Source organism: Colossoma macropomum, unplaced genomic scaffold (genome assembly GCF_904425465.1).
Source record: "Colossoma macropomum unplaced genomic scaffold, Colossoma_macropomum, whole genome shotgun sequence".
Classification (NCBI taxonomy): Eukaryota; Metazoa; Chordata; class Actinopteri; order Characiformes; family Serrasalmidae; genus Colossoma; species Colossoma macropomum.
This window is the reverse complement of record NW_023494787.1, coordinates 39,597,776-39,865,194: the sequence shown is the minus strand read 5'-3', so window position 1 is coordinate 39,865,194 and position 267,419 is coordinate 39,597,776. Positions and strand designations below refer to the sequence as shown.

General features: G+C 36.9%; 9 protein-coding genes across 15 annotated transcripts; 3 read left to right on the top strand and 6 right to left on the bottom strand.

Annotated features, from left to right (window-relative positions):
- The first annotated feature begins 15,609 nt into the window (after positions 1 to 15,609).
- Positions 15,610 to 36,446, top strand: LOC118806045 (IgGFc-binding protein-like). Its single transcript, XM_036567316.1, has 17 exons — positions 15,610 to 15,720; positions 15,901 to 15,948; positions 18,249 to 19,505; positions 20,516 to 20,769; positions 21,823 to 22,405; positions 22,717 to 23,339; positions 24,686 to 25,253; positions 25,361 to 25,563; positions 26,767 to 26,914; positions 27,213 to 27,463; positions 27,566 to 28,148; positions 28,312 to 28,934; positions 30,401 to 30,968; positions 31,063 to 31,265; positions 32,554 to 32,928; positions 33,036 to 33,292; positions 36,276 to 36,446. The coding sequence occupies exons 2-17, from the start codon at positions 15,903 to 15,905 to the stop codon at positions 36,280 to 36,282; spliced, it is 6,549 nt and encodes a 2,182-aa protein (XP_036423209.1). The 5' UTR covers positions 15,610 to 15,720; positions 15,901 to 15,902; the 3' UTR covers positions 36,283 to 36,446.
- An 18,710-nt stretch (positions 36,447 to 55,156) lies between these two features.
- LOC118804954 (IgGFc-binding protein-like) lies at positions 55,157 to 70,714 on the top strand. Its single transcript, XM_036565547.1, has 11 exons — positions 55,157 to 55,216; positions 55,553 to 55,603; positions 58,953 to 60,254; positions 61,767 to 62,332; positions 62,478 to 63,060; positions 64,754 to 65,385; positions 65,498 to 66,065; positions 66,150 to 66,352; positions 68,267 to 68,644; positions 69,305 to 69,567; positions 69,780 to 70,714. Exons 2-11 carry the CDS (start codon positions 55,561 to 55,563, stop codon positions 69,787 to 69,789), a joined length of 4,548 nt encoding a protein of 1,515 aa, XP_036421440.1. The 5' UTR covers positions 55,157 to 55,216; positions 55,553 to 55,560; the 3' UTR covers positions 69,790 to 70,714.
- An 865-nt stretch (positions 70,715 to 71,579) lies between these two features.
- LOC118804953 (IgGFc-binding protein-like) lies at positions 71,580 to 79,383 on the bottom strand. The gene is made up of 9 exons (XM_036565544.1): positions 79,304 to 79,383; positions 79,121 to 79,171; positions 78,633 to 78,976; positions 77,952 to 78,534; positions 75,791 to 76,413; positions 73,607 to 74,174; positions 73,310 to 73,512; positions 72,780 to 73,148; positions 71,580 to 71,849 (listed from the first exon to the last, which is right to left on the bottom strand). The coding sequence occupies exons 2-9, from the start codon at positions 79,161 to 79,163 to the stop codon at positions 71,580 to 71,582; spliced, it is 3,003 nt and encodes a 1,000-aa protein (XP_036421437.1). The 5' UTR covers positions 79,164 to 79,171; positions 79,304 to 79,383.
- A 5,531-nt stretch (positions 79,384 to 84,914) lies between these two features.
- LOC118804952 (cytosolic phospholipase A2 gamma-like) lies at positions 84,915 to 114,510 on the bottom strand. Its single transcript, XM_036565543.1, has 12 exons — positions 114,497 to 114,510; positions 95,052 to 95,163; positions 93,823 to 93,965; positions 91,780 to 91,978; positions 89,469 to 89,556; positions 89,219 to 89,380; positions 88,375 to 88,458; positions 88,095 to 88,238; positions 86,134 to 86,208; positions 85,449 to 85,603; positions 85,200 to 85,371; positions 84,915 to 85,090 (listed from the first exon to the last, which is right to left on the bottom strand). The coding sequence occupies exons 1-12, from the start codon at positions 114,508 to 114,510 to the stop codon at positions 84,915 to 84,917; spliced, it is 1,524 nt and encodes a 507-aa protein (XP_036421436.1).
- Positions 114,511 to 117,129: 2,619 nt separating this feature from the next.
- On the bottom strand, positions 117,130 to 129,427 carry LOC118804951 (cytosolic phospholipase A2 gamma-like). The gene is made up of 8 exons (XM_036565542.1): positions 129,411 to 129,427; positions 128,293 to 128,404; positions 126,310 to 126,452; positions 124,840 to 125,038; positions 124,133 to 124,238; positions 120,165 to 120,305; positions 118,523 to 118,600; positions 117,130 to 117,173 (listed from the first exon to the last, which is right to left on the bottom strand). Exons 1-8 carry the CDS (start codon positions 129,425 to 129,427, stop codon positions 117,130 to 117,132), a joined length of 840 nt encoding a protein of 279 aa, XP_036421435.1.
- Positions 129,428 to 131,687: 2,260 nt separating this feature from the next.
- Positions 131,688 to 159,023, bottom strand: LOC118805117 (cytosolic phospholipase A2 gamma-like). 2 transcript variants are annotated; one of them, XM_036565726.1, is made up of 18 exons: positions 158,936 to 158,952; positions 157,329 to 157,365; positions 155,394 to 155,419; positions 155,125 to 155,236; positions 151,963 to 152,105; positions 151,522 to 151,720; positions 147,851 to 147,956; positions 147,616 to 147,756; positions 145,569 to 145,631; positions 144,402 to 144,500; positions 144,126 to 144,236; positions 143,666 to 143,911; positions 143,408 to 143,461; positions 141,351 to 141,395; positions 137,579 to 137,647; positions 133,675 to 133,829; positions 133,313 to 133,481; positions 131,688 to 132,206 (listed from the first exon to the last, which is right to left on the bottom strand). In XM_036565726.1, exons 3-18 carry the CDS (start codon positions 155,417 to 155,419, stop codon positions 132,034 to 132,036), a joined length of 1,911 nt encoding a protein of 636 aa, XP_036421619.1. In that variant the 5' UTR covers positions 157,329 to 157,365; positions 158,936 to 158,952; the 3' UTR covers positions 131,688 to 132,033. The 2 variants fall into 2 exon arrangements, with proteins under 2 accessions (XP_036421619.1, XP_036421618.1); XM_036565725.1 differs by lacking the exon at positions 157,329 to 157,365 and having other exon boundaries at positions 158,936 to 159,023.
- Positions 159,024 to 167,775: 8,752 nt separating this feature from the next.
- On the bottom strand, positions 167,776 to 225,927 carry LOC118806042 (cytosolic phospholipase A2 gamma-like). Of its 3 annotated transcripts, none has more exons than XM_036567310.1 (14): positions 225,904 to 225,927; positions 197,364 to 197,391; positions 197,161 to 197,272; positions 195,534 to 195,676; positions 190,568 to 190,769; positions 185,995 to 186,100; positions 185,515 to 185,655; positions 180,288 to 180,365; positions 180,007 to 180,156; positions 179,032 to 179,181; positions 178,204 to 178,290; positions 173,649 to 173,803; positions 168,954 to 169,119; positions 167,776 to 168,818 (listed from the first exon to the last, which is right to left on the bottom strand). In XM_036567310.1, exons 2-14 carry the CDS (start codon positions 197,387 to 197,389, stop codon positions 168,646 to 168,648), a joined length of 1,689 nt encoding a protein of 562 aa, XP_036423203.1. In that variant the 5' UTR covers positions 197,390 to 197,391; positions 225,904 to 225,927; the 3' UTR covers positions 167,776 to 168,645. The 3 variants fall into 3 exon arrangements, with proteins under 3 accessions (XP_036423203.1, XP_036423202.1, XP_036423204.1); XM_036567309.1 differs by lacking the exon at positions 225,904 to 225,927 and adding an exon at positions 197,758 to 197,858; XM_036567311.1 differs by lacking the exons at positions 197,364 to 197,391; positions 225,904 to 225,927 and having other exon boundaries at positions 195,534 to 195,654; positions 197,161 to 197,271.
- LOC118806041 (cytosolic phospholipase A2 gamma-like) lies at positions 209,766 to 246,661 on the bottom strand. 2 transcript variants are annotated; one of them, XM_036567307.1, is made up of 15 exons: positions 246,534 to 246,661; positions 246,332 to 246,401; positions 224,863 to 224,890; positions 224,664 to 224,775; positions 222,677 to 222,819; positions 220,011 to 220,212; positions 219,167 to 219,272; positions 218,915 to 219,055; positions 218,110 to 218,187; positions 217,860 to 218,015; positions 216,379 to 216,528; positions 215,610 to 215,696; positions 213,675 to 213,829; positions 210,411 to 210,576; positions 209,766 to 210,266 (listed from the first exon to the last, which is right to left on the bottom strand). In XM_036567307.1, the coding sequence occupies exons 1-15, from the start codon at positions 246,546 to 246,548 to the stop codon at positions 210,103 to 210,105; spliced, it is 1,773 nt and encodes a 590-aa protein (XP_036423200.1). In that variant the 5' UTR covers positions 246,549 to 246,661; the 3' UTR covers positions 209,766 to 210,102. The 2 variants fall into 2 exon arrangements, with proteins under 2 accessions (XP_036423200.1, XP_036423201.1); XM_036567308.1 differs by lacking the exon at positions 246,534 to 246,661 and having other exon boundaries at positions 224,664 to 224,772; positions 246,332 to 246,346.
- LOC118806044 (cytosolic phospholipase A2 zeta-like) lies at positions 238,355 to 263,564 on the top strand. 3 transcript variants are annotated; one of them, XM_036567312.1, is made up of 15 exons: positions 238,355 to 238,405; positions 239,668 to 239,722; positions 239,882 to 239,912; positions 240,000 to 240,108; positions 242,131 to 242,273; positions 246,994 to 247,195; positions 249,951 to 250,056; positions 250,152 to 250,292; positions 253,024 to 253,101; positions 253,245 to 253,400; positions 255,543 to 255,674; positions 256,337 to 256,423; positions 258,660 to 258,814; positions 262,283 to 262,448; positions 262,579 to 263,564. In XM_036567312.1, the coding sequence occupies exons 3-15, from the start codon at positions 239,884 to 239,886 to the stop codon at positions 262,749 to 262,751; spliced, it is 1,677 nt and encodes a 558-aa protein (XP_036423205.1). In that variant the 5' UTR covers positions 238,355 to 238,405; positions 239,668 to 239,722; positions 239,882 to 239,883; the 3' UTR covers positions 262,752 to 263,564. The 3 variants fall into 3 exon arrangements, with proteins under 3 accessions (XP_036423205.1, XP_036423206.1, XP_036423207.1); XM_036567313.1 differs by having other exon boundaries at positions 238,389 to 238,405; positions 239,870 to 239,912; XM_036567314.1 differs by lacking the exon at positions 239,668 to 239,722 and having other exon boundaries at positions 238,389 to 238,405.
- Positions 263,565 to 267,419: the final 3,855 nt, after the last annotated feature.

Genomic DNA, 267,419 nt, shown 5'->3' with positions numbered 1-267,419 from the left:
AATGCCACTTACAGTTGATCGTGGCAGATCTAGCAGATCTCTCATTCAGCTCATGTATGTTTAGTCATATCATAGGCTTTGTAAGATGTGTTAAAACTTCATACAATTAAAAAAAAAACCATAATAACAAATACAAATAAACGCATTTAAAAAATATTCATTATTTAACAAATACATCTTTGGCCGTTTTCATACATTGCAAAAATATATTTGATAAATACATTTAGAATTCATATTTTTTTTTCATTAGGGTACTCCCATTTACGTACATTTAAAAAAAAAACGGATCTACATTTGGAGAGATCAGTAATTCAAAGAAGATACATGAATGATCAGATCACGTCAACTTCTGAACTATAATGGCAGAAATGTCAAGACCTTTCGAAACAACCATATCCAGAGTGTGCGTAGAATCAAGAACCTAGTTTAAACCAAAAACAATGAAACAGTGTTAGGAAAAACAGTGTTGGGAAACTGGTTTGTAGATTGAAGGCCAGCCTTGCAGTGAAAACTGTTCTTTAGGTAGATGAACGCATGAGGGCACTGTTCAGTCAGTAACTCACTTGTAGTTTAAAGGGACATTTGGGCATGCAGCCACAGGAAAGAAATCGCAACAGCTTTTGGATATTACATATATAACAGTCTAATCAAAGTAATTGAGTTACAACCTGAAAATGCAGCAATTGTGGTGAGAGAGAAAAAAAACCCTAAGTGATATAGAAAGGTATATTAGCACTAGTCAGAAGCACAACCATGGTCAGTTATTTCTACTGGGTTTGATAATGAGAAATTGTACACATTAATGCTTTTATATATACGTTACTAATTTAAATATGCTTGATGCTTATGATTTTTTATACTATCTAAATATCAAATTTATTAAAAAGTTATGGAACTCTCCATGCATGTGATCACTGTATGATATAAGTGAAACAAGACTAAAGAGCACAGTTAATAAAAAAGACACAATGTGTTTGTAAGTACCCTTGCCTCACTTGTTGCATATAATATAGCTGTTCTTAGCCCATGTCTGTCAGCTTCAGCCTCTTGCATGTCCCTCTTTTTTGATGCCTACCATCAAACACAAATTGATATTTGAACTTATTTCCAGATCTAATATCGCCCTTGCTCCCAAATGGTTTACTACCTGGAAATGTACCATACCATCTATTAGCAAGTGGACCGCAGGAGCAATATTATATAGATAAGCTAAGATAATAATGTTAAAGGTGCTGTACATAAGATTTTGTGAATATCACTCCCTTTTCAACTATGTAGTAGAACCTATGGTGGCTGTCAGGTTTTCGCTTCTTTGACAAGGATGACTGAACCACCCTTGCTGTGCTAAATAATAAGTATGATCCTCCATTTGTCAAAATCTGGGTTCTCAAGCTTCTCACAACACAAAATGGTTAGCCAGCACCAGCAGCAACCACCGATTCTTCTTCTTTCTACGTCTTCCAATCTTTGCTATATACAAGCTGCAAACTTCAGGGTAAAAACGCAAAAGGCACTCATTAGAACAAGTGTTTGGTTTGTCCATTCTGGGCTATTGTAGAAACATGGCAGCACAATATGGCAGCCTCTGTTGGAAGAGGACCTGCTCCCTATGTAGATATGAAAGCCTCATTCTAAGCTAACAAAACCACAACGATTCATAGCTACAGGTGATTTTACAGTGATGAAAGCATGGTTTTTCTATACTATATTCCTTTTCTACTAACACATCCCCCCTAAATTTTACTTACTGCACCTTTAAATAACTTAGACTATCAAGCAAATAATTACTGTGCCCTCAAAACAAAACCTAATATCTGCCATTTGCAGCTCTTCTGATTGCTCTATGAACTATAGCTCTATAAAGCGACTTTAATTTCAGCCAGTCACTACCACAACCACAGATAACATTCATAATCTCATGTGCTATGAGCTACAGTGCACTAAACACTTTGCATTAAATGTCAGCCTGTCCCCAAGTGTCCACCCCAAAGCACTTGTAGTCTTTCCACCTTTTTAAGGGGGTTTTCGTAGCTTTTAAACCAGGGAATTTAGCTTTAGAGACTGTTGCAGCACCGCTGTAAGAAGTAAGTACACATGATTACAACAGATGAAACAGTGGTTACATTGTCCTTTGGTCAGATTGTCCTTCTAATTTTGAATCATGTTCATATGGGGTGACTGATCCCAGATAGCACATCCAGCATTTAGATGTGGCCCACATACCACAGGCAATGATGGCACAGAAGTGGGTCAGATGCGGTTGCCAGAGCTCAACCTGTTTACTGCAATTACAGGGCCACATCTCAGCCACCTTTAAACCACCACTGCCAGAACTGACCCACCACTCAAAACCATTACTACAAAAACCAGGTCATTACAAAAACTGCCCTGTTGGGTGGGATGTCCCACAGTGCCATGAGGCTCAGGGACAGGTGCTGCTTAACACTATTGGACTACTAGCTGTAGATGGCTATGGTGTTGTTGGGATTTGAACTTACGATTTCCAGATAAATGAGCAAAAGCTTTGCCCACTGCACTACTCAGGTATTTCCATTACTTCTGCTTTGAGAGATGTGCAATTACTAGTAATGGTTACGAACAGCCTAAGACGTGTTGTCATTTTGTAATTCACCCACGTCTAAGCTTTTTTTCTGTGTAGGAAAAATACCATGGCATTTTTGCAAATCACAGCTCTTGCACTACTTAGTAGAGAGTTCCAAAGCCGATACATTTTGTCCAAGTACATTTTTACCCTGAATGGCCCTGAATAATGACGTCATTAAGTGGTTGAAATACAAATATTGCTACACACATGCTACAAGTGGGCTAACACTATTGTGCATTAAACTCACATCAAAGTCTGGCATCCTCACCAGAATAGCCCACGCAAGCCATCATGCTTTATCAAGCGTGGTAGTCAAGTGGCTTTGGCAGTCATTGACAGTTTGAACAGCTGTTGTTAAATAAAAGTATTGAAGTATAATGGTAGCCTTAAGTTCATGTGTTAATGAAATGCATATACGTGGGTTTTTCACTGACTACAAAACGCCACATGACCTCAGAGGTCTATTGCACCTTTATAGTGAAAAATGGTGCCAATCGTGGAAGGTTTGAAGCCTTATCACAGATACATTTTGAAAAGTGTAGCTATACCAGAGGGTGTTAGATCGTCTCACTTTTTATGACAAAAAATGAACTTTATGAAATTGACCATATAGCTTTGGTGGTAAAAAGCTGGCTTAAAGGGCCCATATCCTATATTTCTTGGATTTTATATTTTTCCTCCTATCCCACATTTGTGTGGATATATGTACCGAAACCATGTACCAGGGGTGTACCAGGGGCTTCTGGGGCTATAGGTCAGAATATTTTTAACCAGCTCTGAACCTTATGACATTAACATATCACACATTTCACCTCGACTTGTGCACACCAGCTATTATTTCACTCAATGTCACATTCACCCATTCCTCATTTTAAGCGCTATTCTAATGTGCTAATGAACAAATGACTCAAGCTGGAAGTGAAGGAGGGTCTGTTCACACAGCAAAGTGTTACTGACACCGTGGCAGGAGGACACAAAGTCACTGGTCACTTCAAACATTTCACCTTGGCATATTCTCACTAGGCATACACACCATGCAATTTTAGCCCACCTTTAAACACAATCACAACCGCTTCACAAGTATGGGTGGACACATGTAGGCAAGCAAAACAGAGGCAAAAACTTGACATTGGTGGTACCAAAGTCCATGTATATTTTTTTGACTGAACAGAATTGAGAGATATAAACTTTAATACAGTGATTTTTAAAACTGTCTTTGTAAAGTAGGCTGTAGAGAGATTGAACAGGGTGGCACAAGTTGGCAAAGCTGCTGTTGCACAGTTTATTAGAGTGTCTGTTAAGTACTCTGACGTGCAGAGTGTTATTTTGAATGAAACAGCTTTATTAATAATTGTCCGTAGACAGAGCTGTCTGTAGAGGTTGCATTTCACGTAGCATATTAATTGGACAGAGTGTTGTTGAACAATATGAACGTAAAAATAGTAGGCTTTGTTAAATCACACATTGTATGTATGGCTTTAGAAGATATTCAACTACCAACTCAGATTTTCTTTACAGTGGTGGTGATAGGAACCAGGGGTCCAAACATGCAAACATTTTATTTATCCAAAACCACCACGTGTCTTCTGAGATTTTATATGTAATACTGCTAATAGTGAAATAGTGGTACTTTCAGCATTTTACCTGCATTTTTTTTTAAAAAATCTACATTTTACGCCAAAACCTTATTTCAAAAGTACCGTTAAACAGCGTCTCCGGCATCTGGCAGTGTATTCTTAACCATTTCATGAAGTAACCTCTGTGAGAAAGCTTTTAGATGCATTAAACGCTTTGGAAATCTGGTTCCTATCACCACCACTGTGAACAATCCTGACTCAGTAGGTTTCTCTAGAATATCACATTTCATATCACTCTGAATGAATGTGTTTATATTTTAAGTTTAGTTGTGCAGACAATTTTAAAAATTCATGGAGTTCCCCTTTAAATGTTCTTGCACAGTTGATATTTCACCAACAGAGGGTAGTGATGAGTCAGTTATCATTATTAATCTGTGCAATCACAGTTGGGTTCTTTACAGCACTTATGCAGAGAAATGTTATGAACTGATTTTACTGTTCTGATGCATCAACTTACATGCAGGAGTGGAAAGAATACAGAAAATCCCTACTTAGGTAAAAGTGCTGTTACTGTAGTGATAATTTACTTGAGTACAAGTAAAGTATTGAAGCGACCTGCTACTGGCTGGCGCTGGCTCCAAAACACTTTGGAGGTGTGGCTATGCAGACAGCCACATGCAAAGGCTCATGGTAGGCGCACATCCTACAACAAAGAGATTGTTTACATTGTTTAATGTTGTTTGTTAAGTAATGTATATCGTCGCTGTCCAAAGTAAAGAATGCATCTCCATTTTTGTCGATTTTTATTTTTCTGCGTGATTTAAACATGGCAGTTTGCCTTTACATTGTGTGAAAATTTCTTGATGATTGGGCCAAGAGAAATGTCTCAAAATCAATTAGAATAAAATCTCTTTACCTTAACTTACATTAAAAGTTAAGGGTGTTTTTGCCCTTACCTGTAAAGTTACTATTTTGGAGATGCTTATTTTTCTTTGGACAGCAAAGATACGTGTTTATTGTGTTGTTCTATGTCAGGGAGTGTAGGTTTTGTGTGTGTGGGGGCCATCAGGGTGAAGTGTGTAACTAGTGGTGACATCCCTCATTGTTTCTGTGTTCAGTCTATGTGCTATCCTGCTGGTGTGTTTAATAAAGAGCACTTCTTGCAGTAGAATCATGGCCTCTACTAACTCTTCCTTTGAGTGCTGCCATACTGGTGTCAGAAGTGGGATAGTGCCCCCTAGTGGTCTGCCGAAGATTGGAGCTTTCACAGACTCAAGAGCAGGTAGTGAGTGAGGCAGAGCAGCAATGAATATCCATGAATATGAAAATGTTTCTGAGTTGATTCGGCTACATCACTGGAATTAATCGGTACAAACAAAACTAATGCAAATTATGATAATACATAAGAAAAAAAGTTTTGAGCTCTAAGGTTGGTCAAAAAATGCATCTTTCTGTGAACTGTGTAAAGCACACTGTTTACATTAAACGACATGCATTTCACAACTAAATGATAATATGAGGCTTCCTAGTGTATCTGTTTCTAACAAAATAGTTTAGAGTCTCTCTAAAGGCTATCTTACATTAACTCATAGCTCTCAACAGATAGTAAATATTACATTCACACAAACTGTGTAAATTTCACTGATCTACATAAGCTTATATATATTATATATATATAAGCTTATGTACATCCATCAGAAACGAGTCAATATATTATATACTCCAATCCATGTCTTTCAGTTCCTTTTCAGCTAGGGAGAGACATGTTTGCTTTCTCAACAGAGCTTTTCAATTGTCAGAAGTACATTCCATTTTCGATCCATTGGGAATGTAAAATCGTTTGTCTAGTTGAGTGCAATCAATCTTCTGGCATTTGGAGAAGCAAAGGCAGTTGCATTTAATTGAGTGTGTGGCCACCACCCTTCAGGAGCGATGCCAATAATTGAAGTAGTTGTACTTCAAACGTTCTAGACAGGGTTTTAAATATCTCCGTTCAGTATTCCTGAATCTTGGGACAGGTCCAGAGAGTATGAACAAATAGATCCCACTTTGCCTTTTTACCTATTGCAAGGACTGATGTTTAGGTATATTTTAGCAAGTCTCTCTTTACATAAGTAAAGTCAGCAAAGGATCTTGAATTGAATAACCCCATATCTTATACATTTAATGGAAGAGTGGAGGAAGAATAGAATCCCAAGCATCCTCCAAGTCAAACCCCAGATCATTTTTGACAGTGAAGGGCAGTCAACATCCATCAAAATGCATATATTTGAGCCACTGCATCTTTTCAGGCAGGATCTATGGGATGAATGGATATCATCTAGCAGTGTGCCTTTCTGTTGATGAGGGAAATTAGGTTCATTTAGTCTGTACAAAATTTCTAATTTGCAAAAATCTAATGAACACGTTGTCAGAGCGGTTATACTTTTGGCACAACTCAATGTGTCACTTAATTTCCAGCTAAAACGTAGCATGAACTGATATGTTTGGGTAACAGAATCAGTAAGTAGTGGTAGTGAAATATGATTGGCTCAAGCACGGTGGTAATTTTTGCGTAATAGTGCTTTTGTCCTATACTGCTCTGGGTGTGTACACAGGCTAATGTTAATGTTCCTTAGGAAGTGAACAACAATTGGGTGCTTAGAAACTCCATTTACAATATTAATGGTACTATATTAAGTGTTACTAAGTGGTTGTTTATACAGTATATTGCTACACAGGTGCTTGATTGCTTTGCATTTTTTTAAAATTGGGTTTAATATTGATACTTTTTATCCTGCCTTCCACCCAATGACCTCTGGGATAGGCTCCAGCACAACCCGCAACCTGGAACCACTTTTTCTAGCATTGCTAACTAGCTTTTTTTGTTTCTTTGCCTCCAGAAATCTTTTTTTGTCAGATTATGACTAGTCATGATGAAGCCGTACCACAGTTTCTATGATTGCCAATTTATTTCTTTTCTTTGTTGTGCTGTTAAACACCCTAATGAGGAACTCAACAGACTAAACTGTGACTGTTTCATTAAGTTTATGATGTGACGTTGAAGTCTATGGTTCTGTCAAGCTTTGCTAATAGTTCTGTCACCTTACAGTGAAACAAATCTCGATACAGTGGGCACCTTGATTACTTTCTATAGGCAGAATGGGATTCATACATGCTGTTTCTGAACATGAACACATGCAAACCACAGTTATGAAAGCATCCTTAAACTAGTCTCACCAAAAATTGTCACTTGATAATTTGAGATTATCAGTGCAAAGTTTTAAAGGCATAACAGCCCGATCTACATTAGTCAGAACTTAAACATACCTTTAACAAGACCAGACTTTTATTTTTTCATTTTGAACGAAGGGTGGTCTCTGACTTTGGCATGGTACTGTACATCAATGATGATTTTCAATCAAATATCTACCTACAATATGCAAAGCTTACAGTAAAATTGTATAAGTATGTTCTGTTTCTGTTGACAGACTGAAACGAAATCTTTAAAATGTTATATTTGTGGGGCAATGGCAAAAAAATAAATAAATAAATTAAAAAAAAGGTTTTGTTCAAATAAAACTGCTTCACACTTGCATTCAAACACTTAATGGCACTCTTTTTAGACCAGCAATTTAGAAGTTTAATGGTAAAAATAAAGAATACAAAACCAACCTATAATTTCAGTGTAAATGTCTGGTGGTAGCTGCCTGCCAATGCTGACAAAGAAAAGCTCAAGTACATATCTATCATCATGAAAATAGCATTAGTATTGTTACATGTTTGCATTTAGCAAATTTGAGTACATTTTTATACACACCAGTTCTTACAGGGGTCAAAACCACTATCACCTCAACACCTATATCAGTACATGGTGTTGTTCTCTCCTGGGAGGTTACAGTTTGCTCTGTCCTTAAGTCAACAGGGTGTTCCCGAACGATTGAAAACTAATGAGGAATTGGCAGGCTTGTTATCTATCAAACATGTCACACCTGGCTCTACTTTAAATACAATCTCTATCCAAAATGTACCTGTCACGACATACACCTGATTATTTAGTTGTTTATTTATTTATTCTACAGTTGTTTGCAAAGGTTTGTGCATCCCAGTCAAATGACATGCACAATCATTTAATGACACAATTAATGCACAATTACTATTTATTTGCTGAATTTAACATACTGGGGAAAATGGCCTGTGCAAAGTTATGGCACATTTTATTTGTTATGTTTGATTTTCCTAGCAAATATATAGAATTTGTATGTGCAGAACAATGGCACATTTAAATATGTTACCGGTAGAGGATGTATTAACTTCACTCACGAATGCACTGATACTGCTGCGATTGTTAATCTCTCAAAGAGCCAGAGGTGTTGACTCAAGTCATGTAACTTGGACTCAAGTCAGACTCAAGTCACGAATTTGACAACTTGATCCTCATGCTTTAGACCCAAAGTGGGAGAAATGTGTCGAGTCTGACTGCAGACGGGATTCACGTTAATGGATTCGTTTCCTGACATAAATTTGATGCACAGCAAAGTCGTCACATGTCTGCTGCTGCGTTTATGCTCAGCTTATTTTATTTCAGATGACAAGTGAAGCATTAGAATTTGCCTCCACAATCAAGAAACATGCAAAACATCTGCTGCATTAATAAGCCCTCGCTCAGCACTTAAACTTCAGCCTTACTGCAGAAACTTACCAGGCAAACTGACCATTTTCCTCACAGTGGCAAAACAAAACAAACACAGCTCTCTCTGTCTGACTGATGTAAACATATTCTGCAGGTAAAACAAGCACAGCATTCACCATGAGGCTGAAGCTGACTTGTTATTCACCAGCTTCATATTGAAATTTGCCGTTAAATGGTGCAGCATTTACTTCCTGGCGCCTCACTGCTGCACCATTTAAGGTGGAACAGAAATTTCGAAGAAGCCAACTTCAGCTTCATCATTCACCATCATTTTGCTGTCTTTTCTAATACAAAATTTAGTTGGTGTGTTGTCTGAATTGAATTCAAACTAGCATTAAATAAGTTAAATAGTACTTTTAAAATTTGTAAATAGTAATATTATTTTCATGTGTAGTGCACTAGTCTTTGTGTATACCATCATGTCTGTTACAATTATCTGTGTCCCATGGATTTTGTATTTTATTTGGAAGGATAAAACAAAATAACACTTAATATACAGCCATACACGACAAACATGCAGTCATTAAAAGGCTGTAGTACTGTTTCCAGCACTTTTGGTGTTCAGTGTTGAAATGGCCTTAAATGAGCTGAAGAATGCATGCTGACTTGTTTAGGACTCGAAAATTAACTTGGGACAGTCTTAACTTGGGACTGGACTTGGAACTTGAGTGTCAAGATCTGAGACTTAATTGTTACTTGCAACTTAGTGACTTGTTCCCACCTCTGCAAAGAGCTTATTAACCCTGAACAAAACCACTGGCTTGTAACACTCATTTGTTACCTACTCTAGAAGCTGTTGTTTAGCGAGTGACTGTTTAGAGCTGTCTATGGTTATCTGGTTGACCAATTAATCATAGCATTCTTGGTTAACTACTACTTGGTTTATGATTATCGATATGCCTGCCTTTTTCCTGACCTCTGCTATTAATTATGGCTCTGCCATCTGGAACGGCCTGATTGAACTGACTCAGCACATACAGGCCTCACACTTTCAGGCTCAAATTGTTAAAAAAAACTTGGCTAAATACTTTTCCACACCCCCACCATCATTCTTTCTTAAATCTCTCTTAATTAGTACACTCTAAAACAAAATTGGGGCTTTAACTTCAACAAGTTACTGTGCTGGCTTAAAATATAAGGTGGCTTAGTTTTAGCTCTGTTTTACAACTAACCCGTACTAACCCGTACAGAGGTTTTGCTTAAGCCTAACTAGAACTGTAAGCTTGTCACTGTACTATGTTATAGGCAACAAGATGGTGATCAAAGTAATATAAAGTTGGACTTGTGATTTACACAAACAGCTCAGTAACTGAAAGAACTGTACTGAAAAAATTACTTACATGCCCCCAAAACACTCTTTGGCACAGATCTCTTTAAAATGCTGATGAATCGCTCTGAATTTTGGTGGGAGACTGGCTAGGAAATGTGGTAATGTGGTCAGAAGCACATGCTGTTTGACCTTGTGTGTGTGTTAAACTGAGCCCTGTGTTAGGGTGTTCCCTGCACTCCCCTATTGGCTTGTCATCAGGTCTCTACTAAGTTTGCTATTCATTAATTTTTTAGCTAAACAGAGCTATCCAAATCACAGAAACCTTTATAGCTTGTCCTAAGAATTTCGCCCAACTTACCTGGTTTAGTTGTTCATTGAGCCTGTCTATCCTCTCCTTATTGGGCAATATCAGGAGCATGGTGGTACCATTAGTGTCAGTAAGCTAAGTAAACAGACAGTTTAGTTGGGCATTTAGTTAGTCTGTGACCTACTGAATAAAACCAATAATATTTAGTTTAGCTATCATGAATGTATAATATGAATCACACCCAGTGCTAACTTACTCATTACCTAAGTAGCTAAGAAACGTACCGGTGTTCTGACGTATTGTGCGACGAAGTGTCCTATTAAAGCGCGTTATGAATAGGTAGAGCTCTACATAAAACTATAGGTAGGATACTTTGACAGCCTCAATTACACAAAGCTGAAATCAGCTTCTTATTCGCCAGCTTCTTGTTCAAATTTCCCCGTTCCACCTTAAATGGTGCAGCAGTTACATTCTGGCACCTTAGGCCACTGCCCACTCAGGCATCATTTAGGGTGAAACGGGAAAATTTGAACACGAAGCTGGCGAATAGGAAGCTGACTTCAGCCTCGTCTAAATTACAGTGTCAGAAAATGCTTCCAGTATTAAAACTACAGTTAAGTTGTGTTGAGAGTCAGTCACCCTAACAAAAAAACACTACATTCAGAAACAAAGTGGGCGCTGCACAGACTTTCACTGCCTTTGGGACCACTGGGACCCCAATCTGCCCGTTTTTTTGGCCTGAATCCATAATCTTCTGCGGTGTTTGGCAAAGGGATGTGATCCCTCTCAAGATATTAAACATTTTCCAACCATCTTCTCTGCAGTTGGTGCAATTTACCACACACCAGCTACTTGTCACTGTTGCTTTACGCCATGAAGAGTGCTGCTTTCTGTTGCTTTCTGTCTACCAGTTGCGCGTGCATCTCTGTGATGATATTCTACACAAAACCGTCCATATGATTTATGATATTTATTTTGTGTCTTTAATGTATGGATCATGACACTATGCACTTCATTTTGTTAATAAATGAAAAACTACACTGGGAAACATAACAATTGCACAAGCTTCATTTTTTTGGTTTGCTTTGCTTATCTGTTAAACTTACTAATGAAAATCTAACCACACTTACTATTTCTTATATTTATGCCTTAGTTACTCAGGTAAATCTAGTTAAGATCAATTAATTTGGATACGTCTTACAGACTGGAGAACTCATGGCAAAGAATCTGAGACCAGTCCTCCATACAAAATTTCTCCAGGTCCTTCATATTCCGAGATCCACACTTGTGGACTCTCCTCTTTAGTTCATCCCACAGGTTTTTAATGGGATTTAGGTCAGTGGGTTGGGGTGACCTAGATAAAACCCTGATTCTGTGGTTAATGAACCTTTAATTTTGTGTGTGCCTGCTGGAAGATCCAACCACGGCCCAGTTTAAGCATCCTTGCTGCTCAGCCCCACAACATCCACCACTGTACCTTTTTACAAGGATATCATTGTGTCTACGCCAAACCCATCTCTGGTATTTGTTGCTAAAAAGGGCTTGGTAAAGAACAGTACATTGCGCTCCATTAAGGGATCATTCCGCCATATTGGCAGGGTTCATTTTAGAGGTCTGCACTACCGCGGGACCCACGAGACCCAACACAATATAATTTTCAGTGTTGCTCGTGAGAGCGGGTAGAAATCAGACCCATTTAGGCTTGAAACTTTGCCTAATCACAAGTCAGAATGCTGTCGAAAAACAAATATACCGTGTACATTAATAAATTACATTTTATATATATGGAGAAGAGTGACTGATGTGACCATTTACCCATCTGGAAACAGGAATGTCTGTATAACTGTCTCGCTGCTCCGCAGCTCAAATGCTGTATGTATGAAAGGAGGTAGCATGTGTGAGAGATGGTGGAGCCTTCGGTCCGACAGCCACAGCTACCCAGCAAAACACCAAAAAATAACCACTCTGTGGTTTAATTCCTGCCTTCTGTTTACTGGGAATAAATGGCGTTTGGTTAAGTTACTCACAGTGAGCCTGATGACCATGACTGCAGTGTTATTTCAGCAGAGGATAATGTATTTGTGATTAGACTGTGTCAGATATTGGATGTGAGCTGGACTGCGCGAGTGGAAGTGGGGCATATCGTTTCGGTTGCAGGCGGGAGCAGGAGAAATGATTCCGATTTTTAGTGGGAGCGGGCAGGAGCGGGATGAAATCTTGTGGGAGTGGGACTGAAAAAACAGTCCTGCGTAGACCTCTAGTTCATTTTTTGTTTACTTGCTGCAAATACTTGCTTACACTGTGAGAGCTTAAAGAAATGACTTTTTTATTGTGTATTTTCAGGTTTGTCATGATTTGTATTGAATCAAATGAAATGTGAGCGTATCTTAACCAATTCTTGAAGGATACCAAACAGCCATACAATGCTATACAATACAAATGAGTTTTTTGATGTTGTGCATCCACACAAACTCCCAAAAAACGAGTGGAGCAATGATCAGTTTTTCCCTGCTGTTGTGTGGCTTAAGTGCTTGTAGTACTTTAATTAGGTCAAGATTTTCAAGTCACTTAAAGCTCTTTTCACCCAGCCAGTGGCAGATTTAACTCAGTTACTGCTGTATTTCACTCAGCCACAATTCTTCTGAATTTTCATTTAACCCAGTTACCGACGCATTTCACTTGGTTTTGGCGTTTTCCTCTGTAGGTGGCTTTTCCATGGCTTGCCTGGCTAGTTAGAAAACTAATGACACATTACTGTAGTGTACAAAATTAAGCCCCACATATTAGATCATATATCCTAAATTTACTCTGAGGGGCAGTCAATCTAAAGTCTATAGGGTCGTTTTCACACTTGAACCTTTTCAGTATTTCAAATAGACTCAGACTGCTGAGTCATGTTTTTTTTTGCTTATGTGAACAAGTCAAATGAACTCAGAACAAGATAAGGTTATAATGTTGTTCTCTCTCTTTTGCCTGCTTACATAAAATAATGCATAATAGAATAACAGCTCTTTTTTGTCTTGTACAGAAGAGGACACCAGAAGAGCAGCAGTGTTGCTGAATCCTGACGAAAGTGATGTACCAGCAGACACTTCTGATTCTACATATGCACACCTGTTGTAGCGGCCATCCACAAGCCTAAACGTCCTAATGCTAAGAGAACCATCACAGATGTGGCCTCAATGATAAGCTCAGTTTTTAGCAACAAAGGGAAGATAGGCCTCAAATTGGGATGGAGGAGAGACACCAACAGGCCCAGATGAAAAGTGACCAAGCCATGATGCACATGGCTGCTCAAGTGATGCGCACAGCCATTTCCCACACTTTCCCTCCCCTCTGCACCACAGAGGAGACACCTCTCTTTCCCTTACCTCAGCTCACCAGTCAACTCATCAGCCATGGTTCAGACTTGGTTTAAATTGATGAAACAAGTACTTTTTTGTCACATGTACATATTTTGTTGCATTTGTCATTTTCAAATGCACTGTTCAAAATGAAGATTTTCTGAAGTGTTTTTTTTTTTTAGAAAGACACTTATTTACATTAATAAATAACAGCAGAAATCAGAGGTCTGTTTACTTCATCCTAAAGAAAAGACAATATAACATACATAACTCCTTATCCTTAATGAGGGTAATATGTATCTCCTTATCCTTAATGAGGGTAATATGTATCTCCTTATCCTTAATGAGAAATCAATAATATACATACAGAAGCAAACAGAATTCAAAGTGAGCTTTGAATCATGTTTTTTCCATTTTAAAATGGATTGAATTACTGTGTAACCTGTGGAATGACTGAGTGGCTCCTCTCTGTCTTTCATATGCATCGTTCCATGAATTTCCGCATCTTTCAAAAGATTAGACTCTAGCTCTTCCGCTCTGCTGTTACAAAATTATGCATTGTACGCCATGCAACTACCACTTTATTGATTATGTTGAAGTTGTGATAAGTTTTTTTTTACGAGGCCATCTGGCTTTCATTCTGCCAAAAGCTCTCTCTATACACATTCTTGCTCTGCTATTTAAGCATGAAATGGTTCTTCAGCTTGATGGAGAATGTGTTGAATATTGTGTTTAACTAGAGCTGCATCTCATTAACTGAATGAACCTTCCTTTCCTGTTCACATTTCTCAATTTTGCTCTGATCTTTGATCTGGTAGTCAGATTTTTGTGCTAGTCAGCTCTGCAAACATATTTAATGAGTCCATGGGCTTTAGATAGGATTTCCAGGTAGAAAAGGAGATCAACTATTCTTAACCAGCCCAGACGGACTAGCCCTGCCACAATGGTGGATCACCCATAAAACAATGAGTTATGACATCACATTCCCAAGCCCTAAAGAAAAAAAAAACAATGGGCCTCATTCACCATCATCTTCCTAAGTTTTTTATTAAATTTGTTCTTAAGAAAGGTCCTAAAAAAAGTCTACATCAGATTCATGATGTGTTCTGAAACCACAGAATCCTTTGCACCTTTGTGCTCTTGAGTGTTCGTAGATTCTGTTCTTACCTAAGAACAAATCCCAAATAAGAAAACATTGGTGAACGTCAGAATCTTCATGAAAACTGTGTAAGTGGGTTTTCAGGAGAAATTTCTTCTTATGAATGGCTGGTGAATGAGGACCATTGTGTACAAGTTAATAAAACTGTGACAACCAAATATGCAGCTTTTTTAAACAGTAATTTCTGGCCAAGCGACACAATAGCAGCATCAGTTTAGATGTTCACTGAACAAGGGCTGTGGGTGTTAGCTTCATGCTTGGAGTTAAAATAAGAGCATATAGCAGTTGGTGTTTTGAACTTGGTGTGGTTTTGGTCTACCTTTGTCTTTCTGTGTCGTTTGAAATTACATACAGCTGGTGCAACCTGCCTGGATTGTCTAAAATGGCTGTGATACGTGTTTAGAATTTTCCTTCTTTAGACCAGGAAATCTTATTGCACTTTACTGTAATTTCACTGTGCTCTAGTGTTAATGAATGTAAGGTACACATATCTTACGTAAAAGCGCATACATTGGCAATATAAAAGTGATCAATAAAGAACTAAATCTAAATGCACTCTGTCTCTGTGACTGGCAGCATGAGATAACACAGGTGTGGCCAGTCTGACCACCACCTTTCTATTATGTGGTCTCCAAACATTCCATCAAAAGAGATCATGTGGCCCCACATGCAGTTTCTTTCAGCAGTGCCAAAGCAGCGCTGATTGGCTGCTGCAAACTTGGAGAAGTGAATTTAAGCTGCAGGTTCCAGATCAGCTGCACACTTTGTGTCACAGCTTTGACTCAGGTAAGACAGGACGCTGTTAATGAGGGATCTGAAGGGGGGAAAGAAGGTGTGAAAGCATTCAGAGATGCTAAAACTTGTTAAGGGAAAGTAGTTTATGCTAGTTTTCTTTTTTATTCATATCTTAAGTGTGAATTTGTCTAGACTTTGTGTGGAAACTAATTGATTGCTCTTTACCTCAAGCTATGGAGTTGAGGATTCTCTGTACTTTGGTTGCTGCCCTGCTTTGTGGTAAGAACTTCCAACCTTTACTTAGAACCCTGCTGGAATCCATAAAGCATATTATATTTTAAATGTGTTTCAAAGGGCTAACTTATTTGTTTGAAGTTAAAAATGTTTGGACAGCCTAGGTCAAATTACCACCCCATTTCCAAAAAACTTGGGATGCTGTGCAAAATGTAAATAAAAACAAAATGCAATGATGTGCAAATCATTAAAACCCTATATTTCATTGAAAATAGTACAAAGACAACAAATTAAATGTAGAAACTAAGAAATTTTATTGTTTTTTTTTTTAAATATTTGCATCCATTTGAATCCATTTTCAATTTGATGCCAACAACACATTTCAAAAAAAGTTGGGACGGGGTCATATTTACCCCTGTGTTTTATCACCTCTTCTTTTAACAACACTCTGTAAGCGTTTGAGAACTGAGGAGACACTGCTGTAGTTTTGAAAGTGAAATGTTTTCCCATTCTTGTTTGATATAGGATTTCATCAGTTTGGGGGCTCATTTGTTGTATTTTTCATTTCATAACCCTCCAATTGTTCTCAGTGGTGACAGGTCTGGACTGCAGACAGGCCAGTTTAGCACCCAGACCCCTTTAATACGGAGCAATGCTGTTGTAATACATGCAGAATGTGGTTTTACATTGTCGTGCTGAAATAATCAAGGCCTTCCCTGAAAAAGACATCGTCTGGATGGCAGCATATGTTGCCAAAACATGTATATATCATTCAGCATTAGTGGTGCCTTCACAGATACGCACGTCACCCATGCCATGTGTACTAATGCACCCCTATACCATCATGAATACTGGCTTTTGAACTGTGTGCTGATAACAACCCGAGTTGTCTTTAGCCCAGAGGACACAGTGTCCATGATTTCCAAAAAGAATTTCAAATTGATTTGTCAGACCACAGGACACTTTTCCACTTCAGCTCAGTCCATTTAAAATGAGCTCAGGCCCAGAGAAGGCGGCACCGTTTCTGGATCCTGTTTATATATGGTTTCTTATTTGCATTTTAGAGTTTTAACTTGCATTTGTGGATGCAGCAACAAATTGTTTTCACAGACAGTGGTTTTCAGAAGTGTTTCTGAGCCCATGCAGTGATTTCCACTGCTGAATCATGTCTGTTTTTAATGCAGTGCCATCTGAGGGCCCAAAGATCACGGCCAGCAAATACTGGTTTTTGGCCCTGTCCCTTGCATACAGAGATTTCTTCAGATTTTCAGATTCTTTCTATGTTATTATGTACTGTAGATGATGAAAAGCAAAAGTTCTTTGCTACTTTACATTGAGAAACTTTATTGTTGAATTGTTACACTATTTGCTTGTGCAGTCTTTCACAGAGTGGTGAACCCCTCCTTATATCTACTTCTTAAAGACTTTTTTATGCCCAATCATGTTACTGACCTGTTGCCAATCAACCACCAGGTGTTTTTTTAGCATTACACAACTTTACCAGTCTTTTGTTGCCCCCATCCCAACTTTTTTGGAACGTGTTGTTGGCATCAAATTCAAAATGGGCAAATATTTTTCAAAAAACAATAAAATTTCTCAGTTTTAACATTTGATATGTTGTCTTTGTACTATTTTCAATGAAATATAGGGCTTAAATGATTTGCACATCATTGCAATTATTTACATTTTGCACAGTGTCCCAACTTTTGTGGAAATGGGGTTGTACATTTTGTTGATTTTTTAAGTCAAAGTAAGTTACATAACATATCCTCTGCAGAGAACACACTTTTGCATATTTTAATGCATAATTACTGTTTATTTGCTGAATGTCACATTGTTACAAGACAAACCATAAAATCTGGACTGTGCAAAAGCTCTGGCACCATTTATATTTGTTTTATGTTTTCCAATGTGTCAAATTTAGCAAATAATTAAACTTTGTGCACTAAAAATGATAGAAATTGGCATATTTAAGTTTATTCCCTGTAGAAGATGTGCTAACTTTTTTTTACTTATAAAATAAACAAAATGTGTAATTTGACTGGCAATGTTAAAACCTTTGCATATGATTGTACTGACATTATCTGACAATAGTCAAAAGCAAATTTGTCCATTTAAAGTGAGGTACTTTAACAGCACACATTAAGCTCAAATGCTAATGCCATCACCAATATTTGAACTTCATATATGGCTTTAAAATGGGTAAATTCGCATTTGAAAAGACATAGAACACAATAATATAATGCAAATAAATTCATTTTTTTAAAGTTTTTAGCCTTTAAGAATATAAAATGTGCTGTAAATTATGTCTTATTTACGTGTTATTTTTTCTTAAAATCTCCCAGGGCTTTGCACTGCTGGGCCCGCAGGGAAAGAATTTGCTCTGTCCTTCATGCAGAATTACAAACCAGGGACTAATAATGGCCAATCACGTTTCATGGTGGAGATCTCTAGCCCCCCAGGTTCCATATTAAGCACCAATGTGAAGGTGACTGCACTGGGGCAAGTGTTTGAGAAGACTCTTCAGCCAGGAGCTGGAGAGTCATTCCAGCTTCCCGATGGGGTGGAGATGACTGGAACCACAAAAAGCAAACAGACCGTCCAGGTGGAGGCTGACCAAGAAATTTTGGTACTATCTCTGAACTCTAAGCCCTACTCAGCAGATACCTCAGTGATCTACCCTGTGAAGGACTGGGGCACAGAGTATTACATCTACACTCCACAGATGGGCCCACCTGATACCTTTAAAGAGTTTGCCATCACCAATCAAGGCAGCCAAAATACAGTAGAGATTCTGTTAAACGGTGCAGTGACCTTTCAAGGGCAGCAATACTCAAGAGGGAGCCTACTTACCATCACTTTGGAGCCATTTGAGAGTGTGCAGATCCAAAGTACAGACGACCTGACTGGCTCCAAAGTAACTGCCAAGCAACCAGTCGCTGTTTTCACAGGCCACAGCTGTACCTGGTACTTCTCAGAGTGCAATCATGTGTATGAACAGCTACTGCCCGTAAGTAGTTGGGGTACGGAGTTCACAGTTGCGACTCTTGCGTACTCAGAACCTTCGTTTAGATTTGATACAGTGATCATTCAGGCTTCGCAAAGCACTCAACTCCAAATCACTACTCAAGATGGTACAGCCTCACCCAAGCAAATGGTGCCTGGAGAATCCCTCTTTATCAATATTCCATACCCCAACTCTCTGCATTTCACTGCTGATAAAGGGGTTCAGGTCCTGTACGAGTTCAATGGAGGAACGAATCCAAACGGAGTGGTGAATGACCCCTTCCTCATCACCATCCTGTCAACAGACCGCTTTAGCACCTCCTACACAATGGAGGGGCAAGCTGGCTTTACGAATGAAGCCATTATTGTAGCTCGTACCTCTGACTTGAGTAAACTGACACTAGATACAACTGCGATATCAAAAGATCTCCAGTGGATTCAAGCTGGGAAAAGTGAATACTCATGGACGCAGTTCAGTTATGGTGAAACTTCAGGCTTCTATCAGGTAGCCCATCCAGACTCACCTTTCGCCTTGTACAGCTTTGGTGCTGCCAAGCAGAATGGATATGGATCTCCAGCCCCTGGTAATCCTCCAGGTAAGCCAACAAAATCACTATAAAAACAGTTACAGAAATAAAAAGGCAAGGCTGTACTGTTTGGCAACAAAGTTGAATATAAGGAAGAAGGACAGACATGCTGTAGTACAAGGACTTTTGCATTGTGGTAGAAGTGTGAATAATAATCATTATTCTGGTTACTTCTCTCATTCTCTTATCCATATAGATGTATGATGAAGTGAGAGTTTTGTTTTTTTTCTGACATCATGATGCCATTCTGTTACCCTATATTATGACATGTTTTCTTTTAGTGTAAAATCTATTGCTGCACTTACAGAACATACAAAGTTATTTTTGAGGTTTGACTTTTTTCAATCATGAGTGATATGATATACTTGGGCAGTGCAGCATGCATTGTGATTATAACCCTTGAGTAACTGAACAACATATACAAAAACAGACCAATATGCAAAGGAAATATAATATATACATATTCAAAAATGGCACGGTTAAATATATTGTAACATCTTTGCTAGTATGAAAGAGGGAGACACAAATGTTTACATGTTTTATGCTTTATAGGACTGTATCCGCCACAGCTTCATAGACACACAGTCAGAATGCTAACAGAGCTCTCTAATTAGCTGATGACTTAGCCCCCCCAGCCCCCCAACCTGCAGGGGAAAGAGCCTGCAGCACATCCACACTGCTCAAGTGCTCAACCTCGACTCCCCAGTTCTTCCAGCACTGAAGCACAAACAGCCCCAAACATGGACTCCCACTGCCGCTCTACACAATCAAACCAAAGAACCCCAACCACGTTCCCCAACAAGCTACAATATTTAGTGTCACGCATATTGCATATAATTTTATTCTGTGCAAATATATTCTTCTTCCATATGGGGAATCAGAGTAGCAAATACTCAAGATGCTATCGGGTACTTGTGTATTTAAGACTAGAGCTGATATGTATTCTCTTATTTTACTGTCTCTTCATAATTACAGTAGAATCATAGGTAAGTGAATTAATGTGCTAAATTTTCCTCCAGCTTCTGTTGGTACCTGCTGGGTCATGGGCGACCCACACTACCGTACATTTGATGGCACTTACTACAACTTCATGGGTAACTGCACCTACATCATGGCTAAGAACTGCCATGTGGACACTGTACACCCAGCTTTTGAAGTCCTGGCTGAGAATGAACGCAGTGGCAGTTCAAAAGTCACCTTTGTCAACGAAATTGTCATTACAGTCTACGGTGAAACCATCACCATTGTCCGCAATGAGTTTGGGCTTGTACGGGTAAGTGTATATAATGTATGAATATATGAGTATTCTACTACTACAGTCTGATATGTGTATTTTTATAGGGCTGGCCTCAATGATTTGAATAATCGTGTGTTTGTTTATTACTTTGGTTTTCATTTCTCTATGTAGTATTTGAAAGCTTCATCCTTTTTAAGCCACAAAAATCGTAGCCTAAAAGAAATTTCAGCAGCAACGACATTTAGATAATACAGTTATGGTTAATAAATGCAAAATGTTAAAAAAAACAATAAATATAGCTGCTTTTGTTGAAAGCAGCATAAATTCATGCCAGGCATCCCCAGAGTGCAACAACCTGCACTGCTTTTCCACATAACTTTCCACTAAAGCTAAAACAGCAAAGACGACTAAGAAATCACTCAGCTCCAACTCGTAACCACTTTAGGCAGGAATATCAGCTCTTTTATCTCTCTTTCCTTTCCGAGTAACCCTGTAAATGGCCAGGGCCCACTAGCAGGCCCAAAGTTTTATTGCACACTTCTATAACCTAAGAATAGGCTTGTTTGCATTGAAGTCTCTGTAGTTACTGAATAATAGTGTTAGTATGTAATAAGCCTGGGATTTCAATGGGTAAAACAATTTTACAGCAGGTTTAAAACTTGACAGCACAAATAACAAACAACAGATCTCATATCTGAGAAGTGTAGCCTCTATACACTGTTAGTACAGCGCAGGAGCTGCTGCACCAACTACTGCACCACCAAGTCTATCAGATCTTAGTAAATAATTATTTTAATTATAGCTTACAACACAGGTGAACGGAAACACTAAATTAAAATGGAAGCGCATCTGTTCCAACAGACAGATGATTGAATTCGCTTAAAATATTATTGCTTTTAATAATGATTTTGAGAAGTTTTCAAGTACTCATTTAAAAATATTTGACGCACAGAAAATGCTGTTCGGGCCAGCCCAATTAATTTAGGTACACTCTTAAGTTCAAAAGCAAAACAGAATTATCATCAAGATTTTTTTTTTTTAAAGAAAATCACATTAATTCCTGCCTTATCATTCATGTTCTCACTTCAGATAAATGATTCTCTTTGGTACCTTCCAATCTCCTTGGACAACGGCAGAGTGACTCTCCAGCAAAGTGGTCTTTCAGTTATTGTGGAGACAGACTTTGGTTTGTCAGTGCAGTATGATTGGGAGCAATATCTGGTGGTAAAAGTACCAAGCAACTTTATGGAAAGGATGTGTGGCATGTGTGGGAACTTCAATGGGAAGAAGAATGATGACCTCACTACTCCCACAGGCTCCTTAGCAGGCAGTATTCCAGCACTGGGAAAGAGCTGGAGGGTTCCAGGCTTGCCAGAGGATGCCTATTGTAGTGATGATTGTGCTGGCCAGTGTGAGAGCTGTCAGGGAGTGTCATGGCTTAAACGTGTGGCAGCAGAGGCCTTCTGTCATATTGTAACCGTTCTCACTGATGGTCCATTCCGTGATTGCAAGTCTCTCATAGATCCCAAGGTTTTCTATGAAAATTGCCTTTTTGACTACTGCATGGGCAATGGGTACAAGAACTTTCTTTGCAAGACAGCACAGACCTACACAGATGCTTGCCAGAGAGCTGGTGTACGTGTGTTCAACTGGAGACACCTCATTGGCTGCCGTGAGTATTAGAAACAAGACATAATAATAGTAATAGAACTCAAGCTTGAGGAATATTTACAAGCCACATTTACACTGTTTGTTCAAGCCCTCTGTTGAATGGAAAGATATGCATTGTCAGTATACAAGCTTTCAAAGCCCAGGCACTCACCTGAAATATGACATTTTGGGGAAATTCCCCAAATATCATGCTCAATGTTTGCTTCTGCAGATATAATAAAATATATAGCAAAATAAACCCCTACTTCCCACTTCCCTGTTTTTTTATGTGATTTATTTCACTCACTGTCACATCTGTTCATCTTTTCTCAGCTGCCCCAACATGTCCTGAAAACAGTCAGTATGAATCCTGTGCCTGTCCTGCTACCTGTGAGAATCCCACTCCTTCTGCTGAATGCAAAGCGAACTGTGTGGAGGCCTGCGTCTGTGATGGTGGATACCTGTGGAGTGGAAACAAGTGTGTCCCTAAAACTCAGTGTGGCTGCATGTACAGCAGTGGAGGCGTTGAGCGCTACCTGCAGGCTGGAGAATCCATCTGGGTTGATGACACTTGCAGCAAAAAGTGCACCTGCGATCCAACCAGTGGTCAAGTCATGTGCGAGAACACAAGTTGCCAAGGTGGATCAGAATGCAGTGTTGTTAAAGGGATCAGAGACTGCTATCCGGTTTCTCAATCGACCTGCAACATCTACGGCGACCCCCACTACAACACATTTGACAACACCACTTATGACTTCCAGGGTACCTGCACCTACACCGCTGCTCAGGGCTGCCATCTAGAGGGAACAAAACTTACACCATTTGCAGTTATAGTGGAGAATGAGAAGTGGAATGGGATCCAGATGAGTCCAAACGTGTCCGTGGCCAAGGTGGTCGTTGTGGAGGTGTATGGCATGATTTTGGTCTTGCGAAGAAATGAGCTACATCAGATAATGGTAAGTCTTAGAGCACACAGACTTCATGAGTGCTAGCCTTTATATAGTAGTAATGTGTAACACAGCGATTTATAAACTCTTAGCAGATGTAGGCAGATGTGTGTTGAAAACAGTAAAAATGTAATTCTATAAAATGCCTTTCTTTTGTGCACTTGTGACTCTCCAGCATTAATACTGGAGAATAGTGTCTTTAGTGTGTCATAAATTGGACTTCCTAAATATAGCCTTTTCTTCAACACAGTGATACATTTTTGATATCCACCATATTTTCTGTTCAATATCTCTACAGTCATATGCAAAAGTTTGGGTGATCCTGGTCAAATGATGTTTTGTTGATTTTGTAAATGAAAATAAGTTAACATAGTGGTCATTTGCCGAGGTAAACTAACAAGAAACCGTGAAACATTAAACATAAAATGTGGCCTCTGCAAAAGTTATGGTAAATTTTATATTTCATTTTTTCACAATATGTTAAACGAAGCAAATTAATTATAAAATTTGCAGAAAAATGCCATATGCCAACTTATTTTCACTTTGATCTCTGCAAGTCAAATTACATGTCACCTGTAATTTGACTGGGGGAGATCAACCTTTTTCATACAATATATTCATACATGCATTTTGGTACTGGTGGATTTCTTGGTGAGGTAACATAACACCCTGCCGAGAGCGCCATGGCAGAAAAATTAAATAAATAAATTTGGCCTTCCCATTTCCCAATTTGAGTTTACTGTACACTCTCAGAAATAAAGGTATGAAACTGTCACTGGGGCAGTACAGCTGTTGTCACTGGGGTGGTTCCCTCAAGGGTACATCTCAGTACCTTTAGTCAGGGAACATAATTATACCATAATCCATTGAAATAATATTTTTTTAAGTTGTATTGATTCCACACTTCCCGTCTCGTCTCCAGGCTTTTTATTTTATTGTTCTGTTTTAAAACATTAGGTTATGAAACGATACAAATGTATACTTTTTACCTGGGAAAACTTAATTAAGGTATTTAATTAAGGTATTTGGACCTTAAAACCACTGTTGTACCTTTGAGGGAACATTTACATGTTTGTACCTGGATAAACAAAAAATCTGCACAGCACCTTTATTTCTAACAGCGTAGGGAAATCATTATGATTAGTAATTACAGACATGACATAGTTTTTTACAAGGTATGACAAAAGTATTTACTGCCTTCTTCCTCTGAGAATGCTACATACAACTACACAGCCTCTCTAATTAATTTGTCCCAAATCTAAAATTGTCAGCTGGAACTGTTGCTGCTAGTAAAACAGACAGCAGATGGGTGAATAGTACACACATTTATGTTTGATTATATGCTATACTTTCAGGTTAATGGGATCTTGACCAACATCCCTGTAAGTCTGGATGGTGGAAAAGTGATAGTCCAGGAAGAGGGCTATCAAAATGTTATCACTACAGACTTTGGCCTGAGAGTCGCCTACGATATGGTTTATCATGTCAGTATCACAGTCCCCAGCAGCTACCACGGGAAGACCTGTGGACTGTGCGGCAACAACAATGGTAACAAAACTGATGAGTTCTTGTTGCCTGATGGTAAAGAAACCAAAGACATTAAAACATTTGGAGCTGCATGGAAGGTGGCTGTTCCCGGTGTTGTGTGTGATGATGGCTGTTCTGGAGACTTCTGTCCAACGTGCCCTGCAGACAAGAAAGCTGTCTTTGAAAAGGACTGCAGCATCATTACCAACCCTGAAGGTCCATTTGCTGCCTGTCACAGTGTAATTAACCCTGAGTCCTACTTCAGAGATTGTGTCTACGATGTCTGTATGGGCGATGGAGATCATCACATGCTCTGCCACAGCATTGCTGCTTACATGATTGACTGTCAGGACTTTGGAGTTCCTGTTAAAAACTGGAGAACGTCAACGTTTTGTCGTACGTATAGAAACAAGTTGTAAAATGGCCTAAATATAGTAAAGCATGTTCATTATATATACAATGTTTTAGTTAACTGATATATTTCTTATACTTTTTCCTTATAGCTCTGAAATGCCCTGCCAACAGTCACTATGAAATCTGCGCTCAGTCATGTGACTCACCCTGTCCTGGCCTCACTGAAATCATCGACTGTAAAGTTCAGATCTGTGCTGAAGGCTGTATGTGCGACTCTGGATTCTTCACCAATGGGACAGGCTGTGTTAAAGCAGATCAGTGTAGCTGTTATGAGAACGGACACACCTACAAGGTTAGTCACCTCTGTATTGTTTAGTGTAACCTTTTGTATTTTGTGTTTTGGCATAGAAAAAATGATTATGATTAACAACTAATGCAGTCTCAGTACTGTCGTGCTCACAAAAGCCAGTTTGGTGTTAAGCAAGGTGTGAAAAACAGGGGGTCTTGGAGGTTCCAGGACCCCCTAATCAACTTCTTTCACCCCTGAATGTCTCAAAATCAAAATTCTTGGGGGTCCTGAAAATAAACTTATTATGAACTTTTGCTGTTTGTCAGAGAAAATAGATCATTAAATACAAATACAAGGAAAGGTCATTGTTTGGCCTGCTCCACGGACAATCAGTGAGGTTCTGTATTTGGTAGTCTTAACTAACTAGAGTTACAGCACTTGTCTGCCTCAAGCTGGCGCTGTAGCAAATTGATTCACCCAGTTGGTCCTTCATGGGCTAGCAACTGTATCTATGCCTGTAAGGTCTCAGTTAATGTGGAGAGCACATTATCAAACTAGAAAAAAGCATTTCTAAAAGAAGAATTGTTAACCAAATGTTTTGCTGCCATTCAAGCTAGCACCAGCGTTGCTATGGTAAGTGAGTTAGCAGCCAGCCAACACTGGAGTAGCCAGCTAACATAGGACCCCCTGAATAACAGGGGGTATTTCACATACTAGTGTTAAGGAAGTTATTTATGACAAATTATACCAAGTTGTTAAACTTGTAGCAGGAGTGTTTAACACTTGGCCACATCGATGTCATCAAGTAAGCAGTAAAAAAAAAAACAGGTCACATGTCGCCGCCGGCACGGTGGCGCAGTGGGTAGCGCTGTTGCCTCACAGCGAGAATGGCCTGGGTTCAATTCCCGGCCGGGTGACCAGGGTCGTTTCTGTGTGGAGTTTGCCTGTTCTCCCCGTGTCTGCGTGGGTTTCCTCTGGGTACTCCGGTTTCCTCCCACAGTCCAAAAACATGCAGTCAGGCTGATTGGACATGCTAAATTGCCCCTAGGTGTGAGTGTGTGTATGTGTGTATGTGTGAATGTGTATGTCTGTCTGTCTGCCCTGTGATGGACTGGCGACCTGTCCAGGGTGTATCTTGCCTTCCGCCCAATGACAGCTGGGATAGGCTCCAGCACCCCACCGTGACCCAGAAGGATAAGCGGTTTAGATGATGTATGTATGTATGTATGTAGGTCACATGTCAATGATTGCTAACTCCTCTTGCAGATTGGTCAGTCAGTCATCACCAACGATTGCAAAGAACGTTTGACCTGTATTGCCTCTGGTGAAGTCAAACATGAAGCCATGCAATGTGGTACTAATGAAGTCTGTGAGATTCAGAATGGTATTCGTGGCTGTTACCCAAAGCCTAATGGTAAGTAAAAGTAAAACCTTTGGTTAAACAACTTTTTTCTACATTGTATAGAATTTTGATCCATTGCGATGACCACAGAAGCATAAACTCTGGAATGCTTTTTCTAGTTGTCACCAAACTTAATAAACTTAACTGTTAAATTGTGTTAAAATAGTCAGAGAATCTCAGGGGACATGGATCATTAAGGGGTGCTAAAACAATAATAATAAATACTTCATCAAGGGAAATTTCCCCAATACAAAATCAATAGTTTAAGTCAGAATGAATAAACTGATGGACACCAAAATTCATCCTTTAGTTTTAGGCACCTGTTGGGTCATGGGCGACCCACATTACCGCACTTTTGATGGTGATTACTACAACTTCATGGGCAACTGCACCTACATCATGGCCAAGAACTGTGATGTAGACAGTGAGTACCCAGCATTTGAAGTCCAGGCCATGAATGAACGTTTCGGCAGCTCAAAGGGTACTTTTGTCAGCGAAGTCATCATTAAAGTCTATGATCAAACCATCACCATTGTCTACCATGAGACCGGGCTTGTGCGGGTGAGAAATGTTTGAAATGTTTGCTTTACTTTTTACCTTGTGGAGTCACTACTTGTCAGTCTAAATCAGCTGCCATATCAATTATGTTCTCACTTGTTTCAGATAAGTGATTCTCTTTGGTACCTTCCCATCTCCCTGGACGATGGCAAAGTGACCCTCCAGCAAAGTGGTCTTTCAGTTATTGTGGAGACAGACTTTGGTCTGTCAGTGCAGTACAACTGGGATCAATATCTGGTGATAAAGATTCCAGACACCTTCATGGGAAAGATGTGTGGCATGTGTGGAAACTTCAATGGGAAGGCGAATGACGACCTCACTACTCCCACAGGCTCATTGGCAGGCAGTATTCCAGCACTGGGAAAGAGCTGGAGGGTTCCAGGGTTGCCGCAGGATGCCTATTGTACTGATGATTGTGTTGGCAAGTGTGAGAGCTGTGAGGGAGAACCATGGTATGATCGTTTGGCAGCAGAGGCCTTCTGTCACTTGGTCACCATCTTGACTGACGGTCCATTTAGTGAATGCAAGACTCTTATTGATCCCAAGGTTTTCTATGAAAATTGCCTTATTGACTACTGCATGGGAAAAGGATTTAAGCATTTTCTTTGTAAGACAGCTCAGATTTACACAGATGCATGTCAGCGAGCTGGTGTACGTGTACACGACTGGAGACACCTCATTGGCTGTCGTAAGTATTAGGAAAAAGAGGAACATACAATAAGTGCAGTATACAAAATGGAATGCTTTGTGATAATGAAAACTGGGCAGATAATAATAGTGGTAAACATAGATGAAAGATTTTGTACATGGATGTGTGCTTTCACTGATGGTTACACTGTCACCTCTACCAGCTGCCCCTACATGCCCCACAAACAGCCACTTTGAGTCCTGTGCCTGTCCTGCTACCTGTGAGAATCCCACTCCTTCTGCTGAATGCCAAGCCAGCTGTGTGGAGGCCTGCGTCTGTAACGATGGATACCTGTGGAGTGGAAACAAGTGTGTCCCTAAGACTCAGTGTGGCTGTATGTACAGCGTTGGAAGTGAGAAACGCTACCTGCAGGCTGGAGAATCCATCTGGGCTGATGATAATTGCAGCAAAAAGTGCACCTGCAATCCAACCAATGGTCAAGTTCAATGTGAAACTGCAAGCTGCCCAACTGGAACAGCATGCAGTGTTGTTAAAGGGATCAGAGCATGCCACGCAGTATCTCATGGCACTTGCAACATCTATGGTGACCCCCACTACAACACATTCGACAACAGCACATATGACTTCCAGGGTACCTGCACCTACACCGCCGCTCAGGGCTGCCATCTAGAGGGAACTCAGCTCACTCCATTTGCAGTTATAGTGGAGAATGAGAAGTGGAATGAGATCCAGCTCACTCCAAATGTCTCTATGGCCAAGGTGGTTGTGGTGGAAGTGTACAACATGATTTTAGTCCTGAGGCGAAATCTGCTACATCAAATAGCGGTATGTACAATATTAGATATGGTACATAATATCGCGATAATTACTGCATGGATACTAAAAACAGATGATTTGTTTAATTTATATAGTAGTAGTATATGAGGTACTTTACTAGGACCTTTATCAGCTTAATAGCTAGAACATGTTTGTCAGACTACCAGACCTCCTTCAAAAGATCTACTTTCCTGCGGAGTTTAGTTCCAACTTGCATCTAAGATGCTGCCTCCTCCTTACCTACCAGTAGTGCATCTGATGCAGCCAATCAAGGACTTCTGATGAAGTTACCTAGCTGGAGCAGGGGTGGCAGATTGATGTTGGAACTAGACTTTGCAGGAAGGTCAATCCCCAGGACCAGGGTTGGTGACGCTTGAATTAGTGTCTCGAAACATGAGACAAAAGACTTATCTACCGCTTTGGAGTTCGTATCTCACACTTAGCCTAGAACTCAGTGGAATGTAAAAAGAAGTGATACTGAAGTTGGACTTGTTCTGGTCAAGCTGCAGATGCATTTTAGTGAAAAGTATAAATGAATCCAGCCAGAGTATATCTAGATATGATCTGGACATGGAACACAGATGTGATGTTGATGCAAGGTCCCTCATTGTAACGTTATCTTCATATTTCAAAATTGGTTCACATTCAACGATAAATGGAGATATTAGAGAATCACATATTTGACAAACATACTTCTTGATTATGTGGCCAGTCTAATCAGAACAGCTGCCTGTTTTTGTCTATATCTTTTTACGCCATGACCCAACTGCCCTGGGAGTAAAACACCAGACATGAAGAACTGGATCTATGTTAGCCATGAAGTGAACTAGCCTGTTATTTGTAGCCTTGTCCGGACACTGGATATAAACATCTAAGTATAAATACAGTGTGTCAGGTGGGAAAGAGTCAGTCTGTTTGCACGTTGCTTTAACATGTCTTGTGTCCAGATCCTATCTTGGTATTCTTTCACCATATTCCATTTGCACTTTTCACCAAAATGCATCCCTACTCTGACTAGATGAGTAACAAGCACATCAACCTCATTTCCATTTTACTTTTGTTTATTTTTTCCATCATTACGATACAAATCGACAAGCTTGGCTTGGATGCTTTCATCGGCCAGGAGTGCAAGAAGGCTTTTTTCTTGGTTTAGGGAACTCCAGCCTTGTATATCTTCCATCTTTTGTCATATTGTTTATCCTCTCACTTTCTAGTTAGCACTTGGACACATTCCACTCATGTAATTGTATATAGATAATGAAAATTTATTCTATTTACACTAGTTGTTGTAATATGGTCAAGATTGTAATCTGATCACAGTGCATCCCAGGGATATTCACAACTGGCTTTTCATGCGATCAAGTGAAATCTGAACATGATCCAATCATCAATAATGCATGTTAATGTTAATGTTTACCAAAGAAAACTATCAAACCAGAATGAGAGAAGTTCACATTATTTGTTTCTCCTTTCAGGTTAATGGTGTCTTAACCAACATCCCTATAAGTCTCGATGATGGAAGAGTGACGGTCCAACAGGAGGGCTTCCAAAATGTTATCACTACAGACTTTGGCCTGAGAGTCGCCTACGATATGGTTTATCACGTAACCGTTACAGTCCCAAGCAGCTATCTTGGAAAAACTTGTGGTATGTGTGGAACCTATAATGGTAAGAAGAACGATGAGTTACTGTTGCCAGATGGTAAAGTAACCACTGATATTAAAGCATTTGGAGCTGCGTGGAAGGTGGCTGTTCCTGGTGTTGTGTGTGACGATGGCTGCACTGGAGACTTCTGTCCAACGTGCTCTGCAGACAAGAAAGCTCTCTTTGAAAAGGACTGCAGCATCATTACCAACCCTGAAGGTCCATTTGCTGCCTGTCACAGTGTAATTAACCCTGAGTCCTACTTCAGAGATTGTGTCTACGATGTATGTGCTGGTGATGGAGATAACAACATGCTCTGCCACAGCATTGCTGCTTACATGATTGACTGTCAGGACTTTGGGGTTCCTGTTAAAAACTGGAGAACGTCAACATTTTGTCGTAAGTGTTCAGTGAATCTGCAAATATTACGTTAATGTTTGCATTGTTTAGAAGAAATCTTGGACTTACATTCCTTTATCTGTGTTCCAAATAGCATTGAAATGCCCAGCCAACAGTCACTATGAAATCTGTGCTCAGTCATGCGACTCACCCTGTCCTGGCCTCACTGAGATCATCAACTGTGATATAAAGACCTGTGCTGAAGGCTGTATGTGTGACTCTGGATTCTTCACCAATGGGACGGGCTGCATTAAAGCAGATCAGTGTAGTTGTTATGAGAATGGGCGCACCTACAAGGTAAGTTCTCATTTTATTAGGCACACCTTCCGAGTTGATATTTTTGTCCAACAATTTTGCATCCTATAGCTTACAGTAAGATTCTGCCAAAAAAGGGAAAACTTTCTGTAATTTTCCTTGCACATAATCCTGTAGACCAGAGGTCTCAAACTGCATCCGGTCTGCAAGATGGCTTCATATTACCCGTCATATATTCTAAAGTTAAATATTTACATTTGAAGTGTAGATTTGCTTCACTCACCAAACACTGTTCATGGTAACCCAACATAAGTTATATCTGACTTAGCTTTGCTTTTAAATGAGAATGAACTCTGCCTTCATGAATTCATCTCTGACACTGCAATACACACAACAGGCCAGAAGTAAGGAATGAATGGAATTATCAAACGAGAACACAGATTTACTGCTTTGTGAACTTGAAATGACTTTGTTTATGTTCAGCAGAAACACCAATACTTTCACAATAAGAGTCCCACATAATGTTATGGTTGAATAACACACTTCAAAAAGATGGTTCTTCGAGGGTTCTTTAGTGAAGAAAATGGTTCTATACAGAGTCATGAACACTCAAAGAACCCTTTGCATGATTACAGCGTTCTTCAGATTGATGGAGAATGTGCTATAGATGGTACTATGTAGAACCTTTTTGAAAAGGGTTCTATATGGCACCAAAAAGGGTTCTTCTATTATTACAAGCTTGACATCATAACGATAGAAGAACCATTTTTGGTGCTATATAGAACCCTTTTCAAAAAGGGTCTACATCTACAACACATTCTCCATCAATCTGAAGAACCCTGTCATGATGCTAAGAACCCTTTAATCAAGCAAATGTTCTATATAGAACCATTTTCTTTACTAAGGAACCCTTGAGAAACCATCATTTTTAACATGATGTACTACTCATTCAACTAATAATGATAACTTCTAATTAGTTATAATATTTATAATATACTTAATTTTATTAATTATGAAACATATAATTACATTGTTAGTAATAGTAGTAGAAGCTGAGGTCTGTGGTGACACTTTTTCCATTGCATTTACTTTTTTAACCGGCCCCTTTTTGGAGGAGACAAATTGGCTAGTGACCACCAAGTAATTTGAGACCCCTGCTGTAGGCAATTAACTGAAGGAAGAGAGCAAGGAAGTTGCTATAATTTAATGGTAACCAGCACTGTTAATGACTGTGGTGCAGTACTAAGCTTTTAAACCTGACAATTTGACAGTTCACTGAAAAAATGAAAAAAAAGTGTATCAGAGCTTCTCCTGTTAATTTTTGCCACAGATTGGTGAGTCTGTCGTCACAGACAACTGCCAAGAACGCTTGACCTGTCTTAATACTGGTATCGTGAGCATTGAAAGCATGACGTGCAACAGTGATGAAGTCTGTACGGTCAAGAATGGCGTTCGTGGATGCTATCCAAAAGAATGCGTGTTGGAAACTGGAGGCTCCTTCACCCTATTTAATGGAACAACTTGGATCATCCCATCTATGGGAGCCTTTGACTTGGTGAAAGTATGTGACAGTGCTGCTGTAACAGTCTGGTTCCGTGTGGTGGTGGAGTTGCAAGGCTGTAACTCTGGAGCTCTGACACCTGCAGCTGTTTACGTCTTCTTTGAAGAAGTGCTTGTCACTGTTAACAGCGAACTTGACATTTGGGTGAGTAAAATGTTTTTCTACTTAAACTGTATTACAAACTGTATGTTTCGTTTTGCAGTAATTTTCTTTCCTAACAAATCTGTTGTTTTCTTCTTTTTAATGTATAGTTCAATGGTAAGAAGTTGACTTCACCAGATGTAAAGAGAAATCAGATACTTGTAAAGGTCATCGATCAAACAGTCATCATCGAGAAGGAATCGGCCCTCAAATTGTCCTACAGTCTAACAGATGGGATCACAATCACCGTGAGTGAGACGATTGCTGCTGAGCTGTGCGGTGCCTGTGGGGAGTTCACTGGGTCTGTTTCTGGTACAAGCATAATGATGTATATGGATGAAAACAGAGCACCTGACTTCCCCAGCTGGTAAGTATGGCAGCATTGCAGCATGATGGCGATATCTGAAAAGAAATATTGTCGCTATCCAAAAAAAAAAAATCTCAATTTTTTTCTGTAGATTTTTATGTTTCTATGTCTTTCGATCACAACAGCTGTCATTTGCATTTTATGAAAATTTAATCATGAGTAGACCAATAGAAATATTCCACATTTGCTTGGAATAAAATCTCTTTCCATTTACTTACATTAAAAGTAAAGAATGTTTTTGCCTTCTCCTGTAAAGTTGCCATTTTGGAGATTCTTTTTTGGACAGTGATGATATGTAGCTGCATCTATGAATGTCACAAAATTTTATGTGGACTTCACCCGTTTTTACAGTGACCATTCCCATGCTATATGGCTTGATAGGTTTGTCCAGTCTGCAGAAAGTTGCGCTTGCATGACTTGGGTAGATTTTGTTCATAGAATCAATGATGAAATCACAAGAAGGTTCATGGTCATAGGCATTTGGGTTGTTTTTGGCATCTTTGACACAAGACAGCCTAAAATGCTCTCAACATTCTTTATTTTCATAAAATAACCATCACATTCAGCAGAATGACTGTTAACCCACACAAATACTGCTTTGCAGTTTTAACCAGTTTGCAGGGGATGTTAAAATAACAGAAACACCACATGAAATACTCATTTAACCTGGTACACATTAACAGTCAAATGCAGAAGCTTGGGTGCCCTGGTCAAATGACATATTTTGTTGATTGTAGTGAAAATAAGTTTGCATCCTGTACAGAGAACACAATAATAAAATAATCATAATAAGTTCAATAGCTATATCTACATCTATATCAATATCTATAGTGTGTTTCACATACCAGTTCTGCAGATCTAAATGCAGTTTCTTTTTATTTGATAAATTCAACATATTAGGAAAAAAAAAACATGGCCTAGGCAAACGTCACGGCACGTTTTATATTTTATGTTTCTTTTGCAGTGTGTCAGATTTTGCAAATAAATGTAAATTAAAATGTGCTCAAAATGCCATATTTAAGTTTGCTGTCTGTGGAAGATATGTGACCTTATTCTCACTTAAACGTGTTATTTGACCAAACATTTGCATATGACCAGATCCGGTTCACATATAGGTGCAGTTAGTAGGTACACAATTGTTGGATTGTAGCCCATGTGTCACTGCACAGCATCTGCCATCCTCTACCCTGTCCACCACTGAAAAGGGACCACCACAGGACCACCACTGAGCAGGTATCATTTGGCTGGTAGATCATTCTCAGCACTGCAGTGATGGCAACATGGTAGTGTTATGTTAGTGTATGTGATGCTGGAGTGTCAGACACAGCAGTCCTGCTGGAGTTTTTAGAATAGTCCACCAACAAAAAACATCCAGCCCAAAATGGTCCTGTGGTCAGAAATCAAATCCGAATAAGAACTTAAGGTGGACTAACACAGATTAGATTAGATTTTCAAGGAAAAAAAAAACTAGCCTCTTCAACTGTATGCACACAAAGTGTATCAACAAAGTAGGTGTGCCTAATAGAGTGGACCGTAAGTGGACACAGTGTTAAAAACTGTTGTGTCTGATCCACTTGTACCAACAACGCTGCTGTATCTTGTACCAGCGCAACACACACTAACACACCACCACCATGTCAGTGTCACTGCAGGCCTGAGAATGATTCGCCACCCAAATAATATCTGGTGGTCCTATGTTGGTCCTTTTCCATTGACAGGCAGGGAAGAGGGGGGCTGACAAACTGTATGTCAGCAGATGTACTGAAGTCAGTAATTGTAAATCTAAAAAATGCCTTTGTATGATAAGTGTACCAGATAAAATAGCCAATCAGTATGAGCACTTTTTGTGGTGTTCCTGTTATTTGTACACTCTCTGTATATAGTTATTGGACACTGATGGACCAATAGTACAGTTTTCAGTCATTTTATAGTCACTTTGTTGAAAGGTTTGTGCATAAATGCTTGAAATTTGTTTCTAAAACACTTACAAACAGGGATACCTTAAGGTGTTTTAAGTTAGGGGTGCTGAAATTTTGAGCAACATGTAAGTGGTGTGAACTGTGATGCCCTGCAAAATGATTATCTTTTCCTTTTTTGGAATTTTTTGGAATACTTCACATTAAACAGAACAAGCCACAATGTCCTATAATGTGCCAAGAGACTAAATAAACACATATAACTGACACGTCAAACTGCTGATGTACCATCCTCCTCACTCTGCTCTCTCTCTCTCTCTCTCTCTGGACTTTGTGTCCTGAGTCATGTCCTAAGCAACCACCAGTGAAAATTGCTGATATGTGGCACTGTAATTGATTGTGTCACAGCCATAGACACATGAAATTTCAACCTCAAAAGCACACAAGAGGAGATGTAATGGTTGATAAACAAACTAATGTATTTAAAGCACAGCACATTATTACATTGGAATTTTATTGTTTATTCGAACACAATGTTAGGCAATTTTGGGGTTTAGAAAGAGTCTACAACTCTGCAAACTCCTCCTCTCATTGCACATCAACTTGCTTGTGTTTTAGTGACGGTGACAAACAGTTGTCGAGGGGATTCAACTCACTTTAATGAAGATACATTGTTAATGTAAACAGTGCAGCTACTGTAGGTTTTGTAAATATGTGAATAAAACATAAAAATACAAACATCACTTTAAAGCAAATTCACATTCTTTTTAAGTTCAGATTTTTAAAATTATTTTTAGCAGTTGCACAATCCTGCCACACTCTTAGCACATGCAGTGGTGCATCATGGTGATGTGTAGCACTTAGAATCTAAAATATAGGATACTTTGCAAAAGAAAAGTAAAATGTGCCTCTTTTATGAAACCGATGATCTTTAAAACCAACAAATATGTGAAACATTTTTGAAATGTTTCATGTTTACCAGTTTTGTTAAGGTAAATGGCAACAGTTTATTAGTTGATGGTCTCACTATTGTCTAAACCTTAATTTCTGTTTTTGTTTTTTTCCAGCAACTAGTGAAGGTTGAGGAGCTGCGCTAATCTTTTGAACCCTTCCACCAAGCGACATCCACCCAGCAAAGTAAATTTCCAATGATATACAACATGATTCTAAACATTATGATTGTCTGATAAATGATCAATGGATCGATGGAATGGATCAATAAAGCACTTGCAACATAACATCTTTTCCAGTCCTGTTATTTCAATGTAAATGAACAAAACATATAATTATAGCATAGAGTGTATGCAAGCTTTGAAGACTCTTAACTTGTTGGATTTCTTGAAATCTGACAGCACCTTTAATTGAATATAAGACATCATACATATCATTATATGCTATTTTCATGAGCACAATAATGACAAATTAGCTGGTAATTGTTGAAAACACAAAATTCTGATTAAATTTAATGTACATGTGCATGTAATGTGCATGCATTGTAGCCAAACTACGGTATAAGCTTTCTTAACATATCACTTTTATCAGGAGAAGCAGGTAGCAAAACTACCTGAGCATGCATTAACAGATTCTGATTACATGGTATAATCAGAGAAGTAACCATATTACATTGTATATAAAAGGACAAGGTAATATATTATGTCTTACTTGAGTATAATTGTGTACAAAGTTATGTGTAAAATGTGAATAGCTGATGCTCAGTTTGAGGATTAGGCACCCTTTGTGGTAAAATGCTACTAAAGCACAAGACAAGGGTTCTTAAACACTCAACATTCTATTGGCAAATTTGAAGACAGTAAGATGGATCACCCAGAATTGTTTTATTACCAAAGATGTTATAGGATACAGCATAATCTTTAATCTCATTAAAACTATTACTAAATCTATGAAAACTACAGATGTGATATGCAGGACAACGAAGCGGCAACTTCTGCTGGACAATTAAAGGAATGCTTTGTCCCATTTTCATTACATCTAAAATTCATGCCCACTTTATTATTTTAAAATAGCCTGCAAATATTGATAGACACAGATTAAAAAAGATGCTTCAGCAGTAATTGCAAATTTGACTGTAAAACAGTGCTTGGACCCCACAGATTGCAGTTTTAGATATTTCAGTTTGCCCTAGCTCATCAGCTTGCAGAATCACTCAAAACTTAAATATTAACTTAGTATACATATAACACTAACAGTAATTTTTCACTTTAACTCGTTTCATGTAAACCAAACATAAACTTTATTGCAGTGTGCTTTTTGTCAGTGTGAAACCTTTCATCATTTCAGTCAGTTTTAAAAACAATTTCTTGCTAAACGAAGGTTTACATGTTAATTCTATTCTATAATGTTCTTAATTTTTCTCTATGAATGACCTTCATGCAATCTTTGAAGCTAGAGTTTGAATTTTAAATTTACTTATTTTAAATGGCTTTACCATTAAAAACAATTATTAAATTATCTGGATCATTGATCATTGATTATTGGTCATTCTAGATATATGTTTTGAATGCTCTAACATAAAATGAATGAACTTATATAACACAAAACCAGTTGTCATGTTTGAGGTCTTAAAAAGCAAATTAAAGGCAATTGCAAATGCAAATGTACTTAGTTAGCTATTATCTTTATATAATCTATATATAAATAGTACAAAGAATGCATTAAATACTTCCCAAAGTGCCACAAGGCCAAACAACCCCTGACCAACACAGTTGAAAATCTAAAAGCTGTAAACAAAAGCATTAAAGGAGAAAATGATGATTAGAAGCCTGGCCTAACTTTAATGCACTCTTAAAAAGATGGTCTTCAAGGTTTCTTTGGTTCTATACAATGGTTCTATATAGAACTATGAACACTCAAAGAAACCATTTGCATGCTTAAATGGTTCTTTGCATGGTGAAATCATTCTTCAGATTGATGGAGAATGTGTTGTATATGGTTCTATATAGAGCGTTTTAAAAATGGTTGACATTGTAACACTAGCAGAACCCTTTTTGTCCTAACTTCATTAACTACTAACCTATGTGTATTAACAGTACTTGATTAGCTAACTACACTCCGAACTGTGCAAAACATATCACTTCATCCAGAACGACTTAAAAGTGCTGATGTATGTATGCAAATACCTCTTCCCCATTTTCTTCTGTGCATTTGGTAGGTTAGTCATCTTGTGTGAAAAGTTCTTGCCTTGGGCATACGATGAGCAGAGCTAGCAATGTAGCAATTGTTTCAGCAGAAGCAGACAGCAGAGTCATTTTTCCAAAGCTGAAGACTCCCCCTCCCCCCCAACAACTGTAAAAAGCTGTTGTGTTTCAGGGGTAAGTCAAGCTGGAGAGAGTCACAAACCCCAAAATACATTTTTTGGCCCAATCCTATTTCTTCTTTTTACCCCTCTCATTTCTTGGTAACACATACTTTTATATATAGTTGTGCATATTACATTGTATAAGCTAAGTGTATTTTTTCTCAGTACGTTTATATAGAGTCGTTTATTCACATACAGTCTGTCACGATGTTCCCTCTCCATAGTTAAGGAGAGTGATGTTTGAGTTTGAGTGATGTGTCTTTGGTGTCTACGCAGCTTAAGTTGTTTTCCCTTTTTTTTAATTTTCTGCTTGGAATCTTTGAATGTTTTTTTTGTTCTGTTGAGATTTTAAAACCCTCTGCCTCTCAATTTTTACGCTGGAGCTATACCTGCTCTTGCCTTTCTATATGCCTGGTATTGGCAGTGTTATGATTAACTCTGTGAGTTGGAACGTTAGGGGGTTAAATTCACCTATCAAAAGGAATCAGGTTCTTTCACATCTCGAGGCCTTAAATACCAACATTGCTTTTTTTTACAAGAGACGCACTTGCGTCCTTCTGAACATAAAAAGCTTCATAGAAAATGGGTGGGGCAAATATTTCACTCAAAATTTTCAAGTAGATCTCGAGGAGTAGCGGTGTTAATAGACAAAAGTGTCCAATTCACAGCCGGTTTAATTCAGTCAGATATGGCAGGGCGATATGTGATCGTTACAGGCCGCCTCTATGAAACACCTGTAGTTTTAGTTAACATTTATGCACCCAATTGGGACGATTCTAGATTTATTAACAAAATTGTTATGCTTCTCCCAGATTTAAACTCTCATTATCTCATCATGGGTGGTGAATTTAATTGCGTCATGGACCCCAATTTGGATAGATCGTCTAACAAACGAAACACTCACAATCTCTTTAGACAAGGACTAGAATCTTTTCTTATTTCACATGGTTACTCAGATGTCTGGTGCTTTTTTAACCCTAACAGTAGACAGTATTCTTTCTTTTCATCGGTTCACCTGTCCTATTCTCGCATTGATTACTTTTTTATAGATAAAGCTCTCTTATCAAGAGTAAAATCCTGTTGTTACGGCAGTATCGTTATCTCTGATCATGCCACCATATCTACGGCACTTATTTTTCCAGACAAGCCTTCTACTTCAAAATTGTGGCGTTTCAACTCCCTCCTGCTCTCAGATAGTGCTTTCACACAGCACCTCACTGATAATATTCAAATATTTTTAGCCTCAATAATACTCCAGATGTCTCCCCCTCTGCTGTTTGGGAAGCTTTAAAGGCAGTTATTCAAGGTCAGACCATTTCTTATTTGTCTTTTTAAAATAGACAGCGTAAAGAAAAACTTCTAAAGTTGACCAATGAGATCACGCAGCTGGACATGCTCTGTGCCCTCTCCCCAGATCCAGATACTTTAAAGAAAAGAACATCTCTGCAATCTGAATTTAATTTACTCTCCACTCATCATGCGGGACAAACGCTTTTACGCTCACGGCAATCCTTTTTTGAACACAAATTTAATATCACAGATTCGTATGCAGTGTGGTACTCTCACTACAGGCGCTTTGGAAATCAATAATTGTTTTAAACTTTTTATTTGAACTTTTATTCATCATTGTATAAATCCGATTCTACTCCTGACATACAACAAATGGAGACATTTTTTGAAGGCCTTCCAATTCCTACTATTAGTACCTCAGCCAAAGCTGAATTAGATTCACCTATAACTAAAGAGGAAATTATTTCAGCCATTCAAGCTATGCAGAGCGGCAAGACCCCTGGTCCCGACGGCTTCCCTGCAGAATTTTTAAAAAATATTTTCGAGTGAACTTGCTCCCGCACTATTGGAAATGTTTAATGACTCTTTGGAACGGGGTGATCACTGATTTTGAAGAAAGATAAAGACCTGTGCTGCGTACCGGCCTATTAGTCTTCTTAATGTAGATGTTAAAAACTTGTCAAAAGTGCTGGCTAAACGGCTTGAAACTGTGTTAGGTAGCATAATACATACGGATCAATATTACATATTAATATTACAGCTAATGATCTACCTCAGAGTGCCTTGTCCTTCCATATTATCTCACACAGTTTTAAATATCTTGGTGTTATCCTGACCTGTAAATATTCCGAACTTTTTAAAGGTAACTTTCTATCATTAATGTCGCGGGTCAAGGAAGATCTATCCTGCTGGTCCTCCCTTCCCCTGTCCTTAATTGGCCGAGTAAATTCGGTAAAAATGAATATACTCCCCAAATTCTTATATCTCTTTCAATCAATTCCCTTGTTTTTCCCCAAATCGTTTTTTAAAACTATTGACCAATATATATCTGATTTTATTTGGAACAGTAAGCTCCCCAAAATCCGCAAAGCGCTTATTCAAAGCCCTAAGCAAGTAGGTGGCCTCGCGTCTCCAACTGGGTTCCTGCATGGACAGCGATGGAGATTGATGCTGCAAGACCTATCTCTTTGATGGCAGTATTATGTGCTCCCCTGGCATCTAGCTTCAATCAATCTTTTGCTAACCCAATATTAAATGCTTCAGTACGTATTTGGCGCCAGTTTAGACATAATTTTGGTCTTCAATCTCCATCTATAAACATGCCTGTTACAGCCAATCCCTTATTTCCACCTTCGATGATAGATTCTGCTTTTCTTAGCTGGCACAGAGCTGGTATTAAGAGGATCAAAGATATGTATGCTGATAACACATTCTGTACTTTCTCACAGCTTGGTAATCGATTTCCTCTTCTTAAATCTAATTTTTTTAGATTTTTGCAAATTCGGAATTATGTTAGAAATGTTTTTACAGACTTCCCTAGCGCTCCCTCAAAATCATCCCTTGATGATATTCTGGAAATAGATGCTAATACCAGAAGCATTATTTCTAAATTATATAACCTCATATTCTCTTTAGCCCCTACCCCTGGTACTGTTATTAAACAGCAATGGGAAAAAGAACTACAGTTCACATTTGAGGAAAATGATTGGGACAAGATAATTCGCCGTATCCATAGCTCTTCAGTCTGTGCTAAACATAGTCTTATTCAGTTGAAGTTGGTTCATCGAACTTACTGGACAAAGGTTAAACTTGCTAAACTTAACCCAGATCTGGATGATCTTCGTGATCGATGTTCCCAAGCTCCAGCTACCTTGTCTCATATGTTTTGGTTTTGCCCTGCTTTAAAATCCTTTTGGCAGTCTGTGTTTCGTTGCTTCTCCTTCATTCTCGATTCAAAAATTGAACCTTGTCCACTAGTCGCTCTGTTTGGTTTATCGCCCAAAGATTCTACTATGTCAGCTGCATTTTCCGATGTCCTTGCTTTTTGCACCCTTTTAGCTAGACGTCTAATTTTGATTCAGTGGAAAAGTCCCACTCCACCTTCATTTGAATGCTGGCTTAAAGATGTTGCCTCATTTCTTTACTTGGAAAAAATTAGACACTCACTTAAAGGCGACACATGTCATTTTCTTTGCGTATGGGGCCCCTTTTTCTCCTTCTTCTCTGAGTTCAAGCAGTTTGACGTTCCCAGTATATCACAGTAATTAATTTAATTGTTAATCTTATTTTTTAATTTTTTTTTATTATTATTATTTTTTTATTATAAATTAATTAATTTATTTTTATTATTATTATTTTTAACTATTATTATTTATTTATTATATATTTTTTTCCTGTTAATATATAAATGTGCATATGTTTCTGTATATATATTATGTAGGTATACGTGTGGGTATGTATATATGTTTATTTTTTTCCATTTATTTACTCATTTGACACTCAATGTTGTCTGGTGTGGTGACACAGGTGACGGGGTGGAAGTGGGTGGACGTGGGTGGATTTGGGTGGGGGGGTGGCTGGTATGGGTTTAGTTGGTTTGTGGGATTTGGGATGGCTTATTCGGTTAATTCTTGGGAATAACCAACAAAATCTGTGCATGTATCTTGTCTCAGCTTTGTAAGCCTTTTCCTTCTTTTATACTCAAACAGAATGGTTACAAGGTTGAGAAATGCAATTCTACTGAGTGCTATATATATGTTTACATATGTAAGAACCCTTGAAGAACCATCTTTTTTATGTGATTAATAAAATGGATGATGAATCAGATCTGCATTTAAAGCTCATTGCCTTTGTTACTGACATTGCCTGGCTTTGCTCAACCTCTCTCACCTCTCTTACAGAAATGACAAGTGCTCACTGCACGTATAAGCCTGCTGTGTACAAGTGGGTGCGGTAGTCTAAAGTTTTGGTTTAATCATGGGTGGTACTTGCTCTAAATGGTGTAAATATTCATTAAATTGTCATAAAGTCATTCTGATGTACAACCACATTTCCAAAAAAGTTGGGACGCTGTGCAAAACTTAAATAAAAACTAAATGCAGTGATGTGCAAATCATTTAAACCCTATATTCAACTGAAAATAATTCAAAGACAATCTATCAAATGTTGAAACTGAGAAATTTTATTGTTCTTTGATAAATATTTGCCCATTTTGAATTTGATGCCAACAACACCTTCCAAAAAGTTGGGACGGGGGCGACAAAAAGCTGGTAAAGTTGTCTAATAAAAAAACACCTGGTGGTTGATTGGCAACAGGTCAGTAACATGATTGGGTATAAAAAAAGCATCGCAGAGAGTCTTTCAGAAGTAAAGATGTGGAGGGGTTCACCATTCTGTGAAAGCCTGCACAAGCAAATAGTGCATCAATTCAAGAATAACATTTCTCAACATAAAATAACAAAATATCTATGATATAATATCATTAAAAGATTCAGAGAATCTGGAGAAATCTCTGTATGCAAAGGACAAGGCCAAAAACCAGTATTTGCTGACCAAGATCGTTGGGACCTAAGCCGACACTGCATCAAAAACAGACATGATTCTGTAGTGGAAATCACTGCATGGACTCAAAAACACTTCTAAAAATCACCGTCTGTGAAAAAGGTTCATCACTGCATCCACAAATGCAAGTTAAAACTCTAAAATGCAAAGAAGAAACCACACATAAACAGGATCCAGAAATGCCGCCACCTTCTCTGGGCCTGAGCTTAAAATGGACTGAGGGGAAGTGGAAAAATCAACATTTGAAATTCTTTTTGAAAATCATGGACACTGTGTCCTCCGGGCTAAAGACCACTCAGCCTGTTATCAGTGCACAGTTCAAAAGCCAGTATTCATGATGGTATAGGGGTGCATTAGTGCACATGGCATGGGTGACGTGCACATCTGTGAAGGCGCCATTAATGCTGAACGATATATACAGATTTTGGCAAAATATGCTGCCATCCAGACAACGTCTTTTTAATGGCAAACCACATTCTGCACGTAATACAGCTGCATTGCTCTGTCTGGGTGCTAAACTGACCTGCCTGCAGTCCAAACCTGTTACCCACTGCAAACATTTGGTGCATTATGAAACTAAAAATATGACAAAGGAGACCCTGAACTGTTGAGCAGCTAACATCCTATATCAAACAAGAATGAGAAAACATTTCACTTACAAAACTACAGCAGTGTCTCCTCAGTTCCCAAACTCTTACAGAGTGTTGTTAAAAGAAGAGGTGATGAAACACAGTGGTAAACATGCCCCCGTCCCAACTTTTTTTGGACGTGTTGTTGGCATCAAATTCAAAATGGGCAAATATTTTTCAAAAAATAATAAAATTTCTTAGTTTCAACATTTGATATATTATCTAATATTTTCCTTTAAAAATATGGTTTACATGATTTGCATATCATTGCATCCTATTTTTATTTACATTCTGCACAGCATCCCAACTTTTTTAGAAATAGAGCTGTAGAATATTGTTGCTATCCAAAAAAAAAATCCAAAATGGTAATTTTACAAGAGAAGATAAAAACGTTTCTTACTTCTAATGTAAGTCAATACTTAAATTTGACTGATATGTTTCCAAACTGATGGACAAAACTACTTTTTCTAATTGCATAGTGAGAATTATATGCTACTGATCATTGCTCTATCACAGTGCTGTGAAAAAGTATTAGATTTCTTAGATTTTTGCTAATTTGTCACATTTAAATGTTTCAAATCAACCAGTTTTAATATAAGACAAAGATGACAAGAGTAAACACAAAATGCAGCTTTTAAATTATCACTCCATTTATTGAAAATAAAGATTTATTCAAAACCCCAATCACCCATGTGAAAAGTAATTATCCACATTTCAATAAACATTAAAAAAGAATTTACTAATGTTGACCATAACTTCCTAAAATAATTACAGATCAATAATAAAATACTTAATTAGTAAGAAAACATGTAATAACATGTAATTCACACTTAACATATAAGTACCACAACCAATTTTCCCCCAGTAAAAATCTGTTTTTCATTTGTAGTATGATTGCTTTATTAGTGAAAGGTATTTGTGGTCAGTGTCTCTGCATGTGTGCAGGACTGCAACCGTTCATAACTACTCAAATATTAAAGTCATTTAACATGCCTCCACTTGAATTTGACAATATTATATAGTGATTCAATCTGATTTTGTAGCTTCTGAAATGTATTGAATATATTTTAATTGCTATTCATTTCTCATTTCACATACCTTTACACAAAAGACACTGACTCACTGTTTTTTACGCTCTTTGTCTGTTGTTCACAAAACAGTGTTTCTAAGCAACCCAGCATTTTTGTTTTGGGTGAACCATGCATGGACAAAATCTGTAGACATGTCTGATCAATATTAAAATATACATATTTCACATGTGAAGTGTGCTAAAATCACATTTACAAGAATTCACACTATTTTTCACATGTGAACACGTGAGATCACTTTTTTTCATATGTGGTAGCACATCTTTAACATGTGAAGCTTGCAAAACCATGTGTTTTATTCAGCTTTTATTGACAGTATACTGAAGTTACAGAGCTCAAGAAAACTGCTTAATACGTGGTAAAATGTAACAGTTTATTTATGAAGTTAAACAGGTTTAAGTAGAATGTGCTTTCAGTCACCTTATATTCCAGTAGCAATGTCATCGGCACATGCTGGCTGTTTTCACACGCAGTTTGCTGAAGTCTGAACCAGAGTTTGTGTTTTGGTGATGTTGTGTCTGTTTCATTTGGATAGATTGGTTTCATATTGCAGTAGCTAAAGTGCACCACATTATTCTCATGAGTGCTTGTTCATTGGTCAGTAAGTTAGCAGGGCTACAAGCACTCTGTTGCTCTCATATCTGCCACCATTGAGTCAAGAAACTACTATTTTGCATGACAGTACAGACGCTTAGTGTCTATGTGTATCACTGTCAAAGCAATGGTAAACTTAGGATGGAACTTGATGTCTGCTTCTTTATGACTGGGTTGTCAATTTGAATGTGACCAGTCAGGTCGCTGATGCAATACGTTTCGCGTCCAGTTTGCCAAAATTAAACAAATTGCTTTCACTACTATTTTATTGCTCGTCTGCCATTATTAAAAGCAGCTCATGCTGCAGTATTTATATAAGTCTGTGAAGTCTTACGTTGACTGTACAGTGCCAACTTGCTGCTAGAAGAAGCAGAAAACCATGTTCTTATCTTGAACTCCCTCGTTTGGTTTGGACCATCACGAAAATGCATTCCACCAGCAGGAATCATTTGGAAACAAACTGAGACCCGTGATTTCTGCTGGACAGTGGTTTGCTGTTAAGTGCGCGTTTGTAGACACCTCACATCTGTTACAATAGAGAATGTGTACCCCATTTTCAGTTCAGGTACTGATCACAAAGGCACTGACCCCACTCATCTCAAATTCATTCAATGGAGCTCCATCACTCCAAAGAACAGTTCCACTGCTCCACAGCCTAATGCTCTAGCTGATGCTTGGGCATGGTGACCTTAGGCTCATGTGCGGTTGCTTCAGAGTGTCCCATTCTATTGTTAATTAGGAGTGATACTTCTGAGCATGTAATGCATTTCTAGAGATTCACCATGAAGTGTGTTTTTGTACTACTAAAAGTAAGACTGAGTCGAGGAATTCACAGCTATATTGTAATTACTGACCTATTGACCATTTTGAATCGTGTAAACAACCTGCAGTGAAAGCTATCCAGGCTAAAGTACAGCCAGAGCCAGTTGGTGGGGAACCTGGCGACTCTATTCCTCCACTTATACTAAACAATTAAGGCAAAACGCTAGAGGGCGTCTGCAAGCAGGTCCTGAATGAATAGGATGAACGGAGCTAATCAGCAAAAAATATTCATCAAACATTTTTCTAGTCTTTCATGCAGGAATTTCCTTTTATGTGGAAAGAAAACTTATCAGCATCTTTCATTTTGTCTACAGCAAACAGGTTAGAACAAATGCCAGTTTATGGGGAGCCTGGCCACTTCCTAATCTTTCCATCATACCGAAAATATGACAGCAAAATGCTTTTTCTACAGCAAAACAGGTTGGGCAGTGAGGCACTAACATTACTGCTCATTAGTTGGCAAGCTGACCAGCTCATTGATTGAGTAAAGCAGTTTGCACACTGATATCATGTCCTATTCAGTCAGCTCCTTTAACAACTTCAGAAGCGCTCAAAAATTTAAGCATTGAAATATTTGATAGTGTTCTGCTAAGAAAAGAAGTGCATTTTTTTGTTACAAAATAATTAACCATTTACAAATGACAACTTTGCACAAAAGCATATTAACCCATTCGTTTTGGGCACTCTCAGGAGCGCCCTCTAGCATCTGACCAACTCAGAAGATGTTATTAAGTGGCAATTCCCCTCTCTAGAAATTCTAGCAAATGTTAGAATTCCTAGCAAATGTTAGAACTAGCCATGAGCTTTAATCTTCACTCTCACCAAATTTGAATTGTTCACAAATAGTAGGTGCACTGTAAGAAAATGAAAATCACCTTAACTTAAATTATAAGGTAACTGATTACACAGCTTTTTTTCAGTTAACTCAACCTAAGGACATCAGAGTTCACCCAATTGAACCTTCTTAATTTGGTCAAAAGTGGATTTTTTCCACTAGCTGGGACTTTTTCTGTCACACAATCCCATCAGACATTTTCTCCTCTTGTGCTTTCAGATATGGACAGTGGCGGTTTTGACGGGTTCCAAACTCATGTCCTTCTGATGTTGGGGTGAATTGTGAGACAGTTGCACCACATGTAATGATGCTACTTTTCCAAGTTAAAAAACAAATATTTTGTTTGGTATATTAAACAGTTATGGACACAAAATCTGAGTAATGTCCAGTGTTCAGGAGTGGTGCAATGGACTATGCCATCACCCACAACAGGAGACTGAACCACAGCAATGCCTTAGCCATCCATAAGTGAGGACCTAAGAGGAGAAAATGTCTGAAGCGGCTGTGTTATGGAAAGGGTCCCAGCCGGGGGGGGGGGACTGGGTTAAAAAACAAATTCCAAATTGTTCATCAAATTGAGAAGTACAATTAAAAAATTAAGAAATCTTTGACTCAGTTAAGAAAAGTTGAGTGAGTGAACTCTGAGTTGAGTGAACTCTGAGTTGAGTGAACTCTGGTGACCTCAAGTTCAGTCAAGTTCAATCCAGGATGGATTAGATTGTGGTCTGCTCTCCTCTATTGGTCTCTTGAACACTGGACGTTGTGCACTGGACGTGCAGAGTGTAAAAATGAACTTAAGAGACTTAAGATTTAAAAGTTCTGTTTAAAATCAAATACATTAAAAGCATCATTTTTTTGTTTAGGATTCTGATTGTTTCCCAGCACCAATAAACATAAAACATAATGATACTTAAAAACTGATTGACTTCCCTTGTGTGTAATGTGATAAGCTTTTCTAATAGCCCTAAAAGTACACACAGAATCTGGACACTAGCCCTCTGAAAGTCTGCCAAAGTGGCTGAAGAGAGAAATTTGAATGCTTGGCTCTATCAAAATATTGTGACAAAGGGTTTTAGAATCTAGTTAAATATTTCATTCCATTGACATATCTCTTGGCAGCAGATATTTATTTCTTTATTTCTAATTTACTTAGAAAATCTATTTGAAACCTGCAATACATTTAATCTTATCAGACAATTAATCTCACTTCCTATCAGAACTCTCCAGTCATGGTGCAAACCCAAAGAAAGGAGGTGTCTGAAGTGTTAAAGGGTGGAGTCAAAGAATTCATTCATCAAAGAGAAATAAAGTATGGTATACTGGCCTTTAAACAGCAAAACCAAACTCACTTAGAGTCAGAGATGATGTGTAGTACATAACTGTTTATGAATCGATTGTTTACATATAGCCATCACTGTGCTATGGTAGTGTTGTAAGCATTCAAACACATTTTATAAACAGAAAATTCATTTTGCCTAAAGGCCAGAGAAAATATACAATGCAAAAAAGTCAGGACAGTTTGGGACAGTTTGGGACTAAAAAGCAGAAAAGCAGAGATGCAGCCGAACACTACCAGACCAGACAGCCCCACAGCTGCAGTGCAGCATAATCCAAGCAGCCAGTCCAGCAGCCACATCTGTGATGTAGCGTCAATCAGGTCCCCGCTCCAAAAAATCTGGGAGAAGAGTATGTTTACCACTGTGTTACATCAGCTTTCATTTTAAAAGCTCTTAATAAATGTTTGGGGACTAAAAACCAACAACCAGCAATTTAAGACTAGGCATAAAAGAAGCATTCAAGAAAGGCCTAGTCCTTTATGAGCAAGGATGGGTCGAGGCTCGCCACTTTGCCAAAAATGCATCAGCAGAAATCATTTTTGCATGTTTCTTTTCTTCTTTCAATATGATTGGTGTACAGTTTGCAGAATGGCACATTTAAATTCAGTTGCTCATTTGTTTTGAGTTTTTATGTCCAAGAAAGGTCACTGAGGACATGGTTTGAGTGCTGTGTATGTGCACAAGTGTGTGTGTGAATGCGTGCACGTGTGTGTGTGTGTGTGTGTGTGTGCACGTGTATGTGCATAGTTGATTTGCCCAAAGTGTTAATAGTATTAATATCTACTTGATTGTTCATCTTCAGTCCCCAAACATTTATTAAGTGATGTAACAATGTGATAAACATGGTCCTATCAACTATTTTGTCACAGCATCATATTTGGAATGAGCATATATTTACAAAAAAATAATGAAGTTCATAAGGTAAAACATCAAATATCATGTTTTGTACTGTTTTCAATTTATTACAGTTTGAGAAGAATTTACTAATCACTTACTGTTTTATTAGCATTTTACACATTTTCCCAACTTTTTTGGAATTGGGTTTGTACATTACACTGCCATGGATTCGGAGTAAAGATTTCCCAAAATGAAATTCACTTTAGCTAAAGTGCCAAAGACAATATTGCGGTCACCACAGCGTAATGACCTTGTATTTTTGAAGGGCTCACCTTTGGTCCAGCTATCCTCTTGCATTAGTCTCATTTCACCCCACAAACTAATGACTTAATAAACCTGTCACTTGACATAAAAGTAAAAAAAAAGCACAAAAAAGTCACAAAAGCAGCTGATGCCTTTTAAAACTGTTATATAGGGTTATGTAAGTTGTCATGAAACATGCTCATGTAAGAGTCATGTATCTTAATGAACACTATCCTCATGTAACACAACGCATGGTGCTTTTATTGTTATTTAGAAATAATTAAATAGCTTTTCTTTATCTGCTTATGTAAGACTGCCTACTTTATCTAAACAAAACCAGGACAAAACAAACAGAGCTCTGAGAAAAGAATCTGCCCTCTTTGCCACTACCCCTGTTTAGAGATATAAACTGTGTCCCAATTCAGGGCTCGCATCCTTTAAAGGACGCGGTCTACGAAGGCGTGTCCTTTTAAGGCTGCTTAGACCCATGAAGGCTGAACCAAAATGAGACAGTTTACTCTACGGTGGATTTTCTGTTTGAGTCACAGCATCGCTGTGAAATGCCACTCCTGTCAAGTTCTTTTAAAGTTCTTTAAAGATGGAGCCAGAAACTTTGATTTTAGTTTAATTTTTCTCCTTTATTAGAGCTGAAGATGCTTCACTGCCGGCCCCTGCACATTGGTGTTAGTTTTGCTTCAGACCACATTGGCTTTTTTATCAAAAGGATTTCCTTCGGACGAGATTACTAAACACCATTTTGCAGGAATTACTCTAATTAAAAGAAATAATTTTTATGATGCAACATTAAGAATACCAAAACATACCAGATACAGAAGCTTGCCAACTGTAGGTGAAGCAGCTAAACAATGAGGTTTCCCTGAATTTGTATTTGAGCATCTATTTTTCTCCTAATGGACAGCATAACATCAAAAGTTAATTTTCATGGACCCCCCCCAGAATTTTGATTCTGAGACATTCAGGGGGTCTAAAAGGTTAATTAGGGGGTCCTGAACCCTAAGAATTCAGAGTGTTCTCCTCCCTCCTACATTCTCTTCTCACACATTTGACAACAGGAATATTTTTCTACAAGAATTTGTCATAAAAGTTACATTACTGAGTTACTATTAGCACATGTTTGTATATATAAAAGGTAGAAATCTCTTAATATCTAAAGCTTAATCTGTAGATCAAGGTGGGAAAGGATTATGGACCCAGGTATGTCTTGATGAGATGCAAGTAGATTCACTGATAAGCTTGTTGGAAATATTAATCACAATTTGGTATATTATCCAATTATTGTTACACATTTGTAGAATAACACTTAAAATGTGGGAGTTTAGTAGCAAATGGTGTCCAATTAGTGATTAGTTTGATGACAATAATAGATAATGACCAAAATGTGTGCCTCAGAATAAGAACTGATTGTTGAATTGAATGCTGTAATAAATGACTAAGAAATGGGGAATAATCATTTGAAGCATTCATTCTTAATTATATGAATGGCTCATTATTTATTATTTGGTGAGTCCACTTATCAATTTGTAGCTCCAAATATGGGCAGCAATCAGGAGACTGTCAGCATACAAAAGTAACACAAACAGTAGAAACTGTAATAGTCACTGAAAGCAACTGAATACCAAATGCCTTATTCTTTTTTTTTTCTTTTTCTTTCTTTCCTGTTATTTCCAATTAGTCCGTTATTACACTAACAGGACAAACTGAAAGAAACCATTGACTAAAACTTTTCCTACCACACAAATGTGCTTTATCATGATTTATGAATCACAATGTTAATATTTAAACTTTGGGCAAATCAACTATGCACCTACATACACACACACACACACACACACACACACACACCCTTCTTGGACATAAAATAAATTTGCCATTCTGCATGCATCACATTAAAAGCTGCGCTATGTAACAAGCTAAAACATGGTTTGCGTGCGCTGCTGTGAGTCAGACATGTCAGGTCAGATTTTGCAGGAGTTTTTCTGACCATACCTGTGCAAAATAATAGAACACACACAGGCTCAAAAAGAAGGTCCAGCTCAGTGTTAAGGTTTCAAATGCAAAATCAACATTATACTGCTAAGAACATGATGACGATAGTAGATAATTCACTTTACTTTAAATACTTCGAATACTCTTTCAATGCGCTCACACTTATGAGATTCATCTGCTCGGGGAAGGGGCCTGAAGCACTACAGATGCACTTACAGATTCAATTGCACATTTCCACCAGAGAGGTCTTCATATCCCCAAATCTTACATAGTGCAGCTTTGAAGATGCCAGGAATACTTTGCAAAAAATTAGCCTTTTGAAGCAAACAAGAGGCACTGATTGAAAACGGTTGCAGGGAGTATTCTGTAAACTGTCCTCCACCCCCTTCTAACCCACACTTTTACCTTCATCTCCACCTTTTAACCTACACTTTTACTGAACAGGGGTCACAACATTATCCTGCTTTCTGGAATCTCAGAACTGGAGTGCCAAGATAATGGATAAATTAAACAGCACATTAGAGAAACCTGCTGTGTAGTGAGCATTAGACCTTAAAACCTTGTAATACAGTGGTTAGTGTCCTTCATCTGGACCATTAATTTTAACGCTTTGTGAACAGTCTCGAGAATAAAAGTCTGGCGTAACATACATAAAAATCAACTTAATGTCTAGTGAGTCCTTCTCTTCTGCCAAGTAATTCCTTTCTTGGGGCTGCAGCTTACTGCTGACGAATAAAAGGTCGATTCCAGCCCACCTCCCCTTGTATCAGCCAGCCCCCAGGCCCTCTTCTGAGGCATCCGTCTGAAGCACAAATGCTGCTTTAAAATCTGGACTCGCCAGCTGATACAACTGGTTTTATACCTGCGTTGAATAAATTTAGAGTGTATTCAGCTTATATGGTAAACCAGTATAACATGTTACCTGTATCACAGCAACCTCAGACTGCCCCAGAGGCTCCCATTATCTCTGCAAAGCTAGCTTTATTTCATAATCATTTATGGCTGATGACGTTAAAATATCTTACAATTTGTTTTGCTGTTTCCTGAGACGTGGTTGCAAAAGGCAGCAGTACTGCTGTTCTCAATGAGACAGCGTCTGCAAACTTCAGTGTCATGCATACATGCCAAACCGGTAGGAAAGAATTAAGAGTAGCTGCTTTGTTTAAAGATGCATTTCAGTGCAAAGAGATTGCAATTGGTAACTTTATTTCTTTTGAATATCTCTGTTTCGTATTGATGGGTGCTCCCAGAATTTTATTTTTAATCCTTTACAGAGGATACTCCGTATATTTTATTGATGACTTTGCTGAACTTCTGTCAGTTCCACTGAATACAACTTTTTTATAGTAACCGCAAACTTTAACATCCACCTAGATAATAATATGGAAAATAATGCCATTGTTTTTACAATTTTGCCTTACTTTGTCTTACTTGACACTTTTGGTCTCTCGCAGTGTGTGTAAGAGCCTATGCACACTCAGGGCCACACTCTGGATCTTATTTCAAAAGGTCTGAACATTTTTGCTGTTATAGTTAATGATTTGTTCTGGTGTTATTAGATCTTAGTGCTGCATTTGACACTATAGATCAGTGGTCTCCATCCCTGGTCCTGAGATCTACGTTCCTACAGAACCTAGTTGCAGTTCTAGAGTTAACCAAGTGGTGGGGGAGCTCATTGGATATAAGAATTAAACTCTGCAGAAAGGTAGCTTTCCAGAAGCAGGGTTGGTGACGATAGCTGTAGACACAATGCTTCTGGACAGGTTGGAAAAAGTGCTGTTCTCATGTAGCACTATACACAACCACCTTGCCACAAATGCCTTACACCCCACCAGCTCCTAGTCCATTAAGCATGGAAAGGTCGCAAGTAACCACTGGATGCCGAAAAAACATCACTGGATATTCACAAAGTCCAAAGGGAGTCATAAATGGTGTCAGGTCTTTGCTCAGTGGCACTTGGCAGTAACACTTACTGACCTGAGCAGAGCCAAGATGGTCCAACAGTTCCTCAATATAAGCCATAGGGTAACCATCAAGAGTGGAAGATGCTATTAAGGTGATGAAAGTCAAATAAAAAACACCCAGCATTGTTGTGTCTTGACACCAACAGTACACACTCCCTGACAGTGTGATGACTCCTATATGAAGCTTTGCATTTAGCCCCTCTTTGAGCACTAGGATCATTGTCAGGGACTCAGTGCTGGTTACATGTTGGTTTGTTCATAGTGTGGTGCCATGTTGAGCAACTGCCATGTGCCCTGGCTAATCTGTGAAAAGTCATGGCACCAGCTGTGGAACATGCACAAGTTCAATCAGTCGTTGTGGGGCCAAACAAGTCTGGGCAGTAACTGCTTCCCTGCCTCTCTAGGAAAACATTCCTTACTTGGCTCCGCCCCACCACCACCACTTGAACCACTGGCATTCAATTCTGTCATTCTGCTTACAAACTATAGAGAACACCAACTGCTTATATGGTTTATGGACACAGAACAACTAATTAATCTCCAAAATACCCTTGTACTACTCCTGTTAAAATCAACTTGGTTTGTTAATATTTTGTTAAATTTATGTTTTCTTAATATTATTAATATTTCAAAAAAAAAAAAACATATATAGCTACCAGATAATCTCCTGCATTAGTATATATATTTACATCACCATTAACAAATCAAAGTTCAACTGCTGTATCTTCCTCCAGTGGAATCCACATGTCGGGTGTCGGCTAGAGTGGTGTAAGCACTGCAAATTCAACTTGGGGTTTTACTTTGCATCCTTTTTTTCTGGTTCTTTCAGTGTCCATGATGACTAACTTAATCAATCAGGCAATCACAGTCCAGTCTCTTACAATTTCTATGTAATACCATAAAAAAGTTATGCCACAAAATATAACTTGGAGACACTGTGATTGGCCTCATGGCATTTATTCTTAGCTACAACTAGATGATGATGATGTTTTCTAGCTAATGCTAAAGCTTTAGCCTGAGAGAAGAAACTGTTATATCTGCCTTTTCAATAGCACAGCAACTGGTGAATGTGTTGCTGTGTATCTGATCTTTGAGTAAGCGCCCTATGCCAGTTCTGGTGCAATTTAAGTTTTAACTTTTCTGCACTCAAGAGCTCAATGATTTCATACTTGATTAAACGGAGGTTTATTTTCAAATCAGAACATCAGGAAATGTAAGATAAGATGTGGCACAACCCTGACCACAACCCAAGGATTATGACTACAGCAAACATTCAAATGACTGGCTTTTCCACGTGTTCAAATGCCCGGTGGCACCACACAGAGTGACAGCAAAGTGCTGATTGGCTACTGTGAAGATGCCCAAGAGAATTTAAGCAGAAGGATCCATAAACACTTTGCACTTATTGCCTTGTTTCACATCCAGGTAAGCTTTGAAATAATGTGAATTTCTTGTTAAGGTATTAAAACATATTTTCAGTTTCTTTATTCAGGTACTGATGTTGTTCTTGAATGCTGCTTGGGGGGCAATGTGCAATAGGCATGTATCAGTGGACAGACAAATTTATTTATGTTTTTTGACTATGCAGGATGTTCAGACACTGCTGCTGTCTAGAATCATTTAAACTGGGTCATTGAAACTGATTTTAAGGGAAACAACATGCAAAAAGAACACTTTATGTGTATTAAGTCAAACATATCTAGCTTCTATCACTTGTATACTATTTTTTGTCAAAATCTAAAGTTACATTTTCTCCTGCAGACGTGGAAATGAGAGGGACACTGCTTTGCCTTGCAGCCCTGTTGCTCTGTGGTAAGCACCTTTTCCTTTTCCCACTACTGCATGTGTATTACAGACGTTTCTTGAATTTAGCCTGTATAACCCTTTCAAGTAAGTAAATTAGTGATTTATTACCATTACATAAGTGTGAGTTACAGTGAGTGATAGTGGCTCAGTGCATTAGGGGTTCATGTCTATTGATTTTGTACCACAAGCCTAACGATCCTATTTTATAATTTTAGAAAACTTTAGAAACTGATTGATTTAAATTCATTTATAAACTGTATGCTCCCACTTCAGTAAAGTCCATTGACCTTTACCTACCATAAAACAAACTGCAACGACTACTCCAGGTTAGATTAATCTTTTGCAAATTGCCATGTCTGTAAATATTATAATCAATGGAAAGTGTTTCTTAAGTATAGAGGTACTCAGAAGCATTTACTTGCATTCTATGTGGCTTAAATGTACCTCAGGTGTACAACTCCTAACATTTAATCATGTAAAATAACAGAAAAAAGGAATCTAAGAGACAACAACTGGTCATGCTCTCTCCGGGTGGGTTAAATTGTTCTTCCTCTCTCCCATCACTCAGCATGATGCTAGCCAGTGTGGGGGTCTCTTAGCTGATGTAACAGAATTGGCAGTTAGTGTTCTTCTCTAAGCGTGTTGCATTGACATTGCATTAATGAAAGCTCAAAAAGATACTTCACATGACTCAGAGGAAGCATGTACTAGCCTTTACCCTCCTAGTGGGAGAAAACTGGAGAGAAAATTGGGGAAAAATGTAAAAGTTGTGTGAGAGATGTTTCAAAGTTTAACCTCCACTAGTTTAAACTAGTATAGTTTAGTTCTTTAGGGAACTACAAAGTTTCTTCTATAGCAAATCTCAAAAAACCTTTTGTGGCACCTTTTTAAGAGTGTTAATTGTGTAAATCAATGGTGAAAATATGCTTAAAAATCTCTACTTAAGTATGAGGACTGTTGCTGTAGTTCAAATTTACTTGAGTACAAGTAATTTTTTTATTAAAGGAAATAACTCAAGTAAGACTAAATAAGTTGAAAAACTACTAAGTGAATTTGCTACATCATTAGAAATAATCTGGAAAAATAAAACTAAACACAATATTTCATGAGTAAAAAAGTCTCTGATGATGTATGATTTGTAAGGTGAGATCGAGTTTTTGGTTTCCAGTTAGAGTGTTTATGTTTTGAATGAGTGAAATAGTGGAGCTGCTTTGCTGTTTTTTTCTGTATTTCTTCTTTTCTTTTAAAGAAAAATGGCAGAAAATACTTGGTGGTATCTTAGGTCCAACATTTTAAATTTTAAATTTAATTGTAGTGATCGTGTTTTGACAGTGCTGCATCTCTCAATGCTTACAGAGTGGGTAGATAACATGATTTGTGCCTGAGGTTAGCTAAATTGATCTAGTGAATTATTTTGTCTTTTCTGAAGGTGTAGACAGTAAAGAGTTACGGAACTATAAAAGCCATACAATTTCCTGTTTAGCGACAAAATAAGAAATATTTTGTACAGTAAACACGGTGACTTCATTTTTTGAAAGCTGAAGTAGAGCGAAATCAGAGCGTCAGCCAAGGTAAACATTAGGCTTGAGTAATGCTGAGGGAAAGTGGAGTGGTGGAGACTGTGGGTTGCTCATGCATTGCAAAGTTGGGGAAGTCACGCAGCCACACAGCAGGTGTCTTGTGGAAGGTAGGGATAAGCTCAGATATATCTTATTTGCAATATAGCATATTTTTATGAGCAAACATGAAGCCTTTGGGGGATAGTTTTTAGTTTTAAAGCTGTAAGCTATGCCAGTCTTTGGCATGGAATGGAATGCTTAGGTGCAGGACACAGATAATGTTTATGAATCTGCTAGCTTTGGAAGCACATACTATTCCAACTTTTTGAGTAGTTGTGGCAGACACCGACAGCCAATGAGCTCATTTTTCAATAATACAGTCTGTAACAGAGCCAATTAAAATTTTCTCATTAAAAATTCTCTGATTAGCATTACTACAATTCGACTGGAATTTAGAAAACCAGCAAATATACATGGTGAGCCATCATGATAGCTCTCAGAAAAATTGTGAATTAGTCTAGATTTCCTGCATCACAGTCTTTTATGGCCCTTATTCAAAACTGCAACAAAACCGTTTTTTATACAGCTAAACCCTATGGGTGGACATCTACATAACTAAAGTAGGTAAATAAAAGGCATTTGCAATAAAGCCTGTGCATCAGCTTTCATGTTTAATAAATAGGCAGCATGTTTTTCTAAAACAATGTGAGAAGAAAATAGCACACAGTGCCTGTTTAGCTAAGATTAGATAGGAGCTAGCTGGTTGTAATGCTTCGTGGAGATTTTGACATGTTTCGGGAGGCATGTTTGGCAGCTGATAAGTATGCTGTTTTCTTCAGTTTTGAGTGGCTGGGAAATTCTCTGTGTTGATTGGCCTTTAAAACAGAATTTTCTAAGTTTTAACTTCTCTCTGTGCTGAAATGCACAATAATTAATTAACAGTTATTAAAATTTGTGATTATTAAATTATTAAAGTTGTGAAACAAAGGTACTTAAAGAAAAGTTCATTCAAGTACTATGATTAAAGTCTAACCAAAAATACCATGACAGGGAAAAATGTACTCAATTACAGTAATGAGAGTGCATTTTTACTTTTCACCTGTACATCACACAACACTGCCCAGACTGACATAAATTGACATGAACCACAAATCTGGAATGAGTATTACAGTCTAGAACCCATGTGTCAAACACAAGGCCCGCTGGCCAGATCAGGCCCACAGCACAATCCTATCCGGCCCACAAAAGTATTTTCATGTTTTATTAATATTAGCCTGTTTCATGATGCGCTGCACTACAGTCTCCAGTATGCATTGCAACGTAATGTGCACTCTGACTCTCATACCCCAAAAACAATTTATGGGAGAGCGGTTACACCTCGGGTCTACACAATTCTACACAATTCCACACCAGTCATATCACCAAACACACTAGCTGCGGGTTAACCAATTTAAGCCCTTGATGTTAGCTCAGCAGCTATTTTAAGTATTCATATAATATTTCAAGGTTCATTACAAGTGTCTGCTAAGGTTTTTGCGAATTTTGAATAAAAAATGGCCAGTTCGGGTTGTAACACAACATTAATTAAACATAAAATAAAAATTAAAAAACACTTTTTCTCTGGCTGACGGATTTGTTGAGATTTTTTAATATGGCCCCTTTAGTGTTTTTTATTATGTGTGAATAGGAATTTCTCTGATAAGTAATAATATAAATTATATATGAATAAATTCCAAAAATATCTTTTTAACACGTTAAACAAATTTGGTTACTTACTGTAAACTATTCCTTTTCAGGGCTGTCCTTCGCTGGGCCTGCCGGAAGACAGTTTGCTATATCCTTCATGCAGAATTACCTGGAAAAAAGACATGAGCCTAGGCGATTTGTGGTTGAGGTTTTTAATCCAGCTGCTAAATCGAGTGCCACCGTGAAAGTAACTGCCCTGGGAAAAGTTTACGAGAAAACTGTTCAGCCTGGGCAAGGAGAATCTTTCCAGCTGCCTGATGAGGTGGAGATGATTGGAAGTGCAAAAAACCAACAGACAGTACAGGTGGAGTCCGACCAAGACATTTTGGTGTCTTCTCTCAACTATAAGATCTTCTCAACAGGTCTTTCAGTGATCTACCCTGTCAACGAATGGGGCACTGAGTACTATGTTTTTACCCCAAAGAGTCCAAAGTCACGTAAAATAATCCCTAATGCCTACAAAGAGTTCTCCATCACTAACTACAAGGACAGCAATTCAGTTGAGATCGACTTGACCTCCGGAGTGAAATTCCAGGGACAAAATTACCCCAAAGGAAGCAAACTCATCATTGATTTACGGCCCTTTGAGAGTGTACAGATCCAAACTGAAGAAGATAATGAACAAAGACTATACAATCCCAGCATTGGAGACCTGACAGGCTCCAAAGTTACTGCTAAACACCCAGTGGCAGTCTTTACAGGCCACAGCTGCACCTGGTTGTTTGCTGGATGTGACCATGTTTACGAGCAACTAATTCCCGTCAGTAGCTGGGGGAAAGAATTCATTGTTGCACCCATCGCCTACCAAAAACCTGTGGGCAAATATGACAGCGTCTACGTTCAAGCCTCTCAGAACACTCTCGTCGAAGTTAACAGTCAGGATGGGACGACCTCACAAAAAGAATTGAAGACTGGAGAGACATACGAGATACATATAAAATGGCCAGATTATCTGCACATCACTGCGGATAAAGGGATTCAAGTGCTTTATGAGTTTAATGGAGGAATCACTGAAAAAGGAATTCTGAATGATCCGTTCTTGATGAACATCCTACCAATTGACCAATTCGACACCTCCTACACACTGGTCACACAAAGTGATTTTACAAACGAAGCAGTTGTAGTAACAAGCAGTAAAGACCTTGCTGGACTGAAACTAGGTAAATCTGTGACATCAACAGATCTTCAGTGGCGTAAAACTGCTGGAGGTGAATACGCATGGACCCAGATCACTTACGGTGACAGTTTAAGCTTCCAACAGTTAACACAAACAGACTCGTCATTTGCCTTCTACAGCTTTGGTGTGGCCCGAGTCAATGGTTATGGGACTTCAGCTTTTGGGCACGTAAGAGGTAAGACAAGATTTCAGTCAGTTTTGTTTTGCTCTGTTAATGCAGAGTTTTTCTAGACAATGTCACAAAGCAACTTTACCAAAGGCCTCTGAGATGTGTTGTCTAGATATGAATAAACAAGGCCTGCTGAGAAAATGGACGAATAACATTCTGTAATTATTAGAGGACAACGATGAATGTTCATCTCTTACTGGTGCTGCTTTTTTCAAATTCATTGATAAGTGCACAAAATTGTTCTTTTTATGGTAGCTTGAAATAAATGAGAAAGATTTTGGGTCTGAATTATTTAAAAAAACATCCCTTTTCCTGTTGATCATAGCTGACAGACTTTTTTAGACAGGGCGTTACATGATGCAGACCAGCCCACCCCAAACTTCTTAATTTCATACTCTTATTTTTTATTTGTATGCCACACTGAGATAAGGTGGCTGGATAGTGATAAAACAAAGCCCATAAGTACGTTTTTCATTCTTTCTTCTTGGTGCCACCTTGTTTTTTGCCATTCTTGCCACTACAGTCCATCTTTACTTGATTCGCATATGAAAACTGCTACATCTGCAGATAATGCAGAAAAGTAATGAAGTCTGTAGAGCTGCACTGCTTGTTGTGCCAGCCAGTACTAGATTTACACCACCACACTGACTTTAAGCTAATCTCTTAAGGCTGATGTTAGCTTATTATTTGAATTTCCGTTCACCTCAAAAAATAAATAATAATGACACTCAGTTGCAATCAGCAAACATGGGCTGTACCACCTGAGGTGAGGGCTGGTGATTAACCCCTAAACTACTACAGAGATACATTTGGATGTAACATTTACAGTTTATCTGAGCATTCTTCCTCTGGGAATTCTCCTGAATCTTGATTACCCACTCCAGCAGTGAGTGTTGCATTGGGGATAGGGATGTGTTAGAGTCTTCAAGAACGTGAAGAATGAGTTAAGGGATTACCTAACAGACTGCAGAAACAAATCATTTCTACTAATTTTAGTTACATAAAGAAAGTGATTCACAATTAGTATGGAAGAAACTAATATTATTAAAAATAACCATAACATTAGATATAAAAATAGAGATTTTAGCTGAATCTTTAAAACGACTTTTTTTTTTTTCTTGAATCCAGATCCAAGATGACACATGTCCAAGATATTTCATTTCAAAACAGAACATAGTCCAAAAGAGACATACATTTAGGTTGAATGAAATAAAAGATAATAACATGCAGTATTTTGCAGAGATAGTTTCACAGTGTTAATCTATGCCATGGTACTTAAGGTTACAGTCTGCTTTAGATACACAAAAACTGGCTTTCCAAAAGTCGACAGAGCTGTTCCCAAATTTCCGAAAACTTATATGGTTTCCTTTTAATTGCAAACTTTTTTTTTTCCATGGCCAAATAATGAGAGAGTATTCGACCAAGTACCAACTATTTGAGCTTCTAACTTTTTCCACTGACAGGAAATACTGTGTTTAGCATGAAGGAGACATATACTGACAGATTTTTCCTCTCCAGAAACTGTAACAACCACCACTACAACTACAACTACCACTACCACTACTACTACAACTACCACTCCCACTACTACTACAACTACCGCTACCCCTACAACTACCACTCCCACTACTCCTACCCCTACTACTACCACTACAACTACCACTACCACTCCCACTACTCCTACTCCTACCCCTACTACTACCACTACAACTACCACTACCACTCCCACTACTCCTACCCCTACTACTACCACTACAACTACCACTACCACTCCCACTACTCCTACTCCTACAACTACCACTACCACTACCACTACTACAGCTGTCTCTGGAGCAGTAGGCACCTGCTGGGTCATGGGCGACCCACACTACCGCACTTTTGACGGCACTTACTACAACTTCATGGGCAACTGCACCTACATTATGGCTAAGAACTGCCGACCCGACACTGACCACCCAGCTTTTGAAGTATGGACCAAGAACGAACGGACTGGGAGCACAAATTCCACCTCTGTGGAGATGGTTGTGATTACAGTCTATGGTATAACCGTCACCATTGTCCATCATCAAATTGGGCTCGTTATAGTAAGAGTTTATGCGTTTTTGCATTTAATGTCACAACGTTGTTTAATATGCCTCAAGTTATTAAAAATGTAAAATCAATCCACATCTGCTTGGAAACAACCAGTTAAATCGTCTCTTAAAATAAATTGTGTCTTATTTGTTTCAGATTAATGATTCACTTTGGAACCTTCCAATTTCCTTGGACAATAACAGAGTGAAGCTCTGGCAAAGTGGCCTCTCAGTTGTTATGGAGACAGACTTTGGTCTGTCAGTGCAGTATGATTGGGAGCAATATCTGGTGATAAAAGTACCAAGCAGCTTTATGGAAAGGATGTGTGGCATGTGTGGGAACTTCAATGGGAAGAAGAATGATGACCTCACTACTCCCACAGGCTCCCTGGCAGGCAGTATTCCAGCACTGGGAAAAAGCTGGAGGGTTCCAGGTTTAGCTGGGGATGCCTATTGCACTGATGATTGTACAGGGCAATGTGAGAGCTGTAAAGGAGAATCATGGTACGATCTTGTAAAAGCAAAGGTTTTCTGTGGCTTTATTGCGATTCTCTCTCATGGTCCACTCCGCGACTGCAATACACTTATTGATACCGATGTCTTGTATGAAAACTGCCTGCTGGACTACTGTATGGGAAAAGGATACAAGAATTTTCTCTGCAGCATGGCTCAGACTTATACAGACGCCTGTCAGCGTGCTGGCATAAAAGTGTACAACTGGAGAGAGCTCCTCCACTGTCGTAAGTTGTAACAACAATGCTATTATTTATCTTCTTAGTATATATTAGAAAATTATGCATTTAGGCATTATTTTTATTGGTGGTGTACAAAGTTAATGCATTAATGATGCATCAACACAATAAATGATCTAAAGACTCTTTGAGCCATCCTGCTCTCGTGCTGTTGCTATGATTCCACAACCATAGCCCTCTCATTCAGACTCAGTCCTTAAATAGCGAGTTCCACTGATGGTTCTCTTGACAAACCCAACATTATGTACAGCTACCACAGTGCTGTAAATTTGTTTATCGCCAAAGTACACAGCAAACAGTAGCACAAGCAAAAGTTCCCCTGGAAACAAGATGTATAATTGTGGAGGAACTATTGACTGTATATATTGTACATGGACATTATAATCTTTTTAACTAAAAATGAGATAGTAATAAGCTAAGTATCGCTGTTGTGATATTTTTGTGATAAGAAAACCTTGTATCTCCAAAATGGTAACTTTACAGCAGAAGGAAAAAACCTACTTTACTTTTTAAGTCAGGGGAACCAGATTTTTTTTCCAAGTCATTTTGGGCCGTTTCTTTAAGTCCATTCATTCTAAATTTATACGCAATGTAAAGGGCAACTGGCATTTTCAAATTATGTCAAAAACTGAAAAACAAGATATGAGGTTTTCTTCTGACAGCAGCGATATATAGGGTACTATTTTTTTTTACCAATCTTGTTTTTAAAAGCTCTTTTTGATTTCTTTTAAAGCGAAGTTGAAACATTTAGATTCATTATGAGTTTAATTTTTGAATAAAAAAAATTGCTGTCCCGAATTTTCATGTCACTACCGAAACACAAGTTTTAGTCCATAGGTGGAGCCTAATTTTAGCCACACCCCTGCATTTTAGACCAGGAGGTGAGACAGATTCCTTTTCCTCTCGGCCACATGGAGAAGTTAGATTCCTGTTGATTTGAAGTAAATTGTCATTACTGAACTTTATGTTTTAATGAAAAATGTGATGGTTTTATGTGTGTGCAATGACTCAAAGTTGTGTTTACTTGTACAGGCTAGAGTTTTTGTGCTATGCTCAAAATTAGCTAAATATTCGCTACTCAAACAGTCACTACCGGAAGATTTGGCAACATTTTTTTAGTGTTATGATTGTTTTGGTAGAGAGAATATTATTTTAATTAATGATGCTTCTTTTAATAAAATAAGTGTAATTAAGGCACTGGATCATTCAAAGCAAAATAATTCAAATTAAAATCCCGGTCAGTTAAAAGTCTGCAGTGTGTTTTGAGCTCTGACTTTGAACTATTTTGATAGAATCTATATATAGATATACACTATATATGCTGCCTCTATTGCTTTTACTGGACATCAGTGATGACAGCTGGAAACTGTGGTCAAACTATGGAAATCTCATGATTTTCATATTCAGTTTCATGTAAAGCTTTTTTTGAAGAAGAGCAAAAAAATAATAAACTCTTCTGAAGCTTTGTCCACTCATAAAGCTATAACAAAATGTCCTGGTTTAAATGGGTCAGATTTAAGCAAATACAGTAAATTGATTAATCACAATGAACTGCATAAAATAATCTGGTACATCATGAATAATTATTTTTACTTATATATATTAGACACAACTATTATGTGCATGGGATACAACGTATTAATTAGTGGCGTTATTCTTACATTGTTTTGTCTCCACACAGCAAACCCACAGTGTACTGCAAACAGCCACTTTGAATCCTGTGGAAGTCCTTGTCCTGCCACCTGTGAGAACCCTACAGCACCTGCAACATGCAAAGCTGACTACTGCGTACAAGCCTGTTCATGTAATGAGGGATATATCCGAAGTGGTAACACGTGTGTCCCTAAGTCTCAGTGTGGCTGTGTGTACAGCGCTGGTGGAGAGAAACGCTATCTAGAGGCAAACGAGACCTTTTGGGCAGATGATACATGCCAAAAGCTGTGCACTTGTAATCCACTCACCAAAAGCGTAGAATGTAAAGCAACCAGCTGTCCATCTGGGCAAGTGTGCCAAGTTGTCAAGAACATTAGAAACTGCTATCCAGTATCCAAGGCGACCTGCAGAATCCATGGCGACCCTCACTACAACACATTTGACAACACCACTTATGACTTCCAGGGTACCTGCACCTACACTGCTGCTCAAGGTTGCCATCTAGAGGGAACACAACTCACTCCGTTTAAAGTTATAGTGGAGAATCAGAAATGGGATGAGATCCAAATGAGTCCAAACGTATCTATGGCTAAGGTGGTCATTGTGGAGGTTTATGGTATGATTTTAGTGCTGCGAAGGAATCAGCTACATCAGATAATGGTTAGTACAACCTGCTAAAGGTTTGTACTGTTCTAACAAGGTGCACTATGTTAGATATTTCAATAGATATTGTATTTGAAGCAGTTTATAATATCACCCATCACTCTTTCAGATTAATGGTGTCTTGACCAACATTCCTGTGAGTCTGGATGATGGAAAAGTGACGGTCCAACAGGAGGGCTATCAAAATGTAATCACTACAGACTTTGGCCTGAGAGTCGCCTACGATATGGTTTATCATGTTAGCATCACAGTCCCCAGCAGCTACCACGGGAAGACCTGTGGACTGTGTGGAAACTACAATGGTGACAAAAATGATGATTTCTTGCTGCCTGATGGTAAAGAAACCAAAGACATTAAAACATTTGGAGCTGCGTGGAAGGTGGCTGTTCCCGGTGTTGTGTGTGATGATGGCTGTTCTGGAGACTTCTGTCCAAAATGTCCTGCAGACAAGAAAGCTGTCTTTGAAAAGGACTGCAGCATCATTACCAACCCTGAAGGTCCATTTGCTGCCTGTCACAGTGTAATAAACCCTGAGTCCTACTTCAGAGATTGTGTCTACGATGTCTGTATGGGCGATGGAGATCATCACATGCTCTGCCACAGCATTGCTGCTTACATGATTGACTGTCAGGACTTTGGAGTTACTGTTAAAAATTGGAGAACATCAACGTTTTGTCGTATGTATATGACATTTTGTAGAAACTGTTTAAATAGCATGTCTTGTTTTAATTCTTTAACATAAATTATTTATCTTTTTTTAGCGCTGAACTGCCCTGCCAACAGTCACTATGAAATCTGTGCTCAGTCATGTGACTCACCCTGTCCTGGCCTCACTGAAATCATCAACTGTGATGTTCAGATCTGTGCTGAAGGCTGTATGTGCGACTCTGGATTCTTCATGAATGGTACAGGCTGTGTTAAAGCAGATCAGTGTAGCTGTTATGAGAACGGACACGCCTATAAGGTAGGTTACAGAAAATCATAGCTATATCACACACAAAATCTACTGTGGTATGGCCCAAGGCTATTTTAAAAAATTTGTGTTTGCTATTAAAATTAGTCATTGATGATCTGTAGTGGTTTGTGAGATGATTTAACTGAGACATGTTTGAAGGAAGAAATAGGCAATACACAGTGAATACTTTAAGTAACTAAGGTTTGGGAGAAAGACCATGTCTGAAACTCCTCGCTCCTGGCTTGTGCATGCTACCAACCTCCCTTTCCGTTTTCTTTGACAAAGTATTTGCACCCCACCTCGTCCCAGCCTAATCCCAGTTTCACCAAGAAAAGTGCCATAAAGGCCTCTATGAGTGATGCCATAAACTAGGGGTGCACAACTCTGGTCCTGGGGGTTTCTGAGTAGAGCAACATCCAAACTTTTGAACTTTTTAAAGATTTAAAGAATCTATACTAATTTAAGGGTCCTTCCTAGAACCTTTACTTTATGTAGGTTCTTCAAACTTCAAAAAGGTTCTTCACACTCACACATCTCACTTACGAAAATGATTAATTACATTTATTAAAAGTTTTTTTAAGGAAACCAAAAGGTGGTTCTTCTGGGGCAGTCCTCCTGAAGATCTAGTTTCCAGGCTTAGTTCCAATCTGCATCTAACATGCTGCATGGCCTCTTACCTTAATTCTAAGGCTATGTTCAGATTTATTTCTCAAAAGAGATTTATTCAGATGACTGTCCGTTATTTCTAAGTGATCAGATCAGATTTGTATGTCCAGACATTACAACCTCTCTGCATGGGTTGCTGTGGTAACAACGTAGGTGTCAGCAACTACGTAGATATGCTGGTGATGCATATTTGAACTGCGAATGCAGAAGAGATGGAAGTGTATCGTCTCCAAACTCTTCATAATTCTCTGTGATGAACATGAATCTTTGGTGCTCTTTATGAATCCCAGCTCTTCCATCACTCTGGATTTGACATCATTGTTGTTTTCCACGTTGCAAGTGATGCAAAAGATGCTTTGAAATCCAATTTGAGTGTCCAGAGTGTCCAGATCATACAGACTGAGATACATTTGTAAAAATTGGAATGAAGGTAACACTTTATTTGGAGTGGTCCTTTGTAGATGATTAATAAACTCTTAACAGATTATAGTAGTAGTAGCAGTAACACATCAACAACATATCAGAGGCGTAGCAGTAGTAAGCATTTGAATACATTGAGGTAAATATCTTGAAGATGTACTGTTGATATTTTACTTACATTAAGTAGAGGTATTGTTAATATGTTACATGAAGTAGACTTTATATGGTACTTGCATTAAGCAAAACCTAACCCTAACCCTGGCCCTATTCCTAACCCTAACCTTAACTTCAATCCAAAACCTAATCTTAACCAACACCCTGGCCCTAATCTTAATCCTAAAGTCACCAGAATCACATTTCAAACCACATCCAAATGTGGTTTGTTTCCGATTTGCTAAAATTGGGTCTCTTGTGTTTTTTTGTGCTGTCCATACTATCAGAAATCAATCTGGATACAATCTGAATATGCCAAAAATTAGATTTGGGTTGGCAGTCTGAACATAGCCTAATGCATCTGATCCAGTCAATCAGGGACCTCTGAAGAAGTTTATTAGTCGGAGCAGGTGTGGCAGATAGTGGTTGGATCTAGACTCTGCAAGAAGGTAGCTCTCCAAGACCAGGGTTAGTGACCACTATTCTACAGCATTGTGCAAAAAACCCTTTTTGGTACCTTTATTTTTAGAACTATAAGCTCTTAAGTGCTGGGAAAACAAATGGCATCTGGGTTCTTTATCTATCCCTTCTACAGTTTTGCATTCACTCCTCAAACTATAGTTGATCAAGTGAAGGCATGGTCTACCTTAAAAGTTGTGATTGTCCACCTGTTTGCTTTTGCAGATTGGTGAATCCGTCACCACAGATGATTGTCAAGTACGGTTGACTTGTCTTTCTTCTGGAGAAGTTAAGCATGAGAACATGAGCTGTAAGAGTGATGAATCTTGCACGGTTAGGAATGGTGTTCAAGGATGTTACCCAAAGCAATGTGTGTTGGAGGCTGGAGGCTCCTTCACCTTCTTCAATGGGGAAACCTGGACTTTCACATCTTTGGGAGCCTTTGAATTGGTGAAAGTATGTGAAGAAGCTCTTGTGCTTGAGTGGTTCCGTGTGGTGGTGCAGGTGCAAGCCTGTGGGCAAACAGGTCTGATTGAAATTGTTGCTTTGCACGTGTTCTTTGAAGATGTGCTTGTGACCGTCACTGCAGAGCAGGAGATTTGGGTAAGTACAAAGACGATTTGCTTTGATTAGTGTGGAATGTTAACGCTCTATTGCACAATGTTGCCTCAGGGCAACAAACTAATGTTCCTCACTTTAAAATAACATTAAACATATTTAAAGACAATGAAAGGGTTAAAAATAAAGGGAAGAGTTTGAGTAAGTCAATTAAAAGCATATACTTGGTCATACTATCTCTTATTGGGCACCTTTAAACCCTTTTTAACATTCTGTATCAATATTTTTTGTTATAAGAATTTGCAGCAATATGTTTGTTGCCTAGAAGCAACATTGTGCGACAGTCTCAAGCCAGGTCTCACCACTTCAGGGAACATGGCTCTGTATCATTTCTTCCCATTGTCGCACCATATTGCCTCAAGGCAACATACTCCGAAAGGACCCCTGCACACATTTTTAAAAATGTTTTTTAATTTAATAATCAGATTCATTTTATGCAAGAAAATCATATACTTTTTTAAAAAATGCTCTCATAATGTGTGCAGTAGAGGGTTAAATTTTTAAATGGTAAGTGGATGAGAGAATGGATGTAATTCAAATAGAAAATAATCTTTGGGTGTTCAGCAATAATGTTCATAACAACATCTAACACATTTCTCAAAAATGCCTATATAACACGGTTATAACACTGTTTTGATTTTGCAGCTTAATGGTAAGAAGGTTGGCATCGTGGAAGTAAATGGGATTTCAGTGACGGCTCAAGAGGGAATTGTTATCATTAACAAGGGATCTGAACTCCAAGTGTCCTACAGTTTGTCAGAGGAGATAATAGTGACTGTGAGTGAAGCAATGGCTGGGAAACTTTGTGGTGCCTGTGGAAGTCTCACTGGAAAAGAGCCATTCTCTATTAACAGTGAAAACATAAACACTTACATGAATGGATATAGAGCGCCAGACTTTCCCCAGTGGTGAGTGTTTTTAACATTACTGAGAAATAGAAAATAGCTATACATGTGCGTTACAGTTATGTGTGCAATATAACTGGCATAATTTACATTTTTCTTATTTTTCTGAAGATCTCCACTGAAAGGTGCTACACTTGTATTCATATCAGGACAGAATATTGATTTTATAAACTGTTTTATTTTTTAATTAAGATTTTTTTTTTCTTACATTACAGTTCCTTGTGAACGGCTGCTGTAGAAACAGTGGTTCTCACTGCACGTCTGCAGTGCATCAGCCCTGAGTCCTTCTTGATATCACTGATTTGCAGTACTGCTAAGAATAATATCATCACTGACTGAACAAAAACTTGTATCTCCAAAAATTTTACAAGAGAAGGAAAAAACTTCAACTTTCATGGGAAATGAACGGACAAACGATTTATTCCAAGAAATGTTGGACCATTTATTTTGGTTTATTCATCATGAAATGAACACACAATACAAAAGGCATTCATTTTCAAATTAAGCCAAAAATGAAAAACAAAAATGAAGGTTTTGTCCCAACAGTGACAATATGCAGTACTAGCACTTAAGCTATGACTGTGTATATTGCAGTGCATGATGGATAATAAAATATCGTAATACTGAAAATTTCTGTGTATGTGTTTAATACTGGATTTTATGCACTCATCATTCATTTAAGCTTTATAAAAGAATGATACTTACTGTTAGTGGTAATAATGAGCCTCATTCATCAATATCTTCATAAGTTTTTTTCTTAAATTTGTTCTTGAGAAAGGTCCTAAGAAGAAGTCTATGTCAGATTCCTGATGTGTTCTTAAACCACAGAATTGTTCACCTTTGTGCTCTTGAGTGTGTAGGTTCTGTTTTGTTCTAAGAACAAATCCCAAATAAGAAAACACTGGTGAATGACAGAATCTTTGTGAAAACTGCATAAGACGGTTTTAAGAAGAAACTTCTACTTAGGAACAGTTGGGGAATGAGGACCAATGTTGTGGATTATTTGATTTATACCATCATTTTTAATGTTTAGTATAACTAGACTGACTGACTTTTTTAAAGTAGTCAGGGAAAATGTCCTTTAAATATTAGCAAAGCATGCAGTCAAACTCTTGTTGCCCAAAAGCATTTTAAATGAAAAGCATACCTGCAAAAATCTATAAATATCCTTGCTTGAAACCAGTTTTTACATGATTATTTATGTATTAAAATGAATACACTTGACTATATTTGTACATTTTTTATTAGGCTTAAATCTTTAGCATAAACAGTGGCCAAACCAAGTGACAATCAGAAGACAAACTGATAACAAATATATCCACAATCCAAAAAACAGGTTGGAGAATGAGAATGCAAACGCTAAGAAAAGAAGAAGTTTTACAAGACTCCTTAAAGGCAAAACACAAGCCTCAAATGATCACGCCAAGGTTAACAGCAGTAGAAAAATCTCCCTAAGAGGAAAAACCTTAAGAGGAACCAAGACTCCAAAGGGGAACTCATCCTCTTCTTGTCGACGCCGGATAGTAAAACAATAATACAACAAGAGCAGTACGAATTAAGAATGAAGATTTGGGTAATGAGTACAATAGTAATGAAATTATTAATTAAAAGTAAAACATTAATACAGAAAAAAGAAAAAGAAATGACTGTCATTGGACAGAAGTATTTAAATTAACCAATGTAAACCAGAGTTAGAATGAGATCTAAATCCACAGGTGCCTAATGACGCTAAGTAATATGGCGTGAGGCAGGTATAGCATTGATTAGGTCTACGTAAGTATATACAGAGGTTAAAGCTTTATACTACTTTAAGGGTTCTTCCTACAGCCTTTACTTTATGTGGAGGTTCTTTAAACTCTAAAAATGGTTCTTCACACTCACATATCCCATTTACCAAAACAGTTCTCTAAAGAAACATCCACTGAAAGAGTTTTAGGTAACCAAAAGTGGTTCTTCTATGGCAAAGTACAAAGACACTTTTTGGCAAATTAAATTTGATGAATATGACTGCTCCATTAACAAGACCCTGAAAAGTCAAGCGCTCTCCATGAAGCCATGTACTTCTGCAGGTTTTGATTCTGGACAGTGAATGGTGTGGTGTCACTTCCACAGGCGCCGCACACCTTGTCTGCCAATTCTTCACTCACAGTCACGGTGACCCCTTGTGTCAGACTGTAGGACACTGTAATTCCAGATTCCTTTTCAATGATGACTGCATTATCGGACCACTGCACTGCAATCTCATTCTTTAGTTGTTGGGGTAGAGTTACAGGCTTTCCATTGACCTGAGAAAAAGAAATATGCCGCATGAGAACTAGCTGGTTTACACTACTTCAGTTATGGTTAAGCTAAAAATCTGATTAACACACATTTTCCAAATCTAGTCAATCAACCAAGACGTGTTTAGTGCCCAAGTGTGCTTCTTTAGTATTGCATAGAAACTACAAGACTAATGTGGTTCCTGTACAATGAACTAATAGCCACTATGTTAGCATGGAGCAAACTGAGACTGGTTAGTAATTTGCATGGTTTGAGGAAAGTGTGCACTTGATTCAGGTATGCAGTTTGCATGATGTTAAATTAGTGGCTGTAAGCTTCCACTGATTATTTGCTTCATTAGCCTTGTAGCTCAAGTACAAAATTAAAGAATCTAACACCAAACACTGGCTGATTGACTACACTCTCAAAAAAATGGTTCTTCAAGGGTTCTTTAGTAAAGAAAATGGTTCTATATAGATCCATGAACACTCAAAGATCCCTTTGCATGAGTCTTTACATTATGAATCAGATTCTTCAGACTGATGGAGAATGTGCTATAGATGTTTCTCTACAGAACCTTTTTGAAAATGCTTCTATATAGCACCCAAACAAGTTCTTCTATTGTTATGGTGTCAGGCTTGTAATGATAAAAGAACCCTTTTGGGTGCTATATAGAACCCTTTTCAAAAACTGTCTATAGCACATTCATGCATATATATTTCATCAATCCAATGAACCCTTTCATGATGCAAAGAACCTTTTAATCATGCAAAGGGTTCTTTGAGTCTTCATGGTTCTATACCATTTCCTTACAAAACCATTTCCTTACAAAAGAATCCTTGAAGACTCCTTGAAGTCTTTTTTGAGAGTGTAGAAGAAACTTGTGCAAACTTGATTTTGGCTAAAATATCTAAAGACATGCAAGAGAAAAGTGTAAAACGTTTTCTGAGACGTACCCAAGTTGCCTGTTCGCTGTTCACAGATATCAAGGTGTCCTCAAAGAAGACATACACAAATGCAACACTGTTATGGCCACAGGATTCTAATTCCACCACCACACGGAACCACTCGGCAACAGCAGCGCCATCACACAGTTTCACTAACTCATAAGCTCCCATAGATGTGACGGTCCAACTTTCTCCACTGAAGAGGGTGAAGGAACCTCCAGCCTCCAACAGGCACTGTTTTGAGTAGCATCCACGAACACCATTCTTAACCTGGCAGGCCTCATAACTCTTACATTTGATGCTTTCATGTTTTACTTTACCAGAGGGAAGACAGGTCAAACGTTCTTGGCAATCATCTGTGATGACAGACTGACCAATCTGCAAAAATGAACAAGTGGACAGTGAGTGAGAAACAGATTTTTATATATCAAAGCAGACCATGCCTTCACTTGATCAACTGTGGTTTGAGCAGTGATTTCCAAATTATATAGACAAAATAGTTCTTACATTCTCACATTATGTGGGCAAAATAATCCTACCTTGTAGGTGTGTCCGTTCTCATAACAGCTACACTGATCTGGTTTAATGCAGCCCGTCCCATTGTTAAAGAATCCAGAGTCGCACATACAGCCTTCAGCACAGACCTGAACATCACAGTTGATGATTTCAGTGAGGCCAGGACAGGGTGTGCTACATGACTGAGCGCAGATTTCATAGTGACTGTTGGCAGGGCAGTTCAGAGCTAAAAAAAGGAAATTGAATTCAGTAAATAACTGAAGAATTAATTACACAATGAATTTATTTTACTCCTCTTATACACACTGATTTATACGTACGACAAAATGTTGACGTTCTCCAGTCCTTAACAGTAACTCCAAAGTCATGACAGTCAATCATGTAAGCAGCAATGCTGTGGCAGAGCATGTGATGATCTCCATCGCCAACACAGACATCGTAGACACAATCTCTGAAGTAGGACTCAGGGTTAATTACACTGTGACAGGCAGCAAATGGACCTTCAGGGTTGGTAATGATGCTGCAGTCCTTTTCAAAGACAGCTTTCTTGTCTGCAGGGCATTTTGGACAGAAGTCTCCAGAACAGCCATCGTCACACACAACACCGGGAACAGCCACCTTCCACGCAGCACCAAATGTTTTAATGTCTTTGGTTTCTTTACCATCAGGCAGCAAGAACTCATCAGTTTTGTTACCATTGTAGTTTCCACACAGTCCACACGTCTTTCCTTGGTAGCTGCCAGGGACTGTGATGCTAACATGATAAACCATATCGTAGGCGACTCTCAGGCCAAAGTCTGTAGTGATTACATTTTGATAGCCCTCCTGTTGGACCGTCACTTTTCCATTGTCCAGACTCACAGGAATGTTGGTCAGGACACCATTAATCTGGAAGTGTGTAGATGGGAAACCATCACAATGTAATCTCATGATATTTTGTACACATCAGTGAAATAGCTTTCTTGAAAAGTCTGTACTTTTCAAAGGGCTGTAGTCTCCTAGCCTTTTGTAAAGTACTAGCAAACAATTAAGACTTCCATGTGTTTCATAACTTAATCGTAATACAGACTCCAATGTTGTGCTCTATCATTAGGAGCTAAGTTTGAATCCTAATTATTAACCTGTAGCATTGCTGGCCAATCAAGGTATCTACTCTATGACACAGATGTCATGGGGAATTGCGTGCGCCTTGGAGAAAGTTTGAGGTTTCTCATCCCTTCAGGTTGCTTAGTACCTCACAATTAAGATAATTTAAGGTGGAAATGTGTAAAAATCAACATTGGGTATATTTGAGCTGGGTCGATCCCAAAAAGAGTTGATTCCCCTGAAAAAGAGCTGAGGTCTGATTCCAGGCATCCAGACACTGTGTTTGAAAATGCTGTCAGAATCCTTCTACAACACACACATGTATAGACTGGCTGTATTTTACTAGACAAAGTGAAGGACAAAGTGGAAACAACATAAAATCTAAGATCTGTAATAAAAAGTGGACTACAATCAATATATGGTCAAATCAGAAGCCGTGTAGAAACCTTCCGCTTTGTTGATCATACTGCGGCGGTTTTGCACAGCAGTGGGAATGTTTCAAATTGGGGTCCTAAAATTTTACATCATGCAAAATGTCACTCAAAACGTCATGCAAAATGATATGCTTTTATTTTCATTTGAATTTTTAGGATAATTCATATCAAATACAGCATGCTTTAACGTGGTGAGAGATGACATTAAACTGACACATCAAACTTTGATGAACTTCATGCAAATGAACGACCAAGAAGAATGTTGTAACTGATTGTGCCACCACAACAGACACTCTGAAGATGCAATACTCTTAACGTACACTGAGTGCGAGATGTGGTTAATTGAGACATTATCATGTTTGAATCTTAAGTTTAAACAATACTGAGCACTTTGGATCACAGAACCTACAGCTCTGGATACACTTTTACTTGCTTACGTTGTAGCGCCCAAAGTGCCCAACATTTGTTACGATTCATTTTGCTGTAATGTTCAGCTTCAGCTTAAACAGTGCAGAAAAAAACAGAAAAAAATGCAAAAATACAGTAAAGTACAAACACAAAGATCCTTACTATGCTCAGATTATTCATTTTAAACTTTATAGCAGTCAAAACAACTGTATGTTACATCAATGTTATGCATTGATGAGGCATCTTTTGATGCTTCTCTTGAGTGATTTGTGCCAATAAAATTCTGTAAATAAACACACTGCAGAAATATCCAGCTTCTCTGGCCAAAATGAAGACGCCCTTGTTTCCCTTGTGCTATATCAGCTTCTGTTCAGGATGTTGTGGGAATTGTGCTAGGTCTCATGCAGGTAAATTGCTACGTCTATCTTAGTGGCATTATGACATTGAATTTATTGATACTAACAAGTCATTACATTACACAATCACACACTCCTAAAAACCCTATCCATTAACACTGCATAATTCTTTCAACACAGGTAATACAATTGTACATACTGTAATTAAGTTTGGACTCACTGTTATCTGATGAAGCTGGTTTCTCCGCAGCACTAAGGTCATGCCATAAACCTCCACCACAACCACTTTGGCCATTGAGACGTTCGGAGTGAGCTGGATCTCATCCCACTTCTCGTTCTCCACTACAACTGCAAACGGAGTGAGCTGTGTTCCCTCTAGATGGCAGCCCTGAGCGGCGGTGTAGGTGCAGGTACCCTGGAAGTCATAGGTGGCGTTATCAAATGTGTTGTAGTGGGGGTCGCCGTAGATGTTGCAGGTTGCTTGAGTAAATGGATAGCAGTCTCTGATCCCTTTAACAACACTGCATTCTGATCCAGTTGGGCAACTAGCAGCCTCACACACAATTTGACCACTGCTTGGGTCGCAGGTGCACTTTTTGCTGCAAGTGTCATCAGCCCAGATGGACTGTCCAGCCTGTAGATAGTGCTGCTCTCCTCCACTGCTGTACATACAGCCACACTGAGGCTTAGGGGCACACATGTTTCCACTCCACAGGTATCCATCGTTACAGACGCAGGCCTCCACACAGTTAGCTTTGCATTCAGCAGATGGAGTGGGATTCTCACAGGTAGCAGGACAGGCGCAGGACTCAAAGTGACTGTTTTCAGGACATTTGGGAGCAGCTAAACAGAAGAAGCAGTTGATTACTTTTCTATCAAAAACACAGTTTACACAATTTCTGTCATTCTGATAAGCAAATTTTTATTAAATGGACAAGCAACACAAACAAAAGTTGAATTTTTTAATTTTATGTTTAAAAATGTGACTATATAAGTAAAAATACTTAAAAATATAAGAGAACTAAATGTCCCAAAAAGTCTTCAGTCTGTTCAACAGAATTTCTACTTGAGGAAGTTGAATTATTTCTCAACTGACTGTGATTGGTCCTAATCACCACATTGTTTTTCAGAGACCCTCCCCTGACTGTGATTGGTCCTAATCACTGTATTGTTTGTTCAGAGACCTCCCCCTGACAAAGTTTGACCCTAATTACTCTGAGACCTCCCCCTGACTGTGATTGGTCCTCATCGCCACATTGTTTGTTCAAGACCTCGCCTGACTGTGATTGGTCCTAATCACTGTGTCATTTATTCTAAGACCTCCCCCTGACAGTCATTGGTCCTAATCACTGTGTTGTTTATTCTGAGACCTCCTCCTGACTGTCATTGGTCCTAATTACTATGTCATTTATTCTGAGACCTCCCTTAGTCACCGTGTCCTTTGATCTGAGACCATCCCCTGACTGTGATTGGTCCTAATCACAGTGTCATTTGTTCTAAGACCTCCACTTGACTGTGATTGGTCCTAATCACAGTGTCATTTGTTCTAAGACCTCCCCTTGACTGTGACTGGTCCTAATCATGGAATTGTTTGTTTTGAGACCTCCCCCCGACTGTGACTGGTCCTATTCACCACATTGTTCTGAGACCTTCCCCTGACTGTAGTTGGTTCTCATCACAGCATTATTTGTTTTGAAACCTCCCTGTGACTGTGATTGGTCCTAATAACCATGTTGTTTGTTCTGACGTCCCTGATTGCAATTGGTCCTAATTAGTTTTCTATCTTGCCATTAAAAATGAAGTATGTATGGCTGCATTTCTAAACTTCCAGAGAGATTTTATTTTGTTTTACACAAATATCTCATTAAAACAGGGCTGTCCGATCTTATCCGCAAATGGCCACTGTGGCTGCAGGTTTTTGTTCCAAATAAGCAGAAGCACACTTGATTCTACTTGTTTAAACAGTTGTTCTCAGTCTTTAAACAATTGATCATGTGTGCTCTGGCTTTTTGGAATGAAAACCTGCAGACACACCTGCTCTTTACAGATAAGATAGGACATCCCTGCATTTATACGTGATTTAAGGCATAGGGCCTCATTCACCACCAGAAGAAATTTCTACTTAAAGCCCACTTACGCAGTTTTCATGAAGATTCTGACATTGACCAACGTTATCTTATTTGGGATTTGTTCTAAAGTAAGAACAGAATCGACACACACTCAAGAGCACAAAGGTGCAAACACTTCTGCGGTTTTAGAACACATCATGAATCTGACATAAACTTTTTCTTAGAACCTTTCTTAAGAACAAATTTAGGAAAGACCTTAAGAAGATATTGGTGAATGAGGCACATAGTTCTTATTGGTTATATCATACTCACGGCAATTGAGGAGGCTTCTCCAGTTATAGACTCTTATTCCCGCTCGCTCACAGGCATCGGTGTACATTTCAGTAGCGTAGCATAAGAAGTTTGTCATGTCTTTGCCAGCACAATAGCCATACAGGCAATTATTGTAGAAGATACTGGGGTCAATGACACTGTTGCATTCTTGTAAAGGTCCTTTTGTGAGAGCTGTGACAATGCTACAGTACAACTTTGCATTCATGAGCTGGAACCATGAGGCCCCTTCACAACTCTGACACTGTCCCGCACACTCATCATGACAGAAAGCATCCCCTGGTAAACCTGGAACCCTCCAACTCTTTCCCAGTGCTGTAATACTGCTCGCCAAAGAACCACTGGACGTAGTGAGGTCGTCATCTTTCTTGCCATTGAAGTTCCCACACATGCCGCACATCTTTCCCATGAAGCTGTTTGGAACAGTCACTACCAGAAACTGGTCCCAGTCGTACTGCACTGACAGACCAAAATCTGTCTGCATAGTAACCGAGAGGCCACTTGCCTGGAGTTTCACTCGGCCATTGTTCAAAGAGATTGGAAGGTTCCAAAGCATGTTATTGATCTGAAATGAAACATGTATGAAAAAGTAATTCTGAATGATCCAGATCTTGAGAGCAAAGACAGCTCTACACAACATTTGGATCAATGGAAAACACATACCTTCACAAGCCCATTCTCATTGCGGATGAAGGTGATATTATTGCCATAGACTGCAGTAGTGACCACAGCAACAACAGTCTTCTGTGTGTTACCATTGCGTTCATTCTTGGTCGTGACCTCAAATTCTGGGTGTTCACTGTCTACATGGCAGTTCTTGGCAATTATGTAGGTGCAGTTGCCCATGAAGTTGTAGTAATCACCGTCAAAAGTGCGGTAATGTGGGTCACCCATTACCAAGCAGGTTCCAATGTGAGCAGATGGTGAACTTTGGGCATATTCGGATTTGGCCTTCAGTTGACAGTCTTCACCCTTCTGACATGTGATGCTACTGCTAGCACAAAATGCTAGAAGGAGAAAATTCATTTAATATGAAATCACGTTTCAAATATACAACGGCAAATAAAACATAATAAAAGAAATTATATTTGAACACATTGTACTGATTTCTGGTGACCTAACCTACTTTCTGGTTTTTGGTCTGGACTTACCGAACAGCAGTAGGAAAGCAACATTACATAGAATGTCTTTCATCTTCAAGCCTGTGACAAAGGGTTTTAAAATTAAATATGTAAAATATATTTCTAACTTTTCATCATTCATAACTTCTTCCAGATATTTTCTCCCAGGAATGCAAAGATATTTTAATCTGAAGCAATGTTATATGTGCATACCTTAAGAGTCTTCTAGCAGAAGGCAGTCTGATTAGGTTGAATTGCAACAGCCTTATATTCTTTTGGATGACTGAATTAGCAGCCAATCAAAGCTAGGGTACAACAGTGCATGTGCATTTTGTTTAACCTGCATGTGACAAACCCCACAGTCAAACCCTCGTGCCCATAGTTTCTATATGTGAACTGACTATACCTACGCTAGCACTTGGTTTATCTTTTGATAAATATTGTATGTAGTATGCAGAGCTGCTGATTACTTAACAAGATTTACAGCAGGAGCACGTACATGAGTCACCCAGTGGGTGATAAGATATTAAGGTACACATGCAAATCGACATTCAGCTATGCTTTGAAGGTTAATGTCACTAAAATTATGGACAATTGGAAGTAAAAGTAGAAAATTAAAAGGAAAATACATAAATGGGATGTACATCATACCATAAACAATGTATGAGTGGTTGGTGCGCTGAGGTGCTGACACAAGATAATCCACACTTCATGAAAGCCACTTTATAACAAGAGGCCACAATAACTATCAACTTAATGATTATCTAATACATTGTTAACGTCTTTTAATAATTACAAATCATCGCTGCCCCCAAAAAAATCTAATGCCAAGCCCAGCAAAAACACCAAAAATAATCATTCTGCGGTTTAATTCTTGCATTGTACTTACTGGGAATAAATGCCATATAGTGAAGCTACTTTACATTAAGCCTGATGACCATGACTACTGTGCTGTTTCAGCTAAGAATAATGTATTTGTGAATAGACTGTGTGAAATATTAGACGTGAGTTCACTTTAATGGAACTGGCTGGGTTGGAGCAGGCCAAATGATACTGATTTTCAGTGGGAGCGGGTGGGAGTGGTACCAAAAGGTCTCGTGCAGACCTCTACCTTGAGGTTTCTTGCCCGGAGTGGACGTGCTACTTCTTCACCTTCCCACGTTGGACTGATGGCAGACTCTATGCTATAGTGACCCACTAATGCCTCTTGAGGTACAAAGTGGTATTACGAGACAGGACGGGCTGGGGCAAGCTGGTTAGCATGCAAATTCTCTGCAACACAACACATAAACGTCTTAACATCAAAACTGTTATTTCTTCAGATTCTGTTGATAATTTTAGTTTATTCTGGAATGTTTTAAACTAAAATCTTGATTTAGTTTTTTTATTTCAATTGAACCTTTAAAGTATGCATGTGTGTAAGAGCAACTGCTATGTACATGTCTATGATTAGGCTTTTTGGCTGCTCCTCTTTATCATGTGTGTCTCCAAAAATGCTTAATGCAGAATTTCACAGTGGAAACTGGAAAGAAAAGAGGACCATTTTTATTTCTCTTCAAACTCAAAGTGATTGTTTGACAGCTGTAATACAATTAAATAATTGCTTTTATTTTAACCAATAATAACTTCTACAGTGTAGATTGAAAAACTATAAGCTAGGCACCAGGAAATATTTAATAAAATATCTTAAATTTCTTACTTAAGTTATCTGCCTAGAGATTTGACTATCACTTGTCAAACACTCTGAATATTATATTATAATATATTCAGTGTTTTACAGCTTGCTCAGTCATTACAGAATCAAGCACAGCTCTGTTCAGCATTCTGTACACATCTAAGACTTTTTTTTCACACCTCCACACAAATTAGCAGAAACCTATTGTAGTGTATAGTGGTCGCCTCATAAAATGACAAATAAATCATAATAAATACACCTATGACAACTTTTGAACAGTGACTCTTTTAAACGGTGGTGTAATAAATAGAAAGATAATATTATTGTTTTACCAAACCTGCATAAAATCTCCAGAACTGGTCAGAAACCCTGAGTAATGAGCAAGAACGCTACTGTGGCCTGACATTCAACTCTTTTTAATAAAAGATGATTAGTCACACTCAATACGCAGATATTCATTTAGATTATTAATAAAAAGTCCCAATTCTGTGTGACTTTTCAGAAAGGTTCGTAGATATTTGGGCGTATTTGTATTAAAATATAGAAACAATTTGTATAGGTTAGGTTTAGCATAACTTTTACTGACTTGAATGGTGTGTAATGTAAACGCAAAATCAACCTCATACATTAGAATTACTCCAGTATGTGCAGAATTATATTCAGATTGTCCCAAAATAAGCTAATTGAAATATGTGTTTGTGCATATACATAACCTCTTCTTTACTAATCTATAAGCAAGGTTGCATAACTAGGTGTGGCCTGGCACTTTTTCTTTGCTCAGAATGTGTTCTGTTATAAGCTCATGTGTATGTTATTCTGAGCTATTCTGGCATTGCCTATATGACTTCAAGAAAACTTCCTTCTAATGATTCATTCTCACAATCTAGCACAACACAATGACTGACCTTAAACACATTAAAGGAGAAAAAGGTAACCTCAGGTACCTCCATCAGTTTTATCATATCATGGCACGCTATATTTTAAATGCAAAAAACTCACAATGATACACTTATCTTCAAAGAACTGCTGCTGTATTGTTATTGCAGATCAGATAGTATTGCTTTTGATGGTCTTTTCACACCTAAGTGTTTTTTTATCAGATAATATCCCCTGCCTAATGTAATGCAGTAAGCATTTTCCCCTCAGGAAATCTTATATTTGCTGTAAGCTAAATCTGTTCCTGATTAAGTTCATGAGCCTGACAATGTGAGGTTAGACAGAAAGAGTACATTAGTTAAGTTTTACCTTATTGTGCAGAAAAGATTACTGCATCACTCAGCTGTAGCAACAGTGATGAAGGGTGTTCAGCCCACAGAAGTGTTTATGCTGTTATAAAGTCATGCGAAGCTTCACATAATGTGCCACGAAAATTAGTACCTTGTTCTACAGAAACTTACCATTTAGAATTGTTCACAGTGGTGGTGATAGGAACCATAGGAATGCCTCTGAAAGCTCCAACACAGAAAGGTCTATATATATTCATCTTTATATAAGTTCTGTATATAATTCATAGTGTACATGCATGATGTGGTAAGGAAAAAATGTCAACAGGTTAGTTACCCTACAATTACAACCCCATTTCCAAAAAAGCTGGGATGCTGTGTAGACTGTAAATACAAATAGAATGCAACATGTATTATCATGTGTAATATGCAAATCATGTAAACCATATTTTTAAAGGAAAATAGTACGACATATCAAGTGTTGAAACTGAGAAATTGTATTGTTTTTTTGATTAATATATGCCTATTTTGAATTTGATGCCAACAACACATTCCAAAAAAGTTGGGACGGGGGCGTGTTTACCACTGTGCTGCATCACCTCTTCTTTTAACAACACTCTGTAAGTGTTTGCGAACTGAGGAGACCAATTACTTTAGTTTTGAAAGAGAAATGTTTTCCCATTCTTGTTTTATATAGGATTTCAGCTGCTCCACAGTTCAAGGTCTCCTTTGTCATATTTTTCATTTCATAATGTGCCAAATGTTTTCAGTGGGGACAGGTCTGGACGGCAGGTAGGTCAGTTTAGCACCCGGACTCTTTTAATACGGAGCAATGCTGTTGTAATACATGCAGAATGTGCTTTGGCCTTGTGTTGCTGAAATAAGCAAGGCTTTCCCTGGAAAGGATGTCATCTGGATGGCAGCATATGTTGCCAAAACATGTATATATATCGTTTAGCATTAATGGTGCCTTCACAGATGTGCACGTCACCCATACCATGTGCACTAATGCACCCCTATACCATCATGAATACTGGCTTTTGAACTGTGCACTGATAACAAGCTGAGTGGTCTTTAGCCTGGAGGACACAGTGTCCATGATTTCCAAAAAGAATTTCAAATGTTGATTTGTTTTCCATTTCCCTTCAGTCCATTTTAAAGGACCTTGGCCCTAGAAAAGGTGACAGCATTTCTGGGTCCTCTTTATATATTGTTTTTTTCTTTGCATGGTAGAGTTTTAACTTTTGTGGATGCAGCGACAAACTGTTTCCAAAGACAGTGTTTTTCAGAAGTGTTTCTGAGCCCATGCAGTGATTTCTCTGAAACTTTTAATGATATTATGTACTGTAGATGATGAAAAGCAAAAGTTCTTTGCTATTTTACATTGAGAAATCTTATTCTTGAACTGTTACACTATTTGCTCGTGCAGTCTTTCACAGAGTGGTGAACTCCTCCTCTTCTTTACATCTGAAAGACTCTCTGGGATGCTCTTTTGTACCCAATCATGTTACTAACCTGTTGCCACTCAACCATCAGGTGTTTTTTTTTAGCATTATCCAACTATACAAGCCTTTTGTTGTCCCTGTGCCTACTTTTTTCGAACGTGCTGTTGGCATCAAATTCAAAATGGGCAAATATAAAAAAAATACACTTTTTCTTTCATCTTTTTTGGGAATGGGGTTGTAATATATTACAATAAAATATACAATTAATATAAACTTCTTAGTGTGATCTACATTCACAATATTATAGAAAAATATTTTCAATATATTTAATATAAATAAACAAAACAACAATACAATATATATATATATATATATATATATATATATATATATATAATGTAGATCACACTAAGAATTTTATATTAATTGTGTATTTTATATTAATTTATTACAACCCCATTTCCAAAAAAGATGATACATATATATATATATATATATATATATATATATATATATATATTTACAGCGCATAACTATATATAATATTTGATATCTGACTGCTCTTTTGGAACTCAGCTATGCACTTCTTTTTGACAACCATCCCACGACTAGAATATCTTGCAGAGTTTCAAAAAGTTTGGGGTGGGGGGGGTTGGCTACGAATTTACACCAGTGATGAAGAGACAAAAACTAATAAATGGTATATAGTTTAATACAGATCTGAGAGTGAGAAGGAAACAATTACTAAGCATAGAAACAGGCTAAGCAGCAAGACTTCACAAAGACTGAATGAACATAACATATTATACGAATATAATATATGAATATAGCAACTGAATTAATGAAACAATTAGTATATCATATGTTGATTTTTATTGTTGTACATCTTTTGAACACAGCGGTGCCCTTTACATTGTGCCCTTTACATTTCTCAATAAAACAGCTTTTCATTACATTAAAAGTTAAGAAAATTTTTGGCTTATCCTGTAAAGCTACCACGTTGCAGATACATGTTATTTTAGACAGTGACAATATACTTTGCATACTGTGCATATTCAGTAGCATAAAGTTGACATACATTAACAAATCCAGATCAATATAGTAACAAATAATGAATAACTCTTAAAAGAAATAATTATTTCATGAAGCATTAATGACAATGTAGAAGCTCATATGTGTCTTAATTTGTGAGGATGTTCTCTGAAGGATAAGTCTACGTAGAACATTCACTACAAAGGAACTGAATTCCTGATTTGTTCATGAGTAGTTGGGTAAGATGTAATAGATTACATATGTCTTTTAAAGTAAATGTTAATGTTTTCATTAATGATACACTTTACATTGGTTTAGTCATGATTAGTTAATTCTGAAGTAAAAGTTAATACAAGTGTTTTAAACTATTGTTTTAATTAAGCTTTACTGATTGTTCAACCTTGGAACACATTTTCTTGAAGTACTAATCCTTGTGTTCTTCTCCACACTTAATCAAGTTTATCCAAGCTTTTCTTCCTTTCGATGACGTGTTTAATCTCTTTGATCAGGTTTCCCTTGTTGTTTGTGATGTTTGAATAAGCTTTCTCCATAAGACCTGTGCTATCATCAAGACTGTATTCTCGTTTACGCCAGCTGTATCTTTCCTCCCACTCCTTAATGTCTCCTGAAAAAAAAAAAAAATACTGTTTAGAGCACTGTGTCATTTTTGTTACTTCTTCTCAAAGTTTGAGGAACTTTGATCTAATGACTTTTTTTCAGTATGCCATAGTTACCATTGCAGTTAACAACATTGAAAAGAGGAATGTGAATCACAGTTGGAGCTTCACCGGAACCCTCAAACACATAGAAGTCCTGTGGTGCTTCCCGAGTGGCATCATCAATGTTAGTGACTTTAGGGAAAGGAATGTGTAGCTCTTCACACATTTTAGCAGCATCCTCCACTGTCTGTAGGGAAACATATTTTCTTGTACATGCTCAATTTTCTTCTGTACATATATACTTTGTGTGTGTGTGTGTAGTACCTGAAAGGGATCCCCTGTACTGAAATCAAGAGAAATGATGAGGTCAATGTCTCGTTCTTTTCTCAGCACTGAGAAATAGGGTGAGTTGAGTAAGACTCCTGAATCCTCATATTCTCTTGTCTTTGAGTGAAGAACACTGGGGTCAACTTCTTCCACTGATGACACGGTGAAACAATACATATTTCATCAAGCTCTCCCCTGTTTTATTAAGCTATTTATTCACCGACACAATGCCTGGATCATTTCTGTCACTCTAAAACTTCTACAAGATAAAATGTACATTATATGTCCAAAAGTATGTGGACACCCCTCCAAATTATTGTGTTCAGGTGTTTAAACCACACTCAGCAGGTGTATGAAAGGGGGTAGCACACAGTAATGCAATCTCCATAGACAAACATTGGCAGTAGAATGGGTTGTACCAAAGAGCTCAGTGACTTTAAACGTGACACTGTCTCACACTGAGGTTATTAATTAGTATATTACAGTATAGTATTTTATATTCTATGTAGTATGTGTCATCTATGTATCTATGCAGTACAAAACAATAAAGTTATAGTTTTTACCATATTATAGTCTAAATATATTGGAGGTACTTATAAATTATAAATTATAGTGAGATTCACAAATACAGCACCACAACAAAGATTAATTTCATAATTTCATATGAAGGTTAATTTCTTACCTTTCATATTGTAGAGAAAGTTGTATGTTGTTCCCCAGGTCCAGGTTAAAAGTTTTGTTATGCATTCAGCAGTATCTGACAAAACAATATTTAAAAAAAATAATATAAATACCAACAACAACTAGGTTGATGCACAGCCCAAGACTTCTACTATATTCTGCATTTATGCCAGACCTCAGTCACTGGTAAAGTAATAAAATGACCCCTTTCACAGCTGAGACATGTAAAAAACCACATATATTGTTGAAGGCAAGGGAAAAGGCCACATATATGGTACCCTGTTTAAAGAAACACCATATATTGGCCTTGAATCACACTTACACTGGAAAGCTAACCCAGCTCTTCTGGCAGTCCTTTATGCTGAGTTGCTGGTTTACCAGGTTCATCTACCACCTTCACATAAGTTTTACATTCCCACACATAATATGACTGTTGTGGGTTGTATGAATAAGGCACAGCAGCACTTTTAGCTTCAGCCAGTATAATGTTTCCAGGATTGGTTAGTGGGCAAAATGAGTGACTTGCAATGACTTTGAATGTGGCATGATAGTTGGTGCAAGGCATGCTGTTCCAGCATTTCTCAAACAGCTGCTGCCCTGGGGTGGAACCCTAGTGAAACACATCCCACATAACCTATAACCCCACTGAAGCACATCCCAAAGATCCCTACTGAGGCATATCCCATAAGACCCTACTGAAGCACATCCCAAAAGACCCTACTGAAGAACATCCCACATAACCCTACGGAAGCATTCCATAGAACCCCACTGAACTACATCCCAAAGGACACATCCCAGAACCTTACTGAAGCACATTCCATATAACCCTACTGAAGCACATTCTATATAACCGTACTGAAGCACATTCCATCCCAAAGGACCCTACTGAGGCATATCCTATAGAACCCTACTGAAGAACATCCCACATAACCCTATTGAATCATGACCCTTAGGACCCTACAGAAGAACATCCCATAGGACCCTACTGAACTACTTCCCAAAGGACCCTACTGAAGCATATCCTATAGAACCCTACTGAAGAACATCCCCCATAACCTTACTGAAGCACATCCCATAGGACCTTGCTGAACTACTTCCCAAAGGACCCTACTGAAGCATATCCCAAAGAACTGTACTGAGGGGTTCAAAACCCACCCACTTCAACTCAGGAAGGGTTTGTTAATTAGTGGATTAGTTGGATTGTGGCAGCACTATCCAGGGTAAACACTAAAATATGCAAGGCAGGGGGTCTTCCAGGAACCACTGCTCTAGTCCTTTATCAGTGGTCACAGGATGCTGCCCACAGGACACTGTTGGGTGAAAGTTTTTGGTTGGTAGACTATACTCAGTCCTCATGAGGTGTTTAAAAACTCCAGCAGCACTTGTGTCTGATCCACTTGTACCAGCGCCCCACTGAATGAAAGGTCTTTAAATTATTTAATTTAGCACAAATGATGATTGATTTGAATCAAGTTGATTGTTTTGAAAATGTATCAATGAAGAAATACTACTCACCAATCAATAAATCTTCTATAATGCACGCAGAAAGGTTGCGCTGCTCTGTCTTGGAGACACTTGATTCTGATGACAAATCAACATATTGATGTATGTGTCTTTTCTAATATTGTTACAAACTGGGCATATAATAAGTAATCATAGTAAACTATGATTAAAAAGCAGAGGTAATTCAACATGTCATTCCATACTGCAAGAACAAATCAATTGTAACACAGTGTTAGAATTTAGATCAGGGGTGTTGAACTCCATTCGTAGTGGGCTGGATTTCGGAGTTTGGTGATATTTCTACTCAAGCACACCTGATTCTGTAAATTACCAAGTTTGGTTAGTGTGCTAGAGCAGAGAAATCACCAAATTATGCTGGACTCTTGCCCTCAGTTCCCTACCCCTGCTTTAGGTTATGTATGTGTTCTTAGGTTTATGGGATATGTAGGTGAACTCAACCTCTCAGTAGGTCATCCATGGCTTTGAGTTTAACTGTGGGATCCTCTTGTCTTAACACACAAAGGTTCAGTTCCACAAGGGTTGGGAGCACCTGGCGACCTTTCTGCACATCTAATGCTTGTGATGCATTCCTTTCCTGTGTGTCTTATGGTTGAGAAAAAGATAAATAAATTAATAAATTTAACGAATCATTAAAAAATGAAGACTTCCAAAAGCTTCCAAACCAGCTTAAAAACATTTTTTTTATTTGAACACAAATATACCCATTCAGCTTTCTTACTTGTCGGAAAAAAGAAATGTATGATCTCTTGAAATATTATCTTGAGGTCCTCTTCCAAATCCGCAATCGCACTGCCACACAGGCCTGTACAAAGAAATGAAAAAGAATAACCAATAAGATAAAATCTGGGTTCTTTGACATCTATGACCAGTGAACACACACATTTCACACGTCATTGACCCCTGGCCAGTAACATGTTGATTCTGTGCCTTCTGTGATCAAAACACACCTGAATCAGCCAATCAATGGCTGTTGAATGCTAAAAGTGCAGGGATGGATTTTGGCCTCAGAGGCTTCTGGGAAGAAGCCTCTTTGGAGAAGCCCTCACCCCAAATTTAAAAGAAATAATGAAATATATAAATAAATAAAATAAATAGCTTAAATTAATTTAATTAGTTCAACAAATTATTTTGTTTGTTTATATTTGAAAAGAAAAAAAAATACTGTGTTAAAATTGTTCAAAAATGTATTAATTCTTAATTAATATGCAACAGCCTATTGTTTTTCTGCACTTTTTTAGTGTTAGTGGGCTTTTAATTATGTTAATTATTGGCAGGGTATGGACTATTTCATTATTTCATTTATTTAGTCACAATATTTTCAAGGCCAATTTGTTTATCTAAATTTTGTATCTGCAGTGGACCATCTTTGAGCCACCTTCAGCCTTGTCAGACATCACAACCCTGGCAGTAAGAAGTCCCTCGGCAGTGGCCCCACTGGCCTTGTCAGTAATCCATCTGAAGCATCATAATTTGGATTCTTATTGTAATTTTTACTGATATCAGTGTTATTGATGTTTTCACGCTAATTTGTTACAGGATTTTTTTAAAACACATAATGTTACCTTGTAGGTACAGCATGTCCATCTCAGGCTGGTCTGTAATCTTCTTTCCATTCTCAAACTGACTTCCCAAACAGGAAGAATCCACAAAGGCTCCAGAGAGAGAATAACCTGACTCATCTGGAGTGATCTCAAACCAGACATCTGAAAAACAGGAATTACTCTGTGAGGTTTCCATTTTATCATACAAACACACCCGTCCATACATAAGATATATAAGATATATGAAAATTACCTTTTGTTAATTCATCATGTTTACGCTGCTTGTCAATCACAGTGTAAATGGGATACGGGTCATTGGTGCACTTGCCCCTCTGCTTTGTGAGAGTGTTTTCATCTATCTGTAGATAAAAAACAAACTTCTGTGTTTTTGTATGTTAGTGTAAGCTAAATAAAAGCATTTTAGCTTTTATTTTCATTTTTTGTGATCTCAGAAATTCAGTTTGCACATGTGGAAATTTCACTAGTAAAAAAAATCCACTAGTAATTATTACATATAGTGAATAAAGCCTCTAATGAATACATCACATCCACCTGAGAGTTGACTGAGATTCAATGGAAGAAATAAGACTCAAAAAGTGACCTTTCTTAGTGACAGCCTTAACATACTCAGTGTAACAAATTTGTTTAAATTTGAATACTCACTAAGAAATCCTTCAAAATTCTAAAACTTTTTTTTTTGCTGTTAAATGAATATATATATATATATATATATATATATATATATATATATATATATATATATTCCCTTACCCTGTGATGAGTGACCAGAACTTCAGCGGAAACAGGCAAAACGTTAAATGCTTCTAACATGCTAACATGATATAATCCCATTTCCAAATGCTGTGCAAAATGTAAATAAAACAGAATGCAATGATGTACAGATCATTTAAACCCTATATTTAATTAAAAGCTATATATAGTATAAAGCCAGCACAACAAATGTTGAAACTGAGAAATGTTCCTGTTTTTAAAAAATATATGCCTATTTTGAATTTTATGCCAGAAACACATTCCAAAAAAAGTTGGGACAGTAGCATGATTGTGCACTCTGTAGTTTTAAAAGTGAAATGTTTTCCCATTCTGGCTTGCTATAGAATTTCAGCTGCTCAACAGTTTGGGGTCTCCTTTGTCATATGTTTTATTACATGTGCCAAATGTTTTCAATGAGTTACAGGTCTGGTCTGCAGGGATACCAGTTTAGCACATTTTACTATGGAACCATGCTGTTGTAATATGTCCAGAATGGCACTGTATTGCTGAAATAAACAAGGCCCTCCCTGAAAAAGACGTCATCTCGATGGCAGCATATGTTTCTCCAAACCTGTATATATATTAATTAGCATTATTGGTGCCTTTACAAATGTGCAAGTCACTCATGCCATGTGCACTAATGCACCCCCAGACCATCAGACAAGCTGGATGGTTCCTCTCCTCTTTAGCCTGGAGGACACAGTGTCCATGACTTCCAAAAAGAATTTAAAATTTTGATTTGTTGGACCACAGGACACTTTTCCGCTTTGCCTTAGTCCACCTTAAACGAGTTTGGGCTCAGAGAAGGTGGCGGCGTTTCTGGATTCTGTTTACATATTGTTTCTTCTTTGCATGATAGAGTTTTACCTTGCGTTTGTGGATGCAGCAACGAATAGACAGTTTTCATCCCATGCAGTGATTTCCTCTACAGAATCATGTCTGTTTTCAACGCTGTGCCACCTGATGGCCCAAAGATCACAGCCAGCCAATATTAATTGTTGGTGCTCTTTTTATACACAGTCATGTTACTGACCTGTTGGCAGTTAACCTAGTTAGCTTTAACATGTTCCACCAGGTGTTTTTTTTGTGTTTTGTTGCCCCTGTCCCAACTTTTTTTTGTGTTGCTGGCATCAAATTCAAAAACAAAACACAATAAAATTTCTCAGTTTCAACATTTGTTATGTTGTCTTTCATTCAATGAAATTAAACCCTCAATTAAATTTAGGATTTAAATGATTTGCATGTCATTGCTTTCTGTTTTTATTTACATTTTGCACAGCATCTCAACTGTTTTGCAAACGGGGTTATATGTTAGTGCCAAGCAGCTCAGTGCTATATTGAATTTTGATGTCAGTGCTAGTTTAACCGCAGACAGATCATAACAGGCATGTATGTAACATTCTAACATTCTCCTTTTTTGAATTTGAAGTCTATCTTTTATTATTGTAGCATTAGCCTGTTAGCCGGTTAGCACATTCTTTGGCATCACTAAAACAGTAACGAATGACACTTTGATTTCCCAACTGTATATTTTCAGCCACAACCTCAAAACACATTGTTCATGTGAAAAATAAGGCGGATAAGGAAAATAAAAATAGTTATGCACAAAATACAGAAGAGTGATAATCATGTAAATAAATACACATTTTCATTACATTTTATAGATTAGAATACATTATAATTGAAATTACAGTGTTCTAGTGTAGTGGTGAAAATGAAATATATCAAACTATTTCTTTAAACTGTGTCTGTAGATTTGTGTGGATTTGATGAAAGTATGACGGAAGGCCTAAATTATTCACCATTCTTACCTCTTTCACCAAGTAAGACACGAGCAGCACTGCCCACACATCAGTCAGACTGAAGTTGTCATGTTCCAAGTATTTCTTCAGTTTGTAATACTTGTCAAGCCAGTTGACTTTGCCGTTAGCAAGCCTTTGGACAATGTTATTTTTCACAGTGTCCAGTTTGGTGGACCAGTCTGCTTCTTTATATAATGACGTCATGCACCTTCAGAGAACAGATGGACAAGGCAGTATTTTAGTATAACAACATTCCACCACACGGTACTATCAAGTGCATGTGTCTCACTGAAATGCAATGATTACAGCGAAAAGAGTGAAATGCAATGTGCACAAGAGAATGTGATTAAACAGTGACTTGCGAAAAAAGAGTCAAAATGAAAAGTAAAAGATCCATTACATTGATGTAACATTTACAGTACAGCACAGTGGTTTCATTTTTTAAGATGATGGTTAAGAACATACTGTTTCCTCCATTCTCCTGCACCACTCAACACTGACACATTCAGATAGCACCAGCAACAAGTGTTGCCAGATTGGGCAGAATCCCTTCTGTGAAAATAGCTGTTTTATATTTAACATCACTGTACATGAAATAACAATTATAGTAATAATAAAAAGAAAATTATTTAAATTTGAAAAGTGAAACATGTCTTAAGCGTTTCTTATTCTTAAACAATATTTGAATATTTGAGAGAACATTCAACAGAGCATTCAAAAGTGAAAATATTCAATAGATGCAGCCCTAATCATGAATACAGGAAGTAGTAATTTTATCAGTGGGGAACTAAGGGCCTTTAGGCCTTCATAGAATTTCTAGGAACTAAAAATGTGTGTCTGTAATTTTAGTTAATTTTTATTGAATAGATTCATGCTTGCATTTGAACTCTGCAAGTATTACGGTACCACTCCTGTTTCATTGTTAAAGGGGAACTCCACCAGTTTTTCAAAACTTATACATAATTAAATGGTTAAAATGCAAACAAAGTCATTCAGAGTGGTTTGATGTGAAGTGCTCCATAATAGAGAAACTTACTGAGTCAGAATTGTTCACAGTGGAGGTGACAGAAAGCAGATGTCTGAAGAGTTTAAAAGCTTCCTCAAAGAAAGTTATTACACTTGCTTTATGGTAGTTTTATGATAAAAATTTTGGCCTAAAACATCTTGTCAATCTATTTATTTTAATCCATTCATGGCAAAGTAATACATGTAGGGCACTGAGAGGTGAAGTCTATACGTTTCTCTACAATGAACCATCTCACATCAAACCACTATGAATACCTTTGTTTACATCTCAATGACAGGATTATGCAAAATGTTTGGATTGTTAGAAATGGAAAACAGTGGCAAGAGCTGTAAAACTGCAAAATGCCATTAGCTTAATGGTAACAAACTATTAGGAACACATAGGGGTACTAGCAGAAGTTATCATTATTATAAAGATGTTTTTTTCCTCATGTTTTTGGCTCAGTTTTGACATTTAAGGCCTGACACGAATGTCTAGCTGTAATAGTCACAGTTCACCTCTAGATTTTATATACGTCAGTGTGTTTGTTTAACCCTTTCCAAACCTCTCCTCATAGCAGTATTATTTGTAATGATCATCCAATATCTGGCTAATCAATCCTTGATTAAGTTAAATCGAGTGTGCTTCTGTTGAAATTGAACAAGTCTGAAACCAAATTTGACTTTAAATCCAAAAATATTAACAATCTTTTTGAAAACAACAACCTTTTGTTTCTCTTTACTGTATTTATGTTTATGTATTAATTCTTCAGACATGTTTGTTTTGAATGAAGATTGTCTTGTTTGCTTGAGATTTAAGTATGTGTCATGTTCAGAATGTAAGATACTTTTTTTATACACATATGTATTTATTTTTCTACTGACCTCATAACTAGACTTCATAATATTCTTCATTTATAAGTGTGTGTGTGTGTGTGTGTGTGGGTGGGTGTGTGTGTGTGTGTGTGTGTGTGTGTGTGTGTGTGTGTGTGTGCAAAACAAACAAATTGACTTAGCCTAAAAGAATGATTTGTTCTGTGTCAGTACCAGGTAGATCCTGAAACTCCACTCAGGTACATGATGCAGTCCAGCAGTTCCTGGTCTTTCAGCTCACTTAGTGATCCCAGCAGAGCAACCATAGCTCTCAAACCACCACCAGAGCCCAGCACTGCAATGTTAGGCACCTCATCCTGCATCATTGAAACACAAACCCTAAACATTTTAAAGGTGAATTCCACTGATTTTTCTGAAGTTCTACATAATTCACTCTTTGGAGTGTAAAAAAGCCATTCAGAGTGCTCTGATATGAAATTCTTTATTCAAGAGAAACTTACTACTTCTTGTTATGTCCTGTGTTGTTTTTTCACCTAGACCTGTGTATTTTGTGTGTGCCTAATCCAGATTCCATCCTGTGGCGTCATTTCTTCCACTCCAGGATCCTGCTACCCTCTACCCCGCAGTTTTGTATCCATCCCTCCTAATTCTAATGAAGTAAGTTTCTCTAAAACAGAGCATTTCACATCAAACCACTTTGACTGACTTTGTCTACAATTTAACAATTATGCAGAAATTTTAATAAAACAGTGGAATTCATCTTTAAACAAGCTTATTTGACAGCAGTTTCACTGCTTTAAAACATAAAGTACACTTTTAAAAGTGATGGTTCTTCAAGGGTTCTTCAGTAAAGAAAATGGTTCTATATAGAGCCATAAACACTCAAAAAACCCTTTGCATGATTAAAGTTTTCTTTGCATTGTGAAAGTGTTCTTCAGATTGAAGAAAAGATTGAAGAAAGTTGAGCATTATAAGCTTTTGCTATGACATGAACGCACATGCGCAGAATGTATTTAAACTTTTCCATTGTGAATGTAATCAGATACAGGCATTCACATAGTTATTATTCTTCTATTTGACAGATTATTTACATGATTGCCCACCTCGTTCAATCGGATAGAAATTGTATTCCGAATGGCCTCAATCTGACTGGTCTCTGGTGTACACATGGACGCATTCTATTCCGATTAAGCTATTTGTCAGATTATTAACAGATTATCAGGCTACATGTAAACGTGGCTACTGTTTTGCTGGATTATCCATCACTTGTTGTGGATTTCCTCTTTTAAGCAAACAGACAGGACAGACAGCAAACAGTTGCTAAGTGCTGAGTGTGACATACAGGCTTGTAAGCAAGTCTACCAGTGTAGCAAAACCCATAATAGCATAGCACATCGTAGTGTAGTACGATATAGCAAATAGAAGATTTATATCTTATTTACCAAACTGCAGTGTATGTTGTGCTTCTGTAGGCATTGTAGAACAGTCTTTCTTCTTCTGATCACATGCTGCCTCTCTGCTTCATTCAGAGAGTGACCAATTCTCACCTTACTACTACACACATCACACAGGAAAAGGTAAAACAATCAATGCCTTTCATTCATCCGTAATATCTGCATGTGCCAGGGCTTGAGTCTAACTATGGACAGGTGGACAGATAATTACACAAATATTTGCATCACAACAAAAACTGGAAAAAAGTGAAATTACCCAGCAGCTACCTCAAGAGTTACACTTGATAATTCTTCATAACTAGTTTGTCTCCAAAATTCACAAACTGAAACAATTACATAAAGGGTCGCAAATTAAAGATTAATCATTTAATAATTAGAAGTTGTTCCTTTAGGCTGCTCTCGCTACAGTCTATACAGGTTATACATGAGTCTGTTGATTAGAAAACTGGCCAGACTGCACTGTACACTGTATAAGGGAACCTAATGGGAGAAAAGGCTAACATAGCTTTAGCACACATTTATTCCATGGATGGAATCTAGCCTAAAACTAATGTAGACATTCAGCTGTAAAGAGTAATTAGCATAATAAATTATTATAGTTGACTAATTTTTGCCACTTAACTCATCATCACATAGCCTGCTTCATAGTGTAGTGCACATTCACTCACCTGTTTGCTCAGCAAAATTAACTATCATAGCAAGTTATGCTAATTACTTAAAGCAGATGTACCTGACTCCTGCAAATGACTGGGAACAACCAATTTAAACAGGCTAGGTAAAAAAACTTTTTTTCTAGTGACTACTTTACTGATGATGGCTGACGGTCTCACTTTCCCTAGCTGGGGTGGCCAGAGGGGTGGCTATACTTCATGGTCAGGTAGAACTGGCCATCCCTGGCCACCCCTTGGCTTTGCCTCTGTTGGTGCCATTTATTATCCGATAATTAATGTACAGATTGATCTTTGAGGGGACATAAACACTAGTAGAGAAATGAAGATATCAATAACTTGTCAAAACAAGATCATGAGTTTGTATGATAATTAGTAGTAAAAATGAGAACTTTACACAAAATAGTTATTAATTAAAACAATCAACCAGTAGCTTAATTAACAGATAATTAACAGGACTAAAGGCCATTTCACACCAGATGTGGTAACCATGCCACACAATGTGCACAATATGATCCTATATTAATCAGTGTAGTCTTCTGCACCGGCCTTGCGCATCACACAGTAATGTGTGTGAAGTACAAAAATGCATTTTGAGTCTATATTTGATGCACGCTGCGCACAGCATGCTAGTAGTTTCTAGGCAGAAACAGTAAATAAATGCAGTGTTTATGCTGTAATATACAATTGAGGCTAATACACAACTGAACAAAAAGAGCTGTAAATCTTTGACAGGGTGACAGAAATCCCTTTTGTAGGTTTTTATTGTTGATCTTTTTATATGATCTACATAAAGATTTTTTAAGCATTAAACAGAAACACATGTGTCATGTTCAGTGTGAAATCACAAGCATCATGGAGTGGTTCCAGATTACCACATGCGCATGTCACATCTGATGTGAAATGGGCTGAAATTATAAGTACTAGTTAGTTCCTATGTTATTTTTTATGAGTAAACACGTATCAGTTCATTAACGATATAATTAGCAGCAGTTAGTACACAGTCTATGAGTAATTAAGCTATGAACTAATAACAGACTAAACTACTAATTACTAAGTACTTAAGAATAGCTAAGTAATAACTAATGCTTAATAGGCTGTTAACTAATACATAACTTGAGTATAAAATTACTTATTAGCATAACATTTTCAACTAATTTGTGATCCTTAATGTAAATTGTAACCAAATAATTGTAAAAGTGGGCACAAATACCTTTCACAGCTTCTGATCTGGTCCATCTGTAAAAAAAATGGTATGAAAGGAGCAAATGTGAGAAGCATGTGATGAAAAAAACACTTGGCAATCCAGTCATTAATTAATATTGTTGGCATCCTTTTTTTTGGCATCAACACAAAAACCTGCATATAACTTAATTTATACAAAACATCTAAAAAAGACTAATGGTAGAATAAAAACAGCAATTATTACTGAAATGATAATTTGAATAAATAAGTTTTCAGCTGATTTTTAAAACTAATAAAAGAAAGTACCTGATCAGTATTAACAAGCAAAGAGTTCCAAATCTTGTGTGAATTACAGCCAAAGGTTGCTTCAGTGTTTTTGTGCTTCTGTTGAATGTACAGCATCTAACAGTTTTGTTCTGATTGGAATGTTTTTTGCTAGTTTTTAAAAGCTGTTAATGGGTAGCACCCCCATCTTTTTCAAAATGCTTGACAGATTGTGTTCCAGTGGGAGTGAAACTGTTAAAAGCTGTCTTTATGAATATTCAAAGGAAGAACAAAAACACTGAAGCAACTATCTGCTATTATTTTCACAAAACTTGCAACTCTTTGTTTGTTAATATTGATCAGGTACTTTCTGTTACTAGTTTCAAAAATCAACTGAATACTTATTTATTCAAATTAGCATTCAATTAGTACTTACAGTTTTTTTAGTTTTGTTTTTTAATTTTGTGTATAAGCCTGTATTTTTCATACTTTATTAATTCTTCTGTTTTTTTGTTTTAATTCTTCTTCAGTTTTTATTGAACAGACTACTTGTTCTTTTATTTATTTTTTTATTATTTAGTCATGCATATTTTTTGCTATCTGTAACATTTTGCTGTTTTATTTTCATTTAATCAGCATATTGAGAAACTTTTTTTGCATATGACAGTACGTATATGAATGAAGTTACTTGCAAATTAAGTAAATATATAAACTGTACTGAACACTTTCATACAGTAGAAATTTTCCAGTAATTACTGTATGTAGCTAATAGGTATTTATAAGAGGGCTACTGGTAGAAAGTAGCTAATGGAAAGTACATACATACCTTCACATTCAGATGCTAAAGTCCACATAAAACCTCTGAGAAAACCTTGAAGAATAAATAGAAGGGTTGTGTTTGTGAGCATGTGACGTAGTAGAAAGCGGATCTTTGAAGTTAAAAAAGTTATGATGGTTCTCCATGTAAACGAAATACCACTTAGTTATCTTAGATTTAGATGTGTGTTTGTGTGTGCAGAGTGTTGTATGGGCATGCCGAGTCCTGCTTTATTTGCATGCCAAACCGATATATAGACTTCAAGATATATTCAGGTTTATCTGGAAGCTGAGAAACAGGTAAGTAATACCACAGAAACACAAGCTGTGAAAGTGTTGAAATTACTTTTATCCAGGCATGATCCAGGCATAAAAAATCCAAACATAATGTTTGTTGATGCTACCCATAAAACAAACAAGTAAGGTATGTAAGGTTCTTCATTGCTTTGGATTAAAGAAGAAACAGGGCTTAGAAGAGGATGTTGCATTTGCCTTCATTTAAGAAGAAGCTGCACAGTCTCAAATGTGTGCCCTGTTCAAAGAGAGAAACGCCAACTGGTAAATTATGAAAATCTTTATGGTGACCAAAGATATACAATGTGTCCAAAAGTATGTGCACACCTGCTCATCCAATGTTCCTTTGAAATGAATGGTATCAATAGAGAATTGTCCACTTTTTTGCTGCAGTAACAGCCTCTGCTCTTCTCTTCTGAGAAAGCTTTACATTAGATGTTGGAACATTGCTGTGAGGATTTGATTGCATTCAGCCCGAAGAGCATTATTGAGGTCAGGTACAGCAGAATGCTCAGAAAAAAAAAAATGAAGTCAATTGCAAAGTTATTACTAAATTGCATTATTTGAATCTGGTTTTAAAGTGTGCACGAGAGATATATTTAAGATGTACAAGATATACTTGTTTAAAATATAACTTGTAGCTTCAAATGACACTTCATGGGTTAACTCAGAATCCCTACATATCATACTTATATTGAAGTTTCATGATGATTTGTGATTTTTCTTGATGAATGTTAAAAGCCTGTTAAATACCTACAGGAATTTATTTAGCTGATGGAAACAATTTTTAAATAATCAGGTCATCACTATATTTCATAGCTCAAAGATGGATTTTGTAAAATATCAGCTTGACTGGACATACTGATGTGGAGAAACAGCTACCTAGTGTATTTAGCACTCCTATTGACATAAATGCAACAAAATGGACAGGTTACCTCAAAATCTTTGGAGGGGCAAGTCTATCAAGTTTCACTGAAATCAAAAACGTTTTAGAAAGTTCCAGCAGTTTAGGTCAATGATAATCTGATAAAGAAGGACTGACACAAAAGTTCGTTTCTCAAAAAAAATGGAAAATATCTTTCTTTTCTAGAGGTGAGTGCTTTAGTTTTTGTGTTTTTTTTTTTAGCTTTGATCAATTTTTGTTTGGTATGAGTCAGAGAATCAGCAGAACCCTGAATGAGTATTGAGACGGAGTACCACCTATTGTTTCATGTCTGTACATCTTACGATTTGGTCACCCAAAAGAAGAGAAAAGTGAACAGCAAAATAAATAAGGCATCTTCAAAATTTAGGCCTCTAGTAATAAGGCTAACATAACATCATTATACAGGGTAATGTAGCCTACGCTGGAAAACAGTAATGTATTGACTTCGCTTGATTCAAAATTTCCACATAAAAAACATTTCGTCAACACAGTGTTGTCTTTCAGTTTATTTACTGTTATCAATAAATGTGTTGATGTAATATTTTATTAATTTCTTTAATTTGGAAATGGTGACACACTAGCTTAGCGAGTTTTAAAATATTCTTTTAAAGCTCTCTATAACCGAAAAGAGATATCACTCTGGTGTGTATTGTGGTCTCAGCCCTCAGCAGAGGCCAACATGAACATTACCTCTCATCAGCTCAAACCAACAATGAGCGCAATTATCAGTGCAACAGTGAGAGGTTGTAAGTGTTTTTAAAACCTAAATATGCTTTTTTTACATTAAAATAGGTGGGTAGAGCAGCGTAAACCAATACACAAGTTAAAGTATTAACCTTTTGGTAAAATAATGACACAAGTAAAGGTACTTTCCCAAAAAACAACTTGAGTAGAAGTACAAAAGCATCAGGTCAAAAACTATTGAAGTTCCGAGCAACTTATTGAACTGCAGTGGAAAATCTTAGTAAATCTAGCATCTATCAGCATAGAAACTACAGTCTGTTGTGCTCCATTCTTCTCTTTTTGGAATTTTTGGTTTTAAAATAAAATGCTAAAGCTATCAAGAATGCAGGAAAAGGACAAACAGAGGAAGAGGCAGATGAAAGTCATGGAATCTAAAGAGAGCAATAGTGGTGAGCCAGTGCATATTTTGGAAGGTGCAAATACATCTCTTCAGAAAGAAAAGCCAAAAAAAAAGCCATCTTTTTTTGAGATAAGATATGGATATCACTGAGCAGTTACTTTGAAATGTTCCTCTCTTATTGTGACATCTTGTCTCAACTTCTAAGAACACAAGACAAAATACAGGTAAGTATTGCTAAAGAAATTGCTTTACTTTGCGAAGGAACTCAATCTTGAGACAACGGTGTCCAATCTTTTCTGCAAAGCAGGAGCAAACATGAACACACATGATCAACTGTTCGAAGACTGAAACCAACTGATTAACCCTTTTAAATCCCAGGCTTATTACTTACTAAGACTTAGGCCTAATCCCATTTCACCCCTTGCCCCTACCACTTAGCCCTTACACCTGTTTTGCGTGTTCACGTCTAGGACTAGGGTATCCTGATTTTTGTTGAGATAGAGGGATAGGGTGAAGTCTTAGGAATACATGACCCTCCAAATGGAGGTTTTTCAGAGGGACACTCCAAACAGAGTGTTAAGAGAAAAGAAAAACCTGCAAGGTGGCCAAAGAAACCCACAAATGTGAGTATTTTCTCTGTTAAAAATTACAATAACCATTGTATTATCTTAGTTCAGTGCCGTTTTAATGTATTATAGTTCATTAATCTTCTTCATAACAAGCATAAAAAAATCGCTAACATTAGTATGCTGATGTCTCAGTAGCTAGCTAGCTAAATTTTCTCTTCCTCTTCAAATGGTGCAGCAGTAACATTCTGGCACCTCAGGCATCAGAACTGCTTCATCATTTAAGGTGGTTATTTACATAAGTACCTGCTATTCCACTCAATGTGTCTGAATTGTGTACAAGATTTACATATTTTGTTTAGGCAGTTGATGCAATTGTTTCTAAAGGATTTGTGGTGTAATCAATTCATGTATACTTATTTGTGAGCACAGGTGAGCTTTAAAAATTGTTAGCTTTTCAAGACATGATACAGTATGTAGTGGCTTAATATATGATAATGCATATATTACTTTCTTAGAACGGTGGCAGATTATTGATTGATCAGCTGTGTTCACCTGTGTTGTACTGCACCATTTAAGGTGGAATGGGAAAATTTGAAAAAGAAGCTGGCGAGTAGCTGATTTTTGCTTCATATAACTCAAAAATTAGGCGTGGGGGATAATAAATAATTGTCGCATTCCCTTTCTTTGAAGGCACATGATTCCCTAAATTTAACTAAAGACCAGCAGTGAGGTTGCCAAACTTTACCCTCCTCTGCTATCACTGCTGACTAGCAGGGCTGCCTACAGAGCACTGCTAATTAAGTAATGTTCTTTTTTATCTGAGGGTTGTCCCATTACATAGGGGAAGAGTTCAACCACTACCCCTTGTAACTTAGTTCCAAGAGGCAAGGTGACACTTGAAAACAAGGGGTAGGGGTAAATATAAGAAATGACATTGAGCCTTTCAGTTATTAAATGTACTACAATGCAAACTGTCTGAGTTATTCTTTCTGTGTAGTAAAACTTCTGACCCACCAGTGGGTCCTGGTTATTTAAGGGAAATTAAATCAGGAGCTTGTTTGTTCTATTGCAGCCACACTGGCCTATTTATATGATTGGACACACATTGGCTTGGAAGAAAGTGGTGGAGGAACGGTGATTCCAGGCACAAGGCCAGAGTGGAGTGGCTGAAAATAAAGTGGAGAATGTTGCACTGTTTTCCACTTAAAGTCCTGACAGTCCCATTGAGAACTGGAGTGGCACAAAAAACATACTTTATAATATCTTCCAATATACCACTTATACACTGATCAGGCATAATATTATGACCACCTCCTTGTTTCTACGCTCCTTGTCCATTTTATCAGCTCCACTTACTCTATAGGTGCACTTTGTAGTTCTACAATTACAGACTGTAGTTCATCTGTTTCTCTGCATACTTTGTTAGCCCCCTTTTACCCTGTTCTTCAGTGGTCAGGACCCCCATGGACCCTCACAGAGCAGGTACTATCTGGGTGGTGGATCATTCTCAGCACTGCAGTAACACTGATGTGGTGGTGGTGTGTTAGTGTGTGTTGCGCTGGTCTGAGTGGATCAGACACAGCAGTGCTGCTGGAGTTTTTAAACACCTCAGTGTCACTGCTGGACTGAGAATAGTCCACCAACCAAAAATATACAGCCAACAGCATCCTGTGACCACTGATGAAGGACTAGAGGATGATCAACACAAACTGGGCAGCAGCAGATGAGCTACCGTCTCTGACTTTACATCTACAAGGTGGACTGATAAGGTAGGAATGTCTAATAGAGTGGACAGTGAGTGGACACAGTGTTTAAAAACTCCAGCAGCACTGCTGTGTCTGATCCACTCAGACCAGCACAACACACACTAACACAACACAACCACATCAGTGTTACTGCAGTGCTGAGAATGATCCACCACCCAAATAGTACCTGCTCTCTGAGGGTCCATGGGGGCCCTGACCACTGAAGAACAACGGTTACTTGTTGGTTTTAAGTTTGGAAGGATGGAAGAGTTAAAAGTAGCAGTAGGTGCACAAAAGTAAAGAATGGACAAGTTAAATACTGGTACATTTGATATTATGCATTTGGAGACTTTTGTGTAATTTTCTTTTAAATGTGTTTCCTGCTTTTTCTGACACTGAATCTAATAATAACTTAATGGCATTTTTTACTGGAAATTAAATAAACATAAACAAACAGATAGTTTGACTTTTACACAGTAATGTAAAGGATTTGAGTGTTTGCTTGGCTTGACTGATTGGGCCATAGTCAAACAACTACTCTACTACTAACAACTTGAATAGCTATGCTGATGCTTGTTTCTTATACAAGCTTTGATTAGGAGACATGCATCCCAACAAAGACTGTCTACAGATACAACAACAGCAAATCTTGGATCTTTGTTAATCTGGGAAAACTACAGCCATCCAAGGAAAGGCCTATAGGAGAGGTGACCAGGATGCATACAAAAGGGCCAGGTACGCTCTCGAAAAGACAAACAAGGCTACCAAATGCAAATACAGGGATAAACTGGAACATCATTTAATCTCAAATGACTGTTTTTCCATCTGTATTGGACTTTAGACCATTTCTTAATATAAACTAAAGCCTCAGGTATAGCAGCAGAACACCTACTTCCAACCAGTTGAACATATTTTACTATTATACTTTACTATTATATTTTAGATTTGAACAACAAAAGTCCCTTCCCCATCCCCCATACTAGCTGTAGTCCTTCTGTAACATGTCTGTGCCCTCTTAGCACGTACAACACCCCCACCACCACCACTCTCTTATCACCATCACTGAACATCAAGTCAGCTGTGATATCAGAAAAAAAGAAGATTTGGAAAGTGTCTGACCCTGGTCCTCTCCTATCACCATCGCTGAAGAGCAAGTCAGCTGTGATTTCGGGAAAAAGAAGATTAGTAAAGCGTCTGGCCCTGGTCCTCTCCTATCACCATCACTGAATATAAAGTCAACCGTGATCTCAGGAAAAAGAAGATTAGGAAAGTGTCTGGTTGTGTCTCACCAGCAACACTCGTTGCAATCTTAATCAGTAGCGTCACGTCATGAACAGCAAAAACTAAACAGCAGAACGAGCCTTCACTGTGAATATAATTAGCTCTAAAACACTCTCAGCTGTTCATTAATAGAGTGAGACAAAGATGACTGTTTCACTGTTTTTTTTCTGTTTACTGGCTTTACCTTCAGGTTAGTTGCTGATGCCATGGTAAGGCTGAAAGATGGCACATGTGCAGTGAAAAAAAAGCACATGAATTCTGATCTTAAGGTCACATGGCTACGAATCGGATATGTATCCAATGTAGGACCACATACGAAAGTAGCTTAGGTTGGATTTGAAAAGATCAGATTTGCGTGTCTACACAGCTATGAAAACATCAGATCTGTCTCACATTAGAGCAAAAAATCATATTTGTGTCACTTCAGCCTGGTAATGTAAACCCAGCCTTAATGATACTAACTGTAATACTCACTTTATTCACATACACATTATCACCCAATGAACTGAATTAACTCTACTCTCTTTAGTTTCTCAGAGGAGGCCGGGGTGGAACACCTTCTTCTCCAACACAATCTTACTAACAAAAGAGTAAGATATCTAACTATTAGTGCACGTTTGCCATTTGCTACATGTTGTTTATCTCTCCTGTATTGAGGAAGGACCTGTGTAATTGTGACTTTGCTGATGTACCCACAGTGTCATTACCACAGTCATAAGGTGGTATAGGAGCACTGTTTGTCACTGTTATCCATTGTCACTGTTATATTCTTTTCATTCACCAACCATCCAGTGTTCTACCACAGCTAGTTATTGTGAAATGTTTTGTGAAGTAAATGTGTGTTATGTAACAGTGAACGTTAAGAAAACAGAGCTCAGGTGTAAGGACTTGACAAGTTTAAAATACAACAGTAAGATCTGAAGAGAACAATGAACAATGCGAACCAAGTGAGCTGGTTTCAGTTGATGATCATTTAGTAATGTTATCAACCCTAAATTGATGCTCATTAGTGAATCTTGTTTATGTTACCTATTGTAAGGTGGATCTTCATATCTAGTAAATTGCTGCCTCTTGCACCTGTTAATGGTGTAGAGTAATGAAATCTTATTTCTTCCTTTTATTAACACTCCATATGAATTCTACAAGCTCACATAACTTCCTAATAAACATTGATTGTGCATTCTGTAGATACTTTATATAGGTATATATAAAGTATCTACAAATAAAGGTCTATAGGCACTAAATATTAGAATAACAGGTCTGCAGAGCAAACCAAGATATGAGATTCACTGGTTTAGATTGGGGGGGGCAAAGTAACACAGCCAAGACTGAACCATATAGCCAAAGAAGTGTGAGAGTGTGACCTTAAAGCCTTGAAGTTGAGAAGGAGCTGGCATAGGGTCAAAGAGGCCTATCGTTGCCCAGTCAAACTTTAAAATGAATTGACAAAACTTGAAAATAAACTTCTTCAAGATTCCCGAGGGAGTGAAAACAAAAGCGAACTAAATAAAGACACGATGAGCATAAACTTAAACTAAAAATTAATATCTGCTTATTTAAAGTCCAAAAAAAGAAAGCAGGCTTCTTGTTACATCCTGGTCACATAGTTGTTCTGTCTTTCTCTCTCTCTCTCTCTTAGAGATTCTGACCATTGTTACATAGCATTAAGTAAAGGAACATAATAAGCATGCAATTTCATATATAAACATTATTACTGTTTCAATAGGAACTTGTACAAGAATCTATTCAGCTTAAAGACTATCATAGTACTCTAATTCCTAACCATGATTACAAAAAGCTACTTGAAACTTCTAGCAATCACACTTCTAAAAGAAATTAGTAAGAAATGTAAGAAATTCTTAATAAGAAATGATGACTAAGAAAGGAAACAAGATTGCCTTTTAAGAAAGAACACTAAGTTTGGAATTGTGTTCAACAACATTATAGCATTTCTAAACAGTGAAACAGTGAAAAGTTACACAGGATAGAGTAAAATAAATGCTGAGTATATTATCTGAATATCTGTTTTAATATGATGTCAGAAACTCTGTTATGTTTGCAGCACATATGCTACACACACAAGCTACAAACTTTACTTGCACTGTTCTTCTTCAAAAGAAAAAACATGAAGACTCGTAAGAAAAGATATGTAAGGTTAAAACATGATTCAAAAGAACATATGGATTTAGTAACATTATTATATTTCTAGGAAAATAAATGATATTTACAGATGATCAAAGATCAGTTCAATAATCTTGATTAATGAAATTGGGTTCCACTTCAAGAATCATAGAATAACTCAAGTTGTAGGGAGTCTTATTTTTCAGAGTTATTTTTCAGATTTTCCTTAATAAAGGAGAGTCATTTTATTTAGCATTTGATTAAAGATTAATGTGTCTCTCATTTGCCTTGTGCCAGTAATTTGCCAGAGAGCAGAAGAAATGAAACTTGATTCTGAAGATTTAGTCTCTGGACAGTCCTAAGTTGCTAAGGAATGCACTTAAAGTATATGTTCAAAAGGAGTTTTGTGAGGGACCATTAGGTTGCAACTGTTCATCTGGTGGGGACTGTTGCTTGATTGTTTGAAGTATTTACATTTTTTGATGTTTTTTAATTCACTCAACAGATGTTTCCAAGTTGGAAGTTTTCATCTCTTTAATGGTGTTTTCAATGTCCTCCAGCAGTTTCTCCTTGTTGTTTTTGATGTTTTCACCAGCTTTCTACAGAGGATCTGTGATCATTTCACGACTGTAGCTCTTTTGAAAAGACTTCTTACTTCTGTAGCTCTTTTGAAAAGACTTACTCTACTTCTTAATTTCTCCTGAGGAAACAGACATTTACTGTTTAGAGCACTGCTGCATTTCCGTTGTCACAATATACACAGTAAAGCATACTAGCATTATAGTGAAACCAGTTATATGTAGGAATATTTATTTTCAGTATGTTGGAGTTACCTTTACAATTAATGCAATTGAAAAGAGGCATGTGAATCACTGTTGGAGCTTTGGTGTTGTTTTTAAACACATAGAAGTCGTTTTATCTTTTCTTCAGAGGGTGTAACAACAGTTTTTAGCAGTTTGAACCACCGTCTGCAAAAAAATCCAATAATTCTTCCAATAATTTACCAATCCTGTGTGCCATGGCATAACAGCTCATACCTGGGACCATATGCAACTTTTTGGTCTGAGCTCCCTTAATCTGAAACACAAACAATTGTAAGAAGAGCCCAGCAACACCTCATGTAAAAGCCTCATGCCAAAGTAATTTAAATAATAATAATAATAACAACAAATAAAAATCTCAATTTCAAAAAAGTAAAAACAGCAGTGAGTAGTAAATTCTGTTTGACCTGTATTACATTGAAAACCTTAAATATTTGACCTTATAAACATTATTTTTTTTCTTCTTTGGAATTATACACTCATTCCAAATTTGATGCCTGAAACACGTTACAAAAAAGTTTACCACTGTATTGCATAACTTTTCATTTTAACAATACTTAACCATTTGGGGTTGAAAACATGGAATTTTTCCATCATGCAAGTCTTTAGCTGTGGAAGCATACAGGGCTTTTTTTTTGTTTTATTTTGAGCTTGATAATATAGCACATGTTTTTAATGGGATACAAGCTGGACTGCAGGTAGACCAGGCTAGCATATGTACTGCAGATCTGATTACACATCAATGTGCCGAATGTTGTGATGCATAGATCTTTCAGCAATAATGATGCCTACACAGATATAAGTTACCCTCTAGTCCCCCCCTCCCCCAATCTCATGAGAGACCCCAGCTTTTGTGCTGGTAACAATTTGGATGGTCCTTTTTTCTTTGAGCTGGAGAAAATGATGACATCAATTATTTCCACAAATCCTAGAAAAGAACACAAACCAAATATCTTGAAAAAAGGTTGACTTGTTGGACCACAATATGTTATGCAAAAGTCAGTTTGAGAGGAGCTTGAGCCCAAGTCGGCAGTGTTTCTGGAACATTTATTCCCAGGTCTATGGGGTGATATCCATCACAAAATCATACTGGTTTTTAATGCAGTGCTGTCTGAGTCATTGAAGGTCACCGCCATTCACTTGTGGTTTTTGTCACCTCGCAAGATGAAATACTTAATGTCCTTGCAATTCGCTGTTGTTGCAACAAAACCTCATATCTTCAAAATGATAACTTTACAGGAGAAGCAGAAAACATACTTTACTTTTAGTGTAAGTCAATGGAACCAGAGTTAGTCATTCTGGGCCATTTCTTTTGATCCATTCATCATGAAATTTACACACAATGTAAAGGGCAACTGGCATTTTCAAATTATGTCAGAAAAACAGAAAAACATAAAAAATGGAGATACAAGGTTTTGTTCCAACAGCAGCAAATTGCTTGCTGAGAAAAGTTATTCTTAAATTGTTGGATTTTTTTCCCTGTGGTATACCTCAATCTGCCCTTGCTCTTAATGGACAAGACTTTTCCTGGAACCTTGTTCAATCTTTTTAAAATCATGTTGCAGGCTTCAGTTTCAGAATTTGTGTATATTTACCAAACACAGTGAAGCTGGTAAAATTAAACATTATATATCTTGTATTTGTTCTGTTTTGGATTGGATTTATGCATGCTATGGTTAAGTGAATTAGGATGACAAACTTTTCATTTAGCATTGTGTAGTTGTTTTTAAGCCCATATTTCTAAGACTAAAACTCATTAAGAAACAGTAATAAAAAGAAAAAACACCATAGATCACCATTCATAGGCTGTTTATTCCTGTATAAAACATGTACAAAGTAGCATGCTGAATCTGACATTTGCAACTTTATTATTTGCAGCTAATGCTTTGTGCAATTGCTGAATGAACCTAAACTAGTATAGGTCCACTCATATAGGCTTAAACCATTACTCATAATGAAATAGCGATATTTCATTCATTTATCACAAATTAATCTGCTAGTTCGTTTTGTACTGATTTCAATCTTAAGAATTCTCATGAAGGCTTAGTGTGGCTATTCATATTTCTTACTATTGTAGTAGGTCTACTAGTTTTTCTCATTAAACATATTTGACAGTAAATACTGGATGAATTCATGTTGATTATTGATTCATGATTCACAGTTGCTTAAAACTTCTTTATTATTGCCCTGATAGTAGAAATGGGCATTTTAACAGTTTAGCTCTTGTCTTGTAGTCATTTCCTGATTTGTGAAGCTCAACAACCCTTTGTTACACATCACTGCTATATTCTCTGGTCTTTCTCATTAGGGATGCATTGATACCAGAGTAAACGAGCATGGTTCCTGCCCAATAACTGATACCAGTATCAACATCCCTATTACTCGTAATGATGGAATTTGGCCGGCGCGTCACCCCATATTTATACCACAGTGAAACAGGAAGTCTTTGCTAATCATTTAAATGTTCCTAATAGCTCAGATTTAAGAAAAGTATTTATTTCATGATAGGATTTAGGTTTTTGTTCAATCACTGTATTTCAAATTAAAGTCTGATATTTGTGAATATTTTGAATGAAAGATCAAAAGGATAAGCAATAAACAATGTTTTTACAGCCCATTTTGCTCATGTTTGCCAGGGGTGCCCATATTCATGGAGGAGGCTGTATTTTCATGATCTGTTCAATCCATATGCTTACTTTATTTGATGTTAATTACTAGCAGAAGAAGTCATTTCTTCTCATGTTTGCTTATTAATAATGAAGCATCACATTATCTGTTACAGATAATGACTACATTTGTTCATAATTTGTTCTTGCATAGTTACTAAGTTACTAAGGAAACACACTGTAAAGTGTTACAATGTCAGTTAATCAAATGTCTGATTTGACGCTACATTTGCAAGCAAAGGCAACTTTATCATCTCCTCTGTAGATTCAGTGAGATTCGTTCAGAGCTAGTTTAAGTTTTATTTTTCATTCTTTTGTAACGAGGTTCACCCTGAGAATTAGAATCCAGGCCTCTGACAATGGGAGACCAAGGCTTTACTGGGTGAATTACCAATTAGGGACAGAAGCAGACCTCTATTTTGCAGAGCACAAGAACAAAAAAAGAAGGGAAAACAAAATGACAAAAAAAAAGGAAGGCTCAAAATGGTAAGCCAAGCAACGGGAAGAAGGCTTAAACTACACTGAAGAGGAAAAACTGAGAATCACCCTATGCTAGGACCAAACCCAGGCCTTGAAGGTCATAGACTGGTATGGAGCTGAACTACTGCACAGCTTAAATAAGTGGGGCTGGCCAAAGGCTCGAGAAAGTTCAGTGTCTGAGCACTCGATGAAAAAAAAAAAAGCTGTCTGTAATTAGACCCCAACACAGATGTGATCAGTTGTCATTAAATACTAAGAGGTGGCACTAGGTCTGACCACAGGCAGAATGACAGGACTCCTGCCTGTGGCAGACCAAGAATGACCCCTCACAGGTAATGGACAGTAACATTTGCTAAAGACTGATTTGGAGGGCTAAGAAAATAAAAAGCAGTTAGGAATTCATGGACATGTATGTAATGAGCATGCATATAAGTGTAAGTGTGTGTGTGTGTGTGCACTCTAGCGTGTGAGTGTACAATACATTATCAGGAAAACAAGAAAAGTTGATTTTGCTGAGAAATTGAGTAGCTTTGCTAACACTCTGCCCTGAAGCTAAAGCAGGTGGTGCATGGTAGGACAAATACAGTCACCCTACAATGTATTTTACAAAGACAGTTGAAAAAAAAATCTGTGCATTAATGTTTATACCTCATAATTCCTCATAAATACTGCAAATGTAGACTTTTTGACCCCTTTTTGCTAGACAATGTTTTAAGTGACCTTTGTGTCGGACTACCATGCCGACAGAAAACACTTCTCTGTGTGGGCAGACCCTTGTTCACTGCCAAATTAAGCTGTTTGTTCCTTAGTGCAGCAGTGCACATTAGGCTTAGGTCACATGGTATCAGCTGGTATCAGATATTGGTATCAGAACATTTTTATGAGGTCATGTATGAGTAAATGAGCATGGTATCTGGCTGATAGCAGTATTGGTATTGATGCATCCCTAGTATTAATATTGACATAGAAGATATTACATATCATGACAGTATGATAACTCTAAACACAGGCCTACCATGTTCACCACCAGATTTGCATACCTGTGCCTCATCTACACTGTGTAGTACTTTCAGTATACCAACAAATTAAGGGTTGATTGTTCAATTGTTGATAAATTACTGTAGAATGTAACCTATAATTGGCATAGTAGACCACCATAATAGACCATCTTGTGGGCATAATCATTTATAGGTGATTTATGAAATTCTTATATGAGCATTAAAACCTTGCTTGTAAGGTACTAAAGTGCTAATACAAATACACAACACTGTGATTGTATGACTCTTGCTTATACAAAATGCTGCTTTCACCGCATATATATGTGCTCTACCTCAAAGGGATCTCCTGCACTGTCCAGGGAAATGATGAGGTCGATGTCTCGTTCTTTTCTCAGCATTGAGAAATAGGGTGAGTTGATTAACAGTCCAGCATCTATGTAATCTCTCATCTCTGAGCCAAGGACACTGGCATCAATGTCTTCCACTGATGACATAAATAAACAATGCAAATCTTATCAGGCTAATTATTTATTAACAATGTTGATTACTATCTATATAGCACTGATATTTAATGCGTTTTGCAATTAAATCGTTCATATTTGTATAAAAATTAATATATAAGTTCATTCTGAAATTGATGCCTGCAACACATTCCAAAAAATTTAAGACTAGGACCATGTTCAGAAAACTTCTTCAACAGGTGATGCACTCATGCTTGGATATAAAAGGAGCATCCAGGAAAGGCCTAGTCCTTTATGAGCAAGGATGAGCAGAAGCTCACCATTTTGCCAAAAATTAATCAGCAAAAAATCTAAGAGTTTAAACATAACGTTGCTTAGTCAGGGATTTTAGGTATTTCACCCTCTACAGTGCATAAAAACATCAAAAGATTCAGGGAATCTGGAAAAACTTAACGCTGAACACATTATGGAGCAACATGTGCTGCCTTCTAGACACAGTCTTTTCAGGGTCGTCCAAGGTCAACATGACAATGCCAAGCCACCTTCTGCATGTGTAATCAGAGAGTGGGTGCTAGATTGGCCTGCCTTCAGTCCAGAACTGTCCCCCACTGAAAACGCATGGCTCAAAATACATCAACAGCTGCAAAGCCGAATACATTTATAATAGAAGAATGGCAAAAAATTACTCCTTCAAAACCACATCAGTTTGTGTCTTCAGTTCCCAAATGATTATTAATTGCCATTAAAAGGAAGGTGATGCAGCACCGTGGAAAACATGCTCCTTTCCAAATTTTTTGGAATGTGTTACAGGCATGATATTTGGAATGAGTGTAAATTTACTAAAACAATTTCATGAGGTAAAGCTTAAAATAGTGTGTTTTTTTTCTGTTTGGTATTTTTTTTAACGCTTTTTCCCCTAATATGTTAAACTCAACTAATAAATAAACGAAAATTCTACTCTAAAAGTTACAGAAAAATGCAGATTTGTTACATCTGTTTCTTTTAGAGGAAGTGTGAACTTATTTTTACTTAAAAAATCAGTCATTTGATTGGAGGTGTTCAAACTGATGCATATGACTATGCATCTATTTCAGTCACGTGTTTTCATGCAGCCGACATATATATGACCCTTCAATGGGGGAACGTCTGTGGAGAATTAAAAGATTAAAAGAGAAGTACTGAAAAAAGCATGGCGTTCAAAAAACAGAAATAACTGATATTGATTCATGTTTAGTTCCTAGTTACTGATTTAAAGTCTTGGATAACACACTGTCTTGTTTTTCCTGTTCATACATGAACATTACTTTTCCATGGCTTCTCATGCTACACTTGCCTCTCCTGTAGCCTAAGCGTTAAAAGTAGCTAACTGATGCTGCTACTTCAGCTCTGAATGCATGACCAGTACAGAGTTAAAGAAGATAAAAAGCTGTATGAAAACAGGAGAGAAAATGAGTGATTTCATTACATAGATATAATGAAACTTGTGCCATTACATGGAAAAGCTAATGAGCTGTGTGGACCAGCCTGTGTGGCGATTGTGTTGATCTGTATTATTTGTTTTAAATGTTTTTCCACAGTAAATCTTAATGTTGAAATTACTGCTCAAATATGTAAGTAGTTAAACACTGTCATGTCAGTTAGCTTATGCAGGAATGCGGTAAAACTTCATTTCCATTTTCTGATGGCTGTTTTCACATAAAAATGTACAGCATGTTATTAATAAATAATGAAATCATAGTTTATTTCCCACCTGACATTCCATAGAGATAGTTGTATGTCCTTCCCCAGATTCAGTTCCATATGGTCTTCATTGAGCTAACAACAGCATTGCAAATGTCTCACAAAATAAGATAAAATAAAAATAAATTGACTCACAGTTCAAGACTTCAACTATGCTCTGCCTATTTTAGACAACAATAACTGGTAAAGTAATGAAACAGCTTCTCACAGCTGAGACACCAACATGAGGAAGAATCCTTTGTTTTATAGTGAATTACTGGCAGTACAGCTCCCAGTAGACTACTGTAAATCTACAGCTGAATTACTGTATTATAGAATTACAATATTATTTTATTTCTAGATACAGTTGACAATTGGTGCACACCCACAGCTATCTTGAGCATTGTTTCTTAATTCTGCTCCTGACGATGCAGAGTTTAAGTTCTATATAGAACCATGAACATTCAAAGAACCATTTCCATGATTAATGAGTTCCTGGCATCGTTCTTAAGATTGATGGAAAATCTGCGGTAGATGGTTCTATATAGATAATTTTTAAAAAGGGTTCTATCTAGCACCCAAAATGGTTCTATTGTTATGATGCCAGGCCTGTTCCAATGGAAGAACATTTTTGGTGCTTTTCAAAAAGGTTCTATATAGAACCATCTACAGCACATTCTCTAGTGAAGAACACTGTCATGATGCAAAAAAACATTAATCATGCAAAAGGTTCTTTGAGTGTTCATGGTTCTATATAGAACCATTGCCTTTAATAAAGAACCTATGAAGAACCATCATTTTTAAGTGTGTAGATGTCAACTTGACATCAAAATTGGCAAATGAAACCTTTATGGCAAAACCTATTTGAATAAGTATTTATAAATGTTTATGTATGTTTGTGTTAGATGTCATGAACAGTTTATGTTGGTGTTATATAGCCTTGTGAACTCTACCCTGCATTAAATGTTACCAACATTCATTTCAGCAGTTATTTGCACGCATATCAGTCTTAAAGGCTACAAAGCTTAACACAGCCAAATGTCTTTCGTATGAAAACATTACAGAATGAACTGCTTTAACTAAACACAAACCACAGTCGTGGCTGGAATATCAAAATATGTAAAATGCGTCTCTAGGGAAAGAATAATGTTATAAAAACTCATGTAAAAGAAACTATAGATGAAGGAATAAAGGCTAATTAACAGAAAAAAAATAAAGCACAAGGAATGCTGGGAAGCTCTGGCCTCAACAATAAAAAAAGCCAGGTTGTTCTTTCAATTTTCAGCTGAAATAAGTGCATTGTTTTACAAGTGCATCAGTAGGAAGGTCTACTCACCTTCCCAAATACATTGCCCCTTAAACCTGTCAGTGAGAAAATTGCATACACACAGGGCGTAGTCCTTTCTGACTTCCTCAGTTCCTCTAGAGGAAGAGTCAACTTTCCTATTTCATCAAATCCATCTAAAGAGAGAGATTTTTTTCAGTGTGTATTTAAGTGTATGGTCACTGTTGGGACAAATCATTGTATCTCCATTTTTATTTTCATGTTGTTAAAACAATTTCTGCTACACAATGTGTTTAAATTCCATGATTAAGCAATAAAAAGGTCCAAAATTACTTTATTTATTTATTTTTTTTAAGTTCTATTGTACGTTAATGCTGTTTCTTCCTTCTTCTGTAAACGTACTATTTTGGAGATACAAGGTGTTGTTCTATACAAGATACAAAGTTTCCATCCAAAGCAATATGGCGATGTGGACTATGGAAACAGAATTTATTCGTCATTTTTTATGAATTACCTGAGATGTGTAAAAACCTACACTGGAAGCATCTTTTTGGGAAAAAAATAACACATTTACGCATAAATTTAGTGTCATATAATAGCTTTCCCTCTCCTGGCTCTTACAACAAACTCAAACATGAACAGCATGGTAGAGAGGCAGAGGAGATGAGAATGCTGCCACTTTTCAGTTATTACAGAGACAAATGTCCAGAAAAGACTGACCATATTCTTTGTAAATGAAAAGTGGTCAAATAGCTGTCTATGACTGAAACACATTTCTTTGTCAGTTGACAGGAAGGTTAGGAAGGTCAAAGGTACACAAGTTGCGACATACATCAAATTAGAGGAATGTCAACCACAACTTTTTTTTACTGACAAACTAAAACTTATCTACAGTTGTTTATCCCTAAAAGTCAGTCTGATGGAATCAAGCTGTTGGGCAGCAATAATGCAAACATTTTTTTAAAATGCGTTTACATTTTGTCACAGTGTGCTACAATATATTTAGTTGTTCTTTGTCCTTTAACGTGGCGTAATGGTCTGGTGCACACCAGATACTATCATGCAAGCACCTAATACTATCAAGTGAGCACCAGATACTATGTGGTGAGCCCCTGATACTATGTGCTGAGAAAAAAACAAAATTTTATATATATATAGGAGTTTTCACGCAATTTATAGCGGACTATATCTAACAAAGGCAGAGCGTACATTTAGCTATATGTCATGCCTCCCTCCGGCTCAGCTGGACAACTACAGCTGACTCTGTTCCTTGCTCCCTCATGTGGCTTAGGACTGAACCAAATGCACCTATTCCCCCCCGTTCTGCCTCTCCAGACTTCTAATCATCTTCACCTGTTCCTTGTGTATTTAACCTGTCTGTTTGTATCAGTTCTCTGTGAAGTGTTGATGCCTTTTGCTGTGCTTATCAAGCCTTTTCTCATGTTAGTAAGTACCTTATCGTGTATGACCTGTTTTTTGTTTTCGACCCTGATTTTTGCCTTGTCCTTTTGCTCTGGCTTGAATCCCTGGTTTCTGAACTTATCACACCACTTTGTTAATAAAACTCTTAAAACTAGCCTGGACTGCAAGCGTCTGATTCAGTCTGCAACTGTACCACTATATCTATTTGAGAGGGACAAATTGGTAAATTATTAAGGTTATTATGGGTGACTGAACAAATAAACTTACCTTATCATCTTTAAGTCGCTTTATTTGTTCTTGTGCCATTGTGCGAATGTCTCGTGCGAAATCAACTTAAGCGCACTGTCAGGATTGCCAAAGGATGCTACTTTTTGGTGAAAGGAATTGCTGATGTTAAAACACATTTATTATACTTCTTTGCTTTACTTTTTATTTATTTTTTAGAACGTATTCAGAACTCCCTCACCTTTGGCTTGTGCCTTCAACCAAATCACTGTTATTTGTGACAACACACTTCCTCTAGTTTTATATTGCCTAAGAATATAACCTTTCATTAGGAGATTCGGGTAAGTTGTTGGATCCTCCTCTCTCAAGACACAAAGGTTGAGTTCCACAAGTGTTAAGAGCACCTGGCAACCTTTCTGCACATCTGCTGTTTGTGATGTAGGACTTTCTTGCATGTGTTCCAGCATTTCTAAAGCAAGAAACAAAAATCATGAAAGATATAAAGAAACAGATATGCACTTGGCAACAGTTCACAAAGATTTGCCAAACCAATAGCAATTTTTTCTTTTTTCACTTTAACACATTTCTTCATACCTCATATTTTTCATATTGTAGCATAAGTGAGTGGTTGACGGTGGTCCAGTGGTTTAAGATTGCAAAAGGCAAAAAGCCCCCAATAAGCCCACCTACATATAAGTAAACATTTGTTATGAATCTCTCTTTTTAGATAATCAATCAAGTTTTATGTAATTTTATTTAAAGAAACTGCTGAAATATAAAACAGAAAAGATGGAAAGTCTTTGCAGGCCCTTATATCAAGCCTTCTTGCATTCCTAATAGGCTCATAAGCATGTGTAATTGCTTATAAGCAGCTATAGCTGCTTGCATAACAATTTATAAAACAAGAGTATACCTTTATAATGTCAGGTTTCATAACACATTATAATATCTGTCCATTAGAACATTGCAAATGTGCATGCTGCCCTATAAGACACTATAATGAGGTTCTGGTATATGTTCTGCAGACCCAGGCAACATCAGGGAAATATCTGTTGGGTATAATCATCTCTGCCCCCAACAGCTATGGGAGACATTGGAGAAGATTCTGTATGGAGTGTGAGAATAAGGGCTGATTTTGGTGGACCTTTTTTCTAAATGTCTGCATAATTAGTTGGTTAGGTGGTGATGGGAACCAGACATCTTAAGCCTCTAAAAAGTCCCTCACAAAAAGCCATTACATGAAAAAAGTATGAAAACGTTACCCGATGTCTGAGACATCAGGGTTCACCACTGCTTTTGTGTTTAATAAAGAGCTTTTGTCTAAAGCGCAACATTGCCCGCATCTCCTTCTTTGTCAAGATGTCACATTTGGTGTCAGAAGTGGGATAGTGCCCACCAGCAAGAAGAAGAAGAAGAAGAAGAAGAATGAGCCCGGCTGAAGACTGCAGAGGAAAAAGCATTGTGGCAATGACGGACAGCGAAGATGGCAAAAGAGGCAGTGCAGCGAGGACTGGCGGCAGAGCCAGGAGGGAGGATGCTTGGACAGCAGACATTGTTTTGTATTGAATTCTCCTATACCACATACAATCTGTTTGATATGTTGTCCCATTTTATCAGTTTATGAGAAATGATCAAACAAGAAAAGAGCAAGTCAAATTACAATAATATATGGGTTAAGCAGATAAGTTCATGCTTTTGTAGAGGTCATTATCATTAATATCATTAATATCAATAATATCATTGCCTGATATTATTTTTGCAATGTTTTCTTGTTTTTCCAAATTACACCTTTGATTAATATTAGAGATATGTAACATGAGAATGTTTAAATGTTGTTTAAATGTGGTCAGACAGTAGCAACTTGAAAACAAAATAGAACATCAAATAGTGGCACAAAAAGACTGAATTTTTTTTTTTATTTATATGACATCTATAAGACTTTATTTTATAAATCTGTGAATAATACGTGAGTAACGTATTACGTTACCCATGGTTCATGTTGGGGTAGTGCTGGGCTGGGCATTTCTTGTCCAAAAAGAGTTGAAGTGCCTTTTTAAAATAAAAGAGCATTTGCCTGCACACGCAGTGTTTTCTGTGTCTTCTTCTATGCTAATGCTGCATTATCTTGTTTGCCTCTCAGAATTCTGAAATGGTTTGCTTTCTAAGACCACTTAAAGCGCAGTTTTCATTATGTGTTCAGGACAGTCCCTCCACATTAAACTCAGATCTTAAACTAAAAGATTTACATTGGCACAAAACTCACAGCATCAGGTACATTTTTTAAATACTTAAACTCTTTAAATATTTTACACTGAAAATTCAAGTGAGCTTATACAAGATGTGGTTTATTAGGGGCTTTTCCTTGTATGTTTGTTTCAAATTTTACATTCAGTTAAGGAAAAAATAAATGAGGAAGAGAGAGGTTCATACTTCTGATCAGCTCCCGTAGTGCCTTATAATTCTCATAAATGAATAACTCTATATCACCGAGCGCACTGCCACACAGGCCTACACAAATACAAAAAAGAACAATTGGTAAGATAACAACATTGAAAAAAACTTGATGAAAACAGATTTAAAACCAAATAGGACCACAGCCCATTACATAAACCCAGTATAGTCCAGATGTTTACAGTTCCCTCCTTGATAACCCCCAGCCAGGTCATATTTTTGCTGTAAATGTGTTTGGAAAGAAGCTGTAGCAAAAAATATGGAACAAATGGAACAAAATATAGACTGGCTTGGCATCCCTGAGGCTTTGGCAGCATGTTTTGCCATACAGAAAGCCATAATTTCTAAATCTACTTTGACCTGTATTTAAATGAAAACAGCACAAAGACAATATATTTAATGTTTTATCTTATCAGTTTCATTGTTTTTTGTACATATATGCTCATTCTGAAATTAATGCCTGCAACATATTCCAAAAAGGTGGGCCTGGAGCAATTTAAGGCTGGGAAAGTTGTTGAATATTCAGAAAAGAATTAAAATAGGTGATGTAATCATGCTTGGGTATAAAAGGAGCATTCAATTCCAAGTCCTTTATAAGCAGGGACGGTTCAGGACTTGCCACTTTGCCAACAAGTGCATCAGCAATAGTCCAACTGTTTAATGTTCTTCAACCAGTGTTTGCAAGAATTTTAGGCATTTCACCCTCTACAATGCGTAATAACAACAGAAGAAAAAAATCTCTGTGCATAAAGGGCAAGGCCAGAAATCACATCTGAAAGTATCAAGTTTTTGGAACATGTTGCACGCATCATATTTGAAATGAGCATATATTTACAAAAACATTGAATTAATAAAGTAAAATATCAAAATCATATCTTTGTACTGTTTTCAACTTAATACAGGTCAAAGAGAATGTACTAATGACTGTTTTCTATTTTTCTTAGCGTTTCACATTCTGTCCCAACTTTTGGAACTCGGTATAAAATCGTTACAAAATTTTAGGTCATTTGTTTCATCAGACCCGTGTTGTATGTAAATGAAAGCATTTATGTTTTCTTCCATTATTTATATGGACGAAATATATACTAGCAGTAAAATGGTTTGTACTGAAGAGCTTGGTGATTTTAAACATGGCACTATAATGCCTTTTTTTCCACAAGTGAGTTTATGAAATTTGTCCCATGCTAGATCAGCCCCAGTCAATTCTAAGTGCTATTATTGTGGAATAGAAGCTTCTACGAGCAACAACAGCTTACACAGTGGGGCTGCCAAGCGTTGAAGTGCATAGCCCATAAAAATGGCCTATCCTCTGTTGCTTCACTCACTACAGAGTTCCAAACTGCCAAGAGCTTCATGAAATGGTTTTTCAAGCAGGGCAAAGTGGCACTTACTATCTTCAAAGTGGGGCTTTGTGAGTAAAAAAATTGATTAGATAACTGATTAGTGATTAGATAACTGATTAGTGACTTGTTGCCAAAAATAATTGCTGTGCAATTCCAGATGGCATGTACTGTATGTAGTTCTTTGGAGGGTTTAGTGTGCAATTGGGGAAAAAAATGGAGTCTATAATACCCATTTTAAACGTTTACTCAGTGTAGTTGTTTTTAACAGAACATGTTACCTTGTAAGTACAACATGTCAGTCTCAGGCTGGTCTTCAATCTTCTTTCCATTTTCAAATTGACTTCCAAAACAGGAAGAATCCACAAAGGCTCCAGTGAGAGAATAACCTGACTCATCTGGAGTGATCTCAAACCAGACATCTACAGACAGAAATTACGGGATTCATTTTTTATTAATTTTTGACAAATATCAGGTATCAGAATCACCATCCTCTTTAAAATACAGACAAAAATGAATACATACAGTCAGGAAACATATATAATAAAATGAAAAGAGTCTAATAAAAAAATAAAAATACAGTTATTGTCACACCAATTGGGAAAGCAACCACATCACATGACCACAGCACCTTCTCCCAGTCTCTCTCGGAGTCATTATGTTCATTGGCAAACTTGAGGCGGGCCTGGACGTGAGCCTTCTTGAGCAGAGGAACCTGGCGTGCACTGCAGGATTTTAAACCATTACGTCTCAGTGTATTACCAATGGTTTTTTTGGAGACTGTGGTTCCAGCTGCCTTGAGATCATTAACCAGCTCCTCCCGTGTAGTTCTTGGCTGATTTTTAGCCTTTCTCATGATCAATGAGACTCCACAAGGTGATATCTTGCATGGAGCTCCAGGCCTAGGTCGATTGACAGTAATGTTGTACTTCTTCCACTTCCGAATAATTGCACCAACAGTTGTCACCTTCTCATCCAGCTTCTTACTTATGGCTTTGTAGCCCATTCCAGCCTTGTATAGGTCAACAATTTAGTCCCTGACATCTTTAGACAGCTCTTTAGTCTTGCCCATGGTGGAGATGTTGGAGTGTCACTGAATCTGTTGGCAGGTGGCCTTTTATACAGGTGACAATTTGGGACAGGTGTCTCTCATGCAGGTAACGACTTCACTGAAATTAGGGTGTGTCAGTGGTCTGTGGGGGCCAACATTAGTCAGATTTCAATTGGGAAAGCAACCACATCACATGCAGATATTGCAGGTGATTTAGCTTTATTTATTTTTTTATATAATATTAAGCAGTAGTCTGCTTAAAGAAAACAGCCATAAAGGAATAATAACCATTACTCATAAATATGCTATGAACAGTCAATCAACTTAAAGTCTCAAACTTTGTGTGGTGGTGGGACAGGCCCATAATACTTATCCATTCCATTCAATATCCATCCATGCATGTAACATGCACTTTAGTCAGGATAACGTGGCTTCCATCACTTTTATGGTGAAGGCAAAGCAAGGCAAATTTATAAAGGACATTTCTTACAAAATTATCAGCACCTTGAGTGAGGAAAGTCAAAGAGGCACCACTCGATTGTACTTTGAAGTAATGCCAAAAAAGGAATCATTCCTTGGGATAACAGTGCTTGTCACATTTAACCTCAGTTACACAGGATAACCAATGCACAGTTATACTTGTGCCTTATCCAAAACCGTAAGTGAGGAAGAACATCACTAAAAATAAAACCTCCAAAGGAATTGGGATAACAGTGTTAGCCTTTACCCCAAGAAAGTTAAACTTAGTTTAAGTAACATTTTCCACAATTATGTATAGAGTGTTGAATGAACAGTACATTTTATATATGAATAATTAGCGTAAAAAGTAGAAAGAATAGCATATTGCAAAATACAAATGCTTGAGAAAAAAGAAATGAAAAAAAGTTGAAAGTCTAGGCAAAAAAGTGTCAAAAAACTTTCTGTCCAAAGGGATAAAGCCAGGTCATTTTATGCTGACAGTCCAGAAAAGAGGAGTTTCACTGAAAATAATAAATAAAATGAGGACTTTTATTTTGAAAAACATCTTTCGGTAAAATGACATTGTAGTCCATATTAATATCATGTAAAACATGTATAGTTTACGAATGTTGATTTAAGCATTCATGAACGTGTTATAAAGTGTTTATAAAGTGTTTAGGTGATATGAATGTGTTATGTAGACACCCCTCAAAGAAAGTGTTACCGATATGGTGTGGTGTACGCTCTGTGTATACATTTAAAATTAATGAATTGATGAACTAGATTAGGCAACACTTTACCATAAGGGTACATGAAATAGCACTAATTCGTGCATTATTGTCTGTGTGAGTAATGATTATTTCATACATGTCATCACAAGTCATCATGAATATGAATAAGAAGTGACCATGTCTTATGCATACCTTAAGGCTGGAGCTATACATTAATTCAGGTAATAATTAAGGTACCAGTTTCATCAGTTACAATCAGTTATTCATGATGTTCATACAGGTCTTCATGACAGAATCAGCTCCTTAATTATGGAAAAAAAAAAAACTGAATGGTGAGCCTCCAGCTCATAAAATAGGAGTGTTAAATAATATATTTAGCATTACTATAGTATTACTTCTTCATGGGTTCATGATATCTGTGGCCCTCAAAATAAAGTGGTGAAATATTCCAACACTCCTTTGTGTTGCCGATGAAATGCCGAAAATAAGCATTTTGTATTTACTCAGAATATACATACCTCTGTGGAGGACATAAACTATTCACTTTAATACTGTGTGAGGTGGAATAAAACAATTAAAAATCAGCAGTCCACAGTGAGGGCCACACTGATGACCACGCCTTCCTTGAAAAATTGCTTTGTCTTTACCTCAAAATCAAACATAAAGGCAAAAAGCACACTCCTTGTGAGTGTAGCTCGGTGTGTTCGCTTATGGCTAACATATTAGCTGTAGGCTAGTCTTGACTTTAGGTTAACTAAAACTTTACTGTGTGTTTTGAGTAGTAACGTTGCCGTCTGCTAATGTTACCTGGTGTTATTATATTCCACATCGGTCCAGACCACTTAAAGTAACTGTCAGAGAGCTAACATTGCTGTCTAACATTAGATCGACTCAAATAAAAAAGAATCTTTTCAAGAATTAGTCATGGTGTGTCTTTGCTCTTGACTGATTTTATTTATATTTTAACATCTTTAAAACTAATCTTTACATCTTTATATTTATTCGGTTATCCTAATTCTGTTCAGCAGGATATACTTGTTAAGGTGGTGTTTTACATCCTATTTTATTCTGTCAATTTTTTAATTTAAAGTATGTTTAAAATTGTTTGGAGATTTGATTATTCTTTAAAAACTAATTATGGATCTTGGTTTCTTTATGATGACTGAAAATGTTATATGTTACCTATAACTTATCATATATACCTATAACTTATCACATAGGCTCAAAGGCCTTTGTGATGGTCTCATAGTGTTAATTTCTTGCTTAGAATCCAATCTAGTCCAGCAGAGCACAACTGTCCTTGATCTCTCTGGGTACGTAAGATGGTCCTCCTTTTCCCCATCACTCAACATGACGTTAGCCAGTGCAGGCATCTGTTAACTGATGGAACAGAACTAGCAGTTAGTGTTCTCCTCCAGCATGTTGAGCTGTCCAGTGATGTGGTATGAAAAGACATGGTGGAGCTTCACTTGTCCCAGAGGAAGCACATTCTAACCTTCAGCTTTCCCAGCTTGTAGTAACATGTGACAGGGGGAGACCTAGCTAGCAGGTGGAACTGAAGGACGTAATGCTTTAGTAAAGCTAAATATTACACCACTTTACTTTCAGGGCCACACTTATCATGAACCCATGAAAAAGTAATGCCAATATATAACTCAACACTGTTCTGTGAAGCAGTGGCTCAATCTTTTCCAGATCATGAAGACCTGTATGAACATCATGAATAATGTATTTTATTTGATGATATTGATACCTTAACAAGTCTCTGAATTAATATATTGCTCCTGTCTTAAGGCATTAATAAGACATGGTAACTTTATGCATCGTCATTATGACACAGGTATGGATTACTGATTACTTGTGCAAAAAATAATGCATGAATTAATTTTGTTTCATGTACCCTTACTGTAAAGTGTTGCCATAGGTTCTTTGAAATTAGTTTTTTTACCATACATCACAACCACTGAGACACGCATAAAAACACACACTCGCACATGTGATAAATTACCTGCATTCAAGTTGTCATGTTTACACTGCTTGTCAATCGCAGTGTAAATGGGATACGGGTCATTGGCATAGTTGCTCCTCTGCTCTGTAAGTTTGTGTTCATCGATCTGTGAAATACAGAAAATACAGATCTCTGTGTTTTAAAGCGTTAATGTATGTCATCATTATAGTCCTGATTTACTAAAATCCCAAATAAAGAATAATTTACAAAGAATAATGGCATAAATGATGACATCTGCAAAAAGATGGTAGGATGCTTTCGCTAAAGATTCTTGACGGTTTAGGTTTTTAATTTTTTCTGGTGTTGTTTTTCCTTGTTACATCTCAGTTGTCTCATTTTAGTTTATCATTTTCATTGTGCTACAAGAGCTAATCATGAGTGGATGTCTACTTCATAGAAAGCCAACCATTTGTGCTCAACGGCCTATAATTTAGTGATCTAGGTCTGCTTATAACATTGGTTATGTCAGTGTTATGTAGTATTGAAGTAAAGTGTTATAAAATAAACTTTACTACTGTTTTGCAGAGCAAAAGGGAACAATTAATATCATTTTTTAAAATTGTGTTATATAATTTTTTTTATGAAAGTATAAGGTATAAATCTGCAATGTTGGTATAAAGGTATAATTCTGCAATGTTGGTATAAAGGTATAAATCTGCAATGTTGGTATAAAGGTATAAATCTGCAATGTTGTGCAATATTCTTACCTCTTTCATCAAGTCAGACACAACCAGTGCTGCCCAGATATCTGTCAGGCTGAAGTTGTCTTTTTTCTTGTATTCTCTTAGTTTTTTAGCCCTCTCCCACCAACTGACTTTGCCTTCAACAAGCCTGTGGACGATGTTATCTTTTAGAGTCTTAAGTTTGGTGGACCAGTCTGGTTCTTTATATAATGACACCATGCACCTTCAAAGAACAGAAGAATGAGTGTTTTAATTCAACAACAAACATCTAAAATTCTGTTATATTGAAACAACTTGTCAGAATACAAAGCATGCTACAACTTTGGACAATAAATTGGATCTTCATGTAAATGTCTACAGAAAACAATATGTATGTGTGTGAGCATTGTGAAATATAATGTATTGAAAGTCAGGTTTATCCATGTGTGTCCATTAGGGGTGGGAATCTCTAGGCACCTCACGATTCGATTCGATTACGATTCAGAGGCTGCGATGTGATTATAAAACGATTATCGATGCATCTCAATGCATCTTTTTTTCTATAAAGGATTTCTACTTTCTCACTGTGTGAGGACTTGGTAGTTTTAAAGCAAAGTATTTGTAATGATCCATAATGCATTTACTGTGTCTTCGAGACGGGATGTGTGCAACACAGCACGAGAGCCCTGGTTTGCAACAACTGAGAACATAGCAACGAAGGCTCGCCGAGCGAGTAGCAAACAAAAAAGGAAAAGAGAAAGACAGACAAACATTTGAAGATGAATGGACTTATTCACACTTATAAGCAGCGCAGTTGGTTTCCTAGTACGTTAAATCTGCAACGAGAGACTGTCAAACACTAAATAGTTGCGAAGATGAAGTCGCTTCTCTTTCTAATTTTCCCGTTCCACCTTAAATAGCGCTGCATTTACGTTCTGGCACCTCAGTCAGAATTTAAGGTTGAACGGGAAAATTCGAACAAGAAGCTGTAGAATAAGAAGTGACTTCAGGCTCGTAAATCAGTCAAACTTTGAGAGACATTTTACAAGAAACTATTCAACTTTTGAGGAAAAGTTTTCTGGCGGAGATGGGAAGAAAAGCAGCTATAGCTTAAAGCAGAGCAAAGTAAATCTGCGCTCTCGTTTATATTGTTTAGCCTATACTAGGACGTACTGAGACATATTGGACATTAAATGTTGTGACTCCCAAGGTGATTTGATTTTTGTTGAAAGGACAAAATGGCTCTTCTTAACATTTGAGTTGTGACTCCCTCACGTCCGCATCGCGATGCATCTAAGAATCATTTTTTTCCCGCACCCCTAATGGCCATGAATTTAAGTATGTACTGAGTTCAGGATAAACATGAGAGGTGCTGTTTTTATGTGTTTATTTGTTTGTTTTTTTGGATTCTTTTTTTATATTTGCATATATCAACATTATACTTGATTTTTATGTGATTTAGTCTAAACATATGGACCTAAATAAGTAATTGACATATCTGGTATGGGTCAGTACCAGGTAGATCCTGAAACTCCACACAGGTACATGATGCAGTCCAGCAGTCTATCTTCTTTCAGCTGACTCAGTAATCCCAGCAGTCCAACCATAGCTCTCAAACCACCACCAGAGCCCAGCACTGCGATGTTAGGCACCTCATCCTGCCAACATTCAAACACAGATTCTAAATGCCTAAAACAAATAACAGCTGTGCTTCTGCTGCTTCACTAAACTAGAATAAATGCATTGCTAGATGTGTTTATATTGTATCAGGTTTTGAATAATCTCAAAGACTCAAAAACAAAACTAGAAGCACAATAGCATAGCATAGCTCTGTGTAGCACCACATAATGACAAATTAATACTTGGCCCGCAACACAGGATAATTAGACCAATTTTGTGAAACACAGTGTTGAGGTCATACATGAAGACTGTTAACCAATAAGAACCAAACTGAATGAAAGGATAAAAATCATTTTTTCCTAATTTTTTCCTAATCTACGTTGAAAAAAAGCTAACACTTTTCTGTAGGTCAAGTAAATAAGGCTACGTAAGCCTTTCATGACAGCTGACTTTTCAATGTCAAGTTGACAACACCTATATCAAGTGACACAGGTCTGACCTTTGTTGACCTTAAGTGTTCTTATAACACTTTTTGTGGTGTAATGACAGCATGTTATGACAGCTGACTTTTTATACCTAACTCATTTTTATAAGCATAAATTTTATAAGCATAAATATGACACTTTACTTAACAGAATGTCATAATAGAGTATCAGTATCAAAACCAATTTCGGTGTTACCACAAAGTGTCGGAGCCTGTTTTTGAAAGTGCTCACCTTTATTTGACTTTGCCACCAGTCTCACTTGTCAGGTAACATAACATCGCTGTCCAAAGAAAACCATGTATCTCCATTTTTATTTTTCTACATTATTTCAACACACCAGCCGTCCTTTACATTGTTTCAAAAAAAATTCATGATGAATGGACCAACAGAAATGCTCAAAAATCACAGAATAAAACCTCTTTACACTGAAATGTAAGAGTGTGTTTGCCATCTCCTGTAAAGTTGCTATTTTGGAAATACTTGTTTTTCTTTGGACAGTGACGATAATCAACATTATGTGTTTGACATACCTAAAACACACTGAACTACAAAATCAATCATCATAAAATGCTATGACATTTCACCCCAAAGTGTTGTGAAATGTCAGCAGGCCTGGATCATCCCATGGGTTTTATGGACATGTGCCCATAAAATCCATGGGATGAGCCACTAGGGAGCCTCCACGAGCAATACTAAACCAAATCTAAACAACTGTTTTGGCTCACGGTGGGAACCTTACTAGTGGCAAAACGAAAAAAGGGAACTAACTTGTCAGTGTGTTACTGCCGATCACAATCCTGACACTCACCACATCACGTCCATTTTCTGCTTCAATCACTGCTTAGAAACCGTTCCACTATCTGCCATTACTTTGGTTAAGCTCTAATGTTTTCTAGCAGTGAGCCAGTGTTCCTTTGAATGTACTTTGAATTTAAAGTTTCAATGCCCATTTCCAAAGCCAAGTATAAAATGTCAGCCTGAGTTAAAGAAAAAAGTTTCATCGTTCTTGCCTGTAGTGATCTGCAAACTGTCATCAAAGCTATGATATAAATGGGAAAAAAATACATTTTCATCTTCTTACGCTTTGACTTGGCTTTTAAGTTTGCTACTTTTTTCTGTCTTTATGTACATTTCAGCTGTCCAATTTTAATTTAAATCATCTGTATTTGGGTTAATGTGTTGCTTGTGAAGAGTGGACACATGCTTTATAAGGAAATGTTGCATTGGTTTTTTGGGTTTATGTTAACCTGTGCTCTCGGTAATGTGTGTGCAACCTTGCTATTGTTTTGTCTCGCCTTGAAAATAAATACGCTTAAAGCAGTTAGGTGCCCGACACTGCGGTTAGTGTGCTGCCATCGTGGTGCTGCATAGGCAACTTTACCTCACTACCTACCTCACTGCAGGATAAACCATGCTGCTTCAGGCACTGCAGAATGGTCTCCCTCCTTCTGGCCAAATGCTGCCTCTCTGCTTCATTCACAGAATGACCAGTTCTCACCTCGCTGCTGCACACATTGCACAGAATTAGTAGAACAGTTAATATTTTTCATTCATATAGAATATCTGCATGTGCTGAGGCCAGTCTTTTAGTGGTAGTTTTCCACAGCTGTAAAATGACTGACTAGCTTGACGGTATAGACTGAAACAAATTTCTTTTCTGGATTGAAAACAAGAAATGAACTGAAAAGAAGGGCTAGCTGTGGTCAGGTAGATAGAAGTGTGCATAAATATGTTGCAAAAAATTACATCACAACAGTATAATTTAGAATTTATTATTGCAATTTGTCTCCAGTTCTCAAACTGAAATTGAAAGTAAAAACTGGCAAAAATACCAGCTTATCATCTGACCCATCCCTGACAAAATGGGATGAAAAGAGCAAACATGAGAAGCACTGTTTACAAAATCAGTTATTAAAAATTACAAACAACATACTGTTTAATTGATGCTGCCATCTACTGTAATAATTCTGCAACACTAGAAAGCTGTGTTCGGTGTTCATGCTATGACATACTTACTCAATGTTATTTAGGAACACTTTACCACACTGCAGGACAGTATAAAGAAGTAAACAACAGAATCATCATATTAGGTTCTTACCTGCTTATGAATAAGGAAGTGAAACTTTTAGCAGAGCACTTTTGGAAATATACTGTTGGTTGAAAGACAAGTGACAACAATGGCATGGCTTTTATTATATTGACTATAAAATAGGTGGTAAACAAAAAAAAACAGTCAGTAATTACTCAACACAGATGGCTAACTGTCATAATGAAGAGTAAATTCAAAAGTAGAACACTGCCAAACTTGATTAATGTTAACTTCAGCATTAAACATCCAAGTCCAGAGAATGATTATGATTATGTTTTAATTGATGTTTTACAGACACTTTTATCTGCAAAGACGAGTGAAAAGTACATAAAGGTACGTGATTCAAAATGCATGAATCTCTAGCAGTTAAACAGATAAAGCACAACAACTTAAGAACATTTCTTTTTACTCTTTGGATCTACCTCCTATTCCAGCCCATTATCACAATGCACACCTGTAGAATCGATGGTTCATTTAGAGTGTATTAGCATTACCGTGCACTGTCATGACATCACTTTCCAGTGATGAGGTAGGTTGTTTATTAAGGGTATTGCCTTACTTCATTATTTAGATATACAACCCCATTTCCAAAAAAATTGGGATGCTGTGCAAAATGTAAATAAACATAGAATGCACTGACAACAAGCTGAGTGGTCTTTAGCCCAGAGGACATGGTGTCCATGATTTTCAAAAAGAATTTCAAATGTTGATTTGTCGGATCTCAGGACACTTTTCCACTCCACCTCAGTCCATTTTAAATGAGCTCAGGCCCAGAGAAGGTGGCGGCATTTCTGGATCCTGTTTATATATGGTTTCTGCTTTGCATTTTAGAGTTTTAACTTGCATTTGTGGATGCAGTGTCGAACTATTTTCACAGACAGTGTTTTTCAGAAGTGTTTCTGAAGGTGCATGGTGTCATTTCCACTAGAGAATCATGTCTGTTTTAATGAAGTGCTGCCTGAGGGCCCAAAGATCATGGCCAGCACATACTGGTTTTTGGCCTTGTCCCTTGCATACAGAGATTTCTCCAGATTCTGTGAATCTTTTAATGATATTATATACCGTAGCTGATGAAAAGCAAAAGTTCTTTGCTATTTTATGTTGAGAAACCTTATTCTTGAATTGTTGCACTATTTGATTGTGCAGTCTTTCACAGAGTGGTGAACCACTCCTCATCTTTACTTCTGAAAGACTCAGCCTCTCTGGGATGCTTTTTTATACCCAATCATGTTACTGACCTGTTGTCAATCAACCACCAGGTTTTTTTTTAGCATTACACAACTTTACCAGCCTTTTGTTGCCCCCGTCTCAACTTTTTTGGAATGTGTTGTTGGCATCAAATTCAAAATGGGCATTTTTTTTTTATAAAAAAGAAACAATAAAATTTCTCAGTTTCAACATTTGTCATGTTGTCTTTGTACTATTGTCAATTAAATATATGGTTTAAGTGATTTGCACATCATTGCATTTTGTTTTTATTTACATTTTGCACAGTGTCCCAACTTTTTTGGAAATGGTGTTGTAGATGATAAAATACAGAATTATGCTAATGTTTCTTAAGAAGAGATCAAATACTCTATATAGCCTACATCTCAGTAGAGCACAGGATTCCTTTCCAAGCTAAAACAACAATTTCAAAAAATCTTAACAACAGTTAATACTATGGCTCTCAACTAATATCTCAGGGAGGTTTGCTTGCTTTCAGGGACCCAGTATTGATTTATTCTTCTTAGTAAATTATGCTAACATAATATGACAGATAACATAGTCAAGAGTGTGCTGTTTTCTTTGTAATGAGCTGTAATGAGACAAATGTTCTTAGTTTTGTTGTAGTTTTGTTGAGTCTGTTTTTGGTCTTGAGGCTGTAAATCAGGGGTCATCAATCTTATCTACCAGGGGCTGATGTGGCTACAGGTTTTCAGTCCAACCAAGCAGGAGCACACTTTATCAATTGTTTGAAGACTGAAACCAACTGATTAAACAAGTGGAATCACATGTGCTCCTGCTTGGTTGGAATGAAAACCTGTAACCATACCAGGCCTTTGTGGATAACATTGGCAACCACTGCTGTAAATTTATGGTCTCAGTCTTGTCTCAGTCTCAACATCATTTGGACTCGGTCTTGTCTTGTTTTCAGGGAAAGGATGCAGAAATTGTTCTAGGGACCAGCTGAGTGCAATGCCTCCATCTGAGGTGACTGAAAGCTGATTTTTTTCTTATCAATGTCAACAATACCTTCAAACTTCTCTACATCATGTGTCTCAGGTCTGCTATGTGCCTGATTAATTCACAGCAGTAGATACAGCATGAAAGAATTAAGAAATAAACTGAATTATCAAATAAATCCACTGAAAGTGCAGAATTAACAAAAGTCCAAAAGAGGTTGAGATGAGACTGTTATTTCACAGTCTCGAGACTAAGACTGGACTCGAGTAGAACAATACTAGGTAATTCACTCCAGAAAAATTTGTAAAAATTTGCAGGCTTGTAAAAACTATAGATTCACAGTGGATCAAAATTATGGATCTTGTCGACAATCACTCAAATTACTTCCCCAGGTAAAACTAATATAACTCAAATAGGGCTACAGAAAGTAATTTACTCCAGTTTATTAATTTAGCAGACTTATCACATACGTAACAGATTAAAACCACAGATCTCAACAGTAATCACTCAAAACACTGTTAGGTCCATGCATAGTGTTAAACCTAACTAATTCAATAATGCTTATATAAAAACTGAATTTCTATCTAGTTTGATGATTGCATTTATGATTATAAGTTTTTAATGATACACCAAATGCAAATGTAAATGAGAAAGAAAGACATGCTCCGTCACCCAGATGTTTTCACACAAAAACAAAACAAAACAAACAAAAAAGTCACTTTGTATATTTCTATACTCCATGAAATTTAGTACGACTTTGTTACATGCATAATAATGAATATGTTTATAATTCACCCACACAGAAATTTCACTTTCCAAAAATTATGTTCAACATATTTTCTTGAAGTACTCATACTGCTGTGTCTTACTCCATGAGATTTATGCAATCTTGGAGGTTTTCTTCTCTTTAATGATGTTTTCAATCTCCTTCAGCAGGTTGTCTTTGTTGTTTTTTATGTTTGAACCTGCTTTCTCCACAAGATCTGTGATCTCACTATGCCTGTAACTCCTTCGAAAAGTGGAATAGCTTTTCTCCCACTTCTTAATTTCTCCTGAGGAAACAGACACTGGCTGCTTAGACCACCACTACATTTCTGTTACATCACAATATACACTAGCATGGCACTAGGCGGGTGCTGTAAAGTAGGGGGAGGGGACTAACCATAAGAAGCCTATAGCTTATATACAGCAATTCAAATGTAAAACTGGGTGAACAAAGTAAGCAGACAATTACACTCATATACACTGGTATTTAAATACTGCTAATTAATGTATCATATGTCAATATTAAAGCACAACAATTTAGTATTACCAGGAATACCATGCATATTCATTATAGAGATTCAGTTTTGTTGCTATAACAACTCTGTTTCTTTGTAGTATGTCACGAAAAGTCTTTAAAATATCTTTAAAAATCTAATTGATTTAATTTGATCTGATTTAATTAATTGAGCCAATTATTAAGAAGAAAAGGGCCATTAATAACTGATGCAAAAGTCAATCAGTGATAATAGTACAGTGGTGTTGCAGGACAGATTAGTACTCTTTATTTATGTCATTACTCACTATAACTAATTGAAGCAACAATCTATTTTGGCTTTAATTCGAATTTTAAAATTGAATTAACAGCCGTGTTATAATAGATATTTGGCAGCTTTTTTGCACCTCAGCTATGCACTTTTTTATTAATCGTCCTGTAAGCTCTAAAATTATCTTGTGTAATTTCAAGAAGTGGGCGGGGCTTTCCCCCCTTTGCCACTTTGCATTTAGCTAAATGCAAACATGTTTCATTTTCCAAACGTGCATTTAGAATTGAAGGCTGAGCCCTGATGAACAGCAGGTGACATCACGCCTGTTCACAAAGTTTTCTCCTGCTAGACGTGTACTTGATTACTGAACTTCTTACTCAGTGCGTAGTGTGACAATGAGTGTGTCACATTACCCCACATCGCCAAACCCTAAAAACTAGCACCGCAGTTATAGGGACAGTACCCCTTTCAAATATTTCAGTATCTCTGTAGCACCACTGTTAAAAAAAATCTGACACCAGGTTTTAATATACACAGTTTAATTTCTATAATCATCTATAAGGGACTATCAAACTAAAGTGTGACCAACTAATTCTATACAGGAATATTTATTTTAATATGTTAGTTACCTTTGCAGTTAACACCATTGAAAAGAGGGATGTGAATCACAGTTGGAGCTTCAGTGCCATCTTTAAACACATAGAAGTCCTTTGGTTCTGTATTGCCTCCACAGGACACAGCAACTTCAGGGAAAGGGATTTGAAGGGCTTTACAGGTTTTAGCAGTTTGGTTCACTGTCTGCAAAAAAAGGAGGCAATTTTCTATTTACCACTAACCAAATTTACTAACACACACACACACACACACACACACACACACATATATATATATATATATATATATATATATAGTATATTTTATATATAAAACAAAGTGACTGGCAGGTGACTTAAAGAAGTTGTATGTGTGCGCATGTGTGTATGCAAAGTACCTCAAAGGGATCTCCTGCACTGAAGTCAAGGGAAATGATGAGGTCGATGTCTCGTTCTTTTCTCAGAACTGAGAAATAGGGTGAGTTGTGTAATAACCCAGCATCTATGTAGTCTCTCGTCTTTGCTTTAAGGACACTGGGGTCGACGCCTTCCACTGATGAGAAGATCAAATAACACTTTATGAGGCTAACAAGACTCTCCAACAGCTTCCACTGCTGTATTTGGAGTAAAAGGTTTCTAGGATGGTTAGAATATTAGACTTAAGTCCAAGGTCTTAAGTATTAAATTATTAAAGTACGAACCCAATTCCAAAAATGTTTGAACAGTAGATAAACATAAAACAGACAGCCTATTTGCTTTCAATTAAAACAGTACAAAGACAATATATTAAATGTTTAGATCTTTGTGTGTAAAGGGAAAAGCTAAAACCACAACTGTATCACCATGAACGTCAATCCAAAGATGTCACTGCATTAAAAACTGGTATGCTTCTTTAATGAATGCCTCCACAGGGGCTTGGGAATATTTTGACAGGTCGTTATCAATAAGCTCTGTTCATCACTGCATCCACAAATGCAAGCTAAGTCTATACTATGCACAGCGGAAGCTGCATGTCAACACTGTCCTAAAATGCTGGTGACCTCTCTGGACTTGACTGATGCACAGTTGAAATTTGTATTGTGGTCTGACAAGTCAACCTATTAGATTGTTTATGGAAATAATGAACATATTTATAGATAATAATGAACAGAATGTATGGATGGATTTGTGTCTGTGTGTGATTATAGTTACAGTGATAGGACAAAGATCAAAAGTAGGCTGGTGTGAACAGCATTTTACATGCTTTGAATACTCATTGTTTCTGAACAAGAACATATTCTCAAAATCTTCTGTAAAACAACATTTGAAGCGTTTCTTTAGTCATCTATCTGACAGATACGCTTGAATTTTAAATAGCGTTTCAGCCGCTAGATGGGCCTCTCAGATCCAATGAGATCACATACTGCCACTTCCTACAGCTTTCTAAACTATATCTAAAATGGTGTCTGAAACCTACTCTTCTCTGATAGAGTAATAAAAATGTTCATCATAATAAACACATCTGCTGTTTGTGCTGTCAATTTTAAACTTGCTATAAAACTGTTTAATTAAAGTGAAAGGTGTAAAAGAGCTAATATGGTCTGAGTCTACGGTACTCAGACAATACATACATACATACATACATACAGTCAGGTCCATAAATATTTGGACAAAGTTATTGCTATTTCAGCTGCTTGCCACAGTATGCTGGAATTATGATTACATTAAATCATTAAAATGCTGACTTTCTGCTTTAATTTGAAAGTATTTACACCCAAATTGAGTGGACATTGTAGGAATTATAGAGATTCAAAAGTAGGGTTGGGCGGTAAAACAGCATACCACAGTATTTGAAAACGAAGTCGTTGTTTCAAAATGATGATGGTATTTCAAAATTACGACGTGTTAAATTTCTATTTCATGTCTGAACCTCCAAGTAAACACACTCCACCCATGTATTTCAGATGGCTCACTCATTGGTGTGTGGGAGCTCACTAATAGGCAGCTCTGATAAAAAGGGAAAAACCAAAGGCCACCTCACGCAGCAGCGTGCTGCTATAGAGTGCACGCAATGAGAGTGTTGCTAAATGTCAAGATCAAGTTATTTTTTATAATACATTAACCATCCTAATTTAATCATGCTTGGCATCAGTTGTTTACTACCTTACAAACAGCTCTCTGTTAGACAGCTGATAAACACTAGGCTGCAATGTTAACTCAGATCTGAGATCTATTTATCTAAAACTGACTGCCTGACTGACTGACTGCCTTTCTACATGTAAATTTTAAGCCACGTTATCTACTGTGACTTTCTGTGATCTCAGTGTGGCTTTAATGTAATGTAGTAATGACACACTGCTACATGGTGAGCTGTGACATGCTGAGAAATTTAACAGTTGTCAGAGTTGTCGAGCACTGGTGCCAGTGTGTGCCCCTTAAAAACATAAATGATTTTGAAAGTTGCATGACTGGTGTGAGGTGGTCTTAAAAGAGCAATTTGTAAGATTTTTAGTTTAAAACATTCTTAAACTAACAAAACTATCCACAGAATGTAAAGAAATTAAGAGCTTTGTATTGTGTTGCAGAGATTTCTACTGTAGTTAGCATGCTAACTAGCCCCAGCCTACCCTGTCTCATAATATTACTTCACACCTCAAGAGCTGATACTGAGTCACTGTAGTGTTGAATCTGCCATCAGTTCCACAGGAAAGGATGAAGAAATAGCATGCCCACTCCCAGCAAGAAACCATGTTCAGCAGCAAAGAAATGAAGTGACATAAATAGATACAAAAAAAGAGTTAACATTTGCACTGCGTCCACCACTGCAGAAAGCTCTGGGCGAGTAAAGAAAGTTTGATGCTGAATGTAAGTAAAGTAAAGGGGGTAGGAGTATAGAAGGAGAAGAGACTGTGTGCAGTATGAATTTGACAGTTTGCGTCATTTTACATATTGCTTCTTTGGCCTTTGCCCAGTCAATTGACTTTATGCTATCAGATATCCTCTAAACAGGTGTCATTTTAGCAGTTTTAGCATTTATCAGTTAACTGGACATTTGGCCTGATAACTAAAACACCACAGAACAGACTCAATTTCAGCTTTCTGTTCACTTGACATTTATCATCTAAAATTGTGTCACTGGTTAGTCAGAATCAAGCCCGTACTATAAGTGTGACACTGTTTGGGTCTGTAGCCTGCGCACTAAGCTAACTGTATGTTAGCCAATCAGGTGACAAACCCCAAAAGCAGGTTTAATTTTGCCTTTCTGTCCCTTCAACACCAGCTGCTTGACTTCACTCCCTCAGAACTGAGTCACTATCATCTAAACTTGTGGCAGAGCTGTTATTAAGGTAGCTAAGCTAACAGCTAATACTAACCAGCACCACTCTTCTAGTTTGCAGCAATGTTTAGCATTTATAAACTGTTAGATAGGTGGTTTGACGTTTATTGAATGGCGCATTAAAAGTCATGCACTGTGTTTGCCTCTTTGGAGATCACATAAGTGAATACAACTTTTTCGATTATAATGCACCTAGCCATGGAAAAGCAGAGCAGCCAATTGTACAATTACTTTTGAGCATCCAAAGACTGTGGGCTGTTGGATGTTATTCCTGCACCATTTGCCTGATTTAGAAGTAAATACCCTTAAATCAGTCACTTTCAGCTCAAACTTATTATTCAGTTTTAATGCCAATATGCTGTAGTGGATAGCTAACAAATCACTGGAGCTGTGTGTCGTACCATCCTGCTTCAAACGCTCCACCATAATTCCAGTTCCCAAGAAAGCCACCATCACTGGACTGAATGACTACAGACCCGTTGCTTTAACCTCTGTAGTCATGAAATCCTTTGAGAGACTGGTGCTCTCCCATCTGAAGAACATCACAGATCCTCTGCTAGACCCCTTGCAGTTTGCATATCGAGCAAACAGGTCGGTGGACGACGCAGTGAACATGGGACTCCAGCTTATTCTCCAACAGCTTGAACACCCAGGAACGTATGCAAGAATTCTGTTCTTGGACTTCAGCTCAGCATTTAATACTATCATCCCAGGACAACTACACAACAAACTACTCCAACTCAGCGTGCCAACCCCCACCTGCCAGGGGTCACCAACTTCCTCACTGGCAGAGAGCAGCAGGTGAGGTTGGGAAAGTTCACCTCAAACACCCAGATCATCAGTACAGGTGCTCCACAGGGCTGTGTCCTCTCACCACTGCTTTTCTCACTGTACATGAATGACTGTACCTCCACGGATCCCCTTAAATTAATCAAACCAGCTGTATTCAAAAGTTAAATTAAACTAAACAAAGATGAGTTTCCTACCTGTCATGTTGTGGAGATAGTTGTATGTTGTTCCCCAGATCCAGTCGTAAAAAACGTAAAAGCACTTTCCTAACAAAATAAAACTCAATTAAAATACGTAACTCAGTCATTGTACTGGTTAGTCATTAAATATATATATTAGATTTCATTTTATATATATATATATATATATATATATATATATATATATATATATATATATATATAATGTTAGAAACAAAAACAAACATGGCAGCTGGCAAGATAGATGCTCACCGCCTACCAAATAAAGCATTGTTTCAGAATCACCCAGTATTTCAGAAATGTTTTTGCATGTATGTCCCTCCAGGAGGTCCCTCATGTGAAAAGTAAAAAAGAAAATAGTAAGTTAAGATAATTAAGCAATAGACCACCAGAGGGAGTGTGTTATCGCGAAATAACATCTTGGCTGTGATTTGGTCACCGTAGATCATCACAGACGTGATATTATAGCGATAACAGTACTGTTCTACTGCTTTTATACAACAGTTAAATAAATAAAGTAAGAAATAAATAAATTGGTCCGTGAGCGTACGTCAGAGTAACGAGCTCCGCTCACTCGCTGCACAGCCGACAGTTCGTTCTCCAGCTCCTTAGACTAAATTTCTGAAACTGTCATCACCACTGAGCGAGCTTTTTTCTTTTTTGTTGCGGCAGTTGTGGCTCAGTCTGATTTGGTCAGACTCGTGATGTTATGGCGAAGTAACAGCACGGTTAGAACGCTTCTCAACCAATCAGCTTGCGTGGCTGGAACTAACTGTTGTATATGTCCAGTAATCTGGATATTTTGGCTCAGTGTAGTAAAGTATGCTTTGATTTTGTAATAGGCGTCTGTATTACAAAATGCATTCATTCAAGATTTTGTGACAGTAGATGATGTTCTGTGAATTTGGGGATAATATTGTTTTTAGTGATGTCAGTGGATTTCACTGTCCAGTGTACTGAATTTTTAAAAATTAACATATATTTCATTATCAGGAAAACAGAACCAAATTAAAAGCTAAGCATTGCCTATGTTATTACATATAAATCTAAGTACTATATATAACCTTGTTTCCAAAAATGTTGGGACACTGCTGTGCAACATGTAAGTAAAAACAGAACACAATGATGTTTAAGTTGTTTAAATCCTATATTTAAAGGAAACTAGTACAAAGACAACATATCAAATGTTGAAACTGAGAAATGATATTGTTTTTTGAAAAATATATGCCCATTTTGAATTTGATGCCAGCAACATGTTTCAAAAAAGCTGGGATGGGGCAACAAAAGACTGATGAAGTTGTGTAATGCCAAAAACATCTCTCAACTAAACAGGTCAATAACAAGACTGGATAAAAAATCTCAGAGAGGCTTTCAGAAGTTAAGATGAGGAGGGGTTTACCAATCTCTGAAAGACTGCACAGGCAAATAGTGCAACAATTCAAGAAAAACATTTTTCAACCTAAATTAGCAAAGAACTCTGGAATATTATCATCTATGGCACATAATAACATTAAAAAATTCAGGGAATCTGGAGAAATCTCTGTATGCAAAGGACAAGGCAAAAAGTCAATATTGACTGACCGTGATTTTTGGGCCCTCAGGCGGAACTGCATTAAAAACAGATATGATTCTGTAGTGGAAATCACTGCATGGACTCCTCTGAAAACCATTATATCATTATATTAGAACAATGCCAAACCACATTCTGCACGTATTACAACAGTATGGCTCTGTAGTAAAAGAGTCCAGGGGCCATATTACAGAAACTTCCTATCTTTTTGTCTTAACTTAAGATCTGCAAGGTCAAGATAAGATTTTTCACAAATTTGCATTACAGAAGAAAATCTTATCTTGATTTAGCAATCTCATCTTATCTTACAGCATCTTATCTTAGTTTTTATTAAAATAAACACACAAAAATAATAAGAGGGGCAGTGGAGTTTGTGTCTGCAGCGTCTGGGCTTTTAAAACGCTGTTAAAAAAACCCTTACAAATCAAACCACCGTTTTCAGTGTAGATAAATATAACGTCATTATGCTAGTTATGGTGAACTGTGCTGCCAGTCACGGCATAAAACAATAGAAACAGATGGTTAAAAGAGAAGTTAAGACAGCTCTGTTGTTGTCTTAAAGTTAGGACAGAATTTAAGAAATCTTGTCTAGTTAGGAGGTTTCTGTAATACTTTTTTCTTATCTGGAGTTAGGATAAGATTATGAACGTAAGAACTGTTGTACTGTAATAGCCTCTGTACTAAATTCAGTCCTAACTGAAGTTGTCATAGCGACTAAGCAGATAAAGTCTGATTTCAGATTGAAAAAGTTTCTGTAATATGGACCCAGGTTCTAAACTGACCTGCCTATATTCCAGCCCTGTCCCCTACTGAAAACATTTGGGATATTATGAAACAAAAAACATGACAAAGGAAACCCTGAACTGTTGAGCAGCTAAAATCCTATATCAAACAAGAATGGGAAAACATTTCACTTTCAAAACTGCAGCAGTCGGTCTCCTCAGTTCCCAAATGCTTACAGAGTGTAAAGAAGAAGTGATGCAGCACAGTGGTAAACATGCCCCTGTTCCAATGTTTTTGGAACGTGCTACTGGCAGCAAATTTAAGATGGCCATATATTTAATACATATAAAATTTCTCAGTTTCAACATTTGATATATTGTATTTGTACCATTTACTATTAAATATGGTGTTTAAATGATTCACGCATCATTGCATTCTGTTTTTATTTACATTTTGCGTCCAAACTTTTTTGCAAACGGGGTTGTAATATAACTTATATAATGTTTGACCTTGATTATTGCAACCATTTGTTAATTTTATATATAGTAATGTAAATCAGAGTGTATGCTTTGTGTTGAAAAGCTCTTTGATTATTATTCTTACATAGAAATAATTATAAAATTATTGAATATTTTAGGAGCTGTTCATGCAGGAATCCAGGTAGTTCAGAAACTTTTTCATGCAGCTATACACACTGTAAACACAGGAGACATTTGTTGAGAAGGAAAAGTCAATGTTTGTTGTAAAATATGTTCGTTTTTCACACATTTCATGCACCTCAATTCATGTCAAAATGTCCATTATAATGGAATATTATATTTTTCCAAAAAAGAAAAAAAAATCATATAACATTTTATTTAGTTTGTAGCAGAGAACATTACTTGATAACTTGATAAAAAAAGTGTCTAGTCTCAGGACTGAGGAGGTTAAGGAAAAGACTTGAAACACACTCTATGTTAAGTACAGTAATACAAAATACATGTGATACTGCTGTGTAATAACTGTTTACTATTCAATTATGCAATGTCTATCATCTGGTTGTTTGTTCTGTGAGGTCTTTGTCTCATCTTTGATCTGTGTATACTCCTAATGCTATCTATTACTGCCCTGCCCTACACCCTACCTTCCCCCACCCTTGTTGCAAAATGCAATAATAAGTTGATCACCAAAAATAAATAAATAAATAAATAAATAAATAAATAAATGTTTACTGATAGGAGAGAAGTTCACTTGATCAGAGGAATGATACTTCAGCAGTGGGGTTTCAAGTCGGTGATACTTTGTGTTCTTATTTTAATATTACTGATTATTTCCCACTGTAAACTGTCTAACCCCTGTGTCCACAGATGCAGGGCAGGATTTCTCCTATTTTACGGAGGCTGGGTATGTCTGCTCACCACACAGGAAAGCAAAAGTAGCTTTTCTCACATACCTCTATCATCTATCAAGGGTTCAGAGGTTCAGAGGAGAACTTACTGGCACTGTTTATCCAAGATTTCACAGAGGTCCCACAAAGAGTAGCTGTTAAAGCAACACAAGCAATGTGAGAGAAAACAAATAAGGTTGTTCTTTCAGTTATCAGGAGATGGTAGCCAAACTGAATGAAAGTTGCATGCATTAACATACACAAATATTGAGATTAATTTAAGATAATATCCAGTAATCTGTATATTTATATTTATATAAGATTTTGTTTACTTTAAGTGGAATCTAATATGTACTTAGAAGTGACAGTAGATGATGTTCTATGAATTTGGGGATAATATAGTTTTTTAGTGATTTGAACAGTATGCTGGACACATAAGCTAATGGAATTTTGAAAAATTGACATAACATAACATATATTTTTTATCATCACCTATACACACAGTAAACACAGCAGAAGTTTGTTAAGAAGAAGTCAATGTTTGTTGTAAAAAATATGTATATGTCACGCATCCCTCGGGCTCAGAGGCCTCTAGAGGCTCTATGTCCCAGAATCCCCAGGGTAATCACACGTTTCTCAGACCTCCATCTTACTCCAATCACCGCTCTCAGTTGCCTGAATACTAACTTGTTACACCTGTTCTCTAATGATCAGATTAGTATAAAACCCAGGCTTTTAGTCTAGTTCAGTGTGAGGTATTACTACTTGTTCCAAGAGCTGCTGAGCATTATTATTCTAATTATTGTGATTTTTCCGGTTCTGACTCTGTTTTGACTTTTGCCCTTTGTGTCTTTGCCCTTTGGACTTTGTTTGCCTTGTTATGTTTATCTGTTTGTGTCTCTTGTCTTTGTTGGATTCAACCTTTGCCTGTTCTTTGACCACGTTTTTGGATTACGACTCTAACATTAAAGCCTCACCCTCTTTTTTTAACGACGAGCGTCTGAGTTATTCTGCCTCATTACAGTATATCATTTTTCAAAGCCTCACATTTCATGCACCTAATATACACACTTAAAAAGATGGTCCTTCAAGGGATCTTGAGTACAGAAAATGGTTCTGTATAGAACCATGAACACTTAAAGAACCTTTTGATGATTAAAGCGTTCTTTATCGTGAAAGAGTTCTATTGATGGAGAGTGTGTTATATATGTTTCTATATAGAACCTTTATGAAAAGCGTTCTATATAGCGCTAAAAATGTCAAGCCTGTAACAAAGGAAGAACCCTTTTTGGTGCTATATGGAACCCTTTCCAAAAAGGTTCTATATATAGAACCATCTGCAGCACATTCTCCATCAATCTGAAGAACAATTTAATGATGCAGAAAACCCTTTAATCATGCATAGGGTTCTTTGAGTGTTCATGGTTCTATATAGAACCATATTTTTTACTAAAGAAACCTTAAAGAACCATTTTCTTAAAAAGTGTGGGTGTATATTGGACAGTGAATTTTATGTTTCCCACTAAAAAGGAAAAAAATAAATAAAAATTATTTAGTTCGTAGCAGAGAACATTGTTTGATAACAAAAAACATAGTTTGATTTAAAGAGTCATGTCTCAGGACTGAGGAGGTTAAGCAAAAGACCTGAAACACACCCTTTGTTAAAAAAAATAAAAAATAAATAAAAAATCTATGTGATATTGAATTGAGAACCATCAGCCGACTGTGTTTGCACACTGTGGAATTAGACCTCCGCAATTAACCCATCCGTGCAGTGAAACACTCACATACATGCACACTAGTGAACACACACACTAGGGGTAGTGAGCACACTTGCCCGGAGCGATGGGCAGACCTATCTACAGCACCCAGAGAGCAATTTGGGGGTTAGGTGCTTTGCTCAAGGGCACTTCAGTCATGGACTGTCAGCCGAGGGGATCAGACCGGCAACCTTTCGGTCACAAGGCTGGTTCCCTAACCTCCAGCCCATGACTGCCCACCTTTTTGCTACTGTTGCAGTTAAAAAAGAACTGTTTACTATTTGATTAATATCTCCTATTTAAGGAGGCTGTGTATGTCTGTTCACACCACACAGGAAAGCAAAAGTAGCTTTTCTCACATACCTCTATCATCTATCAAGGGTTCAGAGGTTCAGAGAAGCACTTACTGGCAGTCTGTCTCACTGGGGTCAAAGATGTCCCAGGATTCAAGAAAAAAGTACCTGTTAAAGTAACACAAACAACATGAGAGTAAACAAACCAGGCTGTTCTTTCAGTTTTCAGGAGATGATAGCCATGGATGGAATGAATGGAAGTTACATACATTAAGTATACATATTGTCCATAGTAACCCTGAGAAAATTTGTCACAATAAAAGTTAAGGGTGCTTCGTTTTGAAAATGCATGAATACTGGGGTTGTACTCACTGGACGCAGGCTTGTTTTCATCAAACAAATCAGAGAGAGAATTGCATACACGGTCAGTGTACTTCTTAAGCTCTGCCTTGGAGATTGTCCTTTTTGATGCCATCAGGGTCACAGAATGAGCCATCTTTCTTCCTTTTTTTCCTGAATGAGCCATCTTTCTTCTTCCTTTTACTGAATGAGCAACCTTTCTTCTTCTTTTTCCCGAATAAGCCACCTTTATTCTTTTTGTTTCTATTTTTTGATCATCTAACAGAGACAATTTATATATGGAATTTATATATATATATACACACACACACACACACACACACACACACACACACACACACACACACACATATATATATATATATATATATACATATATGCAATAACTATATAAAAAATAGGCTTTTATATGTTAATGTTTGGATAGTTAAACTGTCATGTTATCTTTATGTGATTTGTTGGCAAATACAACCTTCCAGTAGGTCTTCTATTATATTGATGTAATCTGTAGGATCCTCCTTTTCCATGGCAGACACGTACAGTCCCATGAGTGCTAAGAGCAATTCACATTCCTCCTGCCCTTCTAGACAAAAACAAACAAAAAAAGGATGTAGCTGAGCTGGTAGTTGGAGCGATATTGGTTACTTGTGGACATAATGAGCTAATTGAGTCATAAGGTCATTTCAGCATATGGACAGCTGTATTAACAGTAACAATGAAAATAATGGACAGTAAGACTCAATCTTACCTTCTTGAGGATGTGCAGATTCAAGACAACAGGTGACACTACCAGTTAAGCCTGTATGCATTTCTGGTGTTCCTGAGTATCTGAATAGTCTCCGCCAAGCTAACAAAAGAGAATATAGACCAGGAATGACTCCCTCCAAATCTTCAGTTACTTTTTTTACGTTTGCATTTGTGGCAGGTTCTCTTATCCACTGTGTAGAACTATATCAGGATTAAACTGTAAGTTGCTCAATTTACAGTTAAGTCCTGTTACAGAAGTACACTATTGTTGAAAACTTTGGAATTGCTGTTGAAAAGTTTGCAATCAATGGGCTTCATCCACCAACATTCTTAAGAAGAAATTTCTATTTAAAACCCTCTTACGCAGTTTTCACGAAGATTCTGACGTTCACAAGTGCTTTTTATTTGGGATTTGTTCTTAGGTAAGAACAGAATTCACACACAATCAAGAGCACAAAGGTGTGAACAATTCTGCACTTTAAGAACACGTCATGAATCTGACAGGCTTTTTCTTAGGACCTTTCTCAAGAACAAATTTAGGAAAAAACTTTGATGATATTGGTGAATGAGGCCCAGTGTTTTCAATAATACAAAACTGTATTATGTTTTTAATAATTAGTAATTAACAAATTAATAAATAATTCTAAAACCAGTCCTCTGCAATACTAAAATTAATATCCATGATGCCTTAACATCCAAAACTGTGGGGAGTAACGGTTCCACCAGTTGCTTTGTTCTTGGTCTCTTTCATATCTTAATAAAGCCAGCAAAACTCAATTACCATACAGCTCAGTTTGCAGTCTGTTTAACAAGTTCAGCTCACTCTTGCAATCTTCATGTTATCATCTCAGTTTGGCATTTTTTTCCTTTTATACTGGCTTCTAGGTTACAGACAGTTCTTACATTTACAAAAACAAAACATTTCATTATTTCCAAAAGATTTTTTTTTTTTTTCGTATTGTATGATAATTGAATGATTGAATGGGGTTTAGGGATTGATATGACTAGTGGTTGAGGGATGCAAGGTCTGTAAGTATGCATTGTATGTCTTGTTCCAAACTTCTATAACACAACCTGATTTATTAACTTTTAAATGAAACATTTACACTCAGTAGTCTTTAATAGATAAATAAACAAGGAGACTGTTAAAAAAGAGAGAGGTTCATACAAAAGAATTCCTTTATTGTCTTCAGGATCTCTTGCCTATCAGCTGGTGCACTGCCACACAGGCCTGTACAAATTCCAAAGAAATGAACAAGAACAAAGAATTTATTAACACTGAGACCTTGATAATTCTTTATTTCATAGTCCTTTAAGTTCTAGGTAAAACCAGGTGTTTATAAACAGTTTCTTCGTATTTTGAATATTCATCTATTGTTGTGTCTTAATGGGAACAATGGTGGAAAATTAAAAGAAAAGTGAATATCAGTACTGATCAAAATGCCAAAAAAACAAATATAATTGGTCTTTATTATTATAGTTCCCATCAGTTTATTATAGTTCCCATCAGTTACTGATTTAAAATGTTAACACACAGGAGACCAAAGTTTTTCTCCATTCAGATAGGATAAAAATACCTTTGCATCACTCTTTATGTAAAATTCTGCTTTGGAACAGAAGGTCAGAGGATTTTTTAGTCAAACAACATGGCAGACTGTGTCTCACGTCTTGCAATGCCTGCTGACCATACTACAGATGTTGAACCAGAACTGGTTGCAACTGTCGCTGCTGCTCTCACTGCATTGTCACCAGCTTTGAGTCTGCTTCAAATTTGTGCACTGAACTGTCTGCTCTGCTTCAAGATATCACCTCTTTTCTCTTCACCACCTTCATGAGACACAGCAAATCCAGCGTTGAGTGTAACAGATAATAGGCACAAATGCATGTGCTGAGTTCTTAGCCAAACTTTGCATCGTGTAGTGTGGAGTGTGTGTGTACCACCCAGCAGCAAATGGCACAATTTAGCACTTTAATCAGATTTTGAAGCATTGGGTCCAGATTTTAGATGCTATGCCATGGACGTTTACCATTACTGAGTTTTGAATGACTTTCTTTGAAGTCTTTGAACTACTTCATGGCAGCAAAATGCGCACCAAGCCTTCCGTGCTTACTATCCTGAAAAAGGACACAACTACAGTCACCTGTACTACAGTCAAATTGTTGGAAGGGCGAGATGATGCACCTCCATCTCTTCCACATCCACTTTTCAAATCCACATCACCAGAGTAGCTACATAGTTTCTGATTCCTTTGAGGCTATAGACTAAAATTGAATAAATTGAAATAATAACAAAATATCTTATATATTATAATGAGATATTAGGTTAACATACTGACATAGCACATAGCTTTTTTTCAATTATTTTACAATGAGTGAATGATTGAGTAGGGTTTAGTGATTGACATGACTAGTGGTTGAGGGTTGCTGGGTCTGTAAGCATGCACTGTATGTTTTGTTCCAACCTTCAATAACACAATATGATTTATTATCCATTCAATGAAACACTCAGCTCAGTGACCTTTGGTAGATAATTAAATGAAGAGACAATTAGAAAGAGAGAGGTTCTAAAATAAGGGGACTATTTAAGAAATAATATTAGCTAATAATGTTTTTCACATTTCACATTTTGTTACCACTTTATACTAAGTGTCTCTAATAACTGTGTAGTTATATGTGAACATGTGCAACAACAATGTAACTACTGATGATTTAGTCACTGTTACAGATGGATTACAGAAGCACACCTTATGTAATTACACAAGTGTTTCTTAATAGTTATAACAGCCCATTCTCTCTCATGTAATTACACAATGATCATAATATAAATGTAATTACATTTGTCCCCTGATCTTAAAATGCAACTTTAAAGACATTAATTAAATGTGTTGCATTAAACCCAAAGCAATGTCTATATTACCACTCCATTATTACACAGTACCTACATAATAACTACACAGGAACTGTCCACTTATTATGAAGTTTAACTTTAACACTACACTACAGGAAAGTTCCTGTGTAGAAGATACACTTGTGTAATTACATGAGGCAAAACTGAAGTTGATACACATGTCTAATTATATAGGCTGTACTTCTGTACTCCATCTGTAAAATTGCCCAAATCATCAATAGTTGCAGTGTTGTTACATATGTTATTCATGTGTAACTACATAGTTATTAGAGACACTTAATATAAGTGGGACCCACATTTTTGTTACCTTGTAGGTACAGCATGTCAATCTCAGGCTGGTCTTTAATCTTCTTTCCTTTCTCAAACTGACTTCCCAAACAGGAGGAATCCACAAAGGCTCCAGTGAGAGAATAACCTGATTCATCTGGAGTGATCTCAAACCAAGGATCTACAAACAGTAATTCGTGTAAGTTTTCCTATGCACATACACACACACACACACACCCACTCAAACACGAAAAACACTTGTACATGAAAATTACCTGCGCACAGTCCAACATATTTACACTGATTGTCAATCACAGTGTAAATGGGATACGGGTTATTGGTGTAGTTGCTCCTCTGCTCTGAGAGTTTGTCTCCATCTATCTGTGAAATATAGAAAACAGAGGGGTCCAAAACTTTAGTGGAAATGCTTCTATTTTGTTTTTTTCTAGTTTAATTCAAAGTTCTTCATTACAAATTAAATTACAATCATAACAAAGGGTGAAAAGTAGATTCTTTGAACCCCATTTCCAAAAAAGTTGGGACACTACACTCTACTTGTGTAGAATGTAAATAAAAATAGGATGCAATGATGTGTATATCATGTAAACCATATTTTTTAAAGGAAAATACTATGAAGACAACATATCTTTGAGAACATTTTAGAGTTTTAACTTGCATGTCTGTTTTTAATGCAGTGCCACCTGAGGGCCCAAAGATCATGGTCAGCAAATGCAGGTTTTTGGCCTTGTCCCTTACATACAGAGATTTCTCCAGATTCACTGAAACTTTAATTGTTATTGTGTACCATAGATGATGAAACCCTCAAGTTCTTTGCTGTTTTATGTTGAGACATGTTATTCTTGAATTGTTGCACTATTTGCTTGTACTTGTGTCTTTCACAGAGTGATAAACCTCTCCTCATCTTTACTTCTGTCACGCATTCGGCTAGTCAGCCAACGGACTACATTTCCCAGAATACACTGGGGAATCAAGATACGGAGCTATTTCCCTCACTTGCCAGTAATGACTCGGACTCCACTTCCCAGAATCCTCAGTCAGATCATGTGACTCCACAAAGATCCTCATCCTCCTATCACCGCTCGAGATCACCTGAATACTAATGCTGTTCACCTGTGTGTTTGTGTCATATGACTAGATAGCTAGTATATTAGCCCAGGCTAGAGCTAGGTTCATTGCGAGGTATTGCTTTCCACTGTGAAACTACTGAGCGTTCTTCCTGTTGATATATCGTGTGTATGACCTTCTGTTTACTGTTTTTCTCTGACTCTGTTTTTGGATTTGCCCTTGTGTACTTTTGCCTGGTTTATCGGATATATAGTTTTGACTCATCGCCTGTTTTCTGGACTTTGCTCTGTTTTTCCCTTGTTGGTTATGGTAGCCCTTCTTCATCTACTTCATCTAATCTCTTTTTGGAACTGACCTATGCCTGTTTTCTGACGACGTTACTCATTCCTGATCCCACAAGTAAAGCTTCTTTTGTATTTTATAACCGCGAGCGTCTGCTTACTGGTCGATTTTTACAACTTCTGAAAGACTCAGCCTCTCTGGGATTTTTATACCCAATCATGTTACTGACCTGTCAACCAACAGGTGTTTTTTTAGCGTTACATAACTTTACCAGCCTTTTGTTGCCCCCATCCTAATTTTTGGGAACGTGTTGTTGGCATAAAATTCAAAATGGGCAAACATTTAAAATAAACAATCAAATTTCTCAGTTTCACCATTTGATATGTTGTCTTATTGTCGTATTATTTTAAATTAAATATAGGGTTTAAATTTGCACATCATTGCATTTTGTTTTTATTTACATTTTGCACAGTGTCTCAACTTTTTTGTACATGAATTTCTTCTTATTATTTTTTTCTTAATCAACCATGGCTTAAAAATATAATCTTTGGTTTAAATCCATATTTTGCCACTTTTCTGATGTTCAAGACTGTCAAGGATGCTTAAAAGTGAACTATACTAATATGCTACCTGTGATAATCTAAAACACAGCCAGCTTATTATCTACCACAGGCTCTCCCCTGGATTAAAAGCTTACTAGCGAGCTAGCAACTAGCTAGCTAGAGTAGTTGGCCTAGCATATTTATGTACTTCATGAAAGCTGAAAAAACTTTTAAACTGAAAGATGTACTTTTCTGTCTGTGAGATGCCTATGTATGTCTAACTAGGGTTGCCAAGTGAACCAGATATTCCAGTTTTGAGCTCCATTGAAAATGTCCAATTGAATGTCTCTCTAAAGCAGTCTAGTTTGCAGTTTGCTCTCTCAGCCTTCTGTTTAACAGCTACACTGATCTGTTATAGAGAAATAAAAGATGTGTGTAAGCATCAATGATGAACATGGATATTAGAAATATTAGATATTACATATTATTAAAACGTAATATTAGAAGTTATTGAGTATCAAAGTCAAAATGTGAATGTATGAAAGTATTTTAACATGCAGAAAATCAGTCAGAGACTTATTGTTTTTGGTTCACCAACTCAGCCACTTAATAGACTTAATATACAAGCAGATAAGCAGATTTTTAAAACATACAGTATACATTCAGATTATGTTGTACAGCATGTGTAAATTGTTAGTCTTTCATTTGTTTAATAAGTATCTCATACACTGTAAAAATGCTGAAAAATGTCCACAAATGCTTACAATGTTTTACTGAAGCTACAAGGCTAATTTAGCCTTAGTTAGCATTATGCAAACTGTAAAATTATTGTTATTTCTAAGTCACATATTTTGTACAAACCATGTTAAGACATTAAGAACACCAAAACAGACCCAACTTATGAGGGTTTTGGCACTGTTATCTATAAAAACATGTATGTATGTTGCTAGATAACTGGCAGCAATAAGATTCCCTGAGCTTAAGTATAACTTTACCTAACATTATATTAGTCATACAGCTCTGAAGCAAAACTAAAGAAGCAACATTCACTCTCCAAACATGCACCGACTACATTTATGATATTTATTTCCACTGAGCTATTGCTTTATTTTACTTCAGATTTCTCTCAATGGCTTCAGCAGGGAAAGAAGTGAGCTATCGAGGCAGTTTTAACATCTGTGTAGGTTAGCTTAACTTTAAAACCCACTAGAACTGGGTACTCAAAATGGTGGGTATCAAAATGGTTTGGACCTCGTTGGTGGTTCATTAGCTTACTCTCACCATTTTTACCTCCTTAGCTGTTGCCGTGCATTTTAATGGTCTAAATAATGGCATGTAGTTAGTCCAATTTCTTGACATATGCTATCTAGCTAGCTGAGGGAAAGTTAACTGCAGGGGTTTTATAAAACCTTCACATGTGCAAATCCTTGTTTAAGTAGTGATTTAAAAATGTTTAATTTGATGTGAAGACTGTAACTGGGCCTAGACACTCTTATTGATCAATCTCAGTCTGGCTTCATGAAAGGAAGGCACATGTAATAACATTCGACTTATGCTTGACCATATAGACTACTGTATAGCCATCATACTAATGATGAAAGTCTCATCCCGTTCATGGCACAGGTCAAATTACAATGTTCTGTTTATTTGTTATTTACATATTTGCATTTGTTCTGCGTTTTTAAAATTACACTTATTGCCCAGACCACTAGCTTTGCTTGTTTGTTTTTTCCCCTAAATATGTTATAATATTCAGCAAATAAACAGTAATTGTGCATTAAAGTGTACAGAAGTATGTTCTCTGTAAAGAATGTGTACTTATTTTCATGTAGAAAATCAACAAAACATGTACTTTAACTAGGGGTGCCCAAACGTTTGCATACAGATAGACATGCAGTTTTTAGCATCTTTCTTTTGTGATTGGATACTTCAGATTTTGTTATAGTTTCAGTCGGTGGTGGATGGATTTTAAGCACCATTTGAGCTGCAGATTTCTGCTGGACCAGGCAACCCTGACAGTTGTGCACTATTCTTACCTCATTAACCATGTAAGACACAACCAGCGCTGTCCATATATCCGTTAGGCTGAAGTTGTCTTTTTCCATGTATTTCATTAGTTTTTGAATCATCTTCTTCCAACCGACCTTTGTGCCAGCAAGTCTTTGGATGATGTTATTTTTCACAGTCTTCAGTTTGGAGGACCAGTTTGGTTCTTTATATAATGAAGACATGCACCTTCAAGAACAGATGAGTGTGTTTTAATTTCCATTTTTTTATGTTTATTGCGTACTTCATTTGTATTTTCTTGGGGCCCTTGGATAATGGAGCATAGGGGCCTTTGGGCTTCTGCCTACTGCAAAGACCACCCCTGGAGATGCACACACAGCCAAGCTACATATGCAAAGCTAAATTTATTTAGTCTAAATGTATGGATCTGTATGAGTACTTGAAATATCTGATATGTTCTGTGTCAGTACCAGGTAGATCCTGAAACTCCACACAGGTACATGATGCAGTCCAACAGTCCATCTTCTTTCAACTGATTCAGTGACCCCAGCAGTCCAACCATAGCTCTCAAACCACCACCAGAGCCCAGCACTGCGATGTTAGGCACCTCATCCTGCCATTAATGAAACACAAATCCTAAACACTATACAAAATATAGCAACATCTTCATCTCCGCTATGTCACTGAAGTGCGTGTGGAATGTGTTGCTGTCTTTGTGCTGTAAACATTCAGTTTTGTCTTGTGTTGGAACTAAAGAGCAGTTGTTGTTCAAGGATGCCTCTGGGCCACACCTCTTCTTAACGGATGCCACTCTATGCAGATATTTACACTTTCATTTACATAATATTTAAATATTAAATATTAAATATTACTGAAAGGAATAATTATCTATAACGGAAAAACACAACTGTATAGTTTAGTGTAGTGTAGGATAGTATAATATAGCAAACCAAGGGCTCTATTTCCGTGCCTGTGTAAGTGCATTCTAATGGTATAAGGCTTGCATATTACTAATTTGGTTGGAAGCATGTCCATTTACACCTGTTTGTTATTTTGGTGGTCATACGTTGTGGGTAGAGCGGCATAACAGTGACACTCAAACCCCACCCCCCCCACCCCAGTGTAAGGGTGTTTTATAACTCAATTTGGTCTAAAATGTGCTACCACCTTCTTAGATCTAAAGCTCAAAGCAGAAAATAATTGGTAGCACTTTATTTCATGGGATTTACTTATTTTACTTATTATAATACTTGTAAATGCTTGTATTTAAACTTTGCAAGTTTAGTATACAAGGTCTGAGCAACAATTTTTAATGCTAGTATGTTACATGATAATGGCAAGTACTACCACACTGCTTCAGTAAATACATGCCTATGTGCTAGAGAAGAACAGGTTACAGGTACAGGTGACAGAGGTGTAAAAAATTGGATCTGCCCTTTTTTTTTTCCAGTACAGCATGTTAGTCCAAAATATGTTTAGTGTTAGTGGTGCCTTCACAGATGTGCAAGTTACCCAGTAACTCCCCCTATACCACGACAGTGTCTGAACTTTATGCCAATACAGTTCGGTCCATAATGTTTCAGGGTCTGACATTACTGTTTCTGGTCATTACTCTGTGCTCATTGATGCTTTGTTAAGTACACCTAGTAACAAAAAAGAATTTATAACTCAAAAAAGGTACTTACAACAGCTGAACAGAAATTTCTGAACTTGCAAATTGTATTGATCTATGTAATACTCAATGTAATACACACTCTTTATTAAATTAAATGCCTTTTGAATTAATGACAGGTAGGGCAATAAGATTACTATTAGATTCAGGATATATAGCAGAAGGCTGTACAGGGCTATTTTATGAGGAACTGGGACAATATTTGAATGTTCTTATTGATTCAATTCAGAATAAATAGCTCAGACACTTCATCTCATTTTATTTGTTTTGACCTTTGTGGAGATTTTAGTCATCATGAATCTGGTTTATCAAGCTTACTGAGCATGCAAACCCTTAAGGTCTTTATCTTCAGAATTGAGATTTCAAATGAATGTGAACAGTGGTTGCAGGAATTCACTGAAGCACACCCCCTTTATTGATGTTGTTCTAACTTTGGTGACCAAATTGAATGTTTAGTCACTAATGATTTGCCTACTGACAGATATTCCAGTTCAGTCCTTTTTATACTGCCAGATGTCTCTGAGGGGTTGGATATGTTTGTATAGTCAGTAATAATGGGCAAACCCTTTGCTGGTGTTGGCAAAGCTTTGTGTAATGCTGCAAACATGCATTCTTCATGAAAAGCGATGCATAGTGTCACACCTATAATTCCTAAAAAGGATGGGCACTATTGCAAGTGCTGAGTACTCCATGTTTTTAAGTGAAGCCTAATCCCAAATTGATGATTCACTTTCTTGAGAAACTAAGTGTGCTCAAGAAAAAGAATCAGAAGGATATGACAAGCCCCACATTATTGTTTTTTGTGAAGCATTGTAACTCATTTGAACATTCTAATGATTCTCCTGCTCTATCATTCTGTTAATCTTCACAGGAGAATCATAAGGCAAACAGATAAAGTTGTGCCAAATGCTGAGTGTTGAAAAGGTCATGAGATCAAGTTTCTGCTATCTCACTGATAGGTTTGTTTTTTTCAGACTAATGAGGGCCTGCTTCACTTGCAATGACACCTCTCTGGACCTCATATTGAGAGTTCCCATGAACTACAACTAAATGCATATTCAACACTTGGAATCAACTCCAAACCCTTAATTTGTCATGAAGTAACGAGGAAACGGGTCACCCCTTGCAATGAAACTGCTTATCAGTCAACTATCTAGTTACTTTTGAGGCTTGTGAAACAATTTCTTTGTGATTAGCCAATGAATGTAAGGCCTCCCATTCATTCATACAAATAATCTTCCACATCCCCTCAATAAGTTTAAAAAAGTGTTATGTTAGTCTAGACCTCTATCCAGTTTATCATTTTTGAATTTGGATATCTGCATTTTCCTGTTTGCTGGCTGTTGACCTGGACTGTTTACTGTCCTGATTGTGTTAATAAAAGCATTTGCAATTCCATCTAACTTCCTCCTCCTGTAAGTGTGACATGTTAATGGATGCACTATTGACTCCAAGGGAGAAACGTACTTTCATTTTTAAAGTAGACTATTTCTCTTTCAGTAGTGATATGAGCAGGAAAAGACAGAGGGACCTATCTTTGATGGATCAAATATTTCAGTTTAATGCTGCAGAACTTTACTTTAGTCTCAAAAGTATCTAGGTTGGGTATGGGAACAAATGAAATTCCCTTATTCAAAGCTGATCCAAAGGGTGGCTTGTCAAATCAATAATGTATCAGATGTCTGGTGTGGACATGTTGGGTACTTTTGAGTTGAAAAAATAACAGTTCTTATCATTTCTGACCATTAAAGTAGCAGATGAGTGTGAATGGGCATGCATCCAACCAAATTAGTAATATGCTGGCATTATACCATTAGCATGAAAATAGAGCCATGGGTTTGCTGTATTATACTTGGTTAAACTACACTAAAAACAAAGCCCTACGTCCCATTTTTTCACATGAGCTATAATCATGAAAATACAACCCTAAAGGTTTTATATATTGAAGAATATGATTTACCTCACTGCATGATATACCGTGCTGCTTCAGGCACTGTAGAACAGTTTTTCTTCTTCCGGCCACATGCTGCTTCTCAGCTTCACTCAGAGAGTGACCAATTCTCACCTTAGTGCTACACACATTATACAAGAACAGAAAAAACAGTTAATATATTTAATTGATGCATGCACATATAAAAAGTGTTTTAATAGATTGTCTTATAGAGTTGTAATAATAATAATAATAATAATAATAATAATAATAATAATAATAATAATTCATACAAATACCTTTCTGTTGTTTTGTCCTGGTCCATCTACCAAAACAATGCATAAAAAAAGAGCATCATAAAGAAGAGAACAACACCTGCCACCCATTTCAAAACTAGTTTCAACAGAGCCATCTTAGGGGCCATTTCATTACTGTATTTGCTCAACTGAAGTTTATTATATGGGCCTTAGAGGGTTGAGGGATCAAATGAGCACAAGGGTTGACTTCAGAATTCAGAAATCATGGACATGGATATCCCTGAAAAGGATGGCATCTGAAAAGCAGCATATGTTGCTCTAAAGTGTATTCAGTGTTAATGGTGCTTTCACTGGGTTGTTACCCACCAATACAACCCCATTAAATAACAGACTCTGGCTTTTGAGCTTTAGACAGGTAACACCTCTTGTGCAATTAAGCAATTACTCAAGTTTTCTGTAGGTTATCTTCAACCCTCTCAAAAATATTTTGCGTTGTTTGAATGCGTGGCTCTTCCTCTTGTGCTATAAGTGACGACTTCTGTAATGTGAATGTGACACTTCCAAGTGGGCAGGTCAAAAAAGTATTGAAACAGGGCCTTAGATTTATCAGATTAGATACTTTACATACTTACAGGAGTGTAAGTGAAATGTTTCACAGATCTTTGCACAAAATTGTTGACCAATGTGATAACAAAGGCACGAGTTTACTTAAGGTATTCTCACTGTATAAATAACCTTAAAGTCAGTGTTATGGACTCCAATGCCCTTTAAAATGTTCATATCACAGACAATAAGGCTAGAAAAATAATACAATCAGGTATATGTTCAGATGTTCTCCAGATTGCTGCTGTCAGGACTTTACTGAAATAACACAACCTGGATTATTTAAGTAACTTCAGACTAATTTTCAATCTATTATTCTAAAAAATGTTTAAGATGTAAAGTACTAGGGAAATTCATATTTACATAAATACCCTATAAATGCATGATTTAGATCTTGATCAGAACATAGTGTAGAAATAGCACTGCCAAAATTAATCAATGATTTGAAAGTCAATCTTATGGAATTATGATTTCAGGTTTTGTACTTGTAGATTCAAGTGTTGCTTTTGACAGAAGAGATCATACTGTCCTCATGAACAACCTTGAAATTTTATTACATTTGGAAAGTGCTGTTTTTGGAATCAGGCAGTAGTCTACAACTCATACACTGTCTTCTCACTCAGTCTTAGCCTTTAACAAAACTGTGTATTTCTGTGGCCAAATTTAAACAATTCTTGCATAGATAACAGTTACACTGTTATAAATCTCTGACACTTAACATGAAAAAACTGCATATCAGGTGGCTAAATCATGAATACTAGTTTAGAGAGATAAACTGTTTGTAACGTGAACATTTGTAAATAGGCCAATCACAACTGATTCCCATCTGAGCTGACGTTCTACTCAGGTACTGACTTCTGGAGTTATTTTGTTCAAAATAGACGGTTCATTATGGACATAACAAGGACACAACAAGGAAATGCACATATGTGCACATATAAAAAAGACAGGACATTATGACACAGATCAGGTAGAGTAACATTTGCAGTATCTGTGACTGTTTGCTTTGCTAGATAATGAAAGTACTGAATTTTATAGTTTCTGTTACTTTATTTTTTCCTGTACAATAAAGATATATCTTTCTATTTTTCTAGTTTTTTTCACTGACTGCAAAAATGGTTTGCCAGAATAACCTAAAAATTATTTTATGTGATAATAATCAACTTTACTGATTTAGTTCAACTCAAATAGGTATTTTCAATAAAGCAATGCAAAGCAAATGTGTCATTTAGATGAATAAAAATCAATATTTTACTTTCCAAACCCCAAAACACTTTAATTCAATTTCTGCTCTGTTTCACTTTTTACAATTTTGTTTACAAGATCAGCCAAACAAGAACAGGTACCACTATTGGGCTGCTAGTGTTAGCCTACCTTATTGATGCCGCTGTGTGGAGTGGTGCAGAGAAGCCTGTAGCAATATAAGGAAGAGCAGAATGAATGGAGTATACAAGAATAGATAACATACTCAAAGCTCGCTTTTTTCTTTAAAAATTAAGAAATCCAGTCCATGATTGTTATTCATTCAGACAGATGAGAGTATTTATTTATTTATTTATTTTTTTTTTTTGCTGCACTGCCAGTAGTATAGTATATAATACTATGGTGTACAGTACATAGTATATAGCATATAGTACAAAAGGATGACACTTTATTTTCTGTGGCCCTGTTTAGATGAATCAAACACTCAACAGACTCATAGTAACATGTCAAAAACAAATGAGGGTTAGGATTAGGATTTGGGTTGAGGTTAAGGTTAGGGTTAGGTTTAGGATTAGAGCCAGGGTTAAAGTAAGGTTGGGTAGGGTTAGGTTTTGCATAATGGAAGTAACATATTAACAATACATCTGTTTTACGTACGTAATGTATCAACAGAACATCAGCTACGAAGGACCACTCCAAATAAAGTGTTACGGTACTAAAATGTAGTATTAAAAAGTATAAAAATAAATAGAATGTAAAAAAAATAAAATGTAAAATGTAAAAAATATATATGTTAAGTTTTAACACATTAACATTTAGAAGACTTGTGAAGAAAAGAAAAGAAAATTCAAAGTATTATTATGTATCTTGAGTTACCTCTAGTGCATTTATTAAAAAATGTCCTGCTATTGGTTGGTATTCATGTCATCCCAATCTAGTGTTAGAGTAAGATTAAGAATAGCAAGCAAGACAGCTAATCAGCCAATCTTGTCTCTGCTGCTTGTCTTGGTTACAGCAGTAAAGTCTGGTAGTTTGATGCAAAATCCTTTCTAAAACAGTCTGTCAAGTTAGTGACCATGTTCACTTTCTGAATTTGTGCTCTGGTTATTGTCTCTTTTGATCAAATTTAATACAATAAAATAAAACTCTTGTACATAATGCAAGATTTTTTTTTCAACATTTATAACATCCCCTGTACTATAGGCCTTGCATGACAAGTACCAAGCAGCGGATGGTGCAGGCTTGCCGAGATTCCTAGATTTTTTTTTTTTTTACCCTTAATAGGCTAGATCCTTCATTAATGTTAGAATACCAGGCAATGTCAGCACAAGAACAGTGTTTCCTTGTTGTAAAACAAAACAAAAAACCTGCAGTCCTCTGCTGATATGCCCCAAATATTTGTAACTACTTACCTATTATTATTTAGCAATGACCAACTTCACTTGCAGTAGACAACATATTTATTTATGCTTTATCTAGCTGCAGGATTTTTGGAAGTAACTGTTATACAATATAAAAATGGTTTGCCAGTTCAACCAAAAAACAAACAAACAAAAAAACAATGTGGTAACAAGTAGTTTAAACGATTGTATTCAACTCAAATAAATACAGCAAACATAAGAGTAAAAGTAACATTTTTATTTAGATTTATGAAAGCAATATTTACATCTATTGAAACTTCTTTTACATTTTATGTTTACATTTACATTTTACAGTGTAGTTATGTATTTATAGTAATTGCTGCTGTTGGCATGAAATAGGTCAACTAAAGTACATACCTGTAGTTGTGGATGCCACCGTCCTTAAGCAAAGTGTGAATTTAAAAGCAAAGTGTGAATTTATAGCAACTGGGGTAGTGGGTGTGTGACGTAGAAAGAAAGATAAACCAGAAAGTGAAAATAAGAGAAGAACAGGTTTTATGGTTTTATGGTTTCCGTAGAATGTATGCACGCATGGGAAAAGGAAGGGGGTGAGAATAGTTAGACTAAGCTGGAGATTTTATATCATGAAATTGTACATTTTCATCATCGTTAGTGGCAATTTAGCAGATGGAAGAGGGACTTTTATCTGAAAGAAGTCAGGCTTTTATAGATGGGGTATTTATGTAACTTTTATTTATGTAAGCATGCTTACGTGGAAAGTTTTTCATGTAGGTGGAAAAAGATAAAACACAACACAGATAAAATTGTTTTTCATTATGTATCAGCTGATATACTTTTCAAAAATATATTATATCCAAAATATATATGTGCCATGCAGAGCGGATGAGGATCCTGAGTGACAGTGGGAGGAGTACGTCAGCCAACAAAGAGCAAACTCCGAACTCCGCCGCCCAGGCCCCGCCTCCAGTTCGGCAGCGAGGCCGCTAGACTACACCTTATGTTCAACCCCAGCAGAGAAGCTGCAGAGCAGGGGCAGTAACGAGGAGGCGGAGCAATAAGCTCTCTGTCCCTCTAGGCTCAGAGAGCTCATTGGTGTCAATGAGGGCAATAAGCCGTTTCCTGTCTATGCTGCACTCAGCCTAAAGTCACCATTGTAGCACAGTGGGTGGATGCATGCCGTCTCTCTCTTGCCAGGCTCCACACGGGCACCACTGCTGTCTTCCCCAGCCAGCCTCCTTGCTCTTGGCTGCCTGTACCAGTCCAGTAGGGGGCAGGCATAATGTTTAGTCTTACCCCTACATTGGGCTGTGTCTTCTTTGCCATCTGCCTTTGTGTTTATTGATGTGCCGCTTAACCTCTTCCAGCTCGGCGGTCCCCTCTTGCTTCCACACCAATGTAGCATCAGCGTAGGAAAAGACACGGAAACATTGCACGTACTAGCAAAAGCTCTTTATTGAACAGACACTTCAACAGACAGCAAGAAATGCCCAGCCCAGTGCCAACCCCAATATGAAACATGGGGAGGGGGTCACACAGGAGGACACAACAATCAAGAAGGGTAAACACTTTTAACTACTATTTAACTTCAAAGCCCACCCTCCTGGGACACAGTTTATTCCAAGCAATACAACCACACCAATAACAGCAACAACATCAGCAAAAACAGCAACAATGAGCATCCTTCTTACCCAGGAGTGTGGGGCTCTCCGAGAGCCACTTTGCATGACCACATCCCTTAAGCTCCTCATGGGATCATGGTCCATGGTGGAAGCCAGAATCCGGAAGCCAGTTTTAATGCCTAAGAAAAAACTTTGTAAAATCAAAAATCAAAAATATTTTCTGAACATTTATATGATAGCTGATTCACCACTGGTGTTATGCCTGATTATCAAGATTAGGCTACACCATTTTACATTAAGATGAAAGATTGATAAGATTGGTCATTTTTGTTGTATTTGTAAAATTTGTGTTAAAGGATGAGCCTGAGAGTAAAGCACGGAATGACTTTTATTTCTGGGCAATGTTCTTCATATAACATAAACCACACAGAAAAAATGTCATTGCTTACGTGAACCCCACTACTTTCAACTCAGCATAAGTATTGAAACAAATGAATGACATGTAATTCTGATTGATCAAGTGTTCCATGGTCCTTTAATTGTGAACACATTAAGGTGCTGTGAATGTGTAGTCATTGCGCTTTTAAACTGGTAAACTGCATCAACAGAATTCTGTACAAAGCAAACCAGCTGAAAGATTGTGAATCTACCATTCTTCAGCTTTTCCACAGAACTCTAGAGAACTAGTACTGCAGGAGGACTATTACACAATAGCCATGATCACATGCTCAAAAATCGTTAGTCTATAATTTTTCAGTCTTTCCTCACAGGACTCCAGAGAACTGCTCTTGCAGGATAAATATTACACAAATGCCATGATAACTTGCCTGACGAGGAAGCAGCATTCCACCTGAAGGTAGTATCTGTTGCAAGAACCGACTTCCAAGTAAGTTCTCTTCCTGCTGTTTATCTGCTAATACTCGTGATCTTTGATGAATTGTGAAACTGATAAAGGCATTGACAGTGGGGGGGTTTACTGTAGTTTAAGATCACAGTCCAATAAACATGAGTCAAAATGTTTTTCAAACACAATAAAGCACACATGATGATTTAGTGATCACATTGCTGCCTAGTACATATAATCATGATAAATACAAAATATTAATGAAAAATCAAAGTGATATTTATGAGATGAAATCCCTTCAAGTATCTCTGTTTTAGTTGCATGGCCCCTGTGAGACACAAGCTAACAAAATAATGCAAAACACAAAGAGTAGTCTTGTTACTATTGTTCTGGGTGTTGGTCTTCCATTCTCAACAGCCTCATGCCTTTGTTGATGTTAGTTAAATTTAAATGTGCTATTTTTGCTATTTAAAATTCATTTTGTTTCAAATGACTTCTGACTGACATAGAATAAAAAAAAAAAAGTTATGTAAAACTATTACATATACGTAAAATATTGCATTACATTACGTTAAATAACATCTTTTCAAATCTGTTCATAGAACAAAGAAGTAAAAGAACATTACAGTGGTTTTAACTGTGTACATTTATGCCAGGAATTTCCTAAATACAAACAGCAAGTTAAATGTTCCACCAGGGAAGGGAAAACTTTAAACCACTGCTATGTGACTGCTAAGGACACTTTCCATGTCACCCCCTGTACCTCCTGGGAAACTCTGATCACTCAATGATTCACATTATTTCTGCTCATAGACAAAAGACTGAAACCTGAGTAACAGTCAGGAGGACAGTGAAAAGGTGGACTGGTGAGGCAGCAGAAGAACTGCAGGAGTGTTTTGACTGTGCAGACTGGAATGTTTTAAACCGCCACCAACAATATTAATGACTGCACAGGCACTATAACTTCAAATTAATGCCTTTATAACAAAACCTTTTATCTCCAACATGGTAACCTTACAGGAGAAGAAAAAGCATTCTTAACTCGTTAATATAATTATTGAATTGTGTGTATCTTTGTTGTATAGGAAGAAATGAAATGATTGAAATGTTCAATTCCAGAGTTTTACATTGTCTCTTAAAGAAAAAACGTCACAGATGCTGTGAATTCTTAGACTATCTCTTCAGATTATTTGATCACTTGTTCTAATCCACATCACACTTAATTTCCTCTCTTGTGTATTTTGAGCTAGGATCATAACTGACTGTTTATTTTGAACAAATTAACTCCAGAAGTGATGTCTTTTATAAATTTTCAGCACCTGGGAATCAGTTGTGATTGATCTATTTATACAAAATCAGCAGTTTGTCTGTAAAGTCATTAATTAGAAATTGTGGTGAATGAATGCATTCTGTTTTTAAACAAGGCCAAAAACTGTTCATGTTTTAATGTAAACAGGGTGCTGTTGTGCTAACTTGTGAACAGTTCTGAAAAAAGTGAACTCAGTACTGAAAAAGCTTGTTAGCAATTATAAAAAACACTGTAATGAACTTACAAATAAACATAGTTATATTCAAAAGTTGCATAATCATGAGACTAAAATGAACTAAATGACTAAAATGACTAAAATGAATAAAGCTACATTCACCTATAGCTGCAAATGCATTTGCATGCCTCCCTGTAAAGAGATTTGATGTTGTCGCTCAAGGCAGCAAACTACATGTCACACAAACTCAAATAGATCTGTGAAATGCATGTTTTTAACAGCTTGTTTTATGATTCGTTATAACATGAAATACATAATATGCTTTTGATATTCTACAGTGACAGAATGACCATGAATAGCATACAGTCTTTGGCAAGATCAGTGCAATGCGGCTTAAAGTTCAACACATTTGAACTTTTGCTGCAGTGCAGCCCGGCATCACATCGCATAGCTCAATGAGGGCGGCAAAATGAATATGAATAATAAATAAACAGTGTGTAAAAAATGACATCATGGAACATTATTATTAAATTCTAAAACATAAAATAACATAAAATCCAAAATAATTAAGTCAGTATAATTTTGTATCAAATTAAGCCTTACGTGAAATCACTGCACAAGTTTAAATACTGACCACATAAAATAATTGCAAGAATGAAATGAGTGTACCTGGTTAGAAGGACACATACACACACACACACACACACACACACACACACACTTCCTTTTTTCCTCTGGAGTTACCTCACAGGACTCCAGAGAACTGGTATTGCAGGTTAACTATTAAACAATAGCCATTATAACATGCTTAAAGATCACAAGTCTTTCATTCTTCAGCCTCAGTCTGTCCTCACAGGACTTCATGGAACTGGTATTGCAGGATGACTATTACACAACAACCCATGATAACTTGCCCACGGGGGAAGCAGCATTTTACCTGAAGGTAGTGTCTGTTGCAAGAACTGTCTTCCAGGTAAGTTCTGTTCCTGCTCTTTATCTGCTAGTACTGGTGATCTTTAATGAATTGTGAAAGTGCAAAAGGCATTGATAGTGGAGGTCAACTGTAGTTTGATATCACAGTCCAATACACAAACCAAAATGTTTTTCCAACACAATAAAGAACTATAAGTAATATATTAATAAAGTGATCACACTGCTGCCTAGTACATCTAATCATGATCAATAGAAAATACTAAAGAAAAATCTATTTTTTTTTTTTGGCAGACTAGCTGAACCAATTCTATGCACATCAGTCACAGGTGCCATCATGAAAACTCATAGCTTAAATGTGAACTAAGTTAAATCAATTAAGTTGTCAGTACCTAAAAAAGTAAAACACGCACACACTTACCTACTGCATGTTTGATTAAAATGAGAGCATAATTAGTTCTAGATAATAGGGTTTAACGCAGCACAGTATATGAAACAATAAATACAACTAATATAAATTACTACAAAATATTTAAATAAATAATCATTATTACTTTTCTTTTTCCTTGAACAAGACAATGGTTCCCAGAAAATGGGTCCCAGAAAGGGTCAAAAAATGGTAGGTAATATCACCAAAAAGTTTTGTTACATACATAAAGTCGGACACATTTGAAATGCACACATTTGGAATAAACATTTGCAAGTGAACATGTACTTATAGTTTTTTATGATTGCTTATGATTGCTTTTCAAAACAGGGCTCATTTTGTCCAAACGCTTCACACAATTCACAATTCATTCAAAACTATGCAACAATTTATAAAAACCCAATTTTGTCACCGTATGGCGCACAGTTCATACTATCTGATTCTTGTCCAATTTACTAGGGGTCACCTGCGGAGGGTTTTCTCCGGTTTGCACCCAGGTGGTGCTTGTAGGAGTGCCCCTTTTGTCCAGCAATGTGGCAACTCTGGGCATGCTTCCTGTCATGCCTCTGGTTGTGTGGGAGGTGGTCGTCATGGTCAGCCTCGCTCCTTGGCTGTATTTAAGCCCAGGCTTTAGTATAGATTCTCTGAGCATTTCCATCTGTTATATTGCCTTCATGTTTTCCTGACCATGTTTTTGGACTTCCTGCCTTTGTGTCTTTGCCCTGTTTGGATCTGGTTTTCACATGGATAATTGAATAATCAGATCACTGCCAAAATCCAATAATGATCATATTACTGATGTTCATATAAGTGCACTTAGTAAGCATCAATGTTTCACAATGTTCATTTATCAGTTGCACAGTAGTGTTTTTTCATTGGGCCCTACCTGAGCCCAAAGGACAATTTATGGCATGTAATGAAAGTGGTGGGCAGGCATGGCTGAACGGGGATGTTGAGGGCTTTGACTGGACAATGACTGATAAAACTGCCTGCTGCTTCTCATCTATTATGCCTGTAACAGTGGCAGAGTTAGCACTCCAATACAAGCAGTATACCAGAGGAATATGACAATGCAATAAAATTTTATCACTGGCAATATCAGAGTGGGTAATCGGGAGAGTCAGGGGAATTCCCAGTGGGCTGGTAGCATTTTGGACCAGTTACAATCAGCTAATGTTTAAAATCACACATAAGTACAAGAAAGCTCAAACTATAAATGTTACATCTCAAGTGTACATATTAAGGGTATCTCATTTAGGGGTTACGCCAGCTGCAACCACTTCAAGTGAGACAGCCCTGGTTTGCTGAGTCTCATACTGTGGACAGAGATTAGAAAAAGCTGAAGTAAGCTTCTTATGTTATTTCCCAATCCACCTTAAATGATATAGCTATGTTCAGATGCCCCTATGGGTGCTGACGTGCACCTTCTGCATTACTTAAGGTTGAACAGAAAATAAATGAAAAAAGAATAACAAGCTGACATCAGCCTCTAAAGATTAGCATATCAAATTCAACGTAACTATGTGAATCTGGCCACAATCTCATTCAATCTGGTGCTGGCTAACACAACAGGGAGTGCACTACAGAGTTTATTACATTTTTTAAAATGTTTTTTTCAAGGCTTCAGTTAATTATCACACAGCAGTTTTGACTCTGAAGCTCCAGTTGTGTTAAAAAATGTAACTGTGGACATTTAAAAGTATATCTGCTCCTTAAAGCATGTCATTTTCTAACCATCCAGAGCTGAAAATAAATGTAAATGTCAAAGCAAACATTTAATATTACTTCAACGCATCGAGTCATTACAGGTAAGACATTAGTTGTAGCAGCAGTAGTAGTGTTAATAGAAATATCTGTCATGTTCTGGATCAGAACAAGGTATATCCAGAGAGTCTGTCTTCTTTCAGTTGACTCAGTGATCCCAGCAGTCCAATCATGACTAACAAAAGCAGCACCATCAATATGAGGGCACACATGTGTGAGAGAGAAAGTCTGCAGCCATAAAATGAACAGCAAGTAACAAAATGCTCACCAACATGCACCAACAGTGGAAAACCCCAAATGTTGATGGCAAAGCCTCAATCACAGCAAGCTACAGACAGGAATGGTTGCTTTACGACTACACAGAAAGCATAAATTTCCCTAAAATGTTATCATGACACAGCACTGCAATGGTTAACAAAAACTGGTGTCTAGTTTATAATATTATGATCTACATCTACATTGTAATCTACATAATAAACTTCCAAAAAATAAACTAATATTGACCCGTGCCTCCTCTGTGTCAGAATACACCAGAATGAACCTGACGCGAACTGATAACTCACTACAAACAATGAACTAAACCATGACAGTGAAAGTAAAGTGCACAAGTATGTGACTAACAAGGATCACACATGCCTTAATAACAGTTAGTAAAGGATACTCACTTCATTCACATACACATCATCACACGATAAAATTAATGGACGCTGCTGTTAGTTTCTCTGGAAGGTCCATTGTGCAGAAACTCCTACAGAATCTTTAATATTAAAAGATAAACTAAAATAACTAAATATGTACTACTCACTGTTTGTGTCTCCTGTATTGGGGAAGTACCTGTGTAATTGTGCAGCCACAATTGGGATGAATTTAGATGAAGCTTAAAATAGTAATATGATTCACACATCAGATCACTCACCATACTCTGCCCTCACCATCCAGAGTGATTTCATCCACCTGCGACCATCCATCAGCCAGCAATCCAGCTCCAAAATCACCCACACCCCACTCGCTACTGTTCAATTACATCTCTGCTTTTGGCCTTCAAAAAAGGCCATGAAAGACGATAAAAGGCGATAAAACTGCAGTGTCCCATTCAACACAATGAGGGCACTTTCCCTCTTTCCCTCAAAACCACACAAACAGGCCCTAAAACACATTTTAACAGATAAATAACAATAAATATGATAAATATCATTATAAAATGAATAATATCTAGCTCTGTCTTCCAGTTTACATTGATTTTGAGTATTAAACATATCTGATATTAAATATGCAACTTAATTTGTAATTAAAAATAAAGCTTGTCTTGCCATGTATCAGAGTTTTAGCCCTCAGCATGAATCAAAGAGGACAGAAAATCAATGAATGTCCACCTTATGCTAATTGTTTATTTTGGCTCATAATAACCAATAGAATGAATCACCATCAAAATTCTTTCACTTTAAGCTCACAGACACTCCACAATTTCTGAAAGGGTATCTGAGGTGCAGCTTGTTTTCAAGATCTCTATAGGCAAAAAATTACAAAATTTACCTAGCAGGCGTTGATCAGAAATGACCCAAATCCATAAAGATACCAAATTTCTGTTAGCATTTACATGTCAAATAATGGCATATCTATATAGGCCAGGGTCTCCTGAAAATAACAACATATGGCATGTGTGATAATCTCATGTTAACACTTTATAATTGCAATTGTAATTGTAATTGATCCAAAATGCCAAAAAGAAAAAAAAACAAAATTCTAGGGTATACAACAATTTGCGGGCCAAACGGTAGGTCACTTCTAGCCTTCATAACTTCGGAATGGTTTAAGAAACAAACATGGTCCACATATGAGGACATTCAGCAGACCCTAAATAGCAAGCATGACATCATCGAGCTATGACGTCAGTATCAGTGAGTAATTTGGCTCGGAAAATCACCTAAAATCTTGATATTATTGCTCTACTGTTTGGCCTTCATATTCCAACAAAGGGTTAATGTCAGACTTTCTTGCCATAGCCACAATGTCATTACCAAGTCAAAGGGTGGTCTAGGAGCGCTGTTTGTCACTGTTATCCCTAGTTTTCTTTTCATTCATTAACCATCCAGTATCACAGCTAGTTATTGTCAAGTGTTGTGTGAAGTAAATGTGTTTTATAACAGTGAATGCCGAGTACACAGAGGTCAGGTACAAGGACTGGACAAGTTTACTGGAAAAGACAACAGTAACAATACAATGCAATATTTCAAACAATCTGAACAGAACAATGAACAGTGTGACCCGAATAAGCTGGTTTCAGTTGATTATCAGCATTTAGTACCATGTTATCACAGCTTAATTAATGCTTATTATTGGGTCTTTTGTGTTAATTATTGTAAAGTGGATCATATTATCTAGTAAATTGTTAATGGTAAATGGAATATAATGGAATATCTTTTTAATAACACTCCATATGAATTCTACGATTTCACATTACGTCCTAATAAACACTGATTACACATTTTGCAAAGACTTCACTGCTGATTATTAATTGATTTTGATTAATTAATGAATTCTAAACATTTTGTAGAACTTATGAAGAACTCTTTGAAGCAGATATTAGCCAGGCATAAAGTTAATGTGAAAAGTCAATTCAAGCACAGCCCCACAAATACAGTGTACACACCTTATATAACATAGAACTTCTCAAATAAAAAAGCAAGAAAAAGAAACTTTTGCTCATGTGAAGTAATTTTGAGTTATTTTTAGTTTATCTATCATTTATGTTTCTAATCTTTAAAGAGACACCAAATCAACCATCCTGAAGGCAAACAAGAATTCCACACTTTCGATTCTTTCAGATTTCAATCCCAGTGAAGCAGTCAAAACAATAGGCAAAAGCACCCAAAACTCATATTCTGTATTTTCAGTACACTCAAAATGATGATTATTTGTTATTTCTCTAATACATGAAAGGAACTTACGGACTACCCAGATGCAAAAAGACTGATATTTGGAACATTTTTTAAATATTGTTGATTTTTTGATGTGTGATTTTCCTTCACTGATCAGATTCATCCAAGCTTGGACTTTTGAATATCTTTAATAACATTCTGAATCTCCTTGAGCAGTTTCTCTTTATTGTTTTTGATGTTTTCACCAGCTTTCTCCATAAGATCTGTGATGTCCTTAAGACTGTAGTTCCTTTTAGAAGTGGGATATCTTTTCCACCACTCCTCAACTTCTCCTGAGGAAACAGACATTTACTGCTTAGAGCACTGCTTCATTTCTGTTACTTCACAATCCACATAGTGCAGTATATTACCATTACAGTGAAACCAGTTACATAAAAGAATGTGTATTTTCAGTGTGCTGGAGTTACCATTGCAGTTAACGACATTGAAAAGAGGCATGTGAATCACAGTTGGAGCATCACTGTATCCTCTGAATACATAGAAGTCCTTTGGTTCTGTATCTTCAGCAGGTACAACAACTTTAGGGAAAGGAATCTGAAGGGCTTTGCACAATTTAGCAGCCTGAACCACTGTCTGCAAAAAAACAACACACAAAAAAAAAACAATTCTCTATTTAATTTTTACTTCTGCAAATTCTGATAGAATCATATGAAAACTAGTCAACCCAGGAATGACTTGTTTACTTTAAGAAGTCTGAATGACAGAAGTTGATGTGAAGTGTTGGTTTACATCTGAACTGATGTAAAATATTTATTTTGTTTACCTAAAATAAAATTTTGCTCTCCTTGTTTCATTCAAAGTATTTATTTGAGTTCAATGAAACCAATAAAGTGCTTAATACTACATAAATAACAGTTTTTAGGTTGTACTGCCCTAAAACTATTTTTACTGTTGTCATTAGGTCACCATTTTTGTTCTTTTTTTGTGTAATCCAATATGCTACATGAGTCTGACTCTTTCCATAAAACAAAAGCTTAAAAAAAAATAATAAATAATCTAAAACCGTCTGCTGCCCTGGGTTATTTACATGGCCATAGTTACAATGACCATGTGGCCTCAAATGCACACACACAGTCCTGATCAGGCAGAAGTAGAGTTTTTATAGCTTTTAGCTCCATCTGAATATATTCTTTTAAATCTGTCTTTGGTTAATGATAATCAAGTCAATCATCTTTATGATTATTGAATTTACATATTTACAGTCAAGTTGCTAGCATTTTACAAGCTGGCTGCAAAACCAAGCAGAAAAGAGGAATGCAGGGCATAGTTTTCTGTTTCTGAATAAATAATAATCATAATAATTATAATAATAATAACCATAATAATATATTTTACTCATGAACTAAGTATGATTATTATTAAGATAAATGGATGTGAGTTGGTACAATTAAAAGTTTATACTTAACCTAATACCACAATATTAGAATTAGAAATTTGCCCATTGTTGTATTTTCCTATACAAGAAAAGTTTGATATGAACTCTTCCTAAAGTGCCCACACAATTTTATAGTAAACACTAAAATGTTTCCCCAACTATGTAAGTGAATTAGCTAGCTACAACCTTGTGAAGATACAGAATAACTTACTTCACTTCAAATCTTTCAGCTGGAAAACAGCATGTTTTGAAAGGCAAAGCATTGTTTGTTGATTGGTAGTGATTCATCAGAGGTGGAAAGTAATGAATTATATTTCCTCTCGTTAAAGTACTTGAGTACATTTTCTCTGTAATGGAACTTTGAGTAGAATGAAATCATATTGATTTTACTCTTACTTGAGTTTGTTTCTAATCAATTTCCAATTTTTTACTTCGGTACTTTATGTTCACACCGGGAACAAACTTTATCCAAACTTTAACTTCTTTTGTTTTCAACTCAACTAAAGAAAACAGCATTATCGTCAGTTGCCATATGCAGCCCCTGAAACCTGACAAAATCTCTGCTTTTCACTACTCAACTTCCACTCTGAGGGAGCAGCTGTTAGCTGTCTGCTAAATAATCCTGGCAATAAATGTCCTATTTTCCTCTTACTTTGTTATTTTAGCATAACATGGCAGCTATTTATTAAACTTATTAAACTTAAATATGTTTTATTGCAAGTGTCTGTCACTAGCCAGCTTCAGTTAATGTTGGTGTCAGTTTACACACATAAAATACAGTTTGATGCAGTGTTGGAGGAATACGGCCATTTAAGTTTGTGAAATGGGTAATCTAGCCTAATAGAGGCTCTCCATGATCTTTGAACCATCATTCTGTCATGCTCAGATTTGATTGCCTTGTTTTTTTTTTTTAAGACTTAACAGTGATGTGCACAAAACAAATATCACCTCAAGTGTGAAAGGAGCCATAAGCATAGATAATGTGGGCATTAGGGGTGAAATACACTGAAACACTGACATACATGCTCACTACTTGCACATACACAAAGAGGTGGATGGTAGACACAAACTGAAGTAAATGTATTACTATTTCAAGATAATAATTACTCAAGTAGAAGTAGTCATTTAAAGTATTCTTTAAGTAAAAGTAAGAAAATATATAGTAAAAAGGCTACTCCAGTAGTTACTTTATCAGATCTCAATTAAAAATCAAAATAGAACTGCAAAATCATGGCCTTATCTACGCTTATTTAATAACTTCTCTAATAACTTATCTACAAGTGCCTGCTTTACTTTTGGGAGAGAGGAAACATGCATTTATGAGCTTTGCGTTCCTCATAGAAGGCTCCATAGCTGATGGCAATTTTCACATTCTATATCCTCTTAATTGAGTATATGTCTTCAGTTTGTTGGCATGAGCCCTCTGATCGAAAAATACAACCAGAAAAAGCCCACAAAGACTCAAAATAGACTCATAAAAGCCCCCTCAAATTCAAATACAAAAATAAGGTAGAAAAGGCACTGGAAAACAAACTCAGCATTACAAACCGCTAAACTGTGAGATTAATTCATGCTCAGTGGTCACTATTAACATTACTAACGTATCATAGCTAAAGTAAAACAACTTTTAACATTAGCGTCATGCATGATCGCTAGTTAGCCACAGTACCTGCCACTGTTAGATGTAGATTTTTTTTCCGGGCAGTTGTGGGCCGGAGGTTAGGGAACTAGCCTTGCGACTGAAAGGTTGCTGGTTCGATCCCCTGAGCCGACAGGACATGACTGAAGCGCCCTTGAGCAAGGGACTTAACCCCCACTGCTCCCCGGGTGCCGTGGATAGGGCTGCCCACCGCTCTGGGCAGGTATGCTCACTGCCCCCTAGTGCATGTGTTCGCTAGTGTGCATGTATATTGGTGTTTCACTCTTCATTCTTCTGTGTGCAAGCACAGTTGGCCAATGGTTCTGAATTCTATTACATTTTCTATTCTTTGAGCCATTGCTGTTCAGCAACGCACTGAAATCAGTAGTTCTACCACTGAGCTCACCGCTGTTAACAACTGTGGTATCTGTAGTTTACACTATACATATGACCACGTTTGATTGGTCAAGTGAAGTCATGTAAGATACTTTTGAGTGGTGAACGGAGCTATCTAAGATGCGTTTGAATGAAGCACACAAAATGTGCGTTGAATTAAAAAATATTTAAAAATGTAACGTGATGAATGTAGATGAATGTAAAAGCACATTTTGACCTCACAAATGTACTCAAGCAAAATAATGTTTAAAAGTACAATTTGTTCAAAACGTTATGTAAGTAAATGTAACAGAGTAAATGTAACATGTTACTACCCACCTCTGCACACACTACTTGCACATAAACACAGGTACCCTGACTAAGGTCATTGGTGTGTGCACAATAATGCCCGGAAAACATTTCATTGACAGATTTTTTACAAAATAAGAGCATTTTGAGCAGCAATGCTTTTGGGGAAAAATTCCTTTCAACCTCTTAAGGATGAACGAACAGCTGTTCCTGTTAATTTAATCAGCTTTTTCATCTTTGTTCTGCCTTTCAGGTGGAAGCAGTGAGGATAATTTTTTAAATTTTTCCACCATCTTTTATGCTGAGTAGATTGATAGATAATCTGGGTTTATTTTGAAAAATCCTTATTTTTGTTTTGTTCATATTTCCTGGAAGGGTCCGATCTTTACAGTGAGTCTCCAGTATTGAAAGGTTCTGTTGAAGTGTGTTTGTTGGTGCTAATATTACAAAATCATCTGCGTTCATTAGACATTGTATGTCTCTCACTCTCTCTCAAAACACAACCTTTCTCATATTCTGTTTCTCTCTCTCTTTCTCTCTGTCTTAAAATGTAGTCCTTCCCTCTGTTTCTCTCTCTCTCAAACACAGCTTCTCTCACATTCTCTGTTTCTCTCTCTCTCAAACTGCAGTCTCTCTGTCTGTATGTCTTCAACTGCATGAGAGTCTGTTTAGCTGTTTAAGATTTCTGATTGTATATAGACTAATCATGATTAGAACGCATGAAATAAACTGCAGCTGTTCTTGATTTCAATGGTAGAAATGTTCTACATGGATCAGTGAATTTATACAGTTTGAAGGCTGTGAACATAATATTTACTGTTTATAGACATTATTCAAGGACCTAATAGGCAGCACAGTTCACAGAAAGATGTATTAATGTGCAGTAGAGGTGCATACTGTGATCGTGACTACAAACGTTTTGTGAAATCATTGTGTGCTTTAGTTTTGATTATTTATTTATTTGTACATATACATATATATCTTTATACTTTTATTGTTTATTCTATGTTATATATTGTTTGTATATTTCCTGCTGCTCTGTCTTCTGTGCTGCTGTAACACCGCAAATTTCCCTGTTGTGGGATTAATAAAGGATTATCTTATCTTATCTTATCTTATTTTGGTGATGTGGCCAAAGCAGCTCAGAAATATTTACAGTTGGTTATGGCAGATAAACAAAAAACCCAACTCAATTACTCAAGTCATCTAGCAAACTACTTATTTACTCTTCCTTGTGTAATTTTCTCTACTAATACTTTTAAAATGACTCTTGCTCTTAATTTTGCCACCCCTGATTAATACCTCACTACAAAGCTGAGATTTTATCTCTGTTTTCTTTGATTTTGCTCTGATCTTTGATCTGAAAATCATGTAGAGCCTCATGCTAGTCAGCTCTGCAAATACCTCAAAGGGATTTCCTGAACTGTAGTCAAGGGAAATGATGAGCTTGATGTCTCGTTCTTCTCTCAGCACTGAGAAATAGGGTGAGTTGAGTAACAGTCCAGCATCTTCATATTCTCTCTCCTTCGAGTTAAGGACACTGGGGTCGACATCTTTTACTGTTGACACAGTCAAGCAATACGTCATAATTATATTAAAGCTGTCATATAGGTTAATTGGTGTATTCTGTTAATATATTGATTATTATGTTTCCACTCCTATTCTCTTGACTTTGCTGTTTCTGCCATAAAAAAGTTCTAGGACGATTAAATTGGCAACCTGGATCACAGACTCCTAGAACTGTCAGAGAACTGTCAGAACTGCTTTCAGAATTATAGACACTGATCTTCCACAAGTTTATGCACCCCATGCCTTCCACCCAATTCATGCCCCATTACTCCATCTTCCCTCTGGCAAACACTTCCAAAGCATCACTGTGTGTACCACCTGCCTCAGGAACAGCTTTTTTCCCCCAAGCCATATCAGGCCATACAGCTAACACTGACTGACTGTTTCTCCCTATTTATTTATATTTATACTGTATTTAATGCATCTTACAACTAGTCTAGTGTGTATATATCTTGCTCCACTGTCCTTCTTATATGTGCAAAACCTCCCTCCTTTGTTGTCCCCAGTGTACTTCTATTTCTACAACCCAGTTTCGCCAAATGTTTTCAGTGGGTGACAGGAGCCATGCTGTCATATGCATGCCATGCATATGTGCAGAGTATAGTTTGACTTTGTCTTGCTGAAATATGCAAGATTTTTCCTGAAAAAGCGTAATCTGAATGGCAGCATGTGCTGCTCCAAAACTTGGATATATACCATTCAGCATTAATGGTGCCTTCACAGATCTGCAAGACACCCATGCCATGTTCACTAATGCACCCCCATATGGATACTGCTTTTGAACTGTCATTGACAACAAGCTGGATGGTACCTCTCCTCTTTAGCCCAGAGAACATGGCATCCATGATTTCCAGAAAGAATTTTACATTTTAATTCATCAGACCACAGGACACATTTCCACTTCTCCTCAGTTCATCTTTAATGAGCTCAGGTCCAGAGAAGGTGGCGGTGTTTCTGTATCCTGTTTATATGTGTTTTCTTCTTTGCATGTTAGAGTTTTAACTTGCATTTTTGAACCACAGACAGTGGGTTTTGGAAGTGTTCCTGAGCCCATGCAATGATTTCCACTACAGAATCCTGTCTGTTTTTTAATGCAGTGCTGTCTGAGGGCCCTGAAGACTCAGTCTTGAATCTTTCTTGAATCTTGAAGGGCAGGTGGCATATGTTTTGTCTGGGTGTGTCTGGGGCTCTTCAAACTGTTACCTTTTGTTTTTTGTATGCCTTTTGTTTGTTTTATATTTGTCCTTTAACTACTTGCTTATCCTACTGTAACAAAATGTTCCAGTTCATATTTACATGAATGTCTTTTTGATTTTGTACTTATGCTTATGAATATATACTTTTTGTTCACAAGTCAAAAGGCATTATGAGAGTAAAACTGTCGTGGATATATATACTGGAAATATATTAAATGACAAAAAGTGTCTGAATACTTTAGGGTTCCTGTGGATCCTTAAAGTTGAGTCAAACTAGATTTACAAAAACAATTTTAAGGTAGTACAATAATGTTTAATTGTTACTATTAGAGATATTAAATTTAGAGATTCCAGCATATTTTATGGGCAAGAAATTGGTTGAAATATGCCTCATCTATTTCTTATCCTTTGTTTCATTTTTACTTTGTATAATTTACTGTTATAGAAGTGCCACAGACAGACTTTATCCACAACCTGAAGATTGGCCCTTTGCAGATAAAACTGGACACCCTTACTCTATAAAATGTTTATTTTGAAAAATTAAGCAAAAAATCTAAACGTATTGGTCATTTGGGCAAACAATGTGTGCGTGTGTGTTTTGGGGACAGGGGGTTTATCTTACTGACATGATACACAGATCACAGCGATCAGCAGACCCTGCCCTGTGTAGCCAGAGTGAGATCACTGAGGTATGATACAGCACAGGAAGTAATCTGGCTCGAAAAACAACCTAAAATCCACTTGTGATTGAGATATTATATCTCTGATTTTAGGCTTCATAACTCAAAAACCATGAAACGCACATATATGATACACATATCAGAACACTCTAGATTGGTTTCACTGACCACTGACCACCAGAGAAGTATCAGTGAGTAGTCCAGCTTGAAAAATGACTAAAAACCCGCTCAGTATCCTGATATGATGATGTGACTCATGCAGAGAGAGAGAGAGAGAGAGAGAGAGCTGTGAGCTCTGATCTGTTGAGTCATTCAGTGCATTAGACTCATTCTAACAATAATATGTGAACTTATAGAAAATAATATTCTGTTACCTTTTAAGTTCAGTTGATTTGTAATTTGATTCAACTTGATTTGATCAAGGTCAGTTTGATTCAATTGATAGCAAATGTACTAATCTTGCCCTGAACAAAATATTCCTGCCTGCCTTGCTGGAGAGCAAAGTTTTAGCACTCAGCATGGATCCAAGAGGGGATAAAATCAATGAAAAACATGCTAATTATTTATTTTTACTCAATAAAAAATAATAGAATAAACCACAAGCACAATTATTGCATTTTTACTTCACAAACAACTTTCTAAAAGAGTACTTGAGTGGACAACTGTATGACAAAAAAGTTATTTGATTTTGGTTGATTGATTTAACTGTAATGTTGTAAAGAAAATAGCAGCCAGCCATATTGCCTGAATAGACTGGTATTAATTTGAATGTACTTGAAGTGTGCACTGCAGTTTGGAGCTGTATTAGCTACAAAAACAGAAATATCTAATCATTGTGTATCAGCAGAAAAAACCTGCAAGGGGGTTGGGGGCCCCACAAAGTCTTTGAGTGGGCCTAACTATATGTCACTTTTTACATCTTTCTCTATATCTTTCTTTATTTTCATATATTTCTTTTTTTTTTTGTCTTTTTGGCCCTCAGTCCATCACAGGCACTGCATTTTGGTCCCCCAAGACAAAAAGTTTGAGTCCCCTTGGATTAGACTCAGTATGAGCTGAAAATTCATATTAAAGGATTTGGATTAGATTAGAGGGTAGAGTTATGAGGGAACAGTTAAATTATAATTTAATTCTAAGATGATTTGTGAAGAACAGGTCATTTTATTTATTTAACTAATTCCGAACATTCCATCAACTAAAACTATCCAGCGGACAGTGGATCTGGGATCAGTCTCACTACTGATGAAGGACTGGAGGATGGCAAAACTGACAAGGATCATACAAAGCATATATCCATGTCATATATCCATATCAATTTGTCTGTATAAAATAAACATTAATAGCTGCCATAGTTGAGTTTGTATGTGTTATTGTTAGAATCAAATGGTGTTATTTTTGCTTTGTCGGATTATGCAGTAATCCTGACTGTATTTATGTGTTCATGTGTATATAAACACTTTAGTCTCAGCATTGAACTACTCATGTTAATCAAACTTTTAGTTCATTCAGTTTAAATTTTTTAAGAACTTTTAAAAAGATTTGCTGGCAAGAAATAAATTTTGACTTTGAAAATGTACTTTACGCTGTTGGAAATAAAGCTACAGCGCAGGTACATTTTTTGTTCATCAAGGTACAAACAAGGTTGTTTACCTTAAATAAGTTGTTAAATAATATCCATCGCCTGGTAAACATGAGCAAAACAGCCTGAAAAAACATTCTTCTTTGCTTATTCTTTTGATTTGTCTCACCATGCTGAGCTTTTGTCATTTTCTGCCTCACATTGTGACAGGTGAGCTTAGTATTACACTTCTCTTATGCCCCTTTCAGACATGCACAGTGACCCAGAACTTTTCCAGACATTACCTGGAGCAGCTAAATGTCTGAATCGGTAGTACTGGACATTACCTGGACTTTATCCTGCCAGTCCTTTAGTACAAAGTCCGAATAATGTCCAGGTGAACCCATGTTTGAATAGAGCAGGTAATTTTCCGGGGAATTCACAGTGGACGTGTTGGATCTTCGTGCATGGAGTGTAGCTGCTTCATAGTCTTTTGCTTGTATATTCCTTTCCACACTTTCAATGATATTTCAGATACGTTCAAATACATGTTTTTTCCTATCAATGCGAAAATCATCATGGATGAGCTGGTAGCCTTGTCCGCCATATTTGATGTACTGTAAACAAAGCACTGCGATTTCCACAGCGTACATTTTGCGTCATGCCATGCCCCCTGCACACGATACACAGGCACTGCCTTTCGCCTAAACCACCCGGAACATGTCCTGTAGTAAGAACGTGTCTGACACGGAAAATCTCCAGCTGTACCCAACATGTGTGAAAGGGGAACTCCGAATAATGTTCGGACCTGAGTTTTTGGAAATTTTCCGGAGTTCATATGTGAAAACGGCTTTAGAGGAACTTTTTCTACAATGTTCAGATGAAGTGTTCCCATATGTTTGACTTTTTTGGTTGTGTATAACCCTACAATGTAGTTAACATAGTTAATATCTCACCTTCCATTTTGTAGAGGAAGTTGTAAGTCTTTCCCCAGATCCAGCAAACAATTTCCTCTAAGGCTCTCATAATGGCTTTGTAAGTGTCTGACAAAATAAAATTAAATAAAACAAAAAGTTGACTCCCGATTTCTAATACATTCTGCCTTTAGAACACAATAACTGGTAAAGTCATTGAAAAGCTTCCCACAGCTGAGATTTTTATAGTGAATTACTGTCAGTACAGCTACCAGTAGGCTACTGAAAATGTGTACAACTGTTGCTGTTTTATCAAATTATAGTACTTTACTGTATTACTAAATTGTTATTACGGCACTTGATTATAGTAGACTTCCTGCACACTTGTATTTGTAATATACTGCTCTAATGTGCACTCACTGCTGTCTTGAAGGTCCTTGGTTTTGTTACAATACATGAAGAAAAAGATTTAGGGTAAAATCTAGTCCTAAATCTAGATTCAGGTACAAATGCTTGAATGTTTCTATGTGCTGTTAATAGTAAGTGCTGTTAAAAGAATGATCATTGCACTGCATTAGCAATCATGTACAAAACATGACATCACAGCAGTTACATGCAGTTACACCATTTTTAAAGACCACAAAGCTGATACTAATTGGATTACAACATGACAGGATGGTCTAATTAACTGAAACACCATTGTGATTATAAAAACAAAATATGCAAATAAAATGCAATCGAATGTATAAATCTGTTTCAGGGAAAGGGACATGCAGAGCTAAGACTAGACTTATTTTAGTATAATTAAATCAGCAGAAGAATCTGAGGTGCATTGTTTTAAAAATGCTTCAGTAGAAGAGTTTTACTCACCATCCCAAAAACCCTGCACCGTGAACATGTCAGTGATAGAATTGCATACTTGCAGTGTGTATCCATTTAACTCTTCCTTGGAGATCGTCTTTTCTGATGTCACCACGTTCTCTAGATGAACAGTCATTCTTTCTATTTCATCATGCTTATCTAATGAAAGAGATTTTTTTCAGTATACACACACACACACACACACACACATAAATATATATATAATAAACTCTATAATTATTGGCATCCCTCAAGAAACTGGACAAAAATAAGCATATAAAATACAATACAAATACAAACAAAATTTTTTGGAGAAATCCCTTACCATTTGTCTAACAGAAATCATTCCAACAAAAGTGTTGATTTATTAAAAGAAAAGTGTACTCTTCTTTGTAAAGACTATTTTATATAAAACCAAATAAATTTGCATCTTTGGAGAAAATAAAATCTTTCTTTTTATTGCTCCTGGTTTCCAGGAACTCCATTGTTTTCTGTGACCATTTTCTTTTTCACTGGGTTATAAATACGAGGTTAGACCCAATTAAAATCCCTTTGTTATCCATCAACATGGGTCCATCAACAAAGTAGTAGTCAGTTTAGCCTTTCCTGAAAGCAAACCACACATTTTCTTTGCAACATGTCATTGGAACTACAAATGGAATCGTGTGATGTGGTCAGATGAGACAAAAACTAAAAAGATATCCACTCCAAATATCCACTGCCAAATATGGTGATTGGATCATTGGTGCTTTGGGGCTGTTTTGTTGCTATTGTTCCAGGGGCTGTTGTGAAAATGTATAGTGAATTTCACTAAATATTAGCAGAGTTTAGCCCAAAAATCTGGAGGTCCAAGTGGTGTTATTCTCATCAGGGAAGGCTTCATTACTTTTTCATTTTACTGTAAATAATAGTAAATTGTATAGTTTAAACTGGTGATAAGAGAATAAGTAGTTAGACTATCATGTGTGTGTTGGTAAATACAACCTTTCAGTAGGTCCTTTATGGTTTGGAGGTAAACTGTAGGATCCTCCTTTTTTAACACACAAAGGTTCAGATCCACAAGTGTTAAGAGCAGCAGGCAACCATTCTGCACATCTGGTGTTTGTGGTGTATGACTCTCTTTGGTGCTTTCGCCTTGTCAGGGAAAAAAAGCTTTTGTTTCAACTTTGCACAACACAACCTGATTTTATCCTCTTTAACTAAAACATTTACTCTAGTAAAGGTGGAATAAATGAGAACATAGTTAAACAGAGAGAGGTTCATACCCATAATCAGGTGTTTTAGTTGCTCATAGAGGAACTTAAGGTTCTCTTCCATATCTGCGATGGCACTGCCACACAGGCCTGTACAAATTCCAAACAAATAAAAAAACAGTCAGTAAAATTACAGCACTGAGAAAAGTTGTACATTGACTTAAATATGTTCTTGAACACTCATCACCAATGAGCACACACTTTCCAGCAGACAGTCACAACCCACATTACATAAACCCAGTATAGTTCAAATGTTTTCAGTTCAGTCTTTAATGACTCCTCTGCCAAGCTACAGATACGCAAAAGTTTAGGCACCCCTGGTCTAATCAAGTTTCCTCTACAGAAAAAAAACAATTACTTTTTTTTTCCAAAAGTCCCTGGAGTCCCTGAGAACTTCATAGATTAACAACACTCTATAACTATGACATGACTTGTGACATGGTCTGAAAAAATTGGACAAAATACTTACATGATGCAGTTTTAAGCAAATGTTAAGAAAGTATGCACCTTGTTACTGAATGTTTATTTTGATGTACCAGTTGCTTAAAGGCAATGTAAATAAAAGTTTTCATTTTACAGTAAAATATGTACAAGTGCCTTGGTGCAAAGTGGACTTTTAGTATTGGTAAATCCAAATTTATTACCAAGAGCACCTCATTGACTCACCGAGCATGCCAATATGTCATTCACAAGAATTTTGATTTTGATGATCTGTTGAAGTTCAGTACTTTCTTAACGATAAGTGCAGTGCTTTTCAACTCCAAAGGGCTGTTTCACAGTGCCTCACGTACATTCAGTCACATTACAATTGAAATATTCAGTCATGACAGTCATTCAGTCATGAGAGTCAGATGGCAAACTAGTTAGAAATACTTGTTTAATCTGCATGATGAATATTTAATAAGATAAGCAGGACTGGAAGAAGATGATTGAGGATTCAAGATTTGTGGATGAAATTTTGGTAGAACGTTACACATTGGTAATAAGTGAGTAATAATATGGTAACATTTTAGTGTTGTACTTATCTGAAACTTACCTGCAGGTTTTCTAGTTTTCACAAGTTAATAAGTCAGTAATTGTAGTAGTAATAAAGGAGTAATAAACTGGTATATTAATGGTAACTAGTTCCGCTGACTTAAAATGACATGTTAATGTTCTAGTTGTAACTAAATAATAAGTTAGTAATTGTAACAGTAACTTGTTGAGAATGAAATGGTAAATCATGTTACAAACTCAAATTACCTTTAAATAAAATGTTCATTTTCCTTTCGATACAATATAATTTTATGAGTAACAATTACAGTAAAAGTGAGTACTATGAAGAATTACTCAGTCATTGTTTTATTTATGTTTTTTTTTTTTTATTTAGAGAGATAAGGTGTTTAACTCTTATAGCACAATATCTGCACTGGCATTATGCCTGGAACTATATTATATTACGTTGCTGCATTATAATCATCTGTGGTTGTTCTATTACAGGGGTGCACAATTCTGGTCAGTGTCCAGCACAGTTTGGTGATTTACCTGCTCCAACACACCTGATTACACTTATCTGTTAATTGCCAGGTTTAGTGGATATGTTTGAGTGGGGAAACCTCCAAACTGTGCTGGACACCGACCTTCCAGAACCAGAGTTGTGCACCCCTGTTCTAATACTTTAACATGTATAATCAATCATTTTCTTTTGTTGGATAAACACCACAATTGTACAATCAACAATTTGTGATGTCATCAGCCTGTGCCTTTGCAATTCAAATTCTTACCAGTGCATCCTGCTCATGCAGACAGTAACAACAAGTAACTCCACAAATACATTGTTTATGAACTTTTCCATACCGAAATATAATACAATAAAACAAATGTGTACAAAATTTTACTAAAGCTATTTCATCCATTGAAGATACTGTGGATAAACATTCTTGAGTCTCTCATACAGGCTAGTCAGTTGTCTTACCAAGTAGCATTGCTAACAGGCTATCTCGCTAGTTAGGTTATATTTAGTAAATAGTAAAACTAAGAAAAGTGTGATTTTTTAAGGATACGTTTGACAACATTAACAAAAACCTACCAGATCAATGTATGAGCTAACTAAAGCTTGTCTAGTTAGCATGCTAGTAAACATAACAGTGCTTTGCTCAGCATGATAAGCTGCTTATCCTGGGTAGCCTATAGCTGCTGATCCTGGATAGTCAACAGGACACTGTTCATGACTGTATTTCTTCTGGAACCTGCAAGTAATCCTTCTAATGATTGTGTTAATCTGAGATTTAGATCTCGCAAATTAATCATGTTATTCACTGTCTTAATCCTTGATAGCCAGTTAATCCTAATACTGACAGTATTGATCCTGGATTGTCAATGAATGTAGTTCATGACTGTATTGATCCTGGATAGTTAATCCAGTTAATGACTATATTAATTGCAGATAGTCAGTTAACCTAGTTCATGACTGTACTGATCTTGGATAGCCAGTTAATTAAAGACTGCATTGGTTCTGGATAATCACTTAATACAGATCATGACTAAATTGATCCTGGATAGTCATTCAGTCTAGTTCATCACTGCATTGATCCTGGACAGTCAGTAAATCCAGTTTCTGATTGTACCAGTTCATATTGTATTGATCCTGGATAGTCAGTTAATCCATTTAATGACTGTATTAATCTTGGATAATCACTTAATCCAGTTCATGACTTTTGGAAATTCCTTTCCCTCTGTCACACACACACACACACACACACACACACACACACACACACACACTCACACACACACACACACACACACACGCACACACACACACATTTCATTTCCCCTCCAGAGAGAAAGACATCTGGCCCTAAAACAGGCCAAGACGGTGCCACCAATCACCCTGGGTTGAGGGACTAACGGGACCTCACAAATCCCTTGGCAGACACTCTAACAATTTTTAGCATTCTGTTGTTGTCTGGCAAAATGTGAAAGATTAATCTTTAATCAAATGCTGAATCAAAACATTGTCAGAATGTATCCTTGTCAAAGGTGAATTAATACTGAACTCCCTACTCTTGACAGTTATTTTATGATTCTTGAATTGTAACCCAGTTTCATTAATCTAGGTTATTGTGTTGATCTTTGATCATTTGTAACTGTTTTTCTTTTAATTATTTTATTAGAAATACGCAATCCATATGTTCCTTATCATAAGGTTTGCAGCTTGTATGACTATATATATATTTATATATATATATGTACATACTTTAAGCACAGTAGAGATTCTGCCATCATATCTACTTTGATATTGGTGATAACTGGATAATATACCCAGCATTTATTTTATTCTTACTTATCCTGTAAATTTTCACTTTAGCATTATTTATAAATGTTAGTCTTGATTATTCATTTCCTTTCCTTAATAATCATCTTCCTTACAAGTAGCTTTATGTAACCGTACTGTGAAATTAGAACGCTTTTATATGTAGTAATCTGTAAGCTCAATAGTTACTATTGAAACAGTAATGTTTTATATATGAAATTCTTTTAAGTCGTTATGTTTGTGAAGTTGTGTAATATTGCCTCAACGGTGAATTTGAGCAGCCAGCAGACAAAGAAATTGCATATTCATTAGAAATTGAGCACAAAAACCCTTTCCCCACGTTAGCTCCACCCACAAAAGTTATTTCCTTAAAACCAGCAAACTCATGCAGAGCAGAGAGTACAAGTTTGACAGAGAGAGAGAGAGAGACACAACGACCATAACCAAGACATAACAGAAGAAGAAGCCCTCTCTCTCATCTCCAAACATAACACTTTAGTTCTGCAGATCTTAGATTTCATGTCTCAGTTCATTGTGTCTTTGTTCAGTTCATTTTGTTTCATTCACTTGGTAATCTTCAAAAAGTCTTGGTACATGCTAGACTGTGCTTACATGTTGAATAACCACATCTAGCTTTGCTTGTTTTCAAGTTTCGTCGATTCTTTTTTTAAGGTCCTTCCTTAGACTTTAGAACTGATTAGCTTGATGTGTTTTAATGCAGCAAATGCACAATATTTCCTATTTATGGAAAGGCCAGTACGCATATTTTAAATAAGAATGCTTTGGCTGGCACTTTTATAAATTGAATGAAGAGATGTTAAACCTGTGTATGTTTCTGTTATGATATAGAATAAGGTTTATACATATTAGGATGTCAACAAGGTTATTGTTATTATTATATTATTATATAGGAGTTGAAATTAAATAATTAATATGAGCTCAAAGTACAGACTTTCACCTGTATCATTTGAGTTCATATTCATTATTTAACTCAAATGTGCTGTGATAGTTGTGGTGCAGGTAAAATAGGAATAACTTCACTGAAATCCAAATATTTATAGACCTGACTGATAACACTTTCAAAATCTGATTTGATCTTGTACATATATTCATATTTAGTTGAACTGATTATTCACGATCAGTGTGATTATTAATAACTCTCACTGACAATGTCCATGCATAATAAATACTGTTAAGAACTGGATTAAGTAGTTATGTTGAAAAGATTTAACGGTAATTCAGGGCCAGTACTGTTATAGGAGTAACTGGGTATCCAGGATCAACTACATTATGAATTGTATTAACTAGCACATTAACTGCCTTTGCAGGTTCAATACATGAACAGGTCAAAGTAAGTATCTAGGGTCAACAGATGCCATCAGCAGGACTAACCGACTATCTAGAATCAGTAGAAGATCATTACAGTCATTAACTGAGGATGAACATAAACAGATTCAGTTATTATTCAGGTTCAGTACAGTTCATGAGCTGGATTAGCTGACTATTTAGGATCAGTGTAGCCATGAACTGGACTAACAGGCTATCCAGAATAAATACCATCAGTAACAGGATTCACTGGCTGTCCAGGATAACTACTGTCGATAACTGGTTATTCAGGATCAATACAATCATAAACTGAATTAACCTACCTATCCAGGATCGATACAATCATTAACTAGATTAACTGCCTATCCAGGATCAACACAGTCAATAAAGCAACTAACTGGCTTTCCAGGATCAATACCATCAGTAACAGGATTAAATCAGTGGTTTTCCTCGGTGCTAAAGTTCTCAACAAATTCTTGCAAACTCTTAAATGTATTGTTGTTGAACAAGTGTTCTAGTGTAGCGCCTTTGTCTTTCCATGTTTTAAAAACACATGATGACATTAATTCTGAAATTTATTCTGATGAACCATATTGTTTTTGACATGGTGCTTGTTACCTTGTAGGTACAGCATGTCAGTCTCAGGCTGGTCTTTAATCTTCTGTCCATTCTCAAACTGACTTCTCAAACAGGAGGAATCCACAAAGGCTCCAGAGAGAGAATAACCTGACTCATCTGGAGTGATCTCAAACCAGACATCTACAAACAGAAAGTACTCTGTGGGTTTTCTCTTTTACCAAACACACACACACACACACACACACACACAGACACACACACACGTGCACACACACACAGACACACACACACACACACACACACGCACACACACACACACACAGACACACGCACACGTGCACACACACACACACACACAAACACACACATGCACATGCACACACACACACACACACACACACAAACACACACACACAAACACACACATGCACATGCACACACACACACACACACACACGCACACACACACACACACACACACACACAAACACATACACACATGCACACACAATAAATTACCTGCATTCAGTTTGTCATGTTTACACTGTTTGTCAATCAAAGTGTAAATGGGATACGGGTCATTGGTGTAGTTGCCCCTCTGCTGAGTGAGTTTGTGTTCATCAATCTGTGGAATACAGAAAATACAGACTCCTACAGTGGGATCTCAGACCACATGGATTTTTGTATTCTTTTCTATTTTAAAACATTTTTATTAGAAATTACATAATCAGCACAACAATTTGAGTAAGAAAGTAGAAGAGCGGACATTTTTACATTAATTTCAGAATTTATTAATGCTTGGTACGTCCCCCTTTTGCTTTAATGACAGCATGTACTCAAGCTGGCATGAACTCCACAAGTTTGTGCAAAAGCCTCTGAGGAGAAGATCCAATCCACCTGAGAGTCAGTCATCTGATCATGAGGGGATAAGAATAAAAGGGAAGGAATAAGACAGAAAGACGTCCTTGACATACTCAATGTGACAAATTAGGTTCAATTTGAGCAGGGGCGATTAGGGCCTCTGATTGGCCATTTGTTGAGATTTATTTATTCCTTCTACTCAGACTGATAACTGGACTACCCAATGAAATGGAGAAAGGATAATTATTAAGCTGACCTTTTAGGATAATGAAATTTGATTTGTTTTCTGTGAGTGCTGTCACCGTATAATGGCCAATCAAATTACTATGCTCTCTGCAAAACTTCTTTTCTCAGCCCTCCAATCACTGCACAGCAAATGCTGCTATCCACCATCATCTCAAGCTCAGTTTATTATCAGCACTCCAGTATTTGAATCTGAAGCTGCAGTTTTAGCTGAAAGATGGTTAAATGTGAGATTCTATCCCAAACAATGTCGCTTTCTACAGTTGTCATTGTCAGTTTTCTTTGAATTTGGTACTTAAAATGCTCTTTTACTATAAAAGCTGAAATGGGCTTTGTGAAAATGTCAAAGCAAACAACTATCAAAGGTAAGACAAGAATAAACATTTAAAATGCCTGCAGTGACCTCATGCTTTACCTACGATTATTAGGTTTAGGTTTTTAAGTCTTAACTCTAAACTCTTAACTTTAAGTCTTATTGATTTTCCAAGTTAATTCTCCCTACACCACTGGATCAAACTATAGACTATAGCTTGTTGTGGACCACGATGCTGAAGTCAGCTTCCTATTCGCCAACTTCTTATTTAATTTTTCCCATTCCACCCTTAATGGGGCTAGAATCTGGCAAATAAGAAGCTGACTTTAGCCTCGTTGGTGGACCTCAGTTATTTTGGGAATGTTAATGGTTTTACAAAGGAAACTGTACCGCACACTGGTGAAGAAGCATTGTGTGACAGATTGGACAGAATGCAGCTGACTAACATTAGCACATATGAGCTCAGGTTCATTTCCAGTTCAAAACTGGATTCCTATTTGCCAGCTTATTACAATTTTCATGTCCAATTTAAATGGTGCAGCAGTCACAAGCACCAGAATGCAACTGTGGCCCCATTTAAGGTGGAGATTTTGAAAAAGAACCTGGCAGATAAGAAGCTAACTTCAGCTTCATTTAAGTTTGTGCAGTAATGGAAAGATTCTGAATAGCAGTACTGAAAGTTATGCTGTGTGTGACTAGACCCCCATAGGGTCCACGACCACTTGTAGCCACAGGGCCCCCCGAGTAGGTTAAAGTGCCCCTGACAGCGACTTACCATAAGTGCAGAATCTTAAATATTTCTTCTTCATTTTACCTCATTTTAATTTTTTTTTTGTTTTAAATTTTTCATAGTTCTAAAACTGTCTGAACAATACCATGTTTTCAATGTGTCCTCAAACTTCTCTGACAGCTGTATATTTTTGCGTATTATTGTTCGTCTTCTAACATACACTAGTTTTAAAGTGTTATTAAATGCGTACGGCAGAATGTTCACCAAAAGCAGTCTATCACTTTTCATGAATTGAGATCATGACAATTCTGAGAAACAGTTTTGTGCCAATTCTTCAAGAGCTGCCATGAATAGATTTCTGTGTCATGGTCATGAAACCCGTCATTTATAAATTTATAATCTTTTTCTTCTCAACTGTTTTTTGGGAAAAAACAAAAAACAAAACAGTTCAGACATGATATTTTTCTAGACTTTACTACAGGATGTTTGTAATGTTTATTATTTGCATGGCATTAGGGATCTCCATAGAATTCATGGAGACTGAAAAGCAGAGATGTTCTCTGGGATACAGATCGAGTTTTTGGTCTTTAATAGAGAATTTCAATTTAGTCTCGTTGTTAGCTGCTGGCATTTGAGTGTACAAAAGAACCTCTGCTATGGCTTCACATAGCAAGCCTTTCATTATGTCATTTTTTTTTAAAAATTACTGCATGCAGTAAATGCTGTGTTTAAATGAAATAAGCAAAACAGCTGGCTAGTTGATAGTTTGTATAGCAAGGATACTAGCTAGCTAGTGTAATAGCTAATCCAGCTGAAATTTTAGTAAGATGTAAAAGAATGTGAATTGTAATTTACAGAAAATTATGCTGGCTAGCTATTTTGCTAGCAAACATATTCAAGTTGTTTTTCCTCTTTCTTAAAACATCACATTTACTGTAGAGCTTCATTCTGTCCATCAGACTCAAGAGTTTTCTATAACTAAGGCAGTGCCAGCCCTACTTAATAAATGATGAAAGTCTTTGGCTAGGGTGCTGCAACCACCAGGGGGCCCCCAACGATGTCTAGGTTATTACTGTGCCTGTTCTCTAGGATGCTATTCATGCCTCAAAAAAGAGTATATGCACCTGAAGGTAAAAACCAGAAAAGAAAATGGAAAGAGAGAGAGAGAAGTTAAAGATAAAAGTATGTGTTTTTTTTTGGTGTTAACATTATACCATTGTTGTGTGCTGCAAGCTGCTGGAGAATGGCATTGGAGTAATGACCACTCATAACCGGAGCAAAGCAGACAAGCAAAATCACAAGCAAAATATTAATTTACCACATGATTGGTGGTCCTTATTTAATCAGTTTTGTTAATTTGTGTTCTATTTTTTTTTAGAATACATTTAGAATATATAAAGCAAGGTAAAAATTACAGCAGAGTTTTTCCCATGTGCTTTATTTAATTCATACTCTTTCTCACTGTTAATAGTTGGCAGTTTTGTTCAGTATTTTGTTCAGGTTGGCATGCTTCAATAAAAAAATAAAATTATTCAAATGAATACCAAAATGAAGCAAATTCTCAATGTTCTTTTGACTCTAATTGCCTGCTTCACTTCACTACTTCTCACATAATCCCACTGGCCTCTCATCATCTTAGCCAACAATTCGCCATATGTTGATAATAAAACCTTGCAAATTTGACTATGAAGTGAGTAGCTATATGATTTTCAGTCAATAGCATGCATAGAACTTGCCATGGAACGCATGCACAAGTCCAGTACAATACCAAACCTGAGCTTATCACTCAAAAACATGTGCAGTGCTTAGGAGACTGTTTGGTTCAGTCATCCCTCAAAACAGTTCACTAACTCTCTGATAATCACAGCAATTTATCAGTTTACTTAGGCTTTGGAATGAACTTCATGAGCCTTTTTTGAGTTCTTATTCAGAGCATCCTTTACATGCTCTGTGCTCATTTTAAAACAGTTACTTAACAAGCGGTGATGATATTTCTTTTAAAGATTATATACATTTCAAATATAAAAATTTCTGGGCCTCAATAAAATCAGCCACAATTTGGAGCACTAAAGTGAAGAACACCAAATAGAATAATAATTTGATGATTTAAATGTGTTATAGTCTTAATTATGAAATGAAAATGATGTTTGTTACATTAGTAACACAATGAGAGCTCAACAGGCTGCACCAGCGGCAGTGATGTAATTTCACTCCACTGTGTACTTGTACATAGATGGAATGACAATAAAAGCCTCTTGACTTGAACTAGTCAAGTCTTAATCAGTTTAATCAGTTTGTAGTATGATTAGTAGTAAAAATTATCACTTTACAGAGAGGAAAACAAAGCAGTAATTAATTAATAACAATACATCAGTAGATTAATTAAAAGACAGTTAACAGGACTCAGTCATATGTACTGGTGAATTGTAAACACACTTATCGGTTCATTAACAGTGTAATAAGCAGCAGTTATTACACAGTTAATGAGTAATTAAGTTATGAACTAATGAATTATCTGTGCACTCAACTGCTAATTACTAAATAGTTAATCAGTAATCAGTAAATAAGTAAATCTAATACTTAATAAACAGTTAACTGAAATATAATGAGTATGTGAATACCTATTGGCCTATAATTATTAATGAATCTGGTTGCTAATTATATTTACATGGTAAAAAAATGTTTAACTCAAATATTCAACATGATGAACAAAATCAACATTAATTAAAATCTAAAAATTGATTCCAGTCAACTTCAGCTCTGTTCCACTTTTTAAAATGTACATATTACATTTGAAACAGTGTTTCTGAACTTCACTAATATATTTGCAGCACAGGTTTATGCCAGAAGTGAAAACTGAAACTCTTTAATATCACATTATTTTTTGAACCACTGTTTGTGTGGATTTGCATAAAAGTATGAATAGTGTTATAAATGATTCTTACCTCTTTAACCAGGTAAGACACAATCAGTGCTGCCCACACGTCTGTCATGCTGAAGTTGTCTTTTTCTGTAATGTAGTCCACCAGTTTTTGACCCATCTTCAACCAGCTGACACTGCCTTTAGCAAGCCTATGGACGATGTTTTCTTTCAAAGTGTCCAGTTTGGTGGACCAGTTTGGTTCTTTATATAAAGATGCCATACACCTTCAGAGAACAGTCAGACAAAACATGAATTTGGTGTTATTAATATACAAATTTACTAAAAGTCATCAGACTCCACAAGTGAAGGGTGGGGGCAAAAATCGATATGACAAGGAACTAAAAAATGAAGATGTACCATTCGCTTTCAAAACACATCACAGTAAACGAGGGTAAGTTGTGAAATATATGTAATATACAGTTTTATCTGCATGTATGTTCCATGTTCAGGACAGACACAAGATGCTTGATTTAAGTGTTTGTGTTTATTTTAATTGTCCACTTGTCATGTGTGGTGAGCAATGTGTAGGCTGGATGCAAGCATGAGCAAACTTTAATAAACAAAACAAACTAGTAGAAACACTGAGTACAAAATAACAAACCACAAGGCTCTGAATCAAGAAACACATTGCGTAAAACCAAACACAGGGCAGACACATAACCACTACAGTAACACAGTAACGGGTAGACTAGACAACCATGAACTGAAACTAAGGGCTTGATATAGGCTACACCTAGGAGAGGGAAGAGACAGGGACTACAAACAGGTGAGAATCCTAATAGGGAAAGTGGGAAACGGGTGAAGCAATGGAAACAAAACAAAAACAAAAGCACATGGCTAAAAAGCACATGGCCACAACACAGGGGAAGAAACAGGCACAGACAAAGGGACAGAGGAAAATGTGACGCCACTTTTTAGACGTGCTTTTTTTCCAGGTGCCAGTATTTAAATACTGAACTGCAGGTGTTTGTTACTGTTTAAACCAACAGTTCATGACAAAAGCTGTTCTATTTTACAGTTTTACTTGTGTTTGAGATTAAATGTGTATTAATCAATTTATTACTTTTATGACTACTATAAATGGCATCAGCACAAGTATACTATTTGTCTGAGAAACCTGTTTAGAAAACTGCAGAGCAGAGCAAACGGCTTGTCTGTGTTTACACTTCCTGTCAGTCATTTTATAAAACCCTCCCCTGCCCCACATTACTCCACCCACATCTCAGTTTGCCCAGCTCAGAAAACAAGGCAGAATCTGGATAGCAATCTTTAGGGGCTGGTTTTAGTACTGTGGGGGAAAAAAACATGCTGTGCTGCCAAGACAAGACAAGAAATTTGCTAAAACAAGAGTCAACATTGGAAGCGCTTATCAAAGATGAAATTATTACATGCCAAGCAAATTACATTTACAAAAGCCCTGAAGGGTAAGATGGGAAAAATGAGTTTCCCTTCTCCTCCACACATATTGTCCACCAAAGTGTCCTAGACAGCAAAACATATACAAAAAAAGGCTAACACTTTGTATGTTACACCAACTTTGACCAGGAGGGGGCAGCTTTTTTCTTTACCTTTAAAGGATCAGGTGAAAAAAGTTATTTGGTGAACTAGAATAAAGTTATTATTATTATTTTTTTTTTTTTTCTGGACCCCAAAGGCTAAGTCGGAAAAAAAAACAAACATCTGCTGGTCAAAGCTGGTGTAACATATTTTTTTTTCATCTGAACATCTGTAGAAAATCTATAGGGTACTATAGTGGACTCTCCAAATAAATTGAGACCTAATTTTTTTTTTATAATTTACATCAAACAGAGAGTGTCATGATGTACCATAATATGGCAAGACATGACAATATACTCACATAACTGACACATCAAACCGCTGATGCACACCTTCATTTCTCTGCTCTCCTTCTGGGTGAACTTTATGCAAATGAGTTGAGTGATATCCAGTTACATACATGTTGATGTATGGCATGGTAACTGATTGTGTCAGAGCAAGAAACCACAGGGCCAAAGTGCTGAAGGGGTAAGTTCAGAATTCAGAGAGCTCTGCTTAGTTAGTTAGCAAGCTAGCTAAGTTAGCCAGTTTAGTACTCGTAAACTATGGCTACAGATGGCTTGTTTAATGTTAATGTTGTGTCACACACTACAGGTGCATTCCAGTCACCATAGGGAGTGAAAATGTACCTTTGAAAGGGAACTTCAAACTGCACAGGAGCTGCATTCCATTCCACAGAGTCCCTAAGCAGCATCGTTATGTTCTCTAGACACTTATACACGGGATGGTTGGTTATAGGAAAACTGCAGTTGATAAATATATACCTTCATTCAGAATGTCCTGCAGCATCATAATCAAACATGAAGGACACTTTCCTGAAACTTCTGGCAAAGTGATAAACCGCTATTCGCCACTCTTGTGCATTTTAAATTTTCCCTTCCAACATTACTTTTTCACTTCCTATGGCTTATTACGTGCAAAGGCTTATTAGTCAGTAACTACAGGGACTTCAATGCAAACTGGATGAGCTATTCTTAGGTTATAGAAGTGTGTAATAAAACGTTGGTTCTTAGTCATGAGTTACTAGTATAATAAGTAATGATAATAATCACTTTATTTGGAATGACACAAATTGGCAATTAATTACATTAAAAACAGATAATTAACAGGATTAACTCAGTTCTCATGTTACTTAGTTACACAAGCAAACACGTATTAGTTCATTAGCAGTGTAATTACTGGCAGTTAGTACACAGTTAATGAGTAATAAAGCTGTGAACTGAGGACAAACTAAACTATAAGTTAACAGTCTACTCAATTACTAATTACTAAGTACTTAATCAGTAACTAATGCTTAATTAATATATGAATATATACATAATGCATATTTAATTGATTATTAGCATATAATTATCGATTAATTTGCAACCCTTAATGTAAGTTGTTACCATAATGTTCACTCCTTTTTAACAGCTGAGTATCTGTGTGTTCAGGCTAGATTCATCAGAGGTGAATCCAGCATGGAGAAACATTCTAGATGCTAAATGTAGGTCAGCTCATCATGCAGCCAAAGACTGCTTGCTCATAATATTACTTTACATTACTGCGTGGTTGCTTTATCATTAGATTCATAAGTAAACTGTAGCAACAACAGCCTAATTCCATGGCTTAAAATATTAATGTTAATGCACTGAAAAAAGTGATGCTTTTAATTTATTTGATTCAAATGTCGAGACAATTTACAGAAAAAAATGCACAAACTCAATAATGTCTTTCGGTGTACTTTTAGCAATAACTGTCGAGTAAATTCAATGTATTTCTACAGGAGAAAGATATAAACTGCTGTATTTCTTATCCCTTATCCCAACCCACTTAGTAAATCCACTGGGCCCAACTATGGCTGTATGCATGGTTTTAGAAATACTGAGGTCCAAAAACTGAGCTTGCTTGGGGGATCTGGGGGCAAAGTGTATTAAATATAATTTAGTAAAAATATCTGCACCTTTATTTCATCTTTGTCTTTGAGTTTGCATCATTTTGGATTTGAATTTTAGAGATTTCTTTCAAACAGTACGTAAGTGTAAGCAAAATGTGTTTTACACAATAATACTATAGTATGACACTGTAATTATGCTAGATATGTGATGTTAAGTTGAACCTATATTTTCCACTGTCACTAACAAAGAACATATATCTCTGTGGTTTAAATGTGATGAGGTCAGTCAGTTTTTGTTTGTGTTGAACTGCACAAGGACCTAATGCTAATCCTATCCTGGGCACAGTGGACAGTACTTGTTCTTCCTCTCCCATCTCCATCACCTTCTCTATTTCTTTTTCTCTTAGTCTCCTTATTTTGTCCCATATCTCCTCCCTTCTCAAAGCTGAGCTTTGATTGATACAATCTTATCATTTTTGTCTGCGTTAGTGAAGAAGGTAAACAAGGGTCAAATGATATTTACGTGCAAATGTTACCGGCCTCCGCTAGTATAATCCACACAAACTCAATTAAAATAAAGAATTGCAGTTTTCATTGAAATTTCTTCAATGTGACATCGGATTGATGAAATGAATGTTAGCTAGCTTTTAATCATTTTAATCATACACCTCTGTGAGCTGCTAAATTATTAGTTGTGGTAATTATTTTAACCCTGAAAGCACCGTGTGAAAGCAGCATGTTTGTGTATTATGAAATGTTAATATTAGGCTATAAGCCCATTTTGTCTCTTCCCAACAATTCTTCTGACACCTGTTCATTAGCTCTTACAGATACTTGAAAACAAAAATTGATCAGAAAGCACATTCCAATTGTTTTATTTTCGAAGCTTTTTATCATTATTACCTTCCATCAAAACCCCACCTTAAAGTACATAAAGCACATCATAAAGTCTAGATATTTCTGCTTATAAACATACTCTATATGGACAAAACTATTGGGAAATATCTTTTAATCACTGAATATCAAGACATTTTGGACAAATGAAAGCTTCCAACTTTGTGGGAACAGTTTGGGGAAGACTTTTCTGTTCTAGCATGACTGAGCCCCATTGCACAAAGCAAGGTCCATAAAGGCATGGTTAGGTGAGTTTGGTGTGGAAGAACTTGAGTGGCCCTCAAACAGCCCTGACCTCAACCCCATCAAACACCTTTGGGATGAACTAGAATGCGATGTGAACTGAGATTGCGAGCCAGACCCACTTGTCCAACATCATTGTCTGACAAATGCTTTTCTAGATGAATGGGCAAAAAAAAAAATCCCACAAACAAAATTCAAAATCTTGTAGAAAGCTTTCCAGAAGAGTGGAAGCTGTTATAGCCATAAAAGGGGGACCAACTCCATATTAATGCCTATGGATTTAGAATGGGATGTCATAAAAGCTCCTGTAGGTTTAATGTGTAGGTGTCCCAATACTTTTGTCCATATAGTGTACATTTATTTATTGTAAATTTATGGATCTAAATAAGTAATTGAAATATCTAGTATGAGTCAGTACCAGGTAGATCCTGAGACGCCACAGAGGTACTTGATGCAGTCCAACAGTCCCTCTTCTTTCAGCTGACAAACGGATCCAAGTAGTCCAATCATAGCTCTCAAACCACCACCAGAGCCCAGCACTGCGATGTTAGGCATGTCATTCTGCCATCATTTAAAACACTAAGTAATTATGTATAACAATGAAAACAGCATCATATTTTTCTGCAGCATTGTGTTGTAGCATTGTGTTTTTTTACTAAGGGCCAAATGTACTAAAGGTTTACGGTGGTCCTAATGCATTTTGCACACACACAAAAACACAAAATTCTCTTTGTTCATCCACACGAGCACACCTTAGATTTTAGCGGACCTTTCTTAATGGATACACATTTTAGGGGAGGAGGTTATGCAAATTAAAAAATCCTGGAGTGGTTTACTAACGTGAATTAAAGAGAAAAATTGCATGGTTTTTAACATCAAAGAAAAGGATGCGCAATTAATTTGAAAATTGCTGCCACACTAAAGGCATGAGTGAGGATTATAAGCACTACATACCCAAATAACAAGTTGGCCCAATGTTGGTCAGTGACGTTGCTAACATTGGCATAACATTGGCAAACCATGTTGGACCCCAAAAACATTTTGGCCAGTGGGCCTACACTGGCCAGACATTGGCTGGTGATCAGTGTGAAACAGCGGCTTATGATGACTTGATGTTGGCTGAAGTTTAATTTGTATTAGTAAAGTGAGGGGTTGACATGGAGGCATTTTGACTATTACCTTTGATTCCTTAACACCATTATCCAATGCTCTGTAAATGCAGCCAAATGTACACAAATGTCTATATTCTGACTGTAAAATTCTTCATGCAACAGTGACAACATTAGGGACACTGTATCCTAGCTATTTGGGTATCACCACTGTTGGGCAAAAGCCTTGTATCTCCATAACTGTAAGTCTTCAGGAGAAGGGAAAACATTCTTGTTTTTTGTCGACTTTTTCCTCTCATTTTCCTCTCTTTCCATTGCACCTTAAATAGTTTAGCAGTTAGCTGGCAGCAGTGCAAGTGCCAGAATGTAATGTCAGTTTTGTCAGCAACGTCTGCTTCATGTATCCACAGTGGTAAGTGTGTTGGGGACTAACACAAGTAGAAATTTTCCTGTCATCTTGGGTATAAATTTAAATTGACATGAAATGACAAAAAATTTAAAAAGTCAGTTAAAACTAAAGTCTCAAAGTCTGTCGTCCTGACATTAGTATCAAACAGAACAGTGCAGTGTACGAAATTTTATTGTGTAGCATAACTGCCTGTTTCTTTGTTCATATGACAATAAGCTCCCGAACTGAATCAAAACAAGCAGAAAAACAGCCACCGTGTGCGAACAGCCTGCTGTTTTAAAGTCCGTTTATAAACAGCAGCATATTTAACTTCTAGAGCTCATCAAAAAGGGTGCTATTAATTTTAAAATAAAAGGGACAAGGGCTCAAGCTCAATTTGTGTGTGCCAGTGGTCAAATTAGCCAATTTGAGGGTGATATCATTTAATTGTCAGGTCATAGTGACTCAAACACAAACTAATGCCAGCTGCGCTTTTTTTTTGTACTAAATCTGGCCCTAAAGATTATATTTGCAAGAATATGATTTACCTCACTGCAGGATATACCGTGGTGCTTCAGGCACTGTCGAACGGTGTTTGACCTTCTGGCCAAATGCTGCCTCTCAGCTTCACTGAGAGAGTGACCAGTCTTCACCTGAGTGCTACACAGATTACACAGGTGTGGTTTCAGTGGTAGAAACATGTAATTTGAGGAATAAACAGTTTTTTTTTTTTTTTAAAGGGCAAAAATACCTTTCACGGCTTTTGTTCTGGTCCATCTCTGAAAAAATGGGATGAAAAGAAAAAAACGTGAGAAGGAACATTTTGTTAAAACAGTTCTTTAAAGTCAATGTTTAATCAAAGCTACCATATAATAGAGTAATTCTGCAACGCAATTCTGCAACACAAAAAAGAGCAAAATTTTTAAGGAGGCTCGGAGGTTTAGCAAGACTATATTCCACTTGATTTAACATATTTGCCCTGCATCCCTGTGCAACAAACATCTAAACTGCTCAAAATACAATATTCATCTAAATAGAATTTGTAATAATTTAGCTGCTGGGAGAATATTTCCAGTAATTAACATAAATAAAAGCTGCTTAGATGACTGCTACCGGCATAAAATAGCTTAATGAAAAGTACATACCTGCACTTGTAGATACTGAAGTCATTAAGCAAACTTTAAAGTGTGAGGGCTTTATGGAGACTGTGAATTTATAGTGAGTGTACTTGTGGACATGACGTAGGGGAAAAGGAAGTATTTGACACTGGACCGAAGCAGATTGCCACAATAAACAGTGGAATAGATTTATGGTTTTCTTGTGAAATTACTTTGAGATTAATAATTAATTTTCTTACAGTTTACAGACTAGTGTGCATTTATGGGTGTGTGCATGCAGGTGGAGGGTGAATTGGCAGTTAGCAGTGGCAGGTGCCAGAGAAACATATGTCATTGCAATAACACTGTGCCATTAGTGTTGCATCTTATTGCTCATTAGGTTACTACACAGAGTGTGCTTCAACATTTTTGCAGTACTCACTGCAAATCAATCATTTATTAACTATTTACCTTCTTTCTACAAAGCCAGCTAAACCAGGCCATTGAAAAAAAGAACCTATTTCAGCCGTTTAATCTACTCCTCCCTAACATTGGGCCTCATTCACCAACCATTCCTAAGAAGAAAATTCTTCTTAAAATTCACCAGTGTTCTTTAATTTAGGATTTTTTCTTAGGACCTTTCTCAAGAACAACAGAACTAAGCCATCGTTCTGAAATAAACTGAGCTTCATATTCCTGCTAATTTCTAAGTAAGATTGTTGCCTAGACTTTTATCTTTAACAATTTCCAAAGAATGGACCCTCATCCAGCTGCGGGACTGTGTCTGGGAGTGCAGGGCTGAAGTCCATCTATCTGCCTTTCCTATTCACACTGCTTAAATAAGGTGTGATTAGACTGGGTTCCATGGAAGTTTTACCACGTATTTCAATATGAACAATTTCTCAAAGCTTTTTATTTTTTTTTAACATACACCTCCTTGAGGTAAAACAAAGCACAAGCTTGTTTTATGCATAAATCTCCCGATTAAAGATAAAAATATCTAACTACAAAAACTGTTTAATTAATTCAAACTCAGAATTCAAAAAGATTTTTTTCCAAGCGCATTCTGAGCACAATTTGAATCGATAGAAGAAATACAAGCTGATTTCTCATAGCTATTGAGTAATTTTTCAGCTCTGGATCAGTTCAAAATTTCAAAGCCCAGTTAAGAACAGCCAGAATGGAGGCAATGATTCTTAAGGAATTGCACTGCAGCAGAGCTACATGTCTAGTGTGCGTTGTTTAAGTAGGTGCTCTCATTGACTAGCTAACTGCTATCGTCACAGTGTTTATGGATGGATTGGTTTTGGAATACGTCACTGTCCTGTATACATGTTTTCACAGCCTGCCAAGAAAGTTGAGAAAAAAAAAAGAAAAGAAGATTTGTAATTTTTTTTATTTATTTTTATCTTACTATTTGCACAAGAAGGTGCAGTAAACATTAAAAAAAAAGAACAACTAAAGAAAAAATGAGAAACTGAAATCTTAATAATGGTGGGCAGCATTTCATTAATAACACTGGTAGGAAATCATACAGACCAGCTGCAGTGCTCTTGAGTTTGTTTATCACATTGTTCAGTTCCATCAAAGTTACAGGCCGAAACCTGAAAACATTAAGTGCTGGTGAAGGGTCTGGTAGAGGCAGCGAAGTCTCAGGTATTTTGCTAGTTACAGAGTTTGTTACATCAGTTTGATTAGTGATGACTGCATTGTGCGTTTGCGGTTGAAATTCATTAGCATATGCAGTCTGGTTGCAACTGCTTGTGAGTTCATTGGTAACTTCCCATGTGCTCTCTATGTTATTCTGGGCTCTTTGGAATCTATTACTGTAATACTGTTTTGCTTTCTGAGTGGGTGCTGTAGTTTATTCTGTACATTAATGGGGTAGGATTCCTCAAGTAATCTCTATAAAGCCTATGCTTTTTACTGACTGCTCTCTTGTGGGCATTGGTGATCCAGGACTTTTGCTGAGGTTTGCTGAGATGCTTCTTAACAAATGGAAATGACTGATTAATTCCTTGAATAATGATCTCTCTAAATGCAGAGTCGGCACACTGTGCATTCCTTTGTAGTTCCATGTGCAATTTGAAATGTATTCAATGAATTTGTTAATGTTGCTTCTATTGAAGTTTCTGGCAGTAATACTTACTCTAGCCGTGTGTATAGCTGTAGTTGCTATGGAAAAGACTAGAAGATGATCAGAAATGTCAGCATATAGTACACCATTAGTACTAGATACAGCAGTTATGTTGGTGATAATATTATCAGTTTATGTTTTAGTATCTGATGTTATTCTAGTGAGCTGGATTATCAGCGGGAAAATGATGCACATAACTGATTAATAATGTTGTATGAAAGCTGCCAAACAAAATCAACATTAAAATCTCCCATTGTATAGGCAATTTAATTTTTTTTTCAGAATGTTAGTAAAATTGTTTTTGAATGTATGGTTATTCTTTCGTGGAGATCTGTAGATACTATAATAGATAGATAGATAAGCCAGCAGTGCTACAAGATCACGGCAGTCAAGAAAATTGATGTAGTTTTTAAGAAACAGAGACTCCTCCACCAGGTCTGTCAGTCCTGCAGTATGAGATGTGATGACATTCAGGAAAATTAACCCTTTGTAGGTAGGTGGGACCCATTTTCAATGCTTACCAAAATAAAAAATTAAGCGATTTATTATTATTTCAACCTCAGATTCCTTGGCTTTTGCTCATTTTCTGTGAAGAACATATAAAATAGCACATTTTCAGTGACTTCACACTGTTCACCCCCCACACATTTGTATTACACATGTGATGTTGGGTGAACCCGTGGGGAATAAAAGTGTGGAGGTGTTGTGTCCTTCACTCTGTTCTCCTCCTACATGGCCTACTGTTAGCGTGTGTGCGTCTGTGTGTGTATGTGTCTGTATATGTGTGTGTGTGTGTGTGTGTGTGTGTGTGTGTGTGAGGGTGGACAACAATGACAGGCTGCTGACTGGCTACAGCAGCTAAAGGAGAACCTTACACAAGCCTACATTTTGGACATGTAGGCATGTAAACAGAAGTGCCTGTGTAGCGCTATTGGCTAAGCATTTGCTCCTTCATCAGAAAATCATGAGTTCAATCATGAGGGATAGGAGGGAGGGGGGGATAAGGGGGACAGATAGTTAGTTCAGCACCAACATTTCCAGATTACCATCAGACTCTCTGTCCCAGATCTGCGCCTTTTTCTAACAGGAAAACTAATTAACTAAAGGCTTGACTAAACAGGTAAGTTTTTAGCCTAGACTTAAAGATGGAGGCTGTGTCTGAGTCCCGAACACAGACTGGTAGGTTATTCCAAAGCTGGGGGGCTTTGTATGAAAAGGCTCTTCCCTCTGACGTAACTTTATTTATTCTGGGTGCTAATAATGAGCCCGCACCTTGTGATCTAAGTGGGCGTGTCGGTTGATAGTAGGAAATAAGGTCACTGAGGTGCTGAGGAGCAAGGCCATTCAAAGCTTTATATGTCAGTAGAAGAATTTAGTACTCAGTGTGGAATTTAACTGGCAACCAGTTTTGGTGAGAACTCTGGCTGCAGTTGTTAAGGTTTTGGCTGGAACAACCAGAAAGCAGAGCGTTACAGTAATCTAACCTGGATGTGATAAAGGCATGAACTAACGTTTCTGCATCCTGTAGCGACAGTGCATTTCTTAATTTAGCGATGTTACGCAGGTGGAGGAAAACTATTCTATAACCATATTTTTAAAAGGAAAATAGTACAAAGACAACATATCAAATGTTGAAACTGAGAAATTGTATTGTTTTTTGAAAAATATATGCCCATTTTGAATTTGATGCCAATAGCACGTTCCAAAAAAGTTGGGACGGGGGCATGTTTACCACTGTGTTTCATCACCTCTTCTTTTAACAACACTCTGTAAGCCTATTACTTTAGTTTTGAAAGTGCAATGTTTTCTCATTCTTGTTTGATACAGAATCTCAGCTTCTCAACAGTTCTGGATCTCTTTTGTTGTATTTTTTATTTTACAATGTGCCAAATGTTATCAGTGGGTGACAGGTCTGGACTGCAGGTAGGCCAGTTTAGCACCCGGACTCTTTTATTATGGAGCATGGAGAATGAAAGAAAAATACGATAAAGGAGACCCTGAGCTGTTGAGCAGCTGAAATCCTATATGAAGCCAGAATTAGAAAACATTTCAGTTTCAAAACTACAGCAGTCGGTCTCCTCAGTTTTCAAACACTTACAGAGCGTTGTTAAAAGAGGTGATGCAGCACAGTGGTAAACCTGCCCCCGTCCCAACTTTTTTGGAATGTGTTGCTGGCATCAAATTCAAAGTGGGTAAATATTTTTTCAAAAAACAATAACATTTTTCAGTTTCAACATTTCATATGTTGTCTTTGTACTATTTTCATTTAAATATAGGGTTTATGTGAATTGCATATCACTTGGGAATATTATGTTTTATTCATATTTGCTTTGCTATTTTATTTACAAATGATGGGAAGCATTTTGACCTCCATTACTATAAAATAATAATGAGGTGATTAATAATAAGTTATATTAGTTATACTACATGAAGGGATGAAAGAGAAATCGCCAGTTACCAAGAAGCTGTAAATCTATATAGTCTAGCTTTTTACACCTGCCAGTCTGATATGAAGTCATTTATACAACCTTGAGAGTGTTGAGAAATGTTTATTGTCGAGTTATAAAAAGATAAGCAAGACCAGAGGAATACATGATATTTCAGACAGAATTTCATTACCATGCAGCTCTACAGTGCAGACTCAAGTATGGGGTAGAGGTCGTGTGCATATAGTCATATATTTTACCTATGTCTCATTGATCCAAAGATGCTCAGCATGCTTCATGTGGACACTGCATCCTATGCAGAATGCAAATACTTAATAATGTACAGGGGATTTAAAATTTTTATCTTGCCCATTAATAACCCTGTTCTCTTGAATGAGTCTAATAGTCTAAAACACATTTATGCCACACTTGGGAAAGTATTAGGTTTACTCAAGCATGGGAGTGTCTTTTTTTCTGTTTGACTATGTTCTCAGTCAGTCTTTGGCCAGTATGGTCTTCTAGATAAAAAAAAAAAAATAATAAATAAATAAAAACAACGCTCAGAAAAACTGCCCTGAGACTTCAGCACAGCCGTTATAATTCAGGATTCAGTGGAAACCCATCATAGTAGTATTACAAGATTCTTGTTTGAGTGTGTGTGTGTGTGTGTGTGTATGTGTTACATCAAAGGTAACTTAGTCTGCTTCACTGATGACAAACATTATGTTTGTGTAAGAGTCTGCTGTGTTGTGTTGTTCTCTGTGCTAAGCACACTGGGGGCTCCTTCCACTTATGACAACAGTCAAACTAAACATATCTTAATACACTCACATGCACTATGCTGCCAAAAGTATGTGTACACCTGAACAGTAACACCACATTATCTGTCATGAACGAGAGAAAACAAGTATATTTTCTGGTAAGAAACTTTTTGTTATAACTTTCTTTTCATGCTCTTGCTATGGTTTGGTCATTTTTGCTGTAAGTTTACTAAATTGCGTGTTTACAGCCTATAATTCACTTCTTGATAAAACAATAAAATGGCTAAATCCTGACCATCTTTTTGGTTTTTATAACTGATGTAAAATAATAAAAATCTATTAAATCCAAAAAGCCTCCACTTGTGCTCCATGAGGGACAAACAGAATTACTTTTGCGCACCCTAAAGCCACAGATGGTGTGTTTAAGAGATTTAAATCATTCATTCATTGACAATCACGATAGATGGAAACTCTCAGTAACTGACAATACTATAGTTAGTCGGCTCATTTCAAACCATATCTGTACATGAGTTTAGCATGTGAAGGGTCATGATGTCTAAACCTATGCAGGGTTAAGGGGGAAATACTGTAAACAGCAGACAATTCAGCATTTATTCCACAAACAAAGAAAATCTAACCAAGATAAGAAGCCCTCTTCATGAATCTTGTATTAATTTGTCATCTGAGATTTACAGAATGTATAATTCATACAACACCTTTCAAAAATTCGAAATCACTTCATAATCTCACCTTATTAATAATAGTTATCCAATAATAACTTATACAGCGGAGACTGAAATCTTATAAATTAGACATGAACTGATGGTTCATTCACACGTTAATGCATTTTGTGAACAGCAAGAGGAAACAAAAAGCAAATGTTACTAAACAGTAATCTATAAATAATACAGTTTCTTTAAAAATAACTAAGCTAAAAGGTTTTTTGAGCAGTGAGCTTTTTAAACATGAGGCATTATGGATTTTGCAAGTCATTTTATTATTTTATTATTTTAATTTCTACAGCATCCTACAGTGTGAAACGTGTAGAATATTAGCATCATTAGCATTAATCATATACATATAATTTTTGGTTTATATTTATTAATGTTAAAGACAGAAAAAAAAATACCAAAAGAAAATACCTTTGTTAGCAATAACTAAAAGGTCTAACAATCCAGGGCCCCCAGCAGAAGGGGGCCCCAAGTTTCACATTTCATTTAGCGTCATAACTAATGTGTGTCCATAAAAAAGCTGGAGCTCCCACTTCTCCTTTCTCCCTAATTGTTGGAGCACTACTGATGTAATCCAGACCTTCACAAGATTTGAATGCAGGTTTATCACATTAGCTGCTGCTGATAGATAAACGGCACAAAATGAAAAGCAGTTTTCAATAAATCAGTGCGTATTATGAGGCTGCATCCTCATTTCTTTTTCTTCATTTTTCAGAAAATGAAGTCAAATAATCCAGAACAACATCAAGAAATAAATTTGCTGAAATCAAACACTTTAATGTTATACAGTCTTCACTGAAGAACTGAATGAAGTCTTACTTAAAAGACGATGAGAAAATCATGATCTTTATTTTTTAGTTGCGTTTAACTTCAGACTAGTTCCAAATTGACTGGGGCTGAAAGTCACGACAGCAGTGGAACTTTATGGTTTTCTATTGAGATGGATTATCATTTAATTTTCTTACAATTTACAGCCTAGTGTGTATTTATGATTGTGTGCAGGTGGTGCGGGTAGGTGGGTGGGGATGAAGGTGCCAGTTACCAAGAAAATGTATATCTATATAGATAAACTTTTTAAACGAGCCAAAGTGATATGAAGTCATTTACACAACTATGAAAGTGTTGTGCTATGTTTAGTGTTAAGTTATAAAAAGATAAGCAATACAAGAGAAATACATGACATGGCAATAACATTGCACCACTACTGTGCCTGGTTGCCCAGAGTACACTGTTAGACATAAAGGTATTTGCAGATATATTTTTCATTCATCAAGGTACAAACAATATAAATGTACCCTCAAAGGTACAACACTGATTTTAAGGTCCAATTGTGTACAACCCAATTTCCAAAACAAAATGCAATGATGTGCAAATCATTTAAACCCTATATTTCATTGAAAGTACTACAAAGACAATATATCAATGCTAAAACTGAGAAATTGTATTGTTTTTGAAAAATATCTACCCATTTTGAATTTGATGCCAGCAACACATTCCAAAAAAGTTGGGATGGGGCCATGTTTACCACTGTGTTTCATCACCTTTTCTTTTAACAATACTCTGTAAGCTTTTGGGAACTGAGGAGACCAACTGCTACAGTTCGGGGTCTCAGTTTAGCACCCAGACTCTTTTAATATGGAGCTGTGCTGTTGTAATACATGCAGAATGTGGTTTGACATTGTCTTGCTGAAATAATCAAGGCCTTCCCTGAAAAAAACATCACCTGGATGGCACCATGTGTTGCCATAACATGTATATATCGTTCAGCATAAATGGTGCCTTTACAACTGTGCATGTCACCCATGCCATGTGCACTAATGCACCCTTATACCATCATGAATACTGGCTTTTGAACTGTGTGCTGATAACAACCCGAGTTGTCTTTAGCCCAGAGGACACAGTGTCCATGATTTCCAAAAAAAAAAAAATCAAATGTTGATTCGTCAGACCACAGGACACTTTTCCACTTCCCATCAGTCCATTTTAAATGAGCTTGGGCCCAGAGAAGGTGGCAGCATTTCTGGATCCTGTTCATATATGATTTCGTCTTTGCGTTTTAGAGTTTTAACTTGCATTTGTGGATGCAGCGACAAACTGTTTTCACAGACAGTGATTTTCAGAGATGTTTCTGAGCCCATGCAGTGATTTCCACTAGAGAATCTGGAGGGTTTTTGGCCTTGTCCCTTGCATACAGAGATTTCTCCAGATTCTCAGAATCTTTTAGGAATATTAGTAGAAGTAAAATGTCTTTATAGTCCAGCAGTAGTGATACTGAGAAGGGCAAAAGCAGTACTCTAGAAAGTCTGTACTGTTTGTTCAGGACGCCAATATTTTATACTTTACAGATTCTCTGCAATCTCGTTACTACTATTCATCAGATGTTTTCTGTAATTTGAGATGTTCATGGGCGCATTAAATCAGAAAACTCTACAGCTTTGATGATGGCCACTGATGCAAAAAAAAAAAAATAGCTGATTAGCTGTGCTACCTAATCACCATTCAAATTTTAGGCTGCACATAGCTGGTCCATCTTAAAATTCATAAACCAAAAACATTTGAGTTGCACAAAAATGCAAATGTAGTATAAAAGGAAATCATTTAATGCAAAATCAAATATTTCTATACAGTTATCATTTCTTCACAGTTATCACAGGGAGGACACAGCCAACTCAGAGATAGACAAGACTGCCTCTGCAACTAAGGTTATGGTTTTGACAAACTTAGGGAGAGGACTCTCTGAAACTATGTAAGAAGAAAAGGTTTTTTTTGGTCATTATTTAATGACCAAATTTAAATATTAATCTAAAATAAAAAAGCCATTTGAGCTTACAGGGATTTTCTCATGGTTAAGGCACAATGCAAAGCTGAGTAAAATCACTACAATGCATGACCTTTGGGGTCTTATTGCTTTGATAAAGCAAAAATCATCATGAAATCATTACATTTTTTAATAATTATAATTACAAGTGTGTTAAAACACAGTGAGGGGAAACAAGTATTTAGACACTGTTGTTGTTGTTGTTGTTGTTTAATGTACTTTCAGTCCATTTCAAATTTACACACAAACTCACCCTTATTCATCACTGTCCCTGAGAAGCTCCTTCAGCCTCACCATGATTTCTAGAACTAACTGCCACAAATTTTATAATGACACAATGAGTGCAATTTGTATAAGGACATTTTTTACAGCATTTATATCTAAAACTTTTCATATTTATTTATACATACAGTATATATTTTTACATTAGAGGTGGATAGTAACATATTAAATTTACTCTCGTTACTGTACACTTTTATCTGTAATGGTTCTTTCTATCTATCTTAAAAATAGATTTTATCTGTGAATAAACTTTGCTAATAGAGTGAACCTGCGACTTAAAACTGCAGTCTTCTCCGTGGACATTGGATGGTGATGTAAAACTGATAAAAAAAGGACTTGGCGAGTATACAAAACTTTTCCCAAACCTTTTCCAAACACAAAACAAAACATATTGAGATAAAATTCAAAATATTACATGCACAAAGGTTGAATTGGATGTGTAAAGTTTATATTTCTTTGTTTAAAAGATAGCATATGTTATAATTACAAGTTCTTTGTGATCTTTATGGACGTCGAGCCAACTAATTAAAACCAGAGATGCTGTAGTATGTGTAGTAAATCAGCCATTTTGAATGTGTGTAGACATTATGCAAAGAGCTATTTTGTGTGTTTGTTGGTTATATAGAAGTAGAACTGTTACTAGAATTGTGGCAAATGATGTAAATGTTGATATTCAGAAATTATGTTTAACATGAAATAAGTAACATGAGTGAGCTGACTGTGGATTCATTGAGTTTCATTGAGAGAACTGTTTTAAAGTTAAACTGATACAGTTGGACAGACTTTGGTTAAAGAAACTGCTTTTAAGAAAGAGTCTACTCAGTTGGATTTAAACTGAACTTTTTTCCTCTGGGGGACTGGCAAGCTGACAACCATGCATGTTTTGCATGTAAAGAAAAAACTTGCTGCAACTCTTTCTTCTGTCTCAAGCATCCTTCTTGCTCCAGGGACAGCACATGGTGTGCTACACTTACATTAAAAGTAAACAATTCTTTGCCTTTTCCTGTAAAGCTGCCATTTGATTCATGTTTTTATGGGGGCAGCAGTGATTTGTTGAAATTTCATTCGCATCATTTTAACATTCTTGTGCTAAATTATTAATCATTAAGGGGGCAAGTGTTCCACCACCAACAGGGCTTTATAATAGTACAGTAACAATTCAGAAGTTGTTAGGTGGCCACCTGGTGGCCGCAGAGCCCTAAGCAGCAGCTTATGTGGCTTAATGGGCAGAGCCGGTGCTGCCTTCATTCACTGTTTAATTGACAGCTGTCTTGTGTCTTTTGTTGCAACATTGTTCAAAACTTTAACCGCATTTCACCCTGAGGATCAACCATGGAAGTCTTTATAAATGCTCAGCCAAATTATTATTAGAAAATCAGTTGAGCTTCACATCCATTTTAACGTTTAAGAAACATTGTAACCTGAACGAGTATCACCGTTTCTATGGAATTATCTCTCCAGTTTTCATAGGTCAGTTCATTCTGAGTGACTCAATCAGCAAATAAAGGGTTGGGATATGTCTGATCAGTTTGAATGGTTAACACTGCCAGCAGGAGTCTTGGTTAGTCTGAGTCCTTGTGGTTCCATCAGGGCCAGACTGGGACTGAGTTACGTGATGCACACCAGCCTACTCCAACCTACAACTGTATTTTCTCTGTTGAGAATGTAACTGACCCTGTCCATGATGGCTGAACAGATTGGCTGGGCAGATTAGTTTTATTTTAGAATTAAAAAAGATTATTATTATTATTATTATTATTATTATTATCATCATTATTATTAGTAGTAGTAGTGTTGTTGTTTTGTTGTTGTTGTAGTTAATTGGACTGACACTGACGTCTTATTCATTGACAGACATTCGTAATTGATATGTGGCACTGGTGGCTGGTTCACTTAGTGTAACAGGGTCGCTTTCAGATGATAAAGCCTGATGGACATTGTGGAACGCTGTTTCCAGGTGAGCTAGAGTGTTGTGTGTAAACTGGGAATGGGAAAATTGGGCTGACAGTAACTGGAGCCTGTTTCCAACCTCAACAAGTTGTTGTTGTTGTAGGGCAGTGGTTCCTGACCCCCACTGACATTAAACTTCCTGCTGCATACTCCCTCTCCCTGGTTACACACACATGTTACTAGCATGCTTCTGCCTTATTGTAATGTTATATTATTGCATTACATGTAGGGGTCACTCTGGAGTTCTTGGCAAATAACTGAACTTTTATTATTTGTAATCACTAAAGCAGCAGCATTCATATGAGGGCACGTGTTCAATATGATGTTCAATAGTAAAAGAGCAATATATTTAATAGTATTAGTGCATGTTTGCTATGTGTTACATACTGTTTGTGTCTATTGTATTGGGGAAGTACCCGTGTAATTGTGCAGCCACAATTGGAATAAATTTAAATGAAGATTAATGTCAGACTTTATTGACATACCCAAAATGTCATTACAACAGTCATAGGGTGGTCTAGGAGCTCTGTTTGTCCCTGTTATCCACAGTTTTCCCCATGTCACCCCTTAATTGATGTTTTTTTTAGTGGATCTTTTTTGTCTATATAAGTGGATCTTAGTATCTAGTAAATTGCTCTTGCACATATTAATATTAAAGTGTGATGGAATTTCATTTCTTCCTTTTAATAACATTCCATATGAATTCTACAAGTTCACAAAGTACTTCCTAATAAACTCTGATTATGCATTGTGCAAAGAATTTACTGTTGCTTGTGGATTTTTAATAAGTAATTTTGAACATTGTGTAGTTCTGTGAAAACACAGAACTGTGCATGTAAAAATCACAAACTCCTCTGAAGCACAGACAACCAAGCAAATTAATATTCAGTTCAAACACAGGCTGACAAATGCAGTGTACATACCCTATACAATGTATAACTCACAGGTTGAGCCATTTTCCAATTTCCAAAAAAAAGAAAAAGAATCTTTTTGCTGAATATGGCCTTTTTTTTAGTTATTTTTAGTTTAGTTTATAAATCATTTATGATAATGATCCTATAATGAGACACTAAACAAACCATCATGAATGTAAACAAAAAAAAATGTGCCCAAAGTTGATATTCTGTGCTCTATGAATGTAACTACAATTTTGCTATTATTACACATAAAATTGTATGCTGATTATTTATTTTACTGATACATGAAAAAGAACATACTGACTACCCAGATCCAAAAAGACTGATATCTGGCATGTATTTGAAGTATTTGTATTTTCTGTTGTTTCATTTTACTTCATTTTTTTCTCTTTAATGACATTTTCAATCTCCTTGAGCAGTTTCTCTTTGTTGTTTTTGATGTTTAATCCAGCTTTGTCCAGAAGATCTGTGATCTCACTGTGACTGTAGTCCATTCGAAAGGTGTGATATCTTTTCATCCACTCCAGAACTTCTCCTGAGGAAACAGACATTTACTGTTTAGAGCACTGCTGCATTTCTGCTACTTCACAATACACAGAGTAAAGTAAACATCATCATCAGTCATTACAGTGAAACCAGTTACATACAAGAATGTATGTTTTCATTATGCTGGAGTTACCTTTGCAGTTCACTGCATTGAAAAGAGGGATGTGAATCACAGTTGGAGCTTTGCTGTATCCTCTAAACACATAGAAGTCCTGTGGTTCTTTACCTTCAGGAGGTATAGCAACTTCAGGGAAAGGAATCTTAAGCTCTTTGCATAGTTCAGCAGTCTGAACCACCGTCTGCAAAAAAAAGGCAATTCTCTATTGAATATTAACTCCACCCCTGTAAATACACTCTCATGCAATGATGTGAAAGCAAGAGCATGATGTTTTTACAGGTCAACCCAGGTAAACATGTATTAAAACAAGTGATTGACTTGTTTACTTTAAAAGGTTTAAATGGCAGAAGTTGATGTGAAGTGTTGTTTAGTATTGAATTGATATAAAATATTCATTTTCTTCACCTAAACTAAATTTTGCTTTGAATTGACAATGCAAGCTGTGTTAGTCTTAGGTTATAGAAGCGTGTAGTAACACTTTGGACCCATTGGAGGGTGCTGGCCATTTAAGGGTTTGATATGAAGAGCAGCTGAAAAGATAGTAACTGTGGGTATCATGACAAATTAAACCTCTATATCTGTCTGTATGGTAAATACATATTTCAAATACAACATTTTAGTTTGTGATATGCATTTGATGCTTTTGGCAAAATATACTGTTTCTCATCAAAATACTGTTTTCGATTTATTTTGTAAAACACTCTTAAAAAGACTTTTTTCAAGGGTTCTTTAGTAAAGAAAATGGTTCTATATAGAACCATGAACACTCAAAGAACCCTTTGGATGATTAAAGGCTTCTTTGCGTCGTGAAAGGGTTGTTCAGACTGCAAATTGCAGTGCTGTAGATGGTTTCTGAGAAGGGTTCTATACAGCACCAAAAAGGGTTCTGCTATTGCTACGATGTCAAGCCTGTAACAATAGAAGAACCCTTTTTGCTGCTAAATAGAATCCTTCTCAAAAAGGTTCTATATACAACCATCTACACACATTCTCCATCAATCTGAAGAACTATTCCATAATGCAAAGACCCCGTAAATCATGTAAAGGGTTCATTAAGTGTTCATGGTTCTATGTAAAACATTTTCTTTACTAAAGAACCCTTGAATAACCATCTTTCTTCAGTGTGTACATGGCAAATCACTCTTTCTCCGACCGCCCCCCCAATTTTTTTTTTTTTGATTGAGCCTCTGCAGGCTCAGACTGCCCATCGGTAGAATTGGGAGATTGTCCAATTGAGAAGATCTCCCTTAATGATTTTCAGACTAACCGATTTCATTACATTACTGAGTACTTAGGAACAGTGTGTCATACATACAAAAGTACTGTTACATTTAAAGGATTAAAGGTATCTCTTTAACTTAATGTGTCAAAGTATTCAAAATATCATTTGATCTTTATTGCAATAGATCTTTATTTACACTGTGATGTTTTAATGGCTGAGCTGATTATGGTGCTGTCATACTTCATGGATGGGTATCATACTAAATAGCCTAGTTAGTATCACATGATCTACATTTTAATCTGGAATCATTTCTTATTTTAAACAAACAATAACAGACATCTTAGCAAACGATACGTGAAGTTATTTATCTGGGCACTAAATATTTATTTGTTTCAGAAACACTAACATTAGAATAAGTACAATTAACCAATAAAAATTTGACGTGTGTAAGCTATACCATTTTTTTTATATATATATACAGTATTTCATTAAACTTATTCAGGTGCTACAGTGAGAAGAGCCTTTGTTTTTCTGACTGTATTCATATAACCCAGATAATAAATAACTTCACTGCCTAACAACACATTATTTTTACTTGCTTGTTGATGGGCATTGATGGTAAAATACACTAAAACACTTGCATACGTGCTCACTACTTGCACATACACACACAGGCTATTTGCACACACCTATGAAACACACACACATACACACAGCTTGTATTTACACATGCACACACATACTCATACATACTAATCAGCTAAATGTTGTTACTCACCCTCTGATAAGGTGATTTAGGCCATCGAAATATTTTAGCTGTAGTTTCCTGTAGAGCGCTACCAATAATTATGCACTAGGGGGCAGTCATGGGCTGGAGGTTAGGGAACCATCCCTGTGACCGGAAGGTTGCCGGTTTGATCTCCTGAGCCGACGGTACGTGACTGAAGTGCCCTTGAGCAAGGCACCTAACCCCCAACTGCTCCCCAGGTGCTGTGGATAGGGCTGCCCAGTGCAATGGTCAAGTGTGCTCACTGCCCCCTAGTGTGTGTGTTCACTAGTGTGTATGTGGTGTTTCACTGCATGCATGAGTAGGACTTTGGTGTGCTTGGCCTTTAAAGTGTTGTAAAAAGAGATTCAGATGCTGATATAACTACAGTTCTGATGGAAAGAGTGGTTCTTATATGGTGCTCCAAATCAGTGAAATGTTTGAAGGCTGTGAATGTAATATTTACTCCCTCTTGAGATTAATTTTTATTATTGTAATCTAAAGTTCAAGGAGCTAATGGCCAGCAGGACTGTCATGGCAAAAATGATGCATATGCATATTATTAATTCACTATTACCTACTGAGTAATTAATCAGTACACTTTGGCATGCCTGGAATGGTGGAGAGGTGTCCGGAGTGGCCAAGGCCCCCCTGAAAACTGGTTGGCCACCCCAGATGCCACCCCAAAATTTGTGCCTAGTCCCTGGCTTCCACCTCTCTGTGGGGTGGGTGTTTATGCCTTAAAGAGGAAAGTTGTTTGCTGCCAACAGAACAATGCTCCACCCCCATGCTTGCATTGCCCCTGCAGCGCCCCTGCAATGCCCTCACCTCGTACATTGTCATTGTGAGCACATCTATCAGCAAAACAACTGTCCAATACTCCACCCACTGAAGTGCTTGTAGTTACTGAATAATAAGCCTTCGCATGTAAAAAGACTGGGATTTTAAGAGGTTAACGCATACCTCACTACAAAGCTGAGATTTCATCTCTGCTGTCCTTGATTTTGCTCTGATCAGTGTTCTAAAATCATGCAGATCCTCTTGCTAGTCAGCTCTGTAAATGTATTTAGTAAGCATGTTGGATACAGATCAGTGGAAATCAAGGAAAGCAGGTAAGAAATTTTTATTCCTTAAACTATTCTGAACCAGCATTGACCGACCAACCCTGCCACAATGGTCAATCACCTATACATCACTGTGTTGTGGCATCACATTTGCAAGCTCTATTTGACTAAAAAAAGCCATGCTTTCACCGTGTGTGTGTGTTTGTGTGTGTGTATGTAGTAAGTACCTCAAATGGCTTCAATCCATTGCAGTCAACGGAAATGATGAGGTCGATGTCGCGTTCTTGTCTCAGCACTGAGAAATAGGGTGAGTTGAGTAACGCTCCAGCATCTTCATATTCTCTCGTCTTTGAGTCAAGGACACTGGGGTCGACATCTTCCACTGATGACACAGTCAAATAATAATACTTTATAAGGATATTAAAGCTCTCCTATGGCTTCATTTAATCATTCTTTTAGTATACTGATTGTTATGTTTTCCACTCCTCTTTTCTTGACTTTGCTCTATCTGGAATGAAAGTATCTTGCTTAATGTTTAAGTTAGGGAACTGGCAAAACTTTCAGCTTGTGTGTTTTCAGGTAGTCCACTGTGGATTTTAAAGTGTGTTTAGGATCATTATCCTGTTGTAGAAGCCATCCTCTTTCCTTCTTCAGCTTTCTTACAGATGATGTGATGTTTGTGTCGGGGCTAAGAGCCTCTCTTCTGTGCCCAAGGCCCCTTGACAGAAGATGGATTCTTCTAGCATGTTCTAATGCTATTATCTTAAGAGCTAACTGCAATATAACTTCTTCTTACAAAATAAGAAAAATGTCTAAGTGTAAAAGAGCAAAGTAAAATAAGAGACTTCAGTCGCTGAGTTCTTGTAGAAGAAAGGAAACGGCCTTCTTCTTTATTGAGCTTGAATGGCAAGATGGTTCCTGGACAACCACAAGGCAAAGATCATTCGCAAAACACCCATTTTTATATCCTGTTTGGGGTGATAAAGTAATCACCCCTCCCTTTCTATAAAATTCTATACCATCTTAGTTCCCATCATTTCCAAACCTTACACTTTTCCTTGGGAACCCTTATTTCCAAACATATATGTTTTTTAAAAATATCTTATCTTAGCTGTACCAGGATGTTCCACTCTCCAAGGGCATTAGCTTTTGACTGGTCACATTGTAAATTCACTTACTCCAGAGACTAGTTCTTATCATCTCAAGGACAGCTCTTTCTTTTCACACAGCAGATTCTCACAAGCTTCTAGAGGCCTCTTTGTTAAAAAGAGTTCCCAGGCAAGCTAAGGCCTATCTTACAGTGTGAAGATTACTATTCTTTTGGTTAATAAACACTACTTGTTAGAACTATCAAAGATAAAGATTATGTACACACACACACACAGATTTTAATAGCAGCAGTATTATATATATATACATACATCATCTAAACTGCTTATCCTTCTGGGTCGCTGGAGCCTATCCCAGCTGTCATTGGGCAGAAGGCAGGATACAGCCTGGACAGGTCGCCAGTCCATCGCAGGGCAGACAGACAGACACACACACACACACACACACACACTCCTAGGGGCAATTTAGCGTGTCCAATCAGCCTGACTGCATGTTTTTGGACTGTGGAAGGAAACCAGAGTACCTGGAGGAAACCCACGCAGAAACGACCCTAGTCACCCAGCCAGGAATCGAACCCAGGCCATTCTTGCTGTGAGGTGACAGCGCTACCCACTGCGCCACCGTGCCACTATCAAGATCTGTCATTTTGCAGATCATATATGCAGGTCTATCATAAATCATTATTAACATTTAATGGCATCTGGACCAAAAACACTGTTTCCATGTGGGCAGGAGGCCAAAAATCATGTTTTCAAAAAATATGTGTATCCACATGGAGATGCAGGTCTATGTGCATTAGTGCTCTACCAAAACAGCTCACTGAAAAGCAGACAATGACAAGTTGGTTTTAAGTTTTAACTACAGCTGTGCTGCAGTTTACTCACCATGCTTTTGTCATTTTCTGCCTCACATTGCACTAGGTGAGCTTAGTTTTACACCCCTCTAAGAGGAAATCAGCTTTTTACATAATGTTGAACTGAAGTGTTCGCATATTTTTGGACTTGTAAGTCATGCATAACCCTACACTGTAGTTAAAATAGTTAATATCTCACCTTTCATCTTGTAGAGGTAGTCGTAAGTTGTTCCCCAGATCCAGTGCACCATTTTCTCTATGGCTTTCACGATGGCAATCCAAATTTCTGACAAAATAAGATTTAATAAAACAAAATAAGGTTGACACCAGATTTCTAATATATACTGACTTTAGATTTTTATAGTGAATTCCTGACTGAAAACATGTAGAACTGTTAATGTGTTATCAAATCACATTTATTTTATAATATTTCTAAATATAGCTTATTAACAGCAGTTGATTACAGTGGTTGCACTCCTGTGTTTCTAGTATACAGCTCTAATGTGCTCTAATGTGCACCCACAGCTTTCTTGAAGTTTGGTTTTGTTATAATACATAAATAAAAACACAGAACCGTAAAATCCAGACCTAAATCTGGGTCTAGTCAAAATGCATGAATGTTTATGTGCACTGTTAATATTAAGTGCTGTTCAAAAAATGATCATTGCACTACATTAACAATCATGTACCAAATATGACATCACAGCAGTTACATGCACTCATGCCAGTTTTTAATACTACAAAGCTAACGCTAACTGGATGTCTTTCTTATTAAAGCATTACAGGATAACACTAGTTCACTGAAACACCATTATGGTTGGAATAACAAAATATACAAATAAAATGCATTTAGTGTATCTTAAATCAATCTGATGTCTAAGTCTTAGTTTGTATTTTAGTATTATTAAGTTATTCAGCAGTAGAGTCAATGTGTTTTAAAAATGCAGCAGTAGACAGATTTTACTCACTGTCCAAAAAACCCTGCACCTTAAACATGTCACTGATAGAACTGCATAGATGCAGGGTGTAATCCTTTAACTCTGCCTCTGGGATTTTCCCTTCTGATGTCATCAGCCTCTCTAGATGAAGAGTCATCTGTTCTGCTTCATCATGTTTATCTAAGTAGAGAAATGTTTTTCAGTAAACACACACAGATATACAGTAAACTACAGAATTATTGGCACCCCTCAAGAAACTCGGCAAAAACAATCATAAAATCAATAATACATATAATGCTTCAATTGTTCCTCAAAAAATTGTTATCTAAAATACCATTTATCTATAAAAATCAGAGTTATTTTATTACAAGAATACTACAGTCATTTTTTGTAAAGACTCATTTAAATATAACCAAATACATTTGCATCTTAAAATAAAAATAAATCTTTAAAATAAAATAAATCTTTAAAATAAAATAAAATAAAATAAATCTTTAAAATAAAATAAAATCTTTCTTTTTATTGCTCCTAGTTTCCAGGACCATTTCCAATTTCCTTGCATATAAATATAAGGTTACACCCTTTTAAAATGCTTTCATCAACCATCAACATGGGTAAAACCAGAGGGCTGTCAACTTAAATGATACTCAAAATGGAGGTTGAAAAACTGCACAGATTAGTAAATACTCATAAAAAAGTAGTCAGTTTAAATTACAATCAAGCAGATCCAGTGTGATGATAAAAAAAGCTTCAAAGCATGGAACAGTTGACATGTCAGGAAGAGGACGCATGATCATACTGCCCCCACGTACAGTGAGCTGGATAGTAAGAGAGGCTAAGAGGAACCCAAAGATCACAGTTTCAGAACTGCACAGTTTAGGTGAATCTAGAGGTTTTCAAATTTTCACAGTCAGATGCCGCCTACATGACCAACATGAGTTCCACAAAGGAAGCCTTTCCTGAAAGCAAGGTGCAAAGTACAGCCTGACCTTCACAAAATGTCATTGCAACTACAAATGGAATGGTGTGATGTGGTCAGATGAGACAAATACTGAACTGTTTGGTCATGCACACCATTGTCATGCTTGGTACTGCAGGGACTGCATACGATTAAAAGCACCAGATATCAACTCTCAAATTTGGAGGTGGATCATTGATGCTTTGGAGCTGTTTTGCAGCCGGTGGTTCAGGGACTTTTGTGAAAATCAGTGGCATAATGAATTTTACTAAATACTAGCAGAGTTTAGCCCCAAAATCTGGTGGTCCAGGATCTCTGAACAAGTGTTCAACAACCTTGTTAAGCACTACAAAAAGCTTCTAACTTAACATACATAACATAATAACTATGTTTTCAAAAAAGAAAAAAAATATTGTGTTACTAAAGACCAAAGTATGACACACACACACACACACACACACACACACACACACACACACATATTTATATATATATATATAGTCTTTTTAATGTTGGGGTAGTTGAGCTGTATGGGATATTATGGGAATACTACCTTTCAGTAGGTTCTTCATGGTTTGGAGGTAAATTTTAGGATCCTCCTTTTTTAACATGCAAAGGTTCAGATCCACAAGTGTTAACAGCACCTCACAACCATTCTGCACATCTGGTGTTTGTGATGTTTGACTTTCTTCTGTGCTTCCTATTTTGTCTAGTTAGGGTAGTTAGGGGGAAAAAAAAAGTTTTTGTTACAAACAAAAGGAATAAATCAGAAGATTTACAGAAGAACAGTGAGAGGTTCATACTTTTAATCAGGTGTTTTAGGGCCTCATAGAGTAACTTAAGGATCTCTTCCATATCTGCGAAGGCACTGCCACACAGACCTGTAGAAATTCCAAACAAATAAGTAACAGTCAGCAAGATTACAGCATTGAAAAAACTTGTTGTAAATGGATTTATGTGTGTTCTTGAACATTCATCACCACTGATATATTATAATATCATTAATAATGTTTTAGGCTCTACATTGTTTAATAATCTTTTTTTATGCTTATGTCCTGAAAAAAATCTTAACCTGGTCTCGATTTTGTCTCAGTCTTGGCCTTGGGCTTGACTCAGACTCAAGTACTAACAGTCTTGTTCCTGATTTGGACACAATGTGTCTCAGTGTCTGTCTTGACTTGGACTGAGCTCTAGTGGTCTTGACTACAGCACTGTTTTTAAGTATGTAAAAGTGCTTTGGCGTGAACCTTTAGTGTTGGTATATTCATACTTGTTACCTCAATGACTGTCAATGACAAAGTGGGAATAAGTAACCCGAGCATGTCAATAACTCTCTCTTTTAGATGAATGTTGATTTTGATGTTTTGTCCGTTTGTATTGATTGGTGCAGTCATACACATGTACATGGCATAAAACGTGTCAACATTTCCATCATATTATTTTTGACGCTTTTCAACTCCAAATGGCTTTGTAACAGCGCCTCATGTACATTCAAACATTTTAAACAAGTGTTCTAGATATGTGATGCCTTTATCCTTCCATTTTTTAAATGACTGGTGACCAATGAATTCTAATAAACCATTTTGTTTTTAACATGTTGTGTGTTACCTTGTAGGTACAGCATGTCAGTCTCAGGCTGGTCTTTAATCTTCTGTCCATTCTCAAACTGACTTCTTAAACAGGAGGAATCCACAAAGGCTCCAGAGAGAGAATAACCTGACTCATCTGGAGTGATCTCAAACCAGACATCTGCAAACAGAAAGTACTGTAAGTTTTCCATTTTACCATACACACACACACACACACACACACACACACACACACACACACACACACACACACAAACACACGACAAATTACCTGCATTCAGTCTGTCATATTTGCACTGTTTGTCAATGACAGTGTAAATGGGATACGGGTCATTGGTGTAGTTGCCCCTCTGCTCTGAGATTCTGTGTTCATCAATCTGTGAAAAATACAGAGAATATAGACTGTTACAGTGGGGTCCTAAAATCTGAGACAACTAGTGAAGATGCATAGATTTTTGCATTCTTTTCTATTTAATTACAAATTACAATTTCAATAATCAGCACAACAATTTGAATGAAAAATAGAATTTTTGAGATTTTAACATGAATTTCAGAATTTTTAAGTATTTAGCATTTAGCCCTCTGTTGCTTTAATGACAGCACGTACTCAAGCTGGCATGAACTCCACAAGTTTGTGCAAAAGTCTGATGAGAAGATCAAATCAAGAGTCGTCTGAAGAAGTGGGGGCAAGACCTTAACATAAAGAAGGCCTTAACATAGTCAATGTCAAGGTAGGTTCAAATTGAAAAGTGTCCTACAATTAGTGAATAATAATTTTGCTTCATTTTGCCTCATTTAACTTTAATTGCAGTTAATTTTGTTTTATTCTAAAACTTTCTTTTGGAAAATTACCGTATTTTCAATGTGTTCCCAGGCATCCCAGACCGCTATATATTTGTGTATTAATGTACATTTTCTAACATACCTTAGTACTAAAATATACTTAGATTTATACTGCTGACAGGAGGCCTTCACAGAATTTTGGTTAGGGCCCCAGGGAGGTCAGAACAGCTCTGGGTTTATGCCAGAAGTGAAAAATGGAATTCTTTATATTAGTTGAACCAGTGTTTGTGTGGATTTGTTAGAAAGTATGACTAGTTATGATTTATTCTTACCTCTTTCACCATGTGAGACACAATCAGTGCTGCCCACACATCTGTCAGGCTGAAATTGTCTTTTTCTGAATAGTATTTTGCTAGTTTTAGACCCATCTGTGACCAATTGACACTGCCTTCAGCAAGCCTTTGGACAATGTTTTCTTTCACAGTCTTCAGTTTGGTGGACCAGTCTAGTTCTTTATATAATGATGCCATGCACCTTCAGAGAACAGATGGGAAAAAAAATTGTTTTGTGTTATTAATATACAACATTACTAAAAGTGTATGCTCCACATATAAAAAAAAAGTTGTAGTCTCCACAAGTGAGGGGTGAGAGCAAAAATTGCATATCAACACGGACTAAAAAATGAAGATTTCTTTTCAAAGAACATCACAGTTATGGAGGATAAATTGTGAAAGGCATTAATAACATTGAGTTTTATCAGCTTTTGTCCATGAATTTATGTTATGTTCCATGTTCATGTGCGTTCATGTGCCAACAAGTCATGTGAAAAGCTGTTATATTTTACAGTTGTGCTTGTGTTTGAGATTAAGTGATTTATTACTTTTATTACTAGTACAAATAACATAGAAAAATTGTAGAATATAATTAGTTTTAGGTTGTAGAAATGATATCATGACACATTAAACATATCCTGATTTTTCTCCTCTCTCTTCTTCTTGATGAACTTAATGCAAATGAGTTGAGTGACGTCCAACCAGATTGTCGATGTGTGGTGTGGTAGCCAGTTGTGTTACATCTACGGCCACACAATCAAAAGCGCACCAAATGCAAGAATATATTGAAAGCACAGGACAACGTTAAGTTTTCTCATAGTTAAAAAACAAAAAAAAAAAAACAGAAAATAAATTAGGCTGCTTTTGAGCTCAGAAACTGCCTACAGCTGTGTTCACACTTCCGCACACAACTTGCGTGCGTTTTAGTGAAGTGCCCCCAAAGCAGCCAGCAGAGGGTGACAAAAGCAATTTGGCTCACTGTAATGAAAATACATTGTCAAAGTAAACTGTGAACAGCTACTGCTGGTTTTTAAAATTAATGAATAAAATGCCAAAATACCAATTCCACTCAAAAACAAGCAGATATGGGTGCTTTCCAATTAGTTTCAAGTTCAGACCTTTTTAAAATTATTTTTAGAAGTTGCAGTTAACCAACCCTGAAATCTGAGATTGCTGCTGCACCATCAGCACCCCCACTTCCCACAACTCTCTATGAAAACGCAATAAATATAAAGAGTTCAACTGTTTCAGTGGCCAACTTTACACAATGAATAAAGCAGATCTTTATCACTCAGAGAGCCCAGTAAAGTAATGCTTTAGATAAATCGTCTTCATAGAGATTTATGTAATACTCATCAACTACATCAAACTCCTGTGTAGATAGCAAAGCTAAAAACATAAGGCTGAAGTTGGTTTCTTATTCAAGAGGTGATATTTGCCTCATTACAGCTCATTACAAAGAAAAAGCACACTCTCGAATGCTCACACGCACCAAATCTGTATGAACCAAATGACAAATCTTTAAAATCGTATAAATTTGTAATTCGGCTGGACAAAAGAGACAATGCTATAAAAAGCAATATTTGTTGAGTATTTGGATAGCATGACTAGATGGAAAGTCTCTCTGAATAAGTGAAGTATAATGATTTGCCCTCATAATTTGCCAAGTTGAATAAACCAATGCTTTGGTGGGGGAGAGGTGGGGCAGTATTTTAGCCCTCTCTTGATGTGTATATCTTTAGCTGGGTTCCTGAAAAAGAACACAACCACCCTGAGATAAACTGGCCAATAGCATGGTATCCATTGTATATATCTTGTAAAATTGTTGTTTTAGCGATGAAAAGGATCACACTCAATGTGCTACACTTACATGATCAAGTATTTTGATATCCTTTCAAGCAGCATTAGCATAAAGCCATACTTTCATACATTATACATGTTTAACAAAGTCAGGTAATACCCTTAATAAACAGCATACCTGGCTACAAAGTGAAGTTATGACAATGCTTGGTAACCACATAACTTTCCAGGAAAGTTTACAGGTCAGTCACTGCATGTCTCTTGAAGATGTGTGTTGCTTTGTGTTTGAAGGACATTCTGAATGAAGGTATTTATCACCTGCAATTCCTTTAACTGAAATCCCAGGCTTAAGTTTGTAGGGAATATAATGGTACTCTGTGGAATCAAGTCTGGCTAATTAACTAGCCAGCTACCCAGCCGTCACTCTAGCTCTCAATGAAGCCACAGCATCTTGGACATGTTAATGCTCATGTATTTTAAAGGGTTTAAAAATTACTCATAATTGTTCTAGAACAATCCACTTACTGTAAGTGTGATTGTAGCCTTATTTGTTTTCTTTAACATAGACAAATGTGAACGGTCATGCTTTACTTTCTGTCCAGTCTTTTAGTATAGCAAACAGTGACTGTAGTGGACTGGTCTAGACAAAAGTCCAAGGCTAAATCATGGCAGTCACTGATCAGCTGTAAGTCTGATCACACTTTTATGATCAGCTACTGAGCAAACCTTTCATCAACCACCCCTTGTAAAGCACATAAACCACATCATAAAGCCTAATTAATTTGTTTTTAAAGATAGAATTATTTTTGTGTAAATATATGGATTAAATAAATAATTGAAATATCTGATATGTTCTGTATCACTACCAGGTAGATCCTGAAACTCCACACAGGTACATGATGCAGTCCAGCAGTTTATCTTCTTTCAGCTGACTTAGTGATCCCAGTAGTGCAATCATCGCTCTCAAACCACCACCAGAGCCCAGCACTGCGATGTTAGGTAACTCATCCTGTTTCATTGAAACACAAATCCTAAACACTTGAAACAAGCAACAACTGTGCTTCTATTGTATAACTAAAATGTGATGTAGGCTGAAAAGTGTTGCGATAATAATGTAGTTGTTTATACTTCATCTGGTCCTGAGTAAACACTCAAATATGTAATTATCTACAACACTGTTTCCCAAAAAGCTGAGATCTTGAGCAAAACGTAAATAAAAAAGAGAATGCAATGAAGTGCAAATAATTCAAACCCTGTATTTAGTTGAAAATAGTACGAAAACATAACATTAAAACTGAGAAATTTTATTGTTTTTTGAAAAAAATATGCCATTTTGAATTTGATGCCAGCAGCACATTTCAAAAAAAGCTGTTTTCACTGTGTTGCATCACTTTTCCTTTAACAACACTCTGTAAACATTTAGAAATTTAGAAGGCCAATTATTTTACTTTAGAAAATGAGATGTTTTCTCATTCTTCTTGATATCGGATTTCAGTTGCTCAACATTTTGGAGTCTGCACATGTTGCTCCAAACCTGCTTATATCATCCAGCATTAATGGTGCCATCACAGATGTGCAAGTCACCCATGCCATGTGCCCTAATGCACCCCCCATACTAACACAGACGGTGGCTTTTGAAATGTGCGCTGAAAACAAGGTGGATGATCCCTCTTAAATCCAGAGCGCCCACTTTTCCATCTATCTTTAATGACTTTTGGCTCAGAGAAGGCGGCAGCGTTTCTGGATTTTGTTTATATATGGTTTCTTTTTTGCATGGTAGAGTTCTAACTTGCATTTTTAGATAGATCATTTTCGGAAGTGCTCCTGATTCCATGCGGTGATTTCCACTAAAGAATTGTGTCTGTTTTTAAGGCAGTGCCACCTGAGGGCCTGAAGGTCATGGCCATCCAATATTTTTTTTTTGGCTTATCCCTTGCATACAGATATTTCTCCATATTCTCTGAATCTTTTAATGATATTGTGTATTGTAGATGATGAAATCCCCAAGTTCTTTGCTGTTTTACATTGAAATGTGTTGTTGGCATCAGATTCAAAAAGGGCATATATTTTTCAAAAAACAATAACATTTCTCAGTTTTAACATTCAATATGTTGTCTTTGAACTGTTTGCAATTAAATATAAAGTATGAATGATTTGCACATCATTGAATTCATTTTTTTTTACATTTTGCACAGCAACTTTTTTGGAAACAGGGTTGTATAACAATAACAACAACATCATAGTATTTTACAGAATAGTTAATTGTAGCATGGTGTTTCAGATTTACTACATGTTTGTGGTGGGCCTAATGCATTTTGTGCACACAAAAGCACAGAAGCCTTTTTGCTTGTCCATAGGTAGTCACCTATGTTTTAGTGCACCTAACATAACGGATATACACTTTAAGGGAGGACATTATGCAAATGAACATCCATGATTTGCTAACATGAACTGATGGGAAAAATTGCATGTTTTGTAAAACTAAATAGAAGGACGCACAATTGAAAATTGCCGCCACACTAAAGACATAAGTGAACTCATATGAAACTATAGTCACAAAGTGTGTTATCTGGACAATATCATCTCATATCATCATATTAAATTTTAGAACTCATCAAAAAGAGCACTATTAATTTTGAGATGACAGGGGAGGGGCTCAAGCCCTCCTCCCACCTCTTGTGCATGCCAGTGGTCACCGCAGTTTGAGAGTGCCATCATTTAAATGTCAGGTCAAAGTAACTCAATCACAAATTTGAGCAAGCTGTGCTTTTGTTTATACACACTGTAGAATTTGCTTGTTTCTTAATAAAGAAATCTGGTCCTAAAGGTTACATATTGCAGAATATGATTCACCTCACTGCAGTATATACCATTCTGCTTCAGGCAGTGGAGAACGGTCTTTATCCTTCTGGCCAAATGCTGCCTCTCTGCTTCATTTAGAGAGTGACCAATTCTCACCTCACTGCTACACACATCACACAAGAATGGTTTTAGTGGAAAAGTGTGTAGCAAAAGTAATAAATAGGTAATGCTTTTTTAAGGGAAAAAATACCCTTTACAACTTCTGTCCTGGTCCATCTCTGGAAGAAATGAGGAGAAAAGACAAAATGTTACAAAGTCGCATTTTGTAAAAACAGTTCTTTAAAGTCACTGTTTAATCAATGCTACCATAAAATGGAATAATTCTACAAAACTAGAAATTTGTATTGTATATAGAATCCCTTAAAATCACAGGCTAATTACATACTGAGAAGTAACTACTGCAAACTAGTTAAGCTATTCTTAGGTCATAGAAGTGTTTAATAAAATTTTGGGCCCAGTGATGAGCCCTGACCATTTAAGAGGTTAAGTAGTGACATACCTACTCAAAGCATTCTTGTCTGGAGAATGATTATGAAAAAAATTTTTTAGGGACTCTGACTTAGATAGGATAACTTCTTCAACTTCAACTATGTGTTTTTTTCATCAGCTATTTTCCCATCCTTTAAAAAAATGGCTATTACTTTGAAAAGTCAGAAACTGGTCTGGTTTATCTGTTGAATTGAAAGTATTTCTGAAAAAAAAAAAACTATGATAGTCTTATTTATTGATTTGCAAAGAATGTAATAAACTATAAAGGAACTTCTGACCACGTGTCTTCAGAATTTTTGAAGAAAATTAAATAATCTGGTTCCTGAGCAGATATAGCACCAAATCAATCATTGATAAGCAAAGTTAATTATTTAATAGACCAAGCTTTCTCCAGACTTGCTCCACACCTCTGGAACTCTCTCCCTTCACTTTACAGTAACTCGTCACATCCTCCTCTGTGTTGTGATTTATGTATTTGTCATCTGTGAGTGTCTTTGGGTCTTTGAAAAGGGCTAAATAAGGAATATATAAGGAAGATAGAGTTTGTTAGTTTTTTGTTATGTTTATTTTAGCTTTCATAACTACATATGTACATATGATACAAGATGAAAGCAAGTGATTCAAGTGCTTCAATTAAACTGACTGTCTATGCAGTGTGAAGAGTACTTTACTAGTCATTCTTAACCAGCTGAGTGGCAGATGACTGCTGCCAGCATAAAACAGATTAATGAAAAGTACATACCTGCACTTGTAGATGCTGAAGTCCTTAAGCAAACATTAAACTATGATGGCTTTCAAGAGACTGTGAATTTATAGCGAGTGTGCATGTGGGAACATGATGTAGGGAGAAATATTTGACAGTGGACTGGGGCAAAATTTCACAATAACAGTGGAACAGGTTTTGTGGTTTTCTTTTGAAATTAAAAATAGATCACTATTTAATTTGCATTTAGTGCAAACTAATCATCCATTTACTATTTTTCTTTCCTTATATAGCCAGTTAACCCTTTAGGGCCAAAGCAAAAGAAGTGGCTATTTTAACCATTTAATCTATTCTTCTCTTATAATAATATTTCTCAGCACTGTTGCATTTAATTGATATGTATAGAACTTAACCAACCCTCTTAAAAAAGATGTTTCTTCAAGGCTTCTTTAGTAAATGCTTCTAGATATAACTATGAACACTCAAAGGACCTTTTGCATGATTAAAGGGTTCTTTGCCTTCTGAAAAGGGTTCTTCAGATTGATCGAGAATGTGCTGTAGATGGGTCTATATAGACCCAATTTGAAAATGGTTCTGTACAGCTCCCAAAAGGATTCTTTTATTGCTGTGATGTCAAGCTTGTTATAGTAGAAGAACCCTTTTGGGATCAAAAACGTTCTATATAGAACCATCTACAGCATATTCTCTATCAATCTAAGGAACATTTTCAAGATGCGAAAAACCCTTTAGTCATGCAGAGGGTTCATTGTGTGCTCATGGTTCCATGTAGAACCATTTTCTAAACTAAAGAACCCTTGAAGAACCATCTTTGTTAAGAATGGACCAACTCATTAAATTCCCAATTTTTTCTGTAGTTTGTTTTAAATTACAATTTAAACCAGAAAATACATCAGTATGAATGTCACACAGATCAGCTGTTTTATTTCACCTAAATAAATTACTATAAATCTATAGAATGAGCCCTCAACCAGATGTGCTACTGATTGCTTTGAAAGATCAAGGTCCTGTTTATCTGTTAAATTCTAAAATGATTTTTAAACAAACATTTGTGACAGACTTATTTATTGTGTTGTAAAGAACATGATAAACTATAAAGGAACTTCTGACCACTTGTCTTCAGAATTTTTACGGAAAACTAAATAATCTGGTTCCTGAGCAGATATAGCACCAAATCAATCATAGATAAGCAAACAAAATAATGTAATAGACCGAGCTTTCTCCAGACTTGCTCCACACCTCTGGAACTCTCTCCCTTCACTTTACAGTAACTCATGTCACTTCTTTCTCTGTGCTGTGATTTATGTATTTCTGTCATTTATTTTGTCATCTATATGGTTTGTTTGATGTTGACGTTTCATATAAGTAAGAATTTTATTAGTTTTTCTGAAAATCTGAAGAAATCATGTCTTTTATGGTGTTCCACAGTGTTGTATTCGAGGCCCATGTTCATTCTCACTGTGCATGTTTCTAAATTTCACTTCCATAACTACATATGTACATATGATACAAGATGAAAGCAGATGATTTAAGTGCTTCAGTTAAACTGACTGTCAATGCAGTGTCTAAGTGGACAAATAATATTTTGAACACAATAAAACATGAAAAATGAAATGAAAATTCTTATTATTGATAATGAATCAAATACAATAGAATTTTTAAACAGGCTAGCAAGACTTTATTGCACTTGTTTTATCATATTTACACTGCCTGTTACACTGCCTTTTTGTTATTTGATTTGAAGAGAACTTTACTGGTTGTTCTCAACCAGCTGAGTGGCAGATGACTGCTGCCAGCATAAAATAGATTAATGAAAAGTACATAATTGCACTTGTACATGCTCAAGTCCATTAAACTATGACGGCTTTCCAGAGACTCCGAATTTCTAGGAAGTGTGCATGTGGGGACATGACATAGGGAGAAATATTTGACAGTGGACTGGGGCAAAATTTCACAAAAACAGTAGAACATGTTTTGTGCTTTTCTTTTGAAATCAATAAGAGATGACTGTTTAATTTGCATTTAGTGCAAATCAATCATCCATTTACTATTTATCTTTCCTCTACAAAACCAGTTAACCCTTTAGGGCCAAAGCAAAAAACTATTTTAACCATTTAATCTATTCTTCTCTAATCATAATATTTCTCATCACTGTTGCATTTAATTGATATGTATAGAACTTAACCAACCCTCTTATAAAAGATGTTTCTTCAAGGCTTCTTTAGTAAATGCTTCTAGATATAACTATGAACACTCAAAGGACCTTTTGCATGATTAAAGGGTTCTTTGCCTTCTAAAAAGGGTTCTTCAGATTGATCGAGAATGTGCTGTAGATGGGTCTATATAGACCCAATTTGAAAATGGTTCGGTACAGCTCCCAAAAGGGTTCTTTTATTGCTGTGATGTCAAGCTTGTTATAGTAGAAGAACCCTTTTGGGATCAAAAACGTTCTATATAGAACCATCTACAGCATATTCTCTATCAATCTAAGGAACATTTTCATGATGCAAAAAACCCTTTAGTCATGCAGAGGGTTCATTGCGTGCTCATGGTTCCATGTAGAACCATTTTCTAAACTAAAGAACCCTTGAAGAACCATCTTTGTTAAGAATAGACCAACTCATTAAATTCCCATATTTTTCTGTAGTTTGTTTTAAATTACAATTTGAACCAGAAAAATACATGAGTATGAATGCCACACAGATCAGCTGTTTTATTTCACCTAAATAAATTACTATAAATCTATAGAATGAGCCCTCAACCAGATGTGCTACTGATTGCTTTGAAAGATCAAGGTCCTGTTTATCTGTTAAATTCCAAAATGATTTTTAAACAAACATTTGTGACAGACTTATTTATTGTGTTATAAAGAACGTAATAAACTATCAAGGAACTTCTGACCACTTGTCTTCAGAATTTTTACGGAAAACTAAATAATCTGGTTCCTGAGCAGATATAGCACCAAATCAATCATAGATAAGCAAAGAAAATAATGTAATAGACTGAGCTTTCTCCAGACTTGCTCCACACCTCTGGAACTCTCTCCCTTCACTTTACAGTAACTCATGTCACTTCTTTCTCTGTGCTGTGATTTATGTATTTCTGTCATTTATTTTGTCATCTATATGGTTTGTTTGATGTTGACGTTTCATATAAGTAAGAATTTTGTTAGTTTTTCTGAAAATCTGAAGAAATCATGTCTTTTATGGTGTTCCACAGTGTTGTATTCGAGGCCCATGTTCATTCTCACTGTGCATGTTTCTAAATTTCACTTCCATAACTACATATGTACATATGATACAAGATGAAAGCAGATGATTTAAGTGCTTCAGTTAAACTGACTGTCAATGCAGTGTCTAAGTAAATAATAAATAATAAACAAATAATGTTTTGAACACAATAAAACATGAAAAATGAAATGAAAATTCTTATTATTGATAATGAATCAAATACAATAGAATTTTTAAACAGGCTAGCAAGACTTTATTGCACTTGTTTTATCATATTTACACTGCCTGTTACACTGCCTTTTTGTTATTTGATTTGAAGAGTACTTTACTGGTTGTTCTCAACCAGCTGAGTGGCAGATGACTGCTGCCAGCATAAAATAGATTAATGAAAAGTACATAATTGCACTTGTACATGCTCAAGTCCATTAAACTATGACGGCTTTCTAGAGACTGTGAATTTCTAGGAAGTGTGCATGTGGGGACATGACATAGGGAGAAATATTTGACAGTGGACTGGGGCAAAATTTCACAATAACAGTAGAACATGTTTCGTGCTTTTCTTTGAAATCAATAAGAGATGACTGTTTAATTTGCATTTAGTGCAAATCAATCATCCATTTACTATTTATCTTTCCTCTACAAAACCAGTTAACCCTTTAGGGCCAAAGCAAAAGAAGTGGCTATTTTGGCCATTTAATCTATTCTTCTCTAATAATACTTTGTTTCTCAGCACTGTTGGTGCATTTAATTGATGTATACCTGACCTACACTCTTAAAAAAAATGGTTCTTCAAGGGTAAATGGTTCTTGATAAGGTAAAGAACCCTTTGCATGATTAAAGGGTTCTTTGGATAATGAAAGGTTTCTTCAGATTGATGGTACTGTAGATGGTTCTGTATAGAACCTTTTTAAAAATGATTCTGTATAGCTCCTTAAAGGGTTTTTCTATTGTTGTGATGTCAAGCTTGTTACAATAGAAGAACCCTTTTGGGTTCAAATAGGTACTATATAGAACCGTCTACATCACATTCTCTATCAATCTCTAATAATGCAAAAGGTTCTTTGAGTGTTCATGGTTCCATATAGAACCATTTTCTATACTAAATTTCACACAGATCAGTTGTTTTTTAATATAAATACTGAACCAAATTATTATTGTGAAATAAATTGAGCTTCATATTCCTGCTAATTTCTAAGTAAAACTGTTGCCTAGTCTTCTATTATCATTTCTACATGAGCCCTCAACCAGTTGTGGTACTAAATCTGCAAGTGTTGTCTTATTAACACTGCTTACAAAAGGCTTGTTCAGCATGGATTACTTGGAGGTCTTATCATGTATGTTCAATATTAACAATTTCCCAAACAATTTCTGTTATTTTTTTAACATTCAGTTCCTCGAGTTAGAACAAAGCACAAGCTTGGTTTTATGTGTAAATCTCCAGTTAAAGCTAAAGATATTTCATTACAAAACATGCATAATTATTTCAAATTCAAGCTCCATTTTAGCCACAGTAAAATGTATCAGTGCATGGAATATGGGTTTTCCATGTGCTGTCATGTTTTGGATTAGTGTATGAAAAATGCCTGAGGCTTATGGTATTGTTGGATGCACTGATCTTTTTTCCAAGTTCATTCTGGCTGCAGTTTGAATCAGTAGAAGGGAAAAAAAGCAACAGCTCATTCATCACAGCTATTGAGAAGTTTTCAGCTCTGGATTTGTTCTTGTTTTCAAAGCATGCAAAAAAAGAAAAGAAACAAGATTAGTTGTTCATCATAGCCACTTAGCCACAGTGCTATACTTTGGAAAATGCTAACAGCAATTAGATTCCCACTTGTGTTAGTCACAAACACAATTACCACTGCAATCACGCAAGACTGTTTTAAATCGTCTTTGATCTGTGTTTGCACAACAGTGTAAAGACAAGATATTCAAATGTTTTATCTTCCCAAGTTCATTGTTTTTTTTAAACCAGTTCATTCTGAAATTAATGCCTGGAACAAGTTCCTAAAGGAGCAATGTAAGACTAGGAACACGATTAAAAAATATTGTAACCTGGTACTGCAGTTATGCTTAGATATAAAAGGAACATCCAGCCTAGTCCTTTATGAGCAAGGACAGGTTGAGTCTCATCACTTTGCCAAAAATGCATCGGCAAAACAGTTTAAAAAATAATATTTTTATGTAGTTTAGGTACTTCACCCTCTACAGTGCATCATATCATCAAAAGATCAAAGGAATATGGAGAAATCTCTGTGTAAACACTAAGGTTGGAAATCACAATTGAATGCCCATGACTTTCGACCCCTCAGACAGTGCTGCATTAAAACCAGCAAGCTTCCGTGATGGGCTTGGGAATATTTTGATACACTGTTGTCAATAAACAAAGTTCGTCACTGCATCCACAAATGCAAGTTAAGACTTTTTGCACAGTGGAAGACATATGTTAGCAATATCCAGAAACACTGCCAAATTCTTTGGTCTTAAGTTCTTATGAAGTGGAGTGATGCACATTTGAAGTGGTTTTGTGGTCTGACAAATCCACTAAGTACTAAGTAACTTGCACATCTCTGAAAGCACCACCAATGCTAAACATAGCAACATATTCAGTCTAAGAGGTGCTGTCTTTTTCTGAGAGGTCCATGGAAAATCTTGCATTATTCTGAAAATATGCCAACAGAGGCCCTGTATGGCTGCATGGCTGAAGACTTGAATAACAGACGAATGGCAAAAAAATCCAGTTTCAAAGCTAGATCAGTTTGTGTCTTCAGTCCCCAAATGCTATTGCTATTATATGCTGTTGAAAGGAATGGTGATGTAACACAGTGGTAAACATGCTCCTGGCCCAACTTTTTGGAACATGTTGCAGGCATGGAAATTGTGCTCAGATAAGGTACAAGGCAACCAGGTATTTTCTGAGGACACTCTTAGTCTCTTTTAGATCTTAATCTCATTACAACAACAAGAGTCTGTTTACACCTGGTCACTTCATGTGATTAGCATCTGGATTGTATCCTGCTAAGATTTTAGCCACATGCTTTTACATTTGATAAGTCAAATGCATCCCTGGTTGGTCAGACTGAAATCCGATTGCTGTGTGGGACTTGCAAATCCACGGAAGCCGTTCTCAGAGAGCTGTTTAGATATTTATTCAAATATTGCATGGTTCCTGTAAGTTGTCTGCAGTTTGTTTTACACAGTAGTGCCTGTCCATAAGCGTTTAAGCATTTCATTTCGTTCGGTCGCCAACCATTTGCGTCCACCATGATTGTGTTCCTCATAGACACAGACTATGTGCCCAGTGACATACTGCATGGTGAGTTGTACTGGGAGGTGTTTTGTTTGTCGATTGTTTCTTGGAGAGCTGGGTGTGTTTATGCTGCTATAACATTTGGCTCAAATGTGTCTAAGACCACCTTTTGAAGTGGTTTGTGTGAAGTGGTTTTAAATGCGTCAGATGAGTCTGTTTTTTATATGCGACTTGCATTTTTATACGGTTTGGTCTTATCCAGATATAATCCTGATAGTCAAAACACATAATGTGACCAGTTGTAAACAGGGTCCAAGTTTCCACACAGAAGGGCACCAGCGATAGCTTAAGAGAGAGGAGATGGGTTCTTTATGGGACCATGGTCAAAAAGGTCAACTGTGTCCTGAGGGTTCTGTTCAGCTTATGGATAAAAATAGCCAGATCTGCTACATTAAAACTAACCTTCAACCAGCTGATGTGCTGTTTGTGCAAGTGCAAGGTTGGGTTCCATCTGTCTTATTAACACTGTTTACATTATGCCTGGTTAGTCTTAGCCTATATCTCTAGCTGGTGAAATTAAAGGTTGTATAAAAATATTTTGCTACTAGAGTCATACAACTAATTAAAATTTGATGGGTTTTGTTTGTGGGATGGGCTCATTATTGCAGGCTTGTTTTCACTCAAGAGAATTTCTCCATTCGACAGCATTTCACAAATGCTGGGAAAACAACTGCTTGTATGTCTTCCAGGATGCAATCACAAGTTGTTTTCCCAACATATTGTTAAATGGCACAAAATGCTAAAGGCGTTTAGATGACTCACCAAATTCTCACTCGGGTTAGTCACAAACATACTTACTACTGCAATTACATAAGACTGAAGTTCAATTTCCCAGCATTTTTTTTTAATTTTCCGTTCCGTTGATTTCATTTTGTTCATTGTTGCATCATTAACATTTTGGCACCTGTACAGGTGAAAGTATGCAGAGAGAGTGGAGCACCACTGGTTTCAGCCTCCACTCCCAGATCGTTTATCCAAACCTCATAGGGAGATCTTGTAACCAGAAACAGATAACACTTTCAACTGAGCAAAAATGGAATAAAGATTGACTCCTAAGTAACAATAACCACATTGTTAAAAGTGTGATTTCTCAATATTGTTGCATTTAGTTGATTTTTTTATTAGTTTGTGTTTCAAACTAATATTTTGAACAAAAAAAAATGTATTCATAAGAATCTCACACTGATCTGTTGTGTTTTATCTAAATACCAAATCAAACTATCATTGTAAAACAAATTGATTTTCACAATCCTGCTGATTTCTAAGTAACATTGTTGCCTAGACATGTATAAACACTTTTATGTTGTACTGTTTCTGCAGATGCCGGTTTGAGTTCCATCTGTCTTATTAACCTTGTTTACATTAGACTTGGCTAGTTTTAGCCGATATCTCAAGTTGGTGAAACTAAAGGTTGTATAAAAATATTTGGTAACATTTTCTATTAATACCATGTCTATGAGCATCTATAAACACATCCATAACATATTATAATACATTCATAAAGCATTATGAATGTGACTATAAATATTTTAAAAAATAAATTACGCTTTAAAGCCATGTTTATTATGTATTACAATTGTTCACTTAATACATTGTAAGTAGTCTTATACATTTCATAAGCATGGCTAGAAAGTGTAATGCATTTTTATAAATATTTATAGCCATGTTTATGATGCTGTATAATTGTATTATAACATGTTCTGAATTAGGTGTAGATGGAATGGGGATGGTGTTGGGTTATGTGGGAAAGAGGAGGGGATGATGTTCAAGCACAGGGAGATGAGATGGGGATGGTTTTGGGTAATGTGTGTTACATGTTGAGAAGGGTTAAGGAGAGGAAAAAATTCCAGCCAAGTATGGGACAGATAGGGGATAGTACTGTATGTACTATTAAAGTGTGTACTATTTGTTCAGGACACCAATGTATTAGACTCTACATTACAGATTCTCTGTAATCTTGTTACCACTGTTCATTAGATGTTTTTCTGCAATATGGGACATTTATGACTTGAGTAAAACTTTAAGCCCCAACATGTCATGATTTTGTTGCGAAAAGTCTAACATCTGCTAAACCTCCTGTCCCAACAACACATTTTAGATTTAACAATCTAGCTGTTGAAATAATGCTGCTGATGTAATGGAGCACTGCCTCTGCTGTGCTACCAGAGATTTATGAGTGTAACATGAAAAGTGGAACCTCCGGCTTGGCAAATCATATCAGACCTTGTTAAAATACCCAATATGGATTTGTGGCAAATTATGGTCAGTATAGCTGGTTGGGGGTTTTTACCTGGTTGCTTGTTAGCTAGCGAACTTTGGGTTTTCAAGAGACAAAGAAAAGGGGTTAGGCCAATGCTAACCTTAGTTTACTAGCTGACAAGTGAACTAGAAGCTTTTTTAAAAGAAAAAAGACAGGCAAAACTGGAGAAATATATTGCAATGCGATTGTACCATTATTGGTGTGCATTATTGCTCATTAGGTTATTACCTTCATCCATCTACTATTTACTTCTTTCTACAAAGCTGGCGAACCCTTTAAGGCCAACACAAAAAAACATCTATTTTGGCTATTTAATCTACTCTTCTCTAATAATAATATGATTTCTCAACATCGTTGTTGCACGTAATTGATGTTTGTAGAACTTGTTTACTTTTTTAATGTGTTTTAATATGCTTTTTAGACTTGTTTCTCAAACTGAGCCAGAAAAGCAAACCAATAAGTATGTTACATAGATCAATTGTGTTAAACACTTTAATGGTGTACCATTTTGATTGAAGAACTAAAAGAAGTCTTAGATTTCACTGAAATAGCTTCACAATAAACCTGCCAGTCAGTGTGCTAGTGACTGTGGACAGGGTGTATAAGCCATGTATGCGTACCTTCATTAAAAAGAAACACTTCGAATTTTGGATGCTGTGCGATGCAACATAGCATGTCTGATATGTGGTGGCCTATAGTGAACTAGCCACCAGTGCCTCACTATACACAGACCTCTACAGCCTGTCCACTTTTACCGTCACTAACATACACACTGACTGGCAGATTGATTGTGAAGCTATTTCAGCAGAACAAAACTGCCTTTAACTCAGCAATTTGTGGCCTGAAGAGCAAGATGAGTTCAACATAAATGTAAAACTGGCAACTCTGGGCATTTACTAACAAGTAATGTGGATAGGGATTGTGTATGATGTGGATGGGCTTCCAGTGCACAAAGTGAAATCTTCATTTCATTGCAGTTAACTCACACAGCTGTGCAGGTGGTTTTAGCAGCAGCTGGATAAAGATTAAGTATATGAAGACCTGAAGAATTCAGCTACCAGAACAGCAAGAGGATTCAGATAACAGAACATCAAGGACAATTAAAAAGGTACTTTATGAATGACTCATTGAGGTGAATTGTTTTTTGTTTTGACAGATTAAAGGATGATATTAGCAAATGTCTCAAGTGAAATTGTACCACTAAAATATTTCAGTTACATAAAAGATTATTTGTGGTTTGCTAATGTGCATGTAAAAAAGTTTCCACATTGCACTATACCCTTTGTATTTCGGTACTTTGTAAAGTAAAATACTGCAAAGACAACATATCAAACATTGAAACTGATACATTTTATTGTTTTTGAAAAAATATATGCCCTTATGAATTTGATGCTAACAACACATTCCAAAAAAGTTGGGACGGGGGCATGTTTACCTCTGTGTTTCATCACCTCTTCTTATAACAACACTCTGTAAGTGTTTGGAAACTGAGGAGACACTGCTGTAGTTTTGAACGTGAAATGTTTTCCGATTCTTGTTTGATATAGAATTTCAGCTGCTCAACAGTTCAGAGTCTCTTTTGTCATATTTTTCATTTCATAATGCACCAAATGTTATCAGTCGGTGACAGGTCTGTCAGTTTAGGCAGGTCAGTTTAGCACCTGGACTCAGCAAGACCTTCCCTGAAAAAGATGTTGTCTGGATGGCAGCATATGTTGCCAAAACATGTATATATCATTCAGGATTATTGGCACCTTGACAGATGTGCACGTCACCCATGCCATATGCACTAATGCACCCCTATACCATCATGAATACTGGCTTTTGAACTGTGCACTGATAAAAAGCTGAGTGGTCTTTAGCCCGGAGGACACAGTGTCCATGATTTCCAAAAAGAATTTCAAATGTTGGGGCACACAGGACACTTTTCCACTTTGCCTCTATCCATTTTAAAATGAGCTGAGGCCGAGAGAAGGTGGCAGTTTTTCTGGATCCTGTTTATATGTGGTTTCTTTGTGTTTTAGAGTTTGTGGATGCAGCGACAAACTGTTTTCACAGACAGTGGTTTTCAGAAGTGTTCTTGAGCTCATGCAGTGATTTCCACTGCAGAATCATGTCTGTTTTTAATGCAGTGCTGCCTGAGGGCCCGAAGATCATGGCCAGCAAATACTGGTTTTTGGCTTTGTCCCTTGAATACAGAGATTTCTCTGGATTCTCTCGATGTTTTAATGTTATTATGTACCGTAGATGATGAAAAGCAAAAGTTCTTTGCTATTTTATGTTGAGAAATGTTATTCTTGAATTTTTGCACTATTTGCTCATGCAGAGTGGTGAACCCCTCCTCATCTTAACTTCTGAAAGACTTAGCCTCTCTATGATGCTTTTTTATATCCTATCATGTTACTCACCTGTTGCCAGTCAACCACTAGGTGTTTCTTTTGTTTCAGTCTTTTGTTGCCCCGTCCCAACTTTTTTGGAATGTGTTGTCATCCAATTCAAAATGGTCGTATATTTTTCAAAAAACAATACAATTTCTCAGTTTTAACATTTGATATGTTGTCTTTCTACTATTTTCAATTAAATATAAGGTTGCATTTTGTTTTTGTTTACATTTTGCACAGCGTGCAAACTTTTTTGGAAATGGGGTTGTAAATTGGTAAAATAGTATTTGTTGTTCAATTAATTTCAGATTAACTTGATGTTATGTGGAGCAGAAAACACCATTTTAAGCGGTAAGAGAACGACCATCCAGCTGGCTGCAATGTGCCACTGTCAGCACATGTGTGCAGTTTGATGGCATGCACAGGTATTCTTGGTCATTTCTGGAGAATCCAGAAGCACATTTATTAAGAAAATAAAACCCTTTGGGAAATTGTTAATATTGAATGTAAAAGGCATATAACCTCCATATAACCTGTTCTACTCAAGCCTTTTGTAAGCAGTGTTAATAAGACAGCATTTGTAGAATCAGGACCAAAACCGGTTGAGGGCTCATTCTGTAGAAATGGTAATAGAAGACTAGGCAACAGTTGTACTTAGAAATGAGTAGGAATGTGAAGCTCAATTTATTTCACAATATATATATGTGTGTTTGTGTGTGTGTATGTATGCATGTATGTATATATATATATATATATATATATATATATATATATATATATGCTGCATTTTTCTAGTTCAAAATTGCAGTTTAAGACACAAACTAAAGAAAAAAATGGTTATTTTCAGTGTTGGTAAGTCATGTTCTATACATAGAATTTAAATGCAACAACACTGTTGAGAAACACATTATTATTAGAGAAGAATTGCTAAAATAGCCACTTTTTTTCCTTTGGCCTTAAAGGATTAACTGGCTTTGTAGAAAGAAGTTAAACAGTAAATGAATGATTGATTTACAATCAATGCTACAAAAATGCTTTCGCCTACTCTGTGTAGTAACCTTATGAGCAATAAGTCACAGTACTGATGGTACGATCCTATTCAGTGTCATATATTTCTCTGATTTTGCTTATTCCCTTGTATTACTCTCCATCCCCACCCACACACCCACTCAGTATCTCTGATGAATAAAACCTGTTCCACTGTTATTGTGAAATTTTGCCCCAGTCCAATGTCAAATATTTCCTCCTAGGTCATGTCCCGACATGCACACTCATAAATTCATATTCTCTATAAAGCCCCCACAGTTTAATGTTCGCTTAAGGACTTCAGCATCTACAAGTGCAGGTATGTACTTTTCATGAATCTATTTTATGCTGGCAGTAGTATCTGCCACTCACCTGGTTAAGAATGACCAATAAAATACTCTTCAAATTATAAAAAAAAAAATGTAAAAAGAAAAACAAAAAACGGCATTGTAAATATGCCAAAACAGGCACATGTAATAGTCTTTTAAGCATCGTTAAATTCTGCTCTATTTCATTCATTATGAATAATAATAATTTAAAAAATTGATTGTTCAAGTTTTATTGTTGTAATAATATTATTCTCCCAGGAAGAAACAGTCTGTTTATTTAAAACTCTTGAATCATCTGCTTTTAGCTTGTATAATATATACATATGTAGTTATGAAAGCTAAAATCAGGAACACATACATTGCGAATAAACATAGAATACAACCCTGTGGAACACCATAAAGATATGATTTCTTTAGAATTTGAGAAAAACTAAATATATTCCTCCTTTAAAATGTGCATTAAACCGCTTTAAAACAGTCCCTGAGAGGCCAATGAATGAAACCATGTTTTCCTACTGTCATAATACATGACATTTATATAGCACTTTTCAAAGACTTTAAAGACATGTACAGATTACAAATTGGATGAACATGAAATGTCAACATAAAACAAACCATACACATGACAAAATAAATTAGAGAAATACATAAATCACAGAACACAGGAAAAAAGTTACAATACTTATAATAGATTCATATAATAGGTTCAAGACAGAGGAATGCTGTATACAAGAAAAAAAATAGATGTGTTTTATGGTGGATTTGAACAAAGACAGAGAGTTTGGATGTTGAATTTGTGGAAGGAGAGATTTCCAGAGGTGTGGAGCAAATCTGGAAAAACTCGACCTATTAAATCATCTACTTTGTCAGTTATTGTTTTATTACTATTTATGCTCTGGAACCCGATTATTTAATTTAGTGTAAATGCTGCATTCTGAAGAAAACTGGTCAGAAGTTCAATTACATTTATAACACTCATTATAACTTAAATATAAGACTAATAAGACTATCAAAGATTTGTTTTTAAAAATTATGTTGGAATTCAACAGATAAACAGGACCAGTTCTTGATCTTTCAAAGCAATAGCCAGGTTTTCAAAGGATGGGAAAATAACTAATAAAAAATACCAAACAGTTGAAGTTGAAGAAGTTATCTTGTGGAGCACTTTCACTAATGAGAATAATACCAATTTCTCAACTAACAATTTCCTGCTGTAAGTTTCACTTCTTCTCTCTCTTTTTTATTTTGGTAGCGTGTAACAGTGTGTTGAAGTGTTCCTTAACACTTAACTTGCATAATTTGAGTAGGTATGTATGTATTTTATTAAATACTTTGATGACCTAAGAATAACTCAACCAGTTTGCATTGACGTCCCTGAATATTATGCCTTAGAATGTAATTACCCAGGGATTTTAATAGATTGGTGACACAGTACAATTGTTACAAAATGTTAGTCCTTTTTTCAGAGATGGACCTGAACAAGTGGAGCAGTGAAAGGTATTTTTTACCTTAAAAAGGTATTACCTGTTTATTACTTTTACTACAGACTTGTCCACTAAAACTATCCTTGTGCAATGTGTGTAGTGAGGTGAGAATTGGTCACTCTCTGAATGAAGCTGAGAGACAACATTTGGCCAGAAGGAGAGAGACTGTTCTACAGTGCCTAAAGCAGCATGGCATAACCTGCAGTGAGGTAAATCATATTCATCAACATATAACCTTCAGGGCCAGATTTAAGAAACATGCAAAACCTACAGTGTGTACAAACAAAAGCAGTCTTCTCAAATTTGTGATTGAGTTACTGTGACCTGCCATTTAAATGATCTCACTTTCTCTGCTCATTTTAATTCAGTTCAAGAGCTTATTGTCATTTGCACAATGAGGTAATATTGTCCGGATGACACATTTTGAGACAATTTTCATTTGTGCATCTTTTCTGTTAGAGCTAGAGTCCTTCATTTGTGTTAGTATTAAAAAACATGCAATTTTGCTCATTAGTTTACATTAGCAAATCACAGCAGTGATTTGCATAATCTCCTCCCTTAAAATGTAAATCCATTAAGTCAGGCATACTAAAACATAGGTGACTTCTTGTGGACAAGCAAAAAGGCTTCTGTGTTTTTGTGTGCACAAAATGCATTAGGCCCACTGCAAATCTGAAATAGTAAATCTGAAATACCATGCTACAAAACACTAGGCTGTAGAATGCTATGATGCTGCTATTATTGTCATATAACCCTTTTTCAAAAAATTGAGATGCTGTGTAAAATTTAAATAAAAACAGAATGCAAATCATTCAGACCCTGCAAATAGTTCAAAGACAACATATCAAATGAGAAATGTCATTGTTTTTGATCAATACATGCCCTTTCTGAATTTGATGCCAACAACACATTTTTAAAAAGTTGGTACAGAGGCATCAAAAGACCGGCAAACTTGTATACTGCTAAAAACACCTTATAACTAATTATGTTAATTGTTAACAGGTCATTTACATGATTGTGTATAAAAAGAACATCCCAGAGTCTTTCAGAAGTTAAGATGGGGAGGGGTTCGCCACTCTCTGAAAGGCTGTGCAGGCAAATAGTGCAAGAATTGAAGAATAATATTTCTCAATGTAAGATAGGAAAGAACTCTTGATAACATCATCAAAGGTGCATAATATTATTTAAAAAAAATCAGAGAATCCAGAGAAATCTCTTTATGCAAAAGACAAGGCCAAAAACCAATATTGGATTGACATGATCTTCAGCCCGTCATGCGACGCTGCATTAAAAACAGATACAATTCTTTATTAGCTATCATTGCATGGGATCAGGAACACTTCTGAAAACAATAGTCTTTGAACACAGTTCATTGCTGTACCTACAAATGCAAGTTAGAACTGTACCATGCAAAGAAGAAGCTATATATTGCCACCTTCTCTGGGCCCAAGCTCATTTAGGGTGGACTGAGGCAAAATGGAAAAAGTGTCAGACAAATGAAAATTTGTAATTCTTTTTGAAAATCATGGACACCAGGTTCTCCAGGCTAAACAGGAGAGGGACCATCCGCCTTGTTATCAGTGTCTGTGATGGTATAGGGGTGCATTAGTGCACATGGCATGGGTGACTTGCACATCTGTGATGGCACCATTAATAACGATATATTCAGGCTTCGGAGCAACATGTGCTGCCATGTGCAGTTACCGAACTGTTGAGCAGCTGAAATCATACATCAGGAAGAATGGGAAAACATTTCATTTTCAAAAGTACAGCAACTGGTCTCCTCACTTTCCAAATGCTTACAGAGTGCTGCAACAGAAGAGGTGATGCAACACTGTGGAAACATGCCTCTGTCCCAACTTTTTTTAAATGTGCTACTGGCATCAAATTTAAAATGGACATATATTTTTCATAAAACAATACAATTTCTCAGCTTCAACATTTGATATGTTGTCTTTGTACTATTTTCAGTTAAATGAGGGATTCAAATTATTTGCCCATCATTGTATTCTCATTTTATTTATATTTTGCACAAGATTCCAACTTTTTTTGGAAATGACATTGTAGATAATTACTTATTTGAGTTTTTAAGTTTACTCAGGACTAGATGCACTTTGAACAACTTCATTAGTGTTGCAACACTTTTCAACCTACATCACATTTTAGTAATGCAATAGAAGCACAGCTGTTATTTGTTTCAAGTGTTTATTTTTTGTGTTTGAATGATGCAGGATAAGATGCCTAACATCGCAGTGCTGGGCTCTGGTGGAGGTTTGAGAGCTATGCTTGGACTGCTGGGATCACTGAATCAGCTGAAAGAAGATGGACTGCTGGACTGCATCATGTACCTGTGTGGAGTTTCAGGATCTACCTGGTACTGATACAGAACATCTCAGATATTTCAGTTACTTATTTAGGTCCAGACATTTCCACTAAATAATACTATATTTTAAAGCATAAATATTTAGGCTTTATGAGCTGGTTCATGTGCTTAACGGTGGGTGGTTGATGAATAGAAACCCAAGATGTGCATTCTGACCAAATTTGATATTGACGTATCTGTAAGAGTTAATGAACAAATATCTGGAGAATCATTAGGAAGAGACTAAATGGGCCTAATATTAAAAAATGGACTAAAAATAAAGCGTGACCTTTTACATTTGTCTATGTTAAAGACAACAAATAAGGCTGCAGTCACAGTTACAGTAGGTGGATGCATGACCTTGAACAATTATAGGCACTGTTTAAACCAGGGGTGTCCAATCTTATCTGCAAAGGGCGAGTATTCCTGCTGGTTTCACTCCAGAGAAGCTGGAGCACACCTGATGCCACTGGTTTAATCAGCTGGTCTCAGTCTTCAAATTACTGATCAGGTGATCTGCTTTGTTGGAATGAAAACCTGCAGCCACACTGGCCCTTTGTGGATTAGATTGGGCATCTTGTTCAACAACCAATTGGCCCCTAACATAGTATTCACCCTGGTATGTGTGAAATTTCTTTCTTGCTCTCTCAGCAGCTGTCACACATACCAGCCTCCTGATGGTTGGTCTGTCTCAGCTTCATTGGTAACGTTACAATATCAAGCAAGTAATATGAAATGTCTTTATTGGCATATAAGCAGCTATTTATCATGATACTTTGTGTGGCAAAGACAGGAAATGTTTTTGCATCACAAAGGAGCATGATAAATAGCTACTTTTGATTCAAAACAGGATGTAGGTCATTCCTAAGTAGTAATTCTTAATGATTATGAATTGTTTTTAATGTAACTGAGTACATGCTTAATATTTTAAATAATATAATTAATGAGTTATGAGTATGAAATAATTAAATGATTATTAAAATACTATAATTAATAATTCATTTTCTTCAATTTAAAATAGTCACTGAATGTCCTTAAGTAAATACTTATTATATCAAACTGTACCCTTTATTAATGCATACTTAACTGTTATATAACTTTTTATAGTCATTACCAGACTTTGACATTTGCAACATTTAGTATTATGTTGCTGTGTATCAAGACTTGTGGCGTTTTTAGAAAGTGTTAAGACCTTACACTGGGACATGAGACAAAATGAGGAAATGCAAACCTCTACTGGCTAATTAGGTGAGCTACAACAATACTTGAGAAGATTTTTACTTTACTCTTTGGGATTATTTCCTATCCCCACCCATCAACACAAAGTAGGCCCATAGCACTGACAGAGGCTAGCATATCTCATATAGAGTTTGCTAGCATTACCAAGCATTGTCATGACTTCAGATTGTAGCCAGGTATGCTGTTTATTAAGTGTATTACCTTACTTTGCTCACTATGTGTAGATAATTATAGATGATGACATTATGCTAATGCTGCTTGAAATCATATATATCAATAGAGCGCATTGAGCGTGATCCTTTTCATAGCTAAAATAACAAATTTGATGTTTGCAGTGGATACCATGCTATTGGCTAGTTTATCTATATCATTATGCTTCATTTATCATCTAATCATGGAAAGCAAATATTCTCCAAATACTGCTTTTTATTGGAATTTGGCCAGAGTTAGCATCAAACTCCCATGTCTCTTTTATCCAGCCGAATTACATATTTATATGATTTTAAAGATTTGGCATTTGGTTCATACAGATTTGCTGCTTGTGAGTAGAGCTGGGCGATATGGCCAAAAACGTTATCACGATAAACAAAACTCATATTGTTCGATATCGATACATATCGCGATAAATGTCAATCATTAGTTCTTTCACGTTTGAAGGCTGATTTTGCTCCTGGGTGGTTAATTGTGGTTTTAAACTATCATTTATGGTCGGATCACGACAAACACTCGGCAAACAGTGGAACATTTTTACAAATCTGTCATGGGACAGTGGGAGAAAGTTTCTGAGCTGTTTTTATCAGCTGGAAAAGCTGTAATTTTTGTAATAGTCATAATTTAAGAAAGAAAACAGATTATTTTTAGCTGTCTGGTGACGAGCGGTCGACTATCCAGTTACAAATGCTAAACAAGTGGCCAACAACAGTGCTAAACTCTTTAGTTTCTCAACAACGTCAACTCGGTTCGGTAGGTCACTGCTGTCACTCCTACCACATCCATGTCAGAGCAGATCACAGTATTCAGACACCAGCTAGCGACGGCTGGGTTTCTCTATACTACCGTAGTAGTTTAAGGGGTGAACCGCAGTATATCTGACGCTTGCTGTGTAAAAGCATTATCTGCAGTGTGAATCTCTCACACCAGACAAACAGAGTCTTAAACTGAAAGCGGTGATTTTGTGTCTTGTTTGATCTACCGTATCATCAATTCACCATGTTGTGCCGGAGCGCAGCTTCAATTAGCCAGCTGCTAAAAACAGCTAGCCTGGAAAGCTAACCTACCACTCTTCCGCTCTCCCGCGCCTCACAGCTTCCTACGTTTACTCTCGTTTAAATCAGGGCTGTAACTCACATGAACCCACTTCTTTCTTTCACTTTCGTTGCTTGAGAATGCACTAATACTCAAATATGACAGTTTGGCCCTGTAACACGGCACTGTAGACGTGATTTAACACCACTAAAGTTGTTAGGATGTAAGGAAAGAGGTGAGTTCGCTGTAGGACAGTACAGTTACGTCACTGATCTTGTCACTCACACTCGGTCACAGGAGAACAGATCGCCGGTCGCTCCACTCAAACAGGGAATGTATAACTCCACGTTTCAGATGTTGCTAAAGTATATTTGGTGACCCTTTTTTACTCGTGGCCCCCTCCCTCTTTAATCAAGTCGAAAAACTCGGAAGTGTGCCCTGTCCTAGCGACAGCAGACTAGTGTCGCTTTCCTTGCAGTAGAAAACACCACCGGGGCTTCCGCTAAAACATGGAGGTGTGAGAATGGTGTATTATATCGAACATTTATCGAACCTGTCTTATCGCTCTATCGAGGAAAAGTTATATCGCGATACTTATCGTTATCGTTTTATTGCCCAGCCCTACTTGTGAGCACTCGAGAGTGCCCTGTTTTTCTTTGTAATAAGTTGTAATGAGGTGAATATCACCTCCTGAATAGGCAACCAATTTCAGCCTCGTCTTTTTAGCTTTGCCACATACACAAGAATTTGAATCAGTTGATGAATATTACATAAAACTCTATGAAGATGGTTCATCCAAAGCATTACTTTACTGGGCTCTCTGAATGATAAAGATTACCTACTTTAATCATTGTGTGAAGTTAGCCACTGAAACAGTTAACTTACATAGAGGGTCGTGGGAAGTGGAGGTGCTGAGGGTGCAGCAGCCCTGCCAGATTTCAGGGTGGGTTAACTGCAACTTCTGAAAATGATTTAAAAAAAAGGGCTGAACTTGAAACTAATTGGAATGTAGTAAAGACCCATATCTGCTTGTTTTAGAGTGGAATTTGCTTTGTAGTTATTTATTTTAAAACCAATGTATTTTCATTACAGTGAACCGAATTGCTTTTCTCACCCTCTGCTGGCTGCTTTGGGGACACTTCACTAAAACACATGCAGGTTGTGTGCGAAAGAGGCAAAGTGTGTACAGAACTGTAGGCAGTTTCTGAGCTCAAAATCAGCCTAATATTGTTTTACTTTACATACATACATTTTTTTATCAACTTTATGTCTCCAGCTTGAGTGTGTGGCTGTGTATGTGAATTTGTTACCGCACCTCACATCAGCAATGTGATTGGACGTCACTCAACTCACTTGCACAAAGTTCATCCAAGAGAGAGAGCAGAGAAATCAGGTTGTGTTTCATGTGTCAGTTATGTGTACACAGTGTCGTCTCTCACCATGATATGGCAGTTCATGACGCACTTCGTTGGATGTAAAGTATCAAAATATTCAGCTAAAAAAAGGCATTTTGCATGGCATTACTGTTCACATCATGTATGTACTGCTTAAAATTGAAACATTTTCTCGCATCCGTGTTTACATACCTTTACAGGAGAAAAGGAGCTGACCAGTTAACTTTGTTACCTTATCCTTAAAGGGTAAAGGGGAAAAAACCTGGTAAAAAGATGGTGTAACATATTAAGTGTTAGCCAATTTTTAATTCTTTTTTTCATATGTTACCTGTCCAACACCTCAGTAGTGGTAAAATGTGTGAGGGACAATAGAAACTCATTTTTTCCATCTTACCTTCAGGACTTCCATAAATTTGATTCCCTTTGCATGTGATTATCTCGTCTTTGTGAAGTGCTTCCAAAAGTGCCTCCGATGTTGACTCTTGTTTTAGCTAGTGTTTTTTTTTTTTTTACAGTTCTAAAACCAGCCAATGTAGTTTGCTAACTGGATTCTGCCGTGTTTTCTGAGCTGAGCAAACTGAAATGGGGGTGGAGTAAGGTGGGGTAGGGGAGGGTCTTACAAAATGACTGACAGGAAGTCTAAACACAGACAAGCCCTCCGCTCTGCCCTGCAGTTTTCCAAACAGGGTTTGTCAGGCACATAGTAAACTTGCGCTGATGTCATTTCTAAATCATATAACTTATGTTCTACAAGTTTACTAGGTTTTTTGTACTAGTAGTAAAAGCAATACATCGATGAATGCACTTTAATCACAAAAATAACACAAAACATTTTCCCCATCTGTTCTCTGAAGGTGCATGGCATCATTATATAAAGAGTTAGACTGGTCCACCAAACTGGAGACTGTGAAAGAAAACATTGTCCAAAGGCTTGCTGAAGGCAGTGTCAGTTGGTGGAAGATGGGTCAAAAACTGACAAAATACTATTCAGAAAAAGACAACTTCAGCCTGACAGATGTGTGGTCAGCGCTGATTGTGTCTCACATGGTGAAAGAGGTAAGAATAAATCATAACTACTCATATTTTCACACAAATCCACACAAATGCTGGTTCAATTCAAATTGATGTGATATTTAAAGAGTTCCATTTTTCACTTCTGGCATAAACCCAGAGCTGGTCCTGACCTCCCTGAGGCTCTAATCAAGATTCTGTGATGGCCTCCTGCCATGTAAACCTTTTGCAATTGCTAAACAGTGACACTTCACACCCCAGTGCTCCCACTACAGTTCTCCCTCCTTTAAAACAGTTTGCTCCATCTGTCAGTCTAAGAATAAGTAGATCTGTAGCGCTATTATCAGTTTTATCAGCTACATGTGCCCATTCATGCCCCAAATATAAAATACTCTTTATACTGTTGCATGGCCGAATACTTGATGGTTATTATTTAGAGAGCTGCATCTAGTTAAGCAACATTGTAAATTCAGTATTTAATTAACAGTCAATGTCACCCCATTGCTTTCCATTTTGCTTTAGTTGTAACTATACCTTGACTGAGAGACTAAATAATCATTGTCCTGTTTCAACACAATGTCCGCCTATGAGGAGTGTTTCATTTTGCCCATATACTGGACTGGTTTGGGCTCCACAGAGGCTGCTGCTGCAAAGCGCATGCACACACATATGAACACATGTTTATGCGCAACACAGTTATCTTTTCTGAGCTGCAGTTTCTAAATACTGTTGCCACTGTGTTCATCAGATGTAATAAATAACTGTATTTCACTCTTACTTTTTTGTTAATTGCTGACATTAAATGTGGAGAGAAGAGAACACAAGAGAGACCAGAGGGGGAGGCGGGGCCTTTGTGTAAATTGCGGGGCCCTATGCTTTCACTTAGGACCAGCTCCAGCCTTTTGAGGGCCCTCAGAAGGATTTTTTGGGCCCCCACATTACAAGTTGATTAGTGGCAAACTAATAACAGCGACTACCTAAATTATGCACATTTATAAGTGTGTAATAAGAATTTGTGTATTGCTGATGACGGCCGTACTACTCTGAGAACACCCGATCTCGTCTGATCTGGGAAGCTAAACAAGGTCGGAATGGTTAGTACTTGGATGGGAGACCACCTGGAAATATCAGGTGCTGTTTTTAATTTGGACTGGGGCAGTCATGGGCTGGAGGTTAGGGAACCAGCCTTGTGACGCTTGCGGAAGGTCGCTGGTTCGATCTCCTGAGCCGACAGTATGTGACTGAAGTGCCCTTGAGCAAAGCACCTAACCCCCAACTGCTCCTGTGGATAGGACTGCCCACCGCTCCGAGCAAGTGTGCTCACTGCCCCCTAGTGTGTGTGCATTCACTAATGTGTATGTGGTGTTTCACTGCACGGATGGGTTAAAATGCAGAGGTGAATACTGCATTTCATTATTAGGTAAAGCCAGCACTGCTATTTTTATAGAAAACTTTTCAGTCTGGCGGAAAGACTGAAGTGCTACAGTAAATACAGTTTTTAAGTAAAAAGGAATTACTCAGATTTGTTTGCTAGAATGTAGTTTAGATCTCAAGTATGCTACCTAGCACATTACCTAATCTAAATTTAGGTTCTGTAAATTACAGTTCACACTTCTTTAAATTAAGATGAAACTTGAGCTGGATTAGCTATTACACTAGTTAGCACACCTGCTATACACACTACTAGCATGCAATTTCAAACTGGTTTGCTTCTTTCCTTTAAACACAGCATTTAGTGTGTAGCATTTCAGTTCTGTTCATTAAACTGATGTTTTATTATTATTATCTGTTTTATTAATAATGAAAGGCTAGCTTTCTGAAGCTGTAGTAGGGGTTTCTTTTTTGCGCTGAAATGCCTGCAGTTAATATTCAGACTAAACTAAAATTCTCTACTGAAGACTCAAAACTCAACTCACACCCCAGAGATTCAAGTCATAAACATGAACGACATCCTGTGGTAAGAACATACTTCCAGAAAATGTATCAACTTAATTTAACAGTATTTTTTTTCTGTGGAAAAAAATAATTCCGTAGAAAAAATTTTAGAATATAAATGATTGGTTTCTTACATGTGTGGGGACATGACACAGAAATCTTTTCATGGCAGCTCCTGAAGAACTGGCACACTGTTTAATCTTGAAATTGTCATAATCTCAATACATGAAAAGTGATAGACTGATCTCAATATATTTGCCATTTCAGTCTTTAGTGAAATTACATGTCGTGAACGTTCTGCAGTACAAATCTAACAATACTTTAGTACTAATGTATGTTAGAAGATGTACATGAATACAAATACATATACAGTGGGACATCTAAGAACACATTGAAAATATGGAATTTTTTCAAAAAACAGTTTTAAAATTTTGAAAAATTTAAAACAAAGAAAAGTTAAACTAAGAAAAAATGAAGAAGAAATATGCAAGATTCTGCACTAGTATTAGGTCACTGTTCAAATTTAAGCAAATTTGTGACATTAAGGCTTTTTTTAGTCTTGTCCCCTCTTGCTCAGACGACTCTCAGGTGGATTTAATCTCCTCATCAGAGGCTTTTGCACAAACTTGTGAAGTTCATGCCAGCTTGAGTACATGCTGTGATTAAAGCTAAAGGGGGACTAAATATTAAATACTTAGAAATTGTGAAATTCATGTTAAAATGTCAAATATTGTACTTCACACTCAAGTTGTTGTGCTGATTATGTAATTTCTAATGAAAAAATCTAAATTGCATTACAATAGAAAACAATAAAAAACAAATCTATGTATCCACTGTAACAGTCTGATTTTTCTGCATTTCACAGATTGATGAACACAAAATCACAGAGCAGAGGGGCAACTACACCAATGACCCGTATCCCATTTACACTGTGATTGACAAGCAGTGTAAACATGACCAACTGAATGCAGGTAATTTATTGTGTGTGTGCGTGTGTGTGTGTGTGTGTGTGTGTGTGTGTGTGTGCGGCAAAATGGAAATCTTACAGCAATATTTTTTTTTATAGATCCTTGGTTTGAGATCACTCCAGATGAGTCAGGTTATTCTCTCTCTGGAGCCTTTGTGGATTCCTCCTGTTGGGGAAGTGAGTTTAAGAAAGGAAAGAAAATGAAAGATCAGCCTGAGACTGACATGCTGTACCTACAAGGTAACACAACCCATGATAAAAACATATCAGAATGAATAGGTCACCACAAATCTAGAACACTTGTTCAACAACAATACATTAAGAGTTTTCAAGAATTAGTTTAACTTTAGCACTGAGGAAAAAAAGTATTTCAAATATCATCAGTTAACTAAAAGCCAAACTTGACATAACTGAAAATGATCTCAACCCACATCTGACAATTGGTATTATACACAAAAATATTAGCCACAAAAACTCCTCTCCAAGCTGTTTGCACTACTATGCAGCCTAAATACAACTATCCCTTGTTCTGATTAATACATTTGGATTTTTAATAACATTATAAAAAAATCTGAATATAAACACTTTTAATTTTTTTTTTATAGATTTGTTTCCAGAATGTTGTAATTGTGGATACAAATCTGTACAAATACTTTCACAATAAGTATCAAGTAAGGGGGTTTTCCCATTGTCACAACCTTTGTTTTCTTCATTGTGGGCTGAAACCTTCTCTCTCTCTGTTCTGTAACTTTTCTTATGAGGGCCTTCAGGTCTTCCTGATTTTCTACTATAAGTCTCCATACCAAAGGTCATTGACATTTTGGTATTTGGTACTTTAAAGACAGGTAATAAGTGGGTAATAATATGATAATATTATGGTAAAATGCCGTAATAATAATATACTAGGAAAATATTGGTCACAAGCTGCACTACCCTAAATATGACATATGATAATTTTCTATTCATTAATAACTAATATGTTAAGATGAAGAAAATATGTTGTATAAGGATATATGTGGTGTGGTTTGAGTTTTTAACTAATTTCTTAACCTTTTGCCTTTTGGTTCATATGCATGTTTAGCCCCTTTTTAGGGGTGCTCAAGTCCCAGCACCCTTAAAAATAAGAGTAATACGTTTGTCTCTGATAAGCAAATGTTATGATCCACTTTCTGTCCGCTACTCTTCCCCTGCCCTGCTCTCCCAGAAGCACGCATGCACAGACACTCAGACACAAACACACACACACACACACACACACACACACACACACACACACACACAAGCGTGCACACTAGAGCCAGTAGGCCTATGTGTTGATATTAAAGCCAAGGTGCTATACTAGTACTGTCTGTGTGCTTATCAGCTAATTAATGTTATAGAATGATGAGACAAAAAACTGGGGGGGCTGGTGATGTTGCATTTTTCAGCCCTGATTCTGTGTGTGATTCAGTATGTTTACCTCATCTGCTGCTGGGTAACTACACTCGCCTGTAGGTGGGCCTACATGTTAAAGTAATAGAACAAGCATGGATGATATAATGCTGACTAATTCTTTATATTATTCAATTTTGCTGTAATCGTTACTAAAGAAATTCTATTGCATCAAAAGGAAAATGATCATTTTATTTACGAGTAATTTGAGTTTGTAACATTATTTACCATTTCATACTCAACTAGTTACTGTTACAATTATGAACTTATTATTTAGTTACAACTAGAAAATGAACATGTCATTTAAGGTCAGTGGAACTTGTTACCATTAATAAACAGGTTTATTGCTGCTTTGTTACTACTACGATTGCTGTTAGTGTTACCGTACTGTTACTGTTACAATGACTTATTAATTAGTGAAAACTCCTCAATCATCTTCTTCCAGTTCTGCTTATCTTACTAAATATTCAATATGCAGATTGAACAAGTGTTTCTAACTAGTTTGCCGTCTGAGTGTCATGACGGAATGACTGTCATGACTGAATATTTCAGTTGCAATGTGACTGAATATATGTGAGGCACTGTTAACCCTTTGGAGCCCTTTGGAGTTGAAAAGCATTAAAAATAATATGACAGCAATGTTGACACATTTTATGCTATTCTGTGTATGACTGGACTTATTATTAACAAAGTACTGAACAACAGATCATCAAAATCGAAATTCTTGTGAACGACAGACACATTGGCATGCTCGGGTGACTTACATCGTTGAGAGTCAGGGAGTGAGGTGCTCTTGGTAACAAATTTGGATTCACCAGAACTGAAAGTTCACTTCACACGAAAGCTCTTTTACATATTTCACCTAAAAATAAAAATTGCCTTTAATTCCTGGCAAATCCATTTAAGAATGTTAAAATGTTAAAAGGCTGGGACAAATCACATTGCCTTCAAGTAAACTTTTAGTACTGGCACATCAGAATAAACATTCAATAACAAGGAAAAACAAGAAACAAGAAAAAAAGTGCTAAAATGCGGTGTGCATGTGCTGCTGCAAGTCATCCTGAAATACTCATTTAGAAGTCAGAGATGTGGGGACCAATTTTCACAAGTTTTTCAGACCATGTCGTAAGTCAAGTCATAGTTATACAGTGTCTGTTATACAGTAATCCAAGTCTGTTCATATTTTCTCATTTTTTTTCAAAATTTGTTTATAATTTGCACCTGTCACATTTATTTATTTATTTATTTATTTATTTATGAATGAAAAAAGTGTATTAAAATGTCTAGTAGTGTGTTCTCTGTAGAGGAAACTTAACAGAGCATGTCATTGGACCAGGGGTGCCCAGACTTTTGCTTAATCTGTACCTTGACAGAGGAGTCATCAAAGATTGAACTGAGAACATTTGGACTCTGGGCTTATATAATTGGTGTTGTGACCATCTAAGAGTGTAGTCAGTGGTGAAGAATGTTCAAGACCATGTTTAATCAAGTTTTCTCAGTGCTGTTATTTTACTTTTTTATCTGTTTGGAATTTATACAGGTCTGTGTGGCAGTGCCATCGCAGATATGGAAGAGAACCTTAAGTACCTCTATGAGGCACTAAAACACCTGATTACAGGTATGAACCTCTTTCTGTTTAACAATCTTCTCATTTATTCCCCTTTTACTGAGTCTAAATCTTTTGGTTAAGAGTACAAAATCAGGTTGTGTTGTGCAAAGTTGGAACAAAAAATTTGTTTTTGCATTTTTTTCCGTAACTAGACAAAATAGGAAGCACAGAAAAGACTCGTACACCACTAACACCAGATGTGAAGAACGGTTGCCAAGTGCTCTTAACACTTGTGGAACTGAACCTTTGTGTGTTAAAAAAGGAGGATCCTGCAGTTTACCTCCAAACCTTGCAGGACCTACTGAAAGGTTGTATTCACTAACACACACATGATGGTCTAACTACTTATTCTCTTATCACCAGTTTGAACCACTTACCCTTTTGATCTTTCATTCAAAATATTAACAAAAGTCTAACCTTTATTTAAGGTACAATGATTGAAAGAAAAAAAATAACTAAATCTTGTCATGAAATAAATATTTTTCTTAAATCTAAATGTGTCACAATTTTTGGCACCCCTAGAAATTCTTAAGAGTGAAATCGTAATACATTCCCATTCATATTTTCCATTCAAATTTTATGTTAAAGTTCACCTGAGTGATTAGGGACACAGAAATGATCAGTCATGACTCCTTGTTTCACTGAGGAATACATATGAGATGAAACACAGGCCAAATTCCCTCAGTCATCCATTGTTATGAAAAAGGCCAGAGAATACAGCAAAGATGTAAAACAAAAGGTTGCTGAGCTGCACAAATCAAGAAATGAGAAAATAGCTAAACAACTAGTAATCCACTATTTCCACTATCAAGATATAAATGAAGAAGTTTAAGACAACTGAAAATGTAAAGAATCTGTCAGGAACAGGATGTATGCCTATACTGACCCCACGCACAGTGAGGAGGATGGTTCAAGTGGATGAAGAATCTTGAAGGATCAAAGATGAGGAATTGCAATAATTGCTGAGGTCTTGGGGTCAGAACATCTCCCAAACCACATTCATAAAACACATATATAACCACAATATGGTGATGGATCTGTGATACCGTAGGGCTATTTCTCTTCCAAAGGCCCTGGACAGTTTATTTGGATACATAGAATCACAGACTCAAGGAAATACCAGCAGAAATAAAATCAAAACCTGGCTGCCTCTGGTGGGCCAGAGTTTGGATCTTCCAACAGGATCAATCATTGTACTTCAAATAAGATTTATGTTAATATTTTGTGAATGTTTTCTCCATGTTTACCAGGGGAGCCAATACTTGTGGAGAGCACTTTATATATAAATAAATATACATAAGAGCACTGAGCAGCTTTCTGTAGTGCTTAACAAGGTTGTTGAACACTTGTTTAGAGATCTTGGACCACCTGATTTTTGGGCTAAACTCTCCTAGTATTTTGTGAAATTCATAATGCCACTGATTTTCACAAAAGACCCTTGAACACTAGTAGAAAAACAGCCCCAAAGCATCAATGATCCACCACCATATTTGACAGTGTGTAACAGTGACAGATGGGAACAGATGCTTGCAGACGAGGCTGGAGTTAAGAACTTTAATATGATCCAAAAGTACAGTCGAAAAACGGAAGCAAGAAGTTGAAAACCAGAAATACAAAACAAAGCAAAGGGGCAAGGCAAAAATCAAGGTTGAGAACGAGAAACAGGTCATGCACAAAAAAGGACAAACAGACATCAGAGAAACGCTCAGTATGCTCAACATGGAGACAATACTGCGCAATGAGTCTTTGAAAACAGGCAGTTTATACACATGGGGAAACAGATGTGTTTAATCAGAAGTCCGGTGATGCAGAGCGTTGATAGGTGAATTGGTTGGAGTCCTGGGTCATGTGACAAAGTGAGGGTTTCTGGGAATTGTAGTCTGAGATGGCCATATCAGCTGTAGTTTCAGCCGGGCCAGACGGAGACGTGTCACAGTGGGTTTCAGAAGCTTTTTTTTTATCTCATCTGACCACATCACACCATTGCATTTGTCAATGACATTTTGCAAAAACAAATGTGTCTAGAAAGGCTAATCTGTGCAGTTCTACAACCTCCTGCCTCATTTGAGAGGACAGCTTTCTGGTTCAACCCATATTGATAGATGACAAAGGGATTTTAATTGGGTGCAACCTCGTATTTATACCCCAGGGAAACTGGAAATGGTCACAGACAACAATGAAGTTCCTGGAAACCAGGAGCAATAAAAAGAAAGACTGTTTTTCCCAAAGATGAGATTTTCTTTGGTTTTGTTTAAAATACTTTTACTAAAAAGACTACACTATTCTTATAAACCAACACTTTTGTAGGAATGAATTCTTTTGGATAAATGGTAAGGTATTTCTCCAAAAATTTTTAAGGAAAATTTGAATCATGTGAGGGGTGCCAATAATTCTGGAGTTTGTTGTATATGTTTGTGTGTGTCTCTCTTTATATAAATATGATCAAGCAGGTCAGAGGACTTTACGGCTAGGGAAGCTGAAGACATCAGAAGGGACGATCTCGAAGACAGACTTGAAGGATTTAAACCTGCATGTATGCAATTCTGTCAGTGTCATATTTTCGATGCAGAGACTTGGGGATCGTGAGTAGAACCCTTATACCAATGCATTTTTTAAATATTACACCTCAGACTATTCTGTTGATTAATTTATACTAACTTACAAACCTAATCTTAGCTCCGCATGTGCATTTCCCTGAAACAGATTTATACACTTCATTGCATTTTTTTTGCATATTTTCTTTTTCCAACTACAATAGTGTTTCAGTTAATTAGATCATCCTGTAATGTTGTAATAAAAAAGACATTCCGTTAGTATCAGTTTTGTAGGTGTAATTGCATGTCACTTGTGTAATGTTTGTATGTGATTGTTAATGCAATGATCTAAGCATTTGCACCTCAACCTAGATTTAGACTTGATTTTAGTCGAGATCATTTTCTTTGTGAATCATAACAAAATCATAACCTTCATGACATCTGTAAGCGCATATTTCAAGTGTATCAAGTGTGCAGGAAAACTATTATAATGAAGTGCTGTAATAACAATTTAGTAATACAATATTGTACTGTAATCTGATAAAACAGCTTTTACACATTTTCAGAAGTCTACTGGTAACTGTACTGAGAGTAATTCACTACAAACATCTCAGCTGTGGGAAGCTTTTCAGTTATTATAGTCAAAAGGCAGAATATATTAGAAATCTGGAGTCAAACATATTTTGTTTTATTTAACCTTATTTTGTCAGGAATTTTGAATGCTATCGTGAAAGCCATAGAGAAAATGACACACTGGATCTGGGGTACGACTTATGACTACCTCTACAAAATGAAAGGTGAGAAACTATGTTAACTACAATAAAGGGTTATACACAACCAAAAAAGTAAAAAAAGTGTAAAAAAAAAAAACAAAAATCAAAATATATATTATACACATATTTTTCAAAAAACAATACAATTTCTCAGTTTCAACATTTCATATGTACCGTTTTCAATTAAATACAGGGTTTAAATTATTTGCACATCATTGAATTCTGTTTTTATTTACATTTTGCACAGCGTCCCAACTTTTTTGGAAACTGGGTTGTAGAAACAGAGGTACACAGGGGACAATAAGGAGGGAGGTTTGGCACATACAAGAAGGATACTGCACATACTAGACAAGTACGCCAAACAAGAAGTAACAACAAGTAAAGAAGTGGCACCAAACAGTACAGGTGCCTGGCAGTGAGGAATTAGGTAGATGGCAGTAATAACATTGCATTATGAATATACAGTGTAGCCAGATGTAGTACTATGTGCAGAAATAATACAATATAAAACTCTACTTGTGGCTTAATACTGTATACAGTAAACAATTGAATAAGACGAGATGCAATATACAGGTGCATCTAAAAAAATTGGAATATTAAACTGGAATGAATTGTATATTTATTACACATAAAATAACATATTTCAAGCATTTTTGTTTTAATGTTGATCAGTATGGCTCACAGCTCATGAAAATCAGAAATCCAGTATCTCAAATTATTATAATATTTCATTGAGATTTGGAATAAATTACTATTCAAGCAATATAAATACTGTGTATGTTTCAGTCTTGTTTAGCACACACAACCACAAACATGGGGAAGACTGTTGACAGTTTTCCAGAAGATGATCATCAAGATCCTCCACAAGGAGGAGAAGCCATGGAAGGTCATTGCTGAAATGGCTGGCTATTCGCAGAGTGTTGTTTCAAAGCATATTAATGGAAAGTTCACTGGAAGGAGAAATGTGGTAGACAAAGGTGCATGAGTAACAGGGCCGACCACAGCCTTGAGATAATTGTCAAAAAATAGCTGATTCGCAAACTTGGGAGGGCTTCACAAGGAGTGGACTGAGGCTGATGTCAGCGCATCAAGAGTCACCATACACAGATGTCTCCAGGAAAGGGGTTACAACTGCTGCATTCCTAATATCAAGCCCCTCCTGAAACAGAGACAATATCAGAAGCATATTACTCAGGCTAAGGACAAAAAGAACTGAACTGTTGCTCAGTGGTTCAAAGTCCTTTTTTCCGATGAAAGTAAGTTTACATTTTCTTTAGAAATCGAGGTCCTAGAGTCTGGAGGAAGAGTGCAGAGGCACAGAATCCAAGGTATTTGAAGTCCAATGTGAAGCTTCTGCAGTCTGTGGTGTTGGTCCACTGTATTTTATCAAGTCCAAAATCAACACAGCCATCTACTAGGGGTTTTTAGAGCACGTCATGCTTCTATCTGCTGTCAAGCTTTATGGAGATGCTGATTTCCTTTTCCAGCAGGACTCAGCACCTGCCCACAGTGCCAAAACTACTACCAAATGGTTTGCTGACCATGATATCACTGTGTTTGACTGGCCAGCCAACTCTCTGGAACTGAACCCTAGTATTGTCAGGAGGAAGAAGTTGGACGTTTCTGTATTGTAAATCCTGTTCTGCTTGATCTTATGAAAGTTGAATGTTTTAATAATTTGAGATACTGGATTTGCGATTTTAATAAGATATAAGCCATACTGATCAAAATGAAAACAACATACTTGAAACTTGTCACTTTACGTGTAATGATTATAAGATATGAGAGTTTACCATTTTTTAAGTAAATTATGAACAAAATGAAATTTTTCAATATTTAAATGAACAATATTTTAATTTTTTGAGATACAGTTAATCAGTGTTAGCTGATTGGTATCTGGCCTGGTATGCCTTGGGGAAAGAAGCTGTTCCTGAGGTGGGTGGTGTATTCAGTGATGATTCGGACGTGTTTACTCGAGGGAAGATGGAATAATGGGGCGTGAATTGGGTGGAAGGCATCTGAGATGATAAACTGAGCCCTCACCCAACACTGGGGTGTATAAATGTCCAGAACTTGTGGAAGGTCAGTGTCTATGATTCTGGAAGCAGTTCTGACAGTTTCTTGTAGGAGTCTGAGATCCTGGGCAGTCAAGAAAAGAGGAGTGGAAAATCATAATAATTAATAGATTAACAGAATAATCTAATGAACCCATATGACAGCTTTAATATAATTAAGATGTATTGCTTGACTGTGTCTACAGTGGAAGGTGTCCATCCCAGTGTCCTTCACTCAGAGAAGAGAGAATATGAAGATGCTGGACTGTTACTCAACTCACCCTATTTCTCAGTGCTGAGAAAAGAACGCGACATCGACCTCATCATTTCCCTTGACTACAGTTCAGGAAATCCCTTTGAGGTACGTTAAACACACACACACACACACACGCACACACACACACACACACGCACACACACACACACACACACACACACACACACACACACACAGTGAAAGCATAATTTTGTGTAATCTTGGTCATTTAGCATTGGGAATGTGATGCCATGACACAGTGTTGTATGAGTGATCTGCCCTGTGGAAGGGTTAGTTGGTTTATGCTGGTTCAGAATAGTTTAACGAATCTTTCTTTCTTACCTGTGTTCCTTGATTTTGGCTGAACTGCAGCCTTCACACTTACTAAATATATTTGCAGAGCTGACTAGAATGAGAATATACATAACTATCATATCAAACATCAGAGCAAAATCAAAGAAAGCAGAGATAAAATTCGGAGTGAGATATTAACCAGTGGTGTAAAAATTAAGAGCAAGAGTACTGTTACTGTAGTGATGATTTAAAAAAGTATTAGTAGAGAAAATTACTCAGGGAAGAGTCAATAGGTAGTTTATTGGAAAACTACTAGAGTAATTGAGTTCGTTTTTTGTTTATCTGCCATCACAAACTGAAAATATTTCTTTTTTGCGATCAACTTTTTTTGCGATCAACTTTCAACAGATACGTAGCTTACATTGTTATTCAGTGTAAACCAACATGAATAAGTACAACAAACTGAAAACATTTCTGAGTTGACTTGGGTACATCACTGACAAATTGTCTAGGGCCTAACTTATTTATTCTAGTCCTGACAGTAACCAGGGCACATTCTCCCTCCATGTTGCGATTTAGCGTGAAGCATGAGCCTAAGTAAAAGTGTATGCCTAAATCTAGTTTGAAACCCCCACCAAAGGCCAAGTCACCTGCTGCTGAGTCTCTAAGTCACCTGGAAAGTGTTGGGGCCAGTTCAAGCCTTGCGTCCGTGGTCAACCAGTTCAAGACGTGTCCATGATAGCATTCAGGTTTTATTAGTCAATTGAATAGGTGTTCTGGAAAAAAATCCAAAATATATGCAATAGGAGTCCACAAAAGGGGAATGAGAGCATAAGAGAGAGAAAGAGAGACATGTCCGTGGGTCCACCGCTCACCGTTCAAACAAAAAACAGTTTTCCGCTGTTCCTTCCTTCTGGCTGAGCCTCCTTAACAATTAATAAAGGCATACATGAAGTGGTTGGTAATTTTTTTTTTTTACTTTAGCAATGATACATTAGACGTTTTAATAGTGACCACTGAGGATGAATTAATCTTACAGTTTAGCAGTTTGTAATGTGCACATCTTGAGCTTATCACTGCCTTTTCTACCTGGCTAGGTTTCTTTATATTTGAATAAAGAAATATAGTCTTTGTTATGAGTCTATTCGTCAATACTGTAGCCAAATTGTAAACTTTGTTCTTCAACAGAGAGTTCTTCCCAACTTTCTTACTTTTACTTAAGTAATAATTAAAACGACTACTTTTACTTCTACTTGAGTAATTATTATTTTAAAGTAGCAGTTCTTTGAATGTACTTTGAATTTGAATAACAGATATTTAAAAGGTGTGGATTTGTAAAAGCAGGGTCTGATACTTTGACAGAGTTGAGGATGCCTATTTCCAAAGCCAAGTATAAAATGTCAACCTGAGTTAAAGAAAAAAGTTCCATCGTCCAAATATATAAATTGGAAAAAACAGGTTCTTTGCTTGTTGTGCCGTTATCCTTTGACTTTCGCCTTTAAGTTTGCTGCTGTTTTCTATCTTCATGCACATTTCAGCTGTCCAATTTTAATTTGTCATTTTTAGTGACACTTTATTTTTAGTGGTCCTTTTTAGATGAAACAAACACTCAGTGGATTCTCAGTTACATGCCAAAAACATATGAGGGTTAGGATTAGGTTTTGGGTTGAGGTTAAGGCTAGGGTTAGGATTAGGGCCAGGGTTAGTATTAGGTTTTCATTAAGGTTGGGTAAGGTTAGGTTTTGGGTAATGGAAGTAACATATTAAAAATACATCTGCTTAATGTAAGTAATGTATCAACAGAACATCTACAAGATCTTTACTTCATAGCATTCAAATGCTTCACTACTCCTACTTCACTGATATGTTGTTGATGTGTTACTGATAATCTGTTTAATAATCATCTACAAAGGACCACTCTAAATAAAGTATTACCAAAGTGTGTTACTGCTGTGAACATTTTAAAAATTAAAGTATTGAAGTGCTTAAAAATGCTTTATTAATAACGAACTCAATTAAGAGTAAAATCAATATAATTTCATTCTACTCAAAGAAGCTTCATTACAATGAAAAATGTACAGAGGTATTGTAACGAGAGGAAATGTGAAATGTGAGGAAATGAGGAAATGTGAGGAAATGAGGAAATGTGCTGTTTTTCAAATGATAGATTTGAGGTGAAGCAAGATATTCTGTAACTTCACAAAGATGTAGCTAGCTAATTCACTGACATAGATGAGGAAATATTTTAGTGTTTACTATAAAATTATTTACTGTGTGTCATTTTGTCCTTGGACAGTGGTGTGCTAAGGGTATATGTTTCAATTCGATTATTTCTAGCTGTCTGGTGACGAGTGGTAGGCTATCCCATTACAAATGCTAAACAAGTGGCCAACAACAGTGCTAAACTGTTTAGTTTTTCAGCAACGTCAGCTTAGTACGAACAGCAAACATTAGCTGGTTCAGTACGTCAGTGATGGATCACACCGCTCGGAAGTGCACCCTCACCTGGCGACAGCAGAGTAATGTTGCTTTCCTTTCAGTAGAAAATGCCACCAGGGCTTTCGCTAGAATGTGGAAGTGTGAGAATGGTGTATTATATCGCAATAATTATTGTTATCATTTTATCACCTAGGCCTAGATTCAATTTGTCTGTTAACTGTCAAGTTGAGGAGATGTGTTATAGAACTTACTGAGGTGAAATACTCACAGTGTAGGTCTATCTTTCCTTAGCACTTGTGACTGTTGTTGATTGTTCAATCATCTTCAAAGGCAAAGTCTATGAATAATAAGCCTTATTGTGTAATAATCCTCTGATTTTAAGGGGTTAAGCTACATACCAGTACTAAGATTACAGTGGGTAATTAAGCAAGCTGTCAGTAAAAGAGTTAATGAACAATGCAGAGAAAAAACAAAAAACCAAAAACAAAAGAAAAACCAAATTGGTCACTTGCTGACAACAGTAAAAATAGTTTTAGGGCAGTTCAACCTAAAATTGTTGTTCATGTAGAATTAAGCACTCATTTTATTAAACTAAAATAAATACTTTGAATAAAACAATGCAAAGCAAAATTTTATTTTAGGTGAACAAAAGAAATATTTTACATCAGTTCAGTCCCGACCAACACTTCACATCAATTTCTGTCATTGAAACTTTTTAAAGTAAACAAGTCATTCCTGGGTTGACCAGCAAAAACATGTTCTTGTTTTCATACGATTATATCAGAGTGTGTTTGTAGGAGTTAGAAGTAAAAAGAGAATTGCTTTTTTTCTTTTTTGCAGACGGTGCTTCGTGCTGCTGAAATGTGCAAAGCCCTTCACATTCCTTTCCCTGAAGTTTCTCTACCTGCTGAAGATACAGAAACACAGGACTTTTATGTGTTTAGAGGATACAGCAAAGCTCCAACTGTGATCCACATGCCTCTTTTCAATGCTGTTAACTGCAAAGGTAACTACAGCAAACTAAAACATTCTTGTATATTACTGGTTTCACTGTAATGTTAGTTTACTGTACTGTATAGATTGTGAAGTCTCCGAAATGCAGCAGTGCTCTAAACAGTAAATGTCTGTTTCCTCAGGAGAAATTGAGAAGTGGGAGAAAATATATCAGACATTTAACATGAGCTACGATCATAAAAGGATCACAGATCTTCTGGAGAAAGCAGGATTGAACATCAAAAACAACAAAGACAAACTGCTCAAGGAGATTCAAAATGTCATAGACGGGAAGAACACTTCCAAGCTTGGATAAATCTAATCAGTAAAGAAAAATCACACATCAAAAACATCTAAATCCTTCAAAAATGATCCAAATATCAGTCTTTATTTAGTCAGTAAGCTCTTTTCATGTATTCATGTAAAGAATATCAGCTTTGGGTGCTTTTGTCTATTGTTTTGACTGTCTCACTGGGATTGAAATCTGAAAAATCAAAAGTGTGGAATGTGTCTTTCTTGTTTGCCTTTGAGATGTTTAAAAATTGGAATTTATAAACAAACAAAAATGACTAAAAATAACTCAAAATAATTTTATATTGAGCAAAAAGAGTTTGTTTTTCTTTCTCAAGTTTCTTTTTTTTTCTCAATATCTGAGTGTTCTTTGTCTTTACATAAGGTGAGTACACCATATGTCTGGGGTTGTGTTTGAATTGACTTTTCACATTTACTTTATGCCTGGCTTATATCTGCTTCACAATTGTTCTTGACAGGTACTGTACAACATTTAAAATCTATTATTAAAAATCTGTTAGAAAGCAACAGTAAAGTCTTTACTAAATGCATAATGTTCATTAGAAAGTAATGTGAATTCATATGGAGTCTTGTTAAAAGATAATCCATTACCTTCCATCCACATCAATTTACTAAAAATATGATCCACTTTACAATAAGTAACACAAAATGATCTTCTAATAAGCATCAGTTAAGCAGTGTTAACATGGTACTAAATGGTGATGAAACCAGCTTATTGAGTTCACATTGTTCATTGTTCTATTCAGACTGTTTGAATTATTGTAATGCATTGTTACTGTTGTCTTTTCCAATAAACTCGTCCAGTCCTTGTACCTGACCTCTGTGCAATTAGCATTCACTGTTATAAAACACAGTTACTTCCCAAAACACTTGACGATAACTAGCTGTGGTAGAACACTGGATGGTTGGTGAATGAAAAGAAAACGGGGGATAACAGTGACAAACTGCGCTCCAAGGCCTCTCTATCTCTTGGTAATGACACTGTAACTATGGCAACAAATTCTGACAATCTTCATTTAAATTGATTCAAATTCAATTGTGGCTGCACAATTACACAAGTCCTTCCCCAGTACAGGAGGCACAAACAGTATGTATCACATAGCACACATGTGCACTAATATTTAGTTACTTTGCTCTAATTATTAAAGATAATGTTGGAGAAGAAGTTTTCTGCACAATGCACCTTTCAGAGAAATGAACAGCACTAGAATCCATTCATTCTATCGTGTGGTAATGTGTACGTGAATGCCCTCACATGGATGGTGCTGCTTTGAGATAATAAATGATGAAGGTTCAATCCTGTGCCAGAAATTCCAGAGTGACCCACCCCTATCAAACCATACTACAACATTACAATAGCATCCCAGTGGTGTGTATTATTAAACTGTGTTCCACACTCTCATTAGTCTCATCACAATAAACCTACATCCTCTGAAGCCAGAAAAAAGCAGCTCTGTCACACTAATTGAACCAGCCACCAGCGCCACACATCATATAAGAAGGCTCTTGTGCTGCTTGGTGGAAAATACTGTAGTCTCTCAATAAAAGAGTCATTTACCCAAATTAACCCAAAGCTGTGTTTGAAATAGCTTACTATGTACTGCTCACACACTGTAAATACTTAAAGTACATACTTTAGTATACTGAACGAGTAATGCAAATGCATAAGAAGGATTCAGCAAATATAATTCACTGTATTTGTAAATATACTAATTATATAATGGAATTATACTAATTATGTGCGTGAACAGCAGTAAAGATTTAGTATTACAAGCATGTATTTAGCACAGTTTTAATTTATTTTTAGAGTGCAGCACAGACTAGTATACTTAAATTATATCATAAGAGTGGCAAAAATAACACATGACCAGTATACTTAGTATTGCTAAAGCACGAGTGATGCAGTGGTGCAGTGGGTAGCAGCAAGAAGGGCCTGGGTTCGATTCCCCGGCCAGGCGACCAATTGGACATACTAAATTGTCCCTAGGTGTGAGTGTGTGAGTGAATGTACATGTCTGTGTGTCTGCCCTGTGATGGACTTGTGACCTGTCCAGGGTGTAGCCTGCCTTCCACCCAGTGACGGCTGGGATAGGCTCCAGCTCCCCCTGTGACCCAGAAGGATAAGTAGCTTAGAAGGTGTGTGTATATAAAACTTTGTTAGCACTGCTTTAGTATACTTTTTTCACAAGGGATTCCTAGTAGATTAGATAGATTCAACTTTATTGTCATTGCTCAGTACAAGTACAAGGCAACGAAATGCAGTTAGCATCTACCAGAAGTGCAAATAGTAGCAATAGTGCAAAACGGACAGTGCAAATGTGCAATAACAGGCATAAATATGGCGTGTCTATGAAATATATAACTATAAGAACAATATAAAAACAATTATAAATATATCTATGAATGATATATAGATGTATATATACACACACATAATACTATAAATAATATATATATATACTGTATGTTATGTACTGTTAGAGTAAGCAGTTATGTGTTGTATTCTATATTCAGTGAACAGTCTGTTGTATGGAAATGCAAGGGATAATAATCATATTAAATAAATATTGTGTGCAACATACAAGTATGAGTATTAGTGGAGTGGTGTGATGGTGTGATTAGTGGAGTTCAGCAGGGTGATGATGGAGGAAAAGAAGCTGGACCTGAGCTGACTGGTTCTGGTCCAAATACTTCTGTATCTCCTTCCAGGTGGGAAGAGGTTAAACAGTGTGTGGCTGGGGTGGGAGGAATCCTTGATGATGCTGCGTGCTCTGTGCACACAGCGCTGCTGGTGGATGTCTCTGATGGCAGGGAGCCGTGTGCCAGTGATGTGCTCAGCAGTCCTCACCACTTTTTGGAGGGCCTTCCTGTCAGCCACAGTGGAGCTGCTGTATCACACTGTCAGTTGGTCAGTAAGCTTTTAATGGTGCAGCAGTAGAAGTTCCTTCTTTAGTCTCCTCAGAAAGTAGAGGCGCTGCTTTGCCTTCTCAAGCGTGAGGTATTGAGTGTCCATGAAAGATCTTTGGAGATGTTTACTCCCAGGAACTTGAAGCTGGAGACACGCTCTACCTCAGAACCGTTGATTCGGACAGGAGAGTGTGTGCAGCTTTTGTTTTTCCGATAGTCCACAATGAGCCCCTTGGTTTTGTCTGTGTTGAGGGAGAGGTTGTTGGCGGTACTCCAGGCAGCTAGGTGCTGGATCTCCTCCCTGTAGGCCGATTCATCATTGTCACTGATGTGGTCAACCACTGTGGTATCGTCTGCAAATTTAATAATTTTTGTTGTATGCAGAGGAACACAGTCATAGGTAAACAGGGAGAAGAGCAGAGGACTCAGCACACAGCATTGTGGAACACCGGTGTTCGGGGTCAGGGTGGAGGACATATGACTGCCCAATCTCACAGACTGGGGTCTGCTTTTTAGAAAGTCCAAGATCCAATTACACAGGGCTGTGCTGATTCCCAGATCACTGAGCTTGGTGACCAGCCTGGTGGGGATGACTGTATTGAAAGCGGAGCTGAAGTCAATGAACAGCATCCGAATGTATGTGTTTGGATTTACCAGGTGGGTGAGGGCAGAGTGAAGATCTGTGGAAATGGCATCCTCTGTCGATTTGTTTGAGTGGTACGCAAACTGGAGGGGATTCAGTGATGGTGGGAGCGCTGCTTTCATCACAAAGGGTGTGAGTGCAACAGGAAGTCGTTCAGACATGCTGCAGAAGAACACTTTGGCACCGGAATGATGGTTGTTGCCTTCTAGCACGTGGGAACAGCAGCCTGGGCCAGTGACAGGTTGTAGATGTCAGTGAAGACTGGGGCTAATTGTCCAGCACACGCTCTGAGGACTCTTCTGGGGATGCTACCTGGACCAGCAGCTCAGTACTGAACATTCCTCCACTGGAGAGAGTGTGGGTGTGGGGGGCTGCCATTGTGAGGAAGTCCACCCCATGTGTTGTGTTCAGCATTGCCCTGGTCAAAACGAGCATAGAACGGATTAAGCTAGTCAGAGAGAGAGGCACTGCTGGCTGGGGGGGGGGTCAGTGGGGGAGGTCTGTAGTCTGTAAAAATCTGGATGCCCTTCCACATGCGGCGGGGGTCGGAGTTGTCAACAGACAGTTTGTAGGCATGTTTGGCTTTCCCAGTGCCCTTCTTCAGGTCTGCCCTGGCTGAGCTGTAAGCCTCAGCATCACCAGATCTGAAAGCAGCGTTGCGTGCCTTCAGCAGTAGCCAAACCCGAGCAATCAGGTTTCTGATTAGAAAAGATTCTCAGCCACTTGACAGAGGTGACATACAATACATTAGTTGATATATCTCATTACAGCTGAGGTGTCTAAGTCCGTGTGAGTGTCTGTAGTGGCTTCAGTGCAGAATATACTCCAATCACTGTTCTGAAACTGATGCTGTAGAGAGGAGACAGCCCCCTCTGGCCACACTTTAACAGTCTCTGTGGTTGTTTTCACACGTTTGATGAGTGGCACATACTTGGGGAGCAGAAATAATGGTGTTGCCTGTATTACATTTCCCCTAAGAAAGCTCATTTTTAATGATTCATTCTACAATCTACATGTAAACACAATGGTTGAATACTCCATTCTATAGAAAGTTACCAAGTTAGAATTGTTCGCACTTGTGGTGATAAGAACCAGAGGTCTAAAAAGTTTGATTTTATAAAT

Coding starts and splice junctions, on each gene's coding strand:
- LOC118804953 (XM_036565544.1), bottom strand. CDS start 79,163: ATGAAAGACATTCTATGTAATGTTGCTTTCCTACTGCTGTTCG. Junction 78,977..79,120: donor TGCTTTCCTACTGCTGTTCG/GTAAGTCCAGAC, acceptor TTCTCCTTCTAG/CATTTTGTGCTAGCAGTAGC. Junction 76,414..77,951: donor GAGAAGCCTCCTCAATTGCC/GTGAGTATGATA, acceptor TCTTCTGTTTAG/CTGCTCCCAAATGTCCTGAA.
- LOC118805117 (XM_036565725.1), bottom strand. CDS start 155,419: ATGGACCAGGACAAAACAACAGAAAG. Junction 143,912..144,125: donor AATAGAAGACCTACTGGAAG/GTTGTATTTGCC, acceptor TGTCTCTGTTAG/ATGATCAAAAAATAGAAACA. Junction 133,830..137,578: donor CTATCTCCACAACATGACAG/GTAGGAAACTCA, acceptor TCTTCTCATCAG/TGGAAGGCGTCGACCCCAGT.
- LOC118806041 (XM_036567307.1), bottom strand. Junction 219,056..219,166: donor ATATGACAGACTGAATGCAG/GTAATTTGTCGT, acceptor TTCTGTTTGCAG/ATGTCTGGTTTGAGATCACT. Junction 210,577..213,674: donor ATGGATTGAAGCCATTTGAG/GTACTTACTACA, acceptor TTTTTTTTGCAG/ACGGTGGTTCAGACTGCTGA.
- LOC118804951 (XM_036565542.1), bottom strand. Junction 125,039..126,309: donor GGAGTTTCAGGATCTACCTG/GTACTGACCCAT, acceptor TGTTCTTTGAAG/GTGCATGGTGTCATTATATA. Junction 117,174..118,522: donor ACTACGGGAGCTGATCAGAA/GTATGAACCTCT, acceptor TGTCTCCCATAG/CTGTTGGGGGCAGAGATGAT.
- LOC118806045 (XM_036567316.1), top strand. CDS start 15,903: ATGGAGTTGAGGATTCTCTGTACTTTGGTTGCTGCCCTGCTTTGTG. Junction 31,266..32,553: donor AGAATGGGCGCACCTACAAG/GTAAGTTCTCAT, acceptor TTTTTGCCACAG/ATTGGTGAGTCTGTCGTCAC. Junction 32,929..33,035: donor ACAGCGAACTTGACATTTGG/GTGAGTAAAATG, acceptor TTTAATGTATAG/TTCAATGGTAAGAAGTTGAC.
- LOC118804954 (XM_036565547.1), top strand. CDS start 55,561: ATGAGAGGGACACTGCTTTGCCTTGCAGCCCTGTTGCTCTGTG. Junction 55,604..58,952: donor TGCAGCCCTGTTGCTCTGTG/GTAAGCACCTTT, acceptor ATTCCTTTTCAG/GGCTGTCCTTCGCTGGGCCT. Junction 68,645..69,304: donor CTGCAGAGCAGGAGATTTGG/GTAAGTACAAAG, acceptor TTGATTTTGCAG/CTTAATGGTAAGAAGGTTGG.
- LOC118806042 (XM_036567309.1), bottom strand. CDS start 197,782: ATGACTTCAGTATCTACAAGTGCAG. Junction 169,120..173,648: donor GTTCAGGAAATCCCTTTGAG/GTATTTGCAGAG, acceptor GTTTTTTTGCAG/ACAGTGGTTCAGGCTGCTAA. Junction 168,819..168,953: donor CAATGTCGTTAACTGCAATG/GTAACTCCAGCA, acceptor CTGTTTCCTCAG/GAGAAGTTGAGGAGTGGTGG.
- LOC118804952 (XM_036565543.1), bottom strand. Junction 85,604..86,133: donor CTTTCTCTACAATATGAAAG/GTAAGAAATTAA, acceptor CCGTGTCATCAG/TGGAAGAAGTTGACCCCAGT. Junction 85,372..85,448: donor GTACAGGGGATCCCTTTCAG/GTACTACACACA, acceptor GTTTCCCTACAG/ACAGTGGAGGATGCTGCTAA.
- LOC118806044 (XM_036567312.1), top strand. CDS start 239,884: ATGGACCTGAACAAGTGGAGCAGTGAAAG. Junction 255,675..256,336: donor GATGCAGAGACTTGGGGATC/GTGAGTAGAACC, acceptor TTATTTTGTCAG/GAATTTTGAATGCTATCGTG. Junction 258,815..262,282: donor GTTCAGGAAATCCCTTTGAG/GTACGTTAAACA, acceptor TCTTTTTTGCAG/ACGGTGCTTCGTGCTGCTGA.